Source organism: Solenopsis invicta, chromosome 9, assembly GCF_016802725.1.
Source record: "Solenopsis invicta isolate M01_SB chromosome 9, UNIL_Sinv_3.0, whole genome shotgun sequence".
In the NCBI taxonomy this organism is placed as follows: domain Eukaryota; kingdom Metazoa; phylum Arthropoda; class Insecta; order Hymenoptera; family Formicidae; genus Solenopsis; species Solenopsis invicta.
The window spans coordinates 7560275-7809303 of NC_052672.1; the positions used below are offsets into that span (position 1 = coordinate 7560275).

At 35.1% G+C, this 249029-nt stretch overlaps 5 protein-coding genes across 16 annotated transcripts; 1 reads left to right on the forward strand and 4 right to left on the reverse strand.

Moving 5' to 3' along the window:
* Positions 1–5688: 5688 nt before the first annotated feature.
* On the reverse strand, positions 5689–19195 carry LOC105202170 (N-acetylgalactosamine kinase). 6 transcript variants are annotated; one of them, XM_026138202.2, is made up of 11 exons: positions 19047–19195; positions 13895–14068; positions 12897–13064; positions 11230–11437; positions 10626–10734; positions 10245–10402; positions 9613–9753; positions 9255–9369; positions 7152–7356; positions 6109–6302; positions 5689–5987 (listed from the first exon to the last, which is right to left on the reverse strand). In XM_026138202.2, exons 2-11 carry the CDS (start codon positions 14053–14055, stop codon positions 5923–5925), a joined length of 1524 nt encoding a protein of 507 aa, XP_025993987.2. In that variant the 5' UTR covers positions 14056–14068; positions 19047–19195; the 3' UTR covers positions 5689–5922. The 6 variants fall into 6 exon arrangements, with proteins under 6 accessions (XP_025993987.2, XP_011168866.3, XP_039309320.1 ...); XM_011170564.3 differs by lacking the exon at positions 19047–19195 and adding an exon at positions 18819–19004; XM_039453386.1 differs by lacking the exon at positions 19047–19195 and adding an exon at positions 18598–18760.
* Positions 19196–33032: 13837 nt separating this feature from the next.
* Positions 33033–67529, reverse strand: LOC105202178 (homeobox protein Nkx-6.1). The gene is made up of 3 exons (XM_026138200.2): positions 65811–67529; positions 41661–41824; positions 33033–33589 (listed from the first exon to the last, which is right to left on the reverse strand). The coding sequence occupies exons 1-3, from the start codon at positions 67039–67041 to the stop codon at positions 33347–33349; spliced, it is 1638 nt and encodes a 545-aa protein (XP_025993985.1). The 5' UTR covers positions 67042–67529; the 3' UTR covers positions 33033–33346.
* Positions 67530–77197: 9668 nt separating this feature from the next.
* LOC105202169 (serine proteinase stubble) lies at positions 77198–97325 on the reverse strand. 5 transcript variants are annotated; one of them, XM_039453543.1, is made up of 11 exons: positions 97032–97325; positions 93264–93544; positions 93104–93181; positions 87303–87488; positions 82662–83012; positions 80902–80978; positions 80515–80618; positions 80341–80440; positions 79237–79449; positions 77926–78039; positions 77200–77820 (listed from the first exon to the last, which is right to left on the reverse strand). In XM_039453543.1, exons 2-11 carry the CDS (start codon positions 93364–93366, stop codon positions 77665–77667), a joined length of 1482 nt encoding a protein of 493 aa, XP_039309477.1. In that variant the 5' UTR covers positions 93367–93544; positions 97032–97325; the 3' UTR covers positions 77200–77664. The 5 variants fall into 5 exon arrangements, with proteins under 5 accessions (XP_039309476.1, XP_039309477.1, XP_011168863.1 ...); XM_039453544.1 differs by lacking the exon at positions 82662–83012 and having other exon boundaries at positions 77204–77820; positions 97032–97317; XM_039453542.1 differs by lacking the exons at positions 93104–93181; positions 93264–93544; positions 97032–97325 and adding an exon at positions 89520–90357 and having other exon boundaries at positions 77198–77820.
* A 4223-nt stretch (positions 97326–101548) lies between these two features.
* On the forward strand, positions 101549–108865 carry LOC105202168 (cyclic AMP-dependent transcription factor ATF-7). 2 transcript variants are annotated; one of them, XM_011170559.3, is made up of 7 exons: positions 101549–101902; positions 102022–102115; positions 106058–106206; positions 106345–106691; positions 107009–107222; positions 107286–107634; positions 108068–108865. In XM_011170559.3, the coding sequence occupies exons 1-7, from the start codon at positions 101852–101854 to the stop codon at positions 108478–108480; spliced, it is 1617 nt and encodes a 538-aa protein (XP_011168861.1). In that variant the 5' UTR covers positions 101549–101851; the 3' UTR covers positions 108481–108865. The 2 variants fall into 2 exon arrangements, with proteins under 2 accessions (XP_011168861.1, XP_011168862.1); XM_011170560.3 differs by having other exon boundaries at positions 106061–106206.
* Positions 108824–210941, reverse strand: LOC105202176. Of its 2 annotated transcripts, XM_026138199.2 has the most exons (5): positions 210697–210941; positions 180404–180511; positions 134419–134498; positions 122654–122818; positions 108824–109510 (listed from the first exon to the last, which is right to left on the reverse strand). In XM_026138199.2, exons 2-5 carry the CDS (start codon positions 180504–180506, stop codon positions 109391–109393), a joined length of 468 nt encoding a protein of 155 aa, XP_025993984.2. In that variant the 5' UTR covers positions 180507–180511; positions 210697–210941; the 3' UTR covers positions 108824–109390. The 2 variants fall into 2 exon arrangements, with proteins under 2 accessions (XP_025993984.2, XP_039309181.1); XM_039453247.1 differs by lacking the exons at positions 180404–180511; positions 210697–210941 and adding an exon at positions 163993–164929.
* Between the last annotated feature and the right edge of the window lie 38088 nt (positions 210942–249029).

A 249029-nucleotide genomic window follows, 5' to 3' on the forward strand; every position in this document is an offset into this window, starting at 1 on the left:
CGCCCCTTCTCCAAATTAATGACGTTTCAAAGTCAAGACAAAGATTGACAAGAGCAAGTCGGGAAAATGATTGTGGATATCTCAAAACATTCTAATATTTTAATACTAAATTGAAGAATTTTATTCCACTTATACTTCACGTCATGGAACTTTGCAATGTTTGTATAAAAATATCGAGATTTGATACATCATTATTTATATCCGTGTAAAGAATGAGTAATTTGTTTAATGAAGTAACAATAGCAAAAGTACAGGTTTTAAGTTATAAAGCGCTTTTTGCTTTTTTAATGTACAACTGTAAATTTTGCGTAATGCAAGTAATGCAATTAGTGATTTTTACAAGATATTTATTGCCAAAAACAAATCCGCTGACAAAATTGCCCTATCATGACACATTTTCAAGATACTTATCCTCACAAGTGAAAAAATGCATTTTCAGCACTTTTAAATAAAATCTTCTTTAAAAGACGTGATAATTTAATTACCGGATTTATTGTTGATGACAGAAAAAAATCTGTAAGAACTCGTTTGGTTTGTAATATAAAATTTGTATCGTACAGTGTTATCAATTTCATTGTGTTATATAAATAGTAATCTTTTGTTATTTAACATTATTAATATATATCTTACTTTTTTGTCGTTTTATCTTGTGTATATGTGCGTGCACGCGCCTCGGAGCTCGCCAAGAGCTGCGAACCGTACGTGATAACAAAGTGCGACACTGTAGTTACTGCATTCAATAATGCAAACCTTTTTATACCTTTTTATATTTAATAGTGGGGAAAAGACAAAACTACTTTTAGTATGCAAAACATGTTTATCTTTGCCCAAAGATTTGTTTAAACTTGATGAGAGTATTTTAAAAACAATAGTTTATGAATATGATGATGTGAATGCAAGCCACTGACTCTCGTATATTCTCTTGCTGTATAATCATATGCATAAAAGAATTGATTTGTCCATTAGCATATGTACAAGGAAATGGCATTGTTTTCCTTTAAATGGTTTGCTAAATTATTTTGCGTTAGATAATTTTAATGAATTAAAGATATCAAAAAGTTTATCAAAATCAGAAATAAAATTGACAGTTTTTATGACATTTTCTTGAAACGCTCCAAATAAAATATAAGTGTTCAAAGAAGCAACTGTAGCATTGAACACCTAAGTAGCATATTTAACTTGCTTCATAAGTAATAAACATATATATATATATATATATATATATATATGTTTATTACTTATGAAGAACGTTTGCCAACCCGTTTATTTTAAAAATTCTGAAACTTTGTGTATAAATACAGAAGTTCTTCCATAACATAAAAAGATTTTTTGTTTAGGCCTGTTTCAGTTTTAGGGGTAAAACATCTTTTTGAAGGAAATCGATTTTTTTCTGTCTAAGCGAATATAGTTGAAACTATAAGAGATAGAAAAAAAAAGTTTTGATTGAAAGTTAAATGGTTCAAAGAGTACTTTGTAACAGTGATACAAAATTTTTTTTTAATTTTTTTAATACGTTGCCCCACTACTTACATTCGCTTTTAAAAATTTTCAAATATTTTCATGACAGATTTATAGCTTATTTTTATAAAAATCCAACCATATATAATAAAGTGTCTTTCCGATGTCTTGACCATTTTTGACAAAATAATATCGAACTCCTTATATATACGCTATACGTGCGGATATATCTCATACGTTTCGCTAGCGTCGCTAATTACGCGAAAAAGTATTGAAAGTAAATCAGTACAGTACAATAAATATTAACCCTTGAATACACCAATCCCATAAAATACGTAAACACCTTTTTGGATCTGGGAGACTTTTTCAACCTTGAGAAGTTATAACTTTGGTTCTAATCAACATTTTTCAACAAACTTTTTTTCACATAATAGTTCAAAATATCAGATATATGACTAAATTATCGGCTTTGCCAAAAAATGATTTGTTGTTAAGTTGCAAAAAAAACCATTAAACAAAAATTAGAAATTGTTCAAAAATACACTTTTCCTTTAAAAAATCATATCTCCGCAACAAAAAACTTTTAAGAACTTCCAAATAAAGCATTTTAAAGTTAAAGAGTCATACTTAAAAAAAAATTATGGTATTGTCACTTCTTTTAAAAAATATAATTATATAACAAAGAGAATTCGAGGTATTTTTGGGTGTCTAAAAATCCACTTTTTAAAAAAAAATCATATCTTCGCAACAAAAAACTTTTAAAAACTTTACAATATGGCGTTTTAAAGCTAAAGAATAATACTTTCAAAAAAAAATTATGTATATTGTCATTTTTATTGAAAAATATATTTACGTAACAAAGCGAATATGAGGTATTTTTAATTACCTCAAGGTGTCTAAAGTTGAAAATTGATGTGTTTGATAATATATTTTGGATCCTACGCAGAAGTCCTCTTTTTCATGGCATTATAGTATTTTAGCTGTGGACAGAGTAATATACGCTTACGGATCTGTTCAAACGTGTTTTGTCTAGTTTTTTACATAAGATTTCTCCCAAAAAAGTTTCACTCACACACTATATGGGTCCCATTGATCCTAATAAATCTTTTCTACCGTGCCGTTCAAATTTTAGTCGACCAAAAAAGTTAATCAACTATATCAATCAAAAAAGGAGATTTCAAATTTTTTTTACGTCCTAGTCCGAACTTCTTATCTCATTCCGTCTTCACACAGCAAGCGTTCGAATCTTCATATGAGATCTCTTAGACCCGCTTATGTTTAAAGTTTAAAATAAGAGTTTTCTTTAATAATAATAAAAATAATAAAATAAAAGTTTTTTTAACTCGACTGCTAAAATCAAATAGTTTTGACAATATTAAAGTATGTACGTAATACTTTAAACAATTAAAAACGAGGTATATATAAAGAAATTATTATTTTTACAAAATATTATTTATTTAATTTTGACTGTAAAACAGTTGATTGTAATGGTTAATATATTTTATTGACGCTATTTTGCATACCAGACGATAAATAGGATATTTTCTGTAACTTTATTTGGATTTTCTTGGAACTCGCAATTAGAAACGTAGTGGCAAACGCGTTTATTACGTTTGCTACATTAAACGGCGTCATTTAAAAGAAATTTCCGTGAAGCAGTGATTACTAATTTTTCAACAGAATGGTCGCAAATAAAACTGGAAATAAGTCTTTCTCGAACATATTTATACAACTCAAATGAAGCAATTACATAATTTATTTAGCGCGCAAATAGATTAAATGTTAGAAAATAGATTTTCCCTAAATAAAGTTTGAATTATAAACATGGAAGCAGTCAAGAAAAACAAAAGTTTTACACCAATTTGCTATTTTTATCGTTATATTTATTTGCTATAAATTATTGACTTAAAAAATGAAATGTCTGTGCGATAACGCCAGGCCTCATAAAATCGAGCATTTAAAATTAGGAAACCTCACAGGAAGAGTGGCAAATTATGTCCATTTCTATCAATGCAGATTAACTTTAATCGTGGTTTAATTAACTTTTTATTTTTTTCTAATTTTAAGGATTAGACAATGACAGATAGTAGGGGAGTTTGGGGAGTTGTGAGTCGGGTTTTGTTTTTGAACAATAACTACTACAAAAGTTGATATTTTACGCACCTGAAAGGTTGGATTCTCTAGTACACCTCGAAAGGCAACTACTGGCTTAAAAAATTCATTGAAAGGCATAACGGTTGTAAAATTTTGATGTGTTTGTAAAAATGTGTATTTGTAATAAAATGTGTAATAAAATGTGTAAAAACGTGATTGATTAATTCAATTACCGAATTTGTTTTTGATGATAAAAAAATCTGTAAGAATCATTTCATTTAATTTGTAAATTAAAATTCGTATCGTACAGTGTTATCAATTTTATTGTTTTATATAAATAATAATATTTTGTTATTTAACATTATTAATATATATCTTACCTTTTCGTCGTTTTATCTTGTGTGTACGCGCACCTCCGAGCTCGCCAAGGGCTGCGAGCCGTATATGATAACAAAGTGGTAACTGTGCGACACTGTAGTTACTGCATTCAATAATGCAAACTTTTTTATATCTTTTTATATTTAAGAGTGGGGCAAAAAGACAAAACTACTCTTAGTTTGCAAAACATGTTTATCTTTGCCCGAAGTTTCGTTTAAACTTGATGAGAATATTTTAAAAACAATGGTTTATAAATATGATGATGTGAATATAGGCGGACAACACCTTTTTTGTTAGGTGTTTATGACTAAACACCTAACAAAAAAAATATCCTAATGTGCTTTTACCACATGTATATTTCGCTCAGCGAAGCTGAACTGCCATCAACAGAGCAGTATGGCGTCTAAAAGTAGGTGATAGGTCTTTTTGCAGATGGCGATATAATCAAAAAACAAAGACAGATTTATGCGTTGGACAAAGAGCGATATGCTGGTTTTGCTCAAAAAATAATCTGCAGTATCGACGTCAAGAAAGTTCTTCTGTTACTTATGTAATACGTCGGTACCATCCTCAGCACATGTAGAATAAATGTTTAGTGCAGGAGGTTTACTGTTGGTACGAATATTGTTTGATGACTTACAAAAAAAGTTAACTAATCATTTTGAAATAATGCTTTTATTAAAATTTAGTAATCACTTTAATAATGATAAATTTTTTAAATAGCATTATATCTTATCTATATATTATATATATTGTTATATTTTACATTACGTAAAATCATATTTTTAATAATTTTAAAAATATAAAAATTGGAAAAGAATGCATGACTATATAAAAAACGATTTTTCTTTTTATTTTATATAAACTTAAATTATAAATAAAACAAAAAATTTATTTGATAATTTATCAACACAAATTGAACAAGAATTCCTACTACGATTGCAGTTAGGTCTTCGTGCTTGTATTATCTATGTGATTTTATATACTTTCTTCAAGTTTAATGAACTGCGCGCCGAATTAATTTTCAATCATAACTTTTATTTAATATTTAATAATACATGATATTGCTTAATCTTGTTCAATTTAGAATTGTGTTATGACTGAAAATTAATTTGGCGCGCAGTTCATTGAACTTGAGAAAAGTATATAAAATCACATAGACAATACAAGCACGAAGACCTAGCTGCGACCGTAGTAGACATTCTTGTTCAATTTGTGTTAATACAGCAACAGTCAAAATATCTCTCTCTATTACTTGATAATTTATATTTCAATTGTTTTGCTATATAAAATAATGCAATTTTTAAAAATTACGATATTCTAATTTTATATAAATAATGATTTTTAAAATTAACTTTTATTTTAACTTAAGTTAATTTGATCATAATGTAAGTTTAACTGAGTTAATTTTTTATTTATATAACTTTTAAAGTAACTAAATTAATTTTATGTACCATCAACTTTAACTTAATTTAGTTAAAAAAAATTTATTAACTTACCTAACCCTGCTAATATTATATTAATACGTTATTTTTTCTTTGTCTATTACTACATACAGGGTGATTCTTAATTGCTGTACGCATTTTTTATCATAAGAGCACGCACTTGTAATTTCTAATGTTATAATTAATTATTGTATTAAAAATTAAAAGTGCGTGCTCCTATGGTAAAAAGTGGGTGTAATCATTAAGAATCACTCTGTATAACAATTTTTAAAATAATATTAAGAATAATAAAAATAAAAAAAAGAGTTAAAAGTTAAAGTTTATTTATTTAATTCTTTGCAATATTATATAAATATCACGTAAACATTACAGAAATATTGTATAATATCACATTAATATTACTGTGATGCGTTTTTGCGGACATTTTGATGTTACTGTAATATCACAGTAATATTTCAGTGATATTTTTGCTATATTTCACCGTAATATTGCAATAAAAAAGTAATATTGTTGTTGTCGCTGCAATATTATGTGCTATGTAGGATACCTATAGGTATATCTCGCCCGCAGGGATATCCTGTTTTACCTCATCTGACGAGCAAGAGAAATTCTCTAAAGATTTTTTAACATAATAATTTTATTGAAAGATAAATGTTCAAAGAATATTATACAAATAAAGGCAACTCGTTAATTATGAAAACCTAGCTTTTATTCATTATTAAACTTTAACTACCTTGTCTTATCTCGCCCTCTCCTACTATTGGCATTGTGTAAATAATAGCCCCTTGGTTTGGCGACGTCGGAAACACCATATCTTCAAGTTCCGCTTGATTTTTCGTACTATTTTGACAAAGATATGCCCGGAGAGCTTCAACAAATTGCTGAACTCCGTTTTTATTGATGATAGCCACGATGCAACCGCCCCAACTGCAATAAAAAATAACGATAATATCATTTTTCATTATGGAGCCATAAATGCAAAAATGTGTGTGTATGTGTATATCCGTATATAAAATTAAAATAACAGAATAATGATAAATATGTAAACTATTACCTATTATCATATTGTCTAATATGTTTTTCTTATCACAAAAAACTAAGAAAAAAAAAATGCAATTACCATAATTTAATTATAATTTATTGTAATTTTTAGTGCTAAATTTATACTTAATTGTTTTAACAGCAATTTATAGTTATTACTACATATGTAAATAAATGTTTTACTATACTTAGATTTAATCTTTTTGTGCCTGGTAGAACATACTCGTATGTGTCCTAGTTTTCCAAAAATTCATATCTTCTACAAAAATAAAGTGATTTCTTGAAAGCTCATTTTAAAGATGAATAGGACTCATCACAAAAAATCAATATTAATATTATAATTTGATCTTTTAATTTGTACCATATATCCCGTTAAATACTTGTAAAATAGGATTAATGTAAAAAATACATATGTCTTCGATAAAAATCAAAATAACGGGTTTTTTTTGGACATATTTTTAAGGTCAACATAAGGGCTATATAAAAAAAAATCACTACTTAATTACAAAAAAATGGATTTAATTAAACGGGCCAAAATATTAAATTTTGTTATATTGACATGTAAGTTGATTATTGAGATTATTAATAATGAATTGATGTCCGTACGTTTTAAAGACGTTCCTTAGGTATTCTTTGGATAAAACGTGCTGTTAGGGATGGTGTATCAAATGCTAAATTTCTTTGGATTTGTGCATTTTATTATAACGTTTTAACTTCGTTTAACTGTATACTAACCCAGCTCCTGTGAGTCGAGCGCCGAATGCACCGCAAAGCATGGCTTTTTCAACGAGTGCATCCATATTAGGATGACTGCACTCATATAATTTATGGAGACTAGAATGGCTCTTCGACATCAGGTTGCCTAGATGTTGGAGTTTTTCGTGTTCCATTATGCTGCCTTCCTCGTTTATACGGCGGAACGCAAGTACTCTGCCGGCCTCTATGATATAAAAACAGGAGAGCAGTTAATCGAAGTCAGCTTACTAGCCATTATTTATAATAATAAATACTTTACTTTTTCAACGTAATATAATAATGATTTAATATAACATTTAACAAATATTTATAGAATGTTTAACTGTCCGGAGTTGATTTATTAGAATTAAGTTCATTGTGGTTCCTTAAAATCAGGGACTTGGATTGAAACCATTAACAATTCCTTTACTAATCACCAATCCATTTCTTTAATCCAATCTTTTAAATAAAGGATTGGTATATTAATATAGAATTGAAATATTAATTTATAAATATTATATTACTTTCATATATTAAATTTTCGAAATAGAAGGAAACAAACATTAAAGTTTCAATTTTGATAATAAGATGGCTCAAAAGGCCGAAACATGTTACATAATACTTTGAAATATACAAATTAAAATATTTATATTAGCGCACTAGTAACCGTACTTGACTCCCAAAAGTTCATTGTTTTGTTAAATTATTTTAAATATTTAAGTCTTTGATGTTTTTATTTTTTAAATATAATTATTTATTTGTATAAATTTACGCAGAGATGGCAAGTTACTTCTTCGTTACTTCATCGTTACTTTAATTCTTTTTTTATAATAACAATTTGGTGATAACGTTGGAATTTTTTATTATGGTAATAATAACGCTAGAATTGAAGAACAACCACTTGTTGTCATTATGCAATATTTATTGAAAAAAATAACTCCTTAGTTAACTCGTTACGTAATGAAGAAAATTAACACAAAAAGTAACGCGTTACTTTGATTCGTTACGTAACAAAGAAAATTGCAAATTAGTATTTTTCAATGAGAAATGCATAATAATAATGAGTTAATTGATTATTCCAACTCTGGCCTTACTATTACTATTATGAAAAATTGTAACATTATTACCAAATTATAAAAAATGTTATAAAAATAGTAATGAGTAATGAGTAACGGCGTTACTAATTTGTTACTTGTCATTCTTAAATTTACGTAATAGACAGACGAGGCCGTGCTGCAAGTTATAAATAAACAAAATCAAATTTTGAAGTAAAAATAAAAAAAGGGAAACAAAAGAAGAAAGAATACCGATCCCATATTTTGTCTGTTTCATTGTTTTACACTTTTAAAAAATATTTACAGCAAAAATATTGCAAATCTATAACATTACGTTGTAAAATAGGATAGAGAAGAACAAATGTTATGAGATACGTATAAGTTAGTGAGATACCATATCTTATATAATTTGCGTTGAATTCTAAGAGCAATCATTAAAATTATTTTGTTACAATCTATTTAGACATTGCAGGATGGTCATTACTGTTTACTGCATTTTTATAAATACGGAATTTTACTTCCGGAGTTTTACAAGTAGCAACGATTATTGTTACAAGTATATACTATCTATGTAACTTTGAAAAGTAGGTTAGATATTAATTTTTTAATTTTTTAACTTTAATCTAGCTAATAGCCTTCAATATGGCTTTCAAATAATGTAAATAAATTTAATGTGTACCGTAATGTATGTATGAATTTGACATATAAAATTATATCTTATAGAGAGATCGTATAAGATGATCATGAGCATAGACCTTAGTCTATGGTCGTGAGTTTTCTATTTATTGTCATTTAACTGTGTTACAGATTCTGAAGTCAGCTTCGCAGGATTATTATAATATTAATCGATTCAATTAATTAATACATGCGCCTCATAGAGTTTAGTACCATATCTTTGAACATTTATTTTCTTAATAAACATGAAATTTGCAGGAAAATTTAGCGTGATCTTCGGCCGCAAAAAAAGTTAAGAATTGATTAATAAAATCGTGAAAAAGAGTTGAAGCTCTTTTAATTTATAAGATTAAAAAAAAAAGATAGTTTTTACCTTGAAAAACATGTTGAGCCCGCTGCTGCAGCTTAAACGTTTGCGAGATATTAAAGCAACTGACAAGAGACGTTTTCTTCAATTGTTCGTAATCCGTACCAAGGCACTCACAGATCTACAAGAAAAAGTTATGTCGATAATGACAAGACATTTGTCCGACTAAATCGTTTAACAAGATAAAATAAAAGGCACGCAATATTTTCTAATCATATTTAATTATCTTTCGTAGCGCGATTTTGAAATTTGCTATTTTGTGACTTTTTTTTAATAATCTTTAGAAATATGTCTTCCATTGAGAAAAACAACTGCAAGAAAAAGTTCTTGATTTCTTTTTATTTATTGCGTAATAATGCAATACCTCATCAAGAGTGTATGGCTCTTTGTGCAGTTCTGTCATTACTATAGTAACCATCTCGTCCAAGTCTGAGGTGAGCCTCTCTTGAATGTCGATTAATCTTTGAACATGTTTCCAATCTATATTTTTTTTCTTCGCTATAATCTAAACACAAAAGAGAAATTTTATTGTACATTTTGGTGGGAAGGGAGATCATGAGTAAATAACTATTTTTATAAAACTTTTATTTTTTCTCTTACATTATTGAATAAAAAAAAGATCTTTGAAGAACAAGAAAAAAACAAAAAAAAAATAGAATTAAGGAAAAGATATTTTAAATAAATGTGAAACTGATTGGTCAATATATTTATTAAAGTGTAACCGCAAAAAAATAATGAAGAAAAAAGTCTTAGTCTTTTGTTAATTTTTGTATTTATTTTTACGGACATTTGGAGTTTCGCAATATTTAAAAACTAAGAAAAGATAAATTAAATTAGATCTTATAGTCGTGTTCTCTAAATTAATATTTAGCAGTATATAATAGTTATGTGTGCAACGAAAATTCTTTTTTGTCAAAGATACGACATTTATATGTGTGTAAATATATATATTTTATATACACACACACGCACGCGCGCGCGCGCACTCACAAATACCTGTGCAGCTAATCGGCATTCTGCAACTCTTAGATTGAAATCGGCGGTGGAGGCTTTGTTGTGATACGCTTGACTATGCGCTATTACAAACACTGCGTTTTCGGGCAACGTTACATCTGTCGCGCGCAGAGGGTTAAACTCGATCAGCTTAGCAGAACCTTTGCGAACAAAAAAAGTAATATCGTGAAAAAAATAAGACATGTCTGAGTTTCATTAATAATCTAACAATTTTAGCAAATTTAAAGAAATCATTTGAAGGAATCAATTAAGTCATAAAATTTCTTTGTATTTCATTTAAAAGATATATTTTATTATATAAAATCTTACATGTAATTTTTAATTTTTAATATATAATGTACACAATCTATAAAATTTAGTTACCTGCTTTTCCAAGAAAAGCGATGGCCTGGTCCATTCCGCCACCTTGAGTACCGATATGTCTTTCTGCTCGAGCACTGACAGATGCTAACTCATGTTTTGATAATTGACACTGCAGTAGACAAATAATTTGATTAATAATACTTGTAATAACGATAATTTATTTAAATAGATAATAAATTATATTTATGACCTGTATAAAATAACAAAGAGATCTATTGCTAATTCATTCAAAATTAAAAGGATCATATAGAGTTTGTCCATATGATCTTTTTAATTTCGAGTAAATTAGCAATAGATCTCTGTTATTTTATTCTTGTCATTTATTTCATAATTTTTATCATTTATTTTAAAAACAAGATAGTAAACAAGGAAGAGAACAATATTTTAATAATATTTTGTAACTAATATTTTAATTTTATTATTATCAGTAATATTTTTAAATTTTAATTTGTTACAAATAATTTATTATTTGCAATATTATATCGCTACATAATTATATTAAGACAGATTGTATACATATATACACACACACACACACACACACACACACACACACATACGTGCACATACACAAAATTATAAGATGAATAATTAAACTACTCACCTGACTAGCATGTATGACCGAAAGAAGAGCGGCCGAGACCAGTGCACTGGAACTGGAAAGGCCAGAATTAGGGAGAATATTTCCCCATACCGCAACTAGAATACCCGTTGGAACAGACTCCGCTGGAATTACCTCTAGTGCACCTTTTACACCGCAAAGAAAATATTTATACCACACCGGTCCACTCTCGCTATCACTTATACAAGACCTGAAATGAACAATTACGCTACATTTATAGAAATTTAATCTTTGGCATCGAAGTCGCGAAAAGAAGGATATTAGAAATTGTTAAATATTTTTATTTGAACATAGTTTTCCTTTCTTAATCATTATTATGTAAAAACGCAAATGTAACATATGTGAGTTAATCAAAAAATCAATAATGTACATTAGTTATGTGTGTTACGTAGTACATGCGGAATTTTATAATATCCGACATAGTTGTACAAACTGACATTGAATAAACGAATGGAATTAAGGAGATTCTAAACTAAATTACTGACAGAATTAAATATAAACCTTGTTTGATCATAGCTGAATTTTTATACGAATACTTCTTGTATGGTATTATATGTACATATGTACGAGGGTTGCTCGAAAAGTTATGTCCCACAATTTTTTTCTTGAAAACTATTTATTCTACAAAAATAATATTTACACATATGAAAGAATGATGTTTTATCTACTCTATCTTTCTACATAATCTCCTTCAAGTTCTACTGCTTTTCTTCGGTGATTCACTAAGTACGTATATGCTCCGTCGGTATCAGTCCTTGCTCTGGTTATGGAGCCAGATTTTCACTGTGCTAATCACCTCTTCGCCGTCTTTAAAATGTTTTCCACGAATGCTTTCCTTTAGTTCCAAACATTTTGGAGACGACAAAGAGGTGATTAGCGCTGCGAAAACCTGGCTTCATAACCCAAGCGAGGAGTTATACCGATGGAGTATACACGCCCTTAATGAATCATTGAAGAAAGGTAGTGGAACTTGAAGATAATTATGTAGAGAAATAGAGTGAGTAGATAAAACATCATTCTTTCATATGTGTAAACATCATTTTTGTAAAATAATTAATCAAGAAAAAAAATGTCGGGCATTACTTTTCGAGCAACTTTCGTATATTTTCAAGTTCAATGAAAACTGTGTGATGAATAAATTTTCGGTAATAAAACACATTTCTAAGGCCGGTATTTATAGTCGATTATTATTTCAAGATCGTCTTAAGTAATAGCTTAAGATGCTAATACGGCTTTCTGATTGGTTAATGACGTCTTAAGACTATGCTTAAGACGATCTTAAATATAAGAATCGACTATGAATACTGGCCTAAGTATATAATAAGAATAATACCATAATATCAAATTGATAATTACTTCAATAGTAATAATGCACATAAGCATCTATTATGGCAATAATATGCCAATAAAAACTTCTCTTTCCAAATATTATTTTTGTGAAGAATTTACAAAAATATTATGAAAAAAGAGGCATGCTTTAACGGTCGAATTAGCTAAGATATCGTCTTGAAAAGTTAGAGATCCACATAAATCACTTAAAGTATCTAAAAATGTATCTGTGAAAAATAGTTTAATGCTTAAACTAATCTAAACTATTAACTAATTTGTTCCATGAATGAATTTAAATTCTTATTAAATTGCATGCTTACCCTGTATTCTCGAAATTGCATTGAAAATCCTCGTACTTAGGATCTACGTTGGTAAGACAAATTTCATTATTTTTTGATAATGTCACCGCGACAAGAATATGCTGTTCAATGGCCATTGGGCAAACCGAATATCCACAGTAATCGATGTGCTCGCCTATCAGATTCACTCTGTAACAAAACCAAAATGTTCATAAACATATTATTCAAGTATTATTGTTTATTATTAAAGTATTTTGCACACATTTATTCAAATTTTGTAAAAAAATTTTCTGAGAATTCCCGGATATTTTTCAGAAATTTTATTTAAAATTCCAAGTAAGATTAGATAATTTTTTAATGCAGCTTTGAAATAAACTTATTTTACACCTTTCAATATTCTTTAATCACATAATCAGAGTAAAAAGCTATTTACATAAGTTTTAAATATAAAATTTGAAAAAATATCAGAGAGGAGTAATATAACGATTTATCCACTATACATGAGTATATGGTTCACAAGAAATGCAACATTTGAAACGTGATTAAACACACAACAATTTAGAAAAATGTATTATGATTAATTTTTTATGAAAACTCGTAAGAATGCACGCAGATGTATATTTATAGCTAATCGATTTTGTACTATTAATAAAAAATAATCAAAGAAACAATTTTGTCAAAAAAGGAGATAGAATTTGAATTTAAAAGTAAAATTCTAAAAATTTTCTTGTATCAGCAAAGTTTCAAGATAATTTTTTATTTTCAAGGATAAATAGTTGTATCTCCAAAAATTTCAAGTTTTTTCAGTAATAAACACCTTGAATACAGAATTTGTATACAGCTGTATCTATAAAACTTGAACTATTAAATTTAAAAAAAAATTGAGACAAATTTAGTTGATAGTTATAGAATCCGTATTGTATTATTTATACATAATATCTTATATAATTAATTTTATATTAAATATCTAATACAACTTATAAAAAAAGACTTCAATTTATTATTAAAAAGAATTTTACCTTCCTGGTACTCGAACATAAAAGGAAGGTTCTACTTTGTATTTAGAGGTGAAATGAGCGGCCAAGGTTTTTAATCGTGGTGAGATATCGGCAGTGGGCGCTAAGATGGGCACATGATCATCTGCTTCGGTGATACGAGTCCTGTTAGCTTGATGAGACATTTTTAACAGTCACCTACAGAGAAATAGGAAGACTTCCTAAAACTGTGGAATGCTTCGTTTAATTAATCCAAATATCATCGCATAATTCGCGTTATATCTTTTCGAAAATTTCATTTCTAGTTTTATTTTACAATTAACTTAATAAAATTATGCCGTTACAATGCGATTGCATAATTTAGTAAATTGTTAAACGGTAGGCTTTGATATTGACGATAACTTTATTGATAATTACGATAATGTTATAAATTGAGCTGCAGAAAATATTTTGAATACCTGTAAGAATACTGCAATTTTAATTTAAACTTATTCTTGGTACAACTATATGATTACGTAATAATAAACATATTTAGAAAATATTAGCTAATTATATAGCAATATAAATTTAATTTTTATTTATATGTACACACATCTAAATAATTTAAAATAATTTATGAAACAATTACCGAATTCAGATTCTATTTAAAAAAATTTTAATAAAAGAATAGTCTAACTCTAGGCGTTGAGAGCCAAGTTATTGATATCTTAAAGTATAACAAGCAAAAGAATGTTCATAATTTTTAATATTAATATCACAGTTGTCCATATCACAACAAATATTTTAATATTTTTATCAATAATTTTCTTCAGTATCAAATATAAGTAAGATTAAATTCATAAATATAAATAGTAAAAAAGATTTTGCAGCATATATAATAAAAACGTAACGCATTATGATGAAAAAAAATATATTACTAATATCATTCGGTCCTATAGTCACCTTGGATAACTTCAAATCAAGGATCTGAGATTGCCCTTGTATGCGTGGCGTGTACGTGTGTGCTCACGTTTCTTTTACTGGCTGATATTGCTCGAAACGTAAGCACACTTCAACACACACGTGCACGGCAACAAATATTATTTTAAAACTAACAAATGTTAAATATCAAGTTATTTAAACAACTGTAGTTTTTTTTAAAAATTGTTTAATTGAGAACTTTTAATGGATTTAAAATTTAAAAGAATATGTTGTTTATTTTTTTAAACGTAAATTGCTAGAATATTGTATATGGAAGAGAAGAAAAAATGTAAACTAAAGATATTGCTTAATAAATTAGAAAAATTAATTAGATGTTATTAAAAACGTCGTAAAGAAAACATATGCAGGGCGGCAGGAGGAGAGGGCCACGCCTAGGTGCTGTCATCTCTTACTACATCACTGAGGACGACGCCTATGAAAAACTATTTGTAATGTGTCGATAGATTCAGAAAATTGAACTGAATAGTCTGTTTCATTATTGATTAACTTACTTATATTTTGATACTAAAGAAACCATTGGTAAAAGGTTAAACATTTGTCGTGATATTGATTAAAAATTGTAAAATTGTAAACATTTTTTTTTTATTATTTATATTTCGAGGCACTAATAACTAGTAATAACCAGCCTGGCTCTCAAAACCCAGCTTGAATAATGTAAAATATATGTATAACATAGCTGAATATGTAATAAAAAAATATCAGCGATATTTTGAAAAACATGTAGACAGATTTAAATATTCTTTATAATATTTAATACGTTTGAAATATATTAAATAATTTCAAATGTAATGGTTAATGATTTTTATATTTTTGTAATTTTCATTAGAAAACAAGACAAGAAAAAAAATTGATTTAAAAAAAATAATTGATAATTATCCTTCATGGAGCTATTACCTCGCGGCAATTTGAAAGACGATCTCTTTCACAAGAGATAAAAAAGATTATAATAATAAACAATGAACAATAAATAATAAAACAAAGAAAATTACATCATAAATTCTTCGTTGAATTTCATTAATATGTAACGCCTCTCAGAGCTCACTGCGGTTTTATTTTAATGTTTACTGAGATCATGTTTGCTCACCTTTTCTGAGAATGACCATATGATAAAAATGCCATTTAATATTTATACACGTAGCGAAGTAACTCAAAACGCGAACTACATAACAAATATGTTTTATATCACAAAATTATTGATTATTTAACGCAGTATTGTAAGCTGAATAAGATTTGTGAAGTCAATAATGCGTGACAGCATAATTGCATTTGCTGCTGCAATTGAACGAGAAATAATATGATGGCCTAATATAGTAACCCAATGTGACATTTTATCTTTACAAGTTTCTTGTATTAAAGATATTTATTTGTGCTGCAACCTGAGATACTGCACGCACAATAAAAACTTTCGTATGCTACAGTAAATAAATCTTGTGTGCAGTCGCATTATCTAGCTTATAAACAGAGTCCGGATGTCGGTGTCGTTCTTCTGAGCACTGCGCATCACGAAAAGCAGGGCCGACTATGCCGATAGCGGTATAGCGATTTAACATAACATCGTACGTATTGTGTATAGCAAAAAAAAAATTAATATTTCTTAGATTTGCTACAATGTGTAACGAAATACTGCGACAAATTGTTGAATTTAAAATTTTAAAGTTTGTTAAAGGGGAGAGTTGCCGAATGCACTCAAACTATTTTTCATTATTTTTATTATAATTGATGCTGTTTTGGATACAAATCAAAGTTCGAAATTGTAGCTCGATGTTTTAGTCAAATATATTATTACATGTTAAACATTTCAGTAATAACAAATAAAAATTAATTTGTTACATCTTCTTTGGTGACATTTTTTCATAATTTTTGTATAAATTAAAACATTTGTCAGAAATAATCAGCAAGTCTATATTTTTTCTTAGTTTTCATATATGTGAATTTTGAAATATTCTGAGATTTCTCATCCAATAATTTCTAAAATATATTTTTAATATTTCTTCATTTTATTACATTTTATTACATTTTAAAAATTATAGAACAAAAATCTTAGAAATCTTGGTATATTTTATAAAAATATTAAATATTAAATATGTACGTTTTAAAAGATACGCGAACAACTTTCTCTTATATTCTACTTCAAAAACAATGAATAGTGAAAAGCTTTGTAATTGTTCTAATCATGAAAGTGCATTAACATCTGACTGTCTACATTCAAAAATTAATATTAAGGTTTATCAGTAATTAATTAATATTTTTTATCAATATTGTGATCATTTTATTTCTTACCTGAAATGTAAGATGATACAATATTTCTCTGTACTTATAAAAAGACATGAAGACAGTAAAGCTATCCCAGAGTTTCCTAAATGCTGTATTGCCGAGATAATATAAGTAAAATTATTATCAATGTTACGCAAATCTTCAAGATTACATTAGTCAAAACCTTGACAAATAAACAGCCAAATTTTAAATTCAACAATTTTTTGTAGTATTTTGTTACATGTTGTAACAAATTTAAAAAAATGTTAATTTTTTTGCTCCATGCAATGATACTTCATTTGTTAGACAGCTACAATGTTACCGACATAGTCGGCTCTGCTTTTCGCGGCGTGCGGCGTTTGGAGTGGGGAAAAATGGCACCGAGATACGGACTCTGCTTTAAATCTCATTTCTGTTATCAAGTGATAAACTACATACTTATATGTACAAATAATGCTATCAATATCGAGTGTTACGTAATACTTCAAAATACAAGTATACAGAGAAAAAGTACTAGTTAGTTTAGTTGTTCACATTCGAAATTTTAACAACTAATTATTATAATTAAACTTTATTATAATAATATGATAAAGAAAACTTTACTGTATATTTGCTTGTGAACGATTCTATGGCCGGTATTCATAGTCGATTCTTATTTTAAGTATCATCTTAAGATGACATCAACCAATCAGAGAGCCGAATGAACATCTTAAGACATTACTTAAGATGGTTTTTAAATAAGAATCAATTATGGATACTGGATGTATATTGTATAATTTCTTTACACTAATTGAAATACAAATATGATATTGTAATCAACTTATCTCGATAGTGGAATAAAAGTACATCACAGTACAAGTTACCTATACGACGAACTTCATATTGAATTAATAAAAACATAATAAAAATAAAAAGACAAATCGCAGATACATGTATATTTTGATAAAAATAGTATTTCTTAAAGTTATTTTATAAAAATAAAGTAGCAAAATGCTGTTGCAGGAAAACAAAATAAATATTATACAGTTTGCTTTAATATAGAAATATTAAGTAAAAAATGTTTTTTTATTTGATTTTTTTAAACATCGGTACCAATGATTGCTACAATATTTTGTAACTCTTATTGTTATATAATAATACAGATGTTTATAGGAAAACATTTGCTGTTAATTGCGTGATCGTAATTTATCTACTTTTTATGCATAAGAGAAAGTTTTCTGCGATGCGACCGCAGATATTGTGAAAGATCATCTTTCTATAAAAATCATAATTATCTTAAAGCTGATGGATCTTTCTCTCTTTTCTACTTAAAAAAATCAAAAACATGAATAAAATAGAAACATAATTTTTTTTATTTAATTATGCGGTTAATCAGTTTCTATTCATCAATTACTCCTAAAAATTTTCAATTTAAAATGTTATAAAAATTTTAATAGAACTATGTTTCTTATAAAAGAAGAACTTGTGCGAATTATAACAACTGAACTGTTTACCGCTCGCACTGTTCCGAACACGATACATCGAGCGGACATAATCTTCATTTGATACGTCACACACACACACACACACACACACACACACACATTCTTCTTAATTTACACCAATCACTTTGATACTGTACTAAGTGTTTGATCCAAACCAAATCGTTTGATATGCCTAGTATAAACAAGGATATCAAGCGATTTGATACTAATATAGTATTTAGTGTGCGTACTTTATCAAAGTACTTAGTAGAAATTATTACGCGATACACAGTTCGTAATTGCGCGTCAGCGCGCAGCTATACGATGCGCGCGCGTACAATCATTGCTGGCGGCTATAGCGGAGCACCGGCTGTGCCGCGTCAGCTGTTCGATCGTACACACGTAGGAATACGTGGCGACGGATTTTAATAAAGCGTCTCGTGATTTTATGAAACTTTGACAGAACAGTAGAGACGTACCTCGTATTGTAGGAACTCGCAATGGCCTATTGAATGATATAGCACGTTATCGCTGTTGATTAATCTTTATCAACACGTGATGTGTTTTTCAGCGTATCCTGACTCGTGAACCACAACGTGTTACTTATCGATCTGTCATCTTACAAGGTACAATACGCCGTCGGATGACGTCGCTGCTGCATGTATGTAGTTCTCCTGTGGTAGGTGGGTTATGCAGATGGCGGTTTATTCAAACATATTTTAAGGCGATACTGGAGTGAACATACACAACGTCGGTACTGCAGATTTTTCTTTGACGGAAAGCCGAGCGATTCGGACGCAGAAAAAAGAATAACGGGAATAAGCTAGCGCTCTTTATCAAACGCACTTAACTGTCCTTGTTCTTCGAGTTTAGCGCCACCTAATACAATAGTTCTCAACTACCATGTTACACAATTATTGCTCTGTTACTATTCAAACTGTTTCCGCACACCAATTTACACATGAAATTCCTGAAGTAGAATTTTTCTAAAACTAAAGTTTCTAGGCTAAAAGCACAATATTAATCTTTATTGTTATTTCCAAGGTATCAACTGCTTATTTTATATATACAAAGTCTTAAATTTCTATGCATAGCAAATGTTCACTAATAGTAATTTTGACTGAAGCGCAACGGTGTGCCACCTGTATAGAACTAATGAAAGTGTGTGCAATGCGTCTACCCATACGTTACCAATTATACCACTTGGCTTCAACTATTTTGTCAGAGCCACTTTGTGCACAGTGCGATGCAATAATTCATGCGGGTAAACAGATAGACTTATCGACTCAACGTCGGTAAATCAATCTGTAAGTCGGTAAGTCAATAAATTGGTAAGTCTATCTGTTTTACCCGTATGAATTATTGTATAGTGCGGTGCAATGATTCAAAGAGTTATAGTAGATGGTTGACTTATCGACACCACAATCTAACATGTACAATATACAGGATTTTTATTAATTGTGTACACCTTTTACCATAAGAGCGCGCCTTGACCATGACTTACCGATTGTGCTCTATGTAAGTTATATGGAGTCGGTAAGTCACCTCTTATGGCAAAAGGTATATACAATCATTAATAAACACCTTGTATGCTAGACTGTAACGTCGATAAAGTCAGCCATCTACTACGACTCTTTGAATCATTGCATCGCAGTGTATGTCCAATATGCACCTGTGCGATGTACCGAGCTCAGAAGAACACGCGACACCGGTGAGGGAGACTGCATTATTTGGCCAGCCAAACACAAAAGTTGCACCGGCATCTGAAATGTGCAATTGGTACGCCCCAGCCAAAATCGCTATTAGGATTCCTTTAAATCACGTATATACAGGATGTTCATTAATGGTTGTATACACTTTTTATCATAAGAGCGCATCTTAACTATGACTTACCGACAGAACTCCATGTAATTTATATAGAGAAGTCGGTAAGTCACTTTTTATGGTAAAAGGTGTACACTGTCCGTCATTGATTCGACGGGTCATAGTAGATGGCTGACTTACCGACGCTACAGTCTAGTATATATTGTATATGTTAGACTATGACGTCAAATCAATGACGGGCAGTGTACACAACCATTAATGAACACTTATGTTTCTACAGAGGTTACCGGCGATTTCTATAATCCCGGTCGGGGATTGCGTTTTCTACTATTATCAAGGTACCAACGTACCAACAACCAGTATAACTTCAAGCAGGATCAACAAATCATGGCAATAATGCTAAAATGTTAAAATAAATTGTGGCTGATCAAAAAATTCTAATAACTTTTAATAATCATTTTGGAACTATTTTGATCACATTTAATAAAAATTACATCAAAACTACAAATTCAAAAATTTTTACAAGAAATTTTTTGTCAATCATTATATAAGTTAGATATTCTTACTATTTTTTTTTAATTTTTACTTTTATTTGTGTATTAATTCAAATTTTAAAAATATTTTCTTGTTAGATTAAATTATTTTAAAAACTTTTGTTTTTAAAAAATACAGATTTAGAAATAAAAATATATTGTTTTATATTATAACTTGTTTTGCTCAATAGCAATATTACCTAAACATTATCTAGATAATTCATATATAATCTTTTTTTTTTATTTAAATAAATTAAAATTTTATCATCATCTTATCTGAAATACATTTACATGTAATTTATTTTATTTTATCTAAGTAATTTTAAGTTATCTAAGCGCAATACTACATATTTCTTACATTTTCAATTATGATTGGCTCATTTGCTTACTACCTAAGTTTTATTGCTTTTTTGTGTGCCATGACTTTAATGCTTCAACGCAGACATGCTTAGCGAAAGTGCAACGCGTGAATACCTGAGACGGCCAAATTCAGCGGTGATACTAATGAAGCTGAAATTTATTTTAAATAAATTATAAGATAATTCTGGTATTTATATTACGCAAGAACGTATGCTGTAGAAATTAGAAAAAAATAGATCAAATAAAAATAACTTACACACAATTATTCTGTTATATACCTTAACGTCATGTTAATTTTGTGTTGTAGTTTCAATTTTTTATTGTTAATATTAACAAAGCGATAGTAAGTTTAATTGATTTATCAATGTAAAAGAAGTAATAATCGATAATATAGATGTAATGTCATATAATATACATATATATGTAATATATCTATGTTATATAGCATTTATTCAGTGTTTGCTGAGAAGTACTGCAAATATGTATACTGTAACCTATGTAAAACAATTATTGTAAGAAGTGTGAAAGGCTTAGCAGTTATTTCGTAAAGCATAAAGTGCAGAGGGATAATATAAGATAGAGTATAATAAAATAGAAGTTCTTAGTGCTTGTGGTTTTGTTCTTAATGTCTTATACATCTCATCTGTTTAGGATATACAGGGTGATTATTAATGAATGTCCCCACTTTTTACCATAGGAGCACGCATTTGTAATTTCTAATATAATAATATGTTCAAGAAATACATATCCGTTGGGAAATTGGGCTCCTATGGTAAAAAGTGGGGACATTTATTAATAATCACCCTGTATGTATAGTACTTTTAATACACAGGATTAATGCAGTACATATGCTTTATAATTGAAAGGCAGTATGCTTGTGGTTGCGCAGAGTTCGCAAAAGGCATACAAAGGGCATGTATCTGAGCTTTTATTGCTATTTGTACGTATAAATTTCTTCAATTATACATTATTATTTCGTATATACATTATTGTTCTCTAATAAATACGTTGTATATCCCACACAAGAGTGGTTGTATATTGCACTCTTATGGTAACAATGCAAGAATTTTTTGAAGTTTTTCCTTTCAAATATAAAAATAAAAATGTTTCATATTTCTAATTCTTTTTATAATAGTAGATAGTCTAAAATTTCCATTAATATAATTTCTTTTTTTTTTAATATTATATTAAGTATTAAAGAATACTTGATAAATTAAGTTTTAAATAAGAGCAATATTATATTCATATATTATAAATACTATAAAACCGTAGCTTCCAAAATGTTGGCAACGTTCACATTAAATTTGTTTTCTTGTATGTCTATAAACACACATTTAAAACAATTCTTTTTTTTAATCAATCTTTAGATATTAATAACTGTAACTATGTATATCCGTTTGGAGTAGTAAAATTATTTTTGCGCGGTAAATTCTTTTTGCCCATCTCTCTGTTTCCATATTTTTAAAAAGTTACATATGTCCTTGATGGCGAAAAATTATTGACATTTTTAAATTTTTTTTAAAAAAGAAATGAAATAAATATAAAATTTAGAAAAGAGTCATATTTTATTGATGTATAAATAATAAATAATAAAAACAATTTATAACACAGATTTAAACATATTTTTTTGCAGCCGTTCCAGGATCCATAAAAAAATTGATTCTCGCGATCTACATGAAGCTGATCTATCATCGAATCTATAAAATTGTAATAAGCTTATAAAATAATTATGTGGCATCCGACTGTCGTGACAAATATTTGAATTTTGGAAGAATTAAAAAATTTTACAATTTTAAAGAAAATCTATTTTTTAATTAAAAATTTTGAAACATAATTGATTTATACAATTTTCTAAGTTAAAAATTTTTAAATTAAAGAGTCGTTCGACAGTTGGTAAATGATTTTAATATAAATAACAGTAAATTTTTATTTGAAAAATATTGGAAACTGTTTGAGTTATCATGTCGACATTAATGAAAAACACGGTAATTTTTTACACACGCGCTTATTATTGCTCATAACTTTGTTCTTTTTGCGCTTTTACAATAATTTTTTTGTCCTATATATGTAAAAGTATACAGAATAATTAAAAAAAATTCAATTTTTTTTAAATTAAGAGCATATGTAGTCTTTTAACTCGTTTACCTAGAGAAAGAGAGAGAGAGAGAGAGAGAGGAGAAATGCACGAAGTTATCTTTCTCTTATTAAACAACAAGCGACAACTCCATTGAAACGTATAGTTTAAACATATTACATCTATATGTACAAAATTATAATTACATTACAAGACTCAAAAGTACAAACTATCGAGAGATGGGTGACAAAGAATAATTTTAAATATAAGTTTAAAATTTTTAAAGCGCAAGAATGCTTGTCTGTATTCTTCTTTCTGTTCTAAACGAAACTATATGTACGTAGTATATGTCTAGCTCATATTAAGAAATCCCATCCAACTAGATTCTTCCTTCGATAATCTTGTAAGCTTTGCCGATACGGCTATCGTGAGCAAAGTACCGCAGCCCCGGGAATTAGAAAACGCGTTTAAATCTCACTCGTGCAGCTTGCGCAATTTCGAAGAGAAAGGAGGAATACGTATTCCGAGAACGGCGCGGATAACACAAAAGCGTTCCTTATATCATTCTCGGGATTAAATTGCGTTATCGGAGAAGATGGTAGGCAGTCAGCACACCATAATGTATGTTGCCCTCGAGGCTGAGTCGAACACGATCAGCCCAAGTGAAATGAACCGTTCAGAGAGTACTTCCCTGAATTTTTATGCGATCTGCCGCGCGCAGCCAATCCGAATTACTCTGACTTTGTTGGCGACGCTCGCTGCGGACGGATTCGAAATCACGAAAGGCTTGTTAATTCGCCGCGCCGTTCTCGAGTATGTTCTAGAACAAACGAATCTATTCTCATATTTCTTTTACGAAAGAAAAATGCTCGGGTTGTATTCAAAATATATCGAATATATATTCAAATTGATGTTTGAATTTCGAAATGTACGTGTATCTCGAATCAATGTCAAGGATGCTAAGGTCGCGATTTTTTTTACATTCATGATCAAGTCGCCTGTATCAAATAAATTACCTGAAACTTAAACGAATCAAAAGTATTAAAAATTAACAATTATGAATATCAAATGTTCATGAGATTATGTTATTCATATCTTCATTATTTGTGAGGATATTGCTCAAAAGCACATTGAATAACATTACTATTGAAAGCTGTGAATAAGACCATACTACAGCATGATTGAAATGTATCTCCGCATAACGTTGCGGAGCGTTTTCGTGTCATTGAATCCGCAGCGCGAATCGCGAGTCGATTTCATTAGCGTCGCATTTGGCGTGCGCCCGTCAAAATTGCAGCAGAAGGCAGGCAGCGGGGGCTTAAGAGAAACTGCCATCGCCATCGTACAGGCGGTGGTGAAAAGGGGAGTGGTTGGTGGTGAAATAGGAGCCGGCGGCTGCTGCTATGCCATGGTGGGAGAAACCGGGCCAGTAATCTCCGCTCACGGCTCCACTTCTGCGTAATTTATTACGACTTGCCGAGCATCCCGCAGGGTCGAATCCAACTTCGGATGGCGAGGCGCGCTTTCTCGCTAGCGAACCGGGAATTTATCGTAAAATACAAAATGAACCGTCGAGCGGAATAGTATTATGAATCAGATACTTCGCACGCGTCTCGGGGAATAAAAGGGGTCGCGCGAAAATGCTTAACGCAAAATTTAGCTACCGCGTTGTGGTATCTTCTCACAATTTCATGTAAAAAGTGACATTTCAAACATGTATAATCGAATAACAGGAAATACAGCATATCGAATTTCATTATCACTTTTGCAAATATAAAATGTAAAATTGATGAGATATAGTCTAAAAAAATGGTAGTATTATTTTATACAAGAATTTAGATTGTCTATTTTCATTGTATTAATTGTATACCAATTGTATACCAATAAACGTATATATTACAAGCTCTCAACGCCGAAGTCTCAAGTTATATTTCGAAATCTCGCTTTTACACGGTCGTAAAACGTTTCTCATCCGTCCGGTCGCGATGTGAAATTCCGCCGAGCGACGTAAGAACCTCGGCGTGGTGCCCACGGAGGGTGCATCCCTGGATGAACCGTATAGCACGTATTATACGAGGGTGAGGGTGATCAACAATGGCGGCACGACCTCAGGAGGCTCCTCCGTTCTCCGTTCCCTGTTCCCGACGCCATTTTACGTTGATTACGATGCGGTTAGCTCCTTCCAGCCTCCCGCAACCCCTCGAGTCCCTCACTCCACTCGGACTGCCTTCCTTCCTTCTACCCCGCCGCCCCAGCCGTTCAACCTCTCCGGCACCTCCTCGCCTAATTCTATTCTCCTCCTCTCCTTTCAAGGCACTTACACACAATCGACTCGACCAACACAATCCATGCTTGCCGGTCACCGTACTTAACGTTGTGGTCCGTCCTGCGAGGTAAAAACAGCTCGGCAGCACGGATCAGCGACTGATCTATGAGTCTTTGTCATGTTTACCGAACCGCCGACCGGACATCTCGGCTTAGTCTCTTTCGTCCGGCGATATATCGTGCTGCAGGTGCTACAGCCCGTGTCGAATGTTACTTCCATGTGACTCACGTAGAGAAAAAGGTAAAAGTGTAAAATATAAATTTAAGACTTTTACGATTTTAGCTTTTTGCGTAGACAATTAAGAAAATTCCGTACGTTGAATGTGTTAGAAATTTCAGAAAATATCTACAATGATTCTTTCATAAATTTAGATTTGATTTTTTCCGTTCTTTCATTTAAAACACTTTACTCTCATAAAAAAATGTGAGAGTGCAGAGAGAAAAACGATCATGGGGAAAGAAGTTTATTCTGATGCGAGTAATTTCTCGCTTTGTCCTCAAGCTTATTAAAGGCAACATAAACGAATTGCAGCACATTCTTTCCAACGCATAAAAATGTACATAATTTGCTCCGCTAACGATGATCATAACAATTCCACGTGACCTATGACTTTAATCCTAATATCCAACTTTTATGACGACCTATCTTGTAATGGATAAGTTACCCCTTAGGAAGACAAAGTAGAAACAGCACTCGAGAAAATATGATGAAAGATATCTAGTAGATCAGACTACAGCAGAAGCTATGAATTGTATCCTTGTGTTAGTTTTTATGGGGATGCCTATCTTCCACGCCATTACACGCGTTCACTTATCGTTATTATCTGACTTATTAAAACTTACATTACTAAATTACTAGTTATACGATAAATAATCTTGATTTATAATATCAAAAGATAAAATAAATCAGCGAAATAATTCTCAATCGCTCATAAAATTGTTTTCTAAATACATCTTGTGGTAACATATAATTCACAAGATAATGAAGTTTATAATTTAATTTGATAATTTTTTTGTCTTTATTGGATGTCGACAAAGGACGCTATTGCAGTGGCGCGTCTTAACGGAACGAATTGTTGACGAATCGTGCAGAGAAGGCGGTCGTGGAAACTGGATAGTTCCCTACCTCGGAATACACCGTAGTGGTGAGAACAAGAAGCTTGAAGAGGATAGAGAGGACATAGGCGAGTCGGACATGACGACGTAAGGACAAAAAGGAAAAAACGAGAAATAGAGCCAAAGAAATGGATGATAAAGATAGAGACAGATAGACGTAGATGTAGAAATCAGGATAGAGGTAGGCATGTGTAGCGAAGGAAAGAGGAACGAAGAGATGGCGAACAAGAGAATGGAGAAAACGAGAGAAGAGGGGTAGATGTGCACGTAACGTGACGGACGTCGCCTGAAAGCTCGTCCGAGAAAGCGTCATGACGGCGACGTCGTCGTTGGAGTTGATTGTCGCAGATCTTATTATCCCCCCTTGTTCTAAGGAAGCTACGGCCGCAAGTTCATACACATGTGTACGTGTACGCGTCCGTACACGCGCTCGCGCACACGTGTATATGTATTGCACGAGCAAAGGGTAGGTCGCTGGAAGAGGGTGGCATCCCTTTGCCCTCCCCCACTGGCCCCCTGCCACCCCCTTCAGCCCCAGGCTAACCTTGTTAGCGCTAATGACGGACTCTGCCGCGAGATGCGCGCGAGCCAAGGCAGGGACGTATATCTCGTGATCCTTGTGGGGTGTTCTAAGTTAAAGATGGCGGTACTTGACCTCTGAGATATCTCGTGATACCGTTGAATTGAAATTACATTTTTTTTCTTCCACGTTACAATAAAATGTGGTCAAAAGTATAAATACTTATTAAATTGATTTATCATGAAGTTTGATTGAAATTTCTTAATTCAGCTTTCTTATATAAATTAAATTAGATTACTAAGTAAAGGTATTAGAAATAAAATATTAATATTAATTAATAGATTTTAAAAAATTACAGAATTCTTATTATTGTCATATTTTGGATTGTTACAGCCATTTTTCCATGTATAATTATAAAAAAAAGAAAGAAATTTAATTTTATAATATTATCTCGCAATTAAAATCTTACCAAGTGTGTGTTTCTTTTATCTTTAATAGAAATTTCAAACTACTATACTGATGAAGAAATAAATCCTCGCAAATCATATTTTGTTAATTATATCAAATACATTCCACACTTAAAAATTACCACAGATAATCGGCAGCGAATCAAAACTCAAAAATTTCAGACAGAACTTACCTTCGAAGGACACTTAAAAAAATCTCTAATTTGAGAGAAAAATAAAAAGAGAGAGATAGAAAAAGAGAGGCCGTGAAGGACTCTCGAAGCAACCCTCGACGGCCCCCAAAATCCATTAGACCGGAAAACGAGGTAGAATCGTAGAACGCAATGGCGTCTAGAAACAAACGACGGCCGATAGGAGTGAACAAGCAGTGAATCACCCAAGCACTTGTTTACCAAGAGAATCAGGGATTCAGGGATGCCGTTCTCCGACTCTTGGAATCCAGCCCCATCGCGCTCGTCCTCCTCCCCCTTCTCGTCCTCTGCCCCTTCGCCACTCATCCATCGGCCCACCGCTCCCCACACCATCAACCTTGCCATCAGCTCACCACCGTCGTATGGGATCTCCCGAAGGCGGATGGAGTAGCTCTTCGCATACGCAGACACGCGCCGTATCTCGGAGCGTGTGAAAGAGAGACGGAGGTGGCGACAGAGCAAAGCGGAGCACACGAATGACAGAGAAGGAGGGTGCGGTGGGAGGGAAAGTTACGTAGCACAGAAGCGGCACTAGAATCGCTAAATGTAATTCGGTTAAAAGGGTTTTAGCAATACAATGCATATAAACATGAGTGCCCCACCCTCGTCGTCGCCACGTCCTTCCGAATTGCCTCCCTTCGTCTGCACGGTGTCTTCGAAATCCTCTCCCGCGACGACTCTCGACTTCCTTCTCGACGAGGACGAGCTTCCGTTACGAGATATGAGCGAAATCAGCTAACCGAGGTTTAACGTCCGCCAAATGAACGCCGGTGAGAATCTCGCTATGAGATCTGGCAATATGATTCTAAGGTTAAATATATTTCTCAGAACTTTTGAAGAGTAAAAAAGAATTTCTTTCAACGTTTTAATAATAAAAAAGGGCATAATGTCTTTTAATCGTGGAATGCGTAAGAGAAATCTCATTTGAGATCTCTTCTTTCAATTTTTTTGATGAATCTGATCAAATTTTTTTAAAGTTACAATTCACTCAAATTGTAAATAAATTATACATTTTCTTTGCATACAAATTTAATAATAATTTAGTAATAATTTAACAATAATAAAATGAACAATAATCCTAATCATTTATATGCAATATTTTGAATGTTTATCTAGTTTCAACTTGAGATGCCTTTCAGTTAATCATAAACATTTTGCAATTTTTGCATACAAGTTACAGAAGAAGAATAAATCAATTTTTTAAGTTAAAAATAAATTAATAATTTCCTAAACAGCACAGAAGCTTGCAGAAATACTGTTGCAATATTTCTGCAACGTTACAACGTTGCTACAACATTGCAATAATATTGCAGCAAATTCTGTACGGTGTTGTAACATTGAGCTTAACAGAGTTTCATCAATTTAAGATATTGCAAAATCACTGATACGCAAAAGTGTTACAGTACATCGAATTATCTCCAATTGGGACCGACATAAAATATTGGGTGCACGCGAAATGCCTTTTTTACTTATAAATCTCGGCTCGCGCGAACAATCGCGGGGTACGTACGAATAAATCCCCGCGTGCCGGAAGAAGGAAACACGCGGAGAAGGCGAAACGAGATTGGCCGTTATGCTAATTCTCTGAGCGTCACGTTAACGCGCCTTCGTGCTGTCTCGGGTCGGCGGCATATTCCTCGAAAAAAACTTTACGGCCATTTCCTTTTTCCGCCACACCGCGCCATGGCGTAAACGGAGATGTGGCGCCATGCCAGAACGTTCTCGAGATCGTCCTGCCCGCCCGTCCGAGCAATCCCGGATTTTTCCTCGCAAATAATCACGCCCGGCAAAACTCGCTCGAGCTGCTCCCGCCACGGATTTTTCACCAGTGAAAGAGGAAGACGAAAAATTGAAATAGTATATGACAAACGAGGATGAGAAAGAACTTGACAATCGAATCAGTAATAGGAACGAGGAATCGACTGACGAATCTGCGCGACAGCCAAATTAAGAGGAAAATATACGTATAAGCGAGGAAACTCGAACACAGAAGAACATTCATGGTACAGTCTTGATAATATTTGATGATCAAATTTACCTCATGATTTCTTCAATTTGTGAATAAAAATGCTTTGAAGATTACTTCAGACTTCTATAAAACGGAAACTTTATATATACACGGAAAGAACAATTTTGCTGAAATACAGATCTGAAAATAATTATGTTGAACGATTTAAAATATTGTATAGGATGTTTAATTTGATTGGCAGAATGTCAAAATTGTTTGCAGCGACATTATCATGTTTGGGTGGCTTACTTAATGATTTTGATGGCCTAACATACAATTATTTTCTGATGTACATCTAGCTAAATTTTTACATCTTGCATTAAAATTGTTTTTTGTATCAATATATATTTTTTTTCTTTCAATAATAATTAACTTAATTATTGTTTTATATATTATATATTATAATATATTAAGCAATAATAAAATTATGTATGTATACACTGAAAAAGAATTTACCGAAGAACTAAAATATTTAGTTCAATGCAATTAATCAAATATTTAGTCGGTTTAGTTAATTCTTGGTTAAACATTTTTAATAGTTGATGTGAATGGACTATACCTTTTTTCGTGCAACTATAAACAACATCTCAATCCAATGTTTAGTTGAACATAACGGATTAAACATTTTAGTTTTTCAACAAACTTTTTTTCTGAGTGTACATTATTCGTGTTATTTTTTTTGTTTCTTTTTTTCTTTCATATCTTTTTTTCACTGAATCTCTCAATTCATCAATGCGTCCAATGCCTTCGATTTTTGCGCGATAGCTTTCGAGCTCGGAAAAAGGGAATGGCAGCGCGGGGAACGCAGCAAGTAGTGACATCGATCCGCATTCGTCAAATACAACTTTACCTCCTTCTTGCGCCGTTTCGCCGAGTGATGACGTTTTCCGAATGAGCGACTCTTCGCTGTCGGATCCCGCGGAATGTCGCGGAATTCGTAACTGGGGATTAGCATGTCATAAATACTGATGGCGCGGCGCGGCGCTACTCCTTCGGGTGCCTTTCGAAACACGCCATTCGGTTCTCCATCGAGTATCTACCAGTCAGGCCCGTTTGGGGGTGGTTATCCGCCGGGGTAACCGGGGGATGAAGCTTCTCATTTACAAGCCATATACCAATCAGCGGCCATCATGCAAATAACATGAGACCCGGCTCCCTCGCATATGCGGCTGAATACGAGCAGATCTGAACATTTATTGTTCGAAATGCAAAATAAAATCTGATATTGTGGTCGTGACGGATCTTTCGATTGATTTAGCAGTTTAGTTGACTTTTATCGCAAAAGTAAGAGAAAATTATTATAATTTTATGTATAACATTAAAATAAATTGTTTTATAATCATTTTTGGGTAAATGTATGTCAAATTAAATAATGAATTTTAAAAGAACAGATATACATATTTCTAGATAATTATAATTATCCGAAAATACAATAAAAATAAAACATAACAGAGAAAAAAAAATTTAATTTTATAATAATTTAATCAACCAACTATCGTCAAAAAAGCTGTTTCTGAAAAAAAACAAAAAACAAAATTTCTAATAGAAATTATATAATTCTAGGACGAGTAATAATATTTCGAGATCGAATGTATTTTTTAAAATAAATGATACATCTACATCTGCTGAAACAAATAAATCTACCTAAATTCATAATGCATTAAAAGTAAACGCCTATTAGGAGAAAATGATATTCGTGGGGAAAGAAGGACGCAGCGAGTTTGCTCGATTTCATAATTTATTTAGGAACTTCTCGCGATATTATAATACCGTGTATCTGCATCGCATTCACTAACTTAGAACCTAAGCGGATAATATTTACACTCACATCGTATGCGATAAATACATGCTCCTTGCTCGCATGCGTACTCGTACGGGACAATTACCCGAGTAACGCCTGTACCCTCTGAACAGGAACGATGCTATCATCCTGTTTTGTTCTTTACACCGTTTATATTAACAACGCGATTTCAGCGTCTGCCTGGCATCTTTTCTATCTTACAAGCCGAGCGAACACAGAATAAATAGTCTCTAGGATGTCTATATACACGATGAATTTAGATTAAATGGTATCTGTCTCGAGGCTTCATAGATCTTTCATGTCACATGTATTGTTAAATTGCACGATCACGGCATGTAGATCTTCCAGTCGTTATGCTCAAATAAAACATGATTTATTGTCCGCCTTCTCTCCGGCAGCCAATAAAAAGATTATTCGATTATAAAATCAATATCCCGCAAGTTTGAACAAGACTCTTCTCTAAGAGACGCTCCTGTATCTAATAACCGTAACAAATGGGATATCGTTAATGATCATGTTCGTGAATATCGTCTCATTCGCACTTATTTACATCATAATTCTGATATAACAAATTATAGAGGTGAGAGATATACAGGTGTTTAATAATTATTGACACAACGCTAGAGGATAAGTAGAACGAATTAAACTGAGCAAAAGAGTACCATTTGAATTTATACCATTTTGCGATTTTCACAATAGTTAACGAGAAATTAATTTATTAAGATCTACAATTAATTTGCCTTATCTCTCAATGAGCGTTTTGTGTCCAATAATTTTCAGACACCTTATATGCATGAGAGATCGACTGTTTTTAGTAGAAATTCATGTTTTAAGGCTCCTGCTGACTTGATTGCTAAATCTGCGTTGACAGTAGCGACTTAATTTAAAATAATGAGAAAAAAGATTCATATATCAATAAAATATACAGACATATATATATATATATATATATATATATATATATATATATATATATATGTAAATATACATATATCAATGAATATGTGAAAAATGATACATTAAAAGATTAAATTATCCTTGCAACGTACAATGTTATTTAGTTTTCATTCTAATACAATAAATACTATGTTACAGATATATATAAAACAGCTAATTATAATTTCTCATTCAACAATATAATTGTAATATATATAACTGTTATATAACTAGGGCGTTATATAACAGTTACATTGTTGAGTAAAAACTTATAACTCAATAAAGACTGTCTTATAGTTATATATAAATGTTAGTTTCAATTTCTCCTTAAATAATGTAATTGTTATATAAGACACTTGTTATAATAGTTACATTACTGAATGAGAAATTACAACTAACATTTATATAACTGTAACTTGGTATTTGCTGGGAAGTTTTTATGTTTAAACTAATACTTTATTAAATTTTTAAAATTTTATTTTAATATACGCTGCAAGAATTTTCAAGAATTTTCCTCGCTTCTAACGTTATCAATCCAAGATGGCTGCAATAAATAAACAGGAGCCTTAATAATAAACAGAAATTTATAAAAACGGTTCCCCAATTAAATGCCTTCACGGTGTTTTAGACCACATAAGGCCGATACAAAGGTTCCTGAAGATCCGTTCCAGTCCTCTGACTTTCCTGAAGTGTTCCTCTAGATTCCTCTGGTGTACCGGGTGCGTTTACGCTGACGTCACTTCCAGTATCCCTCTCAGCGCTCCTCGCGCTTCCGGCTTCCTCCACCTTTCCACTTGCACGAGCCTCCTGCTGTGCCTTCTTACTACGCTTCCACTTCATTCGGCGATTTTGAAACCAGATCTTTACCTGTAACGAAAATGTATCGTGTAATTATTCGCAGCGTATCGATACGCGTGACTTTATCTGGAATATTTATTATGAGGATTTCCTGATGCAAATAAAGATTAAAAGAATTACATACGTAGCGATAAGCAATTTCGGGGATCACTGCGTGTGATATTTGATAAAATATTTTGGCATTGAAATATTACATTTATCTCGCATTTAATTTTGGATAATTACGAAATACTATATTCGTAAAAAAAGAATGTATCGCTTCCGTTCAAATTTATTATCGAATGTATATTACAAGTATGTGCGATATGATAAGATGTGTGTAATATAGAATTACTGAATGCATACAGATCTCTTAAAACGTATCTCTTCAATTTTACATTTTTATTTTATATAAGCAATATTTAGTGACAAAAACAAAAAGTAAATAAAAAATAAGTAATATAGAAAAAAATTTAACAAGTTTCATGTTGTTTTGTGCATACTATTAACATTTTAAAAAATCAGGTACAGCTGATGTAAATATTTTATCAAGTTATATAGCTGATAATAACATAGTTGTGCAATTTTATTTTGAATATTGTTATATCTTCATAAAAGAGAAAAAAGATATTAAAGAATATTTTATATCTATTTCATATACACAATTGTTGCAAAATTTAAATCAACACTTTTACAGTTTTCGGAATAAAGCGAGATTGCAGAGATGCTTATGGTAGAAATAATTAAATTGATTAACATAATATCACATTCCTGGTTCTAGTTAACATCTGTGTTTAAAGTCCAGCAAACATGCAACGTACAATTTGAGGAAACGTGTAAATGTATATATGTAAATTCACATAGAAGAAATGTTATTAAGCACTAAAATCTGATCAGTTTTTGACCAGTGTATACACATTTCTTCTATGTAAATTTACATATATACATTTACACGTTACAATGGCTATAGCCAGTGTCTTAATTTAAATTTGTTTAAATCAATATTTTTATAAACTCTATCAAGTTTCTTATCTTGTACCACCATAAAGTTTTAATACAATACAATAATACTAATGTAAGATTGATGAATAATAGTAAAAATAATAATTAAATAAAAATATGTTAATTACAAAAATAAATTCAAGCCAGTTTTAGTTCGATGTCCTTATCCTTTTGTTATTTATTAATTAATAATTAATTATTAAATCTTTAGTTGCTTCTTTAATAAATTTATAATAATATCGTTAGTAATTCTTAATATTTTTAATTACTTTAATCATAAATTCGATATTTTTGAAGACGACACGAGATCACAGATACATTTTAGGCGACCAATTCTCACTTTCAAACGTGGAATATTACAGAAAAGCTTATAACAAACTAATTATTATTACTGAAAAGTTTAATAGATAATAATAGATACCTAAAATATCAAGTTTCAATTTCAAACTTTGATTTACAAAACAGCACCAAATGCGAAATATAATAAAAAATAACTTGAGTGATATTTAGTAACACTCCCCTAATATTATTTAAAACGTGAAATAAAAAACATTAAAAACTGTTAATTTTATTTATTTTAATATTATGTCATAATAAATGCATGAAAAATAGAAATGCTTTCTAGCATTTATAGTATTGCAAATGTTTAATGCATTAAATTATTCCGTCATGAACAATCATTTATCTTTTATCTTACAAAACTATGTCAACCAGTCTGCATAATAAATATTAAAATCAAAACTAAATAGTGAGATTTCCGTATGGTTGTTTTCCTTTGGATTTTTACCAAATTGATTCAACGTTTAATTTGCTGTGTCATTGCAATAACGACTCATGATACTTGGAATCTTCCATGCTTCAGAAATTAAACGATAGAAACTCATTCGTAAATTTGCGAGTTAAAAGATGTTCCAGTTTAATTTCGTCTTTGAGTCGATAATAGCAAAGGAGCTAATTATAAGAACTGACGAGTTGCCGGTGCGACTGTCATCGATCCGCGCCCGATTTAATTTGGCGAATGCGTACTCTATAAGCGCGGGTAACATCACGTGAGCCACCCCGCGAGACGCCGTAAATCAGGTAGACAGATACAGGGACTCGATTTTTCCTCCCCAATCGTAAGAAAACGATGTAAATCTTTCGGACAACATATCATGCGCTCGGGCCAATCCCCTCCAGACACACCAACCGTATTATATCTTTACCCTCCGTGTAGGAGCGCAGCTTTCTCATACGAATACGAATGGGAGAATCTGTGAATGTTCTGCCGAATTCTCGCTACCCGAAGGATTTTATATGTGACAAAATTATAATTCTAATTAAAATTCTAATCGCGCCATAATAAAATCATGCATCAGCGTTAATATAATTTGCCGCAATCATTGTGATGATTTGTTTTCTAATCTAATTCTAATTAGGATTACAATTTTGCCACGTACAAAATTCTTTGGAACAAGAATTCCATGGAACATTTTGAAAATATTTATGAATTGATATCTTAGAAACGTAATACAGAGCTTCATAAAAAAAAATTAATTAAACATTATAATAGTCTTTGTAAAGATTAAAAGTGTTTGCAATGAAAATATTTATTCTTCTTGAAATATAGGGTTGTACACTACGAAAAATACAACAGATGCCATTGCTTTCCGATCAACTGGACGATTTGATAGACGAAACGCTACGACAGGGACTTACGTAAATCACTCGTGTCGCGTTAACAAATAATTCGGAGCGCGAGGTAAACAAGCACGAGGGGTTAAATTTGAGGGAAGAGAGAGAAAAGGCGGGTGCGAGAAGGTTCGAATTGTAGGTGTAAGCGAGTTAGTCAAAAAAATGGATTGAAAGTGGGGAGAAAAAAGCGAAGCCCGCGAAAATAAATATTTGTTATATCGCCGATAAACCGACGAGCGATAGAGAGCGAGCAAGCGAGTGAGCAAGGAAGAGAAGAAATAAATCGCGCTGTAAATTATCTCGTGAGCCGAAATTAATCGACATCTTGTACATGGAAAACCGAACGAAGGTGAATCATGGCAAAAGTATTCTATCTACGATACGATCTCAATTGCGATTGCGCTAATTGCCGAAGGTATTCTTTTCGCAGTTAATCATGGATATGTAGCTCCTTGCATGCTATTACGATTATTATTATCGCGATTTCGTGACAATTGAATTGCAAATGTCTAACTTTAATTAATTCAGCAAGCAGAGAAATATTGTTGTCATTTAATTTGTTTAAAAATGGATTTGGTTATTACTTTTTTTTGTTTTTTCTTTAAAAAAAAAATTTTTTTTATAAACTTTTTTTATACAAATAAATTTTTAACTTAGGTAAAAAGTTAATAAATTAAAGTTCATGTATTTAAAAAATAACTAGTTAAAGTTAAAAATTAAATAATTTAAACTAAATTGTTAAAAGTTATTAACTTTATTATTTAACTTTTAATTTTTTAATTACCTAATCCTGCAAATAAGTTACGAGTGTTTGTAATGCGCAGCACCAGTAATGTAGCGCTAGCGGCGGCGAAGACGGTCGAACGGCCGAGTCACGGCGGCCCCAGTTTTACGAGGAGAGTGGGGAAGCAGCCGAGACGGTATAAGACCTTGTGAGGTCAACAACCCGTCGGCCGACAGCGTGCACGTGCGCGTCGAGTAGTGAATGACCGAGCGATTGAGGAGAGTGGGGAGGCGGCCCACACGGCGCGCGGCGTGGTGCCTATCTTACGGGACCGCGCGCAGTCAATGCAACGCGCAACAACCTAAATGGGGCATTAACAGAAACGGCGTGCATGTGCGCCTCAGGTAATGTGGAGCGTTCAGCATTACAAACTCTCATTTGCGGGGTTGGGTAATTAAACAATTAAAAGTTAAATAATAAATCAATACATTTTTAATAACCGCTGGATTAGGTGTAATATTTTGCAATTTTGAAATAAAAATAAAAATGTATTTAACAAAATATTATTTTTTTTCCTGTCTTTCAGAAAAAATCACACGTAATAGACGGATAGATATTATAAAATGTTGGATATAAAAAAGAAAAAAAATTAAATAATGAAAAATGAAAGGAGAAGGGAGTTTTTAAATACGGAAAAAAGATGAAGATGAAAAGAAAAAAAAGGAGAGAAAGAGTTTAAAATTGAAAAATCTATATTTTAATAATATTAATAATGTTAATTATTAATATAACATTTGTTATAAAAAGTGAATGTCAGAATTATAACCCAGTATTAAACAAAGATTAAACAAACATTGCATAAACCTTACATTGAAACATTGTAATATTGTATGGAAGTTACAAAAGATTTCTGCAATGTTACTACAAGATTGCTCTAACGTTGAAATGTCCACAATTTTAAACCTGACAATCTTTATGACGTTTCAAACTATTTGAAATCGTCCACTGGTTTTACTGGTGGAAGAAACAAAACGCAACGCCAATAATTTTTGCTTCTGCCAACAAAGAGATTGTATATCTGCCAACTGCATTATTTTTACTGGTAATAACCAAACTTATTTTCGAACAGAAAAATTGTCGCAATGTGACGTCGCAAATTAAACGTCGAATTGATTTGATAATCCAATTCAACACTGTTGAAGAATCAAATTTAACGTTATTTCCTTTCGTTAATATTTTGTTATTTTTGACTTTTGTGTGAATCATTTATTATTTTAACACAAACCAACCATTCTCATCTAATCAACTCATTTCGGCGGTCTAATCAACTCATTGAATTATTTATTGTCAAAGTAAGGAACGTTCATATTAACGTCTGCATCTAGTAAATAATAAATTAAATTTTAGTCATAACATATTTCTTGATTTTAACAATAGAAGATAAACAACTGTGCAAAAAATACCAAAAAATGCATAATGAAAAATGTACTTAGCCTTTTTAAAGCTGTATCGTTTTATTGTCGTTACAAAAATTTATTACTAAAAATATCTTGTGAAGAATTCGAAATTTTTTATTTCTTTTTTTATGTTTAGCCTCTTTAATGATAAGAAACACTATGTTTCAGTTATCAATGCTACATAGAGTTTTACTTCATTTTTTAAATATAACTAAACTGCATAAATAAATTTATTAATACGTAGATAGAATTTAAAATTATAATAAGATCCAAATAACATCAAATCGAAGTCATTTTAGAAAAAATCAGTATGATATGACTCGATACACTTTTGACTTTTTAAAAATATAATAACTAAAAAATTATTATCACATTAAAAATTCATTAGAAAATCATCATTAAAATATCCTAATAATTTTTCTTAAAATATTTTTCACCAATGTCATCTTGATCATATTATAATTTTGTGTTCTATTTGGTACATTCTTATGAAAAAAACATATGGAAAATAAATATTGCAAATATGCAATATTAACAGCTAGAGAATTAATTTCATAAGAGACAATCGAACTTGTATATTTTGTAAATCTTTATGTTAAATAATAATAGTAATTTTGGCATAATGCTAATAACTTTTACAAATATGTGGTATTTCCATATGTGTCCATCTCTCTAAAGAATTGCTTGACTTGATAATGACAAAAATTGTAATGTAGAGAGATTTATTGGAAGCTACACAGCTTTCGCCCTTTTCAAACAAACGCGTTCTTCGTCGGGCGTTGCGACGCGTTTCGTCGTGATGCTCGCGCTTGGACGGTAAATCGCCGGTAATCGCGTTTCTGCAAGCGCCGGAACTCAGACGTGAAATGGGTAACAGGCCCGGGAAAGGCGAAGGACGAGGGAAGGCCGAGGTGGAGGCGAGGCGCGAGGCGGAATCGGTAAAATATCGAAACAAATCAGCGACTGAGCCCGCCATAACTCAGACTTTCACGTCTGTTTGCCGAGCGATCCGTCAAGGCTCGTAAGCTTCGGAGTTATGTTTAAGTTGTTGAACTATGCGAGAGAGGATTCGCGTGCACACGGCGTTGGATGGAGGAAGGGCGGGCCGGATTATTCGAAGGGATTTTCTCTCTTTCGAGGGTCTTCTTTTTCCCCTTCCGTGCTCGCGCTCCTGTGACCTCGCGAATTTCCATTTTCGCGCTATTTACCGGTCGACGTCGCTCAACTTCTCGTCGGGCGACTCTCGACGCCAGCTTAACGCCAACTCGACTCCAACTTTTGCTCTCCGCGCCTCTCCCCGGAAAATTATCGATTCGATTTCTTAACGATTTCCACGAGCTATTCCATGTCAATTGGATATGTAATTATGCAAAGATACCTTTCGATCTCTCGAGAGAGGAAATAGATTTTATGTGTAATACAGTGTCTAGGTTTTTTTAGCTTTTTACGTCTTCTCATAGCACACACAGAAAAATATCAATTCTACTACTAAAAAAAGAGATTACTCAATTTATTTTTCTTCTGTTAGGTAATAGTTATCTTTTACAAAAAATATATTTTCTTGATAATGATTTTAAATATAGAAGACAGTCACTTTAGTATCAACACAAGTCATTCTAAGCGGCGCCCTTTTATTTCTCGAAAACTGAACACTGAACTTTATTAATAAATCGATAAAAACATAATCTCCTTATTTAATTAAAGAAGTAAAAACCCATAATTCAAAAATCCATAGCTTTTATCTATATAAAATTTGTTGAAAATAAGTTCTTTAAAAGTAAAAATAAAATTTTTATTTTCCATCCACGATTTTTTTTGCACATTGTATGATTTAAACAATAATAAATATATTATTGATAATGTTAGATTATTTTACATATTTATAGCGTTCTAAGACAGTTTTATTTACATCTTTCACATTTTTATGTTTTTCATAATACAGTTTTAAACTTGAGTAAATCAATAAGACAGACTGTAAGATAGTAAAAACCGTATAAAATAGAATAAAAGGCACGGTATTTATATATTCTGTCTATTAAATTAGTGACCTAATTTAATCTTTATATATTATTATTGCGCTTCATGTCGCGTCTAACGAAACAGCATAAAGTATATTTGTACACTATAAATCAACAAAAAATATCGAAGTGAAAAGCTTCTAGTACGTTTTACATACATTAAATTGTAAGTATTTTATACAGATAAAATTCATATATTAGGAAAGAAAAGAAAAATATAACAATGTTGCCTACTGTGTTGGTTTTGAAGTTCATTTTTGCCAGATACTATTTTTGTTTATTTTATGAAAAATTGTATTATTAGAACATTCAAAATTATTTGGTTAAACTGGTATATCTTTCAAAGATACTTTTTGATTTGTATTTATGTTTTTTCAAAGTTTGATTTTTAATTTTTATTTAAGAAATCCAAAAATAAAGTAGTCGGTATCGGCGATCTTTTTCTCTCCACAATATTGTATTAAAATTTATTTATCACACGTTATATAAATCATATAAAAATTATGAGCAAAGTGTTGTACTGGAATATGATATACCATATACTGAAAAAAAGTATTTATATTTTATCAAAGAATGTAAAAGTTTATCGAAGAAGAGTTAGAATAATAAGCAAACCAAATTTTTATTTTAATTTAATGTAAGCTGAGTTCCGAAATTCACTTCGAATTCACGGAAACTCTATAGTTTGTGTTATATAATATATTATGCATTTTTAGTACTCTGAATTAATAACGAAACGTACCTATAATTGATTGAAATATTAAATTACTAAGATTCAAAACATATTTTAAAAACATTTAATTCTTATGATAAACTTATGATAGACTTGCAATATATGAACTTAAGAAACAAATAATATTTATTTAATTCAAATAGCTTACAGCATTTATTTTTCTGTGTGTAGTTTTGTTGATAGATAGTATAATGTTGAGCGGCAACAAACTAATAAAATCTTAACATCAACTATACGTCATTTCGCTATTTGGTGCTCTTCGCAATTTCTGCAGTAAGAACGGTATCGGATAAAAGCCATTTTATTGTACGTTTTATCGCAGCACAGGTGATTCACGATTCGAATTTCTTCTTCCTATTCAGACGTGAGTAATAAAAAAATTGCTAATCGCGGTACTTATCGTACAAGAGGTGATTCATGGACTTGGGGCCGTTATTGAATTTGGGATATCGAGAAAGGTAATGCGCAATTCAACACCATTATCTCAATTTACCTGCGTTTCCGTGAGCATCAGCGACGTCGCGACCTCGAACCTCTTCGGTCTACTGAGGTACTTATTTTGTCGGAATTGCTTCTCCAATTCAAGAAGCTGCTGAGATGTAAAGGCGGTCCTAGGCCTTCTGGTTTTGCCCAACAATGCATGCTGTGCCGCGCAACCTGTTACAAAAAAAAATATTTTGTAAGAAATTTGCAATTTATGTTATAAAATGGATAATATTAACTCGTGTAACAATATTTATAATAATAATTCATAAATTAAAAAGTTTCATAATTAAGATGTATGAAATAAGTCAGATAAAAATTCTACAAATTATATTTTTGACGTCGTGTTGATTTTTGCATAAAAAAAAACTTTCAATTAAAAATATGGCTCGATTAAATTTGTTTGTATCCGATAAAAGTCGCAAATTGAATGCGATTTGCGAGTCCGGCAAAACAGTTCGGAGAACAAAAATGATTCATTATTGCGACCCGGGCGATCCAATAAAAATCATCGAATGCTAATGCAATTATCGCGAGTGTAAATCCCTATGGATTACGGGGGATGATTTGGGGTTAGACGATAGGGGCGGAAAGCCGCCCCTGCAATTAGCCCCGTGAATGACTCTTGGTCAGGGGAGAATCGCCGACTTATAACACCATAGGCGTAGACATCGTGGAGTCCGACAAAACGATCGTCGATATAATCATGACAGTCAATCAGTGTAATGAAGACGCGTTTGAATTATACATCATATCAATTGTTATATAATGTATACATGCAAGTGTCAACATTTTATCTACGCTCAAAATATAATTATTACTCATTAACCAGTAAAATCTACTTCTTTACTAACTTTTTTAAATTGCAATTAAATTAAAGTCATTCGTTTATTTATAACACTTTATTCATTCTTTAGTATTACCTATGTTCTAAACATGATTATTGTTTATTAACAATTAGATGTAAAATTTATTTTCCGTAATAATTGTTTTTTTTTTAATTATTTAAAACGCAATTAAATTGAATTATTTGCGATTGTCTTTATGATACAAATTCAATTATTTATAAATAGAATCTGAAAATGAGTCAACTTTAGAAAACGTAAAAAAAGCGTTGAATAAAATTTGAAATAACATGTTGAAATAAAATCATTAAAATGCAAAAATGTCTAGTTCATATCTCGAAGAATATCTTCAAAAATAGCACAGATGATCATTGTGAACTTATAAAGAGGATTTACCTTTTAAATTCTTTACGAATTATCGTAATCTCTTAAGAAAAAGGAAAGAATTCCTTTCACACATACAGATCTCAAATTTTTATAAAGCTTATAAAAATACTTTTTGTATCTAAAGAAAAGCTCAGAAGTGATGACATAAAAGTGAATTCTTTTTGAACTATCTGACAATAAGTATTTTTAAAACAGAAAAAATGGAATAAAGAAAAAAATTTATTTTATAATTTAGAAATTCAAAAAAGATTCTTTTTTAGATTCTCTTTGCTATTTGTGTTAGTTTAAGCAGGTTTTGAATTTTATCATGTACGTGAGAGAAACTATTATTTTTGTTTCCGCGATGCCACGCGGCGTGTTTTCGTTGTTGATCGCGCGCTATGTCCACCGGGTCTCCACGATCAGCAGGGACGTGGGCCTTGCGTCACTGGCTTAAGCACGCTCGTAACTTAACTAGCAAGTGCGTGACCGGCTGTCAGTGTTTGTACACATGGCGGCGTTTAGTCGAGCGCATTCGGATTACCGGTCGACGCGTGATTCACTAAGCTGCGTACGAGCAGGTACACACTCTCTCGCTCTCCCTCAATGAGAGACTCCGCGTATTTCGATATAGGGCCACACGATTTCACGCCCTGTACACAAATAAGCAGCAACTTCGATATCTCATTATCTCGATGTCGCATTATCGATTCTTTACGTAGGGCGTCCTTGTAAATTTAATTTCATGCGCAACATAAGTTAAGAAAAAAATAATTGACAAAAGGAAAAGAGAATTTTTAAATAAAAAAAAACGTACCATGTATAAGAGAAATATATAATTAAATAGAATTGATTTCATAAATAATGCTATATTAATTTTAATTGGTATATTTGCTTCGGAATTTTCTTAACTGCGAGTACTTGTAGGTCTAATGTACCTGACAAAACTTTAAATTAATCTACCTTTGCTTAAAGTTAATGTAATATTTTTCATTTTAAAGATTAAAATTTAAAGAATAGGATTATGTAACTTAAGATTATATGAAATTGTGAAAAATTTGTTATAATCAATGTTTCACAACATTCCGGTTTGGCGCGTAAATGAAAATATCTACTGAATGCGGCGCGAATACCATTCAAAACTCATCGTAATATAATACATTAAATATCTATTTACTATCCAATTAAAATTTTTGTTTTTTTAAATAAAATTCGAATAATAAGCTGCCATAAAATAATTTTACTAAATTCCTACAATCTACATTCATCCAAAATTGATCTCGCATTGATATGAAGTGTAAAAGCGTTACGTGTTGTTGTTTAATAATCGTTACGTATTAAAAAAAAAATGCGCCCGAGACATTTTTGGCGATTGTTCATGGGTGCAAGCGTCACGCGCGAGGGATGGGCGACTACATTTGATAGCTGTTAGTATTTAGACTGTCGCACATTTATTGGGTTATTTATCGTTGGACAAAGTGTAGTTCGATTCCCCCTCCCCTGCTGGGCACATATGGCCTGACCGATGATTTCCCTTCCCGCTGATTCGTGACAATTATTATTTGCGCCATTGCGCTTCTCGCTCGTCCCATCATGATTTATTTTTATGTCCTTTTTTCAATTTCATCGCTCTGGCATACCGTGTACGCGGTACCTATTAGATTCTCTTGACACGCTTGCATACGATATTATAAATTATTTTTTAATATACAATGGTTTACCTATCGTGCTTTGTTAATCTTCAAGATAAAGTTATTTCGTAGTGACTTAATTTTATGATTGTGATTTCATTAATTCTTATAATCAATCATAAAATTTGATCTGTAATCACTTTTGGTCAACGTGAACAGAAGGTCTGACTCGAGATAAGGTTCGGACATCTATTCCTAATATTTTCTTGATAATTAGTTACAAGTGATATGAACAATGTATCAGTAATGACAATAACCGACGCAAATGAAAATTGCTGAATTAAAATTCGTGGATGTGGATGTGAATCGATTGTGATCGAAATGAAAAAGTTGATCAGTTTTCATACAACAGACAGCATTACGCTTAGAAAACATTTATTAATTGTACAACGTTAGAGGCGCGAAATGACAAGCAATAAATTGCTACGTACAACTTCATTTGTTAAATATTCTTTAAAAACAATAATTTTATAATCCTAAAATCTGTAAAATATGTGGTAAATTGAGATATCTGTTTGATATGTTAAGTAAAAATATAAAAGCATTCTTGACATAATAATGGTATATTGTTCAGCTATCACGGTTTTCGAGTTAAACTATACAAGTGTTTTTAACAACCTTAACTTACACATTGTTAATTTTCAAAATCTCTAAAGAAATATGTATTAAATAGATAATTATTAAAAACGATGTTACTTGAGAGAAAGACACGCAAAATTTTTGAATAAAAGTTATCTCTATAATTCTTTAATGTTTCTAACATTCTGACACCCGTAATTCAATTTAAATTTAGATAAATTTCAAATAATATTTTATATAATAAAAACAGTTTAAATATTATAATTACACGAACAGTATCTAAATATTTTGATAATATAGTTAAATATAGTTAATGACAAATATTGTCAAAACGAGTAGTGGTTGCGCTATACATTTTTAAATTCTTGTGTATTTTATAATACTTAATTTTCTTAATATTTTTTAAAAACATATTATAAAACTTTTGCAAAAGAACTAGAAATCGTATTAATTTTATTAAAATTCTGAAAATGGGCCGCTGAATTTCATTGAGATTTTAATATTTGAACACTCCAAAAACGAAAACACGTAATCGAGTTGCGACATCTAAAGGATCGCATCCATTGTCCTGTAAAAGTTTAAGAAGCGAGAAAAACGGTCGGACAAATAGTCGTCATAAATTATCGAACCCTTCGTCGCCAAATTACCCAGCTCGTGATAATTATTCATTGAGCCACCGGCGTGGTATTAGTCGACGTTATAAGCGCACCAAAGAAATTCGTCTGCCGCCATCGAGGGGGTTGGCAAGTGACATACGGTACGTACCCTTCTATCATAGGGACGTCGCGTTAACCATAGCGCTAACTAACTGCAAACAATTTCCCCTGTAGCCCAATAAACGCAATACGATGTATCGTGCAATCACGAAGTCGATAAAAATAATCGAGATGCAAAATGATGCAATTACTTATCATTGTATAAACGATATGATATTGTAAATATTGATAAGTGATTTATTGAAATTTAATAATAATAAAAATTGTAGAAAAATTAAAATATATATACATATTATAAATTATCGAAGTATATTAAACATACATTTTTTTTCACCATTTTATTCGTCTTCAAAATTAAAATTGGACAATTGCACTATTTTACACAAATAGCATTAATTTTTATAAATACTTTTCATAATTAATTTCTGCATCCTCTACGATACATTTGCGCTTGAATTGGCCTAATTTCATTGACACGCGGAGAATGTGCTGTGTCCCGCTAAATTGATCATTTGGCACACTGCACGTCGATCAGGATCGGAAAATGCGCAAACTGTGACAGATGTCGGTAAACATGAGAAGGGCGACTTTATCGAGTGGACAATCACCATTCGCGCTCTTATATCGAATAGGAGGACGGGAGGGGGTCTTTATCATGATAATTTAATTTATTTGGGGGTCCCATCGGCCGTTTCATGCCAGGCCACCCTTAAATAGTGCCGATCATCGTGGCGGTAAACACCACCTATTATCTGTACTTAAACCGACCGCTCTCTTTCTCTCTTCGTCGTGTCTCTCATCTCGCCCTTCTGTAGTTTATCCCCCGAAAAATTACACTTTACCGGTCGCATGAATATCGTTGCGTCCCAATGAGGGATGATGGCGATCTGGTAGGTATCATAGCGAATTTTGCTTCGTATAAAGAGATGAAGACGTATAATAAAGATAATTTTTGAAATCAATATTTCTCTATAATTTTTTAAATTATGATAAAAATCATCAATTTTCGTCTTAATTATGTATTTAAATTAATTAAAAATTTGTAATTAATTATGTATTTAAATTACGTATTTAAATTAACTATGTATTTAAATTAATTAACAATTTATAAATAAAATATAGGACTATAATATGTTGTCATTTTGAAGTCTTTTTCTAACGTATTGATTTTAAAGATAAAATGATTTAAAATCTTAAAAGCAAGAGTCATTATTATATTTTAAGCGAGTATTATAAAATACTTGCGAAATTAATTATCCGCATGTAACTCTTCGTTCCGCCGAGCTGAGATCGGATCTCGTGCGACTTTTTTTTTAGGCGAATCGCACGGTATCTCGGACTAACGAGTAACTACCCTCGTTAACTCCCGGGCGAAAGGTACGCTTAATTAAAACTGATTACTCGATCCGAGCTCCCGCAGGAACTTCACCTTCGTTTTTAGTCTTTTTTGCGTCGGTCGTCGGAATGTTGGCGTGTAACCGAATGACCCGAATGCTTCACATCACGATGGAAAGGTATCGCAACAAATTTCCCGTGGTAACATAATTACGAGGGCTAAGTATTCGAAAAATAAAAGTTTTTACTTAGCGAGTAAAGTAAGCGGCTTAATAGCACCATGTTTGTGTAAAGAGTGTAATGTCATTCGATACGCATCCAGCAGTAATAGATTTGTAGATTAAGGCTCGTATACGGAAAGAACGATTTTGCTGAAGTATCTAAACATTTAGCTAGATCTGAAAATAAATTTACTGGAGTATCAAAATAATTATGACGGATGTTTAAGCATGATAAATAATGCTGCAAAAAATGTTGTATATTCTAGCAATCAGTTTGACAGTTGAACATAACTATTTTGGCCTAACAAAATTATTTTTAGATTTTCCAGCTAAATTTTTAGATACTTTAACAAACTTAGCGTTGTTCCCGTGTGCATCGCTATTACTCGCTGAACAACGATTATTTAAATGTATGCTATAATTCCGCCAGCTGTAAAACATATTTTCTTTTGCTTTATAATATTTTCTCTTAATTTTAATTTATTAATTTTGTAATAAAAGTAACTTTACTTTGAATTATTCACCGAATTTATTGTTTTATTGGCGACCTTTTACTTATCGATAAATATGTTTAAGGAGTAAAATCAATACTCAAAAATCGATTAAATTTTCATTTCCTAGTTGCAACTAAAAAAAACTTAGTAGTAAAATTTTATAAACAAACAAATGTACAAAATTTCAAAACCTCCACAAAATTTAATTCTTTTATAGCCAAAAAGTGAAAATTTAACCGATCTTTGAGAGTTGATTTTATCCCTTACATATTATATGTTTGGTTTTCGATAAAAAAGTATGTATCTATTATTTTTTTATTATTTTGTCTATTATTTTATTTACAAGTATACTGAGTTTCAATAAATTCGACGAGTAACATAAAGATTTACTTGTTCATGATACGATTTCTTTCAGCCAAAAATTGTAAAGTAGTTTAAATCCATTTTTAACTTTGTGAGAAGAGAACGTAATGAGTGAGAGTGATATGTGAGACTTTCCGGAGTCCTCGCAGGATATTCCAGACTTATTGTGACATCCGGCAGATTTTTGAGATTGGATAGTTCACTAGCAGCAAAGAAATTATTTTAAAACGTTATTTTTTAAGCTAATAAAATTATTTTAAAGTGTCATTCTTTTTCAAATAAACTATATTATATAATGTTCATGAAACCTTGTTTATAATATTTATTAATACATTTATCAGATTTACGAAAGATCATTAATTTGTGATTTTTTTTATAATTGAAAGCCTTTTATGACATTAACTATTATATGTCACGATCTCTTTCATCTCACAAACACACTTTTCCCCTCTTCAGTAAATTGTAAATAATGTTTGTTCTATATGTATACCCAATGAACTTCTACCTCTATAGGATAATTAGTAGAACTTTATAACTAACAAACTGATGTTCATAAGAATTATGTTATATTAATATTTACTGAGTTATTTTAAGAAAACAAAAGGTTGTTTTACCACTCCCTTCTCTCTCTCTCTCTCTCTCTCTCTCTCTCTCTCTCTCTCTCTTACTGTATCCTAGGTACATTTATATAGAAATATTATTATGCTATGTACAATAATGTTATAACTTACTTACTTTTAAATACTATAATATATATTACAATTAATAATTAAATTAGTCTTCTTGACATGTTTTCACAAATATTGCTAAAAGTAAACAAAAATACTTACTCATCATTAAATCATTTTAAATTATTTACTTTGTGTCTTTTCAAAATTGCTTTCAAAATTTGTATACAAATAATTATTATACTATTTAGATATTTATGAAAAAGAAAAGAAATGGATAAAAATAATGTATTACAAAAATCGATCTTTGTATTAAATTATACAAATAGAAAATCAAGATTTATTTTCTCGTATTTGTAGCAAGAAATTCAATTTCGGTATTCATCACGTAATAATTTTTAAAAAATGATATAAAATGTCTAGGCAAAACTTCTTTGTCTTTCGTCATCAAATAAAAAGATTCTATTTCAATTAAAGATCATTTCACTAGATTTTTTTTTTATTAAAAATAGTACATGGTTCATCTTTTAGTTGGAGGTGATCGATCCTGTCCTCGCTCGGCTGTCACGAGTACATAGCTTCCGCGGATGCGGTTCTACGCCTACGTAGCAGCCGAAAATGGCCTCCCTCTAATGGGCAGCAATTACCCAATAGCGAATTGCAAATTGGAATTAGCGTCCTAAATCGGCGTGTATACCTCTAACTGTGCCGCTGTAACCCTCCGTCGCTCGGTCCTGCTTGCACCGCGCGCGCTCGTCGTCTCGAGGGGGATGGAACAGGGGAAGACGGGGGGGTAGATAACGCGCGGGAGGAAGTGGTGGGAAGGCCAGCGAAGGGGTTGGTAACGACTTCGTCGGTGGTGCGTTCTCTCAGCTTTTGCTCCCGTGTCCGTGTTGTAGCCATGTCCGTTTGTATTTGCGTGTGTATGTGCACGCGTGTGTATGGAAGAGCGTAATGGTGTGTTTATCTCTGTGTATGGGGGTGTGTGGGGTCTCGGTGTGCCTCTCCGTGTGCGGGGGGGTATCGCGTGCGCGTGTGTGCGTCGCCGGCAAGCCCCGCCCGCGGTCCCCCGGAACCCCCTTTGCCATGTCCCGCCCCCCGAATTATCTGCCCCTCAGATCCGAGCTAAACGAATCTAGGCGAGTAACGTCGCTATCCGCCGTCTCGCCACCTCCTCGCTGGCCACCCCCGACGTGCCGGGGATGATCGTAGATAGGAATGGAGCCGGACGAGAGCGCAAGCGAGATGAAGAAAGAGAGGAGACGGTGATGGGAAAGAGAAGGGAAGAAAAGGGAGAACGCGGAAAAGTTGAGCAAGTTTTATCAGGCTATTTTCCTTACCCGAAATGGCTGAATTTAATCCCGAACTCGGGCTCGCGAGCTCGCCACAAATCACGCCATAAACATCCACGATGTTACTTCTTATTCTTGCCTCGCGCGTCCCTACCGGATACTCGCCCGATTCGCCATTTTCTTCCGCGTCTCCAAACATACGCAAGTTTCCGAATTGAAACGTCGTATTAGGGTGAGTGTCGGGTGGATACTATTTAAACACTCAGCTCACACAGTGATTTTGAGAAGATAAATTTATAATTTTTAGAATCGACTTCAATGTCACTTAATTTTGATTCCCAGCAAACGCCAAGTTGCAGTTATGTAACTGTTAGTTATAATTTCCTACTCAATAATATAACTGTTATATAAATGTATGAAGAAAATATATAACAATTACATAACTGTCACTTGGTGTTTCGCTAAGTGATTCCAAACCGATTGCTACGGAATTTCCGACCGGCCTTTCGCGTAATCAACCACCAATTGCAGTACTCTAGCTCTCATCACTGCGATACATCACATGTTACGTTAATGGATACTTTTTCCTTTGCCGTCGAAGAGCATTTTGTCACGCAAAAAGAGCTGAAAAGCACCGGTCAGCTGCATCGGAAATTACACCGGTTTAGTTCTCTCGGTCGAATCCGGCAAAGAGTCAAAGGCGTTTTGCAGGCGAAAGGAGCTCGACCGTACGCGTCACGTATCCAGCAGCTATCCGGTGCGCGTACGCACGTGCATACATGTACATGAGCTCGGCGCACACATATTCACGTGCACGTAGATACGCGAATAGTATTACCGACAAGACCGTATATAGACACGGGATGGCGCGTTTGAGCGAGCGCGCGGGATGTTACACATCGGGTAACCAAGATCTGTTTGCTTGCGGACGGCCAAACTAGCTGGCAGCTAATTCAGAAACGCCATTACCACCTACACGCTTATAGGCGGACCTGATGCCGCTGCCGCCGCCACTACCGGCTTCCGGTGTATATATCCGCGCGTATATACACTCCATGCGTGCCTGCGGTCGAGAGCGAGCAAGCTAGTGCATCGGTTTACTCTCTTCCGTTCCCGACGATCCGCGCTCGCCGTCCATGCTCTCTCTACCTCGCGCCGAGCTTTAATTTCGAGCTCCGTTCCGGAAACAACATCGACATCAGGTCGTAGTTGCGACCCCGAGGTCGAACGAGAAGTCAATCGCTAACGACGCTGATCCGCTCGACGCCGACTTGTCGCTTTCGGAACACTCTCGTATGTTGGCGAGGGTTGTTGAAACCGCTACCATTACGGTGGATCAGTTTCCCGACGCTACACGCACGGAGAAATTTCGATTTGATTTATCGTGACTTTTTTTTTACGTATATAAATCTGAACATTGTTTTTTTTGTTCAATGTCGAAGTTAGCAAATTTAGTAATAGTTATCAAATCCTTTTTTCAGTGCGATATAATTATTTTAGTTTAATGATCTAACATAATTATTTTCAGATCTGTTTTTCAACAAAACCATTTTTTAGTATATTTCTATTTATTTCTCTATATTTTTCCAACGCATGTATAAAATAATTTATGCATAAATAATTATTACATATTATAACGCATATCTTTTATACATAAATATAAGATATTTATATTTACAAATTTATATGAAAAGAACAATTTTGCTGAAATATAATTTTGATCATAATGGCTCAATAAAATAATTATATTGAAATTTTATTTTTAAGTTAATTGCTAGAAACTTTTCGAAGCAATATCATCATGCTTGAGTTTTCTGTAATTATTTTGTTAATCATAAAATTATGTTTTATTTATATCTAGCTAAATTTTTAAATATTGCAGTAAAATTCTTTACATGTATCGTGATAATAAAGTGATAAAAAAAATTTATTATTCAATAAAGTCAACAAGAATTTTTTTTTAATGTATTCATTTTATATCATTTCAACACACATAAAATTCATGCATAAAAAATAATTGTAGCATTTAAGAAAAAATTGTTTACGTGATAAAAACCAATATTCAATAAGAACACAATGTGTCTCACGTTTGTTAATAACAAGATATTTTATGATTTATAAATATCATAGAAATTAAAAGTGATTTTAAGAAAAGGGACAAGTTTTAATAGTTGTTTTATAAAAAAAATTATTTTTAAATAAAATAGTGCAAGAATTCCAAAATGACTTAAATATTACACCGTCTTTCTTCAAGCTATTTTTAATTTCTGCGACGTTTATTATTTATAAAATATAATATATTTTTTTATGCAAATTTCTTTCATTGCAAATTTATTCTCTCAATTTTAGAATAATTAGACATATAATTATACAATTTATAAATCGATGCATTAATTTCGAATTGTATAATATATGCTTTGTGCCCCTTTTCCCTTTACTTCTCATCGAACTTTCTTATCGTGTAATTTTAAATGAATCTACGATTAAATCTCCCTGGAAGTAGATAACGCGGCAATAACCCGCGCAATCAGCCACGTAAACGTAGCTATCTAAAACACCATAAGCTGCGGTCGAATTAATAAGAATGCTGTAAATTCCGGACAAATAAGATTAATCCCCCGCAATCGGTGCGCCATATGTTAGAATATAGAAGATAAATGTAGTAGTACGACCCAACAAGAGGTGATAGAAATTCTTTTCGTTGTCCACGCAATTTAATTAGTTCGTTTTAACATTATTTCTAATTGTTCTCTGTTATCACATGTATTATCACGCATCCACAATATTACTATGTATTTTTTTATTATACATTATTAAAAACATGTGTGTTATATCTCAAAACATTATCAAAAATACAAAAATTTCATACACTGTTATATTACTCTATGTTTGAATAGCTATGTAAAATTTAACTCTAATTTTTTTAACGGTTTAGAAATATATTTAATTTAATTATTTTATTTTTATGTAAACGTATCTTACGTAGTACTTATTTTTAAATTTGACGAGGAAAAGTAGCATTACGAATTAAATCAAATTGTTTGCATATACTAATAAAATTCTAACAAATATTCGCGCAAAAAATTATTTGGATCAGTTATAAAGTTTAAAAGTTATTTACCTAAAATTGAAATAAAACATGATTATTTACGCCGTATAAATCTTTATAAGTTAAATTATTCATTGTTTTATTCCTTGCATGATTTTAAAACCAAAATTCAGGTGTTTGTGAGTAAAATTTTTTGTCATTGAATAGAAAAAAAATGTTAACCTAAGAGAAGCTTGTAGTCTTTTCAGTTCGATAACTTTTGGCTGGTGTTGTATAGCCAACAACTTTAATATAAAAGATGACACATATTTATTATCGTGTTAGTGTAATATTTTCGTAATTATTGTATTACTGTTGGCGAGTGATATTGTTCGTCCAGTATTGTAAAAGGTAAAATATGCAAAGCGGTTGGATGAGTGGCTTTCGCTCGCGGATCTCTGACGGAAACGCGGAAATTGACCGTTTAAACGTACTATAAGTCCGCGGAGTTGCCATGGAAACGGTATGGTGACGGCGGTGGCAGAGCATGCCGGGACGTGGGAGGCTGCGAAGGGGATGAATAGACGGATGAATGACGCACAATTAACTAATTAAATCATCCGCCAACCCCTCGCGTGCGCGCTCTCTGTCTCCCGAGTATCATCCCCCTTTTGTTGGTAGAGTTTCCGCCGCCATCTCCTCGCCATTGTTTCTCCCTGTTCGTATGGACGGCAGGATCGGTTCGAAAAAAGAGAGAGAAAAAGGAAAAAAAAATGGAATTCCGGCCGTATCGTCACGCCGCTACCCTCACGGTTCGTCAAGTCGATTTAAGCCAAATTGTCGATCGAGAACTGTCCGTAAAGAAACGAATCCTCCTTAATTGCGGTTCCTCGAAGGGAGGCTTCTTGTTTTCCTCGACTGAATAATGTCGATTTGGTAAAAATTCAGTTCACTCAATAAAATATACCGCGAGACACGAATATTTGGCTGATTGACAATGGAACAGTTGGACAGAACACTGTTCTGAATTTATTTTGAAGGAACGCAGCTAGTCTATTGGTAAAATATCGTTTTCCATCTCGTATAGCTTGAAACTTCATTTGAAGAAGAAAATCAACAACGCAACACAGAAATTTGAATAACATATTTTTCTGTGTATCGGTACAGGGAAGTGTAAGGAATCTTAATTAAAAATATTCTGAATATAAGTACGCATGAAAATTAATGAACGCCGTAAGTTTATTTTGTTATTTTACGTTATTAATGCGCAGTAGAAGTAAAATAATTTCTTTGGAATATATTTAATGTTTTTTTTTGCGAATATTTAATTCAGTGCAAACATATACAACACTGACTGTGTGTAAAACCAGAAACACGCATGTGAGTCGAGTTTGAGTGCGAAAAAAAGCGGCACTTGCCAAACTACTACGTCCATTTTCGAGATATTTAATTTCACTTTGCGATATCCTGCCGTGACGCTAAAAGGAAATGGCAATGCTGTTTTTTCTTCGACGCCCTTCGGTAAATAAAACTACCTTTAATTTCGTTTGTGTCTCCCACTAAGAGCCTTCCCATTAACTTGAAAAAATATCTTCACAGACCTTCACGGGCCATTAGAGGGGAATTTGTAAGTCGATTGGCATGGGTGAGAGATTTCTCGGGAAATATGACAAAATGCTCATATATGATAAACTTTGTCACTACAGCAGCATTTTATCCGCACAAAAATGTTGGAACTTAATCAAAGACTATTTCACGCTCTAGTTGTAGTTACATATATTTAATGTTTGTAATAAATTCTGTAATGCGCTTTCAGAACGTTACCAACAGTATTGCGAAATAAGAAGCGCTCAGACGCATGAAATAAAAGCTGGCTCCACCAGCGCGGAAATTTTGTATTTCCATAATCGGCAAATTAAACATTCGCCGTCATTAAATCATTGGCATTAAAATATGTAAAACAATGGTGAAAATAAAAGTCACGTGTTAGCAGTTTTATCGTACGCGAGATTTATTGCGCCCTCCGCGATTATTTATATATTTGCCGTTGATATCGGTACCTGCAATTAATATCGTTAAAACGCTTAAGGATTTTCTCAGCGCGCGCGTATCATATAAAAAGGCCATAAATTCGAGATGAATAATTTATTTCTTCCCGGTATGCTGGGCGGGGGACAGTAATTATTACAATTGTACTTCAACTCGTGCGAACGATTAATCATCGTTGGCGTGTCTATATGACTATCACACCATCGAAAAATCAATGACGTTTCGCACGCTAATCCAAAAGCCAATTATCGACTACTGTCGATCATTGCTGATTGACACATGCATATGCCAACTAAAAAGATGTAAAACATCAAAAATTCTATATAGATATGCCAATGTGTAGAGAAAAATGCAAATACATCTTTGCCGCTTTTGCAAACAAAGCGCAGTTTGCAAAATATTAATTAATCCCATTAATGTAAAACTTTTGATACGATTTTTTTTAAATACAATACAATATGGGAACAAAGCTTATATTCACCGATGAGAATCTAAAAAAAATTTATAAGCATTTAAGAAATACCAGAATTGATACTAAATAATCGTATGTACATATAAATTATTTAAATAACGTAAAAATAAAATTTCAATCTTTTTTGGTTCCTCTTCAATACATAATTTGAATAACGAATGTCTGAAGAGATTAACCGTGCATATGAAAAATTATGTTTAAATTCTAGTGAGAGCTGTCACAATAAATTAAAGGATGAATAGTCAAACAATTAAAACAGTCTCATACAAGGTAAGGTATCTAATAATAAATTGATGATCAATCTCTCTTTCTTCGGATAATAAGCATTTCACAGAATACTTGTATTATTGCAAAAGAGATTGATTAAATAATAATTTTTTGTACTATCAAAATAATTATATACATTGAAGCATCATAAGCACTGGTGTACAAATTTTTACTATTAACTTTTTATATAATTATATTGATAAACAAAAATAATTTTTAGATCTAGTGTTTGATTAAATTTTTACGTACTTTCACACAACATTCTTTCGTATACATAATGTAATAATGTTAATAAATAACATACGAGAATCATCTGGGAATTATTGATACGTTAGCCAGTCTCACACTTGTTCGTCTGAGACTGCGTGTAAGTTTCATTATATTATTAACGTTTCTGTGCCTTGTTTTTATATATGTTTAAAATGAATAAAAAAAAACAAAAAATCTTGCCACATGTAAAATGATATCTATGAATCAGTTTTTTAACAAAAAATATGCGATCATGTGAAATCAATGATCATCACCACATGAAGTTTATTAGTAATGTGGATGATATGGATGAATTAGCCAACGGTGCGGCAATGGTGTCAAAGAATCATTATCATACCAGATAGTCCCACTTTCCATCACAAATCGGTTTTACCTTCCTGCATTAACTTTTTCATAAACAATTTAGTAGTAGAAAATATTGGACATTTTTTCTATTTTTTAAATTTTATATTAGTACAGGAAATAATTTGTTCTTAAATTTATATTTATTAGTAACTTTAAATCTGATTATTTTCAATGTGTTTTATTCAATTGTGACAAATTCAACATTAAAAGAGAGGAAACTGGGAATCAAAATCCTATGTTACATACCTATAGGTAGTAAAACTACATATGTGTTGCAGCGTGCAAACATTGTACTTCCTTTAGAATAATAATATTGGTATTGAATGATTCTGAAGAAGGGTTGTAAATATTGCAATTGCAGGCTTTAACAATTTTTTAATGAAACTTTTTCATGAATCAATATTAAGATTCGGCATAGCTATGTCATTCAGAACTGACTTTTTTGTTGTTTTAATTGTATAATAATAATACAATCTTTAGCGATGCAGCATTGGCTGCCACTACATTACCGCTATACGGGAATGTAAATCTGTGCAGTATACAGCGCAAAAGAAAATTTCGCACAACAGTCAATTGAGACAATATAGTAGTCATTCGTTGCTAAAAATTAAAAAAAGATAAAATATTTTAAATATGCTTAAAAAAATGCATTAAAACAAAATTTGCTTTTATAAACATATAATAATATATGAATAACATATTGTGTATAAATATATTATAACATTCTAAAGGAAGTAGAATTTTTGAGCGCTGAGGATTATGATTTCCTTTTTTGCTCTCCTTCCTTTAATGCTAAATTCATCACAATTGAATTCAAATACCTTGAAAATAATCAGATTTAAAACTACGATTAAATATGAATTTAGGAACAAATTATTTCCTCTACTACTAGTTGACATAAAAGAGACAAAAGATAATATACAATATTAAAATATAAGTACACAAATACAGCTTTCAAATTTTTTAAACAGTTTCAATTTAATAATAAAATTTAGTGTAAAAATTTGGCAACAATAATGTCATTGCTTTTTGAGTAAAAAATTAAGATATTTTATATATAGTAAAGAAAACTTTTTGGATTTTAAATGTTAATAATTGTTACTAAACACAATAGTGTTGCCATCAATAAACTAAAAATAGAAACGAATGTTATCATCGATGCAAAATTTTGACGGAGGATCAAGTAAGTCACTTCCCTTAGCATACAGCAAGCGACGCGCGGGTAATTAACGAAAAGGTTAATATCCGTTAAGGATATGCTTTTAGTGTTATGCTTTTTTTAAATACAACTTATTGTTTAGCCCATTACATTCAAATAGAAGCATTTTGTTTAAGAAAGGATATTGTACGTGTGAGAGAAGAATGTTGCATATATGGGTTTATAAGAAAATATTTATTATTATATTAGTAAGATTATACGTTCTGTCATTAAGAAATTCATGTAACAATTTTCATCAAAATTTAAATATAGTTACGCATAGTTAATTTTTTAAAATATTGTTATTCAAATTATGTACTAAAAAGAATCAAAAAGGATCGAAATATTGACTGTTATTTATATAATTTTAAATAATAAATTTATCATACATGTAATTAATCAGATCCAATTTTTCATTATCTGGTTAACTTGTGGTTATGAGTTTCACTCAATTATCCATGATGATGCAATAGGTGAAGCTCATTGGCTAAAACATCAGGTTAGGTCTAACCAGATAATGAAAAACCGGTCCCAGTATCAATACTTACAGATGCCTATTGTTATGCTTATAATAAAATTTTATTGATTGAAGTAATTTTCATGTACATTGAACATGTATTCAAAGGAATAGTTTATTTTTTAATTATAAATGTCGACGGAAACAAAAATATTTTTTTCTTGTAAATTCGGGATTATATAAAGAACAAGTTCTTGCAATTTTTATTTTTTCTCAATGTATTTTCTGTGCTTTCTAACAAATCGTTTTCTTCATCCAGATGACTTTCGAAACTTTAAAACCAGTTCTCAATATTCGATTAAAGTTTCTCAAAATGATTTTTCTTTTATTTTAGTTGAACCCTTTATTTAGCAACTCGCTATTACACGTTATTATTTCGGAATGCATCCTCGTTACGAGAGGCGATGTATTCCGAAATAAAATCATAATTTCTCTAAGGCGCCCACACCTATAATTCTAGTAACATCGTTATAGTAACGATGACGTTTTACTGTTTCAATAGCCATTCCATTTGGCGGCGGCAATCGATGGCCGCAGAACCGCGCTAATTAGAGCGACCGCGGTGCGGGCCATCCATTCGTAACGCGATATGGATAACTATCTAGTAGCTGGAGGTGACGTGAGGTTTGGGGTGCGGTGGGCGGCGGCGGCGGCGGCGGCGGCGGCGGTTCCGTACGGGCACGGGGTACATCGTGCTATACGCGGGCCCCCGACACGTGCACACACCCCGCTTATAGCGCGCTAGTTAAATTTCGATACGCCGTTACGCGCGGCACGGGATAGATGAAACATGGTGTTGTCGTTGCGTCGCCGCGCGCGGGCATAACGCGCGACAAATATTCCGCAAATAAAAGCTCGCATCATCCTCCCTCGCCGTACCGACCCTCGCCGTTCCCCGTCACCCCCGCCGCCCCCTCCCCCCTTTCCCCGCGTTATTTACAGAACGTCGCGCGGGGGTAGTCTGCGCGGCCGCCGGCAATTTTTAACAAGTCGAGCCGTGTACCGACGATGGCCTCCATCGGGCATGCCGAGGGGGTGGGGAGGGGGTGGCGGAATACATTCGATGTATTCGGCGCGCGTTTTATTTCGTGCCACGCGCGCGCACGTACGCACGCATGTGCGCTCTTCTCTCCCTCGCTCTTTTTTTTTGCGTTTTCCCTTTTTTGCGCTTGTTTTACGCTACCGCTCGATTTTTTTCGCCTTTTTTGGTCGACGCTGGATTGCTCGGCAACTACCAATCAGGATCATCTGACAGGAAATACCCCGCGCACCCGTCACCGTTCGCCACTTGTGTCCGCGGCGTCCCCGCCGCCACTCCGCCTCTCATTTCTGCTTTCCCCCCCTCCCTCCTCCGCTCCGGGGTATCCGCCGCCGCCATCGCCATACGTTCACTGACCAATTTGTTCGATAAAAGCCCTCGACTGATTGGCCTGACAACGCGGCCACGGCTCTTTTTTCCGAGCGCGAAATTTACCGTGGTAACCAGACCCCTTGTTGCACCCCACCCCCTCTTGCCCCTCAAGCCTTTGCCTTTTACCTTCCAAATTTCTCCGCCATCACTTACCATCACCCTTCCCTCCTACCTACGTCTTTTCCTTCTTCGAATTTCTGAGACGGTTTCTGTGATTCGTGGCAAGGTTTGCGAACTAGTTGGCAGCGATGCAGTTCGTCGGTCTCGTGAATAAGGGTAGGCAAACGGCGACTGAATGCGCTTCCGCACTTTTCAGGAAGAATTGCGAAAGTTTAATTAAAAACTGGTGAAACTTATTAGATAAAATGCTATTCGTTCGAGAGAATCAATGCGAAAGTTTCCAAGAAATTTTAATTTAAAAAAGTTGACTTTTTTCAAAATGTTAAAGAAAATTTATTTTTTAGTAAAATTATATCATTCTTATATAAAAAGAACATTATTATTCATTTTTTTTTAAATATGTATTTTTAATATTCGACGTCTTTAAAACACATTACCCAAATATCTTATCAATATTTGATGTATGTTATATATAAAAAAAGTGTACTTCAAATTTTAAAGTCGTTTTTTTCAAAATTATATTTTTTTATTTCGTAGGATAAATTGGATTTGGCAATTATTAAAGATATCGACATGAATTTTTATGATTCTAGTTTCAGCCAAAGAGGTACATCATATGTTCCTCTTTGGTTGGAACTAGAATCAATATAATTCACTTATAAGATTTCTATTTATAAAAAAATAAGGTTTAAAATTTTCGGAAAGACTAAAAGAAATTCATGTTGCACTGCCATTTTGTCAAATTTTAGTATTTTTATTTAATTATAGTTCCAGCCACACTTCTCTTGCTACTGTCTTGGCCCATCTTCTATTTAATTTGTTGTATAAAATTAAATCTATATGTTTGATTTTTTCGTTTTAGATGTCAAGAAGAGCTATTGTTTATCCCTATGCATCTTTTTGCAAGCTGTTAATAATCATTAGGTATATAACAAGAGAAAGTAGCATTTTAAATTTAAAATGTATTAAAATATTGTTAAACGTTTGGTAAGAATACGCAGAGTTAAATATTAATTGGTTTTTAAGTCCTCCTAAAAAAAATTCCTGAAAAACACCTTTTTTCATATCAGTAAACCGCTTCAAACGTTTTTGAAACAATTTCAAGAATCTACGTTCGATGCGAGTCGCGAGCATGCGAACGTTACATCGCCGTTATCGAGATCGTAAAATTTGTGTAGTCGACCAATATGGTCTGCTAGAGCGGTACATTAGACATGTAAACATGTACTATCTGCTCATCGCAGCAGCAATCTGTCTTTCGATGTTGCCTCTCACTTTCGAGTTAATAGCTGGTAATAGCCGTCGAGAGCTAACATAACACAACCCCCACGCATGAGTTACCGTCGATCGACGATATCGCCTGACGATCCACTCACCCACGCAATTCCTTGATTTTGCGCAATACGCATCTGCCTTCGACCCGCGGATTCTCCGACGAGGAAAAAACTCCAATTTCTTGTTCTTTTTTTTTCATGAACATCTGATTGCAAGCTGTTAACACTCGACATTTCGTTGATTACCAAAAGCAACACATAAAATTCTCTGAAGTGAATTCTAATAAAAATTCACGGATAAATAAATTCACTAAAAAATAAAATTCTATTATCTGTTTACGATCTCGAAATAATCGTTAGATGTTATTTAGTGTGATAAGACTATAAAATAGTAAAGAATTCTTATTAGGAAATTCATGATTTCAAATTTGATTTCAAACGTATCTTTTAAATTGAACTTGTCGCGCCTATTCCTGCGCTATCTCGCGCGCTATTTGTTGCAGATCCGCGGACGGCGATAAAGTCCGCAATCAACGTGTTTTTTTCTGGGATCGGCACCGCTAGCATCACTGTCGGCTTAAGAAAGAGGATTTATGAGGATCTTTATCGACTTTAACAACTGTTATCGACTATACTCGATTTCCTTGCAAATTATTATCGAATTGTTAATTTATCAAATATTGATACAGGATTAATGGTTTTAAAGTGAAGGTGGAAAACCGTCTTTTGCAATGTACCTATAAAGTGCACAATAAATTGAAATACTTCAAAAAGTAATTAAAAACAAAGTTTAAACTGATGCAAAATAAAAAAATTTATAAAATAGATATTTAAGAGTACTTATTTCTATAATTAGAGTTACTTACTTCTATAATTATATATTGATAGAATACTTAGTTTAGTAGGAATAAAAAGTCAAAAATGTATATAATTGATATCCTTAACTTATTTTTGTAAAATATTTTTTATGTAGGAATTTTTCAAATTCCAAAGTCTATTCATATCTTTTTTTTTTATTTGTTTGAATAAGAGAAATGTTTATGAGCATTAAAAAGTAATGATCATTGCAATATGACCATAAAATTTAAATATTAAATAAGTACCGTAATATATTGGTTTTTACGGCTACCTATTTATCCTTGACTCTACAAGGCATCACGAGTTTTTTTCATAAAAGAATGATGCTATTGCATTTTATACATTGTTTGCTTTCAAACTGAATTTGTGTTTTCTTGCGCATTCTCATTTATTATTAAAAAATTATTATTAATAAATAATTATTAAAATTAGGATGTCTCATTTTAATAAATACGTTTAAATATCTTGAACACTAGATATTGAAATTTATTTTTGCAAGTAGTATGGTTTCAAGAGAAATATATTTTGATTAAAAAAAAATTGATCTCTGGTGAGGGCGTCAAAATAAAATAAGTTTAATTTTATTTTTTTAATCCATTAAGATACGACTAAACCAGTAAAAATTAGCAAAAATGTACTAGTTGCAAATATAACCAGTACATGAAAAATTATTTGTACTATAAAAAGAATATTACAAAAATCAATTTTGCAACAAATTGTTATAAACAAATTATTAAATGTTGACTGTAAAGAGAAACTGATTATGCCAATCTGAGAAAAATTACAAAAGAAACACATATAATTTTTTTCTCATATCATTCTCCAATGATGAAAAAAAAAAATTATTTATACGGATTATGAAAATTTGTTCTGACTTATGAATAGATTAGTAAGGTTAATAAAAAAACAACAATTTTACGTATTTTTTTTCTAGCAGTTCCCGTAGAATCGATTGACCTAATCAGTTTCTCTATAATCAACATATAATAACTTGTTTATAATAATTTACTGTAAATTGTTGTATTATATCCTCCATTTTAAATTTGGATGTCATATTTGAAGTCACTGATTTCAAAAAACCTCTTAATAAACACTTTTATAGTCATACAGAAGTTAAGTTTTATAATTTTGATGCAGCATAATGGATTTCTAGCCCACGGTGTTTAATGCCCACGCGATCTTATCAATATGGATTAAAATAAAATTACGCATCAGGAAATCAGATTCGGAAATTCCACTTTTAAAAATAAAATGTGCACTTCACTCTTAAGCATACTTCCTCAAAAATTAGAAATACACACTGAAATCAATAAATCCTTATGCATTATGTATTAATAATTATAAAACACATAAGTACCATCAAAAATAAGAGAGACTATCTCGAAATCGGGAGTTATGTAATTTATATCTGAATTACTTGTTTTCTTTATTGCTATGTCAAGCATAGAAACATATTTTGGTGGGTGACCGTAATATAAACAGAAAAGGAACGAACTCTATAGCTGCACTAATCTGATTTATGAACATATTTGTTATATTTATACTGTAATGAATATTCCAGCTTGCACCGCCGCATATTCTTCAAATATCAATATTCGTGAGCTTATTTACGAAGGCAGTCATTGAAAGCAACAGTATTATAATAGCACGTGTTGTCTAATCTCTACGAAGCTAGTAATTTGCGCCTAATGCAGCATAGAACTAATTTTAACATAATGCTTAAAGTCATCGTCACATAGAGAAACAAGAAACCGCATCTTTTGTTTTGATTTCTCTAGATGTCAAAGAAGCTTACAGAATAAATTGTTTATGAAACTCCTAAAATTACTTCATTACTATATTTTTATAAAATAAAAGAATTTAATTTTTTGTGTTGTATTATAAAATTAAGCACTATTTATTATTAATATATCTAAGATTGTGAAGTGTATAAAGTAATTAAATAGAAGAAATGACCACTAATGATCAAAGCGGATTTTAGTACTCGAGTAATTTCATAGGTAATTTTATGTAACTTTTTTAGTTATTTTAATGTTAAATTGCTGATTAATTTAATAATAATGTTGCTACCATCGAGCATATATGATTCCCCGCATCTGTGGAAAGGTATAAAGAATTTGCAGGGTTGAATAAGTTAATACATTTTTTCGACTAAATTAAGTTAAAGTTAATGGCTTATAAAATTATTTTATTAATTTTTTTTTAATCTTTTTTTTTATATGTATAAATGCTTAACTTAAGAAAAGTTAATAAATTAAATGCGCACTTCACTCTTAAGCATATATCCTCAAAAATTAGAAATACACACTGAAATTAATAAATCCTTGTGCATTATATTAATAATTATAAAACACATAAGTACCATCAAAAATAGGAGAGAATATCTCGCAATCGGGAGTTTATGTGTTTCAAAAATAACTAGTTAAAATTAAAAATTAAATAAGTTAAATTAAAAGTTATTAAAACTTGTTAACTTTATTATTTAATTTTTTATATTATAATGTAATAAATATTACCGCAGCCAGGATTTTGACCTGGATTTCCCTACATTCTATGCGGGCATCTTAGCCAGTTTAACCACCGAGACATAATAGTATTTATTGCAATATTATTAAATTGATTAGCAATTTTGTGATATCATTTTTCTGATTCAATTTAAGAGCTGCGTTTTAAAACGTGCATTTCGTAAAACTAAAAATGCATATAAAATCAGTTATAAAATTATTTGAGTACTAAGATCCACTTTGATCCATTGTTGGCCATTTCTTTAATTTAATTATATTATATTTAAAATATATAACTTGTCATTGTTGACTTTATCGTTATTTTTTACTTTCTTCTTACACTATTTCATTTAAATTTCATATGAATGTGATATCTTATCTTAAAATAGCGAGTTTTAATTTGCGTCGCTTTTTATAGCGATGATAATTATTGTGATTTTCATCAGATATCTTGCGATTAATTGCTTGTATCGTTCTTCGGCGCGGCGATCATTATGATATTATTCAATTAATTACAAGCATTTCGACAGTGATCGATAAGTCCAATTTAATGGACATGATTTACGTTTTTGTGAACACAATGATGCAATCTAAAGTATTATTTATTTTAAAGTATTAATATTAGATTTATATATAATTTATGCATATATGCATTAATACGTGAATATCTTTAAAAAATGTTTTTATTATTTAATGATACTAAAAATTGTCGTATTATTAAAAACATTAAACAGTTAAAATGTACTTAGATTAATTTTTATTATAATCAATTTAAGAGATTTCAGATTTTGGGCGAATCTCAAATAAATGAGCTAATGCAAATTTATCAAGAATAAACATCATGTTTAATACGTTTAGATTACTCAAATAAAAGCATGCGCTTTACATTGAGTCTTTGTTGAAAATCAATAATTATTAAACGTTTGCAATTTGAAACGGTATAATAGTATCGGTATATTCAGTTGTTATTATAAGCAATTCTTGTATATGCAATAAAAATACATGTACATGTTTTACATCAATATTAAAAATTTTATCAATATTATTTTCATTATTTTTATTAGATAAGGATGCTCTTTTCTTTAAATAAAATTTTTGAAATGTTAACAATGTTTTTTAACATAAAATTTTTTTTATTTTTGCGAAATATATCTTTCTTTCCTATAATCCGTATGATAATTATTAAGAGTTGTAATGATTCATCAATACACAAACAATGTCAAAATATCCGAAACAGTCATTGTAATCAATCAGATTAATAACGTCAATTTACTCACCGGCCAAATCCGCGGGAAGTCTCGGATACAACATGCCGGTACGAGCGAACCACTCGAGCTGGAGTGGATGGATGTGATGCTGCTGAGGATGAGGCCCTCCGGATTGTGGATGGCCGACCGGTTGACCCTCCTTGTGTATCGAGTGGAAGGCGCTGCCGCCGGCCGGATGATAGTATAATCCTCCTGGATGGATAAGTGGTCCCGCGGGATGCAGTAGGAGGCCCTGATTCTGCCTAACCACCGCCGCGCCCACGCCATAGGGCCCGGACGCGAGGCTCTGATGGCTCAGCACTCCATTACTGGAAGGATCTTCCGAGCCAGGAGATATTGGGGGACTAGAAGCAGGACTGCGACTCGCGTTACTCCCTGGACTGGCGCTTCCGGTTCGCGTCGGGTCTACGTCGACCGACGTGTCATCCTCGACGTTTTCGAGCCGATCGTTCCGGTAGTTGCTGGTCCCCGTTTCGGGCCTAAATTGACTCCTTTGGACAGACACGCCGGAATCGTTAGAGTGGAGACCGAGAATTGTCTCGCGATTGGAGGAGTGTCTCTCTCGAGATTCCAGACTGGGCGAATCGGATTCGTGATGCTGAACGAAAGGATTTAGAGAATTCCTCAGGGCAGTTCTTTGGTCTCCAGAGCATCTTATGGCGTTAGGGGATTCCCGTTCTTGAATACTACCAAGATTTAAACCGTCAGATTGAACACCGTGATTTCTGGAGAACGATTTCTGTCGATCAGCCGATGACTGTTCTATTTCATTTTGCTTCGTGGCGCGACCTAGAAGCGCATCGATGCAGAAGGACGTTTTACCAATGGAACTGTTGTGCTGATTGGATGAGCTGAGAATATAATTTTGCGGCGAAGACGTTCTTCCAGGAGAGCTTTCCGACTCGCGACAACGATTTGTCGCTATTTCATCGCTAAAACATTTCCTGGAAGAGTTCTCCGAGTCCTGGAAAAAAACAGGACCCGCGTGGTCTTTGGAAAAACGTTTACTTCCGACATCCTCGTGATATCTGATTACTCTATCTTCCACGTCTGGTGATCTGGCACCCACGAAACGCATTTCCTCGAGCGATCTCACTCGACTATCCAGCGGCGATCTGGCGTCCTCTGATCTGGGCGAAGACCCGGGATCCTGAAGTCTTTGTTGAAGATTATAAAGGTGTCGCGGATGTTGATGCAAATCTTCTGAGACCATCTGCGCGTTGTAATGCATAGCTGCCATATCCTGTGATCACTGTAGATTTTTAACACATACTTTTTAATGAGATTATGTCCTTGCAATGTTGACACTACGGGAATCTAACTCAAGCGAGATGGCACTTGTGCATATAATGATCTGCTTCTGACACTGACTCAAACAAATTGTAGATAAAAATGTCTTAAAGATCAATGACGACTAGTTGAGCAGTATGTCAGAATGATCTTCAAAATCAACACGGAACTAACTCTAGTTATGATAAAACTTTTATCTGACCGACGCTTGTGATTTCTTTTAAATTTACGATTATTACAGATGATTTAGTGATTGTGCGATCAGAGCGATTGTTAACCAATCCATAGTTAGGTGATCCGCACTCGGTGGATCGATGATCGTCCCTCGCAATCGATTGATTTCGCGATTATACGAATCACGATCTTCACACGAAGCAGACGACACGACCAAGCGGCTCGGCGTCGCGTCGGAAAGTGACGTCGCGACCGCGTGTTCGCCGAAAAAGCTTCTCCCACTAAATAGAATCGCTGCAACTGGCTGTTGACTACGCCCACCGCGGGTCGGGCGTGTCCGAGCTACCCGGATCCCTTGGCGGGGGTGAGATACAGCGAGGTACTTCCGTTGAGTGCAACGGGGATAGCGACGCTACCCTAGAGTTTCCCCCTCGACCAATCAGAGCTTGCGTGAAGGATCGGCGCGAGAGAGGTACAGAGAGAGACGCACGAAGGTTCTTCACGTGACCGTGGAGGTCTGAAGGAGAGGCAAATAGGCGTGAAAATTCGGCAAGGGTGCGAGCGGATGGACAATTCCGCGGCATTTTCTTGGGGATTCTTGGTGTCCGTGCGGCGGGTATCAAGATGATATTGTAATCGATATTACCGTGTCATTAATTTAACTGTAGTTCAAGTCCGATTGCCGCCTACTGATTCGTGACTATTCAATTTGAAGAAGATGCTGAAAACGTCCAAGGCATTTTATCTTCTTTAAACTGTAATCTTTTATTAATGTAATCCATAACATGACAGTTCGTGAGAATTATTTTTCAGGCTGCTGTCATGGACTTTGTCTTAACATCTTTACTAAGGAATACTAAGAAAATAAAATGGGGTAGAAATTACAGATTCTAAATTACAGATGCAAGTTATCCTTGAACTTCATTCTAAAGTGATATACTTCTTTTATTTAATTAAACTTCTTTCTCGATTGATATCGTCTGGTTTAATCTTTCGAATTATAAGTATGAGTAGAATCCTCAGATTAAACCGTTTCTTATATTGCAACTTTTCTCGTTTTATAAACTAATGTCGCATATTATAGGGTTTTTTTGTGATTATATACATAAAAATTGAATTACATATAATTTGTAAAGATACTCATTGTCAGATATGTATTTATACTGGGCCATCGCAAACAGGTGTGCAAACTGTGTGCGCCTACACAAAGGCGCATTGACAATGAGAATGCTAAATTAAATTTTAAAAATTAATTCTCATTTTTTAACGTCAATTGCGTGTACTAATTTATGTAAGATTATTTCTTCCATAAGTACTTTATAACTTAGAGTACTTTATAATTTATAACTTAGAGTACTTTATAATTTAGAGAAACCATATTAAGAAATCTGAAACTCTAGTTACTATCGATAGGATCTGATAGTTGTTTATTTCCTGGTGTTAATAAAATTTTTCAAATCCATGTCGCATTAGGAACAAAAATAAAAATTGCTTTGTTTAAAAATACTTTTTAAATTATTTTAAAAACCTTCTTATTTATAAAAGATTAATAACGTTAAATATTAAATATTAAATATTAAATATTAAATATTAAAAATTAAATGTTAAATATTAAATGTTAAATCTTAAATATTAATATCAAATGTCAAATGTCAAATGTTAAATGTTAAACGTTAAATATTAAATATTAAATATTAAATATTAAATAATCTTAAATAAAATCCCCTTTACAAAAATGTGCTTTATATGTCAGCGATGACCTTGCATTTATAAAATCAAAATATTTCTTATCATGGCAATGATCACGAGTCATATGGATTAATTATAGCGCACAACTGATTATCTGAAAAATGTGTAATCAGAGATATGCGTATTAGTGGACATCCGTTCAGATAGCATCGTGCAATGGAGTATTATATCAATAATACGTGTAGCGTTATCAGGTACCTAATAGTCACCTAATAGGTATCACACCCCGTTTGCGAGTAATCGTTCTTCTTATCGACTGTTTCTCATATCAGTTAAACGAATATTTGCTTATCAGTGGGGTGACAAAACGTCTAACGGTCAAATATTTCTTCAAAGTTCAAAATGTTTCATTATTAATGATGCGATCGTGATTTAACAAAGGAGAAAAAAAATTAATATATTTTATAATTGTATACTTAAAATGTAAAATCAATCATAATAAAAAAGAAGTTAGAAATGTAAAACATATTCTTAAGTTTCTGACTTATGTTAAACATGTTATCTCATCTTATAAATGTAAAATAACACAATATAATATATGAATACTTTATAGATTATTGTATTTTCACATAATATCTCTTAATTTTTTGAATAGAAAAATAATCAAAATTTTAGTACATTATATCTCTCATATATCTCACATCAAATGTCTCACGTTTTTTTTATTTTTTTCTCGATAATATTAATCTGTCTTATTATTATATAAGCGTTCAACACAAAGAAACACAAATGTATACACACACACACACACACACACACACACACACATACACGCGCACGCACGCACGCACACACGCACGCACGTACACACACAAACACAATTATTGTTTAGAATGCGATGTTTGAAACATCACAAAGATTCTTTGATGATGCAAAAATTGATAATAATTTGGTGCAGATGCGCGAAGATATTCGTCGCAGACAGTCGAGGCGTTTAACAATCGAAGAATGATGGATCACCCGATGTCGCCTGCTTCGTGGTTCCACCACGAACACAGTGCTTGGAAGGTAAATGGTTCGCTCTCCTTGTTTGCCCGTATGTAGCCAAATAAGAGACGAAAGAGTGTTTACTTAAGGGCCGAAGCACGTCCAGCACACTCACGGGATACTCGTTTTCACTCTCCTCTCGATACGTTTCTACGTACTCCCGTAATGTTATCGCATCAGTGTCGTGGATACACGTGCTGCTCCTAGAACATATTTGGAAGACTTAACACGACAGTAGCCCAACCTACTTTTCCAAGACTTCAAGAAAATTTCGAGAAATTTTAAATTTTCCCAAGTTCTTAAGAAAAAGTGAATTAAATCATTAAATTAAAAAAAATTATCATTTTGTTAAATTTTTCTAAATAAAATGTAAGATTATAGCTAAGCTATTTACATCTTAATTTATTGCAAATTTGTTTATTTATTTATTTATTATTTATTTATTATTTTAAAAAATAAAAAATAAATTAAGAAAAATACTCTAAAAATTTAAATAAAATGTTAAAAGGAATTTATGACTTGTTGCAAATTACTTTATGTTAATAACTTGGTTCTTTCTCAATCATTTATTTATCTATTTATCTTACATCATTTTATCAAACTATTAGTTTTATAAAAATTACAGGGCAGCAACAATTTTAAATGCCTGATCCCTTCTGTTTAAAACATTTTTTCTCCATTATAAAAAATTTAATTTAATTAGAAACAAATATAGATTTGATTATAAATTGCAAGATTACGATTCATGATTATTTTTTAATGAATATGTTTTTACACTTTGTAACTCATATGAATTCGTGAATATTTATGCCTTCTACGCCGCTGCCAATATATCAGAGTCCATGCAGGTAGCAAACATATATGTATATCATATTGTGGACCTCCGGCACATATACAGAGGTAACTTTCTGTCACCCTTGACTGCCGAGCAAACATCAAACGATTTTTAACCACCGATTATGCTCCGTCACGATAAGCGAGATTCTGTCCGCCGTATCGTCGTTCGAAAGTAAATTCGTGAAAAGTCTTTTACTCAAGAATGACTTTTAAAAACAAATTTGTCGGATCATATCCTGAAAAAATAGTGCCGATAATCGAAATAATATTACGATAGTGATATGCACGAAAAATAATATAACTAAAGTAATGTAAACAAATCTTAGTAGCCTTTCCATAAGTATTATGATCGCATTATTATGCCATTAAATTTAGCTCTTAAAAAAAAGTTTAGATATTCTTTTTTAATATTAAATTAATAATATTTCATGTAAAGTATATTTAAAGAGAATTAATATTTGCCTTGCAAAAATGTTTGCCTAAACGGCAATGATGTTCTTATTAAGTCTACAAATTTAAACACTTTGAACACGCCGCGATTGTACAAAGTCGAGATAACTATTCTCTCATTTGGTAATGCTGATTGGCAGACTAAATTTCGCGACTTTTTCGATAATCAAGATTTCAGGACAAATTAGCGGGCTGAAGTACCGGTGCAAAAGAGAAACGAGCACTAATATTGCGTCTCTTTTTGGCAAAAAATTAACAATTTGGCAAAACGTTAACAATTCGATAATGCTTAATTCGCACGTCGCACTCCTTATCCGAAGGATAAGATTGTTGTTTTGATTAGTTATCGCCGGTTGCTGATAAGTCCTAATTGATGTCGCGTATTCGCTTATCGCGAATGGTCTATAATGTGTTTATGTAAATATCGTTAATTGAGTCGTATCGATCGTCTGGTACTCGTTTATCGGATTAATTTTAATTCTTTGCTCTTTTACATGCATCACTTAACGCATCCTTTATGCGACTTTATACAATTATATAAAATTCTTTCTTCTTTTGCTATATAGTTTTTTAACGACAAAAGATTCTAATTTTTTTAGCCAATATGTATACAAAGCGATGTAGCGTGAAAAAATTTATCGTTGTATCAACAATTGTGATTCTATTACATTTCTATGCAAATTAAAATGAAATTAAAAATATGAAAATTAACCGTTTTCCTTTCATTTATATTTCATTAAAAATGTTTGCTACATTTATTGCGGAAAATTTAAAGTTGCTTTGATTTCTTATCAAACTTCAATTTAATATTGTTTAACGATACGATGGTAATTATCGATACATCTGTTGCTGATAAGCATGTGCATGATAATCTCGTAAAGTGCCATACGTCAATGTATTTCTTTAAATATTATATATAAAAATTTATAAGTAATTAAATTATGTATTGATCTACATTTTTTTTCATTACTTCTAATTATCATAATTGAATAAGGCCATCCTATGTATATTTAATATTGCTGATAACCCAGAACATACGATGAATCATTGCAGATATATTTATCAGATCGATTACACTTGGCAATTTTATGTTGGTATAAATAGGTTAATGAAATGACCATTTTATTACTGCGATAAATAAGCCATCATCGTCATTAACTACATCCACTTTAGATTAACGGTTGATAATAGCAAATAAAACCATATAATCGATTTATAAGTTTTCCATTAAAGTTACGTGCGAAATATTATCGCATCTTGATTTCATTATCCACTTTATCAGCTTGGATATACAATTCGTCTATATATGTGTGTATATATACAATATGTATATACACATATACATACATATACATATATATACGTATGTATGCACAATGTGATCAGTACTATTCAATTAACGGAAATCATTAATTCTCTTTACATAGAAATTCTTTTATCATTTCTGCTTTATCGTTTCATCTTAATTTTTCATCCGCTCCGTTTATCACTTTGTTATATCAATCGTATTATTGTACATGACACGAAAATACCAACATAAAAAATTTTTCTATCACGTCAACACAAGAAAAAAAAAATGCCATTTTTTGAGCAAGTTTTAATGCTTAATAATGTTTCTACATTAATTACTTAAAATAAATTTTTTAAATTTATCTTTTAGTTCTATAAATTACGCGCCAGTATGGATTGTCGAACTTGAAACGCTATCATAAGCTGAAAATATTCACAAATTATATCAATAACCCTTATGGAATGCTATCGTATGTGAATTTGACGTGCAGCCCTTTGGATTGAATTTAATGCGTGTTTTTCTTGTTTCGTTTCTTTTAAGTTAATAATTAAGTTATCTATTGTTAAATTAATGGATCAAATTCAATTCCTTAAGTTAACTTGCTTCTTCTGTTTAACTTCTATGTGTATATCAAAATGTATTATTTTGACACAAAACATTACTTAAAAATTACATCAAATAAACTTATTTTTAGATAGACTAAATTTTTTAAGTTAAGTGGTTTAATTATTGTTTTAGCAAAATTAACTAAAACTAACGACTAAAACTTTAATCATATTAACGACTAAAAATATTTAATTATGTTAATTGACATATTAGAATAGGACTGTGGCGATATAAAAAATGACTCAAATTGAATACAATTTGATATTACAAATTTAATATAGTTTGTATTTATATAAGTGTAGATTATATAAATATTTTATAAATATTATTAAATTATATTATAAACAAATATTATCCAATAGCAATAGCATTCTGTGACTAAATTGATTGTTAATTTAATAATGATGCTTCAAGCATCTTAAAACACGATAAAGAATTTATTGCGAAAAATATTAGCCGGGGTGTTATAAATATAAATTTTATTTATATATTTATAAATAAATAAATATATGTATAATATTTATGGATGATATTTATTATATTTATATTATCTAACATATTATTAGTAATCTTTATTGCTTCACGTAGAAACTTATAAAACAAGATTTCATAGAAAACATCTTCCATCGGTCGTTTCTAGCTATCATTTCAAATGCGGAAATTAATCGCGCGATTTCAATAATCAGTTCGGACGATAAGTTTTTCACGACGTCGTCGTACTCGGGACAATTACGCGAGTTCCGTTCCGGAGGGTGCAATTATGCCGTTTAACGAATATCATGGCGTCTTTCGACTCGACGGCCACCCTCCCCATATCCACGGCGTTTGACCTCCTCTCCATTCCCTACCCACGCCTTACGTACTCCACCAGGGAAGTCCTATTCCGTAATTAGAATCTCCCAGCCCCCTAGGAGGCCTCGCGACCGACTTCGCCCCCTCACCGGCCATTACTTTTAATGGCGTTGTTAATGAAACTAGGTGTCGCCAAATTAACCTCCCATTCCAGCTGTGCTCAACCATGAACGAAAGCGCTGCTCGGAAAGACGTAATTAAATTTCTCTAATTATGTTGCCGTATGATTATCGCCGATAATAGACTGCTGCTTTACGGATCATTTTTGATAGACTTTTGATGGAAATTTGCAGAATATGAGAAAGTTTCTGAGATCTTAAAATAATATTTCTTGAGAGGCGTTTACTACAATTATCTTCAGTAATATCGTCATACTGAGAACATAAAACTAAAATAATAAGAAAGCGATTGCAAGAAAAAAAAGATTTTACTGTAGTATTCTAAAAATTTAGCTATAATAGATGTAAGTCTGAAAATAATTTTGTTGAACTCACAAAATAACTATGTAGGACTGATTGTTGGTAAAAAAAATTTTTTTCAGCTCTGCGCTCATCATGATTGAGGATCCTCCATCATTATTTTGATGGTACAACATTATTTTCAGAGATCTGTGTCTTATAGCTATTATAAACTTTTATAAATACTTTATAAAAAAATCCGTTCTTTCCGCAATAAAAGTTAAACAACGATCACATTGTAAATAAGTTTACGTGGCACAGCTTGAACTCAAATTTATATTAAAAGCACGATCATTAAATGTTTTAATAGTATAATTGTCAAGATTTCGCTGATAAAAGAAATAATTTATAAAAATAGGATTTTAATTATTGGAAAATCTTGCTCTTTTCCCCCACAGTTCGCGTTGTAGTTACTACAGATCCACGAAAACATGAGTTTCGTAATTGGAGGAAACCTATCTGGTTTTGAAATGGTTTTCTTCAACTACTTAGATTCTTCCAGACTTCATCTCTCGAGATTGCGCTTGAATTCAAGAGAGAGAGGTGTTTACACCGGCAAAGTTTTACTGCACTTTTCATCCTCCTGAGAGATACGCGAGACAGTATTAAAAAGTATAAACATATTCGCGCGATACGGTAACACGATGAGGCACAGTTCGAGAGGAACTTTGCTTGTGGCCACGCACTCGATCGCGGCCCGAAGGAGAATACGATCGGCCGGGGCGGCCAGAGCGGGTTTGAAAACCACTGGCCCGGGCTGATTATCGCGGTAACCACCCCCCGAGCGCCAATTAATCTTAACTTTTACGGGGCAAACACTTTTCATTAAGCCCGCCTCTCCCGCCGGCGTCGGCGTCGGCGTTCGCCGTCGTCCCTTCGCCACCACCCCTCCCTCGTTTCTCGCAGCCTCAGCCGCCCCCGCAAGTCCCCCCATTTTTCCTGAACCCCCTCCCCTGCTGTCTCGCTACGCCGCTCATCCTCCTTCGGCTACGGCGAGGAACGGCAAGGAAAATGGCTCCCCAGACAAGCGTTTAATCTGGCTCTAATTAGCAACTTACCCTCCACCATTGCTCTCGCTTTCTCCCTCCTTCCACCCCTCCCCTCCCTTCCCTTTCTGCATCAGGGTAGGTGCACTTCTCGCGCATTCTCCGTGACCAATCCCGTTTTCCTTCTGCTTCTGCCGAGGACAGGAGCGGATATGTACAGCCTGAGCCCTAAAGTGGAAGGGTTAATATATACCTCCTCTTTTTTCTCCCTTCTCAATTAACCTCTTCTTATAAGGATGTTAACTTCTCTGTTTGATTTTTTTATTTTTTAATTAATAAATATTTGTGTTTTAATACAATTTCCAAAATATAATTAAATATTGGAGGAAGGGTGTGCCAAAAGTTTAGATACGCTGTAACAATAATCGATAAAAAGAAATTAATTATATGTCACAAATTTTGAATTGTAAGATTACGGTGAAGGTTATTTATAATTATTTCTTTATAATAGCTTATAATTAGTACACTATTCCTATAAATTATCAAAAGAGCATGTTGGTACTTTTGAGTTATCCTGCGTAGGGTACTTATGAGTGAATGGATAGGTGGTATCCATTCTTGCAGATGGTCGATAACAGAAGATAATTTATCGACGTTGAAGCAAAGAACTGTATGCACGTATCCATGAAAAATTATGGGAAACCTATGTTACATCTGGTATAAAAACGAATATTTTTGTAAATACCTTTAAAATAAAAATATTGATATAAATTCAAAAATTTATCATAAATTAATATGTTAGCAAATGTAAAATGAGTTACGTTTGTTACAATAAAGGAAAAACATGTTTGATATAAAAACGTAATTAACAGGCTCGATGTACAGTGCGATGCAATAATTTGAAGAGCCTAGTAGATGGCTGACTTACCGACGTCATAGTCTAACATATATTGTATAATGTTAGACTGTCGATAAGTCAGCCATCTACTAGGCTCTTCGAATCATTACACCGCACTGTACACAAAATGCAAAATTTAAATATCGAATCAAGGTCAGAGAAACAAACATAAATAAATTAAGATTCCGATGAATTTGTCATCGGGCCGTACATCAAACGCAATCACACGTCTTCTTGTTTGCTAGCTTTTATCATGTATCCTCTATTTGTTCAATCTTAACGTTATACCGTTAATGGATTAACTTTATGACTTAATGCGATAATAGTTTTCTATTTATTTCTAATTTCATGCTGAAGAAAGCAAATAAGTCTGAAACGTTCGTATATAATTATTTGCACATATTGTCAGAATAATAATATAATAGATTAACTTTATTTCCAACTTAATTTTATGTTCCTTTTTCTGATCTTAATTTTATGTGTAAAAACTTATTTATTTACACTCGTCAAGTAATTGATAAGTTGATATAAAAGAAAGTAACACTTTGTTTACCAAGAAATTTATTACAATCAAAATTCTCCATATTTTTCTTCCCATTTTTAAATATTTTTATATATTTTATATAAAAGTTTGCATACACAAGTATATAAAGTTTTTTGTACAAATAGAATTTTAAGACAAATTTGATAAAATTTTGTTATCACAAATCAAGATAATGTTTTAAAATATTTATTGTTTCTTGAATTCTTAAAACTTTTTAAATAACAAAATAATTTTATTTAAAAAGTTTATATCAGTGATATTGGTCGTATTTTTTAATGCAAAGACAAAAATGCTTTTAAATTTCGAAATAAATGTTTTTGTTTTAATAGATATAATAAATTATTTGTAAGATAATATGAATATAACAACAACGAAGCTTACAAATAGCTTATATTATTTTTATATTAAATATCTCTTCTTACTTATTACTACTAATTAGCATCTCAACAATTTCATCCTAGTGTGGCCAATTAATCATTAAGATACATTGACTTTAATCTTTGATTAACCTTTCATTGCCAGTTTCAAATGTACTTAGCGATCTTCATGCGACAACACTTTGAAAAGCGTCATGCTTTTTGGCACTTTTGAAAGAGTGCCAATTCTCCATAATCGAGCACGATTGTAAAAGTCCTTAAAAAAGCAAGATAAGACTTTGGTAACTTCGTGTCCTCTTCCATGCTTTTTCTTCTTTTTCTTGAGTAAATCAACTCGTCCATCGAAGGACTGAGCGTTCCAGCTTTAGCTCATAACCTTATCGATCCAGGGCACGAATTTCTGGATATTGGTGTATACACCAGGTAGGTGCTCGCGACCGCAACCGATGCCCCAGGAAACCAAACCGATCAGAACGTGTCTGCCTTCCACCGACATTGTGAGCGGTCCACCCGAATCACCCTGTTATAAGCGAACTTGTAAACGTAGTCTTCTAATTTTACATGTGTCTAGCTAATTGTCGAATTAATCAAATATCTTGTAAAATATCTTATTTTGGTTGATTACCTGACAAGAATCTCGTCCGCCTTGTTTATATCCTGCGCAAAGAAATACGTCATGAATGGTTTCTCTCCTCCCTGCTGCTCTGAACCACTTCTGACATTTGTCGTTCGGTATTACCTAAATAGAAATATATAACAATGATATATTAAAAAAATATTAGAGGTTTGCAAGCATATAATTTAAATAGCACCAGCGTACATTATAGACAACTTTAGCAATATTTTACAATATTATTTTTTTTTTAATGTTGTAAAATTACTCAATAAACAATAATAAAATTTGGACCGATAAAAATGTCAAAGATAAATATGAGAAAAGGCTAATATCGGTCCACAGTAGATTTTGCTTCATAATTTTTGTCTTTTATTATTGTTGATAGTACATCGTGAAAAAAGTCATTCCCCTAATATGTGCAGAAAAATAAAACTATCAGGTAAATTATAAATAACCAAAATTGTTGTGAGACTAGTGGAATAATCGTGGTGTAAGTAATAATGCTAAATGTTATAGAAGTAAGAATCACGAGTTGAGAAGTACGTATTATTTATCGAAATAAATTTTTTACAGTATTTTTAAGATACTGTATATTATAAACATCAGTTTAATTAAATTGTTCTTCAATTTAATTTGTGATGTTACATATTCGTCTTTCAGTTAAGGACTGTGTTTCAAGATCGAATATGCGCAATTTACGTGAGATTCACACATTTATGATATTATTATACTGAATGTAGATCTAGTTCAGGTCCTTAAACAGCCATAGAGTTTCGATTGCTTGAGATTGTTCGCTTTAATCTTTGTCGTCAAATTCAAAGTCACTTTGATACCTGTGAAATAAATTTTAATAAGTTGTTGCAAGCTCCTATGGCTGTTTGAATTTGATTTTCATTGAGTAGTGCTTGAGAAACTTTTTCAAAAACAAAATTGTAAAAAAGTTCTAAAATTCTCTAAAATGAAAACTAGCGCTATTTAAATATGACTAAAATCACTTATGCAAATTGTTTTTATTAATTTCCAAAACATTTAACGTTTATCGCCTAATTAAATAACATTATAAACATTATATATATTATATGTAACAATAATTGAGTAGTATATGAATTTATTTCTGATAGATAACTTTCCTCTTGTGATTTTTGTAGGTAATAATTAATTATATGAATAAATTAATATAAAACATCGTAAAAAATGTGTTTTAGAATTGTACCGTTAGATAGATTTGTACGATAAATTACACGATTATTTTTAACGCGTACTTTGCCAAAGAAACGATGTTTTATCAAAGACAAATACGTTAGCCGAGAGTGTACTCACCTCGACGTCGACTTCTTGAAGAACGCTCGGCGACGAAGTTTGACCATGCCTGGTTCGTCCCCAACCAGCGACGGTTGCGGTTCGGCCGGAGAGCTTCAAATTCCTCGCCGGCAGGCAAACCGGGACGATGTGCTGCTTGAAAGCTACCATCCGGGATAGCTTCACCAAAGCCACGTCATTTCGATAGTCGGTAGGAGAGTATTGCGGGTGTATCTGTTGTTATTGCGACTCTTAGCGTAATTATGATTAAATTTTCATGCTTTATACCCTTAGAGAAATTTAATATTGGCAATTTTTTGAAATATTGACCAGTGATTAATGACATATTTTGAGCATTAAAGAGATTTTATTTTTACTTTGCCGCTCAAATTCTTTAGATTTGTTTTTAGGAAAGTGTGCAAATGTTTTTCAAAATTGTTTTCGTTCTTTGTTTATTATTATCTAAAGATTAATTTCCTATTTTTTAAAATAAGTATTATATAATATTTATTAACAATAGATTCATTTGACTTCTGTACAATCATTATAATCAGAACAGACTTACGGTTATTGTTGAAACCAGACTGGTTAAATTTCTTATATTTTTTATAAGACTCGAAAACGTAAAAAAAGTAGAACAAAAATTAAACTTTTTTTTAAACCATTTATTTAAAATAAAAAATTCTGGTTTTGACAAGAGTCAAGTGTTCTGATGACGTTTAAGTTTTTAATTTTAGTTTATTAGAAGATCCCAAGTCATGCAAAAGTTAATCTATTGTGCATAAAATAAACTTTTATTCATATTTTTTCATTAAAAAAAAAAAGTAGGAAACTAGTCATAGAACAATAATAAATAAAGGACAGAAAGTAATTTACCTACTTTCTTAAAATAAATTTCTAAATAATCTTTTAAAAAATTAGAGCGACAAAGTAGAAAACCTTAAAAGCACTGACCAATTTAATACTGCCAGTATTAAATTTCTGCGAGAGTAAAGAATAAAGCACAATAACAGTTTGTATTTTGCTATTTCTTCTTTAATATACGTCACAATACGATTCGCGGAGTTCTCGAGCATGTACCATAAAATCAATAAAGCTCAAAGTATTAATGTTTAAAAGAAGAACCTCTTTTCTCTCGATATTGTATTCTTCGTGGAGAAGCCGTTCTGATTGGTCCCGAACGTCCCATTCTCCAAGTCGAACTTTCAAATTGTTATTTGGTGTTCTAACATAGAAACAATGCATGTATATGAATATTGTTATTATATTAGAACGTCGATCGTAATATTCAATACTAACGTCGCGATGCAGTGTGCCGCAGTAACCACCCATCGGTTATTCAGCAAGGCGCCACCGCAAGATAGCTTCTTGGTTTGTAAGAATCCCGACTTGATAATGGCAGCCTGCAACAAAGAGAACGTTTAGAGACCTATTTACAGGCGCGTTATACATGAAATATGTATCTAAGTCCGCGTCACGGTTCGCGGCCTTTAGAGAAGATTTAATAGATTATTTTCCTTCTCGCTCTCCGCGCTAGGCGAACCGAGCAAATTGATGGCTCGTTCCCGATGAATAATGCAGAGGAAAGGAAGAGTGTGTCGCTTTGCGCGGGAGCCGAGCTAGAGATTTATTATGGCGGTCGAGAAGCGAGAAGAGAGGAAGATCGCGCGAAGAGGACGACCTCACCTGCCACGGATGACTGCCGAAACTGGACGAGTGTCCACCTACGATCCTGTTGCTCCTCATGTACAGCTCTCCACAGCCTGAAAGTACGATCTATGTTAGCTATTAGGGGTCTCGATTGTCTCGAGTACGCGGTCAAGAGAAAACTGCCTGATTGCGATCTGTATTAGCGATAACACACGCGATAGTGATGATGCGAAGGTGATATTTGAGAATAAACACGAATGATCGCAGAAATGGTATTTGTGTGCGTGTCGTGGAGGAGAAAATAAGAATATGCGATGGAGAGGATAAGCTCACACTAAACATTTATTAAATGATACTTTCTACAATTATCGCAATTAAACTGATACCTAGGTGTTTGCTCAAGATTGTTCGCGCCTTGGCGAGAGACAGAAAGCAGAAAATAGACATGGCACAGTATAGAAAGTTCGCGCGACTTTAGGGAATCTGTTTATTACTGGGAGTTAAAGAGTTACATTGTCTAGAAGTAAACGTTGCAAAACACTTTCCTAGCGATTCTACTCAAGATAGGAAGAAGTTAGGAATACAAGATCTATTACGTAATTATACATTTGTGTATATTAGTCACTCCAACTATTAGCTTATTAATATTATATTTGAAAAATAACGTGTAATGTAATAACACAAAATGCACATTTAGAAATTTCGTATTTTCTAAAAAAAAAAAAAAAAAAAAAGAACTCGACTAATTTTGACATTCCACAATATTTTGCTCTATCTCATATTTTTACTTTGTATTTTATTGCTTAAAAGAACTTGAGAATGGTAATTTTATGCTCTTCTTTGTTCCATAGTGCTTCATGCAGTGGTGCAGTCTTCTATTATTCTCCTTGTTTTTCGCGTTTTCCGTTTTATTCTTCGTTCTATATTTCCAATTATTTTTTTTATATTTTTCTACATTTTCTCATTTCTTTCTCCAAATTCAATTTTTCGATCGTTTTCCGGCAACACTTTGTGCAGGAAAATGTGTGATGTGACGACGAAAGAGTTCTTTTTGTGCGATTTCCATGCGAAACATCGTGTGCATATTTAGATACATACTGTCATCGTTATTTAGGATTATAAATTGATTTGATTCTCTGACAATAAACGCTGGTGTATTTAATAATAAATATAGTATTTTGAATATCGTCTCGGTATCATCCATTTTACAAAATTCGTCAGTTTGTTTCGTATATTTCGTATTGATTTTCGTCGAAGTTGTTAGTCGACAGGTAACTCTGTATATTCTTTAAAGTCAGCGCATTTTTCTTCTCAACAACAGTGAATTCAATCTGGTACGAAGTCTAATAATTATCTGTCCATGTTTGTTAGCAAATAGCAACACAATTTGTCTCTTATAATCTAACGTGATTAGATTAAGATCAAAGTCAGTCAGTGCTTTCGAGATCGATCACAATATATAATCAGCATCGAGCATATCCAAACCAATAATCAAGTGCGCCTAAGATATCCGCGAGATCTCAATCCGTTGCAAATAGAATCGAAGCAATAAGTTTAGAAAGCAGAAGCTCGGCCAGACGTGACTCGAAGCGGTACAAGTTTTAACTGTAAGGAATATAATTTCGAGGTGAATTCAATTTCCCATCTTACGAGATGCAACGGCATTTGATTCTTGCGTGCCCGTACTTTTCGGAATCTGAATTCACCGGAAGTCACAGCGAGTCTTGAACTCGTGCGTTCGACACACATCGTGCGACACTCGGTGCAATGATCAACGTGCATTCTCATGCGATTACCACGGTATCTGGAGTAGTCCATGGCGTTAGACGAGTCCTCGATCGACCCGTCGGAAGCGGCGGGCGGATAGCCGCCGTCGTACTCGGCCTGCGGATACTCTGGAACCGTGTGATACGGGCGAGTGACATACGTTGGCCGGTCGTGGCCGACCGCGAGATCGTTCGGCCGATCATGATTCCAGATCGCGTAAGACGAATCGTAATGGTTGGTAGGATTACTGACGCCACCAACGTACGTGGGCCGATGAGTCTCGTGGCTATGCGAGGGCCTGCTGGGCCTTACCGCGTTGCTGTAAATGTGTACGTCGTCGTCCACGTATGGCTGTTGATGCCCGAGATTTATGGAAAATGCTGGGCAACGTAACGGTGTCGCTATTAGCTATTCGGAATCACTCGCATTATGTATGGCTTTGCGACTGAATTTAAGCCGCATAACATGGCGATTATGCAATCACGCATATTATCTTTATTCATAGTTAGAGGATTAAAGATTATCAATTTAGAATCTAATCGAGAAATTAATGTAGAAGATTATTACAATAATAAATGTTAATGTTATTAACCCTAGTCTATTACACTTGGATTAGATCCGATAAGATCTATTTTCTATTACTTCTGTGCGTGCACAAATGAAATATAGAGCACTGTGCTTTCACAAATTTTTTCTGCGGCGGCTGATAGTATCAGGTAAGTGGAATATTATATCATTTCATTAGCTAATTTAATTCGTCCTTCGCGCTCTTTTGGTCTGACCTGCTGTAGTAATAACGTAACTTTTTTTTCGATTAATTCTGTATCTTATTTTATCGTTTCTTCACAAAATATTTGTTATAAATTAACAATAATACTAATTTGTAATTATTTGTTACCAATTAAAGTAAAAATGAACTTTTTTTTATTCTATTAACTTTTTTTTAAATTAATAATTAATGTATTATAAAAATATAAATTAATACCGTTTTAAAAATTATTTTTAAAGACTAATTGTAGACAATTCTTAACGAGTTCATCTAATAAATGATGTTAAATAATACCAGAATACTCTACTGTAACAAAATATATATTTTATATTTTATTCTTAGTTTAGTAAACTGATGGCTTATTTGTTTCTTAAATAAAATATTTATCGTACACAGGTCTATCTTTTTTTAGTTCCGTATTACATATTATTTTATTACATATTATTTTTTTGTAATGAAAAGTAGGTAATAATAAAATTTTTGACAGATGATTTTTAGATTTTTTGCCCAAATAAGTGTTAACGTATTTTATATTTTAAATATTTTATATATTTTATATATTTTGCAATATATTTTGATTCCTTCTAAGTAGTTTCTAACTTATCACTGGAATAAAAGTGTAGTTAGCAAAATTAGTTTAAAAAATCACAAGATGCTCATTTTGGTCGAGTCCGGCAAACCGTTGTGTATGTGTGATTGTTTGAAGAGTAGTAGACTAGAGTTAACAATTCACTTGCATCGCTTTCTCTATAATTATTCGTCGCAACCAAGAAACACTTTTATCCAACTCATACAAAATCATGTACTGTAAAGTATATAAATACAGTCTTGGTCTTAAGTATTACCACCTACATTTTTAAAAATGCTTTTAATTGAAAGGAATTTTTACAAAATTTAAAATGTTAATTATTATTTGTTTAAAAACCTTTAAGCTTTATAATATTGATAACACCAATAAGAAACAATACAAACCGAAAGAATTATATATGTATATAAATAAAAAAAAGTGGTACCTCGTTCTTTTGACCAAAGCAGTATGAAAGAAAACATAAAAAAATTGTATTTAAATAATAATAATTTTAATTAAACTATTTTAATCACACAAATGAGTAAAGAAGCACCAATTACAGTCAACATTAAAATTTGACACTAAATATTATTTTATATGTTTTAAGTATGTTATAAATCTTAAATGTCTTTGCTCTGCAATACCAATAAAAGTTATTAAAATTTAAAAACTATAGGCTTTTTCATTATTCTTTTTTTTAAGTGACAAAGATTTTGATCGTGAGTACACAAATTTTGGTTTTAAAACTAGTTGCAAAAGAAAACAATGGCTGGTATCATAATCAAATATTATTTCAAGACAATCTTGAACAATATATTAAGATGCTAACTGCATAATATGACTCTGTGTTTCGTGATAACATCTTAAGATAGTACTTGAGACGATTTTTAATATAGGAATCAACTATGAATAACGACCAATAAAAAATTTGGCTAGTTTATGCAGCAAAAATGATTTTATTTTGTAGCAGTTTCAGGTAAATAATTTAAACTAGTAAATTAATTCAGATAAACTTTGGTATAAATATTTATTAAAGTTTTATTAGTATATGTAAAAAATATAATTTAATTCGTAATGCTAGTATACTTTTTCATCAAATTTTCAAATAAATATTACAAAATGAGATTTTACGTAAGCGTCAAAAGAAAACAAAAAATTAAATAACTGTTAAACGAACAAGAGAATTATGTTCAAATTTTGCTCAGATACTCAAACATAATAATAGAACAATCTATGGAATTTTTATATTTTTGATACTGTACTTTAAGATGTAACACACACATCTTTAAATACACTTTTAATTTTATAAATTGCGCTTTAAATACAGTTTAGAAATGCAATCAACTGAAATTAGAAATTATTATAAATTGATTATAAATTTAATGTTGCTATATCTTTGACAGAGCGGTCTAAATACGGGTCAATTAATTAATTTGTGATATCACTTCCAGCTTTGGTTTATATATGCGTTTCAAGATCAGCTATGTGTAGTTTATAAAACTGAATATATATTTAAGATTTAAAGAAAAGTCGGTAATACCGGTATAGATTTCTTAAAGCGGCACCCTCTTATTTCTTGGAAACTAAACATTACACTATATTAATTAATACTGATGAAACAATAATACTAATAAAACAATAATCTTAGACAATTAAAGAATTAAAAACCCATAATTTATACATTCATAGCTTTTTTCTATATAAAATCCATTATGCATAGTTTAAATAATTCGCGAGTCTCTTATTTATAATATTAAATTATTTTACACGTTTGTAGTTTCCTAAAGCAATTTTGTTTATATTTCTCTTTCATGCTTCTTTATAGTGCGGTTTGGAACATAAAGCCTCTGTGTAGCATAAACCGGCGTTTCTCTCCGCAAGAACAATAACTACAAAATTTTCAACCACAATGTTGACAGACGTTTCATTAATTTTTTTGTATTTTCTTCAAAACCTTAAGATCAAAAACATAAAAAAAAAAAAATCGAACGGGACCGATCCACGATATACTAGTAAACTTTTTCACTTTGAGATCGTGTCTGAATTCTACCTGCGCCAATTTTGGTATCCGATTTCTAAAATGTTCTTTCTAATTACGTTGCAAAAACATTAATTATAAAATACAAAACTATATTATAAAATGCTATATCATTTGATAGAAGACACTTTCTAATTTGTTTTTATGTTTTTAAAGTTTTATTTTTAATCTTTATTTAAAAAATATTATTTACAGACGAAGTGGTATGCCGGAATTGATGACTTTCCTCTGCCTATAAAATAATATTAGACCAAGCATCAACCTCCATTATAGTTATGGCACTTCTGTACTTATTTGAGAGAACTTACTTTCTTATTATAAAACTAATACTACAAGAAAATATGTACCACGATATGTAATTATCTTGTTCTGTCGGTGACATTATTTCCTCGTCTGTTTCTAGTCGTAGGCATTGTATTGATGTTTGCGCGGTTACGGTGAGCGACTTGCGGCTTGAGAAAGCACGCTCGCGTAAAGTTCTACGGGCGTGCAACGCGATGCCGCCGCGCAAACTAGGTGTGAATAACTGTATTTGAAAGTGCTGGCCGTCGCAGCGTCGATGCGCGCGACACTGGCTGGACGCCGTTGGTTGTGTAATTTCGGATGTCGCCGGATAGAAATCAGGTTACTTCCAGCCGGTGTCTCCTTTCAGTTAGCAATAAACCGAGCGTTCTCAACCTTCTCGCGATCTAATCTCATCTTTATCCCTAACGTTACAGTCTGGCAAAATAACGTTACATCTTCTCCACCGTTAATTATAGCATCATCCGGTGACATACAGTATTCTCTTTGCGATCTTCGCTAAATACCGAATTTCTCTACCTCATATAGAAAGTATACGATTATATCGAATTATTTCATTATAATCGTTATGAATTACGGATCAAAGTAGTCAAGATTTGACAATCGATCACACATGAAGTTTCAAAGTGTTTACGGAAATTGTTCTCGAGCAAGTCGCGCTAAAAGCGCAACCTCGAAGTCTCGGTTCAGAAACTCGGTTTAGCGACATTCGAGGACACAGACCCTGTTCCAGGATGTCGTAAATTTACAACGGCATGACGGCAGATAAAAAGGACCTCGCGAGTTAATTGAGACACGCCATTGAATTAAAAACTCTTCCGTGAGAAAAGAACATACAACGTTTTCATTGTCTGATCCGTTCCTAAATGGTGCATTAAGAAACTCACCGACTGTTTAGTTAAAGTTTGTTAACTATTTTTTAATTAGAGTTATTTCAGCACACATATTTCGTCGATACATATGAAATATGATTCAGTGCGAGAAAAACTTACTGGCATTCTGTAGCAAACCCACGGTCGGTCGCGACGCTTGTTCAGGTATGTCATCGTCGTCCACGCAGCAGCTCCATATTAAACCCCCGGAACAGAGATCGACAGGGCGACCGCCACCGAGAACGCAGCTAATGCTGAGACCGCACTCGAATTTTGCACCTTTGTACTTGCACGTTTGCGGTATCACTGCACAGTAGAAAATATTTTTGTATCTATATTAAAACTGTTTTTTTTTTATTAAAATTTTCTGTTGATCTTTTTAACAGCCAAATTAATTTAACATAATCGTGTTGTTTGAATATTTTGTATTAAATTGATATTGAATATTTCTTATTGTTAGTAGATATTAAAATAACATAATTTATGTAAATAAACAAAAAATACAAAAGTAAAGTGATTTTGAATTTATTTTAAATTAATGAATAGAATGTGTGTCAATATATTATAAATGTTATTACTTCCAAATTGTGTCAAAGTGTCACAGGGTTTTTGCATTAATTTTTTTAATACTCGTGTTACTTTCTCCAGCATTTTCATCTTGTGTTAATTTAACACACAAAATTTAAATAAACCGTTTATGCAATATACATGCAATATAGATTTTCAAAATAATTGAAGTTTAATGTGTAAAAAAATTGCATTTTTGAGATTTCTCAAATTTTTTGTAATTAACGTTATTTGGAAATTCAGATATCGTAAATATACTGTTTAGCCTCTAAATGCAATCTTTTTATTTCTATATCTCATTTTAGCCATGCTATAAAAGCTGGGAAGCAGCATCTCACGCACGAGAAGCAGTTCAGTCATCGAGCAACATCGAGTGGAAAGGGAATGATTTTATCATTATTTGTCTTTTAGATTATAAAACTTCAATTTTAAACATTTTGTTCAAAAATGCAATTGTTTCAAAAAATTTAAAGTGGGTAATTAAGATAAAGCGCCCTATATGCTTATAAATATATGTTCAGTAAAGTCTATCAAAATAAATTGTGTATACGTATCAATAATAACCTAAACTACAAATATTATAAGTATATGACTTTATCATCATAAGTAGAATATTTACTATTTCAGCAAAACTATATTTTTCCTGTCATATGATTAAAGGAAAGATACCAAAATAAAAAAAAATGTATTTTATAGGGCATAAACAATATATTGACTTCTGATCAGAATATTTTCTGATCAGATACTGATGATCTTTTTTATAAAAAAATTTCAATAAAAGTCATTTTTTGTATATTAAGCCTCAATTATTTCTGAAACCTAACGTGCTGCTGCTGAAAATTGGCTTACGACATTATTCTTAACATCTAAAAATATGTAAAACACCTCGTTTAATTTAAGATAATTAAAAAAATGGATTTTTTATAAACTAATGTTATTTTAACCGTTACTCTATTTTGTAGGATCACTCGCGTCCAAGCAAAATTTTCCGCGACGCGTACACCGGTACAGTACGTGTCAAAATTACATAATTTTATCAACTGTTATTGTCATTTCACTTTTTAATCGTATACTAGAAGGTTGAAACTAAATAAAATTATGGTTGAAAACCATGTTATTACGGTGTACTCTTTAAAAAGAATACACCGTAAAATGTGAATGACCCCACGATGTAAAATAAGGAACAAAACGTTACGATGCAGAATAAGAGTTAATATTAATAGATAGCTAACTAATACATAAAAGTTTTTGTTAAAAAATAACCTAGTCAAAAATTTGTTTCATCTGTAGACATCTGAAAGTAATCGAATCTACTACATTGATGTTTATCTATGTATTGTCACGATACTGTAGCTTTAATTAGATACATTTCTTCAGCTCATCTTTCTGAAGATCAACATCAGAAAATGAATCAGCCATGAAACTTTTTCTCTCTTTGATTCATCAAAGTGAATTCCGAGTCGATTTTTAATACATACAATTTAATTAATAATTCACAATGATACTTTTATATTCTACTAAAAGGAAAATCAATGATTAAATTACTATTAATTCTCATTTTATAAACTTTCAAAAATATCAAATATAAAAGGCTGAATCACGAGTCTTTATATTTTTATTTGTTTATTTCATATAATTTATTTAATTTATAGTTTGCGCTTTTATAGCTTTTGATAAAATTGATCTGTAGCAGCCTACGAAGTTTATTCGCAGGATCAATATCATGTTGGATCAGAAGCATTTTCTGATATCATTTTCAATCCTACATACTTCTGCCCAACATATCCATAAGGCCGCTCTGGAGATTAGAGCCGTGTCCTCGATGATCACTGGTGTGATTTCGCTTCTTTCTAAGTGTCTCCACCAGCAAAGCGCCTTGCTGCTGGCTAGTTAGCTTCCTATCTCTGCTCTGACGATGCCCATCTACCATTTCCTCAATTACTCCATTCAATCTCTTTTGTCTCATTTCATTCAGTAATTCCTGGATATTTATTTCTTCATTCTGTGGATTTTTTTCGAACACTTTCTGCCCGCTCCAATCCGCCTCTTCTGTATTATGATTCAAGAAATGATTTTGGGTATCTGTGGAAAACACCGAACTCTTCGGATGATCTGTGTCCTCCAATATGGCGTCGGTGGATTCATCACCGTCGTATGGAAAATTAGAAAAGTACTGATACTGCTCGACCTTGGATGGTCTGCCTACCACGTTCTTCAGAGTGCTCTCGATGGCTCGATTCTCGCGCGTTAGATCCTGCCTCGTCCTAGTGGCTTCGGATTTCCAGAGATCATGATGCTCGTTCGAATCTTCGACCATCGCAAATCTTTTCGGTGAGTCTTGGAGAGCTTTATCCTCTCGCGAGTTCGACGATCTCGACCGATACACATTGGATCGCTGCAGACGAGTGTCTTTAATTTTGACGGGCACGCTCGATCGGCTCGCAGCCGCGATCTTACAATCCTCTCTGCGTTTCCACGAATAGGTGTCATGGGGATCGAACGCGCTCGCCACGGTAATCAAAAGCACCCCGAGCACGATCTTCATGATCGACTTTGACTTCCGCTTGTCACTTCGAGAACACTTCGGATACTTTGCGCATCGTCACGATCTCACGGCGCGCTTAAAAGTTAAAAGGGTCGCACTACAATGTGGATTACTCACAAACGGTTCATCACCTTCTCTTTGGCGATCAATGAAGAACAGTAGAGATTTCACGATTAAATAAAGTTTCTCCGAAATTATTCGAAGAGAAACTTGACTTAGTTGGAAGCTGCGAGTCAAGTTTTCTCTTGTGATGTTAGACTAGCTGAAATTTCACTTGTAAAAACGTTTAAGGAATTAATTGGCATACGATTAATTTCTTTGATTCGCCAGCTCCTGGCTTTTCTTTTCATATGAATAGTAAACTTTCCACTTTGGAAGAAACATCAGATTTTGAATGCACTTGATAAGATTTGATTGTCAATTAATTCCGGTTCAAAAATCCTTAATCTTTAACGTAGTGATTCATGGTCGAATTTCTCTCACAAATCTTGCACTTTGTCGAACGCTTTCGCGAGCAGCACAATATTTCGAACGATTTTGGAATCCCATGTAACCACCGCCATTTTGATATCACTGATTTCTCTTGCGATATCTTCAATTTATGTAAACTCTTCAAATGCAAGACAACAGCAAACGTAGCCTCTTCTTGGAGATCGCTGACGCATATGTACGATCGAAGGGCAGTGTCAAAGGTTAAAGGCGCCTTACGACACTTCACTGGAGTGACAGTGAGAAACCGTGACAATACCCGCCTTCTGCACGTGGACTGGCTTAAACCGATGTCCCACGAGTCACGATCTAAGAAGGCGTCCACTGCTTTCACCGGCATCAGCTTTCCCGCAACGGCGGCGGCGGTGTCGTCCCTTGGTCTCACATTGGTTCCCCACCTTCGCCATCGCCAGAACACATCGCCGTGTCGGATCTTATTTTCCATTTCTTTCTTCGTTGAATTGTTATGTCGCTGCGAAATTGTCGTACTCTGAATAGTTGGAAAACTTTTTCAAGATTCGGGCCAGTCGCCTCGTGAAGACGGAAAACTGGGATAGTTATTTCTGTGATGAATCCTTGAATCGTTAAATTATCTCGTTTTATCATTTTATCCTTTGCTACCATTGTTGTATATTTTTTATTATTGTCAAAGGTTATATTTCGAGGGATTATAAATTTTTATTTAAAATTCTTTTTATGATTGTTATTTTATTAATTTTATTTCTTCATTGAGATTTTGATAGCTTCATTACAATATAGTTGAACACTGAAAGAACCATGAAATAATACTTGCTGTTTTAAATTTTAGTAAACATTTAGATTGATTGAAAATTAAAAATTGTGTGACAATTTTGTAAAAAATCTATTGAGTTTTATCATAAATAAAAGATGAGACAGTGCACGAGTGATCTCGAGCAATTAAAGATTCGCTATATAAAATGGTTTCATTTACATCGAATAGATTCAATAGATTGGGTCCGAGATTTCGCGACCCAATTTCATCGCATGGGTTCGTAGTATAATGGGTTCATAGGAGGATAGTATTTTTACTTTGAAAAATAAAACCTAGAGGCGAAGTATCTATTGATAGAGCATCCTATTAAGTTTATTTAAAAACAAATAAATATACAGTTAATACATAGACTAATATTTTCTCATGTATGCTAATTTTTATTTTTGGAAAAAAATTAAGTACAGAAAAGCATTTAGATTGTGCTATGGAAATTATCAGAAAAGGAATTAAATTCCACAAAAGTTCAAAAGCTTTGTTCCTGTAATTTAGTAATTCGGGGATTAAATACTAGATATCATCTTCAATAAAAGGAAAGATATCATCGGCAAAGCGCTTGTAACGACGAGAGAAGAGGTGCGCTGAGGTCGCAGTGAAAACGGAGCTTCCGTGCGCTTCATTATAAATATTCTTGTAGAAAGTAAGCGTTGGTAAGTGGCCTTTCAAGTACGATTCCGATTTCGTCTCTCTTGTTAACTCAACTATGAACACTTCGTGCTTTGCTCACATTTACAATAGAAAATTACTATAATCGCATCGCATATATCGTTTAGATGACAGTTGCATCAGATAAAATATCGTTAAAAGGAAATCCTTTCTTTAAACTCTCTTTAATTTTTCGAGTACATTTTCGTAACGATAAGTCTAACTAGTTTGATATAATTTGTTTAAGTAGGTTTATTAAACCCATACATGAATGATGCGCTAAACTTGCCTCTCTTATTCTAAACTAATTCGATTATAATTATTATATGCCGGCGATAATAAAAAAAATGTCGGATTGCTTGGAATAGATAAAGATATAGACCACCTTGCTTTGGTTGTGTGCGTGAGTATGAGTATCCGGTGAACGTCAACCGGTTTGTCATCTTAAAATCTTTCGATATCTATCATATTTCATCGAGATCTCACCGTCTCGCGCAAATGGCTCATATGGCTGAATCATCCTTATCGCATGCTATTCATTTGTTAATTCAAATTGTTTTGAAGGAAAGATATATCAATGTCAGTATAATTTTTCGCAGCGTTATTCACTGTCTTCCAAAAAATACTAAATATATATATAATCATGATAATTAAATATACTTCAACTGTTCTATTTAAATCGTGTTACTATCAAATGCAAAAGTGAAGATATGAATCTCTTTTTCTCAACAAAGTTGAGAGAAATTATCATTCTGATATATAGTAAATTTTTTTCTTTGAAGCAGCCTTATTTTAATATCTATTTATTTTCAATAGCGTTAGCGTATTTGAGGCAATAACATTATCTAATATATAATAAGAATAATTATAACAGACACTACTTACATCCAAGTTCATCGAAGAATCTCATCTGTCCATGTGAGTCGATAGCATTTTCGATATTTTCTTCTTTCTCTGGCTGACCTGAAAAAAAAAGTACGTTCAAATTTCTCTCGCAAAATATTGTTTTTGGCGATAAACGAAAAATGTGACTATGTATATTTACCGAAATTTTTCAGAAATCGATTGTTCTTTCTCTTATTAGAGAGACAGCAGATATTGGCGGTCAGAAGTAGCGAGATAAGCGCTCCGACTTTGAGAACAGTCATTTCTCCCTTCAGCCGTCAGCGATGATCGTGCGATTCACTGTCGTCCGCCAAACATGTTCACGACGTTGTCATGAATCGTTTCTGATCCGACACCGTATCATTTTATCGCGTTCATGATTTCACTTTGAAATCCGTGCCTTCCGATTGCTCGTCGCCTGCGTCTCTCCTGTCGACGGTTCTGTTAGAAGCCGAGAAAAAATCGTTAAATAAAAAAGAGCCTTTCGTTTCCCAAGCTCTTTTTTTTATGGTCGCTCGTTGCAATTGAATGTAGTAAAATTTGTTTTACATGCGCGGACGCGCTACGTTTAATCGAACGGCTGCGAAGAGCTCAAAGGGGACTCAATAATACGGACCTCGCTGGAAAGTGTTAATTGCTGGAACTGTGAAAGAGACTCGCCTTGTAAAACACGATCGTATTTCGGAGGCGGATTCGTCTCGCAAAAATTATTGGAAAAATATTGTGACGATTTTTCGCATCATCTATTATACGCATCATATTACGTTGCTCGTTATTTGCTTAATTAGAAGTTTATTTTATACGGAATTTAATTTAGACAATAGTCATACTTCTTTCCCATGAATGTGGGGTGAATCCTGTCCTCATTTTTATCCGTCGCGTACAATGTTATCTCGAGCTGAGAATCAGACGGTCGTCTCACGCGAAGGGCTTAACACGGGACGTGGAGTCGGAATTTCGTAATTCTACCATCTTTTGACACAAAATCTTTCTAGCGTGATTATTTGTCATTATAAATTTAACGATTTTACGCCTCGGAGTCAATAGTAACGAGTCTCACTTTCGTTTTTAGCGGATTTTTAAATTACATGTGGCATACAAGTGGCTGCTCGCTGATCAAACTGATAATTGAATTGATTATAAATGTAAATCATGCAACCACACGGTGACGATTATAATGGGTCGCATCAAAGGGTTGATCGCGAGTCGCGCGGATAGACGACTCGTAGATTTCCCCGTCGATCTCGGGCAACCTGGGGCTTCGTGCACATTCTCGATCGGTTCCTCGCCAGCACACCGTGAGCGAATTCATGTTAGCGTGTCCAAAGACGTTCACGTACAGTCCGGGACAAAAGTGGGACACGAAACCAGGCCACCGAGACAAGTGGCACGCCTTTTAGTGCTTCGTAACGTTCGGCCGGTCTACATGCGGAACCGTGTTCGCACGGCGACGTATCCCTCCTTCCCTTCCCCTTTCCCCCTCTTTGGTTATTAGTGAAAGTTAGCCGGTAACTTTCGACTTTGACAACGACGGCGATTCAACCTGGTGAGTGCGGGGCGAGGATCGCGCCGGGTAGATCGCATTTACGAGCATTTCGAAGAGGTGTGTCCCTCTCATTCCTTTGTGAACGACGAGATACTATCGCTTGATACGAAAGATCGACAGAAATCTATGAGCAATCGATAAATACGACAGACATATCTATTTTATTATAAATTAACTACTGCCCGACTTTCTTATTTTTTTTCTTCTTCTCTTTTTTTAGTATTAAGCTCGTGATAATAAAAATTATTGAACCGGTAGAAACATCTGTTTCTCCGTGGAAGTATCGCGGAACCAAGTTATGCTCGTGCAGCAGCTCTACTTCGCGAAATAAAAGCCTTGCTCTAGAATGAACTTCGGCTGTTTCGTTTAGATGGTACGCGGCGAATTGAAGACGAAGGAAAGAGTGAAATATCACTTTCAACCATCGTGCCGTAAGTTACGAGTTAAAAGTACGAGCACGCTATTGTTTTTGATTGCTCGACTTTCTTCGCGCTTCTACTGTCCGGTGAAAAAATAAACAAGTATCACGCGCCTTGCACACATTCGTCTAATTTAAATCTAGCCTATTCATTTAGATACTCGAGCACATTAGTCCGCCTTTTAAGATTTTTTTAGATCTTAAATGGATATTATTTAAATAAGATAATATATTTATTTAAAAATGTATTATTCAATAATAAGTTGAAATTAGATTGATATTAATTAAGCAGTTGGACCGATGGAATTGTAGGGTACAAAACTTTATATTTAAATTGGTTCTAGAATTGGAATCTTTTTAGCATGTGTCAAGTACACACGAGAATAAATCGTATAATACTCCACTTCAGTTAAAAAATAAAAAAAAATTAAAAATTGAATTACTATGTATAATTTTTAATGTGTTAAGGTTCTTAAGGTTCTATTATAAATTTCTTTACATATGTACAACTAAGCAATACTTTACACATGTAAAAAAAGTTTTCAATTCTGTAAAGCTAATTCGGAGAATTTTGTAATATCGATGCCATTAGTTTAAAATTTCCTTAAGAAAAAAAAGAAATACTATTTTTCGATTAAAGTGAGTTTTTGTGATTAATGATATGCCTATATCAATTCTTAAATACATTTGATAAAAATAATTGAAGAAAATGATTTGATTGTATCGACAAGACGTATATGCTTGAGTGCATTTTGAAGAAACTAAGCAGAAGTTCTAATTGTTATAATACACAAAGATTCGAGATTTTATAATTTGAACGTTTGACAGACTATTACTCATCATCCAATATTTCTTACACAATTTCTGAATCGTCCGTTTTTTAACATACTACTTGAATCTAGCCTGTTCATTAGATTTTCAATTAATGCAACAAGATTCTTTTTTTTTCAGTGTAGTTCCACGAATTGTGTCGGACTTGAATTTTGATTTTGATCATAAACTGAAACTAGATTTACAGAAACATAATATTGGCAGTATTAAATTGGCCAGTAATTGTTACTCATTTCGAGTATTAAAATTAACAATGTTTTTACTACTCAAAGTGAGTATTAATTATTAACCAATTTAATACTGACAGTATTACATTTCTGTAATGGTAACATTTTAAATTAATCGTCAATTCTAGTAATAAGCTGCCAGAATTTTTAATACACTGTAAAGAATTTGTTGCAAAATATCAACCAATATTTAACCAAAATATTTATATTTTATATTAATGTGCATGTTTATATTTTATATTATTTAGATTAATATTTATATTTTATATTAATTAACTTACTCAAGCGCGAAATTCTACAAATTTTAGATCGACAATTAATCTAAAAAGAGAAAAATTACAGCGAGTATATTCACGGAGGTCCTTAATTAGAAGATCTCAATTAATGTCAAACAATTGAAGCTTTTACAAACGAGCGAGCAAGTACATTGTTGCGATGATTTTCTATTGCCGCGATGACATCAATCGTCACATTCTAAAGACTCGAAAGCACGTGCAGCGATTCAAACCGACAGCCTCACCTGGATTTCTCAAGATCAAGGTCGAAGGCGAGTCTGAAATCTCATCCGCAGATCGTGATGACATTGGAAACTAATCTTACTTTTTTCTCCGATAAAATTAATCATTGTTTAACACTTGTGATGACTAAACCGATAATCATTGGCATTATTTATTATAAATATTAAAGAAGATAACAGAAATAATATATGCATTTCTGATCTAAAGAGAATTTGAAACTGAAGATAAAAGTACATATGTACGTATAAACATTATAATATATTTATAAATGTCAGTGTAAAAAAAAAGTTTAGCATAGCGACAAATCTCATCATGACATTTGATTTAAAACAAAGCTTTACAATTAAATATACTTCAGTATCTTTTCTACCGTATTTCGTATTCCTACCTTTTTCATATAATATTATCAGTATTATATACTATTACGCTTGAGGATCCGATCACTTTGTGAAAATGCACACTTTTGATATAAATTCACCCCACAGGCGCGCCTCTGTTAATGCGAGATAATTGTAACATTAATTTGACCCTTTATTTGTCCGAGAGATTTGTGCGAACTCATATATCACGTTTTGTGGTCACGTTCACGTCAACGGATCAATGAATAGAGCACCGCGACACGCGGTTAACTACTGATGAGGAACAGAAACATCAGCATCCGAGACCACTCTCTTTGGCCTGTTCTCACTCTCTCCAGATGGGTCCAAGACGCCCAAAGCGTTCCTTTTCTATCTAGCCAGTGAAATTGACGACGAAGTATAATGAGAGTCTTTTACATCCGTTCCTTTCGGATAAAAAGCGTTCGACGGAACTCATCACTTTCTAACCAGATGTTCTTTTTTCGCTCTTCTTTGCTTAACACGTTAACACGTTTTTCTTTTTTCCTCTGCAATTAATGTATTTTTAATTTTAAATTATTTATTTAATTTAAAGTAAAATTCTAACATCAATATTTATTTTTATTACATTTATCCTGTAATTTCTTTCTAGCAATTACTTTCTAGAACTTTGTCAATATTTTTCTACTAACAGATGAGACTTTTACATTTTGACAAATATACATCTTAATGTAAAACAATTGCCACCTAATAATTTCAATACATTGACAACACAATGTGGGCTACCCAGTGAATTAATTAAATCGGCGAGTGATAGCGATTATTGACACCAATCTTTGTTAAACTATACATCTTTTTAATTCATTACTACAAGGTACTCGTTACTACAAGGTAGTAACTAATTAAAGAGTTAAAAGTTAAACATTAAAATTAAAAGGTTAATGACTTTTAATTTATTTTAATTAATATTATAAAAGTTAATTCATAACTTCAATTTTTTCTTTAAATACAAAGTGTTAATTTGTTAACCTTCCTTTTAAGTTAAATATTTATGTAATAGAAAATAAAAAATTGTAAAAGAAATACATTTCCATATAAAAAGTATTTCTTTGTCACTTTATGTAAACTTAATTTATAAATAAAGCAATTAATATATTTGATAATTCATATCATAATCGTTTTATTATTTGAGTCAGAGTAATCTAACTTTTAAAAATTATAACATTCTAATTATACAAAGTGTCCCACAACTTGCAACTAAAATTTTAATAAGATATAATATAAACATGCGTCTTTTAAATGCGTCTCTTAGCTATTCAGACTGGATTATTTATAAGATATGGAAGTTTTTATTACATTAAACAAATTGTTCAATACAAAAAAATACAATTTAATTAGATAATAATTAACTACATCCTTCCAGATTTGTATTGCATTACGCTTTCAAATCGTCCATCATAAGGTCACTTTTTAATAAGATATTTCTAAATGCGTTGAATCAAATGATAAATTGCAGTTCGGAAAAAAAGATGAACTTCAGATGCAATCTAAAAAACAAACATATGATTTTTCTGTAATTTTTAATAATAATTTAATGAACTTTTCTTTTAGTTTTTAAGCACATTTTGTGAATAGATCATATTGAGAAAATAATGATATTTATTCATATATGAAAGAAATGATTAAGAAACAAATATTGAAAAAAAGTAATGTTTTTATAATATTTTATTAATTGCTGCAATAAATTTTAAATTTATTTAAAATGATCTAAAAGAGCTCATTTCGACAAAAATACATCATCCTGAGCCGTGTAATCAAAAGATTTGAGTTTAAGTAATTAATTCGTGTCACTCGGGTACCTAGGTGCTGAATTTTCCATTCAGAACGTATGATAATTTAACTTTAAAAAAAAAAGAAATACAATTACATGATAATTTCTGATATTATACGTGAATATAATTGCTCATAGTTATGCAAAAAACTTTTAACCCACAAAATTATAATTTTTAAATTATTGTAATCAGTAAATAGTCCGTACATTTTTTTACATTAAATAGAAAAGATCCAAGCCTACTGTTTATCTAACATTAATTAAAAAAACAGTTTTTAAAACATTTTCAAATCACATCAAATATTAATTACATGTTTCTCGAAATTCATTTAAACTTCATATGGAGTTGGACAATGCAATATTGATACATTAAACATTCTTTTTTATAATAACATATTAGTTACATGGTTGATGAATTTTATGAATTTATTTTTATTGCAAATTTTCCAAATAAAATTTTGTGTGTGATGTATATGATTTTCATCTAGGATCAACTGTCAGCATTGTTTTGCTTTTAATAAAAATTAATTTAATAAAAATTAATTAACCATTAACTTTTGAACTTAATTTAGTTTAAAAAATATTAAATTACCCAATTTCTTTCTTACATTACTGTAAGTTAAATTGCATTAAACACTAAAGATGACTTGATGTTAGTATCAAAATATTTGTTAATATTATAATTGAAAAATGTATCTAAGAAATTTTGCGTCAAGACTGCGTGGTTCTCATATATTATTTAAATTTTTTATTTTCTAAGCCTGATTTTCTTGTGTTCAGTTTTCGATTTTATTAATTAAATATTTTTATTAATCATAATAATACAAGAGAACATAGTAACATGTAAAAACACAATGTAAATATTTTTAACTTTTAATTTTTCCTTTACTTTTAGTTTCTAAATCATGAAAATAATTGAAATTTATTTCTTTTACATTATGTTTTCATAATTTGTTTTCATAATTTTACTTACTAATCCTTACGCGAGTATTTAACATGTATCTGTTCTAAGCGAGACGTAATTATGCTAATATATGTAAATCACACCGCTATTCTATTTACTATGCGTGAGCATAGTAATCCAGAAACTTTCACAATCGTGTGAGACAATCTATTTTCTTCCGCGCGATTTACTTCGAAATGTCGTTGAGTGAAAATTACTTCTTAGACTTTCGGACGGCTGTTTTCTGAAACTACTCATTTACGCGGCGAGTAATTATAATGAACCTGAGAAAATGACAAACGGATGAGAAGGAAATTTTCTTTCTAAGATATCTGGAATATTCCATTAGTCTACATATGCATACATATCTAACAATAAGATATATATGACATCCATCTCTTCTATATATTTATGCATACTTCGTTAAAAGAAAATGTAAATATATTATAGAAATAAAAATATAGATATTTTATTTTTTTGGATATATTTTATTGTTTCAAACATCCATTAAATAATTTAATAAATATAGTTATATGTTATTAATAATATAAGAATAAACTTAATATATTTAATATTAATAATATAATGATATTATGTTATTATATGTATATATAATATTAAATTATTATTAATAATTGTTTATAGTGGCATAATTAATTTATTATAGTTATATATTATTAATAACATATTATAAATTATATATTATTTAATTAATAATTTTATGGCAATATTACAAATTACTAATCAAAGTGTTCCTATATCGTTATATTGTTATTCAAGCAACACGGTACTTTTTTCATTACATTCGAATGAAAATATCTACGTAAGTTGCTACATAACAACATGATATAATGATTAAAGAAAAGTCACGCATGAATTTGAAGTCATTGCCAAGATCTACTCTACATCACTTTGTGCCATTACTATGCTATTTCTACGTTATTTGCGTAATTACGTCTTACACAGTCTTTCACGATGCATCGTATTTGCATTCCGTGCACGCCCGTGACTTGAATAAAATAGCTAAAATAGTGAATGACCAGCGAATGACTTTGTTAAGATTATACAAAAATTGAATTACAAAAATTAAATATGTATGTACATACGCTTACATATATTTTGATAATATTTTCTTTTTGTTTTAAATAAATATATAATTTTTTAAAATAATATATTATTTTTAAACCCAATTTTTAAATTTGTTTATTTTTTTTTTTGAAGTATTATTATATACTACCCCTTGTTTTTCTTCAATTCATTATTCAGTGTCGTAACATTTTTATAAATAACAACCAAAGTATTAAATATATCAGCATTTTTTAGAATCAATTAAACAACACATTGGTGAATTAAACCGCTAAGTATACAATTTAAAATATTGATTATTAAATATTGATTATTATTATATAAAAATGTAAAGGAGGATCGTGATATTATTTTTTCTTTTATTTGTTAAATTTTGTTTTTATACCTAATTTATATTTGACAACTAAATTCTATTATCTTCGTTAATTTGTTCGTTCGTTCCTTTATATATTAAATATTTATTTATTGTTACATCAATGAATTTGCCTTTCTTTATTAAAAATTTATTAGTTTATAGGATCTAATCTTGAATGTTTACAATATGACGCAAAAGTACAAAAGTAAAAATATTAAAAGTAAAAATGAGGAAATGTTGGAATTTTTTTATGTTATTTTGATATGATAATACCGACTACTGTTTCCTTCAAATTTTCTTTTACCTTATACTAGATGCCAGCACGCATTCTATCAATACACACAAGTCCTGTGTTGGTGAAATAATATGCCAATATGGCTACAGCCGACTGACAGCCAACTACTTTGAACGAAATATTAAATGCTGTGATTGATCAAATCCGCCTATTTACAAAATTAATTCTGTTCATTATCTTCAAGTTAAGAAATTCAATTCATTCGTTAAGCAGAATGTGTATTCTTTGGTGATGGGGATATCCGAAGACAAGAGCTGTTACTCGTGTTTATTCCGTTGATATTGTTTTGTATATTTCTATATTCCATCTTCTTGTGTCTAAAAGAAATCTGGAACCGGTATTTATCCGATTACATTCGCGATGACCGACTCAGAGAAACTCTTCGCCTGCTCTACGTCCGGCTGCAACATGGTGAGTGATAATTATTGCCTCTCCTATTAAGAAAAATGTAGCTTGTTTCGCCCATTAAACCTTAAAGAACTACAGTAATATAAGAAACATCAGATTGTGAGATTATTTTTTATTTACAGAGCTTTACAAATGAGGATCAATTATCAATGCATAAAAAGAAACACGACATGATGCTAAATCTGAACAATAACTCTAAGAGCGCTGGATTCGTTGGTAAGACGACAATTTAATTTATATTATATTAAAGAGTACAACGAAGCAGAGAACTAGATGCGTTTCTCAAGCCTAATAGATTAAATATGGCTCTGATCTCGAAAACGCACCTTACTGATAAAAGTTATTTAAAGATCTATGGCTATACAGTTTACACTACCATACATCTTAGCCATCAAGCACATGGGGAAATACTGCTAATCACAATCAAGTATAACAACAAGGAACTTAATATAGCAACTGTATATTGCTCACCTCGACACATATCAAAAGTAACCGATTTGAGAAAATACTTGCTCATCAAACTAGGACTGCGTTTTATAATCGGAAGAGACTTTAATGCAAAACATACAGAATGGAGATCACAACTGACCATACCAAAAGACTGGGAATTACTTATGGCATTAGATACCTGCAAATGTAATTATATCTCACGCGCAAAACTTTATAGAGGCTATATGTAAAACGGCTGGCAGCTCCACACCGATTTTGAGAAATAATTTAGTTTAAGAAATATACTACCCAACAAAGATTAGAGAAATGATTAAAATGAGAATAAAAGCAAAAAGAATTTGGCATAAATCAAAAAACCCTAAGGATAAGAAAATATTCAACCGCATTAATAACCAGTTGAATCGTCTAATAAAGGACATAAATAATACAAATTTCGAGAACTATTTGAAAAACTTTCAACTGGTAAGGATTCAGACTATTCGTTATAAAAAGCAACCAGACAATTTAAGAGAATGACACAATGTTTAACAAAAATTTCTAGCAAGAGACTGAAAAGTCAACGTTAATGCTCTATACAATAACCGGAAATTAATCTTCCCCGAAAAGTGTTCGTGGGTCCTAACCGGTGAATTGCCCAGACAAGGAATATCTCGCAGAAGCAAACGTATGCAACTGCGCTCAGGAGAGAAGGAATTGTAGCTGAAAATGACTCGAAACTGAGTCAAAACGTCCATTTTTAAATTAATAAAATTGTTAATTCTACGCACCAACAACCACGATTACTCTTATTAACCTACTAAGTTGATTACTTTAAAAGAATTTCTTGTAAGAATTTTCCCACTCAAAGATGAACAAGGCAACTGGATATGTGGGGCGCCCGTTGGTTGAAATGCTTGCGATTCCTTTTGTCCGAACAGGAGGACCACCATAAAGTTTTAGTCAGTAGGAGTCCGACATAATCTTCCCCTCTTCCCCGAAAGGGGAGGGTATCCATGACGCATTTTCTCATGTAAAAAAAAAAGCAACTGAGTACGTCGCACAGTAAGACAAAACAAGGCATTTGCGGAAAAAAGCCTATCACTTTTGAAATATTGTAGATATTGCAATAATATTTTTTATAAGTTTGATAACTAAACTTAACAATAATAAAGTAATAATATCAATTTTCAAAGATTAATTAATAAAATATCACATTTATTAACGAACTAGTGATCAATAATTACTCTTAATTGTAATTCCATTGTATATCTTATATTATTTTTGTAAATTTAATCTGACTATTTGATTAATTTTTATATATTTGATAACATAGACGCTTTAAGACTCAATAAACTACCGTTTTCTGCCTTATTGACTAGCCGTCACAATGATACTATTCTAGCATATGTGTCGAATATATTCAACACATGCCGGAATAGAATGTAGAATTGCAATAGAGAAGAATGCGCCAAAGAGAACTCGAATTGTGAGTCGAAACGTTTGCGCATTACTGTAAAGTTAACAACTAGCATCGAATGAACGCCATTTACCACAATTAAATACTAATAAATCTATACGTGCACACATACATCTTGTGCTGACTCTCATTGGTCAAATTTTACCTTCAAATTATTGTTATTAAAATATCATTTGTTATATGTTAAAAATAATTGATTTACTTCACTGTTCAAATGAATATATATTACACGATATATAATGAAAACTGATTCACAATTATAATAAATACCGAACTAGAAATGATAACATTGCACAATTCAATACAACGTATAATTAAATTACAATTAAATTCGTCAAGTAAAATAACGTAAATGCTGTATTTACTTGCGGTTGCTCGCTTTTTGAAAGGACAGTAAATGAGCTAATGCAGGTAAATGTAGCTAAAATTTTATGTGTTATCAAAGATATAAAAAATAGTCAGAAACAAGATTTAGATCGGAAGCAAGCGGAGCTAACTTTGTTCTGTTCATATCCCACTGTGCATCGTGACAAAGAAAAGGTAAAATTATTCGCACGCCACTTATCAAGAGTGTTCCAAATGCATAATATGCAATCTAAAATAAAAAATAACTAAAACATATTGTATAATAAAAATGCACACCAAATATGTTGCACCTAATGAAATAGCTCAGAAAATAGACAAAAATATAAACCCTAATAAAGCATCTGGTATCAACGAAAACTCACCTAGAGTGCTTAAAGAATTATCGTATAAGGGAAATATAGTAATACTTGGAGTACGTACCGCACTGTTTTAAAACAGCACAGATAATTATGCTTAAGAAATCAGATAAATTTGAAGAAGAAACTACATTCTATAGACCGATATCGTTACTACCGTTAGTATCCAAACTGTTAGAAAAATTACTTCACACAAACATCTGAGACCACTGCTGAATATACCAGATCATCAAAAAAATTTAGATTCCGTAATAAATACTTGCCTGCAGACCAAGTACATAGAGTAACCTGAATCATTGAAAATGCGTTCGAGGAGAAGAAATATTGCTCAGTTTTCTTGGCCATCGCGCAGGCCTTCGACAAGATGTAGCACGAAGGACTTATTCATAAGCTAAGCAGATTAGTACCAGGCAATTATTGTAGAGTATTCGAATCATATCTATCTGATAGTAGATTCAGAGTGGTACTAAATGATGCTAAAGCTGATTATTATCTAATAAAGGCAGGTGTGCCACAAGGTAGTGTGTCCTAGGGTTTATTTTATACTTACTGTACATATACTGTAAATATACCAGCAGACAGATACACTATGATAACCATGTACGCAGATGATATGGCTGTGATTACATGTGATTATGGCTGTGGAAAAAACATAAATAGAAGAAACTGCAAATCTTCAAAATAGCATACATAAAATAGTAAGATGAATGCAAAATTGGAAAATCAAATTAAATCAGCAAAAATCCACACATGTTACATTTACACTATGATCTATAGAAGTAAGTCATCGGATATACATAGAAAATAAAAAAAATATAAAGCAACTCAGCCAAGCATCTAGGTTCAACGTGGAAATACTATATAAAAAAAGCGGAACAAATGTAATTAAAATTTCGACAAATGTATTGGCTGATTGGAAGAAAGTCTAAACTAGACTTACATTACAAAGGACTATTATATGTAATGATCTTGAGACCAATATAGATGTATAGAATCTAACTATGGGAATGCATATAGGACACAAATCATATGATTATACAATATATATAAAACAATTGTACGCACAATTATTAATGCCAGATGGTACTAAAGCAACGATGAATTAATAAAGATTTAGAACATGGACACGTTAATGAAATCATTAAGAAATCTACTACAAGGCACAAGAAAACACTGCAAGAACATGTTAATGTGGAAGTTGTTCAACTACTAGACACGGAAAAGGATTTAAGACGATTGAAACGCAAAAAACAATTTGATCTAGTCATAGGATAACAATTAAAAATCGAAATGCATATATTTATGAATAGTATATGTATATACAGTTTTCTGTAATATTGTATTAATTTTATTAATCTTAATTAAAGTTTAATTTGAGTTTAGATAATGATCTGAAACCCGCTGTATGTCATTATACAGTGTGAAAAATATTGCTTATTTAAAGTGTAGTTAAAGATTGTAATAAAATCTCTAAAAAAAATTTATATTAAAGAGGTGTAGATGTATACTGAAAAATTAACTGATATGTAGCAGATCAAACTCCAACACCAACAAGGTTCTTTAAAAATTGCGAAGAAGTTGGTCTATTTCAAGATCTGCAAAACGTGGTCAATCCTTTTGAAGAGACATTTAGAAGGGCTGTTGAGGCTGGAAATACTGGGACACTTATAGTATCAGAGGCAAGATAAGGAAAATTATTACATATATATATTTGTTTCACAAATAATTTATAAAATGTTTTAAATTTATGTATTTATATTACTTCTATTTTATAAAGATATCAAAAGTATATATTGACATAAGTTTACTTTTTACAGGCTGGGATTACGGATGATACACTACATACTCCTCATATCTTTCCTTATATATCAGATGTATTGCCTGCAAACAGTCAAATTCTTCCCGAAGATAATGTCGAGGTATGTTCTACGACTGTATCTCTTGCCGAAACTACTATTCTTGTGGAAAAAGATGCACAGGAGGAAAGCGCTGTAAAGACTAAATGTAACAGTATTAAATTAAGTACAAACGAGACGCAGGACTTGATGAAAGATTCTACTGTCGCATCTGCGAAAGATGACGCTCTTTCAGCAGATATTATTGTCTCAAATGCAAATATACCTATAGCGCCTAAAATTTCATCGACGCAACCTACGTCTCACCTGTAAGAATATCTCTTTTACTATTATAAAATTACTCCATGCATTTCGTTGCCTTAATTTCTCTTATTTGTAATCCAATGTATTTTCTTCTGTTTATATTACTTAAATTCTTAATGTTTTCTATAATACAACTCACATGGTTAATTTTTTAATTCTAGATAATTACTTTTAGATAATGATTAATCAAGCTTCTATTATTAGATGTTCTATATAAGATAATTTTCTTTGTTTTTTCAAAATATTTGATTCCACTACGATGAAAAATTATATATCCTATATATCGTTAAGAAGTTTCTAATTAAAAAAATTTTTTATCAAGGTCAATCAACGGCGAAGAAGTGCAATTGTTACTGAAAACCGCGGACGGTAAATTAATGCAATTGTGCGCTACACCAGTGCCGGAGCTATCTAATGTATCGAACATTAGTACCGAACAGCAAACTGTTGTTATCAAAACTGAACCGGCTCTGCGGTGCGCAATGAAACTGGAGCCCAAGAAAACTGTGATCTCGAGATTATCATTAGCAAAAATGGTAAAGTCTGATTACACCGATGATTCGCGTTTCAAGATGAATTTCTTAGAAATCCCGTTACAGAAGCTGAAACAGTCCCTGTTCAAGAACGCGACCGCGCAGAATCAAAAGACGACAACTGAGGGATGCGCGAAAACGGACGCAATCGCCGGCGCGAAGAAGGAGGGTGTTAAGAAAACGATCGATCAGCTTAAGAAAAAAGACATTCTCGAGCGCAATCGTGCCAGTTCCATGCGCGCACGAGCTAAAAGAAAGGAGTGGATCCAAGAACTCCAAAGAACGGTGACCAACGTGAATGAGGCAAATACGGTCTTACAGATGGAAGTGAAAACTTTACGTAAGGAAGTTGGGAGATTGAAGACTCTTTTGCTGGCCCATAAAGATTGCCCGGTCACAAAGGCGATGCAAAAAGGCAAGTCATTAATTTGGATGTCTGTTGATTGTGCCATCAGCATCATAAATTTTAATTCTTTACATTCGCAATTTTTATTTTTATTTAAAAAGTATCTTGTTTTAATTATTAAGATCTACTCATTGAAATTAAAATCGATTGAGAGCGATCCATTATCCTGTTTTAATACTTTATTTTTGCCTTGACATATACAGAGAGAAAAAAATGTTGAGTTGCTACACTGTACTCGTTGAACAATCATCAGTAAATGCCATTTTAAGCAAAATATTAAAATAATGAATTGTAAATGGATATTTCTTAAATCTAATTTTCATAGATTTGGTTATATCATTTTTTATTTAAAAATGAAATTGTATTATTTGTTCATTGACTGGTGCAGTAATTTTAATTTAGACAATAATTTTATTAAAATTGATCTTTGTGAATTTCACAGGAATAATTCTTGGACCCAAGATTATATCAGTAGATAATTCAGAGGTACTTACGGTGCCGATATCGGCTAATGGTGTCCCCATAAAACGATCAGTTTCCTATACGACGGAGATCCCGAACGTGCCGACGAAGAAATCGGGCCTGTCGATCACGAAGAATCCGGTAATACTCCCGAAGATGGATTGCGGTACCACGAATCTCGCGATTCCGAACGCGACGATCATAAAGACTCTACCGGCGTTGAAGATCGTTGGCGTTAATCAGTTTATACCGGAAAAGTCGGAAGGAACAAAACAAATACTGATCGTGCAAAATCAACCGAGAAAATTGTGCGAGGCTACAACCAGACAGATTATTCAAATAAACCCAAATTACGAAGTGGAACACGCGGCATCTAAGAGCACGGGAACGTAATTAATCGTCCACGGAACGTTCGCGCATTTGTAATGCAAATGCCCGAACTTCTTGTGGTTAAGACGATCAGCGAATAGACGAATGAATCGATTCTATGAGCTTTGCGATACGTTTTCGTGCGGATAGAATAAATTATATGACGTTCATGAAAATGTTCATAAAAATCTATCTGTGCACATGCGTCTCTCGTTTTCCCATTTCTTTCACGATAAATTAATTCCACGACATTTTCTTGTGATATTTTAGCCATTATTCTGCAAATAACTGTTTAAAGTAAACTATCGCAGACGCATATTCCTAATGTAAAGGAATGTGGAGTAATACAGGGTGTAATAATTTTTTTGTATTATTTATTGCGTTTATAATAAAACAATTCTATTGAAAATTGTGATTCATTTTATCCTTGTCACTACAGATTATATATATCTAACAAATTCTTCATCAAAAAGATATTGCTTATAAAAATGTAGATTCAGTTTTTTTTTATTAATAAATAACTTACCTAACATAATTATGATAAAATTAATGCTTTTCTTCAGTCTTGCATCAAATAAATTTATCCACACATTTAAATAACGAGAGGCTATGATTTTGAAGATTTCGCTTTTGATCTCTTTGACATTTTTCTCAAAATTTAAAAATGATTGCCAAATTTGGGCAACGGATTCGGAACTAAAAAACAAAAATACATTAAAAACTGGAAAATTATTATTAAAAAAAAATTGTTTTGGTTCCCAATTTTCGAGCCTATGTAATAACTTATTAAACATCATTACATAATAAGCTCGAATTGAAGGATAAACGGTTTGCCACGTGCTGTCGGCATTTAGAGGTCGAAGAGTGTGTAATGTATCCAGTCCCACGATGATTCTGTAACCCTCGGGCCCTTATCAGTTCTCCGTCCAGTCGTCTAGCAAACTCTACACCGGACAGGAGAATGATAAGGGGCTTTGGGCACGCATTGCTTCAAACACGGGAAACGGCATGAAAAGATGAAAATCCGCCTTGGAATGTGCGTTCCTCGAGGTATCTGCAAAAACAAAAGATCCAAGTGACTGCAATTATTCTCTCATTTCGAAATACTTGACAAAATCGTCAAAATCAGACAAAAATATTACTGCATTCGGAAGAGACACATGTCATATCGGTTATTTCAAAAGCAATATGTGTTTCTACGTCATTTGTATTTTTACGATGCACAAGCAATAGAATAAACGATCCTCATTATATCCTTCATCCGGAAGCGCTTAAGTTGCATAATCGCATACTGCTGCTATAATCGGATTCAAAATGTTCGCGCAAAGTGCTCGCGCTCGCAAGAGAAACAAGGATATCTCCGACAATTTACATGTGAAAAATCCTTCTCGCATATCCGTTGAAAAGTATATTTGACTCGGTAGCCGGGACACGCGTGCGTCGCGCGTGCAGAGCTCTCTCGATCTACAATCGCGCATTTACGTCAGAGGAGCGAGGATTGCCACGAATTGTTCGTGGCAATCGGGAACGGAGATAAGCGCGCCAACAAAGGATAAACGTCTTTCTCGAACAAATATAAGATTTCCGCTTCTTCACGAATCGGAGTGAGTCACATTTGAGAGCACAACGGGACGTGTGAGGCCGTGCGCGGGCCCGCTCTGCTGTCGGTTACTCGGTAAACTTTGTCAACCGCTTTCTCGTGTCGATAACGGACGTCGATAGCGACCAGCCGGATACAGTATACGTTCCTGTTCTCGACTCCGGGTTTCACCGATGCTTCCTTAACCTTCGTTCTCCGCGATGAATCAATCCCGCCTGAGTCCCGAGAGAGCGAACGCGTTTAACTAGTAACGCCCACGGTTCCCAAATAAAGAATACACTTTCCATGGAATATACTTATATATACATTGAATATACACTGCGGAATATCATTCACGACATAATAACGCAATTATTCAAGTTTGAAATATTGAGCCGTGAAACATTGAAGCATGATCAAAGAAGAGAATATATGTCGCGCATTGGACAATGCCCCAATTCCGTTTCGGAGTTAATCTGCTTAAATGAAACACGTTTGAAACCGTAAATAAATCTGTGATAAATATGTCCATTTCCTATTTCTTCTTTCGCAACATTTTATCTCGCCGTTTTATAATACTGCCATTCTAAATCAAATTTAAGAACAATATAAAGTTATCAGTAAATAAACGACTATACTATAGAATACGAATGCTTTTGGCAGTTCAAATATAAATTTTTACTTGTACTAAAAATACAATTAAATAAAATAATTCAACACAATATAAAAACTGCATTATATAAAAAAGAATTTATCTGAAAAATGGCTGTTTAAATTTCGCTTTAAATAACATCATAGTTTATCAATTTTACATTAATTAATATAAAAGATATAACTTCTTTTTAACATGCTGGGTTGCACAGTTTAAATATGTTGTTAAAAAATTTCATCAGGTCGATTTTTTAACATGAAGCATGTTGATGGTACTGTTTGAATGATAGTGACATTACAATATATCGTGAATTTACAAAAATATCAAACAGAATTATTTTAGTTTATATTATTGAGTAAAAACGCCAAGTAAATTATATAAAACTAATCCAAGCTATTTCTCTGCTGTATTTATTAAAAAGAAGAAAATCATCAATACTGACGTACTTTTGTTTTCGGATATGTCTTAAACAAAAGCTAAAAATAAAACTTTATGAGCATAAACACGAATTGAAAAGTGTCTTCTATGTCTTATTGATGGTATAGCAGTTTTTATAATATTGTTTCATATAAATACAAATTGACGAGCCTTGGTCATATCTTAGTGCTGAAATAATATTCGTTGTGTGAATTTAAATACAATTACTAATTTTTTCAAACTGTGCGATGTTACTTTCGGTTTCAAACACAGCTCTTAAATTGAATCATAAAAATAATATTACAGAATAATAATATTACCGTTTCGTATTTTGTAATAATTAATGTTTTCGCAATATAACTAAAAAAAAGCGTCTGAAAAATTGGATCTCAAAACTAACACAGTGGGCAATAATAGCAGAATTCAGACTCAGCTATAGAGAAGGAATTAACTATAAAATAAATTAATAAACCAAGACATAAAATACATTTTTATGTATTAAATAATGAAATTTCTACAATCAAAAGAATACAATTGAACCCTTGCATTTCATACTTTTTTTTTGGTACCTTAGTACATATGTGGATCAGTTCCGTCCGACGCTATTTTGAATTTTCCCACTGTAAGGTATTAAAGAAAATGTAAAAAAGTCATGAAATATGTCAACATTGTAATTAAAGATTTAGTAATTGTCTATTCTGACGGAGAAGTGAACCACTGGTTAAACATTGGTTACACAACGGTTTTGTTTCAAACTGCACTACGAGAAAGATATGAAAGAGAAAAATAGAAACAAAACAGTTTTAGGAAGCTACAAACACGTAAAGTGGTTTAATGTTATCAATAATACACTCACTATTGTTTAAACTATGTAAATAACAATTCAAAAACGACTACAATAATCTCACTCTACTGCTCGTTGTGGCCGTTTGCGAATTGTTATTTGTTTTTATATTGAGCTTGTACATTTTATTGATTGAAACTATGCAATTTGCAAGAGAAAATCATGCAAATTTTATTTCTTCGCTTTTCAAAAATTCGTTTTTAGTAATTTTACATAAAAAAACCCATGAACGTATGAATTATGGGTTTTTTCCCTTCGATTATTTAAACAGATCATATTTTTATCAGTATACAATGCAATGTTTTCGAGAAATAGAAATAGAAGGGTCACTTTAGGAGAGCTAGTATTGCTAACTTTTCTTCATTTTTTTATATAAAAGAAAATTAAAAGCGCTTCTGTTTTCTAATTTCAATAAAATTTTGCATTGAAAAAAATGTATTTTCTTATGTTTCAAAAACCGGAATTCAAGAAAATATTTCTACCAGCTCAGCGTCAAAAATGATCTTAGAAACAACCTTCATATGCTCTTGCACAAAATTTTATAAATTAGTGTAACTGAATCTGCCAGTGATAAAAGGATATAATTTTAGCGATTAAATTTATCAACCGATAAGATAATCTACGAAATTGTGAAAATATATAAAAAATTAAAACGATATTATTTTCAGTTTCTGAAAGCTTCTGCAAATATGTTTTAGTAATAATATCTATCGTCAATTCTAAATACTATTCTAACAAATTACAAATACCAATTCTCTTATAGACTATGCTCTTGCAGGCAATACTCGATATCGCGATGGCACTGAAGATATATGTATTTGATCACCGATACGAGAGACAAGGCGGAAAGAATCAGTCGGATAAAGAATGTAAAGTCTTTTATTTAAAATTCGATTCCGAACTCGTGAACCGGCTGAGTGCACTCGAGATCTCGATTTGCGACAAGCCGTTGCTGATAGAGTTACCTCGCGACGCGAGCGAGAAGACCTAGTCCCGATCGCGGTAAGACTTTCCGCTGTGAAAGCTCATTAAACACTGATTCGAAAATAAGCATGTACTTTCCGATTTACACACAATAGACACAAACGGCGTGAGACACTACCTATAACAATTCGAGTCTCGAACGTCCGATCTTTGACCTAATCAACCAGAGTGCGATGGGTTAGGGTTAGATTGTTTGTCACGAATTTGATTGTTAGGTGGAACCAGAAAGGAAACCATGGTTTTGTGTGTATGAAGCGTTTCGATCGTTAGAACGTTCGAGAAACGAGAATGTTATGTAATTTAACAAATATACCGCTTTCTTGAATATTTCTATATATTATTATAAAACATTATTAATGCCTTTATAATGTTTATTTCCATCAATGCAGATTGACTTTGATCTCAGTTTAATTAATTATCTTTTTCCAGTTCTAAGAATTAGAAAAAGATAAAGAGCAAGTTAAATTAAAATCAAAGTTAATACACAGAAAATAATTAATATTAAAATCAACAATTCCTTGTTGATTTCATGTATAAGCAAGAAGGTAAAATCTTCTTGAAACAATTTATAAATCTTAAATAGACACAATTTGCTAACATGAAAAAATATGTTTGAATCAAAGAAATTTATGTATTGCGGTTAAAGAAAAGTTTTTTTTTACGAAACTTCTTGGTTCTTTTTTTCATCTGAATTAAAGAAATAGTTTGATTGTGCAACGTAAATCTTTTTTTAAATGACAGAAATATATTTTTAAAATCAGAACAACTAAATTACTTCTTACATTTCTGTCAATACTTTCTTTGAATTAAAAAACTATTTGTTTAAATTAAACAAATAATTTACTTACTTTAAAAGACTAATAACGTCCTTACTTGAAATCAAATAAATTTTTATTTTCCTGAATGATGTTATTTTAAATTTAAAAAACTAAATTAATGAAACGATTTCATGAATTTAAACGTAATTTTTCTCTGGATGTAAAGCACATTATGTCTAATTGTAAGATGATTAAATTCTTTCAAGAAGACTTTATATTCTTGCTTATATATGAAGTAATGAATTGGTGATTTGATATTACTTTTATTTCTGTATATCTTGGTAGAAAAGTCAGAACGTTCGACATAAAAGTCAGAACGACATAAGAGAATTTTCAAAGGAAAAAGATATTTAATTCAAAATGAATGAACCGATTAAAAATGAGCATGCAATTCTTATTAAAGTAAAGTTTGTTAAAATCTGTCGATATTCTCCCTTTGGAAAATGTCGATAATTCGCAGTTCATTCCTCGGGAATTTATGCTGGAATTTTACGTAGAATCGGTAACGGGGCCGGTCATGAAGCCATAAACATGCGAGTTCAAAGCTTCCTCGCAAGGATGCGGTTTGCGTTCGATCATTTGTAGAATTCTTGGCGTCGATTCGTCTTGCCAGCCCGCTCAATCGACGCACGTACGGAAATAGCACCGAGAAAGCAGGTGCTCAATCCTACGGCCCTGTTGCCTCGAGATCGTGCTGAACCATACGGCTATTATACAACACGCGTGACTTCCTAACCTTGGATCGAGAGCGTTTTCGTTCACTGGCGTGAACGATTAATAAGTCGCTAGAAAATTTGTAGATTTTGGATATATTCAACATTTTGAGAAGATTCACAGGCATTACTTATCGATGCTAATGATCAATACACCGGGGAAAAAAATTTGTTGAAACAAAAAAAAAATGAAAATATTTAGTCGCATACGTGCAATTAAATGTTGAGTTAGTTTAATAAGTTCTTGGTTAAAAAATTTGAATGGCTGACATGAATGAGATACACGTTTTTTTTGTGCAACTAAATAATTGTTGAATCAACCCAATTTAGTAGTTTGAATTTAGTAGTATCAGACTAAATATTTGTTTTTTAACAAGTTTTTTCTGAGTGTAAAAATTAACGAAACTCAAAAAATTAGAGTTCAACGAGGTATTATTTCGTTAAAAAATATCGATTCGTGAATTATAATGACTAATTTTACGCTGCAAAAAATGTAAAATAATCTTCTAAAAAAATATGGCAATGATGCCAATCAAACCACTTTCCCTTAAAAAAATTGTAAAAAATTTGTTGTAAAAAATAAAATTTTAGCCAGAGATCAAAACTTCCTGACTTTCTGAGATGAGTGTCTTAGCCATTTTGACCAAAAACAATTTTATATTTATAGAGATATCTCTTCGCCAAGAAAACTATTTGCTATTTGTGACTGTATAATTGCGTCGTAAAATAATTATAGTTAAGAGCTCCATGTTTATTGTTATTGCTGATATAATGTTAGTAATAATAACTTTACGTTTAAAGTTTTGCCAACTATAAAAAATTTTACTACAAATTACGATAATTTCAAACATAGTAAAATATCAGGATATGGATGAAAAAATAAAATAAACATTTCTATGTAATAAATCATCATTAGAGTAAACTGTTTTTTTTTCAACATTCGCTTACTATTTGCGCAGTAATAATAATTAAAAACTATAATTTGCACAGTTAAAACAATTACATAATAAATAGTTGGCACCGAAAATGACTAGTTAAGTTATGGTAATTGCAATTGTATTTTTCTCCTCAATGTCTCAAGATATTTCTCTGCGCGTGAATAGCGACTTAAATTATTAAAATACCGAAAGATCTCTGTACCTTACACATCTCAATTATAGAGAAATATTTGTCGTTGCGTTAGTAAACCCGTATGGATGTTATTCATATTAAATGAACGCGCCGGAGTTTACGTTAATTATTAAAGACCTAATTCGTCGACTAACGAGTCAACTGTGCAGTCAACTACGTACACAAGTTTCGTAATTATATAGCCCTCGCATACCGACTGACGAAAACATTTTCAATAAAAATGATTAACAAAATCTTAATTAGCTTGGGATTAGCGGTAGACAAGCAATGTTACTTTTATGATAATACCGTTTCGAACAGAGATAATGCAACCTCGTAACAACCGTGCTGCTGAAAATTAATCGTTCACGAATCGCGATACGTAACTTCGATCGAAACGGAATATCAATCACCGTCACAGGGCATCAAAGATCGCCCCTTGATATCTCGTACACGATCTCACGATTATCCGTGTACGTATAGACGATGGAACGTTCAGCGCGAGATTTGCCCCGAAATTCGCTTCTTAAATTCTTGTTAGCGGAACGGAGCTCTCCGGCCACGGCCGTGGATTCCATTTACTGATTGGATATGGCATCAGTTATTCATCGCTGCTAGTCGAAGGAGAGAACGAGAAAGAGAGAGAGAGAGAGAGGGGGGAGCACGTGCGGCCGTTATAAATACGGCGGATTTCCCGTCGGTATGCTGCTGCATTTGGAAATTCTCGACGGACATCCCCTCAAACGTCCTCCCACCCTTTCCATTACATCGCTCGCGCACGTCCATGTTTGATCGTCGCACTATCAATAAAAAAATAGTCCTTCCCGCGTAATTCTCTCGTATACACGGCAGCTTAGAAAGACGCTGCCAAACTTGGAAGGGTATTCTACTCACGCCGAGGCCGAGGAAAAGTTGCGCAATAACTAATACATCAACCTTACGGCACATCAAAATTCCCCAGCGAGATTCAACTCCCCTGATTTCTTACAAAAATTCCGCCATGAGAAATTCACGATAGTTTCTGAGAGAACGAACGGAAGGTATCACGAGAGAAAGACGTAAAGTGAGCGACACGATCCCCGTATTCAATTTGTTGATCGTAGAGACGAAAATAAAATGATTAAATAAATGTTGTGAAATTTACATGATTTTTACGCGATTATACTTTCGTTTTCGAGAGAAAATGATGATTGACCAAAAGAGTGTTCTATTGTAATAAAATGATGCTAGATGACGACTCATAGACCGTTTATAGATCCGCTGCGAACGTCGTATCGAAGATATACTTGGCAGAAGGAGAACGAAGTGACGGGTTGCCATTATATTTATGATCTTTGAGAGATATACGTATATCAATGCAATAAACATATTTACGGTGCAATATGATGAAGATAAACTGGCGAAATCCAGAATGCGATTCTTTGCTGCTCTGAGAGGGATAAAATGCAGTCTGTGTGTTGGATTTTAAAACACGACTGTTTCTATATCATTTTTTTTTTTACATTCGACTCCAGACATTGGTTGCTAACGTTTTCATCACGGTTCCTTGCCATGATAAAATCTTAAAATTGTAAAATGAGGTAAAAAAAATCAGCAAATCTAAAATAAATTTTTTCGCGTATAAATCTGAAATTACTAGATCTATTGCGAAGAGTGTTCACTCAATTGATTTTTTTTCTTCACGTAAGGATTACCTTTAATAAAAAATATTTTCTTGATAATTGTCTTAAAATAAACTCATCATGAATTTTAGAAAAATTCGTTGTCATTTACTGAAAAAGAGTTTATCCTTCGAAGAATAAGTATAAAATTCGGACCGACAAAAATGTAAAACAACCTATCGGTTACAGTGGATCTTAGTCCTGAATAATTATTATTTTTACTATCTCCAGCGAACTACGTGCCACATTTTTGTCGGACATGAAACAGTGCATGATGCCAGAATATGTAAATATTATTAAATTGATGCTCAGAAGCAGTGATGCGCAACCTGCGATCCGCTTATGAATTTTTTATTGCGGCTCACCGACATGGTCGAAAATATACAATCATATAATTTCTATTTTACGTAAATTATAAAAATAGAATAACATAATGCAATTTGCAAATTTTGAACAATTTGAGAATAATTCATGCAATTTATCTGTTTAAAAATATTACTTGTGTTTCAATTAAATGATAATAAGTGTATTTTAAGATTATTATTAAATAATCTTAAAATATACTTAAAATATACTTAACTTAATTGAAAATATTCTTTGTAACGATAACCATTACTTAAAAGAAGAAAATTGAAAACTGAATAATCGTTTTTTTTAGCACTAGAATGACATTTTTCAGTGTAGAACCGCTGAAGTCATTTTAGTTTCACGAATTATTTCATCTTTCTTTAATTATACAAAAAAAATAAATATTTTTGAAAATATATAAATATAATACAAATAATATTAAAATAACTCTATAATAAAAAAACAAGAACAGGAAATTACCAAATTGGAACTTTTATGGCTCAAATGTTACAGATAAAGTGAATCCCGGAAAAAAAGAGCGTTTCTCCACGCAGATACATGCACGCTCGTCGACATAATTATAATTTTCTCGTGACTTGTATCGCGCTCTTCGCGTTTGAATCAATGTCGAGAAAGTCCAAGTAGAAAGGCGGAATACGGGCGAAGCGAGATGTACCAAGTACGCGACTGAGACGGAATCGAATGGCGCGAGATCGACGGCTATTGTCCCGGCCGAGAAATGGTCAGTTACAGTAGTTACACGCGCGACGACGATGACGTACGTCGAATCGGCGTCGCGGGTAGTCACATGGGCGCGCGCGACCGACGACAGCGAGAAACAAGGGCCGGCGGAGTCGATCGATCTGTTCACCGCCGAAAATACACGCGCACACGTACGGCGGCGGGTACCCCGTATTTTCCGTGCCGGGGCTGCGCGATACAAAACGCGGAAACTGCACGCACGGTGGTCCAGAGAGCGGCGGCAGCGAACTGAAAGGAGGGGTGGAGGCGGGAGGGAAAGAGGGAGGGTAGGAAGAAGAGAGAGAGAGAAAGAGAGAGAGAGAGAGAGAGAGAGAGAGTGTAGAGGGAGGTACACGGCGGAGGAGGGCTCGCGAAAATTGTAGCCGCGCGATGATTTCGAGACAGACGAGAGTGAGCCTGGAGCCCGTCGAATCGCAGCAACGCGCGAACTCGTGCGATGACCCGCGCCACGCACGTCGCTATCGTCATTCGGACTGATTCGGACGCCCGCGTCCGTGGACCGCCGCAAATAACGAGAGACGTCTCGCCGAATGGCTCCATACCAACGCTCTCTCTCCCTCTCCGTGCCGCGCGCGCGCGCGCACGGCAGTGATAAAGCTATCAGGTCGAGAGTCTGAATCCTTTTATGTCGAAGAACGCGTTCGCTCGCGATCCAATTTCTTCGAAATACCGAAATGTTCTCGCGCGATCGTTTTTACCGTTTGCGTCTCTCGAAATACGCCGTTCCGTCGAAACGGAAATGAATTTTGCAAGATCCGCGAGATCATCTTCGCGATGCTGCAGAGAGTTTCTCACACGTGCCAACGTTCGAGTTCTGCTTCGCTAAATTTCTTGGCTCGAAATTGTTACGATAATTTTCTTCGAAGTCGGTTCAAAAAAACAAGAGAGAGATACGACACGATCGCAGAGAAACACAAGCCTGCCGCGTAGATCCCTCCGAATATTGATACTCGCGCGCCGGAGTATCGCGATTCTCGTATCGCGAAGTCTCATATCACATGCCGCACGCGCGTCGCGCAACAAAGTGCACAACTCTATATACCCCGTCCTCTCCTCTCGCCAGCCGGAAGGCTCAAGGTTACCCGTGAATATCGTAGCTGCAGCTCACTTTTCGATAACGGAGTCTCCCGACGGGACTCTCCTTACAATCGCCACTCGGACAGCCCGTGAGATACGTGACACTGCGATAAACGGATAAATGATAAGATCTCGAGATAATCTGTCGGGATTTTCGGGCTGGTTAGCTCGAGCTGATAGAGCGCTCCCAGTTCGCAGAGATACGAAACTCGTGAGCACATACACACAGCACACTCTTCGGTGCAACTCAAAAATCCTCTCACGTCCCGTCGGCGACGGATTATTTCAGTCAGAAGCAAAACTTACTCAATTGGACGCTGCGAACTTCGATTCGTCAGCCGCAGCTTCGTGAGATTATCAACGCGCCACATTGAAGCGATCACAGACTACTTACTCTCCGCTCGCGGCGGACGTTAACGAGAATACGCAACGCGGTATTCGCACACAGGCTCCCGTATTATTGAGAAGCTGAAGGACGCACGGATGGACAAAACGAACGAGCGAACGAGTGAATGCTGATGTAACGCACGCGCACGATTGACGACGGCCGGCTGCGTCGCATCTCCGAGATGTTCCTCTGAGCTTCACGCACGCGACCACACGCGATACAATACGGTGCATGTCTCGCGCGCAACTGAGCGACCGTGTCGGTCGCTTCGTCGACGCTCGGTTGTTTCCGCAATGCGCGTGGTGGGGGATTCGATTTCGTCGCGTCTTTGTCTGCGGTGTGAGAGCGCACGTCTCTCTCTCCCCCTCCCTTCTCGTTCCCTTCCCCGCTCGTATTTCTCCGGGAGTCCCCGTCGCACTCTCTCTCTTTCTTTGACCATCGTTGGTTTGCGGTCGTTCTCGCTCGCACCCGATGCGCCACCGGGGGATGAATAGAGAGGCTGCTGCTCTTCGGCGAAGCGAACGGTACGAGGGGGCGAGCACAACTGCGCCAAGAATCTTCAGTACCCCAGTAAATACGAAGAAAGGTGGTTCTGGGATTTTCAGGCTTAAACCTGAGGAAAGACTGACGGGCGAGGTATGCACCAGGCATCCCTCACCGCGGGGTTCACGAGGAGTAAAATAACAAGCGGCGGCAACGTTAAAATCTATCGCCTGTTAAATTTAAAAGAGAATGAGTCAGCATTTTAAGCGGTCCTAGGCGAATGGGATTTGTGTGGTCGTTTCATTGAATGGCGCGCTTAAATCATTATACCAGCATTTTTGCACGCGTTGATACCGAAAGAATAGTTTTGCCGAAGTAATCTAAAAATTTAACTAATTTAACTGATCAGAAAATAATTTTGTTAGACTACCAAAATAATTATGTAGAATATTCAAGCAATGCTGCACAAAATTTTTATATTCTAGCAACTTAAGTTTCCTACAATTATCCCTGAAGACCATGTGAAAAAAATTTTTTCTTGCCACCCTTATAGGTATTTCCGACTACTTTTTCATTTATCACTATTTAAAGTGATTCACAAAATTTTTAAAAATTTATATGCACAAAAAAGTTAGAAAATGTTGAAAAATTTATTTTACTAAAGAGAAATTGCATTAAAAAAAATGGCTTTAGAAAGACATTGAATTGCATTATGTGCAAGCAAAACAACGTTGAGTCTCTAGGAAAATATATTTATTTTTGCACAATAATATTAAAAAATGCTTTTTCTAAAGTACTTGATTTTTTTTAATCATTAATCTTTATTACTCGAACAAAAAATCACAATCACAAATTCTTTCAAGATTTTATTTATATGTATATGAAACAATGAATTGTTCATTTGATACTAATTGTTTTTTGTGTACTTTTTAGGACAAATGTTTGTATATACTTTATTTTGAAAAAAAATATAACATAGTTTAATTATCAAAAATTAATCGCAAAAGAGTATTTGATATAAAACAATTGTAAAAAAAAACTTTTTGTAAATGCATTAAAAAATTACTCTATGATTTTTTTTAGTTTAGGTATATATGGAATTTTGAAAAAAATACAGAACTCTAAATTTTTCGAAAAGTGTAGTTATTTGGACACATAAAAGTGATTTTTAAAAAGAAAAATTCAATATCGCCAAAAATAAGTATTTTTTAATCGTTATTTTGATACAAAAATAATATCTTCCCCTAGAGGTTTAGCATTGTCTTGTTCGCACATAAATGTTCAATAAACGTCTCTCTAAAGCCAACTTTCTTTTTAAATAAGTGATTTTTCTTTTAGAAAAATCATTTTTAAATACAAGCAGACATTCAGTCATTAGAATAAAAATAGAATACTTACAATAATTTTTACTATTCACAAAAAGGACACATTGGGTTCGGCATACACAAGGCCACTAGTATTCGACTTAAAAACGAACTCTGTGCTGTTCACAAGGAAAATAACGGCAGCTTTGACTATTCCATCGCACAGAGGTCTCCTCCACTACAAACTTTTTTTTAGGAGGGGATAAGAAGTGGAGGGAGTTTTTGGGATTTTGAAAAACTTCTATAGATATAAATTGATCACTCAATACCAATGGTGGCTTAAGGATGATTTATATTGATAATCTAACAAAAACTATTTTTAGATCTGTATTTAGCTAAATTTTTAAATACTTCAATAAAATCGTTTTTTCTATGTAAACTTTATATTTTCTGTGTATGAATTACAGTCTTGTACTTTATCATTGTTTCACTTTATAAGTATAGTAATAAAGAAAATTCTTCTATTTTTTTAACGTACCATCTTTATCGCTGCATCGCCGCTGATAAAAATTTTTTTTTGTGTATATAATTACCGATACGTAGAATATTCTCATAAAGTGAAACAACGCTGCAATTATCGCTACTCGTAATACGAAGCAAAAGAAGGCGAATAAAAAAAAAGTTAATATCTCGTGGATATGGAATAGAATTTCGTCGAAGCGGCGATTTCACGTCGCGATGGAAATATCCGATTCTCTCTCAGGGGGCCAACTACGCTTAAATTGGTAGCTAAATTAGAAATCGCCCCCTTTGCGGCGTCCCTGCGAAACGAGAGACGCGCGGTGCTAATGCGGTCAACTAAAGTAAAAAGCTAACTGAAGGAGTGGTAAGTAGACACTAACACTTCCGGGCGAGCGACTCGATATCGGCGGGGGGTGGGTGGGCTCGCCTCGGCTTTAGCCCCGAATTAATTCTTCGGGGGTGGTCGAGCTTCCTCCATTACCGCCGGCGGAACGAGCGGCAGTAAAGTGTTCCGCCTTAAAAAGAATACATGTACCTTTATCCTGACGCCTGTAGCAACGCTTTTCTTCCCTTTCTCTCTCTGTCTCTCTTCCTCTCCACCATCCTGCCGTTTCGTTCTCGGCTTCGGTACGATGCGGTGAGTTTCCTTGAAGATTTTAAGGGAAGTCTGGGATTTTCTTCGGGCTCGACATTGCCGATCCTGCATCAGAAAGTTCCATCGACCATTGCTTTACTGTCTTAAAGCGGTAGAATAATCACTCTTTTTCGCAGAAGGTAAAAAGCATCGTAATATTTGCAAATGTTAAATAATTGGAAATATTTAAACAATACTTTTAACGATTTTTTTTTGTAATAATAATTATAAAGCCCGTAGACGATCAATAATCTTGTGTAATAATAATATGGTACAACATTCCTCTAGACAATTTAAAGCAAACTCAATTGTAGTATACTGAGTTTGCTTCATACACGTATATATACGTTCAAACCTTCAAACAATCAATAATATTGCGCAATATTGAAATATTGTGCAATAATACATATTATCAAACTTTTTGAAATTGCAATTTGATAATTAAATGTTTAAATAATATAACTAAAAATATAACTACTTAGTGATACTTAATTTAGTAATTATCAATATAATCCAACATAATAGTAAGCAACTAATTATTAAACGGTTACTAAATATTACTGAATATTTGGGTATATTATTCAAACATTTAACTATTTTAACTGAAAGTATTTCATCGAAGCTCACACACAGAAAAATACTAAAAAGTTTAATCAATTCATTTCTTTTTTTTTCCTAATAAGTAACAATTATTTTTTTAACAAAGAATATTTTTTTGATAATTGTTTTAAAATATACTCATCACAAATTTTAGAAAAATTCATACACCGTGAAAAAAAGAATTTATACTCTTTCGAAGAATATTATTAAATTGCGTCGAAGAAAAGTCAGAATAATAAATAAGCAAACAAAATTTCTTTTTTTAACTTAATATTCTAAAGTATTAAATTACTAGGTTTTAGAATATATTTCGAATAAATTTGATGAACTTGTAAAATATTTGAAATAAGTAATATTTAATTAATTCAAGTACATATTTTTCTGTGTGTGCACAGAAGTTTATCTTAAGTAAACATATTTGTTTTTAAAAAAATGCTAAGTATGTTTTAAGATTATTGTTAAGAAAATATTCTTCATGAAAAAAGAAAATGAAAAATTGAATAATCACTTTTCTTAGTAAGAGAATGACATTTTTATGTATATAGCAATCACCAGCTAGGATATGACAAATTCTTTTTTTCATTGTATCGAGCGTCTAAGGATAATTTGTCCGGAACAAAGAATTCTGACTTTACCAAATGTCATCGCATTTTTATAACATAATACTTTTCATTCATTCATTTTACTTTCGTGATTATACTTGAATTTCGTACGAATTTGGTCTCGTACAAACAAAGGTGCGTTGCGTTTTGTCGGCGCGGTAACAAAGCATTAATCACGTTTTCCCGTAACTGTTTTGAGGCGTTTGAGGAATGTTCTGAAACAAAGTTTTGTTAGGTCAGGTATGTCGCTTGTTGATTCAGCCTTCGATTCCTTGTTCAGGAAAGACAGGCCGTGAAGGATAGGCCGTCCAGGTTTTCACGCACAAAGGCATTTTTCAAGCGAATTCTTTGATTTGAACGGTTACAACCGTTGGACTTCGGTTTGTATCAGTAAAGAGCGGAACTAATTAGACTTCGTCTCGTGTGTTAGTGGCCTTCGTTCACGGCAGCTATTTCTACGAGTATAAACGAAACGCTTGCGAATGACCTTAAAGTCGAAGGTATTCTGGAATTTTGCTTTTATATCGACTCTAAACGGATAGAACTTTACGTCTACAAAAAATTTTGTGTACCTATATGCTATAATTGAGAAATGCAACGCATATGGCATGCCTTGCTTACGTATCATCCCTTTCCTTTCACTTCCCTTTTAAACGGAAACCGAAAATTATAAACGATTGGCAAGAAAAAATTTCAGGGGAATATCCCGAGGCCCTCGATGAAAAGATAACGTCAAAATATGGCACTAGCAGATTCTGTCGCGTCAAGTCTTCAATTTATTACCTCGTATTATCCGATGTCGTATTGAATATTCGATGCACGAGTGATCTCGGTGGATGAAGAAAGAGAGCACCGGCGGCGGATGTTCAGCGGGCGAAGAGATCGATACGAGCCAGCAGCAGCAGCACGATGCCCGCGAGTTCCATATAATCGCGGAGGAGAGGAAAAAAAAAAGAGAATGAGCGATAGCAGTCGCGTTGCGCGAGCAACGCGCAAGCCGAGATAAAAACGTTTACGGGGAAGTAACGGGGATGGTTCGCCGACTGGGGCGTGGTGGGCACCATCGCGATAGTATATACGAGGGTCAAGGTTAACGTGGGACTCCCATATGCTGACATGGTGGTTAGTGCCACGTGCGTATTAAGTACTCCTTTCGACAGCGAAAGAAACGAGGAAATTAGTCTTCCGAAGGTCTCATTATTCTATTTTTAAGTCTCATTGTCAGTCTAATCAGAACTTTGCGGGAATTTAGAGTTTATTGCGTTGGCACGTACGTAAATATTTTTATATCTAGTCTATATATTTATAAGCATATGCCGTGGAAAATTTTTGTGTCAAATTCAACATATAGTAACGAAACTGACTGATCGCGGACACAGGATATTGAGAGATTATTTTATGCTCCAATTCAAATATAATATTAAAATTTTAAAGAGAAAACTCGATTATAAGTGAAAGAGAAAACTGTTGCTAGTGATGCACATTTTCATTAGAAATAAACTTGTATTCAAATTGAAAAAAACATTCACTGGTATGTTATTAACAAAATCAGATTGAAAGATGTATGTAAATAAAACTGCAATAAAGCACTGATTTTGCTTTGTCTCTATCTTTATCTGCTTTTATTTAAATCTGAAAATGTAAAAGATCGTGAAATTATGACGGAATGATGTTAAATAAACAAGATAATCTTATATACAGCCACAAAACTAATTGTCCGGACAGAGGATATTGGCAAATTATTTTATGCTCCAATTCACTAAAAATAATAATTTTATAGGGAAAACTCGATTAGAAGTAAAAACTCTTGCCAGTTATACACATTTTCATCAAAAACAAATTTGTATTCAAATTGAAAAAATTCACTGGTCTGTTATTAACAAAATCAGAATGAAAGACGTATTAAATAAAATTGCAACAAAGCGGCGATTCTACTTCACCTCGATTTTTCTATTTATCTGTTTTTACTTCAGTTTAAAAATGTGTGCAAAAGATGATAAAATTGTGGCAAAATAATATTAAATAATCAAGATAATTTTATATACAGTTACGAAAGTAATTTTTCGGACATATAAAATATTGGGAGTTTCTTCTTAAGTTACAAATCAAAAGCATACTTTCGATGGAAATGCATTGGCAAGAGATTTCACTTCAAATCGCATGTTCTTTTGAATTATAATATAAATTTATACCGTAAAATAAATTTTTATATTTTACGTCTAAATAATTAATTTCGTAACTATATATTGCATGTCACAAATGTACGGTCCATTCTTTATATGTTAATTTAAGACAAGATGAACATGTTAGAAAGTAACAGGTATTATGTACAAAAGCAAAAAAAGTGTAATACTTTGACTACAATTTGGAAACAAATGTATCAAAGGCATGTGGAAGCATGTATTAAACATTCAACACAAAAATTTGAACACGACTAGTTTTAAACATAAATACAAAATCTGTGTAGATAATTTCGAACGTTGATATTTTTAACTAAATATTTATATTTTGTCAGAATTTGTTGTACCTAACGTGTTAAATATTTATAACGTGTATGACTGAATAATTACGTGTTTGGAGTTAATTTTACGATGAAACATGGTAGAGAATTGCGATAGATATCGTGTCGATTACCGTAGCGTAAATGAAGTGAACGCAATAAAAGATCGAGTATGTCTTTATAATACAAAGAATCAAAGAACAAAGCACGGTTATGGCAAGCAGCACGGACAACGGGGATGATTCACCTCTGATAGGGGGTTTGCGATTATTACGAGGGTCAAGGTTAAAGAGGCAGAACCACATGCGGCGCATTAGCTCAATCCGCACGTGTGCGGCTTTCCCTCTTTTCATTTCATGGCATAAGTACGATTTTGCATAAGAAAACTGCACGCGTCGGATTTATACGAATCCGCAGTTAATGAATTTTAATGAATTTCAAGTTAAAAATCTGAATAATCTGTGTAAATGCAGAAGGACAACTATTGTAATCCGAATTTTGGCAACGATTTCGAATGCGAATAATAGATGGGCTTCCTTTGCATTACCAAGAGCTTGCAAAAACAAAATCGGGGGAGCAATATCCTCCTTTACTCACGCTTTAAAAAGAAAATCTTGTTATAGCCACTATATGTATGCTCTTTGTAAGAATTCCTAGAGCTGCACTTAGGGGACCTTGCCTATGTTCTTGTTTGACCGTCTCTTTCTTTCGTTAATGGACATTCATGGAAATACAGCGTTATGCAAGAACGTTATATCTGGATTCAATATCAATGAAAACGTATATATCTGAATGATATTGCTCTCATATTACACTGTAGCATCAAATAACCATCAACAATATCATAGAACGTTTCACTATACGTATATTATTTTAAGATACATTATTTATATTATTTTATGTATCTTGTGTATCTATTAATGTACCATTAATATAATACTAATGTACCATTAATATAATGCACGAAAAATATAATTTCAATTATTACAATTGTTATCAGTAAATTCCAAACAACATTTTCTAATAAATACAATTATAATATTGTTTATATAAATTAAAATATATAAAGTACACCGAAAAAAAGAGTTTAATAGCAATACAATACTTATTTCAATTTCATGTTTAAAAGAAATTATATTAATAGTAATCAAATTAATAGATATTACTAAATATTTGATTATACTAATCAAACATTTAATTGAAAAAATTTCAAAGTTAATCATTTCAGGTTGATTCGTGTTATCAAACTCTTTTTTCAGTATAGAGTTGGATCACCAACGACGATTCTATCACGTTAGTTATAAAAATAAGATTAGCCACGTCTCAACCAAGATACTCAATACAGGTCATCAGATGATTCAACAGGGTGATCTCACACTATGGTGATGAATTATTCTAAAATAGCCAATAAATCGGCTGTTATTCTTTCTCGCACTTAGTGAAAGTCTGTAAAATCTTGCTGCCGCGAGAAGATACAATCTTACTAACCGCAACCGAAGATCCTCGGTGGTCCCAACGGGAATTTGAATTTTGTGATAAATAGCTCGCTTTGGTCCCGCGATACCTGCGACGATGTCGCCACGCACTGATTGCCATAAGAACCGCGGAGAATAATAGCGATTTCCCAGGTCGACACGGAATTCCTTAATGAGTCTCTCCTGGGCCGAAGGACGAGGCTTGCAAGTCATGGCGACGAAAAAGAAAGAAAGTGAAACTAAAGAGGATACTCAATGTAGAAATTAGGACGCTATAAAGCTAGAGAAGTACGTCTTTTAATCATCGATTTAATTATCTCGCAAGCACTTATAACGAAGTCTAGTTCATAATAAGCTATTCAAAAAATTCTGATAACTAACTGAAATTAACGTGATTATCGAGAATCAAAGAAATTAAAAATAAAAGCAGTATTTAATAAAAAAATACTTTACAATGCTTTATGCTAATATTTTTCTTGCTTTTTTTTTGCTCTGGAAGATATTGCTAAAGATAAATATTGTACAAGTAATATTTTCTGAACAAAAGATTGAAAACAATGTATTTGTTTATAAGCGCGATTGACCGCGAGATACACGGAAGGATTTAAGTGCCATGGTGGTAAACTGATACATTCGTATCGCATGCATGATCCGCACAGGTGCGAACGCATGTACCGTGATGAGGGTGTAACACCGTTCTCGAGAGCCCTTAGTTAGGCCTGCGCCGTCCGGCAAATTGAAATTATTGACACGAGCCACCGCACATTATTGTCTCGTTATCGGAGCACCGCTATTAGCGAGTTCGTCCTTTCCGTTTAATTCTTCCTCGATGCTTCTTTTATCTGATTCAATTTCGAGATTGCACGTCTACGCATTAATCACTGTATCATTAATTTCAATATTGTTCATCATTGAAATTAAATTCATATTGACATGCAGATCGTTAACTTGGCAATTGATTTATAGCGTGCCGTTTTATAAATATTTTTCATAAAATTTTTGTTAATAAAATTTTTTTTTCGCTGGAAAAATTTGACACGTCGATATATCGTTGGATTTCGTCGACGAAATTCACTAAGTAAATTATTATCGAGCGCGTCCGCTATTTACCGCAACGACACCCAGCTTTATCTCGATCTAGCTCACGTACATACTTATCGAGATGAACGACGCGTTACTTATCGCACAGCTAAAAATGGCCGTTAGATAAGGCTCGGAATGCGTACGCTGAACTGGAATATTACCCAATTCCGTTTATATAAACGGATCAAATACATTTTTTTATGTGTTACGCTGTTCCATTTTATTTCAATTAAATTGTGCTGGCTGCGGCTTTTATTATCTTTATTGCCGTGTATATATATTATTTTTCTGTATTGTTTTATTATTAAATATGCAGATGCACGTTTATCACGTAGCCTCATTTATAAGTTTTCTAAGTTCTCTGTAATTTTATATCTTGAAGTTTAATTGTTTCGTATACTTTTGACAATAGAAACATGTAAGTTTAGAAAGTTTTTTTTTGTTAATTTTTGTACTTGTACTATGTCTTTTTTAGTACTGAATTTTTTGATTCTTTGGCAGGAATTCACTGACGGACGTGTTTTCGTCATATATGTATCTTAATGTATATTACAACTAATTCTTTCATTGAAAAAAACCCAAATCTGAAGTCGAAACGTTGCGATTAATTTAAATAAACACATTTTGTCAGAAAGTTATTTTGATTCTATCACTGGCGACTATAAGTAATATCACATTTGGTTGCTCACAATAGCAATGAAGAAAAAGCGCTCTTTTCCCTGTTTTTCTTTCAAAGATAAAAGAGCCGAAAAATATTGAGATATCACCAAACATACACGACCGCTCGAACGCGTGGATAAGCCTTGAAGAATCCTGTCTTGGAGAGTTTCCATTCTTATATCCTCATTTCGCTTCTGCCCGCGATTTCTCTGCAATTCTCGCCGCTTCTCGAGTCGCTGCTCCGCGGTAGTGTCGTTTTTTTTTTATCGCGAATTATGCTAATTACTGGGGCCCTCGGTGCTCGGGAAAGGCGAGTGGTTTTGGCGTGATGCAGGTTGTTGTCGACGTAGGTAGGCAAAAGAAGAATAATCGGGGCGTTAATTTGTCTCGGTGCGAGAACGGGAGAAAAGGCAACCGACAACGACAACGACAACGACGGCGACAACGACAAGGTGGAAACGGTACGAGCCGCTGCTGAACGAATAGAAGGTGGGAGGAATCGATTTATCCGGAAGAGAGTCCTAGAGTTCTTGATGGTCCTTTGTCGTTCCGTGGGGTACAAATTGGGAACGGCGAATCTTGCCGATAAGTCATCGGGCAACCCGGCGATTTGCATGGAATATTGCACGGTTTATTTCGATCTCTGCCCCAGGTAGTGCATCTGACGCTAAATTTCGTGATTTTCGTGTGGAAATTTCATTCAATTTTTATTTACGCGATGTATAACGAAAATTGATGTAAACGAAGAATTAATATCCGACGTGAAATCTTGTTTGACAGAATATTACGATCTGGATTAATGATATTTCCGGATTATATATAATACCGTCACTTTTAATTAAATTTATTGGATAAATAATACTATCGCTCGACGATTTTAAACTGATTAAGAGCCTCGTCGCCGAAAAATATTTCAGTGTCACAATTATCCTAATTGAGCGCTTATTAATTCTCGACGAGCAACAATGTTTCGCAGCAGCGAGAGCCGAAAAACGGACGAAATCGTATTGAAGTCCTACAACGGCAGCAAAAAGAATAACGATCGTTTTGCAAGCTGAAATTACAGAGCTGACCGAAAAACCCATAAAGGTGGCTGGTCCCGGTAACGCGCCGAAAACGGCTAACGACGTCTGCCTGCAACAATGGCAAGAACTTGCCGCGGTAATCTTCAATTCCATTAAATCTCAGCGCGGGGACGGCGCGGCGACGTAGACGAGTGGACGACCAGGTGTTCACCTTTTGCCGATTTACGAAAGCGCGCGTACATGCATTCCTCCACCTGGACCGGTTTCGGGGCGTTTTTTCTAGCGGTTCTCTTCCGTCGTCGTCGGAAAAAAAAGAGACAAGGGTGTCGCGGGCCGTGGCTTTCTCTTCTCGGATTCACTTAGATGCGTAGCGATGCGGACACGCTTCCAGGATGCGTTCCCACTCTTCTCCCACTCTTCTCTCTTAAACGACGAAAGAAGAAGAGATGAAGAAGAAGAAGAAGCAAAGGGATTTTCCTTTCTTACTCGATGTGCATACACATGCACGCCCGTACCAGCGTACGAGGTTGTAGCCTCTTTTTTTCTACATGCTCTTGGCGGACGAGAAAGAGCTGGCCGGGAAGGCTAGCTCTCCGACGTTTTTCTTTTTTCTAGTTACCTTCAAGTAGGATACTTTTTTGTTGAAATCTACCAGGTCTGTACGAAATAAATCTCACCTACGGCTGTTTTCGTTACTTCTCGGTTATTCGATTAATTTGCGTTCTAATTAAAATCTTGCCGAGAGAGAGGGAAGAGAGAGAGAGAGAGAGAGAGAGAGATAATTGAGGGGAAGATTGAACACAAAGATGCATAACTATTAAGAGATATTCTGTAAGAAATATAACAGCGGAGGTATTTCAAACTCCGCGTTTGATATTTGACTTCCTCAGTTGACTTTAAGTAAACTTTACTTTAAGAAATTTCCTTTAAGACTTGGTTACATAGAAATGTATAATTTAAAAAGATTGAAGGAAGTTGTTACGCGACACAACAATGTTCCGCAAAATGTTTGCAAAGGAAAGATTTAATTTATATTGGCTAAAAAACTTACGGTTATAAAAAGAATGTGCGATGAGCATTGGAACAACCAGTATAGAAACTTTTGGCTGAGTTCAGCTCTTTCAAGATGTTCGTTCGGCAATTCAACTTCTCACTCGTTTGAGAAGAAAAGAGGGAGGAACGATTCAAACCCAGGTGCGAAAGCTGAAAGTTTCGGAGGAGGATATGAGGCGAGGCGACACTTTTTGAAGCTTCGTATATCTGCATATGTGGAAGCCGTTTGCTCGAAAGGGTCAAAGGTGACAGGGGTCCGGTGAAGGTACAAAATGCTAATAAGCAGTCTATTGTATTCGAATGCGATATTATGTCGCGGCCGTATTCTTTCTTCCTGTGGACGCACGGAAAGATCCTTAATATGGAGTAGCGATTTCTTCTTTTAAAATGAAACGAGGTGGCTCCTTCTAAGTCTTTCTCCGTCTTGTGAGACTTATTTGAAATTATAATCCAGCCGGAAGTGTTTTATAAATGGATGGGAAACTACGAGCTTGTCTTCCTGCGCGCACTTAATATTTATCTTTTTAATCCTAGGTAGGTATTTTGTAATAACCGTTGGGAATGAAAAGAATTCCGCCAAGGAGAAATTATAAATCGTAATCGTAAATTTTTCATGGTCAATCAGCTTTGTAAAGTGAATGAACAAATAAAGTTGAATATATACGAAATTTTTATTTTTATCACAAAAATCAAATTCATAAATTTTTCAAATACTACCGGAAATTGGAAATGCTATAATATTTAATCTAAACACAATTCAGACATTTTTTTTAGAAAAAACATTTTGATTTTCATATTATTTGATTTTCGTAGAAATAAAAAATACTTTTATATTATTTTCAGAATAATGAGTTGTTTTTGTCTATTCAAACGAAATATATGTATAACGTTTTCAAAAGTTTAATAAAGCGGCGGTAATCTTGCCCCCGGCACATTTATTTATTTATTCACTTGAAATTTGAGCTTGACGCTTTAGAAAAGTTTACGGAATATTTCCTGCACATACTTCAACTTCGTGTGTAGTAGTGTGCAGTTGTTTTAAAAGTTTCAAAATTGTGAAACGCGTTTGTCGTGCGAGCGGAACGAATTCCTTGCCTCTTTGTACGCACGGATGGTTACTAACGAATTATAAAACTGTCAAACTACAAATCCCAATGATTCGTTTTACAGCTGGCAGTTTGGCAGGGCTATTGATTTTCCTCTGACTTCGGGCAGTAGTGTCGCAAAAATAGTTTGCGCATAAGAAAACGCCGGAAAAAAAAGGATAGAATTTAAACAACGATAACTCGAAATAAGTATGAATTATAGCTGACAGTTAATTGGTAGCGTTGAATTATAGAAATATATATCACACCTGAGAGATGTGTACAATGGTGGCGTTACCTCATCCGCGCGTGCACATCTATAGCAAAATTTAATTACATCAAATAAACATTTATACGTGTCGCTTGCGCGGTGATAAAACTTGATGCTATGCGCGATGAACCGCAGTTTTAATTGACTCACTTTGCTTGCGCTGCTTTTTTTTTCTTCGCTTCGCCGCATGGGTTCACTCTGTTTACTTGGAAGAAGATATAAAGAGTAAAAGCACCACAAGGCTCGCAATGCCGATTCTTTCACATCCTCATATAATCCCGGATATTGTATCGTAAACATGCAACAATGCTGGGAAGCGTTTTTGTACATAGAGTCATATAGATTCATTTTAATGAACTGAAATCTTTTCAAGAATACTTCAACAAAATGAAAAAGGGGGGTGAAAGAAAAATATTAAAAATATCTCTTTTCCACCGTAAGACTGAAAAATAAAGTTGCACAAATGTAATTAAATTAGTTTTCAACATCTGTAATAAATGAAACAAAAATTTAATTCGCCTTAAAAGCAACCTTCGAAGTAACCTGAATTTCGTCTCCTTGCGGTTAATAAATAGTCCACATCTGTTTCACATTCGATCAGCACTCAGCACGATCGGACCCTCGCAAGCCGCGCGAGCGGATTAGACGGTACGACCCGGACGATGCGATTACAAATGTAAATGCACTACTGCAACCAGACGTTTCACTCCCACGTCGGCTTGACCCTATCTTTGTTCATCGAGTCGACAATCCCGGATCCTCTCATCCTTCCCGCGCGCGTTATCGCTCGCGATGTATGCAGCCGGCCATCGCCGATCGGATCGACGCGACGTGGCCAGGTCGCGCCGGCTACTTTTGGGAATTAATGCAATTAATGCGCCGACTTACCGCCCGGATATTAGCTCGATCCAGGCTCGAGCGCGCCCGGTCCGAGTATGTAAATTAGCCACGGGACACGTGAAACATCGTGTGAACATTGGAACCCCGCTGACCCGAAAGTTACGATCCGCACGGCCGGATAAATATGAAGCCCGACATACACGCGCGCACACACACACACACACACACACACACACATGCGCGTAACTTATGTCCATTTCCATGTCCAATGTAGATTAACTTTAATCCCGATTTGAATTATTATTGATCTCTTTGTAATTTTTAGAATAAAAAGAAAGGTAAAAATTAAGTTACATGGAGATTAAAGTCAATGTACATTGGCGGGAATGGACGAATAAACGAATTGTAGAGTCGGTCGGCTTGTCATAGTTTCTTCAATGAATTTTTATGCAGAAATAAATTATTTACATACCAGCAAGACGCAACTTCCATCTTGATAACTGATCCCACGTCTCTTTGAACCTTTTATGTTCACCTCATTGGAAACATCAACTGAAAGAAGAAATAAAACAAAATTAGAAAAGACCAAGATCAATAGAACTTATGACGCGAGATTGTATTTTGTAATCGAAAGTTCTTTTTATACGGTGTTAAAATCTTTTCGCTAACAGAATGTGTTTCGTAATAGAATTAAGTTAGAAATACCGAGGGGACAATATGAATCGATTGTTGTGAAGGATCTGGGTCGGCGCAAAGTGCCTTTGACTGAAAACTGTGTCAAGCCGTTACATCATTTTTATTTATACTGCTCGCTGTGTGCAACAGCGGCATCCTCACTGAAAATGTAATTAATGATACCGCGCCGTAAGCAGTACGGCTAATGGCAGTAATACCAGTAGTGGCGCAAAGTCAAAAGAAGTGCCTCTCGTGGAAAGAATTAACTGGCGAGCCCGTAGTTAACGTTTCACCGGTGCGGTACTTAAGAATAATACCGGCTTCTCGCAGTAGTCTGCGCGCTGACGCGTGCAGGAAAGCGCGAAATCACTTACGTAAGAGAATGGCTTAATTAAAATTGATAAACAGCCGGCAACACCACCGGGACAGGCAACTTCGTTATAGCGGCAAAGTTTCCTTTAATTTACCAATTAATACGTGACTCGCGTGCTTCCGTTCAGCTATCGCAATGCGGATATATATACATGCAGCGGAACTCGAGAAACTCATAAATTCCAGTCAAATGCGACAATAATCGCAGGATAATTCGTTTTTCATCGACAATTTTGTCGATCGGTGTTTGTTTATCAATCGAGTGCTTATCCAGTACTATGCAGAATTTGTAGTTTGGATTTGAAATTGAAATATATCGATATTCACGATGATTGATCTTCCAACTCCTCATTTCACAACTGTTTTCTCGCGCGATACTTGTTTCTAAGACAAGAGTCGTCTGAGATCGTTAAAAGTTTTTGACATGTCTGGAATTTAATTTAATTTATTGTTTATTTCCGAAATTACATTTGAGTATGACGTAGAAATATGAGAAAATATACGGGGACACAAAAAGGTAAAGCGCCAGCATTGTTGTAGCTACAAAGCCCACCCAAAAAATAGAGAAAAATTGAGACAGGTATAGTGTATCATTTTCTATTTAAAAATGTAGTATTATTACAATATGACAAACCGAAGCGAATCGGATCACAGGATGAATCAAATTATTAAAAATTTTGAGATAGTTATCATTAGTTTTTTATTTCATAGGATCTGTTTTATCATGCTAATGTTTATTTCCGCTGCAGCGGAAACAATAAATAATAACAATAGATTTTGTACTACGTGTGATTCAGTGTCAGTCAATGATACAAGCACAAAGATCGTAAGTGCGCTTATATCACGATCCCAACTTTGTGAGTTTGCAATATTGAGGTGAATCGAACAATTCCCTTTTTTTTATTTTTTCGTTAATGTGTAATAAGAAATATGTTAATGTATTATTTTATTACAGAAAACTCAAAGCAAAGATGTAAAGATTAAAAATTTAATTAATAACAAAATTAGTTTTTAATTACTTTTTTACCTTTGAAAAAAAATTGATCCGATTTACCTCGGAACTCGTATGATAATAATTATTATTTTTAATAGGTAGAATTATTATTATAACTACATAAATATGTGTTATAATAATATATGATGAAAGTACAATTTTATACGCTTATATTTTTAATACGCACTGCATGGTAAAATAATTGTGGTTAAGAGTACCATTTCTACAGTTATTACTGCTATAATGTTATTAATAGTAATTTTATGCTTATAATCCTATTATGAAAAGACTGTATTGTAAATTATGATAACTTTAATTATAATAATATTGTAAAATATCAAGGTGTAGATGCCAAAAATAAAATAAACATTTCTACAGTAAATGCAATCACAATTATAGTGATATGTAGTGATAATTTTTAACATTCCCTTAAGTAGTGATAATAACTAATTCTTCTTGTGGTTAAAATAACTATAAATATATAATTGATATCCGTAAATAACTATTATAATAGGTAAATTATGATGGATAATTACAATCATTTTTTCTATCAGTGTAATTTTTCTCTCGTACTATCAAATGTGTCAATAGTTTTCTATATTATCCATGAGCAATTATAAACGATACACTTCAAAAATTTTTAATAATCCCAGATTAGTCTCGTCTTTGATCTAATCCCTTAGATCAAACGTCGAATGTTACGAGAAAACAGAGAGTATGAGAAGTAGAAACGCAATAAGCATGAACATCAATACATTTCAAGCCTACAATCCACTACAAATCATGATCAACGATAAGCTAGTCCATTATTTTACAATTCAACATTTGATAGTCGATGTTTAAGCGTACGCCAATTGTTACAAAAGTAGAAGTGAAAAGTATTTCAGTTTCCAAGTCCCAGAAGTGGACACCCCTTTACCGTTCGTACAGTTCGAAAGTGCGCGAAAATTTCCGATGGACCGAAACTTCTCCCGGAGAGTTCGTTGGCGAGAAGAGGGAATGCAGTGACTTCGATGGCGTCAAATAATCTCATTAACCAAAGTGTATCTGATCGTTTAAAGTCGACCAATGGTTTCGCTATCGCTAGAATGGTTCTGTTTACTCCCTTCCTGCTCCTCTCTCCTCGCTCTCATCGCTTTGCATACTCGAATGGACCCGAGAGTGTTCCCGAATCCATTAACGGACGGTTCGGGTCAAGTTTACTTAAGACCACGGCGCCGCCGTGAATCTGCCAAGAAAGCAAAAAGCTTTATTAGACAGTGACAAAGTGAGAACGGCGGTTTGCGCGACGGAATCATAATGAGGAACGAAGAAAAGTCGGGGTTTCGATGAAAAATCGCCTTACATCGCTTTGAGAATAGCTGAACACGGAACCCAAGGAGATTGTCTTTCTTAATAAACTCGCGGTCGAACTTGCTCAGGGAGAATGTAAACCGCGGCTTAAAGTCTCCACGTTGGATACTACAGAATTATCACGGTTTAAGCTTGAAAACCGTCAATTAAAGCTTTTTAGTGCGATTACACACACGTACACATGCACACACTCTCTCCCCCTCTCTCACTCTTTCCATGAACGTTTATAATTCTATATTTTCATGAGTATGATAACGTCATATGTGCGACAACGTGTAGTACACGGATGCGACCGCGAAATAAGTGGCCGTTAAATGCGGTAAGCTCCTCGCTACGAGCTCGTTGGAAAATTTAGCTTTGAGATATCTGGCTGCTGCTCTACGACGTAGTTTACCCGAGGACTCGGGTATTATGCGAGAAAGATCCTGGCAAACCGTCAGTACGAGTACCTCGACTCGCGACATCGATATACGGGACGGCTAACGAGGCATTTCAAAGCGCGATTGTCTACATCAAAGTTGCACGATAAGGATCAAAGTTCTATCGAGAATATCTCCTACCGTTGTCGTCGCAGCGACTCTCATTCTCCACGGGGAAACTCATACAAAATTACTCGGCATTGTCTTTCTCTCTTCCCGAGGCAATGGCTGGCAATTATTATTTAGCTTCGCGCTACACCTTCACAACATCTCGAAAACGGAAGCTCTCGCGTCTATTTATCACATTTGCATAAGAGGGGAAAGTATAAAAATATATCCGATTAACGATTTTGTGCTACGATTTAAATTAAGCTTATTAAAATTTTAATATACTAACGTTTTTTGTACGTACATATATGTATATATCGTACTAATTGAAGGACTTTTTTCTTCTAAATTGCATAAGAAGCGGAAGAGATAGTTCCGAGGCTTTCACAATCTCGATTTTGTCGTTGTTACTTTCTCGTGTCTTCTGTAATATAAATGCAAATCTGGGCTACAGCGAGCCGTTACTGGTAAACGATACTTCTACCTGACGTTTTTCCTTTCGCATTTCTTTCTCGAAAATTTTTTCTGCACCTCGGTAACCACGTGGAAAGACTCTTGCAGATCCTTAGTCGTCCTTGGATCACCGATCATGCGACAACCATGCCATGGTAAAGTCAATGTTTTCGGAACGGATGGACATGAAGATGGAGTGGCCGCGACAGACGAAGACGGAAATAGACAGAGACGGAAGTGGTTACCATGACGACCATCGAGAGGAAAGAGAGCGGATCAGCGGCGGACAGAAGGTTAAAGCGAAAGAGCAAAGGAGAGGAGAAGCAACGAGGGGTGAATGAAGAGCTACGATACATGGGGTGGACCGAGAGAGAGAGAAGGAAAAAGAGACCCGTGGAAAGCGAAAGAGAAGTTACGATCTAAGGGATGCAAAGCGAGAGAATGGAGAATACTGGGGAAAAAAAGGGAGATAGGACTCCGGAGAAAATAAATGAGAAGATACGACTCGAAGTAGACAAGAAGAAAGACTGGGGGGGAAAAAAAAGGAGGAAACAGCAGGAGTCGGCAAGACAACTACGCGACGACAGTAAGGCAGGTTTATGAGTGTCAAAAGGAGCGGTGTGGCATATTATGTAAAAGTAGGCGTATTATGGTAGAGCGACAAGAGAGGATCCGAATCACGAGAAGATACGGCTTGAAAAATGCAAGCGAGAAGTGCAATTTCTTTTTTTTTTCGCACATTTTTCATATCAAAATTCTCAGCAACAAATGTTAATAGCACAATCGTTCCTAGAGTATCTCTAGCGTCCTGTTTCTTTTAGATACTGCAAATGTTATTTCTAATAGAGTCTTTTTTTGTATTAATACGTTTTCGAGATTTGCCGGTGAGAATTTTCCAAAAACCGAAGCTAGAATTCAATTCCCCCCCATTTCTTATTGCCTGAATTTTACGGAGGGAGAGATTGCTCATTTTAACCGCTTTCAGCAAAATATGTAGACCGACTTCGCCAAGATGGATAGAGATAAATATATACGAGCTAGAGCAAGACGACCGTCGAAAAACAGGGCACAGGGAGAGGAACACCGGGGAAAAGGTGGGGGACGTGGAAGCGGCGGGGGAGGGTTAGAGAACGGCTGACTGGGAAAACTATTACTCTCTCTCCCGAACCTCCCCCGTCGTCTTCACTCCCCGCGCCACCGGTTGGAAGGGAGGGTTTGAGCCCCGAGTGATGTTAATTGCGCTGCTACCGCCAGCAGGCAATATGTATTCGAGAAACGCTCGGAACGTTCGAACGAAGACGACTTGTAAACGCCATATATTTGCAACCATCTCCGCAACCCTCTCCTTCCCTCTCTCCCCGAGTGAAAGAAAGTAACGCTTCCGCGACGAGCGTCGCGACCGAAGTGGATCAAACTTTCGCGATGCACGGCGGCAATATCGCGCGACGATGGATGCCATCGCGTGTCCAACGAGTTTCGATGGGTAGTCTGCGCCATTTGTATGGTAATTTTTCGCGACTATGCTCCGCCTAATTTGCGACGCTTCGTCGCGAATATCGGCTCTGTGAGGCGCGAGAAGTTGCGATCGGGCGACGGAAAATGGCGCGATAGCTCCAGCGAGCGATAGCTCGGAGGTGAAAATGTTGATTTTGTTGTTCGCCGATGTTGCGCGTCGATATTTTCGCGCGATATATGTATATTCCGCGAAACAAGTTTCGCGCGCGCGGCGTCATCTTATTTTTCGGAAACGCCTATCTACATTGGGAAAAATGACGCCCCGCGGGAACGACAGGAGCGGGAGCCCAGCTAGATCCGCGATATTAATATAAAAGAAGTGTGAGAAATGGCGCGGTAAGTCACAATTTAATGCCGGTGTGAAATACTTCGTAATTTCTCGATCTCTAAATCGGTCGAAATATTTCCATCGGCCGCCGCGCCGTTGCGAAATTTTAATTCCGGCGAAATATTGCTATCTTTTCATTATATCCGAATGTTACTTCCAACTGCGATAATACAGGGACAGTTGTCTCTTTCCCGATTAAACGCCCTTTGGTTCGAATTTCGAGTCGATTTGTCCTCTATCTACTAAAAATTGGCGCTACATATTTCCGGTCATGAAAAGCCGATATCACAATTTCGCTAATGGAATTGGTAGCACGCCATTTATAGTGACAGATAAATATACTGGTTTAAATGACCGTAATGGAGAACGGCGATTTTAATACCAGTTGAATAATTTCCATTTTTGCGGCCAGGTGCGGGCATATGACATTCGTTGTAACAAATTGAGCACAAGAGTTTAATGATAATAGTTAATTCGGGCAGTCCTTGCGATTTAAACGATTTTAGTCGGTATCAAAATTCCCGTTAACGTATAATATTGTCAAGTTTAAAAAAAAAAAAGACTGACAGAGGCAGGAAACTGTCAAATGCAAATATGTAAATTCGACGCGTAAAGAGAGAGAAAAGGGAGACAGTATATTTCTATAAAAAAACATTTTGCCTCTCTTTTTTTGTAACAGTAATTAGGATTTTTGGATGCACAAAGCGACGCGATGAATAGCAATATTCGTATTTCCGCTGTAAACGATCCTCGTAAAGAATCGATTGCGACACAAGACGAGAATTAATGCCACCGTAGGGTCAGTAGCATCGTATGCGACTCGATACAGGACGAGACAATTGCGCCCAATCTTTCCATTGGTTTCTAAATGAACGGTCGTGCCGGTGTGAAAGGCGCAGCCAACATGTCATTACACCGATAGAGCACCGCCAATGATACCGAAGACCTTGAGCGGTTTATATACACCGTACGAGTCATGTGGCTCATAAAATATTTAAATTTTACTCTTTTTACGCGCTGCAGATAATTAACAGCACTCGTTACGTATGCAGATTTATTCTGTATTATTTATCAATATAAATCTTGATACTCGCAAACTATTAATTGCTGCCAATTGAGCAAAACGGAGAATACGTGCAGAAGTAATAAAGAGGCGATGTGCGAAGAGAAAATGTACGTACACTTGTATAATTATACAGCGTAATATAAAAATAATATAAAAAATGAAGGGAAAGTAGATAATTACATTCAACATTTCATGGAATGTTTAAGGTGGCGGAAAAGCTGGCGCAATAGCTCGGCCATTAAAATTACACGAATTTATGTGAATTATAATACGTTTCGTCGATTTTGTCCGTTTTATTTAGCGACAGAGCACGCTTTATGGCCACGGTAGAAAAATGATATTCGAGTTAATTTCGTTTAGCGTATTGCATGCCGCCCCGTACGCAATTCACATTTTTGTTTTAACGAAAAACACACACGCACGGAAAGTCCATTTATTTCACGTCGAACGTTCTTTTTCTCCAGTCCGGACCGGAAAGCGTTTTACGGAATTCGACTCGTTTGACAAACAAATGCGTTCGCATGGCAAATGTGCAATTACGACATAAAAAAAAAGAGAGAAAGAGAAGGAAAAAAATCGCCCGGGTAACCTCGACTAATTGGATCCTGCGTGTCACGATATTACGCGCGAGAGAATTAATATAGCCGGACCACTGCAAAACTAATCCGTCACTATCACCTGAATAAAGTGGAACGCTGCCTACACGGGGGAAACGTCACTATTCCTTCAAGAATATTAATGCATCCGGCGCGTCCCACGAACGGTGACAACGCTAATCGTCGTCGTTCGGGTACGCGCGCGTTGGGTTTCACGCATCGATGCGGTCGATGCATGCAGCGATTTGTCGGAGATAATCGCGTGGAAAACGCACGGAATTCCTATCAAGCTCTCATTTCCCTTTCTTTATTGACTGCTTTGTTAATCGGTACGGAATGAAACGTGAAGCTAAACGACGTAAACGCGTGTCGCGGATATTTAGAAAAATTCTTCCGGCGCGACCTCGATCGTACTTCTCGTGTGCCTCCTCTATCCACTCAGAAATAATATCATTAATCAATCGGGCATTTTCCACGGACGGCACTTCGATGTGAAATGCGCTCGAAATATCGGCACACGTGGGCGAGGCAATTATCGGGCAGTCCGCGACGTTAATCGAACCCTTGCGAGCGAATCAAGCGGCGTGACTCCGCGGCCCCTTATCACGAGCAATCGTCGTAACGTGACACCTCGGTAACGCGCGTGTTCCTGGACCTTCTGGACAGCTCTGCGCTTTCCTGAAAGAAGGAAAGGGCTCGCCGGGGCTCGTTTTCCCTTTGTAGATTACCCGTCGTATCATAGCGGGGGACACGTAGGAAATAAGATGTCGAGTGGTGCCGCGTGACGTCACAACCGGGTTCTTTCCCCGCCGGTTTTTGTCACCCCGACTCTCTCTCTCTTTCTCTCGTCTCACGGTCCACCCTTTCGTCTTAATCAGCATTTCCTGATCTTTTTAGCTGGCGACTCCTTTTAAGTATACGAGAAGGATCTTGATTTATTTAAGTATCATGCTAATGATATGCACGTTGCACAATTTATGCTTATTCTCTAGAAATAAGTATCGTATCTGTCATTCTACAGGGTTTCTGGAAAATCGTTCGCAGTACTTCAGAAAATAATTCGGGACCCCCCAAAAAGAGAAAAAAAGCTATATAAACATAGCAATAGGTCTGGAAATAAATCGTTTCCGAGTTATATAGAGAAAAGTTGATGAATGGGTGCCGGTCTCCTAAAACGTACTTTTTCAATATTTTACATTTTTACTCCACATAAGCAATATTTATTGCTTATATGGAGTAAAAAGTAAAATAAAAAGTAAACGAGAAACAAGTAATATAAACAAAAATTTAACAAGTTTTATTTTATTTTGTGCATGGCATTAACATTTTAGAAAATCAAGTGTATTTAATGTAAATTTTTCGTCAACTTACATAGCTGATAATAATGTAATTATGCAATTTTATTTTTAACTGTTATATTTTCATAAAAAAAAGATTTGTTGTAGAATATTTACATTCATTGTATACACAATTTAAATCAATCTTTCGCAGCATATTACAGAAAAGCTTATAACAAATTAATTTGTTATTATTGAAAGTTTACAGAATGTAATATAACAGATGATTGAAACATCAAACTACAATTTTGAACTTTGATTGCATCCAAAACAGCACCAAATGCAAAATAGAATAAAAAAGAGCTTAAGCGTACGCATTTGGCAACTCTTTTCTTAACTACTATTATGTTAAAAAAATTGTAAATTGTTTTTCATAATCAATAATCATAATTTATTTCATAGCATTTTAACATAAATAACTTTATTTTGGACTATTTTGGCATCATCCAGGATGCATCACATGGAGGCATCGTAGTTCGCTTAGTATCTCTCTTTAAACAATTTTTTATTACTCCTTTTTATTTTTTTAACTATGTATGTAGTGCATTCTGAGCAACGCTAAAAATAGTCTGAAATAAAATTATTTTTTATTAAAAAATTATGAAATTAAATTATGAGTATTACAAGTATGATTATAAAAATAAATAACAAGTCTTTAATACAAAAGTGGCTATAACTCGGAAGCGATTTATTTCCGGACGCATGTAGCTCTTTTTCCTTCTAATTAGGTCCCGAATCACTTTCAGAAATACTGCGGGCGATTTTTCGGTCACTCTGTATATGCGGTCTGGTACAAATATCTGACGAGTGCTCTTTGTACGCGCGCGATTTCTGCTGGACGATGAGACGTGTGAAGCGTACTTCCGGTCTGTTTAAGGCAATTCAACCAATCGCGTTAGGTGAGGCGGAGATAATAACGCGTGCTAGCTAGCGTAAATCTCCGCTGTTTTTTTTTTCTCCGACACCGCGTTACGGATCCTCTGTACGACGCCGCGACGCGAGAAAATTTGAAAAAGAGGGAAAATAAAATGGCAATATAATTAAAACGTGAGGTGCAACCAGAGTGGCTACTTGCGAGGGAATTGATGCAACACCAAGTGCATGCCGACTGCGAAAAGAGAAGAGACCAGCTTGAAAGAGGCAGGAAATCAGAAGCGACATGAGAGAGAAATGAGTGGAGCAAAGAGTCGGCCTCAACACGGTCGTCGAGCGATAACGGTTAGTTGATAAGGGCCTTACTCCCCTCCTCCCCTTCCCCTCTCGCTCTCTCATTCTCACCGACATTTTAATATCTCTCCTACGAGCCTGGCTTTTTAATTATCTTTTCAGTGATAATGGGTGACCTCCGCGGGCTCTAGTCTTCGACGGGGAAATGTAAAGAGGATAGAGAAGACAAGGAGGCTGAAGAAATCCTTTCGGGTTTCAATGCGTGAAAAAAATCAGATCCGCAGATACGCGAGACGCCTCTTGGGATCGTCTTGCATGATATCATATTCATTTAAAGGCGAGATCATCTTTACTTCGGATCTCGAATCGCACGTTCAACCATGAATTTTAATTTTGGCAATTACCTCGGGAATATATATATAATTAAAAATAACACATGGAGTTAAAGAAACAAGTCAATTAAAATGTTAATTATAATGATTAGAAATTAAGATGTGGCAAAATGAATTTTTTCAAACAATAAATCTTCCTTCGCTTCTCAAATATGAAATAAAAGTCGCAAAGTAATTTAAAAACTGAAAGATTGTATTTTATATCTCACAATTTTTATTCTCAAAGAGTATGAATTTTCCTACTGCTCAGTTCATTCAATCTCATATTTGCACCTCCTCCATTCCGAAGAAAGCGATACTTCCGACATTCGATCAACGAGTTACGCAAGGTTATCGCGGCACCTCTCGCTGTTAATTTTTCATCCGTGGAAATTTCGCCCAAACGCCGCTTAATTTTCGCGTCGCGCGCGACTGAACGTGCCGTCGCATCGAGTTTACGCTAAGAGGGTCCGCGCGCACGCCGGAAAGGCGAGAGGAACGAGCGACGACGAACCCGTTCGTTCGCGGGGCTTAAAAGGTGTCAGGGTGACTTCCCGCCCGAGCCCCGGGCTTTTCGAACCATTACTTTTTATTGGATCGCCGAGATCGATCCCTCTTCCCCTCCGCCGAGAACCTCCGCCTTTTACTCGCTCGCACTTTCTCCGACGGTTTCCGACCGTTTCCACCTTTTCGCGTTGCTAAATCGCGGAAAAGTCCCGCTGAAAAGACGCCTCAGCCGCTTACCGGTGACGCGTGCACGGGAGGAAAGAGAAGAAGCGAGAGAATCCAGAAAAAGATGATCAAGATGACTGTCAAAGGCAGACGGGAAAACGCAGACGTCGCCGAGGCATACAAAGAGAAGATAATGCGGTATCAAACGTTCGCGGAATCACAATGAGGCGTTGGAAGCCCATCGGACTGGCTGCTGCTGCTTCGCTTCGGTGAAATCTACCGCGGATAAATGTTTTTGTCCGTTCGGTGACGCCTTCCGCCGAGACGCCAAGTAGGAAACGCGTATCCCGATTTCCAATGATAACTTGGCTCGACAAGCTGCATCAAGGACTGCGTCATATTTAACATGTAAACGAATAAAATGAAAAAAGACCCATGCTCTATCATTTTACAAGAGAACCCCGCAAAGTGTCAAATTTTGATTTTAAAGATGTTTTGATTATACAAAACGAGCTAAAAATTATTGAAATGTAAGAATTGAAACCTTCTCTAGGTTTATTCTTTCTTCCATAATCAATGGAAAAAAATTTTGATCGCAAATGCTCGAATTTTGGCCCTAAAACTACAGTTACAACTTACACAAAAAAAACAATGAAAAATTTGATTTATAAGGATATTTTCGGCAAAAATCATTATATTTTGCTGCTATTTTAAATAAATACTTTTGAACGAGTGAGTGGATCTAAATGAATTTTTGTACAAATATTTATTAGAGTTTTATTACTCATTAGTATATATACGTAAAAATTTTGATTTACGCTACTTCCCCATCAAGTTTGCAAAAAAGTACTGCAAAGCGCGATTTTACATAAGAGTCAAAAGGAAACAAAAAATTAAATAACTTTTAAACCAGTGCACAATTTTAACACAAGATATTCAAACGTAATACTAGAATATTCTATAAAATTTTTATATTTTTAGTAATGTTTTGACACATGATTCATATATCCTTAATGAAACTTTATGTACATATAGCTTACATAAATAGATAAATTTAAAAAATATCAGTTATGATATAAAATGCTATTATTGGGTGAAACCATCGTTTATTGGTAAAGCAATTTTCAACTTTTTTCGTTATAGCTCCAAAAATATCCAAGATATAATAAAAAGTTTTATACAAAAATTTCATAATAGAATTACCTCTATGTATCCACGTCAATAATATTTTTATTTATTAATTTTCAATTTAATTTATTAAATTTTTGAAACACTTTTTAAAAATAATAATTTTTTTTTAAATATAGACGTGAACAAATAGAGATAATTTTACTACAAAATATTTTGTGCAAAACTTTTTTATACCTAAATATTTTTTGAGATAGAACAAATAAAAAAGCTAAAAACCGCTTTAATAATAAAAGACAATTTCACCCCTTAAAAGTGTTTTATATAACCACGACTATTAAATTTATTGATATTGATGACGTTTTCTAAATTCAGTTTATATAAGCTGTATGTACACAAAGTTTCATTAAAATCAGAATTCGATATTTTGCGAGACTCTTTTATTCGTATTGAATTTTAGAATATCTCGAGTTAATAGATGGGGAAAAACGTTGCAGGTGTATGTTTTCCAACCTTTTTTTACGCAAACGTGGCTTCTTGCATGTTCCAGCAATTTATAACGTAAACGAGGAATCGCGAGTTCTCGAGAGCAGTTTGCGCGTCGAAAATCGATCGAGATTTTCGCACTTACGAAAGACGCGTTGCTTCCACGCGCGGAAAACCGGATTAAGCGATCAACAGCCACCGGTCGGACTGTCAATTTTTCGAATGTCTCCGTCGAAGCTTCCCCGCGGAATTTGCGTGTGACGCACGAGAGCGGCCGTGCCGCGCCACGCCGCGCCGCGTCGCGCAGGGTCGAGCCGGGCCGAGCCGAGCCGCGAGCGCGGCGGCCGGAATATTACACGATAACGATGGAACACGTGCGCCGACTGGTATGATCCGTCAATCAATCGTCCGGGGAATCGTCGGCGTGCAAAAAAGAAGAGCGAAAAGTGCATGTGACGCGACAGCCATGTTGCGATTTTTCCGCGCGCGGCGCGGCGCGGTGCGGCGCGGAGCGGAGCGGCGCGACGACGGGGTGTGCATTATTTCCAGCATCGGTTTTGTGCTTTCCGGCCGTTGACCCACTCCACCGTCAATCCACACACGTACACACCCACGCGCATACTCCTCTTCACCCTGTAGATCGCCCAGCAGCAGCAGCAGCAGCAGCAGCAGCCCTTCTCTCTCGCGTCGAACGTATCCGCAGACGAGCATTTTTCGAATATTCGATGCTACCCCCTTCCCCTTATTCTCTCTCTCTCTCTCTCTCTCTCTCTCTCTCTCTCTCTCTCTCTTTCTCTCCCTTTCCCTTTTTCGTTCTCTTTCTCTCTGGTTTCGCCATGACGGAATCGATAGGCTTTCGGTATAACTTCCTCGACGTAACTCGCCCCTTTACTCGAGCGGATCAATTTTCCGCGAAAAATGCGTCTCTCGCGAATTCGAGACGCGCGATTCGAGTTAAGTCACGCGGGCGCGCCACGGGAGATACGCTTGATCCCTAATCGTGTTACTTAATCCTCTCGCTGCTGCGCGACGCTTACTCCTAGATACCCAAATATCGTCAATGAAACTCTCTCTCTGCACAGCGCCCGTAGTCTCTCGTCTCTAGCATATTTATTCCACGAGTGCTCGCGCACTGTGAACGCGAGCGGGAACCGTTTGGAGCTGTTTGTCTTCATGCGCAGAGATTCCGCGAAATGTCATTTCGCAAACAATTGTGCACATCTGCATTGTTTGCCGGTCTCTTAAAAAAAAAAAAATGTAAACGTGCATTTGATCCTCGCGTTAGGAACGGTGCACTGTCTCAAGTACACACGGTGTGAACAGCTGTATAAATTAACTGTACGGTACCTTTTCGAGGATCGGAAATTAAAACAGATGAGCTTAATCAAACAATCTTTTGCACAGGGAAATGATTTTTCCTTTGCAAGGGCTTTGCGCAGTTGCAGTCTACCGCTATTCGCTGCACTTCGACTCGTGAGGTTCCATTTAAAAACAGATTTTCTAAAAATCAATTATGATAAAAGCGTGCGTGATTTTTCGTTCGATTTTCATCGGCGGCGAAAGTTTCGACTTCGTCGCCGTCGGATGTTTGTCAGATTTTTCGATATCGGAGGAGATGTCGCGACAGGTGAAGGTGTGGGGACGGGTCGGGTAGGACGATTAACTCGATTATCTTTCATGGTCGCGGTAAAGGCCATCGTCAAGAGAGAGAGAGAGAGAGAGCGAGAGGGATGAGTGCGCGCTTTTGTTTCGTGATAATTGTCCTCGTGGCACAGCATGGACGGCAACCTTCGCGTGACAGAAAGTCTCGTTAACATTGCCCACGGAGAAGGGAATTACGAGATATCCCCTTGAACGTACACACACACAATTTTATCTAGTAAACGAGAGACTGTCGGCTGCAAGCTGTGCAAGCTTTTGCGCGTGCTGTCCCCGATGAATTCTCTCCTCGATATAAAAAAAAAAAAAATTGTATTCGAATTCGTTATTGCAATTAATATACTACAGTTTATGTAACAAATAACGAAGCGATAGTGACAATATCTTTCAAATTGAGCGCTTTGAGACACCTCGCGACTCTTTAAATTATTGCGTAAGAATATTACGCGAACGATTATATTCGCTCGGCAACTCGTGTATCGACAACTCTGCGACGAATCGAGGAATGCTAAAAAAAAAAGAAAAAAAAATGCGCGAGGAAAGGGTGGTGCGAGTGAACGCGAGGAAGGATAATACCCTGTCCATTAGCGTGCTGACGAATATTTAAAGCGACGAGGATTTTCGCCGCTCGAATGAAGATCGGGGCGAATGGACGGCTGTCTCGCCACGTTCTTCGCGCCTTCGTAGTTTCTTACTGCAAACGAGCTGTGTAACGACCGCGCGAGCTTACGATAATATTTACATTATACTGCGATACGCGCGCGATGGGGGTGGCTGTGATAAATTTTCCGCGTACAAACTAATTTCGTGCCGAGATTTCCATGCGCTTGTACATTATCGCATAGTTATCCCGGGGGCAAAGTGGTGAGGCCCAATAGTGGTGAGCTAATCTTAAAGAACACCATCGCGCTACTGGTAACACTCGTAGCTATTGGAACAGAGAAAATTAGTACGACAGTCGTATTTTCATGAAAAATTCAATTCTTTAACGAGTAAATTCTAAAGTATAGAAAGGTTGTTATATATTTTTTATCTTTGGGTGGAATATTTATTATATAAAGAGAAAATCACCAATACTGGTACAACCTTCCTTAACGTCTAAAGCGGCACTCCTTTATTTCTTGGAAACTAAACATTGTACTGTAATTAATACTGATAAAAACATGATCTGTTTAATTAAAGAGATAAAAATAGTTCGTACATTCATGGCTTTCTTTCTACATACAATCTGCTAAAAGAATTAGTGAGATTAAAATTTGCACGATATTCTTCCGCAAAATGCATAGTTTAAACAATAGTGAGTATGTTATTGATAATATTAGATCGTTTTATACGTTTGTAACTTTCTAAAACTGTTTTATTTACATTTTTCTTTTTCATATTTTTCTCGTAATGCAGTTTGAAACAAAATCGCCGTGTAAACTTCTCCGTGAAAATGGACAATAAGTACGAAATCTGTAACTACAATGTTGATACAATTTGATGAATTTTTTCACATTTTCTTTAGTACTTTAAGGTAGAAAAAATAGCGCCGAATGCGATTCACTAATAAAAAGCCAAAAAAATGTATAAAGTGAAAGGGTTGAATTCTAGCTTTTAATTTTATAAACTTGTTTATTTAATACATAAAAATATATTTTATTACTTAGTTTATTAATTTATTTTATAGTTAACGTCTACTCTATACAGAGCCGGTTCTGAATTCTGCTATTACTGTCTAACGTGCCAGTTTTGGGGCCAAACTTTTTAGACGCTCTTTTTACATACGTTATGTTGCGAAAACATTAATTATTACAAAATACAAAACAGTATTATAAAAACTGCTATACCATTTGATAGAAGACACTTTCCAGTCTGTTTTCGCGTTTGCAAAGTTTTATCTTTCGCTTTTGTTTAAAAAATATTACCCAAAAATAAAGTGGTACGCCAGTATCGCTCTATGATTTGATTTGCAAGAAAAATGGAAAAATGGATTATCCAATGGATTTTTATAAAGAATAAAAATCACAGAATCATTTTGAAAATATTGACCGTTTCAAATTTTTGAAAAATCTGCGAATATAAAATACAAGTTGTACAAATATTACGTATCTTCGCAACATTATAAGCAATCCATACATATTGTTTCATCATCGTGAAGACGAACGTTGTAAAGCACTACGAACTCTTCTGCGTTTTCGCGCTCGTCACCCTCGCGAAAATTGTACGCAAAGCGAAAAACTTTCCGTCAACTCGATCCTCCTTAAGAAAACGCCTCTTTCCCAGTTTGCTTCGGTGAAGTTGAGATTTCTCGTTAGAGGTTAATTCTCGCAATTGAGGCGGTTGCCATCTTAAAACGACTATCTCTCGCTGATTCCTGCTTTCTCTCTTCTCTCGCTCACTTCATCGTTCCCTCTTTTGGCGGGCCCGGAAACAGTTTCCCATTTCGGATCCACCGTGCGGGTTTGCCGTCGCGTAATTTGACCAACGAGGTAAACGAACCGAGCGCCAGGAAAAAGAGAAAGGAAATCAGAGAGGAGCTACCAGATCTATTTGTCCGGACGTACCTTTTTCAAATTTTCATGCAGGCCTTATTACGTCCCTACAGTATTTGAAAAGCGATTTGAGAGATGATCTAATTTTGGTTTGAACAGCTCATTAATCTCGATTACATTCAACCGCTTCATTAAATGCTCTCTTTTACCAGCGAGTAATATTTACCTTTTAACAAAAGTTGTAATTCCTTCGTTGGACGGCAGACTCAGTCCGATTTATCGTAAATAAAAATTGATTATCGACGAAGAACGAATGGAGAATAAGCTTTGTACGCTCGCCTGCCGAGAATGATATCGATTGAACTTTTAATTCCCCCGCGGAGTCGCCTTGAGGACTGCAAATTCGATTCGAAACGGGCGTCGTCGTATCAATTACCTCGAATGACATTTCTAAACATTTTTCCGTCCGTGCTCGGCTGTCGTGCTTCTATTAACAAATTAAGCGCAACTTGCAGTTCCACTTAGCGTCCAAGTGGAAACGCTGTACTCGATTAAATTTAAGATTCAGTTCCATTTAAGTATTACGCTCGGAAGTGGCGGGAATGGATCCTTGCACGGCTCTCCATCGTTTAATGCAGTTTTCACAATTCAATTTCGCCGCGAGGATTCTTACGTTCCAACGTATTAACGTATCTTATATCGCGGAAAGGTGAGTTATTAAAGATCGCGTCAATTAATTGTGCAATTAAGCGCGAATACATAAATGAAAAATGGCAGCTCGAGACGCGCACCGAGCATGTACGTATGCTGTATCCTAGATATTTGTACAAATATTTTTCATATCCGCCGTCTGTTTATGCATGGCGCATGCAGCTTTACATCTGCCGATTCAAAAAAACTTTCTCGCTCTGTTGATTAAAATAAATAATGCGCATGTTGTATAAGTTAGAAAGAAGCGCTCGCCGTATAAGTGTAATCTACATATAAAAACATTCCAAAATAATTTCTATTCATGTATTATAATGAAATATAGGAGAAAGTTGCTGAATGCGTACCGGTAGCATAAATCGCACCTCATTAATATTTTATATTTTTTACTTAATACAAGAAACATTTAGTGACGAAAATATGAAGAAAATATGAGAAATGAGTAATACAAGAAAAATTTTAACAGCCTATATTTTGTTTTGTGTGTGCTAACAACATTCTAAAAAATGAAGCACAACTGATGTTAATTTTTGATCAATTTATGTAGCGATTAATAACGTAATCATGAAATTTAATTCTTTTATATTTTCATAAAGGAAGATTTATTATAGAATATTTTACATTCAATGTATATATACATTTGCAATTATATTGTAAAGATTAAATCGATATTTTTATAAATTCTATCAAGTTTCCTAAATTGTATCTGTAAATTGTAATTACAAGGAATATTAATGGTAGACTAATACAATAATATTAATGAAAAACTGATAATTGATAATAGTAAAACTTATACTTCATATGAGAATAAAAATGTATCCATTGAAAAAATAAATTCAAGCCAGTTTTATTTCGATATCGCTACCATTCTATTATTGTTTATTAGTTATAACATATTTAATCCTTTATGTCGACAAATTATAAATAAAATAAGTATCAATTAATGATTTCTTTCATTAATTTTATATTTTTAATTGTTTTCATTCATAAATTCGATACTTCCAAGACGGTATGATTTATCCAATGTTGCTTACATCATACTTTTCGCAGCATGTTATAGAAAGGTTTATAATAAATTACCTTGTTACTGGTGAAAGCTTAAATATGTGGTAATACGTACCTGAAACAAGCTACAATTTTCAAAGCTCATTTGCGTACAAATCAGTATTATATTGAAAATAAGTGATATGCATTCGACAATTTTCTTCTATATAATTCACGCTTCATTTATTGTCAATCTCCCTGTGTGATACAACTTCCGTTCTCTCTACACTTCACCGTTCTGTTTTCACTGTAGATAACTAGTTTTTATTCGTGGAAAAGGCAAGCTATCGTTACATATCGTTCGCGACTTATCACTGACAGCTTGCAAGTTTGGTTACGTAGCGCTATAGGAATCGCGGGCGGAGGAACTGCGTATGCGTCACTGTGTACGTCGTGGAATCTAATATAACTGATAGAGTGCACTACTCAAAACAATATATATATCGCTACGGCCGACAAAAATAAGCCTGTGACGCAACAATACGCCACGGCTAAAGAATAACGGAAGTCGCAACAATTTACGTTTGCGACTATCGACCTTCGCATAGCGAACGTCAATTTATTGAGAAACTCAGGCAAATTTTTCTCTGTCTCTCCCAAAGGCCAAGTAACTGTGACGTCAGTCTGGACTCGATTTAATCTCCTTTTAGCACACTTTCATTTAATCAGTTAATACGAATGAGAAAATATTGCGGCAACGACAGAAATTTTAAAGGACGCGACGTACGTATGATTACCTCATTGACATTAAATTAAAATAATGAAATAAAGTAGATAAAAATAATCCGACGCTCAAACCGATATTATAAAATGTATGTCACTTTAACAGCCAGGTTTTTACTTATTCTTCTTTAAAAATAAACAGACGTCGGCCGCATTAGACTGATAAAAATTTCAAAACCATCTTAATGCCTCGAACCTTGAGATAATGTTTGTGCGGCTTATCACTTAGGCGCTATACACGTTCCTATTCTACGTCTACCGCGCTTTTCATAAAACAAAATGATTACTTAAATACTGAAGCTCGCGCGCTTAAAAGTATCCTGTCTCATAACAAATAATGTTTGCTCGTTCCGGCACCAATAAATTTAATTCTTCGCAAAATTAAAACTGTTAATGACTCTTATCGAAAAGTATTTAAATTGAGTCTGCTCAAACGAGTTTCCCAATCAGTCCAAAGCAAAGTTATAAAAAGGCATTAATTAGAACTTACCGATTATCTCGATATCGCGTAATGCAAATTGGATTGACGCTGTAATCAATTCTCAATTTATTCGTCGAATAATTAAACATTTGGAGCACTCGGAATTTTAATGCGGCCGGAAATATTCCGTTTTTATATTTCGCGTGACGGCAAATACGGATATTTCGTAATCTACCGCGCGTGCGCGCGTGTCCGAAATGAAGGAGTAAAAACTTTATGACACCGGACTTTGACAAATGCTGTAAATAACACGATTTCGTGTCTATCGAGTCGCGAATTTCACGCCGTCCGTCGATTCGCGCGCGTCAAGATCTATTTCGCTTAACACTGCCGACAAACGTATCTCGTCAACGGGCTCCAAGATAAAAACCGATGATGTTTCCGAACGTACTCCGAGACCGCTCTTACATATACAAAGTAGACAGAATGTTTTACAACAATGTGGTCGCAGCCTCGGTCGTTCGGACTATACTGAAAGATAATTGTCTACTATCAGCTGACCCTTGTCGTTCGCAGCCTGTCGTCCCGCCAACGCCTCCCTCTCGTCGATGCAACGATGCATTCTCCTACGTTGAACGGGCGCATACGCGCATACACGTCCATACACGGACAGGCCTGCGCTCGCCGCTACACCGGACGTACAAAAGGTACTTCGTTGGCTATCGTTTACACGATAATCTCAACGCGTGGAACTGGACAGATACGTGGCGTTACATGTGGCATTAATAACGTTCGTTGTATAGCCAATAATGTACACGATGTGCCGAGTGCAGCGTCGACGCACTCAAGTTTCCCAATCCGGCGATGTTTTCGCCGAAAATGATCGCGGCGCGCGTTATTGCTTCTGAGAAACAGAAAATACGTGATTGACAAAACCAAATTTCCGAAAAGCCCCGATTCTCATTAACTTCTTGCGAGACACGTGGATAAAAGTCAAAAGTTCAGTCGCGCGAGGTCCACGAGATCTGAAATAAAAATTCTTCAGATTCAGAAAAAGTGCATAATTATTTCTTCTTTTTTTATTATTCGTAGTGCTGGTGCTGCGTTTTTTGAAAAGCTTTGCGCTTTTAATTACACCCGGGGCCTAGGAAACTTCTAGGTGGCTCGCAAAAAGTTAAGCGATTAGGAGATCAAAAATTTGCAGAAATTTTCGAGGGTACCAGTTTACCAGGTTGCCGGAGAAACATCCCGTTCATTTTCTCGTCGGAGAAAGTAATTAGAAATTGGATTAAGATAATTAGTCGTACAGCACTCTCAATCTCATTAATGCGTCGCGTTCTCAGAAACCATTAAAACGGCTCATCAATATAGCGACAATTAAACGCGACCACATCCACCACAATCGCGGTGCAGAGAAATGGTTAATTATCATATCAATTATCGAAAGAGCCATCAATGGAAAGAGGAGCGGGCAATGGCTCGTTAATGCCAGTACTGTCAATGCAACATGCTACAATGTCCAATAAAACGACGCTCGATAACAATAATAGTGCAAACATGCGTATTTTATGGTTTCGCGGTGGCATATTGTAGCATTTTCGTAATGCCCAAATTCCCAAATCTACATATCGTAATTTAGCCGTGAGACGAGGGTAGTAGATAGGAAAAAATAGCTTCATCCGTCGTAAATAAATAATCCGCGCGTCAGGGGCGCAGATATGTGAAAGTAACTAATAAAAAATTCTATAGCTCTGCGCACAACAGGAATTAAAACGTTAGAATTAGTTTTTCTTAATGAATATTAAACGTAACGCGTACAATGGACACGAATAAAACACAAGGCATAAATATGTCGCACAAGGTACAACACAACTTATTATTTATCTGTAATGCTCACCGAGAAAATTAATTCTAAAATTTCAATTCCTATTTCCAATATCTAATATTCATCTAACGTGCGCAGGGCCTATTCGCGTTTCGATCAACACGAGATTGCCCTTACTTCATAAGAATAATTTGTTTTACGAGCAAACAAGAATTTTGCCGATAAGTTAATTAATAAAATTTAACATTAATTAATATAAAGTTGCATTAATATTCACAATTAATTTGGTCCCGTTTGTAAAACAATGTACTGCAATTACAAAAAACTTATTAATTTGTATTCAACGTTAAATACGTGCAATAAAATTGCAAAGTACACAAAAATGTTAGGAAATACGCGTTTCCATTTTATTAATATCAAATAATCTCCAGTTCGACAGACATTTTTAAACTCAAGTCCATCGTTCGGAGTTTACCGCTGCGTTGTTCGACAAGGATGAAATTATCTCGCAACGTGTCAAATTTTTATTTGTTGTTAAAAACGGTATCGAAGCTTTTCTCTCGGGAAGTACGGTATCGTGAATTTTGTCGGTGCCGACGGCGGAAATGTTACCTCCAACCCTGCGCGACGCTATATCTATCTACTCCACTAGCCACCCTCTCTTCGACTTTCCGCTCGCAAGAACACACCATTCTCCGCGATCTGCTGAAGTATCGTAAATTCGATCCGAGGTAAACGATGCCAATGGGAGCAGTCGATATTGTGTCGCGCGCGTTATGCAGATACCCCGATACGGACGAGGCGAGAGAAAGAGAACTAAATTCCGTTTCTTGCTGCGCCAGGGTGCATCGTGTCGCTGCTAATTGGCCCGGAGGAAAATGGCGAGTAGACAGGCTATGAACAGTTTTCGCTATCGGTCGACGGCTCAATTAAAGCTTTTTCTTCACGCGCCGAGGTCGTTATCGAGCTCGATACTGTCTGCGAGAGCAAATAAATGCCACTGTGACGTAACACAAATTATAAAGAGATCATCATACACGTTCGACATTCTCGTATGATATTTTCAAAAGAAGTCGAAAGATCGCGAAGACTGAGGAGATTTCTGATCTCTTTCTAATTGCATTGCAATCTCTACTTTCCTCGTCGATTAACGTAGGGATCAAATTATCACGCCAAGTCAGGGAGAAGGCGAGAAGAATTCCAAAAGGGCAGGCCGATTTGCGCCGCGAAGAAACGAAGACTGTCTCTGCCGGTCGCTTAAGAATGAAGAACGAGAAAGGGTGGCGCACCCTTCGACGCGCGATTAGGAGAGCGAAGAGAAGAGGGGAAAAGGGGAAGAAGGGAAGAAGGGATGGTATTGTCTCCGCGATTATTTATGGCGAATTTTAAGCCCCTAAGTGTGGCCGCTGTAATAATTAACAAAAGGCATTATGCCGCGTGGAGAATGAGCCGCCCGTTCGCCCGCCCCCTCGCTCGCTCGTTCGCTTGCCCCTTTGCGCTTTAAGGGTGCGAAGGTGCGCGCCCGGCTCGTCCGTTCGCCAGGAGAGATAACACCTGAGACCAGCGGCGCTCGATTGCCCGGGGCTCATTTACTAATGAGCACGGCCCTATAACGTCCGCGAGAGTAATGTGACTTCTTTCCCAACGCCGACAGCCGCAGCCGGGCCCGTACACGCTACAACGACGCGCGCGATTTACGGATGCGTCCGTCGAAAAAGCCTGACGATCGTAGCGCGAGCGTCAGTCGACGCGACCCGAATGAGCGTAACATATCGTCTACAAAGGCACTAATAATGACGGATTAAGGAATAAGTATTAGACATAGGTTGCAGGATTAAGGTCTTCTTACGCTTGAGTGTCTATAAAGATTATAATGAGCCAATTGCGCGCGTTTTCGTGTCATTACTGAGCTCTCATTGGCCGAGAGTAAGAGAATAGATCGTAGGAAATGGATTTCAACCACTTCGCTTACTTACTCTACGCTTAATCCGACGTTACAGCTTCATTCATTACTACTATTGCCACTGATGTGTAGACGACATGTCTCTACGCATGCCTTGCGCACAATAGAGGAATATTAGATATTGGGAATAGGAATTAAAATTTTTGAATCAGTTTTCTCAACAGTGTAGATAAATAATAAGTTATGTATCTCGTACGACACATTTATGCCTTACGACTTATTCGAGTCTATTGTGCGTTATGTTTAATATTCATTAAGAAAACTGGTAAAATTTTAATTCCTATTTTCAGTATTTCTTTATTTTGCGCAGGGCCTAAGACACTACGCAGAATAATGGAATATTAAGTATTAGAAATAAGAATTAAGGTTTTAGAATTAGTTTCCTCAATAAATACTGCACTGTGAAATAGTAGTGTCGAATCCTATCTAATGTGAATTATTTTTAATTATTCTTATAGGTCGCCATTGCTTATACTTGAGTCATCATTTTAAACTAAAACAATAAGGTTGAGTAAGTTAACTGTAAAAATGTTAAATTTAACTCGATTTATTATTTAGGTGTACATTAAAACGGATACTACTTTGAATTAAGCAATGTAATCACCGAAATGGGTTGATTAGATAAAGTTGTTTTTTTCTTAAGTACATATTTTGCGTTAATTTAAATGTTGATACAGTTTTAATTTCGATAGCAGTTAAAAATAACAAAATGTTATTTAACTCAAGAAATTGATTCAAATTTGATTTTTTAATAGTTAACAATAAATAGAGAGATAAATTATAAATTGTGTTGTGTTTCGCATAATGCATTTGTTTCATATTTTATTAATATCCATTGATGCTACATTCAGTGTTTGCCGTTATCTAGATAAAGAAACAGCTTCTTATTTTTGTCTGAATGATTTTAATATGTATTATCTTTATTTTAAGTAAAAAAGTATTACCCTTCTTAAATTATCTAAGATAAACAATAATTAATTTTTTAAAGTGATAACAAGATTGCGTTTCGAAATTAACTGCCAATACTAAAAATCTATAATATACGTAACGAGAAGTGTAAATTTTTAGTACTGGTAATGTCCATTGTAACGCAGCCTAGATTTTTCCGCTCAGTAGTAGTGCAATAAAAATTGCTTCAAAACTATTCAAAAATTTTTAGATAGAATTTTATCAATTATTATATCATGTAAGTTACATAGTCCTTCTATTTTTAACTTTGATTTTTATTGATTCAAAGAAAAATATTTTCCATAAGAAAGATCTTTTGACAAATATTTTTTGTTACATTATTTGTAGAAGAATAAATATTTAGAAATAAAAATCTGAACAAATTATTCTCGTATCCTAAATTGTTTTACCCAATAGTAATATTATCTAAAATTTATCTAGATAAAACCATATATAATTTTACCTTTTATTTAGATAAATATAAGTTCTCTAAGCGCAACATTGGACATTCAATATTCATTGAGGAAACTGATTCTAAAATTTTAATTCTTATTTCTAATATTTAATATATTTCTCCATTATTTCACCAATTTCACAATGCTCCTTTGTATGACGAATTTCATTAAATTTGATTAAATTCTGTTAAAGATATCCCGTTAGAGATAATTCACAATTCTGACAAAACGTGGAAACTTCGCGACATTATATGTGTATAAATGCGTGCGTGTGTTACAACAAAGTTACGAATAAAAATGTTAAAAAGTATTAGAGATTAAAGACAGGAAAAACATTTTATCTTTCTAAATACCTTGCTTTTAACTACAACAGCTGTACGATAATTCGAGGCTTTGTTACTACGTTATACGTAATTACCAATTAATAACAAAAATGAAAGTTTAATTAGATCATTAGTGGATATTGAAATTACGATGCGATAAGCAAAATTGTGAAATGTTGGACCGGGTTATTAAATTTAAATTAAATAGACAACACAAAGGATCGGAACGTCAAAAATAATTAGATGAAAATCAAGTAGAAATTCGCATGACTCATTAATGCGCGGATATTTGAGTGTTCGTACAACGGTTGTATCTCAACCGGAACATCCCTCTAACAGTTCCCCCCCCTCTCCTCGAACTGCGACCCCGAGCTTGGCTCCCTCATCGTTGTTCGATTCGTCACGAGAGAGGAACGTAAGCCGGATGAGTCAGGGGTGTATGCCACACAAGGTATTCAATCTGCTTCTTTCTCTTTCGATTCTCGTTTTATCTTTTTTTATTTTCCGTATAATCTTCCTCGACGTCGAGCAGACATGCACGGCGCTCGTAAAGTTCCGAGGGAGCACTCGGACGATAAAAGGGCGAGTCCGGGTGTTCGGAAGACGGACGTGTGTGGGAATTAAGAATGTGCGGCGAATGACGGATCGAAACGTGATATGTGATAACTGCAGATGAATTTGGGCCACTGTCAATTTCCGAGGGAGATAAATGTATAGTTTGCACGAACGATTAAGCGCCGCGTCGCGCCGGTGGAAATGCTTTTTGCTGGTAAACGTGTGCTCCAATTTATATAAATTATATTATATATTACAAATTAATTATGTAATATTATGAAACGTTTTGCAAAAAGAGATATGAAAAAGTATCGATCACTGAGCGACATAATTGAATGTTTGTGGCGTTTTCCACTTTTTTTTATGTCAATTCAAATTTATACAGATTATTCGGATTTAAAGTAGTGACTTTAAACCGTTCTATTCCATCAGTAAATTCACACATTCACACGTTGTTCTCATCGGAATATTAAAACTAATTAATAATTTTTATCAACAATTATTTTACTTTTCCCACATTTAAATTTAGGGTATTTATATGCAACAATTTTTAAGTTTTGACTACATGTTTGTCTTAAATTTTTCGTCTATTTATAACTAGCGTAACACTAAGGATGATCAAAAGCAAAAATCAAAACGTTTGTTATATTGTATTGAGGAGAAGATGGTATAATGGACCAGTAGTTATTACAGCGACTAGTATTATTTCCATTATTAGGTAACGAATTCTATTTATGGGAGTATTTGTTTAGCTTGTCACTATATATAGATGGTATTGTGCCAATACACAATGGCCAACATTTGATATAAGTCATTTCTACTTTCGAGCATTCTGAAACTTTTTCAAAGTATATTTTAACATTTAATTATGCATACTTTCTCATTGATTTTAAACAGAAGCGTATTAGCTAAACTAATATATAAACACTCAAGTGTTTTTTTGTTGTTACTTAACTCTTTATTTGGCTGTACATATTTAAGGTTATCCAAAGTTATATAATAACATGGGATTTTGCTAATATGAGCCCTTTATGTTAATATGGACCCTCCCATATCAAAGTAGTTAGTCGACAAGTTGATTATAGTTTTAATGGTAATCATGTATTACATGTATTATAGATTTTCAGTATTGCAGTCTATCCATACAGCACAGAATGTTGAGAGAACATTATTGAGATATTGCAATGCGGAATATTAAAGTAAATGTTTTTCAATGTTGAATCTATATTGATTGTTAATGTTGCTCCAACGTTGAAACAATATTGAGCAAATTATTATCGATATCTCCTTTATTAAAAAAAAAAAATTAACAAAAATAGAAGGTTGTGTAAATTGGATTAAATTTGGTACATGCATATGTAATAAATGATATAATAGAATTATAAGATTTATAGATATATAGATAGAATTATAAAAAACTTATAATTTTTAATAAAAAGTAATATACAAATTTAATTTGTTAATAAAAGCAAACCTAATTACATAACGCGATTCGTAATTTTGTGGAGATTTAAAATTACATTTATATTAATAAAAAAATTAAATAAAATAAATGTCTAAAGTTCCTTAAATTGTCGGAAAAAGAATTTAAAAGAATAATTTTTTAATTAAAAATTGTTTCGATATTCTAAAATATACTTTTACCTATAATATATATACATATATAAACATAGGATCACTGCACCAGTCGCTAAACAATCACCAGTAAATGACTATGTTTAGAAAAGTATTAATATAATAAGACTTTGAAATAATAAATTGCGAATTAATTGTATTTTTTATGATCTAATTTTCACAAACATTTTATTAAAATATTATTTTTTATTTAAAAATGTAATTATGCTAAAATTTCAGTTATATGTTTATTGACTAGTTAAATTTTTTATTTGTTTATTGACTGGTAAAAAATCAATATTATTTTTTAAATTTAGATTTTTTTCAATAATTTAAAAACTAATTTTACATTTTGTTCCATTTTTTTAAATCTAAAATGTACATAATGTGCATGAAATCTATATTGCCTGTACGTTGAATGAATATGGAATCAATATTAAATTCCAATATCTGTAAGACATAGATTCAATAGTCATTGAACGTTTCTGTGATGTCTTCAATGTTGAATCTACATTTTGCAATGTTGCTACAACAATTCGCAATCTTGTAATTCAATATTGTTGAGATGTCGATTTAACATTAGTGTACTGTAAGAACTATATACGAAAAGCTTATGTACATACATTTGCATATCTATGTTCTAATATTTTCTCTTTGAGTAAATATGTAATTTTATGCAAAACACTGTATTTTAAAAATTAAAATTAATTTTTCAAATTTATTCTTGTGGTAAGCTATAATACCACCCCTCTTCCTTTCCGATACATAGTGCCATTATTTATACATAGTGCCATTATTTATAAATGCATTTTTATAAATAATATTCAATATAATAAATATGTCAATAACTTTTGACTCTAAAATCTATTGAGGAGCAGTTTCGTGAATACAATCGTCCAATTTTTAATTTAAAATATTAATTATTAACAAAATTATTGTATAAAATGTAAATGGGTAAATGAGTTGTGCCGTAATATCACCTTCTTCTCTGTAAATACATTATGAATATTATGTAAACTTGCATTAAGATCTTGTGTGCGGCTCTCTTAGCTCCTTGATTTGAATTATTAATTTAATTCCTCGGAATCCTGTGTATATTTCAAGTAGTGATTTAACGGAAGTTACGTAAATTTGAGAATTCTGAGAACGTGGAATTTCAAGAGCGTAAATTAGGAGAGTCTTATCCCGCACTCAGAGTGTAACATCCCACTTGTCGTGTCTCGAAGTGCGTGCAAGTTCTTCGATCGAGATAATAACCGCGCATTATGTCGTGCGCCTTCCAATTAATATCACTTTACGCTAGCTTAGCGCCGGGTAAATAATCGCGATCTAGTGGACGCTTAATTACCGTCTTAGCCATCTAAGACAGTCTAGAACGATGACGTGGCGCAAAGGCAGCAGCGAGATTTACTTTCGATAAAAATCTTTAATAAGCGAAAATTTGATTGCAGCGAACCGCATTTCTCATTCCTGCCAGTAAAATATCTGGAGCTCTGAACTAATAGGATAGAGATAGACGCTTCCGTCTTACGCGATTATGCAATTTGTACCTTCCTTCCTCTCCTTCGCCACCTCCTTCCACCCGTGATGGTGAAAGGGGCTGGCCGCAGATATAGGGACTTAATGGTTGAAATTTAGAGCGGTTTAAGTGGCATATGGTGGCATTTTAATTGACAGTCTGGTTAGGTCATCGCGGCCTGAATCGTAACACATGGGCGAACGAATGGACGGCCAGACAAGAGCGCGGAGAGGATGGAGGAGGAGAGGCTAAGCACCACGTGGGGAACACTTCATGAGAACCGGAGCGCGCCAGGGCCGTGCGAGTAGCTCGATAAAAAACGTCCCTGTCACCGCGCTCTCTTTAGAGACACTCCGAGAGTCCGGCCAATCCGGTATTCTCGGTTAAATTGCGAGTGTGCCAAGCTGAAACGAAGTTCTCCGCGAAACGGAGTTCAAGAGACTCCGCTTAATTTAACTGCGTGGTAATTTTCGGAAGAGAGATAATTATCGTGTAACAGCAAACTTATTTAAAACTATAGCGTCAGCGCTCAGGCGCACGATTTCCCGACAAATTGTATTGTTGTATCTCCGTCAGTTTGCAGCCAGTTTTACTTCTTGCAGTTCAGTTGCCGCGGAGTTAATCGCTCGGTTTGAAACGCAAATTGCCGAAAGTGCGAGTAGCTCGACTTTATCTATCCGCGAGTGCGTGTCTCGTTTTATCATCGTTCACCCCGTCCCGTCGCGGCGTCGTCTCGCTCTTTGTTCGCGAGTAATGCGGAATATATCGCACTCACCGACTCGCATGATCCGCAACACGCCCAGGAATTCGGAAGGTAGCCAAGCGATCCATTTCAGAGTGACACGTTGCAGGTCGCACGTTGCACTCGGACGATTACGAGTCGCTCGTCGCGGCTTATCTCGTCGCGCACTTGTATCAGTTCGTATCGGCCGGGAGAACGGTCCTTGCTACACGATGAGAGAAACGAACGGATGCGCGGACTGAGTGCAACTGAACGGAGAAGCGGCTCGCTTTTCGCGACGCTCTCGGACGTCGAAGGCGTCCGAGCGCCGTCGGCGACGACCGAGCTCGAAAGGCGGACGAAGCGCAGAAATCGGAGCACTATACGGAGCTAGCGCATCGACAAATAGTGCTTTCCTCACTGAGGGAAAGGTTTCCAGATTCGATTCTGTGTCAGTCGGGCATGGCCACAAATAGAGAAATTCGTTTAATGATAATAAGCAGCGTTTTCCTATCTATATAACATTATTTAGATAATCATCTAGATGAAGAAAGAGTTTCATCTTATTTTTGTCTAAAATATTATAATGTATATTACTTTCATCATTACCTTAAAGATTAATGAATTTTAGATAATTACCTTATTTTAGATAAAAGTAGGACTATCTTTATCAAATTATCAAAAATAATGTGACCAATAACGAAAATGAACTATTGACTTTAGCATCAGGTTACCATTTATCCTAACAGGAGAATTTTTCAAAATGACAACAGAGTTGCGTTTCGAAATTTAATATTGAAAATTTATAGTATGTAACGCGAATTACAACTTTTTAATACTAGCAGGTGTATAGCGGAAAGATCGCATAGATCAGTAGTAGTGTAATATAAAAATTGCCTCAAAATTATAAATTAAAAAATTTTTAATTATCATGAATCTCGTTAGTCATATTTAATGTGAGTCATATATTTCTTCTATTATTTAACTTTGATTTTTTTTTATATTGATTCAAATCTAAACAGGAATATTTTTTATCAGATTAAATTATTGTATTTATAAAGAACTTTTATTTTTAAAAAATAAAAATTTAGACAAAAATATAAACATATCGCTTCCATATTCTAAATTTTTTTGCCCAACAGCGATATTATCTAAAAATTATCTAGATAAAACCATATATAATCTTATTTTTTATTTTTATAAATTAAATCTTTATCTTATCTAAGATATATTTACATGTAATATATCTTATTTTTAGCAACATAGTTTTTAATTAATCTAAATTCAACAGTGATAATAAGCAATAATAACGGAGCTTTTCGCAGCCTTTCCACTTTTAATTTTTTATTTTCTAAGAAGTAAAGTTTAAATTGAAAATTTTAAGGTTTTAAGTTTGTTTTATGAAACTCCAACTTGTAAGGGAGTAGTTTGATCTAGAGCGCGAAAAAATGACCTATTTTTGAAAACTTTTTTTAATGAAAACTGCTGCACATATTCTTCTACACTTTTACACATTTGCTTGTAATATTTAATAAATATCTGCAAATCTTCATATGGCTAAATGTTTGTTAGTTTTTGTGTTATTTAACCCTTAGACATAGCAGATCCGGCAACAACTGTAAATACAGTGCATGAGAGACCCATCCAACTTTGAAAAGTCGTAACTTTGATTTTAATCAATATTTTTCAATAAACTTTTTTTTCTAAATGACAGTTTATAATCTCAGAAATGTAACTAAATAAATAGCACTGCCGAAAAATAATCTGTTGTGATTATGTTTAGGATAAACCGTGAAAATAAAAAAATTGTGAAAAATCCATTTTATAATTAAATTATATCTTCGCAACAGAGAACTTTTAAGATCTTTATAATACCGTATTTTAAAGCTAAAGAGTGATACTTTTTAAAAAAATTATGGCATTATTATTCTTTTTAAAAGTATATTTATGTAACAAGGAAATTGTAACAAAAAATTTTACTTCCATGTCATTTGAATTCTAGTTGAGCATTGAAGCTGATCAACGTGGCGATCGATAATGGAGACCTCTAACTTCCATTCTCCCCTAGTCCGAACCTTCTTTCTTATTCTCTCTTCACACAGTAAGCGATTAAAATTTTGTGGGTTTCTCAGACTTATATATATATATATATGCTCTGTTTAAAGATTAAATTTAGAAACAAACTAATTTTTCACAAGTCAGCTAACACGATTTCTCAGAAACTATTGCACACATCGACTTCAATTTTTGCATATATGTAAAATTGATGTCTGTTTATTGCATGAACTAACATTATGCGATTTATTATTATAAACTATTATTATAAATTAACCTTTTTAAATTCAATCAATTTTATTAATAATTGATATTTTTGTTTTTTAAAACTGCCTCATTAATAATTTGTAATATTGTTCATCCATCTTAGTTTATGTGACAAATGTAATTTTAAATTTATGCAAAAGTTTAAGTCGGCTTGAAACACATTTTATTTTTAAATTTATGTAACTTAAGAATTAGTAAATATTTAGTCATATCAAAATTTAAAGATATTCACAAATATGTACTAAATATGTACGAGTAGTAGTAGATATATGTAAAAACGTAGAAAAATATGTGCAGCAATTTTAATTAAAAAATTCCCAAAAATAGACTAATTTTCATTGGGTTCTAGAATATCCCTTTAATCAAATTTTAAACATAATTTATAAAAGGAATTTATATAAACGGATTGAAAAAATTATACTGAATTGTAATGCAGATGTTAATTGAAATTGTTGTGCAAAACTTTCAAATTTCAGATCTGTATTAACTTTTCAAGCTGTTATTGAAATAAGATATTAATGATAATGCCGTTATATATGAGATTTTTTTCTTAGATATGATATCATCGATACATTGCATGCCGTGCAACCCGCAATTACTTGTTTGATGTACGATCGCAGGGGTAAAATAAATTTGGGTCCAGCCCCTTGCTTTGTTCGGGCACTCGAAGCTTATTTACGAAACTATCGCAGCTGCACTGCGCATAGATCGATTTTCAGTTGTATTATTATTTCTTGCACGCATCAGAACTCGCTTTTACGACGAAAAGCTCTCAACAAGTAAAAATCCGTACCAAATGGTTTTTAATTTATAGAAAAATGTTATGGCTTTCTTAATTGCATTTTCAAGCGTACTGTTTTAAATAAAACTATTTTTAATTTGATAAAAATTTGCATATGTTTATAATTCAGATTTATAAATTACAAAAAAAATATTCACGTTTTATAATAAAATTTGTAATACAATCACAAATATGCACTGTAAAAAATTACATGTAATTTTGGAACCTACTAGGTTTACACACTTCAAAAGTTACAGTTTATAAAAAAAGTTACTAGTCTTTAGTTAAACAATAATTAAATAATTTGTAAAATTTAAAATTGAAATTAAATTATAGAAATATTTGTATAATAAATCGTCAACAAATTGCATGAATTACGGTGTGCAGAAATTGTCTTTAAACTATGTTATCGAAAAACGCAAATACAAAAGGTAAAAATGCAAATATGTATGATATTAACATTATGTTATAAAATATTACGAAAATTTGTGCATTTATATAAAAACTACAAAAGATACTATTATTATAATAATTGTGCCGCAAAGATAAAGACGTATTTGCACAATTAAAATAACAACGCATGAAATTTTATATATTTCCATTATAAATTGTGTAAATTTACATACTTCTTTTTTACAGTGTGCAGTAAATTATTAATAATAAACATCAATATTCTGCATTCAATTCTATCGTTAATTTGAATCGCCTATTTTGGGTGCTGCTGACAATCCTGCGGAGATTAACACGAGATTGTCTTCGAGATCATATCATGTGCTATGGCTTTGCAACCGTGGAAGCTCATCTCATAAAACGTCGCTTTGATCACGTCGCGTGCTGAAGATGACCTTTGTGGTGGCAGGAATCTCTTTCTCGAAATTCCAGTCGATGAACTTAATTATTAGCGTGAGTCAGTTGAGTGCGTGGGACGCCTCCTCTGCCTTGTTTCGCTGCACGGAACTCCCGATGCTTCACGTCGATTCGTAAATGTTTGTACGCGTCTCTCGTAACTTCGCGGGCTCAGCGCGGCGGGGTCAAACGGGGTCGAGCGAGCAAAGCTCGTAGCAAACCCATTAGTCAGCGAAGAGGAGCTGATTCGTCGCCCCATCGTTCTCTCTGACGAAACTCGTCCCGAAACAGACCGGTCTGGCCTTTATTCCGCGGTGAAAAATTGTTTTTCCGTCAAATTCGCGTAATAAATGTCACGATGCATCTGCCCTGCGTTTCTATTTTTATTTCTCAAGACACATAGGATCAACTTTACCAAGTAGAACCAGAAATTCATAACGAGAAAGAATCAAAAATGTATTATATGATTTGCAGAATTATCATTTTACCCCAACATACAAAATAGCGGGAATTTTTGTATAAAAAAGTAGGGGTAGGGGGAGGACGAGAAAGAGAGAAAGAATAAAAAAAAATAATTTTTGAGAAAAAAACTTTTTTCTAAAAACATTTCTGCTTCTTTTAATCGTTCGCAGTGAATTTTTGGTGTACGCGCAATCAGTCGTAGCCATTTTTTTTCGTTGTTTGTACATGATTCCATAGTTGTTGATGGTAGAATGCTCTCTCGTTCGCATTGTTATTTATCTGTCAAAACGAATAACATATGCGTTTCGTATACAAAAAGTAACCATAACTGACTGCAGAAATTTTTATTTTGTATTATTTTTTTTTGAAGAATAAACTTTACGTGTAGAACTTTACGTGCCTTCTAAAATCTCTGTCTTAGATTCCGACCTTTAAACCATCCAGAGTTTTTTCTAGGTTACGACACTGTTCTTAAAATCAATTAACGACAGAATCATGTTGTAAATTGTAAGAAATCAAAATCTAATAAATTTTATTCGTGATTATAGAATCGTGACATATTAATTTTGTTTAAAGATAAAGTTCTATTTCGCGGAAAATTTTAGATATTGTTGATCATACGTGAATGTTTAGATAAAAATCTCAGCAAAAGGGAAAGATATTCTAGAACCTAGTGGAGGGAGCAAAGGGTCGGGATCGCGCCCTTGCGGCGCATATGGAACTACGAATATTTATCCGTTTCTCTCTCTCTCTCTTTCTTCCTCTCTGAATGCAAAGACAGAGGGAAGAGAGGTGAAAGAGTAAGAGAGACCTAGAGCGCAAAGCTCGGACCACATCGTTCTTTTGTGAGAGGAGGCCTTTTGTCGTTGCGACAAAGCCTGAAGAATATCCATCCTTCAAATGTGGAACAGCTGCCATCGAATAGCCCGGCTACCTTTTTTAGAGTACCGTGCACACACCGCGCGCACGAATACGCATGTACACCGAGCTGTAGGCGAGAGCGAGAAATGGATAAGGGATGATACACCGGAGCAGGAGAGAAACGAAGCAGGACGTTGTTTTCAAGTAGACAGCTTTTGACTAGGCTCGCGTCTTGGAATGGGTTCTTCTATGCGCAGCTACATGCTCTCCCATTTTGTACGTTTTCTCTCTCGTTTCCGTCGTATCGAATAAGTTCGATCAGAAGTTCACACCGTGTCAAAACTCACGATTCTGTGCCTTGCGACATAGGCCAAGTGTTCTCAGGAGATATCCTGATTCATATATATGTCGTATCCAAGCAATACGTATGGATAAATGTATACGTTCGAGACGTTAGAAATAATAGCAGAACGGCTTTAAGGGAGTTTAACGTTAAAAGGTTCCACGCATTTTCGATAAGGCGAGGGGGAGCGCGCGATTTTTTACCCTGCATAAATGCAAGCGCGCTGCGTTTCATCTCGGAGGGCCCCGACTGCAAACGGAATATTCAATAAGCTAATCGCGATGCAGTGGCAGACACGATTATAATTCCCACACAAGGCCACGCATGCCTTTATTATTCATTTATTGGGACACCGAAGGGACAGATATCAGTCGGTATTTACGATGCGATCGATACACGTCCAATTGGAAATCTATGCGCCGCAATACCCGTGATTTCCTTTGATAAAATTTGCTTTTCTTTGTTATCAAAGATATAACACTTGCGCTTTCCTATGCGTAAAATTTGGTGACGATTAAGTGGCATTTTTCTTCACTGGAAAAAAATCGATAGTTTTCAATTTGAAGATAAACGTGATGATACGTAAGCGAACTAAATAGCAGTGCAAACGGTCGATGATATCGTTCTATAGAATAACAGAAGTCAGATAATACTCTAGTCGAACAGTGCATTGTTGAAGTAGCATTTGGTGGCTTGATTTCGGAACCGGTTACCTTAGTTCGAAACAAAGTTGAGTCTGGAAAGAGCTGACCTGGCAAATCCCATTATTTATGGATGAATCCGAGTCTAAAATAATCTAACGCGAGCGTGATTTTAGGTAACTCCAAGGTGTCAATTAGGTACGTGAAACCCGTTTTGACACTACAATAAAAATTAGCACGAAATCTAATTAAAAAATATATTTGACGGAAGATAAGTGTTTTCGCAGGAAGCACACATTATCACCCGATATCACACTGTTTCAATTTCTTTCCGCGCGTCGAACGACGACGGCGACCGCTTCCATCGTCTTATCCGCGAATTAAAACTTTCAAAGATCTATACAGCTGACGGCTAAAGTCGACGGCTAAAGTCGTTAATTCATCCCATTCGTGTTTTTATTCTTAAAACGGAAGTTTAAAAATAAGACGAAATATATACAAGAGTCTGTTTCTAACATCATATGATACACCTACTAATTTGAGCTAATCTAAATCGCCCTTGAAATTATTAGGGCAATACCAGAATTTCGGGCATCGCGGCCGCAGTACTCGCAGCGCGAACAACGACGTGCTCCCTAGCGAAATACGAGCCACCACGCGGAAATAAGAGCATTCGAGTAATGCCGCGATGCAACGGCCAGTGCATCGTTGAAATAGCGATTAATTCTCCACCCCTCCCAACCCTGATTTCGGTGAGCAAGCAGCACGCGGTTCCAGTTCGCAACAAAGTTCTCAGCCAAAGGGAAGGCGTTCTCTCTCTCTCTCTTTCTCTCTCCCTCTCTCTCTTTCTCTCTCTCTCTTCGCGGAGTATGGGTGGCGTCGGAATGCGCCGGCAAGTTCCGAAACCCTGGGATGAAAATGCCTCTCCGCCGGATTAGCCCCCACTGGCTGGCTGACTGTAGTCCCCATACCTAATGTAGAGTATGCTCGTTGCTAGCTGGCTTCCGGTCCAGGGCCGGTCGGATCAAAAGGCCAGTTCACAGGCTCCACAAGTAATAATTTGCTAATTTCTTTTTTCTTCATGTAAATTATTTTAAGATATGGAAGAAATTAATATTATATATAAATTGTAACAATGATGCAAACTTGTAAAATTGTAAAATGCAACATGTACAAAACTGTTAAAATTAGTCAAAATCTGTATAGTACAGAATAGCAAAATCATTGCAAAGTATTGCTATAACGTTTCAGCAATATAACGTTGCAGCAAAAATAAAATGTCCGCTTCAGAACTGATACATAATGTTCCAGCAACGTTAATACAATATTATATATGTTGCTGCGATGTTGCTGCAACATTACGTATCAATGTTTCTGAAACGGACATTTTACCATTGTTGCTGAAACATTGCAGCAATACTTTTTCTATGCTGTGCTCTCTGGAAATAATTAATTATGAAAATCTAAAGAGCCTATATTACCAACACTAATGTACAAATAAATATAATATTTTTAATAATATTTTCAAACTCTAGATAGCGAATTATTTTTATCTCAAGTTCATTATTTAATCAAATTTGTAGTCCGCTCTGTAGATAGACTATATTTGTATGCACTTGCAATCACATATGTGTGCGCGTATATTATAACTGCCACTGAAATACGTAATCACAATTAATTCACCGACTCAGATAGACTTGAGTATAAAAAGAAAGAAGGCTATTTAATGACACATCTAAATGCCATGTTCGGCATTCGCCTCTTCTTCGCGAAAAATCGCTTACACATATCAATAACGCAACTTATCAAATAAATTATCTTGAGTTGAATTTAATGATCAATTATATATAACGATCAAGCATAATGATTAATGACTGTGAAACATATTTGCTTTTTTCGTTACACAGAAAAAAAGTATCCGTATTCTGTGAGTTCGAAAGAGTCTTGCGGTATGGAAGTTCAACTGTATGCGAAATGACCCAGATGAGCAGGAATGTCAGGCAGAGGAAATGACAAATTAACCGGTTGTGACGCCTCTGCGCCCTTCTTTCCCATTCCTCCATGTGTTTGCAAACATCGGTTACTCAGACACATTTCTACCTAGCGTATTTTATCTAAACTATCTTTACGTCTCATATATCTGAACAAGATATTTTTACGTTTATACGAATCAATGTTCATAATAGAGATCCAAGTGATTGATATAATGAATTTCAAAAGGGGAATAAAACTACAGCGAGTATTAAAAGGAGAGCGTTTTCTTGAATGAAGAAATGACGTAACTTCCTTTTCCACTTGATACTTACGCCCGCCGAAATTCCTCTCTTTGGGCTCGTTAAAATTACTATAGCGCATCGCCATCCGCGATTAGTGCAGCGAGTCCGGCTTCCTTACTCATAAAGATCACCTTTTGTAGTGCTATTAGCGCATTACGCTCGCGTCACCTTCATGCTCGCCAACGAGCATTCTTGTCCCTCGTCCTTTCGATCTCATAGAAAACGTCTATTAGCACGATCCTATTCTACAAACACACGGCGCCTTTGTACGCGGCCAACAACGTGCTTACGGTTCTCAATCATCGTCCTGAATAAGACGCGATTCAGCGGTTGTCTAACGGAATTTGTTTACGCGGTAAGATGTCATTTGTCACTTTGCGCCATCGTTGTCTAACAGCCGGCGCGGCGCGGCGCCGCCGTCGACGCTGCATAAATCTTTCCTCAACATTGCCATTCAATCGTGCGTCTCTCCGCTCTCGCGAGGATCGCTTAACTTATAGTCTGCAATAATTAATTCTGACAGAATGGCGCCGCCTTTTAATTTAATCCAAAAAGTCTGGAATTCGTATAATTTAGGTTTCATTATTCTTATCATCCGCTCTGTTATGCCGGTGCAATATGTATGTACGCCGGGTTCACAATGCAGAGCCGATGAACCGCTCCGGCGCGTCCGGCTAACTGCTCGGCTAACCGACTCGGCTGGTTAACTACTCGGTTAGCGATTTAACCGCCGCGCTGCTAATCACTCATTCGGTTAACCGCGCCAGCCGCGACTACAAACGGGGACGCGCGCGGAATTTCGATCGCATACACGCGCGCCGCTCGTTCGCGCTGGTTCGTTCATTCGCGGGGGAACGCACGCGGAAGAGCCGAGTTAGGAAGCTGCGGAAGTGGGCCCGCGTTCGCCGGAATGTTCGGCATTCTAATGAGGAAAGCGGCGTTTACTGGTGCCGCCTTACATTTCGTTCGTTGCGTACGTTGATTGCTACTATCGCATTGCCGTACGCACGTGATAAGTCGCATGCCTTTCTATCTTTGAGCTCAAAGGGTTAAACGGATTATTCTGGACGTAAAACATATTCTAGGTAAATCAAAACTGTGCGAAAGGATCGTGTACAATTGTTATGGGTTTTGGCCCTTGATGAAATCGGCTGAAACTGTTAGCACGTTTTGATCAAAAGTCTGCATGGGTACGACGCTCGAAAATGGCTAATTTTTTTTTGCTACAGCCGTTATTTATTAGTATTTATTTTTTCAAAGTGTTATATAAACATTTAATACAATATTTATAAGTAAAAAATAAACATTTATAATAACAGTTTTAATAAATTTACATATTTAATAAATTTTATGTGATATTTATGATCTGTTCAATCTAAGATCACAAAAATATTTATAAAATACTTTGATAACTATTTACAAAATGTTCAAATAATTAGTATAAGTATTTTGTACAACTTTTATAAATAAGTATCGTGTGCTATCTGGATATACACATAGCATGGTTTTGTTGAAGTATATCTACAATTTTAATAAAATACGGATCTGGAAATAATTTTATTATATCGTTAAAATAATTATGAAGAACGTTCAAGAGTGTGACGAACATTGAGCTAATCCTACATAATTATTTTGGTAGTCTAAGACCAATGTATTCATATAATCGATTTTTATATATTTAAATTAGCATAAGACATTAAGATAGTTTAAAAAAAAATACATTCTACTATAAATACCGATCTAACATGGTGGAATAAGAGTAGCGCGTCTGCTTTCTATACCAAAGATATTGTTTCAAATCTATCCAGAACAATATTAGATTTTTAATTAATTCCCATTTTTCGGGAGACAATGGTAAACTGTCGAAAGTATCTTTGCTAAGATGCTTACAATAAAGCACTGAGAAAAAAAGTATTTGCATTTATCATAATTTATTTAAAATTCTGCCATAATTACGCGAAAAGAACAATTTTGCTGAAAATAATTATGTTGAATCATTAAAAAAAATTTTATCGGATGTTTAAGTTGGCTGCTAAAATGTCAAAACTTTTTGCACCAGTAACATCATGTATGAATGTCTTACAGAATAATTTTGATAGTCCAACATGAATTCGCCTATTGTTTTTAAATCTAAATTTAATTAAATATTTTGATATTTTCACAAAATTATTATTTTCGTGTATTATCTGTAGTAAAAGATTGAACTAAAATAAAAGAAGACAAAAAGACAAATTTCGTAAAGCTAAAATGTGTTGAAATAATTTCACTTTCGCGACTATCGCTTTATTTTCATAACTTCGCATGAAGGTAGAACATTAAAGGCTGTTTCTTCACATTGTTCACGATAGTGTGTCTGGGATATTCGTCGTTCGCGCCGATGTCATAAGACGCCATCGCGAAATTCCTCCATCGAATTACTCTACCAATTACATCGCGATTACTTGCGCGAACGACCGGCACGGACCTAATAAACGTGAGTCAATAAGCTAGCAGGCAGGAAGCCGGTATTGCCCACAGATCTGAATGGGCGTTATGCTTCACAGTAATGTTGAATTACTGTCTTAGCACGGCCACGTGATTAACATCGCGGAGACTCGTGGTAACAATTAGAGAAACCTCGAAGAGATCCGCCGGTTTGGGTCGACGACAAACAAGGTACGAGAAAGTAAGAGAGAGAGAAAGAGAGAGGAGGGGGGAAGCCCCGATTACGTCGCAGTGCGATATTTCACGTCACTTCCGGTTACAAACCTCCTCCGGGCGGGTTATGAGATGCCATTTGGTAGAAGGGAGAACGCCTGCGAACGAGAAGAGCGGCTCCCACCGAGAATTAATTTGAATTGGATTACCATGAATATTGTCAGCGCTCGGTGAGAGGTCGGACAGACGCGTTCCCATGGCAAACTAAACGCTCCGAAAAGTCTGTACTCTTTGGTGAACCACTTCAGCGCCGGCTATCAATTTGTGAACATTCGTGAAAAATTAAATTTTTTAACGAGATGAAATGTATTTACGGCACGGCAACATATTTATTATATAAACATTCTTTTTCTTGCACAATGATAATCTTGACAATTTTTACCATTGCCACTTACAATCTTTAATCATGAATATACTATAAACTCTTCTCTTTCGTTAAACTCTTAAAGAAAAGATGTAAGGAACACATATCGTTGATAATTATTTCAATTATTAAGTATTAAAAGATCAAATTTAAATCAATTCCTTGAGTTAAATAATATTTGGTTACTTTCAACTTCCATGTGTATCAAAATTCATTAATTTTAACACCAAATAAAATGTGGTTAAAAAAACTACATCTAATCAATTCATTTCTGTGATTGAATTGCTTTTAAAGTAAGCAGCGTCCAGTTAAATTTAAAACACTTCTTGAGCTAAATTGTTTAACTTTATTCTGTATTAAATTGTTAAACTCCATCAAGAATGCTAAGAGGTTTACGGGTTGTATCCACGTCACTGTTAACGTTTTATAAACATTGCAGTTTACTTCATCACGTTTAACTCTATAGTTTTAATAAAATTAATGACGTATTAAGTAAAGACAACATAAAAATAATTATAAAATGATTCAAACTGATATTTGATATAATTCAACATTATAAATATAACAGTGTAACAACATAATTTGTGTCATAATTAAAAAGATATTACGTCATATATTTTACGAGGATACAATGCTTGATGATCAAAGTTTTAAACTAATCCAATTTTACAAGTTTGTATTCTGCCAATAACAAAATAAAATGATAGAATTATCGCAAAGAGATACAGGCATCTTCGATAAAATCTTAAAAAGCTAAGATCTTTGTTGGCAGCACCAAATGAGATGCGTTCTTTTGAGCACTTCCTCTCGTTAGCCTAGCGGATAACATCCATGAAATTTGCGACTAGAAGCAAGGAATCCGTTAGCCCCGCGGCTGTTTTTAGCAAACGAGGTGGACACAACTTTTTCGCGACTTCCGCTTCTGCGAGAAGCATCGTGTGTTATTTCGGAAGGAGACTCACCCCGAATACGGTGCTCTATTATCATCGTGGTTGCAAAATTTATTCAAACGCATAAATCCGATAGTTCGTCAGTTTGTGTCTGGGTGTTTAATAATTAAGAGAAAAGATGCTTAAACGTACATACGGCGTTTCATAATGTGTTCACTGTTTGTTGTCTAAACATTATAATATTGAGTACTTGAAACATCAAGCTATAATTAAAAAATTGTCATAAAATTCAACGTATTTTTAAGAGAGAGAGAGAGAGAGAGAGAGAGAGAGAGAGAGAGAGAGAGAGAGAGAGTTATACAAGTACATTAAATTTAATATATCAATAATTAAAAAGTGTGTACATAAAATTTAGTGCACTTTTGACAACATTAAATTTGGTTAACGTATCTGCTTAAAATTTGCTTTATACATTATATTAAATTTTGCAGAGTATTTTTAACAATGTTAATGTTATATAACTCGAGAATAATCACTTTTGTTGACGATATTATACAATTGCGAGCAATCATTTTGTTTTTTTCTTTTTTTTGCGTAAATGATCTCACCTGTTTTATTGATTTGAGATCATTGTGTATTGTATACAATTTTATACTTAATATTTGGTAATAAATTCAAAAAGAGAGAGAGAGAGAGAGAGAGAGAGAGAGAGAGAGAGAGAGAGAGAGTTGAAATTTAGCTAAAATAAAACGTCTTTATGAGTTGTAGGGCAAATATCTCGTATTCCATTCTTCTCTTAGTAACCACACGTTATGATAATGACGACAGTGATGATAATGAATCGCACGGTGGAGCAAGGAAAAATTTCAGCGGTGCTTCGTCGTATTTAATTACTTACATGCGTAGTTAACGTCATGCGCTCTCGCGTCTCCACGATAATGCAACGCGGGGACAGCCAAACAACATCTGACACTTTACGAAAATCGGAAAATCATGAGCGACGGCTAGAAATAATATCGCGCCGCGTGACGGCGACAAGTACAATGCAAAGAATTGCTATTCGCGTCACGATTGAATTTTGCTGAACACTTCCTTATGAAATTTCTAACAACTCTCGCTACGCTTTCTAAAGAAAGATTAATTTGGATAATAGATTTAATAGGAAAATAATAAAAGTCAATTAGTATAAACTTAATCGTCATGAAAGAATGGAGAGCTATAACGTAATAATTAACGGCAGAAATAAGGGATTAGTTATTTTTATAATCTCTTCCATTTGGTAATTTGATTTAGTATTCTGACGCAAATAAACGGGCGGAAATTGTAGCTTGATGTTTCAAGTATTTAATATTGTAATGCTCAACCTTTTATTAATAAATAACAATTTAATTTATTAATTATTATAATACATATTTATTATATAGGTACACAATGATTTATATATTATGTCTTTTTGCAACATGCAGCAAAACGAACAATTCAGGTCGCCTTTAATTATTCTGCAGAATTATGCATACGTACAATAACACATTACTATACATTTCAAGATTGCGTCTGCATAAATTATTTGCGCATTGTTTGCGTTATGTTTACACGAATCCTTTTCATGTAGACAATACAAGCAATGTGCATTATTATAAATTTGATAACACAAAAAAATAGAATTAAATTTTAAGATTGTTTATATAATTTTATTAACAAAAAATAAAAATAGTATTAAAAATGAAAAAAATGGAATATAATTTCTACTATGTCTGATCTGAATTTTTGATAAGTCATAGATTATTATTCATATATATAATATGTAAAATAGTTTATTACATGGTTTGGATGCATGTATTGTGGATAATGATGGTGATGGTGATGGTGATGGTCAAAAGGACACAGAAACGATTGCTAACTATGTATTTTTATTGGATTAACATTTGAGATTAATATACGAGATGAATATTTCGTGCACGGCGGAAATGTTTTTGTGTCCGAAGTCGAGTAAGATCTGATCTGTCCGGGCTAACAATTTTACTTCTCAACCGTTGCAGAACAATGAAAGTGTAAAAAGTTTTATGACTATCAAATGTTAGAAATTTTATGACATCTGGAAGTCATACGCCCGGTTGCGTTAAAATTTTTCTTTACCTGATGGTCGTGGCAATTGTTTGCCACAGTGGTTTATTTACATTGTATACTCGTAAAATAGATTACTTATTTTATGCGTAAACGTCCAACTTCGTCTGTGAGTCTCTTAAGTCATATCTTTAAAAAGATCAAATTTATGAAGTAAATAAATTAAAAATATAAAGAATCATTAACTAATAACTTATTTCATTAATAATTTATCGTGAAAAGAATCGAACGTTTTATAATTAATAACAACGATGAAAAAGATGAGAAAATAAAATTGCGTGTAGCTTGAATTTATTTTGCAATTGTCATATTTTTATTCATATCAATTATTAGTTTTTACTATGATCAATTATCAATCTTACAATATTGTTTATTGTAATCAAATTTGTGATAGTGTGATTTAGAAAACTTGATGCATCTTATAAAAATATTGATTTAATCTTTATAATTAATGCAAATATGTATATATAATGAATATAAAATATTGTACAATAAATCTCTCATAAAAATATTAAATTGCATGATTATATTATCAGCTACATAAATTGATCAAAAATTAACATCAGTTCCACCTGATTTTTTAAAATGTCAACATGTATAAAAGAGATGTAATCTGTTAAATTTTTGTTTTTTTTTACAACATTCATTTCCTATTTTATTTAATATTTTTATCACGAAATGTTGTTTATGTTAATTAATAATATTAAATATTGATAAAATATAATCTAGGCGGTCAGTACGCATTCAGTACCTTTCCCTTAATTATTTCAAAATTCGGGACTAAAAAATTAATTAAAAACAGCAGAAAAAAAATGTCAGAAATTGTAAAATCTGGAAAAAAACCTTTTGAAAAAGATCGTTGAATCGAGTACGCGTTTCTATTCGGAAAAAGACACCAAACATTCTGGCATCCTAGCAATTTTCTCTCGCGGCCCTGCGAACGCCCTCTCGTTCTCCACTCTATCTTCATCTAATCACTTTTGCTTTCGTCAACACTCCGCCGCGGGCTAAACGACAGGCGTTGATGGAGCTCGGCGGCGGTGAGGGCCGGAGAAAGAAACGCGATAGGTCTGAAGGGCCGAACTGCGCCAAAAAAAAGAAAAGGGAGAAAGAGAGACAGAGAGAAGTGGAAGCAAATCCCTATTCGGCAAACAGAGTGAGAGGGCGAGATGGAGCGAGGATGAAGAGAAGGTTTCTGCACCCTGCGGCGATTGCAAAGTTTCACGGAAATGCAGCCTCACGAGAAATTTCTCGAGAAGCCCTTGGGTCGTCGTGGCGCCTCGGGAATTGCATAAAATGAGGAGGCGAGGTGCCTCCATTGTGATTGATACGGGGGCCGCACACATCGGCGGATTAAAGTACGAAGGCCGCGTTTCCGCCATTTAGCGCATTAAACGACAGAGAGCTGGCTCTCGAATGGAGCCCCAATTCAATCGAGTCTTAACTTCGAGAGAGATATACAAAAGTCTCGCCCCGCGCCGCGGCTCGTTAGAGTAAAATTCTTATACGCGATATCGTCGAGGATTATCTCTTTTCATGGCGTTCCGCGGAATGTCTTTTAAGAGCACGAATGACAAAGAGCCGCGATGAAACGTCTCGAGAGAGGCCGCAAACTTAAAACCCGCACAACAATGGTCCCGCATGCACGTCTATGCTCAAGGGTATACAGAGTGACTGCGTTTTTCCTCGAGCAAAGGAGCACCGTGCAAACGTTTGTTTGTCTGCGAATGAATTTTTCGAGAAAATATGTAATTATAATTATAATTTACAAGCGTGCGCGTATAAATATGCAATGTTTACCCTTGGCAGAAACGGATGTGGCACATGCATTAAAAAGAGTTGATTAAATGAAACTTACGTAACGATGGACAATAGGTCAAAGTTGCCAATGTGTTAATCATGACCTCGATCGTGAACTTCTTGATAAAAATGCGATGTCGTGTTCTGTTTTGTTGCTGCATCGGCTCTGAAAAATAAGAAAAATAAGTTGGTTAATTTTAACTCATTAAAAGGTGTAAATATAAAAAAAAAACGGAATAGCTTATAAATTAAAATTAAAAAAAGTTAAAATTTTTCGTAAAATTATTTCGTCAAAAATATATTAAGTAATTGTAAGCTTTATAGTTTCAGGTTTTATTTTTATAAAATAATTTGTAAATAATATACGCAAAGAGAGTAATATCAGCTAAATATCAATAGCTAGTTTAAACTTTTCTTTCATTGCTAAAAACTATTAAGCCTAAAATGCATTTTCTGCGAGTTACAAAATTATTATCTGAAATTAAAAGCTTAATTTAGCACGAGTTAAAAAAGTGACAATTGTTCTTCAATATTTTATGTAAAACCGAGCGTTTCATTTACAATTACAAGTACACCGTCGACAGATGGACGTAGTGAAGTACTTGCGTATCTCGTAAGTAAAAGAATTATACGATAGAGTAAAAAAGACGCAGCATTATGAGATTCTTCATTTTTGTCGTGAAACAAAAGAAAATTTCATTTTATAAAAGAATTTGAAGTCAAGTCCCCAAAATTAGACCAAGAAGAAAACAAGTAAAACATATTTTGGCAGCACAATTTCGTTTATTTCTACTTAAAAATTAATTTAAAAATTAGATATTTTCTTTGGGAAAAGATTCAAAACACTCGTTACGAATATTATTAGTTTCTATGATAAAAAATAGCTTCAACTAATAGATTCAAGCAGCAAATATTTTCATTTATAGAACTTATATTTTAACAATTAAAAAAAAGCTTAATAAAATAAGCTTTGGTAAAAATGCAGACATATTAACAGTCTCTATTTTAAAGATATATTTTAGCTGCTATACTGATAAACATACTAAAAAAAAAAAAAGAAATTGTGTTCAGTTATATGCAAATATGTGGTTTACTAAAATTAAAGAAAATGTTTTTTTTTAAGTATATCTTTTTTCTCTCAGTGTATTTACTGAGAAATAGTAGCTATAAAGATAACACAGCTGATACACCGTCTCGCTGTGTATACACTGAGAAGAAAATAGACTAAAAAATTTCCTTAATTTTAGTAAACTATGTGTTTGCATATGACTGGAAACGTATCTTCTTTTTTTAGCATATTTATTTTTTTCTCAGTGTATAGCTATATTTTAGTTTCGTTGGCTAATTTCTATGTCCACGTGCATGTATGCTTATTTTATCGCGATCACGATGACTGGCAATTGTATGACATTCTTAACCTTCACCGTGTAAAGGGGGTCATTTTTGTTCAAGTGATTTTTTAATTATAAATATCTTGGTTTATATATTTGCAAAAATAAAATATTTAAACAAATAGATTTATTAAATAATGTATAAATCGTTCGTTTAGAATAGTTAAAGAAGCTGCATGAATTTTATAATATTTTCTAAATCACTTAATAATCCATTAAAAAAAACCATAAAAAGGGGCAACATTAATGATTCCCTTTACACTTTACAGGTGCCAAAAAACACATTACACAGTGTTTACGGTTAATTCTCTGGATCATCAAAAATTCTGAGATCATCTTCTAAAGTTTATTGATACGAGCAAATACTTATATAAATATAACTTTTGGAAGTTCGTCACGTAATATATCGATTTCACAGCCTTTATGGATGCTACTGTCTTTGTACGCCACCCGAAATTATGTCGTTAAACTTTGTGCTGTCGTGTCCATGGCATGCCTCGTATCACTACCTTGTACTAACACGCTTATCGGAAGTTCGGTCACCAGCTATGAGGAGGTTAGTTTACGAAATTTATTCAGTATTGCGACGAATTGAAAACAACTCGGCTCTTCCGATGAGAAATTGTAAAGTTACGTGACGACTATGCAATGTCTTCCAAGTTTACAAACGTTTACGAGCGCGTTGAGATCGAATCGGAGAGACGAACCATTTTTCACTTGAGTACAATTTGACCAACACGTATATTTAAGGCGGTGCTGACGTCGCGCGACGTCAGTTTTACCGATTGAATGAGATTTACATATGATTTACAGTACATGTATACGATTTACGAAACAGCAACAGATTCTTACATACTACTATATCGAGATCTCAAGCACATACATTGCAAATAATTTATCGAACAGTATATTTTCTCAAATTAGGCTTTTAAACTTAAAACCAACGATTCAAATTTTTGAAGATTTATTTTATTATAAATAAACTCGATTTATTATGCTCTATCAGTTTGCGAACAAAATACTTATGTTTACGCGAGGAATGACAATACGCGTTGTAGAGAACATTTATCGATTTCTCTACCATCATACGCATTTGTATTCGATTCAGGAGCTCATTGCGGTATCGTCTACACATACACGTCCGACCGGAACACTTTATCGAATTCGTTAGCGTTAAAAGTATCGACGAGACAAACGTAAAAACTGAATATCTCGTTAATTCTATAGTTAATGCCAGAATCACAATCAACTAACGGGACGCTGACTCTGTTTTACGGAAGAAAAATATATTCTGATCAGATATGTGGATTATTTCGAAAAGATTCAAATATAGATTTATGTTATGTTTTAACTAGAATACCGGCCAAAATTATATCACCTTTCGATTATTTTTGAGCATAATTTGTTTTAAAAAGCACAAATCTCTCTTAAAACATAATATATTTTAATGATAAGTATAACTTACGTAAATAATAACTTTTTATTAAATAATAAAAACAGTAACACGTGGAAAATTATTTTTATTAAAAATTTCCAAAATATGTAAAATTTGAATCATAATTAATTTTGAGTCATAAGAAGTATAAATAATGTGGAATATTAAATTTAACTGCTAAAACTAGGTTATGGTAATAAAAACAATGATTGCGACACGAAAAACAAAAAAAACAAAAAAAGTACAAAAGTGCAACTATGAAAAAATTAATAAAAAATTCGAAGATCATAGTGTATGTTGTCAAATTTTATTATACTTTATATACAAGGTGTATATAAAGGTAACCTTTCATCAAGAATTTACTATAAAATTTTGAGTGCATTCGATACACTTCGATAAAAATGCTTCAAAAATCGAAAGGTGATATAATTTTGGCCGGTACTGTATGTACCATTTTTATACTCACTTTTCGGTACACCCCGTATATATTCGCTCTCGAAATCCTTTCACACACGCACACACATGCGCGTAGCGTGCTTCTCAAGGGTACATACATACTTCCAACTGCTCGTGCGAGACATAGGAAGCCGTATGTGCATTGAACATTGATTTTAAACGTATATCGGTGCAAGAGCATGGGCAGTAAAAACGTGCGGGATTTGCACGAGCGCACCGTCTTACTCTTAATGGGAAAAATCGTAGGAAGCACGAAGGCGGCGAGCGCGGGGCCAGAAGACGGATGTGGGAAAGATTTCACGACTATCGAGACTCGATGGACCGGCCGATGGAGCTTGCTGCCTTGCGCGAACATTGGCGTAGCACGGGTTTCCGTATTTTTCTTCGTGGTCCATTTCGCACGTGTTCCGTTTTACACGAGTGAGCATTGGACTACACTTTTATCTCTTTCGCTGGCCAAGTGATTCTTTAACGTCAACGATACCTCGAAAGCACGTGTCAGTTCGTTGCAACGTTTTAAACGCGCCGTAGAATCAATTTTCTCTTTCTTTGCGCAATTTTGGTTTCTGCGGCTGTTCGTAACGAAATCATAGAATTGAAATAAACGATTTTAATATCGCTATTCTCTTTTTTTTTCAATTTCATAATTCTTCCAATCAAAAAAATATTTGTTTACATAACAATTTACTGCCGTCTCGTATTGCGATAGAAATTATTAACTCATGCAAGAGAACGATGCGTGAAATATTTATTAGCGGGTAAAAAAAATACCACAGAAAATGGACGTATACCCTGCTGGTTTATCTCCTCTGGCGCATCTATCGGGTAAACGTTCAAACCCCCGCGAAGCGTAATTTAGTTAAAGGGTGTAAGCGCATAACTTTCGTAAAACACACCAACTGTATTATTCAAGGCGGCGATAACACGTGGTGGCTAACAAACGACCGTCCGTACCTTCCTGGCAATTTAAGGGGTCAAAAAAATACACCGCACCCTACGTTCATACGCTATTTCCGAGGGTACGCTACCCGTTTCGGATATTTGCGTTTGCAACATTTATAACGTAGTGGAATTTGGAATTTTGCAAAACTTGCGCACGGTGTACGTGATGCACCATCAATTATTCATAAATCAATTACCTAAGAGCCAGAATTAATTTATAAAATTATTTGAAAAGTTTCTAGAAATACGCTAGAGAAAGAGAAAGAGAGAGGAGGGAGGAAGGGGAGAATATTTAATCGAGTAGTCTATAATTTTATATATAGACCTCTCGGATGTACACAAATTTTTTTTCGCATTCTTTCCAAGTAAATAAATATTGTTTAATGTAAGAACAGATCTCTTCCCGGATGTACGATTTCGACGCTTTTCCCATCAACTTTTCTATTTTACATTTGCGCAATTAGATTGCACAGTTGAGATAACATAGTCCCTTCGCACGAGTGCCGAGTACTCTCGCTTAATTTTACGTCGCACGTGACACGTAGCACCGAAACGACATCCCGCGCATTCTTTGGTTATTTAAGGGGTCAAAGTACATATCTCACCGCGGCTCTTCACATGCGCACGTGCATACATCACGCTCTCCTCCGAAATTATTTTACGCTCGTAGCTCGTAGTGCTTCCTATTTGTGATCACATTATCCTCGAATTACTCTTGCAGGACTCAAACCGTCGTCGTACTCCGCCGCCACCCGACTTAATTCAATTTTCGAATCGCCGCGATATACAATCTTAATTTATTTGCCTATCGTTACGTAGTCCTACCGGATTATCGAGTGCCGCATTAAATTTGCTATTCGAATTAACATCACGTTGTACAAATCATTGTAACAATCGCAAGTTACCAAAAAAATAACATAAGAGAAAGAAAAATCATTTTCAGTCAAAGTGAATCTTGGTGCCTAATAATAATTTTGAGTAATTTACAGTTGTACAATTAAAAAAAAGCATTTTATATAGTTTTAAATTCTAATTTTTCTTTTCACTTTTGGATATTTTTTTCAACAGTGATTGATCAAGTTTCATTGTATTATTCAGGATTTAAATATTTTTCAAGTTTAATTCGGTGCTTGATGCGCTTCTCTTTATTATTTAAAGAGCTAAAGCTCACGTCGCGTCTTTAGCGCGCTACGTGCATACACCATTGCGTAGATACGGTGCTTCAAAGTTATTTTGCGGGATGGGCTCCATCCCGCTCCTATGTATATACCATTTCCTCATGTACGAGTTTGGTCCGTGAGCGTGACGGGGAGTCATGTGGCTGAGGGACGAGAATGAGAAAGAGGAGTAAAGAAAGACGGAACAAGATGGATGGACAGAAAGAGGGGAAGTACTGGCAGAAGTACACCATGTCCCAAAACTTATACCGTTCTCATTTATGAATTCTCTTCGAGATTGGAATTTAGAATTGATTATTACTCGACAAACATTAAATACAATCATTACGAGTATATTAATTTGGAAAGAGATTTTAAAGAACTTTGATTTTTAAAAATAAAAATAGTTATGGAAAAGAACATAGGCTACAATATAAATTATGTGTGTGTTGTAAGATCACAGCTAAGTTTACTTTTAACATGCATATATGGAAGAAATGATTTTGCTGAAGTATCTAAAAATTTAATTAGACGCGGACCTGAAAATAATTTTGTCAGATAAAAATAATTGTATAGGACACTCAAGCTAATAGTAAGAATGTCAAAATTTTTTGCAGCATTACTTATCGTGCCTATGGGCATCCTAATTATTTTGACGGTCCAACAAAATTATTTTCACAAATTAGTAAACATTTATCCGGATAAATGTTTAGATACTTCAAAACAGAAAATTGTGTTCTTCGTGTAATGATATAATATATTTATGATTGAATAATTAGAAAATAAGATGGCAAACGTAACAATGAAATTTAAGATTATGAAGGATATTTTGCGAACACCTTGTACGCGAGATGAAAGATATAGAGAGAGATACAACTGCCACTGATGGTTATATGTAGAAGGAAGTATACGGACCGACGACGTAATATTGGGAGCCCAAATGGTAATCGATATCACATATATCTGCACCGATGTATATTCAACCATCCTCCACGATTTTCCGAAAGGAACCCCTTAATAAAACTACTTACGAGCCTCCGAGACTCGTCTCTTGGCTCTATCTCTCGGACCCTCTTTCCGTCTACCTTCCCATGCCTTTCGTTCCTATATTACGGCACTCTAAGAGACTGCTGGCGATGAAAATACGTGAAATACGCCATCACCTCGCGCGACTCTATTTATTAACTCGGCCTTGCGCGCCATTTCTTCCCTCGAATTTAAAGACCATCTGCAACTTAATTGACAATCGAATCGACGATACGTATTCTTACATAATTACTTATTAAAGTTCCGAACCATTCTTAATGATGAAAGATTGAGTTCGCGCTAAAAGGAGCGTGTGAATGATATATAATGGCACCGAGAGAGAAAAATATTTAAAAGTCTGAAAGCTTACATTTGAAAAAAAAAGAATCTTATAAAAACGTCCGTAGAATATGGTTTTAAATAATTTCTAAATATTGCAGTGTTTTTTTTTAGATTAGCTGTTCAAACGGAGGTTTAACAAGAAATGAAAGCCACAAAGTGAGACGAATAAAAATCTCAGGGGAGAAGCTCCTCCACGTACATAGAACACTTTATTTATTTGAAGCAATATAAAAGTATATTCCTCACTCTTCTCGCGTACGTCATAAGTGTCTCATGAATAGCGTATAAAGGCGACTTTCTAAAAATACGACACCTGCAATTTTTTTTCGTGTCAAGCTTGATCACTACAACCCACTTTGAGAAGCGCACTCCAGGTCTTAAGATTCGTGCGCCCGACTTAAAAGCAGATGGTCGAAAACTTTCAGTCGATAACGTGACATTTAAGCGACTTTATTTAAGTGCCCGGTATGCCAGAAATGATTTCGAGTTCCAACTAATGCGAGCAGACGCGACACGATCTCAATCCCCGAGATATTTCCGACCACATTTTGCGGATCGATCATATCGATACGACCTACATAACGTACACAAATGGCATCTCGACGTACAGCCTGATCTTCTTAAAATGCAAACATCTGTAGTCAAACGTATACGTACACCCGGCGAAACATTATTAAACATTATTCATGGATCATAGCAAAAATGTATTTGTGAATGCATGCCTGCAAATTCCTATTAATATCTCAGTTTCTCTACATCGGTATTCCAACCTCAGAGGCAGCAGTAAATTAAGACGTGTGCCCTGTTTTTTCCGAACAATACATTTTTTATAACTTTACTTTTATAAAATTATTCTGCTTCTGTTGTGCGCGTTATTGTTTCCATGCACGTCTCCGGAAATAATCGCGCGACGGGATTATATGAAAGTTGCTCGTGCAAAAAGCGGAACATTGGGGGAGAGGGGGGGGGGGGGTGCGAAAACACGACGAGATGGAAAAGACAACAGACTCCCCTGTCGGGGAAGGAGAGAATTTTCAGCATACAAATGCATGGAGGAGCCGTGGCGACGACGGTTCGTACACATGCACGCACTTTGCGCGGAATACTATTAATTTCGTATTCATTCCTTCTTTTCGCATCTCGCGATCGTTCCTGCTCGTTAACGTTCGCCCCGTGGAAAATGCTCACCGGTCTCACCAGGACGCCGCGCCATTATGATGCGGCGTATGTAAATACGATCACGGGGAAGCTACGTAAAAATGAGAGAGGACAACACGAAGGTGAATATCCGGCCGGCGCGAACGAGGGTGAGAGATCCTCTGACGTCGTCGTCGTCTTCGGAGCCGAGGGAGGAAATAGATGACCCGGCTATCCGGGGGTCGGTATCTCGATTGTATCGAAGCGGAATGGCACCGGGCGAGAAGGGCGAAAGCGATGTAAATTTAGCATCGAGTCTCTTTAGCTTTTTTTTTCCTCGGCCTTAAATATCAGACTAAGGGTCGAAAGTTTCGAGGAGGGGAAAAATAGATCACGCCCTAAATAATATTTATGCAAACGTAATATTAATGACGTGGCGCAAAATCCAAGTCAAATTCAATGTAAACTTATTCTATGTTTTAAAAATAAACAGCCATGCGCTTTTCTGGGGCACACATCAAGCTTCTATTTAAACGTATTCTCTCGCGCCCGTTTGTCCCACTTGCGTCGATTTCCTCGTAGATTTCCCCTCGGCGCTCGGCGCAAATGTAATTCGCAATCGCATTCGCACCTCAAAATTGACCGCTTCTCGCAGCTGCGCAGCTGCCGGGACATCTATTAAAGGACTTCGACTAGAGAGCAGAGCAAGGCGCGCGCCGCAAGACACTATATGGTAATTAGCTGCGGAAACTTGCCGGGCGAATTGTACCATGGCCGCGCGAGGCAAACTATGCCCGCATGCCCCTTGGGTACCAAATACCACCATCAGGAGGGCGGGACGCGGGTGGTGGCCGGGTTGGGTTAGACGGTGGCGACATTACTAAAATGTCAGAGAATGTCACCCATCTCATAATCTATGCCCCACGATCCCGGCGCTACCCTCGATCCTCCCTTTCTCTTCATCCCTCTTCGTCCTTGCTCTCCCTCTCTCTCTCTGTCTCTGTCTCTCTTGCGCACCAGTCGAGCTTTCAGTAGTCTCCTCCACCTTCACTTTACAGCACCCCGGCATCCCCTCTGCTGGGCCAACCCTCCGGGTGCAGTGTCGCCGCCGCATTCTCGCGAGAAATTAATTTGGCCCTATTAAAATGATCACTTCTGGATTTAAGTTACGATCTCCGCCATTCTCACTCATCCTCTAGCCTTCTAACCGTTCTAAATTTTGGACGGCAAGTTCTCGCGCCGCCTTCTCGCGTATCCCCCATCGTGTAGAAAAGTACGCATGAGTTTTGACGTCTGGTGGTGGTGGTAATGGTGGTGGTGGTGCGAGTTACGAGGTCGAACTTCAAGCCGAGCTTTTCTTCAAGCCACGGAGAAAGTAGGTCCGCTCTTTCCACTCATTCTTTTCCAGCTTTTGCGTTTAAAATAAAGCAAGCGCATGTTCAGAAATAAAATCAGGAATAAAAACGGGGAAAGAAAGCGAGCGTAGAAAGCGTAGCTAGAAAGAACAAACGTAGCGTGAATTGAGAAAGCGTGCGAGGGAGCGCGTAGCCAGAGTAATTTTAATAACAATAAAGCTTCTAGTCTTTGGCTCGATAGCGTTTCACGCGAGTTTCATATGCATAATATTAGCACAACGTAAACAATTTATAAAATCTACGGCGAAATTTTTCCGGTATCATGAGTTTATATACTCGAGATTGAATCTAATACAACAGGGATTTTTATATACAATTCCCCCTGTTCCGACGCGGGATTATATTCTGAAACTTTGACCGTAAATCAGATTGATCGCAAGTCGAAGAGTATTTATATATTTTATATAAATAAAACATTATGCATGATACAAATTAGAAAATAATTTTATTTTTTACTTGTTGGGCCATCAAAATAATTATATAAAACAATCAAGCATGATAATGTTGCTGCAAGTAGTTTTGATATTTTGGCAACCAAGTTAAACATCCAGTACATTTGTTTTTAATAATTCAACATAATTATTTCTAAATCTGTATTTCAACAAAATTATTCTTTCCATGAATATTATTTATTCTTTATTTATTTTTTATTCTTGTCATTAAATATTGCTAAAGTAAAAATGTAAAACATTGAATAGGTACGCTTTAGTAGGAGATCTGAATCAGCAATTTTCCCATATTATATTTGTAATTGTTAGTAACAATAACTAGTTCGGCTGAAACCCAGATTAAACTTAAAACACGTTAAAAATTATTTTATTAATAAAAATAATTATAGACTTCTATTTCAAAAATGTTTGTGACAAAACAAAAATTGTTTTTAAACAACATAATTTTTAATATTTACTAATAATGTTTAACTTAAACAAGGATTAACTACAACAAATAATTCAAAAATATCATTTTTTTCTCTTAAAAATATTTCTAATTTTCTTAAAAATAAATCTAAATGTAATAATTAATATTATAAAATTAATTTTTGGATAATTTATTACGGGATGCTTAATCAGCTTCATTAAATTATATTAGTTAATTATTAGTTAATAACATGCCGACCATAAGTCCGTAATAATTTGTAAATCGACATAATCGACATATGTAATCTCTAAATGTAAATATAGAAGAATACTTGTAATTATATTATATATTATAATACAATTTCCAGACAAATTTGCAACAATTATATTCGCGAACTATTATAACTATGTGAATCAAATTTCTAAAAATCGATCTCGACAATTGCTTGATGCAATTTTGATTTATGTCGATTTAAATTTAGATTACATCTCTTAGATATAAGATTTTGTATAGATATTAGTTCTAAAAGATGTGAAATTAATCGCGTTTAAAAGCTCAAAAATTGATAACTTAAGTACATTCATGAATAAAAATAACATTCCGTTTGGTAGAAAGACTAACTCCTTCGCGCGATATATTGTCTCTGAGAGTTAATCATTCGTAGAATTCCACTGCAAAATTATAAATTGTGCGTAAAACCAAATCTTTTTTTTGTTACACATTGCCAAACAGACGAGTACTCGTTTGCTCGAAACGCGACAGCGACGCATGCCGACGCGAGAAACTCATCCGGCGCGTTATCGCGTTATTGCGCGAATGCGGGACGCGCAGGAAAAAGTGTGTAATTAATTTGAGTCCCGTCTGGGCAAACTCCAATCAAAGTGTACAAATATTAGAAAGCATATCGCCAGCGTAAGCCCGGCGCTCTCTCTCTCCAAGCCAATTATCACCCCCGACCGATCGCACGCGCGGATAGCGAAAATTCCTGTCGTTTCGATATCATCGCGCTTAAAGTTTTTTCTTTCAAGGATCACCACGAAAACTCGCCGATGGTGTTACCCTCTTACTCTTTTCCGATCCCTGTTTTCCCACTCTCTCGGGAGTGGGACGCGTACTCGCGCGTCGTCGCGTTTTTGGCTTTTCTGCTAAAGGGGCAACAAAGGACATTTAAGGTTTGCTGAAAATGCAGCTTGCCGCGAGGTTAATGGGTTAACTCGTTGTGTAAAATTGAAATTTGCATTAGGTCACGATAAGGCGTTGGAAAATTTTTTTTCTTTTTTCGAGAAGTTAAATTTAAAACTAATTAAACGCGAGCGAGGGAATTATTTTTACAATCTTGCACTTTTATGCTTTATTAATTCAATTTTATATTTTTATAACGCGATTTCAGACGATAATGCCAAGTAAGGTAAAATTATAAGTATAACGTAATGATATTTTATAGAAATCTCGAACATAATATCGAATTCTGTGTAATCTCATTATACAAAGATTATTCTTTTACGAATTATTAATCAATATTAACTCTCCCGTTATATCGTCACTCAAAGTTACCGTGCAATTTATACGGTATAATTAATTCGCTAAGAAAAAGCTGCAGAGTATTTTATTAAGCTTCGGTTAATTAATAAAAAAGAGGGTGGATTGATAGCTCGTAGGCAAAGTGTTAAGCTCGGTCGCCAATCTCTCGAGGAATTCGCCGCGGCCGATCGAATTAATTAAAATTCACCGTAGCGGGTGGCGCTGCACCACAGTGATCCTCTTTGGAAGAGATATTTCGACGGTAATGATCGCTAATTACAGCATCGACTTGCCGCTTATTAACTCGGTGCCGCGCTTTAATTAGTCGCGCGTGCCCTCCTTCGTGCCCCCCAGCGATCATGGAAACGGCTGCTGGCTCGGTCTACCCTCAAAAAGAGACGTCACGTGCCGCCAACTGTGTCTGATCGATCGTATCGTATTGGTTCGCCACGTTGATAAGACGCGTGACGGGACGTTTTCTTAAACGAGAAGCATGCCTGTCTCCAAGGAGATAAAACCGGACTTCTGGCCGGATACGCGAGATACGAGAAGAAAGGAATATTGCTATTTAAGGATATTGAGATACAACAGAATTTTCTAGTACTATATAGCTTTTACAAATATGACTGGCACATTATATAAATTAGTCTAATTTTCTTCTTAACAAATAACTGTAATGATTAACATAATTCTCCCTCCCGACTTTGAATTAAATTTCTGTGCGATCAAATAAGATAGTAAAAAATATAAGCAGTTTTACTGGAATCGGATTTGATTTTCAAACGGAGAGTTTATTTTAAAATTTAAAAAGGGAGTTTGCGGAATATTCCTTCTACCTCCGTACACGTCTGACAAGATTGTATTGGTTACACTGCCGAGACACCGATATAATTATAACTTTGGCCCGATGTACTATCAAGGGAATAAAGACACAGTGCGTGGTAGGGCGAGGAGCAACATCGTGGAACAGTTATCGTCTTTGCACGGTGGTCCTAATATCACAGGGGTCTCAAGTTAGCCCGGAAAGGTAAGCCCTTAAGAAACCAGGACCCTTCTTCATACATCATCAGGAATGACGGAGCACGTAACACGTGACATAGTCTAAAGCGACGTGATATGATACGACGGAACATTAAGTTCAGAGAAACAGAGAGAGAGAGAGAGGAGAGAGGGAGAGAGAGAGAGTCATCGTTCATCATTCGCGTAATACAAGTGATACGCCAGAGCTATTATCTTCTTTCACACATTGTTGATACTGAAACCGTCACCTGACGAAACGATGCAACGCAACGCGCGAAATTCTATTATTTATTTTTCGACCATGACAAAGTTGCGTGAAAAAAATAAGGAAAATAAGATTTAGACGTACAAAATATAGCAACAGTCCATAATATTTTTGTTCGAACGTCCAAATAAAACAGGCGTGTATTTGTAAACATTAAATTTTTCAAAAAATTTAATCGTAAGGATATTATATTACATTTGTCCATTACTGGCGCGCTATATAAAAATATTTTGAAGTAAATAAATATTTTCAAAGTGCAATTTTTTTTGAGAACTTCTCATTTTTTTTCGTTCGTCTGTTTTTTTTGTTATGGCAGTCAATTAGAAACATCCTGCCTCCGAAAAAATTTCCAATTAAAAATAGTAACAACGCGCCTTCCCCCCCAAACGCAGAATGTATCATTGCGTCTGCCGAATAACGGCGTTCGTTTGACCATTGACCATTCGCCTTTTTCGGTGCTGCGGTATGGCGTAGCAACGATCGATTCTCGTCACCATCTGCTCGCAGCTATGCCGTTTCAAAGTATCGGCAAACAAACTAGTCACTGATTGCATCCTCCCGAATAATAACGTGATAACTCGATTTCTTGCGGCATCGAGATCGCCATTTTTGCGCTAGCTAAATCAAAGGGAGATAGCTAGTCAGAAATTCGCGATTGTGATATCGCGTTTGTTCGCACACCGTGGAAACGCGATTACGTTTCTATAAACTTAATATCGGATTATATATATATATATATATATATATGTATCAATCAATAGCCACGATAATAATAGATTCATGATAATAACGCGTAAGTTAAAAAGAAACCTGGACGGCCAAGCGGCTAATTATCGTTGTAAATTTACTCTTTTCTGCGAGCTATAAATAAAATTTTCTCTACAATATCCGTATCGCGTGAAACCCGTATCGTATTCAAATTATGGAAAGCGAAAAGACGACGAGCGAGATAATTATATGCGCACGAACGCAGTCTCGGTGCATCAATGCAAATTACGGCCATCGCCGCCGCGACGCTTCTTCTCGCACTCATTGAGGATGGCTCTTAATTTCTCCCTTTGTCCCCTCGTCATTCGCGCACAATGGCGGAAAGTTCGAGAAACGCTGTCGTAGACAATGCGACGAAGGATTCATATTTTCTGATGCACATTGCGCCAACGAGAAGAAAAGAGCGAGAGAATGAGAATCGTCCTCGTGAGAAAAGGAAAAGGAAGAACGAAGACAGGAGGAGGAAGAGGAGGATAAGGAAACGGGCGCGCGAGTAGAGATAAAGGAGACGGGCGGGGAAAGAGAGGGATAGGGGTAGGGACAGGGGATTGAATGTAGGGAGAGGAAAAAGCAGAGGCTCGGTACGAAAGTCGCTTCGGCTGGCGAAACTTCGGAATATGGAGACGCCGCGGAGCCGATATCGAGGAATCGCGCGGCCGATATAGGGGAAAGGGGTGAGAGGGAGGGAGGTCGGGGGTGTATGCAAATATTTTTCCAGCCCCCACGGAAAACCGGGCCCCTCCTTTCCCGCCTCGTCTTTCGCGCGTCCCTCACCGGCCCGTATAACCGCTCCCCTCCCCCCCATCCCTCCTGCCTTTCCTTCATGTCGCTTTTTTGCTTTCTATCGCGCGCTTTTCACGCCGCTTTTTTCTTCCCCCTTTCTCTCGCCGCGTGTGTAAAAAATGAAGGCAAGAGTCGATAATCGTCGTGCTCTTTTTACATCGGACCTCTCCTTATACCCGCACACAACTTCCTTCTTGCTCCTCTGACGCGTCGCTTTCCCGAGTTCACACTATGGAAAGAGGCCCGATGGTTTTCATTGCGGCGTTATACACTGTGCATTGGGTATCTTGAATGCTCGGTGAATGTGGCGCTGGGATATCTAAGCTATTCTTCGCATTCGAGATAACGAGCCGACTAATTTCATGAATACATTTTAGTTCATTTACAGTTTATTACACATGATTTAAAATTCCGACAATTATTAAATATATGCTATCAGTATATTAAGAATTAAAAAAAATACAAAAAGAAAAAATATATATGTTGATTATTAACATAAAAATAATTAGTTTTTATTAACATAAAAAATATGTGCTTATAGAATTTTAATCTTAGACACATTGAACATAGCAAACAGATTTTTTTTTTCAAAGGTAGGCTCATTTAGCAGATTTAGATACATTACTTTTTTGGCATAAAGGCAGTATTAGTTAAATAATTTTTAAATATTTAACAATGTTTGATTTTGGTCTGGCTTTATGCCAAGTATTCTTTATCTAACTTCTTTTGTTTTATGGAATAGTAAAATTATTTCAAAGTCTTCACATTTATTGTTTAGATATTTTAAGCAACATATAAGTAAATACAAGTAAATTAAAAAATGTGATATTATATTTTTAGTAAAAACGTCTAATGTGTAAAGAACATGCTGCAAAAATGTATGACTTAAGATTTATGGTGTATTAATAAAATGGATAATAAAACATAATGTTTATGATATCCATTTATTAATAAATATTGCTTTCTTTCATGAGTGCATTTTTTGATAAAAAAATTATTCTGTAGATCATATTTTTTTCATTCTTTACCTTTTCAGATAATTTTTTTAACGTTCAACGATGGCATATATTTTAAAAGTTTCTAATGTTCGAAACACTACTTTAAAAGTCTTTTACTTTAATTATTCTAATAAATACAAATAAAAAAGTATTTTTCTAAAAAAAATTATTCTTAAAAATTTATGTTTCCTTTTATTGTTATTTTTTTTTATTAATAAAGATAGCCATTTGCTTAGTATTGTTGTATTCGTTAATAACGTTTCAATTGAAAAAGATTGTTACAATATGTTCATTTTTACGAAAATTTTAAAACAATTTAAGTTCAGATCAAGTATGCCATACTTAGTGTGACAAAATGGATAATGTGTTGTTCCAAGATTAATTATCATAATTCATCTTGCTCAAAACTTGAATGAAATTATCAGTCTTTTCCATCTTGTTAATAAAGAAAGAAGGAAAATGTAAAGTGTTTACTCAAATTTTGTAAAAAAATTTCCTAAGAATTCTCGGATTTTCAAGGAATTTTATTGAAAATTCCAGGTAAGATTAAAGAATTCTTTAATGAAGCTTTGTGAAATAATTTTATTTTATTATATCTTTTAATATTCCTTTATCATATATTCCTTTATCAACCACAAAGAAAACCACTTAAGCCTCGAATATTAAATTTAAGAAGGTACAAAAAAGAAGTAATATGAACTAAGTGGCATATAATTTGTCCGCAATGCACGGCTCGCCGAAAGTATGGAAAGTACCTATTGAAATGTGATTAAACACACAATGCCACGAATGATGTATTGTCTTTTGATGCCATTGATTTTTTTAATAAAAAAAACTCGCGAAACGCATACGAGAATGTATGAATGTATGGCACATCTATCGTTAATCGATTATCGACATTTTGCATTATCAAAAAGAAATCAAAAAACAATTTTGTCTGAAACAGATAAAATTTAAATTTAAGAGAAAAAAAATCCAGAAATTTCTCTGAATATTAATAAAATCTCCATTATTATTGAAGATAAAATAGAAATTCTCCAAAAATTGCAGATTTTCCCGAAAACCTGAGTAAAATTCCAGAAATTCCCCCACGTATTAATAAAATCCCATGAAAATCCATTTTCAAGGATAAAAACGAAATTCTCGGAAAATTTAAGGTTTTCCCAGCTTTTCTCCCGGTAGTAAACATCCTGTAATATATTTGTGATGTTTCCGTCAAAATGCAAAACAAAAATGGATCTTTCTAGATGACATTTTAAGAGACGGTAAAAGAAAGGAAACGTTCAAAACGGCGAACGCGGGGGTAACGTGACGCGACGTTGGGGCGAGTAGCGGATGCGAAGAAACCCCGGAAATCCCCGGAGAGTGTCGACTCCGGAAAAGTGGTTGTTTTACGAACGCCACGGAGTGCCAGAAGTCGTCGACGTGGCACAATGGGAAAAAGAAAGGAAGGGAAAAGAAGTACTCGTAGAAGTGGAAGTATGGTAGTTATCCTGTTGCGTTGGCTAACGCGATCGCGCTTGCAGTAGCCGTGGGGCACCTCGGGGATTTCGCCGATGTGTTCCAAACACGTTCGCGAGATCAGGTACAATGGCTGGTGGCCGTTAAGGAAAGATCACGGACGAGAGCGGCGTTACTCGCGGTAATCGACGATGCGTACGTGCGTGCGTTTATAAAATAGCTAACATTTTGCGCGCCAGCTTTGCCCGACCCTTTTAAAGGGCTCGGAAAAGACGTTCGAACGGTCGAGAATAGACGCTGGAATGGAGAGATCCGTCGTAATATATGTAAAGGTTGCATATATAAAGCGTGATCGGTCACCGACCAAGTCGGAGTCGATCTTTTATAAAGAAGAATGTGATTGATTGATATCTTTTTTCTAAACTTTCTCATTTTTAACGGTAAATACCTCGATCCCGAGAATTCTCCGGTTAAAAAAAACCGGATATTTCATCAAAGGGACATGCGGTCATAAAGATTAAATAAATGACACACAGTTGGAAAATTTGTTTTAAATTTACATACATCGCATGCCCCAAATCGCATGTCCCACGGTTCATTCAACTTTTGTGTTAATTTAAAACAAGGTGAATATATTAAAAAGTAATATACATATCGTGTAAAAACAGCAAAAATGTAACACTTTGACATAATTTGGAAACAAAATGTTGAAACATATTTCTTCAGTAAAATTAACATTTGCAATATGTTAATACGTACATTTTATTCATTTATCTCAGAATTTATGTTTTAAAATAACATTATTTTATATGTTATTTGTTCATTTGCTCATAAAATGTTATTTCAACACTAAGAAATGTTGAACACAAAATACTGAAATAATATAATTACATAATGTTAAATTAGCAATTAAAAATATTAAAAATTTTAACACAAATTATTTTCAATATAAATATAAAATGTTTTTCACTATATAAAATGATTTCTCATTCTGTTCTTAGTTGAATTTCTTGAAATCCTTCAATTTCTAACTGTGCTCATGAAAGCTAAATTCAACGCAATACAATGATACGTTGGAGTAATTGTTCAAACTTTAGTAAATGTGTATGAAGTTATAAGATTAAAACGTTACAATTGTGATACCTCGGGCGTTCGCCCGTCTCTTTTTTAAATCGTAAAAGTATAATAGAAAAATAGAATGTCCGAAACGTAACAGTCGCAACGTTTCAATTTGTAATTCCACGCTGAATCAGTGAATCAAAAAATTCTATTATGAACCTTGTGCTTAAAAGGAACTAAAGTTTTATTATCCGCGATACTGTCTCGGGGAATGATAGATGAAGACACGCAGTACGTTTTGACAATTTAATAGATGCTGCTAAAACAGTGCGAAACGTTACAGTAACTTTGTAAAGCGTAAATTAATGTTTTATGAAAAGATTAAATTATCAATATCGGGCAAACTTGTTTATACAATTTCGTTCTTGTATTAAATATTATATATATTTTATAATATAAAAAATTAATATTATATTAATAATAATTTTAATTAATGCCTAAAGAAATAGTTTGCATGCAGATAATTTATTTATTTTTTTATATGTCCAAGTATTACAAATGCAGGAATTTTATATTTTTATTTTCTTCCACACTTTTCCGATTTCAGTGGTGAATTAACCTTTCCAAAGTTCCACTGATCGTTTCACCCATTTTGACCGAATTAACGTGGATTTAATGCCGGTGAGTGGAATAAAAGGAAATAGGAGGTTTCGATTGTCAGCACCTCGCTCGCCTATTGTTTGTTAGCGGGGGATGGCGAAGACGAGAGGCCGGAAAAAGGCGGAACGCACGAGAAGAAAAAGAGGGAACCCAAATGAATGGATTCATTGAGTAATGGCGTATTTTTGCACAGGAGAGTTCGATGTTTTAATCAAATATCTTATTCGATAACACGTGCAACGTTAAAATATTTTATTACAATAACTTCTGTTAATCATTTATGGATCACAAATTTGTACCGAACATCGTAATATTTGGCTATTACTGAGAAATAATATCCATGCCATCAAAGGAAAAAAAAAATGCAAAATTTTCTTGTTTACATGTTTTGGCGGTGAACGCTTAACCAGCGATTTTTAATCGAAGTACAACAAACTTCCGCCAGGAAAATATAGCGGGCATAATGCGGAAAGTATAGTTACTAACGTTTAAACATATCGTGGCGCGATAATCTGCTTACTTGAACTTTTAATTAAACTCGGCCATTTAATTTTCGCGTTGACTATCCTCGTGCCCAGCGCTTTAATACTTACTTAACAAGCTTCTTTCCGTATACGTAAAGTAACTCCATTTGGCGATATTGAGTTTCTTAAACGACGTCAGATCTCGCGATTTACGTCGACTCGCAACGACGTTCATCGACGATCGAACGAAACTGAACGGCTGAAAGTGTCCGGGAGGAGCTTTTCGGGAAGAAACGAAAGTGGCAGAATTTCGAGTAGGAACCCGCGAGATGTGCAATTCCAGCACATCGTTGGCGAGGTACATATAATGGAGGGGTCGCGCCGTGTCGTCTATCGCCCAGGGATGAAGTTTGTCTTCGTAAGAAAGAGTAGTCGAGGGCACGAGGAGCAGAAGAGGATCGCGAAGTAACAGGATTTTCGGATTAGGGTAACACGGCCCTGGTAATTGTTCCCTTGTCTCGGTTCAATCCAGAGAAGAGGTCTAGAAAAAAAGCGCTTTGAAGCACTCGACTCTCTGCGACCGGATAAAATCGCTGCTGTGCCCATTCTCGCCCTGATGATTTTATGTTCAATTAACCCTTTGATATATCTCGGTGAATTACGACAATTCGGCTACTGTCCTCATTGAGTATAAATCGCTGGTTTTCCATTCTGAATAGAAAAGAAAAACGTCTCCCCTTTTTCCCTTTCATCTTTTAATTTATAATGTTAATCTAATGCTCGATATTAGTGATCTGTTATAATGTTATAGAAAAAGGTTCTAAAACGGTTTCGTGTCAAAAAAGAAACATGTTAGATGACTATAACTGAAGCTGAATAGTAGAGCTCAGACAAAAGATTCGAACATGTCGTATGTTCAATCTGTTCGAATAGTCTGAAAGAAAAAACATAAGCATCCAATTCGAACATTTTGGGCAGTTTGAACAGTTCAAACGTAAGAATATACGTATCACGTCTCAAAGTATTATCACAAATTTTAAATTTTTATGGGTTGTCCTACGTCTGGCTCTCTATTGGCATCATTCTGTGCGATTAACATTTATTTTATTGGAGCCTAATTGCAAATAATTTTATACTAAATTAAATTAAATTCTTTTATATATATTAATAAAACTTTTATATATGTATATTCGTATAAAATTCATTCTTCTGGATTCATTTAGATTCGTTAAAAAGTTATTTATCTAAAACTGCAACAAAATATAATCATTTCCGCTGCATAATAATTATAAGTTGAATTTTTCAGTTTTCTACTTTGTAACTGATTTTAGGGTCTAAATTTATGTAAATATTTATGACCAACATTTTTTGTTGATTAGAGGAAAAAAATAGAATAAACCTAAGAGCATGCAGTTTTAAAATTTTGATCACTTTTAATTGATTTTGTAGAGCCAAAACATCCTTAAGCAATAATTGGCCTAAAATATTAATTTGTTACGTCTAAAGTTCGGACAATTCGGACAGTAATGAAGGTTGGAAACGAGCGCTTTGAAAACAAAAAAGCAGTTTTTCACGAGTTTTTGTTTTCTACATTAATATGTAAAATAATTTAGATCCGAGTTATAATATAATAATTTCGAAATTTCGAATCTGGGCATGCATTATGGAAATATTCGAAATAAATTCCAATCAAAATTATTCCCCTAGGAAATACAATAGAAATAGAGAATAATTGAATAATTTTGACCGGAACTCATTTTATCAGTTCCATGATACGTGCTTTGAAGTGAGTTTAAACAATCCGAACATAGCTTCAGTTCAAAAAATTCAAACTGTTTGACACTCGATCTTGAAATTCGAACTGTCCAAGCTATTCGATCACTTGATATTTCCGAGCACCACTGAAAAGATATCATCACTTTCTATGTCTTTTACTTTACATAGTCTCATTAAGTAGTTACACACATAATCAGAAAAGAATTTTATTCAAAAATAAAAATTAACAATAAAAAGGTAGTTAATATAATTGATATCTTGTGTCTTCTTACATTTACTCACGAAATTATCAATGATATTTATCATCATATGTGATAATCGATTCTTAAGAGAAAAAAAAAAAATAATAATAAACGGCACATATGCTTCAGACACCTGATATAAACAACAATTGTCATATTTTGTCGAGGAAAAGTTCTCCGTCGAAAGCACACTGTTCCGTGTAACCGATTTACAACTAGCAAATTGCTTTCTCCACTCGACCATGCGCTCACCATTCCCATCGTCGTATCGTACCCCAGCGTATCGGAAAGCTCTTTGCGGTTAGTTCGATATCCCTTCCGTCACCTTTCCCCGTCTCTCAACTTCCTCGTACTATTAACTGTTTTTTTCCTTGCTCACGTCGTAGCGCACGCAGCGGAGTGACGCGATCAGCCTCCCTCATTACGCGCGTTTCAAATCGAGCGTAATCGATATTCAATCGAACGCTTCTTCGCCGTGAAACGTCTTCGCCACGTGGAGAGGCGGTGATGCCTAGGCGATGAAATAAGGAAAAAAATAATAGGGATGTAGCGCGCGAAGTGGGCAAAAGGGAAATAAAGTGAGAGAAAGAGAGAAAAAGAAAGAAGTAGAGACGGGCGTGTACAGTTCGAGACAAACGAAGAAAGAGAACGGGGAAAAAAGGAGTGGTAAAAGATAGAAACGGCACTTCGAGATCGAACAAGAGAGCGCTCGAGGGTACTCGGAGAGTACCAGATGGAAAAGTGGCTGTTTTACGGACACAACGGGGGTGCTGGAATTCGTCGTGCAAGGCACAATGTGACGACTTGAAGGGGAAGAAGTCTGAGGGGCGGTAATGCGGGAGGATATCGGGACAGCTCAGTCTTGTTGTCCCATTTAATACCTTCGGAGGTGACGAGAAAAACTTGCCAAAGCTCCGGGCATTTTTTTGACTCGAATAACTGGGTTCGAATTGGCTTGTTCATCGATGAAAACTGTTGGTTAGGTTTTGCATTGGAATATGTCAAAACGCAAAACATTAAATTGCTATCAAAATATTATTAAATATTGAAAACAATATCGTTTAATCTTTGGCAAAATTTCATGGATTTTAATTTATCTATACTTCTTTTTATTATATTTTATATATAATTACATTTTTCTATATTTCTTTTTCACTCTCATTCCACATATCGAAGAAACGCGCGTATTTTTACTTTAAAAATATGTAAATTAAAAAAAATCGAACAACATTCAAAGTTTTTCATTGTTAAGAAATCGTCTCTAGTTCGGCCTTTCTGAAATGCTTTATCCATCGATATCGCATCCGTCTTTAATTGCAGGAAGACGCGTTCTCGATCTCATCATATCATAAATCAGACGCTTAGCTCTTGCCATAAGCGAGCTATCACCGCGGGTGCCTTTTCCAGGCGGATTTTCGCACGAATCGATCGCGCATCGCGTCCCGTTGCGTCGTCACTACCGAATGATTTGTTTTATTCGTCTCTGAAATATATACCGAGCCAGGCATCCACCCGATCCTGGCCAGGAGTCGGCGCTTCGTACAGGACGCCTCGCACAATAGCCAGGCCGCTGACAATGGCGTCGTTAGCGATGGCCTCGGGCTTCGTTCTCTATTCCTGCCTGCAAGAGCACCGAGTATCGTGTACTGGGTGTTCCAGAAATCGTGCACCAACCCTCATCTGGATTCCTCCCCGAAATTCAAATTTTTCTCGGTAGAAAGTTCAATTTTTCTGCTCTAAAACTTTGCGATATTTTTTTTTTGAGTTTTTAAAACTGGATGTCTCGACAATAATGTCAATAATATAATCGACCCTTGTTGCAATAGAAAATTACTTGAAATCAATTATAATATAAATTTTTTATTTACAGGCATGCATTATCGTTTTCCATTGTTTGCTATTTTCCTTGATACCTCACATCGAAGCAAATGATACTTATTAGAGAATCTATGCAAAGAAAATACACAATCTCTGGATCACCCTATACATACGTCTCTCTATTACTCCCTATGCTTCTATCTGTCTCCGTTGCGCAACAGCGCGAAATGCAAACGATCGAGTCTAAGGGCACGTGCACACTGGCGAGTTTGCAAGCAGTGATCGCGTGATTTATGGAGTTAAAAAGAAATAAACGTTTATATCAAATTTAAACATTACTTTCAAAATTCAATTTAAGCTCCATTCGCAAAAATATACAATCGCCTTTATTAATCGTTTCTCCATTTTTCTGATTCTCTTTTTATTTAAAAACTATTAGACTTAAAATTATTAGATTTTCTCGATTTGGAGAGAGAGGCAGAGAGAGAGAAAGAGAAAAGTTTCCGGGAGAAATAGATTAAATGTGCACGCAGTTTAAAACCGATGCAGAAACGCTTAGTGTCGGCACTAATCGAACTCCTCTTCCTCCATTCTATGCGTCCATCGAGAGCGTTGACGATATCATAATGATCTCCCTGCGACGCGCCTAATTTCTTTCCGGTGCATTCTGCTTTCGCAGCTTCTCGAACAATACGCGTTGTAATTTACGCGCAAAACGCGAATGCGCAGCAGCGATTCACTATTCGTTACTCATTAACCTGTCGCGATGGAACGAGGCAATCGATTGTGCAACTCGAAACTGGTCGGAAAACTGCTGAATATGGGCTAGATGCACACCAGTTCACGATAATGGTGACAGTATCTGACATACATTATTTGATAAATTATCCTTTTCACGTTGAATAATATTTTCGTGGCACACATACTCTTAATCATTAGTTTAATGATGCAAAATCTGCCAATTTTATGTGAAAAGCGCGCCGGTTGAAATCATCAATGTCAAAACTCACCACTTTAGTCGACCTCTATGTAATTTGTGTCACAATTCTATTTATAATTTTATATACCGTTCAATGAAAAGAAAGTAATTAAAGAATTAGAACATGAATATGTACAAAATCTATATTTGACTATAACGTTGAAATAACACGGAGAAAACTAATTTTGCTGTTGCAATTAAATTTAGTTGACACGATTATAATTTTAGAAATTATTCGTCAGTAGAGCAAAATCTCTTTTGTTGCTAAAATACATAGAGAAAAAACAGTGCATTTGTCTTTGCAATTAGATTAATTTGCTGTTACGGCAAAATATATATTCTTAACAAATACTTTTGTTATTAGAGCAAAAATACTACTGCTCATACAAATGAGTTCATGCGGATTTAAATGAATTTCTTTTTACAGCAGAATAATTTGTAATTTTAGTAAACACATTAAAAAAATATCGAGTAATACTCTTAACTAATCTCTTTATCGTCAACATAATGACTATTAGATTTTGCTACAGCAGTATAAAATCTGCTGGACTAACAAATTATTTTTCTCCGTATATGATTGTAGAATAAAAGTTGCTCATAAAATTACATCGATTAGTAAATAGAAATCGTAACAGATAAAAATCACGATTGAACTTAGAGAACGTACATCGCATGTTTCCGCGAAATCACCGCAGACTGTGAACAATTTCAGTGCCGAGTTTACGGAATTCGGGAAAGAATCCGACGCACCGCACCGATCAAATGCACAAGACGCGGCGGAGTTCATCTGAACTTCTTGAAGAAACGATAGAATCACCTGACAAAGAAAAGATTGATGGTACGAATTCTTCACAGAAGTATGTACAATCTATTCACCAATCTGCCGTTTACAGATCTGTCTGTTACAGAACTGTAAAATTAGCGTTATTTTATCGATAATATTATAATGAGAGATAATTGATTATTGTAGATCATAAAAACCAAAAAATATGGATTTGGATACATTCGATATAAAGATGTGAGCAGCAATGTACAATTAAATATAACGTAACGTTATTTAATATCTTGAGCAGAATTATTTAAATTCAAGGAAACGTGATTTTATTCCAACGTACAAAGAAAAACAAAATATTATTTTTTTTTATCGAATAACTTGGGTAATAATCAATGTTTTATATTAAAATTTGAACGAATATATTTGTCAAAGTGTCGTTTAACAGATTCTAGACTCAAAGTAATAAAATATTTATTATTTAGGATGTGATTTATAAAAACGTGACGCATTGCATAATCGGTGAAGAACATAGTATTTCATAAAATAATACATTTTTCATTGTTCATGGTTCAGAATTTTCCTGCGTTCAGAAACATTAGCGATATTATTAGAGATATCATTTTATCCTTGTTTAATATTAGATAACAAGAATAAAATAATATCTGTAATGTTTCTGAATGCAGCCCTCTAAAGTGACAATCGATTTATCGCAGAAATATTTCAATATAAAAATTTCGCTTAAAAAAGTGAAATCCCACGATATTATTTAACTTTTTGTAACCCCGACATGTGCGCAACCGAATAAAAAGTTAAATAACAAAAACAAAACACTCGATTGTATAATTCGTGTGATAATACGTTCAAGTTCGAAAACAATGAGAAAGTATGTATAATTAAGTGTTAAAATGTATCTTAAAAAAATTTCGAAGTGCTCAAAAGTAAAATGTCTTATAACAATTATTAGCTATTGTGTATTGGCATATTAGCGCCACTAAAAAATGGCGAGCTACTAAATGAATAATTCCATAAACAACTGTTAGACTTAGTCACTTAATAATGGAGCTAATAGAAGTATCTGTAATGTCCACGATAGATATAATATCCCCTTCTCGTCTGTATATTCTTCGCCATTATTAGGCGCTTATGTTTTTTTTATTTATTTTAGATTCTTTTAACTGCATTATTTCACACTGGCGTTATACATGAATTTAAAGGCTTCTTGAAACAAATAATTCACATTTTAATTTCTGTTTCAATCGTTCCAGTTAAACACGTTTAAAAAAAAAAATACAAAATGTTTAATACTTTTGACTGTAAATCCGTGCATTTATCACTGTAAATTGGCGATAAATAGCTGGTGATCAGATACATTGCCCACCCTCTTTGTCTATTTTAATTTGGTGTTTTTATTTAGACACGCAATGAAATGCCGAGCGTCCCGGCGTTAATTAATACTAATATGGCCGAGCCTCATTAACGGTAACGTTCATTAAATATTCACACCATGCCGGCGACAGCCTGTATCCCGGCCGCATCGATTCAATCACATTGTGACGGCACGGCGAAATGAAAACTTGCCGCCGCGTCTGATACCTTTCATCCACTTTTCCCTTTACGTTGCGCGACAGTGATTCAAGCGCGTTCGCAAACGGATGCGACGTGGCTCTTGTCTGTCTTTAGAACGGGGTGTGGGTGTGTGTGTGTGTCTGTGTGCGTGTGTGTGTGTGTGGAAACGAAAGAGAAAAAGGAGAAGCAAGAGGGAGAAAAACGAAGCTGCGTCCTATTTTTTTTTCTGATTCTTTCACAGCCACGAATGCCTCTACTATATTATGTCCAAAAAAATTGGTCGAAAATTTCAACAACCACCGAGATGTTATTTTGCGCATTATTTACGACGGCGCGCAGTATTATTTGCCCAAGGTACAGAGAATAATTATCTACGTTCCACTTAACGTAACGATGTTTTTAAAATTTTTAGACCTAGCTCGAATTAATTTGCATTAACTATCTTCTCTTCGTCTTTGCAAGTAGCACGCGTCTCGGAAAAGTATATTAAAAATACCGTCTTATACTGCGAAATGTGCGTCTCTCACACGCGTGTCTCACGGTTGAATGGCAGTAATGGAATGGTATCGGTAATAGCACTCGTCACTCATGTCAGAGGACGATCGCGCTTGGTATTTCCGACTTACGCGAATTCGCACTCGATTACTAAGTTTTGCTTAAATCAGCGGAAGGATACATTATGTTAGTCGAGGGGGCGGGGAGGGAGGAAAGATTATCTCCTCGCCATTAAAGTCAGCGCATTCCGTGAGCTGCCAGATGAAGGGATTTAATGGGATTGCGAACGCGAAGATATCTTCGCGCAACGTAAAAGGGGGCTTTGAGTGTGTTGATAGGTTAACAGGATTAAAGTGGACTCAGTGTGACTCTGCGCGATGAGATACTTCTCTGTTAAGCCGCCACCACTCTCGCGAAAGCGCGACCTGCAAATTTGCAAGCGTGCCGGCCAAAAGAGCGTGTAAATAAAAATAAGAGGGAGGGAGAGGGCGGGATTGCTGAGAGTGGAGTAGAATCCCGCGGTCGGACTCAAACATGTAAATTACGCCGGAAAATATCATGTAAATGCGATTTGCTACGCGACGCATTCACGACGACGAGTTCAGGAAACTTTCAGCTCCAAACCGGTCTGAATTAATTTACCGAGCAGGGAGGGGAAGGGACGGGGAAGATGTAACGTGTGCCGCGAGTACTTAACGCGACTTCAGCCGGTGCATCGCGTTGCAATGTATCCCGCCACCGTTAAAACGTTACGGGTACGTAACCGGGATTATTCTGGTTTTTGAACGGGCGCACGCGAAAAATAAATATGTATCTCTCGCGCGGCGTTAAATTTCGCGTGGGATTACATTCGCGCGGCGCGCTTATTACAAATTTTTCAACGTTCGACGTTAAATAACTGAAACTTGTGGTTAAACGAATCGATTAGAGTTAAAGGGAGATTAGCTGGAAACATTTAAGGGATACCGCTCGAATGGTCTTCCCTTTTTTCGGCGGCGTGCTTTTCTTTTTTATTCGTCTCTCCTGAGGCGTGCACGCACGCGTCTTTGCTTCCGTTACAAAATTTCCGTTATATTAGTCGACAATGTCGAAACGTCGTCTCACCGCATAATGTCACGCGACGTATAATGCCCGTACAACGTAGTGACTATGTAGAGTTACCTTTCATACCCTCAAGTTACCTCTCACGTACCTTAGATCAAAGAACTCGTGTGAAAAATAAACACGACTGTGCGCTATCCATTTGCGAAATACATAGGGTGACAACGCGCACTTTTTTGACGCGAAAACTCACCGGAGCATAATCTTCAAAGCTATGAATCGATTTCGTTTCGCTCGTTTTACCACGCGATTATATTCGCTCAAGTTTATCCACTGAGAAAATATATATATATACATGTACAATGCGCATAAAGGATCCCTTACAAAGACCGCCGCATGTACAGGTATTTAACTCGATTAAGAGAGTATAATCGTTAATCTCTCGCTGCTGTTAATTCTATCTCGCCTTCGTGCCACGCAACGGTTTCGTGAGTTTGAACATTGTTGAAAGAACGCGAAATGACACGCTCGCGATCTATTAGTATTCGTTCGATATTGTACTGATGTTGCAAATATATTCTGTAACGTTGAACGTATCGAACGAGCTCGACTATTTTAACGGAAATATGTATATAAGATAACGCTGCTAACAATAAGTGTAATATGTATGTGTGCATGTATAACGGATGTTTGTACTCTTTGAAAAACATGCCGAAATTTGTATGACGTACAAAACGATAATTAACAATAAACACAGAAATGTATTTATTTGTTTATTTAATACTGCTGATTGCAAAACTACTTTCTTAACGCTATACATGTGTCTTAAATTTTATTCGAAAATCACTGTGATACATCTTACCTGCCATATAATCGGATAATGAATGCGGAACTTCTTATTCGAATGCTCCATTTTAGCCGTAAATCGAATATCATTGACCCATTTACAGATTTAGGATAGCAACTAAATCTAGCGCGGTTTGCGGCACATGCTGTTATTAATAGCAACGGTAACTTTACCCGGGAGATTAATATTATTAATAACCGTTCTAATTATTAGTAAGTCGCTTAATCGAAATAGGCGATAGCAGGTGAGCCAAATATCAAAATTAAAACACAGGAGATTTCAAAATAATATTTTAGTGCAAAATATTTTAGTGTGACTCCGGAGAAATTTATTTCCCCCCGTGGAAAGAATAAGAAATGTAAAACAAATTGCTTTCACGTCCGGCATTCTCTCTCTGACCGCATTGAAATTTAATTGATCAGACATTTTTTTCCTCGGGAGTACTTGCACGATTACGCGGGGAGCACTTACTCGCGAATTTCAAAAGAATACAGAGGAAAAGTTTGAAATATGCAAGCGTCTCCCCTCACCCCTGCCTCCGGCAATCCTACGTCCCATCCCCTGGCCCTCCCTGCGCGAGCGGCGGATCAAACGCGCCTCTCGCTCGCCGGCTAATGCAAATTTCACGTGTTCCAGAAGCATCGATCGCTTAATTAATCTGTACCGACGTAAACGAAGGGGGGCGGCTGCCGGCGACGCGGCTCCCCCGCGGCGCGGCGGTTTCCCAATGAAATCGAATTTCGCGAGTAATCTCGGGCTCCTCGCGAAGAGAGCTGCCCGTTCGATCGAACCGCCGCGCCGCGCCGGAGAGACAGGCGAACGAGAGGGAAATTTTGTCATATTTCGGCCGGAAAATACATATACCTAAACAGTAATATACCTAAACAGTATGATATAATACAACAATATAAATACAACAATATGACATACAAAATAACAGTTAGAGAATGTACACGTATAAGTGGAAAAAGGATTAGCAAAAAGTAATGGAGACAGAGACAGAGAAAAAGAGACAAAAAAAAATACAAAAAGGATTTTAATACATAAAGCGAGCTTTTGCGAATATTAAGCTGTGAAAGAATGATACTATATTCGCAATGAACGATTACATTATGCCGACATACGACTAAATGGTAATAAGAACAGGAGCAAAAAGAGGAAGATGTGTGAAGATGCAGTAGAGCAGAGCGATGGAGGAAAAAAAAGAGAGACGGAAACAAGAGAGAGACACAGAGAGAAAGAGAGAGAGAGCAAGAGCAAAGAGAGATTTGTACTCCGACGAGAATTCTAACCGACACCACGCGCCACCACTGAGGAACACCGGAAAACGAGTGTGACTCGTCGGCATCGCGCCGCCCGGACGCCGGCCAACGTCACAACCCTCAGACACAACGCGCGACCCTCGGCGAACACTAATTCGCACGGTCCAGCGACGCGGCTTCATTCGTTCGACTGATCGGTCGATCGATAATACGCACGTTTCCTCCCCGTTCGCGACGATTGACGCAGGCACGTTCACGTTCGGTGTCCGTCGGTGAAGAATCTCCGTTCTCTCCTTTCTCGAGCTATCACGCACACACGCACACATACACGCACACGCACACGCACACGCACACACACACACATACACAGCAAGGATGTACGGGGTACTTACAATTATAAAGGCCTTCCCGTTCATTCCTATCGTAGTCCTCTCCCGGCGACACATCTCCGAGTCTCTCCTAATGTTCCTTTCCCCGTTCGTGTCAGCGACGTAAGATAACTTGCGTATGCATCCCGCGAATGCGAGATGCGCTCCGTCGACACCGGTCGTGCAACGATCGTCTGTTCGATACTACGTGACCGATACGCTCCTCTTGGATGAACTGAGCTCTCCCCCCCTCGCGCCGGCCTGATATAGCACCCCCACCCCTCTAACATTCCCCTGACGTGTCCCCACCGACCAGGCAACCCCTGCGCGCGAGACGTCGCCGTGGGGATGTGGATCCTGATGGTCCATCGAGGACCCAGCATCCCCCTCGCGTCCTTTCTCACCCTCAATGCCGAGCGTGTGTGCGTGTGCGTGTTTCTGTGGTGGGAGGAAGGGAGAGGCCGCGCATTCTCACCCCTTCTCTCCCGCTCTCCGCGAGTCTACCGTCCGTCTCCCTCCGCCGAATGCGATTCCATCCGTTTCTCTTTCGCTCCTTCCTTCCACCCCTCTGCCCCTCTCGCATTGCTGCTCCTTTTTTGCAACTGACGTTTGTTAAGATGACTTTCATTATCATAGCTGCCGGCTGGCCGCGCTGCTCTCGTGCCACATCGCCATTCTCATTCTCATTATTTTTATTCGCGCTAATTTAGCACGCGCTTATTATTTTTATCTATAGATTTTTCTCACGACAAACTTTGTCGCAAATCTCTCTCTCTCTTCCTCTTTTTTGTAAGTGTAACGCTCATAAAATGGTTAAAATAATATCGAGATATATATTTATTTTATCTGCTGCAAGTTTCAATAGAAAATGCACTATCATGATAGTAAAACCTATTAAATCCCTCTCCGGATTTGTTTCAAGGTCTCGTACGCTTCTGTCTTCGTTCCGTCTTGATAATTGATTGAAAGAATATTATATTACGTCATATTACTCCGATAATTATAAACTTCTGTGAAATATCGGCGAAATATATAACTACCAATCGATGTTCAATATGTCAACTATTTCAACTATCGAATATCTCAAGTATCGCTTGTCCCTTGATTATATTCCTTGTGCTATTTTACATAGGGAGAGTCACCTATTTTACATACTATCACAAAATGTATTCGCAACGGCAATAAACTCGCGGTAGACCTAATTTTAACGCATGCTCACGCACGTAGATAATAAACTTCAGAAATATATTATTCCGCATTATTAATAAACTATCACCTCCTTCCGCTTCCTAATTTTCTCCCCTCTACGCATCCGCGTATCATCTCTGATCTTCTCCATCTCTCTCTCTCTCTCTCTCTCTCTCGTTACACACCCCTCGTTTGCTCCGTTTATCGCTCTTTCTCTCTCCATTTCCGTCCGCCTTCCTTCCTCCAATCTGCTCTCTCATCCTCTTTGTCTCGTGCCTCTGCTGCTCCTTCTCTTTCGTTCAATCCCCTTCCAACCCCCCTCAACATTGCCCTTCACGTCTCTCTTTCTCTCTTTCTCCTCTCCCCTCGATCCCCTTCCTCCCTTTTGCGCTGTGTCCCAAATGACAATGTGAAAACTTCGTGGCTCAAAATCCCGCGCGACTCACCGGACGGAGCTTTTCCACGCTCTCTCGGACGATGGCGAGCCGGAGCGGATGCGGAGCGGCGTACGGCAAGAGAAAGAGAGAGAAAGAGCAAAGAGAGAGAGAGAGAGAGAGGGGGGGGGACCTTACGTGTCATGCCAGGAATGTCCCTCGGGGTCAAACCCGCCGCCCGAGGGGCAGCGACGACGAAGGGCCGCTGTAATAGACGCCTGTATACTCGGATTATCCACGATAAATATTTACGTGCTCTCGCGCGATGCGCTCGCTCAAAAGCGCAGCGTGACCGGCAAGTGAACGGAAGCGCTTCCGTTATTGTCAATGACTGGACACGGCACAATGTCCAAAAATGCAATTTCTTTCTCTTTAAAAACTGCTAATTACTACTGATTATTGGAATTTTCTCGATTTCTAGTCTATTGCGACATTTCAAATAGGTGTCACGTGAAATTTTAATTTTAATTTCGATGTACGTAAATCTTGTGTTGATTTATCGTTGAGCTTTATAATGGCTCATAAACCGTGTAGTCTCGCTCAACGAGTGCGTCTGTGAATCGGGTAATTGGCATACTTCGCCTATCCGGAAACGGGTGTTAGAGCATGGCTGCCGATAGCGCGCAAAGCGTCGAGAGCGCGTACACGAATACAACAAACGCGCGTGTCCAGCGTGCGATAATTGAAATAGTTTGCGGATCGGTCTTTTTAGCGAAGTTACGTGGCCTGCTCGCATGAGCTATTATGCCACTGATGTATTTATTCCCACGTATTTCAACGTCGACTCCGTAATTCATTTACAACATTATTAAATCACGTTTAATAACGTTTCATTGTACTCGCACGCGACGACACATCGCAGTCAATCGTCCTATCGCAATGTAATCAATGTCACGAATGGACTTAAAGTTCGTAACGCATTTGTCGAACACGGTAATCGCCTTTCTCAGTGCTAAACGTGACAAATGGGTGGTTGTTGCGAGAAGCTACCGCGAGACAAACAGATCCGCATGGAGTCCGCCGTCGTGCGTATGCGGTTATATAAATCTCGATATGTCGCCCGCTCGTAAATCAATCGCGACGGCATTAAAAATGTGCGAAACTTTGGAAATAACGCTTTCACGAGAAGGCACGCGCGTCGCGCGCCTTTCACACGACTCCGAATCCCCTGGGACACCCCCGGCCAGGCATTTCGAACTTCCCGCGCGCTTTTTGCTCCACCTTCTCTTTTACGGCTCAACTCGTAATTCATGTGTGGCGGACCACACATCATACACTTGACGCGCATAAATATCATTATCTCCAGCAGGCCGCGTAACTCGATTTAGAGGCGGATCGGACTCGTTTCCCCTCGCGTCTTGCTGGACGGCCCTACGCTGTCTCGCCTCTCTGTCCCACATTCATCGGAAGTGATTCATTTTTAATGCAATATTGAAAGATTGGAGGACGTGAATCTCAGTTGTATGTCGCTCACGTACGCGTTACAATCTTTTCCGTAGAAACTCATTTTTTTGTGTTCGTACGAATTGTATATTTTATTGAAGCAACCAATATAGTTTTATTAATAACTGTTATGTAAACTTTATTTATTTTGACCTTTACGCAATAAATCGTATGCGAAAGTTTCGATGTAAATACGTATATAATTATTTCAGTGTTACAATTTGGGATATTTTTGTTAATGATTTCGAGGAATATCTTTTATCCGTGAAGTTATACTCGTACGGAGTTCGATATGATTCCGTTACGATTAAAGAAAGCAAGATTGTTCGAATTCAATTTGAAGGGCTTGGGCAGTCGAGAATTAATCAACGCGTGGCAAATCCATGCTCCGACACACCAGATACGTATAATCCAACTAGCGACCGAGGAAACATGACTGTATCAAGCGCAGTGCAACAACCGTCTGCTATACGATTATTTACTAGCAGCCACCTGATCCTTGATAAATGCTTAAATATGTTTATGCCTGTAACGCATTATCCTTGTGCTCTTTCATAAAGTGAGGAACGAAAGAATATTCGCTGAAAATAAACACTGATAACTTGATCATCAATCCGTTAATTAAATGAGCCAATTGAACCCGACAATCTCTAATCACTTTCTTGAAATGCGTACGTAAATACTTATAAAAGTGACATTTGCAACAACAACCTTTTTATAAAAGATACAAAGTGGAGCAGGAGAGAGGAAGCGAGAGAAACAACTGCGAATTAATTTTCTCGTATAATTTCTCACATTTCAGCCCCTCAGAACTTATGTTACATAATTTAGTAGAAACAACCGGATTGCAAGATAGAATATAATCAAGTTTATAATCGCGTAAAGCATAGATTTCCCCGTGAATAGTCTCGACCATCAAGGGATAATAAATGCAATATATTATTATCATCCAGATGAATCATGAAATCAAAGAGGTAAAAGTTTCACAGTGCGAGCTGTAACAATATCGGTCGCGATGATCGGTGGTCAATAATCTAATCAACGGTCGGTGGTGGTCGGCGATACGGTGTCAGGGCCGAGTCACCTGGAGCGACCTACCTGACCTCCGCTGCACGTACGTGTAATGCGTGCGGGTGGCCGAGCACAGAGACACGCCGACAGAGATGGACAGATGGAGAGAGAGAGAGAAGAGGGGGAGGGGGGAGAAGAGGGAGAGAAAGACAAGGAGGGAGAGAGAAAGAGAGACGGAGAGTGTACGGGGGGTGTAGGGTCAAAATCCCCTGGTCGTCTCCCTAGGAATTCCTCCCTGCGGCGGTGATAGAGGGATGGTACGAAGGGGGACGGGGACGTCACCCCTTTCGCGGCTACCCAAGTACCCCACCAGAGGTATCGCTTTGGTCCTGGTGGAGCCGGTGGGGATGTTGTCGCCATGACGACCGAACGGCGAATACAGTGGGGACGAAGCATAGAGGGGCCCGACGGTGGCATTGATCGCTGCGCGCCCGTGGACCATCACGGTGGTGTTGCCACGGGTGTAGAAGGGGTGAATACGAGCGTGCTCCCACTTCTCCTCCACCATCCTCGCGTGCACGCTCGCGTGCGAGAGAGGAGAGTGAGAGGAAAGAGCGCGCCGCGCCAAGCCGCGCCACGCCGCGCCACGCCGCGCGCGGTTCTCTCGTATCGCACGCATTATGGACTTCGTATTTGTACGGAAGCATGCGTCCAAGTATGGACTTACGGTGCTTATGCGCGCCCCTCGAGCGAGGCGTGAATGATTCCGCGACGCGAGAATATTCCAGCGGCGTGCAGACGTCGCGACGCGTGCGACAGATGCGAAGATTTCGTTCGCGGATTCTTGCCGGTCATAGAGTAATCTCTAGTTATAAGTTCTAAGAGATACACATACGTTTAAAAAAATCTTGACGAGTACGACACTGGAAATCATTTAAATCATTCTATTTAAAAAATATGAGTTACAGACACAAGACTGTAATGAAATAAATAATTGATGATTTATGTACTAATTAATCACGTATTTATAAAGTGCTAGCTAATTTACAGATTCTTTGACGCACATGAAATGTCTTGAAACTGAAAAATGCAAACAAAGAGATTTGTCATTAAAAATTAATTACAAGTGTAAAAGAGCGATTATAAAAATTTTGGGGAATTCCAATAGTAACCGCGGGTTACTTGCCAAGTAGCTAAATTCTCGTATCAACTCGTGACCTCATCATCGATTAATATGATTTATGCCAACGAATGCCAACGATGGACGTCAATAAAATAATGTAAAAGCAATTCACGTGAAAGTGTAATACACGTATAGAAGTTCGATGTTTCCACAAGTCTTCCCTCATTCCTATTTCGCAATGCAAATCAACTCCGAGGTAGGAAACAGCAACGGAATACTATCGCCGTGGTACTATCAGCACACACTTTCGATTAACAGCAATGTGTTTGCGCGCACATTCAATGAACGCCGTCCCCAGGCCAGTCGTTCCCCAACCCTCCGCGGTTTCATCGCGACCTTCGCTTTTTACACGAAGATTCTTATCGCGCGACAAGCTCTTCAACGGTCGGAAGAAAAATAGATACCTGCGAAACAAATTCCGGTTAACTCGCAGTCGTTTAAGCCGGAGTGCGGAAGCTTTATCGCGATCTCGGACGACATTATACTAGGATAAGGGAGGTTTTTAACGCTGTCGTAACCCCATTACGCGCCGCGCCATCCCTGACTCCGCACCATCCCGCTGGAACATGGACAAGCGCGCGGAGTGGCGTCGAGAAAGATAAAGATACAGAACGAAGCGCACCCCAATCTGGCATGCCCCCGTGTTCTCTTCGTGTTACGCGACATGATGTATTACGGAGGTCGCCGTGAAGCGAATTGATTGATATACGTGATGGCAATGCCGTGAACTAGATTAGAAATTTCGGGGTTCCCGAGAGAAATTATTTAAGTTGAGTGGGCGAGAGAGTCATGCAAGTGTTGTCTCGCAATTTGCAACGCGAAACGATTAAAATGCCATCGTGAGCACACAGTTGGAAAATTTGTGTTTAACACAAGATGAATATGTTAGAAAGTGACGTAAACATTATGTAAAAAAAATTACGTAAAAATATAACGCTTTGGCACAATCTGGAATATGGAAATACATTTCTTCAGTAAAATTAACATTTATACACTAGCTTAAAAATACGCAGCAAAATTTAATGTAATGTAACGAAAGCAAATTTCAAGAGCAGATATATTTAAAAAATTTAATGTTGTCAAAAGTGCACTTTTCATGCACATACTTTTTAATAATAGATACGTTAAATTTAATGTACCTGTGTAACTTAAAGTATATTAAATTTCATGAAATTTTTAATTAAAAATATGCATTTTTTAAATGCTTGGTTAATAAAACAAATTTCTATTTTAACCTTTCTAATTTGCTTTCTAAAAAAATATATAATTTGCGTAAAAATCGAATGTATATTTATAACATGTTAAAACATACATTTTATTCATTTATGTTAAAACATACATTTTATTCATTTTATTCATTAAAACTACATTACTTTACGTTGCTTACTTACGCATAAATTTTTTTTACTCTAATGCTAAAAAGTGTTAAATATCAATTTAACACAAAATATTCAAACAACATAATCACATTATGTTAAATTAGATACTTTCATATGTTAAAAATTCAACATAAAAATTTTAACAACTGATTTTAACATGAACACAATGTTTTCTACTGTGGAATAACATTTTGGTATTGCAAAGCGCTCGATTGAGTGTAAAATTTTGCACTTTACAGACAATGGCAATTAAAATAACGATGAAGATAGAAGCAAAGATGCTTTGCTAATGACGACGGCGTTCTCACGCGACATTCCCGAGAGCGGCAGCGATAGTGACGATAATCGTTTCGACCCGGCTTAGTTTTAACTACGTCAGTGGAGTAACTGACAGATCGAACGGCCGCTTCGTGGATTAATAAGCAAAATTCTTTCTTGCTCACCGACGTATCCAGACGTCGTCTGCGGCGGTGAACATCTCCCTAACAGGTCGTAGGAGAATAATCCTTATATTTCCCGCTAGTACTGCACGGTCCTGTGCGAGATACAATTATTGCCGAGTCCGGCCGAGACGTACCGTGATCACGCGAATGCTCGACTTGAAACACAGCCTTCGAACACGCACCAACTAACGAAGGGTTCAATAATATATGACCCCTCTCTGCAGCCACTGTCACTTTGCGATTATCCAATTGCAAACCGAAATTCACTTAGGAGTATCGTTGTAACAACGTTTCCGGAAAGATTAAACAAAACCGCGGCAAATATAGCAATAACGTTCGCCAGGAAACCTACAGTCGATAACCGACGCGCCGTAATCATCCCCCTGTATTACTGTCGATAATAAATTTCCATCCCCCGCAATCGTAATAAGTTTTATATAGATCGTTACACTTTCCCCGATAATGTAAGGAATTTGACGTGAATTCCTTCTTAGCGGAAATGCCGCGGCGGACTGCATTAACAATTCGATTCGATCATTTAATTTTCAATATTGAATACTTCGGCATATTACTCTCAAATGAAATTTTTAATAAAGCATAATCTTAAAATATTATTAATTAAAAACGAAGCTCACGCTCTCCAAAGTTGTCCGCCTATGCTTTCGAGCGTTAATTCGCGAGGACTTTTCAATTTCAATGTTGCTCTGTAATTAAGTTTCCGCGTACTAAGAAAGAATTCGCGTCCCAAATGTGTATTTATTAAAGAAGCCATGATTAGCGGGAAAAACGTGGTATTACGGCAGCGGCGCATTCTGTAAAATTTCAAGATCATCATCATTATCGTCACCATCGACATCTTTTCATTCGGCCGTGACAGCGTAACCACTAATTAACGAGCCTCTCCCCGCTCGCTTTTCAAATACCATCGAAGATGAAATCGGGGAGATCGGCAGTCGCGTTAGCGCGAGTGGATCTCCAATGTGCGCGCACCTTTATAGCGCAGCGACGACTTCATTCGCTCGTTCGTAACGGGCTATCGCGGCATTGGATTTTTTTTCAGGTCCTTTGCTAATTAAAAAATTCCACGCGAAGTCAGATCTCCTGCCGGGCGCGCCGTGCCGCAGCGCTCACGAACGCCTGTATGAACAAATCCAATACTGTAGCTCACCCCAAAAACCCGTCAGTATTCTCCCGCTCTCTCTCTCTCCCTTTCTTTCTCTCATCTCTCCGCAACGTGTATTTAATTCGTCTCGGACATTCGTGGGCGCAGAGCGGAAGCATTAGCGGTCTACCACGAAAACATTGTCGCGGGGTGTATTAAAATGTTTGTTTACCCATCGGGCAGAGGTCAGTTTATCGGTTCAACTACAACCGTACAGTCTCATACATCTATACGCATCCCTCTCCTTTCGAAAGTCAGACATGCAATGCTCGTTTGCGGAGATAAAAATTATCGTGCGGTGCCCCACTTTTTGTCGCGCTTGCACGCGGAGAGGCCCACGTACCTCCTCTCATCCTCGATTTAAACGAAGGAGAGCTGAATGAATGTGCATCGACCTATTGGAATACTTCAGCCCCGGTCTTGGATAACCCTGTTACTCCCATTTACGCAATAAAAACGCGCGTACAGAATTTCGTGCCAGAGTTTGTACCGATTAGTAGAGGTAGGCACGCGCGGAACACTTCTCAGGACGCCGCTGCACTTATCGGATAATGCATCATGTTGCGTAACACAACACATGTAATGCACGTTCGTGCGGGGATTGAAGCGAGCGAGCAAGCGAGCGAGTGAGCGCACCTTCCCTCATCACATCACGCGATCGTCAACGCGATTCTTAATATCGCGAGCAATTATTCGGCACACGCGGGCTCGTACACGCGGCGCGGTTTTTATCTTTATTTCGGCGTAACAGGCCGACGGCACGTCAAGGAAATTAACCACGGAATGCGGCCGCCACGGCCGCGGAGGATATTTACGCGGCCTGAGGAGGCGGGGGAGACGACGCGCTTGTTAAACATTTTTTAATTAAATCCAAATCGATCGCGTCGGCCAATGCATGCCTGCGCTCCGTGGCAGAACGTGTGGTGAAAGGAACGACGGCGGCGGGACGGAGGGAAGGCGGAAGGGGTGCGAGCGTTTTGAGATCTTTTTTTTTGGCGGATGATTCGATATTCGCCAGAAAATATCGTTGACCGATAAAAACTGTATTTGTTAAACTAAATTTTGAACAAAGCGAATAACAAATAATATCGCGTTAGATCTCGCGTCGTATCTATGTACATATTAGATGCGCGATGGGTTTTCTAAATTTATTTCTGCGATGGACAAAATTTCTTCTCATTTTGATTCGTATCATAAATTCATTTAACCACATCACTGAATCTGGGCGACCCTCTACGAAATTTCGATCGCTCGCTAGGTGTAGAGGGAATGAGACAGAACGTTCGGATTTAGAGCGGAAAGAGAGAAGTTAGAAGTCTCTCCACTCGATCGCGCGACGTTTATCAGCTTCAAAGTTCAACTAGAAATCAGACGGCAAGGAAGTAAAACTTTTTATCATCATATTTTCCTTGTTACATAATTATAACTTTACAAAAAACAATAATGCTGTAATTTTGTCTTAAAAGTATCACTCTTTAGCTTTAAAATGCTCTATTATAAATAAAAGTTCCTAAAAATTTTTTATTGCAAAAATTTAATTAAAAAAAAAAAATGGAATTTTTTACAAATCTTTATCTTCATTTATGAGACACTACAATAGCGGGTAGTGAAAAAGTAGAGTCGACTTCGGCGTGCAATTACGCATTAATAACTTACGTGGAATATTTAATACAATACAAATAAAAAGTTTATATTTTATACAATATATTAAAAAATCCGTTAAAAAAATATTTATTTATCACAAAAATATAAAACATTAAAAAGTCTGTTTTGAATATCCGCCTTTCACGATTAACATATCTCCATTTCTTGCGATACACCATAAAAAATTTTTTTCAAAATTACCCACTATAATATGTGTAAAGTTATTAAATAGTTGTAAATGTCCACGCATTTGTAAATTTGCAATATACAAGGGTAAAACTAATTTTGTAATTTGTAATTAAGCAAATGACAGAAGTTAAATTACAACATGTATGAAAAGTTATAAAAATGATAAAATCAATACGTTTTGCAATTGTATTACATATAATACAAATTCAAATATTGTCTCCCTATTATACATATTTTAGACAATAGAATGACTACTTACAATTAGTGAGAAAACTCTGACGTGAAAACTCTGACCACCTGTACGGACACATAGTGATGCTAGGTAATCAGAATTTTCAAGCATGCACAGTGAACGTTAATCGCATTATATTTCACAGCGATATATGGAACATCGTTATATCACGTAATGTTACAAAAACTTAGATAACTATATATAATATTTAAATATTCTGTTATATACGTAATTTTCTATATAAAATAAGATATATTTACTCAAAAAGTAAATCTACATATTTTTTTGTGGAATTACATAATTTCTATAAAATTACATGATTTTTTTTATATTTACGGAAATAATCGTGTAACTTTTATATCTATTATGTAAATTTACTGAATTCTTTTACAGTGTATTTGAAACAAATGATCTCGGTGTCATTTTAATATTAAATAATGTGGCTTTTATTTGATCGCAGTTTTTTAAAAATAATTTTTAATAAAATGGCGGTTATTCAAAATTGACAGTTACGATTTTCAGGAAAAATTTCGTTTTTAAACGATAAAATAAAAACAGTTTAAAATTTTAAAAAAAGATACGATCAAACGGTAAACAATATATTTTTAAACATACTGTTAAAAACAATCGGTACAGTAATTTTTAAGAAATAGTCTCAACCAGATTAAAAAAGTGATTTTGAGAAAAACACGTTTAAAGTATTTGAAGTTATCAAATATCAGTTATTTTATTTTTTATTAAATAATATTCAAACTTAAATGCGTCTAAGTTTAAACATCTTTCCAATAAAGTACTAAAATAACTGATAGACAACCTCATTATTTTTATTTAAATCAATTAAAAATTTTAGAAATATTCTTCAAGAGTTGTTTTTTCAAATAAAATTAAAAAACCGATTTTTTCCCATCCCTGTAGTATTTCCCCTTAATGGTTTTTCGTTAATAACTTTACAATAGATCATTTTTCAGCAATACCATTTTTACTGTTACATTTCTGAAACTCTGAGCTTGCATTAAAAAATTGTTTTTGAACAATATTGATATGAAACAAAGTTATGATTACAATAATCGAGCTTATAAGCCGTTTTGAAAGAAATTATCGTTACATGTTTTGCCACTTAAAAATGTAAGCAACAAATCGCACATCATTGATATTATGCGTATATTGATAATGTTAATAAAAATATCAACTTTGTATTTCAATTAATTTCTTGTTCGCTGAAGAAGACTGTTTATTAAAAGTCAAAACGTATGTTTTTAGTTACATATGGTTCACGTTATTATTGATCATTAGAAAAAAAAACATCCAGCACAGGTCATAAGCTTGATTATTATATACCTTTGAATTATACTCACACGAGCCTTATTTATCTATTATTAATTTTCAAAGTTATAACTTGTCACAGTTGCACGAGTCTCTCAGATTCATGTGTTTACGATTGGCGTCGGAAGTGATATGTTTAAGGACTAATTAAGTAGCGGCGGAATATTCATTTCCGCGATTTTCTCCGAGAGACAAATATTATCTCAAAAAGTGGCATTTTCCCTCGAGATATATTTATTATTGACACTTGCAATCTCCTTCGCACCTACGTGTCAGCTTTAGCTGACGAGCCATGTACTTCGGGAATATATTCATCACGGTGGAGCCAGGCAATACTCGACGCGACCGCGCCTTTTCTACTTACTCCTTCACCCTGTAAATAGGGATGAAAGGGAGTAATTTCCAATCGAGACCGGTTACGAGGGCTGCGCACCTCGCGAGTCTCGGGGCTCTCTATCGCCCACTCCGACCGTTTGCGCGTGGCAAATGCCATGAGAGTGGCTGTTTGAGATGCGCGACGCGAAAGACGGCGACGAGCAAGCAAATGCACTCCCGCTCTCTTGCCGCCAATGAAAATCGGTCAGCTAATATCGATACTTCGTGGCACGGACATGTGGCAGGTCGGCGTCGCATGTGCACGCGTAACGAGCAATAGTTATGTATGTGAAGCCACAAGCGGAAGGAAAATCGAGGCCGCCGGATAAACGAGACTGCGCGATTATTGTTTTGCGAAAACAAGTTAAATTATTGTAGAATCGTTGAAAGATAACGATAATATAAATTTATTCAATGCAGAATTAGTCGAATATAGGATAATCGCTGATCGTCATTTAGATCGTTCAAAATTTATCCAACGCTAGCGAATGCCGATATCATTTAGTTCGTAAACCTATTTCCAGTTTGACCTATTTTTATGCGTCCAGCGCGATTACAACACGCTTGTGCATTTGAGCTTATTCGTGCAGACTTAACGTAGCGGTATTGATAATTTTGTGGATCGTCTGTCGCTGACATATACCGCAGCGGATGAATGGTCGCGTGGAAAGGAGGCCACGCTTGAAATCCCATTAACGCGACATCCTAATTTAAAGTTATGCCGATCTACGTAAACCACTTCGGTCTATCTAAATTACTAGCCGTCGTATCTACATTGTTCATGAGCGCAATCGTGTTATCTTAACCGTTCAACGATGTCCTTCGCCTCAGTCGTTATGAAAGTTAAAGACAAAACCTTGGTTCGTTTTAAAACAATTTGCAAATAAATGTATACAAGATACAGCTTTTCCAAGTTTTACAGTTTTACGATTTTAAGTGAGGGAGTGCTCGATTTAATACGTAGTAAATTTATGGGTACGCGATTTTCCAGGTGTAGACAACGCTGTGTGCTCATAATTTAATTGCACAACGAGATCTTCGGGTGTACTCGCACCTCGACTTTCCGCAAGTTCGTGTTAATTTCCGCATGGAAAGGGAGACTCCGCGAATAGAGTACGCTTCGACGCAGAATCAATTATGTGCAACAATCGAACTTCCCCCGTGAACGAATGAGGGAATATATTCCAACTGCGGACATTTTCTACTCTGAAAACTTTTTTGCTGGGCCAAATATTTATAAATTGAATTTTTTTTATTAACCACTATGTTTTGTGTTATAAACTATAGGATAACAAAATATCTATTTTTTATTTTTATATTTTTTCATAATAGTATAAAATTTTTATTGGTACAATTTTCCTTAAACATAGTAAATAATATTTGATAAATTAAATTTTAAATAAGTATGGAATACATACCGGAAAAAAAATAAATTATTTGATGTAATCTAATTTTATTTAATATATAATATAAATTATTAAATGAAATGCGGTATTGCTATTGATACTCATAGATTTTATGTCAGAGGAAACAGATCACTTTTAATTAATAAAACCCAAGATTTTCATACACTTCATTGTTTTACTGACACAATTTATAATCTAGATAATAATCTAATTTTTTTTTTATAAAATTGATAACTTAAAAATTATAAATATTAATGTTAATTTATCAACACATATGAACAACGAGAATCACAGTCTAAAGCAGATTTTTGTGCTCAATAATTTTCTAAGTAAATTTACAAACATTTCCATGATTCCCCAAACTGTGCGCCGCATGCTTTGCCAGACTTAAAACACAGATATTTTAGAAAGAACTAAAAAATGATATATTACAAAAATTAAAATTTCTAATCAATTTTAATAATTTTTGAAAATTTATTATTTATTTTTTAAATATTTATAACCTAGACTAAAGTTTTCCATAATGTAAAATGTAAAAAATTTTTCAAGATGAAATTTAAATAAAATTTCAAAATAAACTACAATTACCAAATTTCTTGCACATAAAAATAATTTGCGTCGATATCAACATAATAAAAAGAAATAAAAAATGTGTCATCAATAAAAATAGGAAATAGGAGCTTTCTTCACATTTTCGTACTTCATTATATGTATTAGAAAAATAAATAGAAAAAATTATATTCAATAAAGAATTGAAAAGTAGAAAGAGTAATATGGTATAAGTAGGTAATTTATCACATTCTCTGTGCTTTCCATTTCCACTAAAGCTAGATGGGTCAAGGACGTTTTTGATTTTAAAAAATAACTCGCGATTCACATAAGCTTGGAGAAATCCCTGATCTAGACCGTTACACACATAAGTAATCTAGTTATTAATCAGAAGAAAAGAAAGAATAAAGTAATATCAAATTCCATTTTTTTAATAATACAAAATATAAGTAATATCCATTTGGTTAATATATAGAATAATTCAACGTCTTCTCATAATAATGTGACATAGAATCATATATTTTGGAGGCTGTACGTCAAATTTATATGCAATATATACGATACCACTCTAAAATTAATCCAGTTGAAAAATTTAGTCAAGTTAAAAACTTTTTTTTTAGTGTAGAGTGAGTAGAAAAAATAAAATATTGAAAAAGGGAGGGAGGTGTATGTCCAATTAGGCACAGTACCGTTCTAGAATTAAACACAAGTTAATTTAGAGTTAATCGCAAATTGTTTTAAATTCTCTGGAAAAATATTAATGTTAATTTTCTTATAGTGTTGCATTAAATCCACAAAATCTATCCTCTCTTTTATTTTTGTCCTTTCGTATTTTTTTATTCGAATTCAACTTGTATTTACTTTCCCTAACTGAAGGCCGTATTTAGAACACGATTCGCCCACAGCACAAAATTCGAACAAATTTTGACTCGTGCCACTTTTCTTGCGAGAGAAAGTGCAAAAGAAAAATTTTTACTTTCGGCTAAATACACATAGCGTGTAAAAGCTGCGTAAGAAGAACAATCGACTAACGTAACAATTGACTTTGCAATCAAATCCGTCAGCGAACTATATCCCATAAACCCCGAAGACTCGAAGGCAAGGCCTGCAAAATCAATGTAAAGCGCGAACAATCGACTAACTGAATAACTTACTTAAGACTTCGCTTCCCGCATAAATAAATTCGAACCAACGTCAGCGTCGAATCGACGAAGGGGTGTCAAGCCGCGCGAATTTACCGCGTAAATACATTCGCGAGGCGTACATTGATAGCCGAACTTGGAGCGGCAAGTTTCACGGTGAGAGAGCACAATGTATTCCTGAAATACAATATCCCCTGCGACACTTAGCGTCAGCCGTCGAAAACGTCGCACAATAATGTCGCGATACGGTCGTGTAACATTGCGAGCGCGATTAGATCTTCGTCCTGGCGCAACGTACTCCCGGAAGGAAACGACCTCGGGAAGTTGCCGAAACATTCAGACTGGTTTGCAAGCGTCGTTGCTCACAACGTGAAGAAAGTTATCGCGATACGTGTCGAGTTGCGAAAACGATGCAGTATTTAACGCTACCAACTTCTCTTTTCTCTTATAACGTATTTTGTAATATACTACGCATGCGTCTAATCTTGAAATAATTCGAATTCGGTAAATAAAGTTCAAATGTAATAATTCATTTTAAATGTTGTATATCGATCTTATACTACATTAAGCTCATCTCATATTTTTTGCTACTTAATTTGACATAAAACATTAGTAGTTACCCGTGAGTTGTTTTCATATATATATTTTCATATATATATCGCTGCGTTACTTTAATATTTTCGAAAAACAGATAATTAGAAATTCCTAATACTTATCAGTACACGTCAAGTCTCGCTTTTATCGCGAATCGGTAGAGAAACAGAACTCTGCCAATTGGATCGAGGCCATCACTATGCGTGCGGCAGCGATGACGGTGCTGGCGGTCGGTGCCGGTGATGGTGGTGGTGGTGCACTGTCAGTGGTGCAGGTCCATTGTTCGTCAGACACAAAACAGTCGGTGTACAAAGTGGCTGCTGCGTTCGCTGCGGAGAAGGCGCAGCCGGAGGGCGACGAGGGGGACGGGGGAGGCCGGGACGATGGAAATAGTGCGCTGAGATAGAGAGAAAGAGGAAGAGATCGGAAGAGAGAGGAAGATAGAGAAAGCGAGAGAATCACAGTGGTATCAGAGGGTGGGTATTGTCTACACAGAGCTAATCAAAACCAGCCCTTTCAACACACCCTTCCCCTTAGCCTCTTCGCGGACCAACTCATGAACGGCGTACGAGGTGCACACGCGCATGATTCCCAAATAAGAGAGCGCGCGCGAAGGCAAAGTTTGCGAGCGCAATGGAAGCGCTGTGACGCGCGTTTGAATGTGTCGTCGTGCGCTTCATCTTTCGGCGAAACTGTTAAAAGTTTCGTTTGACACGAATCAAACTCTCGAAATGCAGGTATGTAGTGTGCAAAAATTTATAACCAGCTGTTATAATTCTTTTTCAAACAGATTTGCTATTGTAAAGATAATAATTTTTATCTCTTCTTTTTATTCTTTAACTCTGCATCATGAAGCTTAAAGAATAAAAAGTTGAGAAGTACACAAGTTCTTTAATGTATTTCTTGATATTAAATATTTATCAAAATATTAACATAAATATATATTCAGAACGCGCTTATAAAGATGTTAACGCGCTTTTTTGTCAGCCTGTCCTTCTTTTACGTCTAATAAACGATAAAGAAAGAATGATGAAAAAGCGTGCTAACATTTTTATAAGCACATTCCGAATATGGGTCTATATTGATAATAATAATATTAATTTCCTAATATTTATTTTGGAATAAAATGAAGGAAAACATCCCCCTACGAAGCAAGATATCGTCTATTTCATGAATTTATCATTTCTCTGACAAATCTGACATTTAAAACGACGTAGATTTGTCATAGGTACGTAACGTCATATATCGACGTCAAAAATACGTGACATTCCGTCATTTCTACCTCTCGAGAACGCCAGAGTCTCAAATAGTACAATTAATAACACCAAATAATAACGTATTTTATTGTTTTTAATATTACGTTAAATAGATATTTTGCTATTTGAGTTTAACCCAAGAAATCACTTAAGTTAGGATTATCAACGTTACTTGATTTCCGTGATTGTATGGAAATTAAAATTTCGAGTGATCCATAAATGTTGAATTTCAATGGAGATATATATATGACAGATCAATTCAATGGATGTTATTGAAAAATGAAATGTATATAATCAAAACATATTTCTTATAAATTATACATTGGATTTTAATTATTACAGATTTTCACATAGTTAATGAATTATAAAATTATTCCATTTTGTAAAATCATAAATTTTGTATTTTACCTTTATTGCAAAAGCAATTTGTGGTGATCATAGCATAAAAGTTGCACGTCAACTCTCTGTGTTAAAGATCAATGTTCAAATCCATCTAAAATATATCAGATTTTTAATCTAATTTTATTATAATTTGATCATATCTCAAAAGGCAACGGTAAAGGTAAAGAGTAGCCATGATATCATAAAGCATTTACGAGCATGGAAAACCACGCTCTTCAATCATGAAGGATTTGAGAGAAATTAGAATCGATTTCTGTCAAAACTAAATTCATTTGTATTTATTAAAAACTGGGGCAGTACAAAAGTCATAGCTTTTATTGACGTTGCAATTATTACAGAATGTCAACACCAGCAGATATTACAACGACATACTATATATTGGTAGAGTGATGTAGAGAATTATTTAACAAGTTGAGTTGTTTATTGTGCTATTTTGTGTCAGTAAATATAGGTCAAAAAGAAAGTATATTTATGTGCAATTCTAATGTACGTCTAACGTAAATTTGGGAGAGGAACAAAAATAGATGCTACTTTTAAGAAACATTTGTGGTGCATTTGGAAAATTTCCAATGTCTTTTACGGATAGAGAGAGAGAGAGAGAGAGAGAGAGAGAGAGAGAGAGAGAGAGAGAGAGACAGAGAGCATCCATCATTTTTGTTCCTTTCCGAAACTCGTATACCATCATCGCACAAAAATATTCATTTTATTTTTTAAACCAATTTTTATTGAGAGATACAAAATAGCACTATAAATAACTAAAATGACGTGCTTTTTAAATGCTTTTGAAATGTCAACCGTATATAATTCACCGCAGTCTCTGCCAGAATTAATACACTGTAACAAATGTAATGTCATTTTTCTAAAAAGAGTCAAGATTTTTGCACTTATTCAATAGAATAAATAACGTCGATTGATCAACTGTCTGACATTAATAATTAGTAATAGGTATGATGTTGTAAACAGAATAGTAAAAAAAAAGCCGTTAAAATATTATTAACAATTAATCAAAAAATAATATTATATAAAGCATACGACGCCAATAATCCAAATTAATTAATTAATATCAAAAATGACAGCTTTCTATCTGGATTTATATATGTTTATCCATGAGAGCAATTGCAAGGAAAAATCATAGTACCATAAATTCAAAAAAAGTACTTCAATCGTATATTTTTAATCGTATGCACATGTATCGATGTCTTCGTAAATCAATACATTTGTAAATATTTCAGAGCACTGAAATATTTACTTTTGACGTTTAATACGAGCATCAAAGATAAAAAGCGAACAAAGTTTCTTTTTCTATAACTTAAAATAAAATTGCCACGACGTATTGTAAATAAAAACAGAATATTTATTTATTGTAATCTCGAGACTTTTGTCTTAAAACCATTATTATTCTCGCGATATATTTATATTTTGTCTTGATGCAAAAGAAAGGACCTAGCGCTTTCTATCGAGCGAGCCTTCAAGTAGGAATTATGAGCGCTTGAAAGCATTTAACCAAGGGATAACAGTGACCAAATGAAGGTTCAGCGGCCGATTGTATGACAGTTTAACACCGTTAATAGAACATGCGGGCCTCTGCAAGTACGAGTGCAATACTCGTAAAGCTTCGTCCACGCTCGCGGCGATGGTTATGAGGAGAACGATAGGGCTGGATGAGAAAGTCCGATAACGTTTCTAATTTCCGAAACGAACCGCCACGCTGTAGCCGCGAAACACTTGCTCGATATGTTGAATCTATGTGTCGAATTTATATGTTCGAGCGCGCTTCCTCCAAATATTTTCTATAACGTACTATTTTCCACGTGTGTTGCAAAATATTTATCTTGATTAATTTAACATATACAAATATATATAATAAAATATTATATAAACTCTATTACTTATTATAAATACATTCGTAAATACACGATTAGAGAAAAAAAAAAAAGATTGAGAGAAGTTATATTTTATGCAATAATGTATCAATATGAAAAAAATTCAAATACAGAATAGATCGCGCGTTGACAGTTTCGCGAGATCTCACAAGACTGGCAACGCTAATTTTGCTGCAGACTGCAAGTAGGCGAGGGCTTAACTTGCGTTGTCCACAGGGTCAGAGGGTGGTGCGCGCGTTTCATAAAGTTAGATGTGCCATTCGTATTTGCCAAGGGTGGCTGTGGCAGCGGCACGCCGGAGTGCGGGTTGTATCTCTAACTCTCGAGCGCCTATAACATCCATATCTATATCCCACGTACCGGGTGTCCAATAAATCTATTACCCGCTCCCATGGGAGGCTGAAGGTGGCGGCGGTGGCGGGCTGCCATACAAACGAACGCACACGCACACGTACAAGCGGGTGCCACCCATCCATACGGACGACCGCATGAAGGATCACTCGAATGTGCGCGTCTATCTCCGTTATGATATTTCCAAGTCGAGAGGGCACACGCGAAAGAGGCGATCGCGCCTTTCCGCGGCCGCCCGTGTCTTTCCTCCGTTTCTCCTAAACGTCCTCCTTCCAACGCCGTCCTTCTCGACGCCTCCCGAGCGGTATCCATATTCGTTTTTGCGACGTCTTGCGAGACGAACGCGCCTCGCGTATGAAAGTTTTTGTTTTTGTACCTGACCATTCCTACTATCTGAAAGGCAGACACCTATTACGCACGTCATCCTTAACATTGAGTTAGTGGAATATGCCAGAGATGAAACATAGCTCATAAAGAAAGTTCGAAAGCACTGTGTATAACTTATATAATGGTACGTAACTATGGAGTACATGGAAAGAACAGTTTTGCTAAAATATCTAAAAATTTAGTCGGATACAGATCTGAAAATAATTTTATTAAACCATCGAAATGATTATACAGGACGCTCAAATTTATGTTAGAACATATTTTGTAATATTATTTATGTTTGAACGTTACATATAATTATTCTGATAGATTAACAAAATTATTTTCAGATCGGCATCGAACTGAATTTTAAAACATTTCAACAAAACGTTCTTTCCGTATATTATATAAATATAGAGAGTTTTTAATCCTAAAGCAATTTGATTCGTTCTAATCAATTATTTCAGCTTTTCTGATTGAAACATTAAGAAAAATTGCGTCTGTATGTGATACGCCTCTTGATAGAAATGTAATTTATGATTTTGTATTGTCATAAATTTTCGTTACAAGCACACGCGTGCATCAGATATCGCAAGTGAACGATTATCTGAGAATCGGTTTGCCGGAGAAAATCACTTTCTCGTCAATTGTACCGGAGAAAACTAGAGGGTGACGATAACCGTCGACGCAGTCGATGCTCGCAGACTCGTGGACTGGCTTTCACGAGCAAACAAAGAAGTCGGAGACTTCGTTGTTGGGAGAAAGAGGGAAGTTGTTAGTGATCAAGGCGATCTTCGCGGGTACGGTAATATACACGGCGGAAACTGAAACGGAGTGGCAGAGGGGTGCGCCCGTTCGCTCCGGAGAATAAAACCCGAGAGATTGTCATTGCGCTGAAGAGGTCCGGACGTACAACAATGACAGCGGCTGACGCAGCGAGCTGCGGCTACAGATCATCCCTTGATATTAAAAAGTCGGACCGCGCGATTCTTTCTGTCTTCATTTAGCGACGGTCACCCGCGGCCACCCTCCTCTCTCGCTTTCTCTCTTTCTCTTTCTGCCTCTCGCAGTACTGGCGAAACGATACCGCAAGGGGCTGTGGCGACTCATCCCACCTTCTGCCTTCTGCTCTTGTGAAAACAATGGCGAGCACTTGGCGATTTCGTGTCATCGACTCTCGGGAAATCGTCGTCTCCCTCCGCATCGTCGCGAGATAGGTGGTTACGAGGCTACCCGAGGATAGGGAAGGATATAATTCCGATGAGCTTGAATCCAGATAATGTAGGCGACGTGAAAATGATCTCTAGATGTATTCATAACGACAAAGGTACTATTACCGTTAAATTTCTGCGTGCAATTAATCAATTAAATTATCTTTAGATATACTAAATGAAAAGATGCAAAATGAAATACAATAAAGAATACGTTCAACGAGCTGATACCTAATATACCTAATACTTAAAACTGACTTTTTTCTTATTATATAGACAAGACTATTTAAAATTATTAAACAATCACAACTTATTAGCTGTCAAAGAATTCAAATTAGATTTTCTAAACGACTTTGCTATAAATAGATGTAAGTAAGGTAACTTTTGGTGTTTACGTCACGCAAGGATTTATGCTGTAAAAAAATTGAAGTGAGAGTAATTTACATACAACTACTCTGTTAAGTATCTTTTTGTCATATTAATATTGTTTTGTAATTTTAGTTTTTTTTACTTGTTAATATTAATGAAGCCATAGTAAGTTGAATCGATGTCAACGTAGTAAGTAATGCAATCGTTGTAATCTACGTAAAATAATTATTGTAAGGAATGTTAAAAAGTTCAACTCTTGTATTCTTTCTTTAATCTAATATCTTATTTAGAACATACAGCATTTTTAGCGCATGAGATAAATGTTGTAGACGCTTTGTAAGCGGGAGACAGTATTTGCACCTGTGTAGAGTACACAAAGTGCACGATTAACTTCATCAATATTGCACTATTATTATTTTCATAAATATATTACATATATATATATATATATGTTTATCGTTCTTATTATTTAATAAACTTTCATAAATATATTACATATATATATATATATATGTTTATCGTTCTTATTATTTAATAAACTTTATAAATACAATAATTTATTAGTTATTATGATATTTCACGTCTTATTTTCATAATTATTTTCATTATTATATTTGCGAATTATTTATACGCCGCATATTCCACCCATATGGAATATGTGACAATAATGCATATTTTTCAAATATAAGAAAATACTTCGTATTTCTAATGTTTGTTATTGTAGTATATGTATTGACAGTATAAAGTTTTATTGTTGTTTTTATAGTTGATTTTCCTTAAACATCGTAAATAATATTTGATTAAGTTTTAGATATAGGTGCGGCATATATACCAGTGGTTACCCTATTGGTAGGGACTAAAGATTGTAGCATCGAGGACTGTATTGACATTCCCTTCCCATAACGGCTTAAGAGCATCGTTGATATAGTACGATATAGTACCAATAACGAGGATTTAACCTACGATGTCGCAATCATTGATAAGGACAATAATGCGCGCTTATTGTGACAGATGAGAAAGCACAGGATGATGAGCAAGCCATGTTTCATTAGGAATAATTATTGGTGAAATTTGTATGTATGTGCCTCCGCCTTTTTGTATTCATCTTTTCTAAAACCGCCATTTTCATATATTTTTATTCTTTTCTTTAATCTTTAGCGTCAATCCGTTTAGAAGAATAACAAGATAAAATACTGTTAAATATAAAAAAAATTGCATATTTAAAAATACCAAAAAAGAAAGAAGTGTCAAATAAAAAGAATTCCCTTAACATTTGCTGTAAAAGCACTCTAGTATATTTCAAAATATCTTAACTTTTATTAATTTTAAGAGAAATAAAAAATTAAATGATAATAAAATAGATATCTTGAAAAATCTTTTTTTCTTATAAAGTCTTTTTGATATATTACATAGTAAAAAAAATTATTTGATTATAATTGTATGTTAAAATAATTGTGATTAAGAAAACGTTTCATTTTTATAATTATTAAAGCTATAAATAGTAACATATCATAAGACTATGTCATACTAATGAACAAAAAAATTGCAATATAATTAAAATATGGCCAGCACCAAAAATGATTATAATTTATAATATAATGAAATCTTTCACTGTCCACTTTTTATATATATGTGTTAATTATAATTTATAATCATTTTCGGTGCCATATTTAAATTACAGTATATTATCATTATTATTATATCGGTGACAAATATAAAAATGGAGCAATTAACTGTAATTATTTTAACAATTATATATAATCATAAATATCTAATACTTTTCTCTCAAAGCAGACTTAGTAATCTTGGAGCTTCTTCAAAATTTAACTTACACCATTTTAATAGTGAACAGATTCGCGGCTTTGTCAGTTTTCTAACGCGTTTCAAGTGGACAGTGAAAGATTTCATTACGAGTGAGATTATTTTCGACTTCATTAACGTCATTTCCTCCGGCACGTCGCTCCACTTTCCCGCCGCGAATCACGTTACTGGATGAAGCGGCCACGGCGGTATCGGCCCTCTCGAGAGAAATGAAATATTTCCATCGGATCCGCCGCGATAATCCATCTAGCGTGCGCGCGCACGTCCGAGCATCGCTCGCGATTGCCTCTGATACAGGAATTCATCAGGGCGCTGCTCATGAAGTATTCAGACACACGTTTAATTAATACCGATTAGCCTGGTACACTATTGCGACAGTCCTGTTAATGGTCGACGTTACGTTCGAATGGCGACGCTACGTTTTACAAGTTATCCGAGTTACAAATTTATATGAATTACCAATTGTTCGACAAGCATTCAAAAAAGTGATCAACGTTAATTATACAAATTGTAACAACATATCGCGAAATAAAATAATTATCGCAAATTGTGCAAAGTTATTTTACACAAACAAATATTTATTATTATCCCTAAACAACTCCCTGCTTAGATTTTACAAGATCTGACATATTGTCAACGTATTAAAATATTTTCCGGGATGCATATCTCAATTACGAGCAAGTGCAAGAGCATCTCGATGCGAGCCGCCGAGCTTCAGCGGTGCGCGTTTTATATCGCTCATTCCGGGAGACAATCACTCGTGCGTAAACCCAGCGCGAATACAGCGAGGAGTTATCGCATTGGAACATTGAGGGTCGTCGAAAATTTGGTTGCAAGAGTCAGCGCGGGGCACTCGACGGGGCCCGGCTGGGGGTTGCTCTCGCTGCGCGGCTCGGGAGAGGGGAACGACGCGACGCATCGTACTGCACCGCAATGCACCGCATCCGCATCCGCATTGCAACCGTGCAGCATCCGTTGTTCGCGTGCGCGCGCGCGATGTGCGTATATACGGAATCATGCAAATGTGATGCGTATGCGATGCTCGTGTGGCCCATGACGTCTAGTGCCCTGCCGATGACGTTTACTGCAACCACGCCCTGTCCGTGCTCATCCGGCGTCCATCCTGGACAGGCATCGACCTCCTTAATTACCAAGGATTCGGTTAACGATCCGGCCAATTACATCTTTCGAGCGCGACAGCGAGTGCGATGGCCGCGCGTACGTAATTGACAATCGATGACGGATCGAAGCGACAGATTTAGCGGATTCTGCTTTAGTCACGAATTCACTATGTTGAAATAGGAAATGCACATAGTAAAAAAATAATTTCATATTTACATTGAAACCGGTTTTTGTTAAGGTTTTTGTGTTAAATTTTTAACATATCAAAGTGTTAATTTAACATAACGTAATTATGTTATTTGAACATTTTGTGTTAAATCAATATTTCACATTTCTCAGTATTAAAGTAGTACAATTTATAAGTGAAAACAAATAACTTGTTAACTAATGTAGTTTCAAAGCATAAAGTCTACAGAAATGAATAAAATATACGTGTCAACATATTATAAATGTTACTTTTACTGAAGAAATATGTTTCCATATTTCGTTTCCAAATAATGTCAAAGTGTTACATTTTTTACACAATATTTATGTTACTCTCTAACGTATTCATCTTGTGTTAAATTAACATAAAAATTTAAGTGGATCGTTCGGGACACGCAAGATAAATTTTTCAACTGCGTAGTTATTCGGCGCAAACTGTTTTTAAATGTTCTATTTAATCGATGAAGCAAAAATATAAATGTGATACAAATATATGTCATTTCTTTTCCTCATTTTCTGTCGACGACAGCAAGCGACCTAAGTGCATTTCACGAGAGAAATATAATTCCGACGTTATTAATTAACGATATCTAACTTCCATCGCTTTCTGGAGTCGATAGCGTTTAATGGAAGCGTTTATTGTTGCAGCGTAGCTACGACGCTAACAGAACGAGTTGTTCTCTAGAGAGAATAACAAATAAATAACCACAAAGATCGAAAGTCTTTGCTTTACTTTATATTTCATTTTGATTTACGATGTGCACTTGTCGCATTTAATTCTAATCTTCAGATCGAAAGATTGTCAGACAAAGATATAAAAAAAATTTCGTAAATCAATTAGGCGATTTATTTCCCGGAAATTTCTCGCGAATTGACATTCAGCAGGATTTTTGCAACGGCGACGAACACTCGGAAATGACCAGTGACTTGGTGCCGAGTGCTAATAAATTTTTCATGCTATGACGGGACAAGAGCAATGAACGGTAATCCGATTTCCTCTTCGCAGGTCTCTTAAAATACATACGCGAATGCGTCTAGTTTCATTAAATCCCAGAAATTTTTGCAATAACCATTCGTAAATAGTCTAAACGATTATATTGAAGATGCCTTCTCGCCGTCTTCATTCATTAATTTTAATTTTATTCGTATCTTCCTAAAAATAATCTGTTCATTCTCTCTATATAATTAAATAAATGACTTTCAAACCGCCCAAACAGAATTTTAATATTCACGAGATGGAATTAAAGGGATAACATGATGAAAGCGTCGTAAAAAGGAGACACATCGCGATTCAAGAATTGTGTCTCGGGAATCGTCGAGGCACTCGACAGACACGACGACAGCTTTTCGAAGGCAGTTGAACGTATCGTTCGCCGACATTCTCGCAGACACTCTTAAATTTGGGAGCCATTGTCGCGCACGACGAAAGGAAGACGGAAGTCGCTCACTTGGCAGAAGTAGCGATATCGTGCATTATGGTACGGGCAATGGGCGCGAGATAGAAGTCGAAGAGAGTAGAAAGAGCCGTGGTGTACACGTAGAATAGGGAGCGAGCGTTCCGTATACCGGCAGAGACTCCTGACTTCGGTCAGACCAGAACCGGCCATTGTTCGTTATGAGTGGCTATCTCGCTGGACATTTCCGTACCCGAGTACGTGCATACGCTTCGCTACGGCCTACCAGATATTTTCAATGCTCGAAATTTCCATCGAATGTATCGCCGGAGTGTCCGACTTACCGGCGAGATTATTTTTGCGAAAATGCGCGCTCTAGACCGCAAAAAAAAAACGGCGTTTGATGTACGGAAGAGTGTAATTCCCTCGCGGGTGCGCAATTCAAAAGGTTATACCATCCGTAAATGTGCCGAGTAGAGAGATACAAATACAAATTGCGCATAATTTTTTGATAAAATAACTATAAGAGGGATGGAGAACTCTGCAGGCGCGAGAAAACCAAATTTCTCGAGGAAGAAATGTGAGAGCCTAAATAATGCAAGTTGCGCATGGAAATAACTATGAAGTGCAAGCGAAGAATTCAGGAATGTGCGCGCATTTATCCGTCCTAGACGATCGTTTATCTTAGAGACGTCGAAGGTGAAATGGTACCGAGCGCTGCACGCCTTTTTCACCAGCGAAGCCACTGGCTCACATCCGACCTCGGTTTTACAAGAAGTTATGTGAGAGATCGTACGGACGTATCGCGTTAATCTCCGCCATTTTTCGCAATGCTAGCGCTGGACAGCGGCCGGATAGCGACGAATACGGGGATTTTCTTGAATTATTGCGCTCTTCTCAAAGTTTGAAAAAAATGGTTCATTCAAAACATTATTTTGGGATTATATCAATTATTTAGATATTTAAATAACGAGAACGACTAGACCGATCAAAAGCAGCTCTCAGTGCTCAATAATTTCTTAGGTGAATTTATAAACATTTACAAAGTGTTTATAAATGTTTCCCAACGCGTTGCATATTTGCCGGACAGAGCTTTTAAAGAGAACCCAGAATATAACATCACGAAATGAAATCGCTAATCAATTTAATAATTTTGATGCTTTTATGCATCTCTACGATTTTCTCTTATCCCGAAAACTGTAAAGAAATTTATTGCGAAAAATATTACCTCGGACAGGGTTTGAATCTGGATCCTTCAACATTTCGTGCGGCTGTCTTAACCAGTTTGATCACCGAAGCAGTTGGTAACATTTATTGCAATAATCGATGTTATACACGAGCATCAATTTCAGTCAACGAGTATTTACAATTATTTAGATTTCTTCATTCAACATGTAATATGTAAACTCGCGTATTTAATATCTTATATTTTTACATTGTGTGTGGGGAAAAAAACGATAACTGATTGCTTTTAGGGGAGAGCTGCTGAATGCATATCGGTCACTTAAAATTGTGTATATCTCACTATATTTTAAACTTAATACAAAAAAGTAAGCATATGTATAACAAATATAAAATAAATAAGAAATGAGTAATGCAGAAATTTAAAAATTTAATAGATTACATCTAGTTTCATTCGTGCTAACATTTAAAAAAATCAGGTACTGTACAACTAATGTTAATTTTTTATCAATGAATGTAATTGATAATATTGTAATTACGCAATTTTATATTTTTATTAAAAAAAGTTTGTAGAATATTTTACATTCACGTTGTATATATACTCTCACACTTTATCCAAAGGCTATCCTAAAAATATTCTTAGAATATATGAATGTTCTTGCAAATTCCTATGGATGTCTTTATAAAGTTTATGCTGTAAGGATACATACGTATTCGCAATTATTATAAAGATAAAATAGATTATTTTTAAAAATTATCAAGTTTTCTAAATCATACTATCAAACTTTATTACAATAAATAATATTAATGTAAAATTAATAAGTAATACTAGTAAAAGAACTAATAATTGATATGAATAAAAATGTCATTTGCAAAAATAAATTCAAGTCACTTTTATTTCGACATTCTTATATTTTTATTCTTATTATTTATCAATAATTAAATATTTGATCTTCCTTTCAATATTAATAAAATACGTAATGATTAATGATACGATCTACCTTTATTCATTTAAATTCATTATTTTCAAAGGCGATACGATTTAGAAGACTCACAGCTATGATTTATGTAATCAGTTGATTTATGTAATGCGTTGCAAAATTATAATAAATTAATTTATTATTAGTAAAAATTACACATAGTAATAATAAGTACCCGAAACATCAAGAAATAATTTCTAGCTGTTATTTGCGTACAAATCAAAACTAAACAAAAACTAAGATAAAATAAAATAAAAATAAAATAAAAAATAACTTAAATAGAATGCGCATTCGATAACTCTCTCCCCTACGTTTTAAAACTAGTATAGATTCCATGTGCCATGCCCATGAAGGGATGTGAGAGATTAAGAAGAGTGACATACATTTTCTGGTAGAGAGAAACACGGGGGGACGGAGATAAACAAGATCAATTTAATCTCATTAAAAGATGAGCTTCCTTCCCCTGTCGATGCACTTTTAAAGATTAACGTACTCTAATGATCCACAGAATTCGCGTTTACTCGTAATCGCGAGAGCGTGAAGTAAAAGCAATTTTTCGTAAAAAAAAAAAAAAGATTTGGAATAATTTGAATATAAAAAAAAAAACATTTCGTTCCAGATATAAATTTAAATAAAAACTTTTACGAAGAAAACTGATGCTACATTGATGCTATTCAAACATGTACAATTTTTAATATTTCCCAAAAGAAAGTCTAGGATAAATTTTTGGTACAAAAATGTGGTACTCGAAATACGATATAGAGACGTAGGTCAAAGAAGAAAAAGTAAAAAGATTGCACAGGCGCAGAGGACAATCTGTCAGAACCGACTACTCGTAGAAATGCGATTGATTATGATTTATGGCGAGGTGCTGCCGGACGAACGACTTCGGTGTGTCTTGTGATTCGGAAAATTTAATTTGTCGGAGGGAAAATCCGGCAAGGGAAAGAGAGAGAGAAAGAGACCCTAACGCTTACGGTAGTTTGATCAGACCTTTCCGACTCCTTCTGTTAAAGATTTTGCTCGATTCCTTTTCTTCGGACATAACTGGTTTTCCTCGATTTCATATCAAAATGATTTTCTGCAAGAGTCGCGTCGATCTTGTGGAATTATTGTGAGTATAGTAATGTCGCAAAATTGCGTAAGATCTTAACAATAAAGTGTCTTCGAACCGGATTACGACAGCGACATAATGTTTCTGAATTCATATACAAAACGGTTATAACGCGTATACATTGACATATTTATCGCACTCGAGGGTGGCCTTTCCATAGGGCTACGGCTCAGACATTAATTAGAAAGGCGGAACTAATTACTCGATCCCTCGAATATTATGAATTAGCCTTACAATGTGTAAGTCACCGACTAAATGCCGCGAATAAAATATCGCGGTAGTATTAATATTTCATTTCGGTCGACCCACTAAAAGTGTTCCATTCTAATTAATAATTCAAACGATTTATCTTATCTACGTAAAGCGTCGTCTTTGCAAAGTAACATTCGGGTCATTGAAAGAGATAGTAAAAAATAAAAATAAAAATAGTTATTCTTCAATAATAATTAATACCGTAAAATTCGTATTTCTACATTTGTTTCACTGAGGATGACAACATTTAAGATCAAAACGTATAAAAAATCATTTGTTTATTAAAATTTGTTTGAAATAGCACTGAAATCTAGCTTTGCTCATTAGTCCTTTGACCATTTGCTTTGATCTTATTTCTTTTTTTATAAAAGAATAAAAGGGAAAATAAAGTTTTCTTCTTTTCTTTTGCGGATTTTCCATCGTCAGCGATACAACATGCTGAATATTTTTCTGTGAAAAGTCATCCAGCTCTAGCCCTCCGCGTTTTACAATTCGGTCCGAAAATCGAATCGTCCAGCCAGAATTGCGTTGCGACCGCTAGTATTTCGCTCCTGTTCGGCCAGTGCAGAGCGAGGTCGGTCTTATTCAATATTAAGAACTCACTACCACCGCAGCCCGGACAATGCGTCTCACTATCGCAGCTGTCGACCTGGACGAGCACGCCAATTGATACCCCGAAGGACTCGCGAATAGTCCTCTTGGGGCTCACGCGTCCGCTTTCTCTCTCTCTCTCTCCCTCTGCTTCTCTTCTGCGAGTCCTTTCCACGATCCCACCGAATTAATTCTACACTCGCAACTCGTGTCGCTCCAAAATGTTCTTTTTACGACGATTATAAATATCGCAAATTCCTTAGGAAGTAATTTAAGCGGCAGTATTAACACAGTACATGCTCTCTTTCTTTTCTTGGGCAGTATTAAAGATAAGAAGATGCACATGCTGCATATTAAGTTCAAAGTTCCATTGTAATATACGATAACAATATCTACAAGAGATAAACAAAATAACGTGAATACTTAGAAAATATATTACTTCTTTTACTTTAAGTAAAGATATTAGTCCATTATTTTTCTTTAACACAAATTTTATCTTTCTTGAAATAAAATTATACAATGCTTGAATAATCACCAATAGAATGTTGTACTATTCTTTTACAAAACATCTTTCAATAGTTCATATAAGTGAAGTGAAGAATGATTGGTCTTTGTTTCTCACTCTATTTTCTAAAATTGTCCTCTCCAAAACCTTCAGCATCTTTTCCGGCCAACATAACTGCCTTTTAACTTAAATATTATCAAATCGTTATGAGCAGTTTTGAAGGATACAGTAAGAAACGAATTTTGTTATCTCGTGAAGAGGGGTTCTGTTAGAGAATGGTACGGACATTGCATTGATGACTGTCCAGGCATTATGTGATTTTATTCCAACAAAAATAAAATTTGTGTTAAAGACAAACGGTAATTTCTTATTATAAAGCAATATATTTCCCAGCTGTTTACATTGTTTTATCTATCCCCTATATATAGCTGTAATAAAACGTGAATGCTAATAGTAAAAATAATATTGTAAATGTAAATTGTAATGTGTAGAGATGTGATATAATATTGCTCAACAATTTGTTTAGAAATTATTTAAAAAGTATTTCATGATCATAATTTCAATTGTGATTCCAAGTTCTATACTTATCCTTCATAATTTACCTGTTGCCACAAGGGCACTAATTTGTGCAAGCAGAATATACTCGTACATAAGTTTGTCGTATGTACCGAGAAACATAGACGTGTAACTGGTTTCGATGGGAGAAAGGGAATGACCACTTTATTAGTGGCTGAGTAGATGGCGGTTAATTTAACAACTTGGACGTTTAATGATCGATTCCCCAGTTTCACGCACCGACGTCCCTTCAACAGGGGCTTATACACGTAGAACTCTCGCGCTCGCACTAACTCTAACGTCGAATTAAACGAACCGCTCGCACTTAATCCGGCGATTAACGGCCGGCCAACCCGATCTATTAGTTTCGTCGCAATCTATAGCTACGATATTACAACTCACTTATACAAGCACGATAAAATACAACATCATAGTATAGTTATCGTATAACAGATTAAACAAAAGTTAACTTTCGTTTATTACAGTATATAAAATTTTAGCTAAATATAGATCAGAAAATTTCATTCAAATATTAAAATAATTATTTTATAGTTTTGGGAAAGGGGATCGTACAGATATAGATGTTTGTTAGTATCAAAGTTATTAAATTGATTAGCAATTCAACTTCGTAATATTACCTTTCTATTCAAAGAGCTACGTTTCAAAACCAACGCGCAGGTCGGGAAATTAAAAAAAAAAAAATATATATATATATAAAATTATAGGAAATTATTTAAGTACTGAGATCCGCTTTGATGGCATAGACCATTTCTTGATTTGAATATGTGATACATTTCATATGAGTATATTGATTATCAAAATAATTATGTAGGATGCTCAAGCATGATTATATTACTGCAAAAAGTTTTTATATTCTAGCTTAAACGTTCAATATAATTCATGCATCATATTAAATAAAAAACTTTGAACAAAATATGAAAACACAATATAAACAACATGTCTTATTGGTCACAGTGAGATCTTAATGCTGATGTTTTTTATTGTGTCATTTTATGTATCTCTTCAAGTTCGAGAAACTGCGCGCCAAATCAATTTTTCGGTTTTAAAACACAGTTCTAAATTGTTAAATAAGAAATAAGTTAAATAAGAAATAGTAATATCACGTTATTAAACTGAGAATCAATTTAATAATAAATAATGCTAACAAGCATCTAAATGTGAGAACCTTTTTCCCCCTAAAACTGTAAAAAAATAATTTATACATTTTTGATTATTCAACGTAATTATTTTCAAATCTGTTTACAGTAAAATCGTTTTTTCCGTGTACAAATGGAAAGATTCGTATTTATCCAAATGTGTCTGCATCAGAAAAAGTTTTGTTTCATGCGTAATAAAAAATAAACTAAAAGTGTTATTGTTTCTAATATCGCAGCACGGTATTTGCCTCGTAACTCTACGACGCCACGTGTGAATTGATCATAGAACGACGTAAATCGCGGAGAAATTCAGGGCGGCCTCGAAGAGGAATGTATATCGGCCCGTAAGTAGATATACCAACGTACCGGCAGGCACATCGCGCCAAGATGGACGATAATCGTCATTTTGCCAGTAACGGGCACTCAGCCCGCCCCAAATGCATGCAAAGAGACCCGATGCACTCTCCATAAAATCCCGTGTTATACGAGATCACTTAGGGCAAGCCCTGCCTAACGAGCGCGCCGTTACCTTACGGCCTCGCTTAATCGCGCTTCTACCAAAGCGACGAAACTTCGTGGACTCTTCTTCTTCGCCGCATTTTCGCCACCCTATCCTAGTGAGTCGCAACTCACGCAGCTCAGGTTAAAACGCATTTTAACTAATGCAAAATTAAATCGTATCTTTTCTGTTAGCTTAACTGAATAATTAATGCAATAAATAATTAATACAATTAGAAATAATATTAGCTAATTAATAAAGAGAATGGCCAAAGACCGGCCAGAGCAAAATCTTAGTAAGGTTATAATGTTTCTTGTGTCTGATTTTACACATTCTCTAGTTCTTCAAATTGCAATTACTTTCAATCAAAACTCAAGTTTTTTTTATTGAAGCAGAATAGTAATATCACAATACTAAAAATTGATAATTTAATAGTACTGATCCTAATTAGCATTTCCTGGGTGAGGTGACATTTTTCGCAACAAATTCTTTGAATTATTTAAAAGATGTTTACTATCAACTTGCATCAATATTATAAAATATAATTATTAGCATCAGTATTATTAAATGGTATCAGTAAACAGTAATAGAGTGTAATTTAAAGAACACAAGGATATAAATTACACAAAAAATATTATAAAACGCAGTCAGATCCTGCTCTGACTTTTTTTGAGCTTTTCTCACCATTTAATTGCGTTATGCAGATCACGGTATTATCTTACTTAATATTGTAATATTATTACAGCATAAGCTACGTTCATAGAAAATGGAATATTTTGAGCAGAACAATAACACACGTTGTAATATTGATTAAAATCATGGGGACACATCATTAATGCACACTGTACGAGCAACGTAGCGCGTTCTTACCCTGATTGACTCTGTAATATTAAACGCAATCCAAGTTAGTAGACGAGCCACGGCGATGACGGAGCCACGGCGATGACGAGAGCGTATCGAGGTAAACGGCTCGTCGAAGGACCACGGTAGATTAAACTTAAGCAATTTTGGAGATTTCGTCGGCGATTAATACGAGAGGTTGACCGATTATTAATTGGTGATTAATTTCAAATCGCGCAGATTCCACCGTAAACGCGGGCGCTGGGGATTACAGGCGGTCGTCTCGACGCGTTAACATTAGTCATTAACGAGATGTAGTTTATCCCACGCAGCAAATTCGTCTAAGAAAATGGCTTTCATAAAGTCGGATGAGATAATTGAAGCTCACGATTAAATGGCATGACGTAACGTCACTTCTGACTCATAGAAGAAAATAATTAAATTCGTTTAGTTTATAAAAATTCGATGTTCATCTTTAAGAAATAAAAAGTTACCGATGTTCATCTTTAAGAAATAAAAAGTTACAACTATTCTTTATTATTAAAAATTGACAATACGAATATCGCTACAACAATTGTAAATGATTGGAATCCCAATTAAAAATAATGTATAAAACTTATATATTTTATTGACAAATGTGGTTTTTCGTTGATTTAATTAATGCTTCATGGGGAATCTTATTGCTTCAGCTTTATATGCTACTCTTTCCGGAGACATGGTGTACTTGGTGTCGCCGCGCGGCTCGAAATTTGTTTGCCTTGTTTTACGACGGGGACAGGTTGCATCGGCTGTCTTATTGGATTCCAGCACAATCACAGGGAATGAGATACACATGTGCGCGAAAAAATATAGATTTAGTCGCATGTGTGCGTCGATGTTATACGCGTGTACACGTGCATCTGTATATATATGCCTTCATTTGGTTTCATATCAATCAGAACCTCTCGGGCACATTTCGTCAGAATATTAATGACGGCAATATAAGTAAATTGTGGTAAATATAAATAGGTAAATCAGAATTTCAGAAGTCTATCATTTACATGAATTATAATCACTATCTACGCAACGAATGATAGCACGAGACTATTTCGACTCTGTTAATACGTCGCGTCGGTTTCGACACTTTTGGCTACTTCCTCGACGTCACAGACACGGCGATTCATCCTGCGTCAATTTTGCCAGCGGAAAATACAATCGTACGGGGACAGAAGAGTGGCAGGAGGTAAAAGGAAGGTAAGATAAGACGTGAAAGTGGAGGAGGGAGGCAGCGCAGGACGAATAGCAAGCAGCGTCTCGTGGGAGTGTGCACCAGGTGCCGGGTTAACCCCTGCGGCTTAGATGTCTTTAGGCGACGCGTTACCCTGTCGCACCGTAACCAGAAGGTGGTAACCAATCGGTTCGTAAGGTCGGGCTGGGATCGGCTAAGAAATTCGAAGGCGGCGGAACGAAGACGGAGGGACCGTCTAGACGGACGAGAGTGTGTTGTCTACGTGACCGAGGAAAGTCATTCTTCTTTGGGGTATCCTGTGCGAGATGATCCGCGACGCGCTGCGGATAATCGGAACGCTTGCGCGAGGTATACTCGAAGTAACGCTACGGCTCGTTTCGTGGCCTTTCGAATTATACGACTATAAAGACAAATCGTTACTTGTTTAATATCGCAGGTATTCTCGAGATTTCTTAGATTGATGTCATCATGCTTGAAATTCCAAGCACAGCGCGGTAACCGTGGAAACAAAATGTTTGCCGCGGGATGCAATTTCAAGGTATAGTCGCGTACTTTCGCGATTGCTCAACAAAGGCGATTCGGCGAGAAGATGGAGAAAGAGGTTCGGAACACGTTCGCGCCACGATGAATTTTTCAGGGAACACCGCGCGTCATGAATTATCCGCAGAGTCATCGTTTCGAGGTTCAAAGCCTCGCGCAATAAAACAGCGCATCCTCGCCGATGAATTCTTCAGTGAAATTCCATTTCCGCGGCCGTTAAGTCTTCACGGCGCGCTCCCACGTGACCCTTAAAAACGACGAATAAAGTGGCGCTTCTGAACATTAAAAAAAACGAATGCAACAAGGGCGAAAGGTAAATGGCAACTGCTTGCGGCTACGTGAACGAAATGAAAAGTGCGGCGTAACGCTTAATAATCGTGACGGTTTGTTTACGATGCCAACTCGCCGACTCGCTTGCGCTTGTTTCCCTTCGATGATTTCGCGCCGCCCCCATTAATTACATCCGCAACGTTCGTACTCTTGATCCTCGGACTTTGGTAGAAGCCTTTAATACCTAATTCAGTATTATAATTTTGGAACCTTTAATCTCTGCTTCGACACCCATTCCTAGAATCTCACAGCGCGACAAGTGGACGCGTCTTGTGTACATACAACAAGCGCAACAAATAACAAAATTTCGCGTCGCTTTCTGAGGAAACATACAGAAAATTGAACGATGCAACGCGGGATTATATATAAGGAATAATGTCATCCGGTTTCGCTGGGGTTCCCGGGTGAAGGAGCCGCACCCGTGGCGATGAAGTCGGAAGGGGGTTCCGCGCGCGTGCGGGAAGGGTTGGCCGCGCGGCGCGGCGCGGCGCGGCGCCGGGGATGAATCCCCGGCCAACGCGCGAGGTGCACCGTGCAGTACGGTCGCGTGGGCGAATTCGGCATCGACGGCCCCGCAGCTTTCACCTGCATTTTCCACCTGTCCTCCCGGGGCGTCGCTCTTCTTGGCTCCACCTACAACCCTCCTAGCAACCCTCCGACGCGCTCGTCCAACGACGTCACGAGCTCCAGCAAACTCCCATTGGCCGCGTCGTATCGACGCGACCGCAAACCCGCCGTTGCTGCCACCGCCGCCGCCGTGTTGTATTTTATTATTTTACTTATCTACCCTCTACGACGACGACGGCAGTAGCGGTGGCCGATGCATGCGCTCCTTTTCTCTACTCTTTTTTTGCAACATTCTGACGACGTTGCACGCGAGAACCCGGCCAGGAGGGAGGTCGCCTCGCTCGTATCTCCGCTATGTAGTCCCGATCATCTTTCTTTTATTCCGTCTTCTTTTATTCCGTCACCGCTACCTCCACCATTGAGGGGAATTTCGCCTCTCCTCTTCGTCCTGGCCAAGCTCGCGGCCTCTCCCGGCTAGTAGCCTTGAGATCTCTCGCGGATCTACGAAAATGCGCGGGGCTACCGCAAGATTCCGGCAGGATCGATAGTTCCTGTTCCAATTTCTTGGTGCTGAGGGTTACTTGGGACGCGAGGTCGAGCTGGAGCTGCGATTTCTTTCTCTACTGGCGAAGCCATCCAACAGCTCAAAGAATCAAATCTGCCATCTTTCTTTCTCATGAATCTACAATCGTGAATGACACGATGGATTCGGAATGTGTTGAGCAAAAATAAAAGCTCTTATAAAATTTGTAGTAATTCGTTTAAGGATGGAGAAAACACGCATAGAAATTCAATCGTCCCGCAAGGTCACTGCCTTCGTAATAAAAAATTCATTAGTTTGCGGGGAGAGGTCCGCTACGTCGAAATCATTCACTCGCAATGACGACGGGAGACAAGAGAAAACACTTGGGGGTGTAACTCATCTTTAGAAGTCGCGGCCGACGTCGTCGACGCGGCGATCAAAGGTCAAGTAGCCTTCGTCTCTATCCTTGGTCACGGTATATTCCACGTAGAAGATCGGGATACGGAGGCACGTACATCCGTATTTCGTCGAGGAAATGCTGGGCTCTTCTTCCCTCCTCATCCTTTTCGAGTTTGGGGCAGAAGGAACGGGGGAAGGTGAGGTCGAAGGAAGGAAGGAATGGGGAGATTAAGGGGCCTGAAAGACAGCGGGGGCAGAGAGGCGATAGAAGAAGAAGTTCGCCGGTGGGTTGGCGGCAGCAGACAGGTTGGTACCGCGGTGTCGTGTGCACACGTAGACACCCACACACGGCGAACACGCGCACACGCACGCACGTACACACGCGCGCGTTTAGCACATATGGGCGTATCACCGAAGGCGCGCTGCAACTTTCATGCCGAGCGAGACGGTCGGAAGATGGCTGCCGGGTAACAGCCAGCCGCGAATAAACCGGCAAATGCTTTCGTTCGCTGCCGCTCGAAGCTACCAGCCACACCGCACCGGGAAAATCCATTTTCGATTTGTTCCCCGGCACCACCACCACCACCACTACTACTCCCGATGCTGCTGCTACTGCTGCTGCTGCTGTTGCAGCACATCTACCGCGGGGTACTTCTACCACGATGGCGGCCGCTTTCCGCGATAGAATGTAGTGCGCGGTTGAACTCGCTTGTATTTTAAAGAAAATTTCAAGATACGTCATAAGAAACATACCGCGCAAATTCGCCCTTATTCCCTTATTTCTCATAAAAACCACGAAGCTTATAACTTCGAATGAAAATGCAAGGCTCGCTTCGTTGTAAGCGGTGTGCAGTCTTGCGCAATGTTGCGTAATAATACGTGCTTTTATTGCACACTTAAATGTAACGTATGGAAACATTGGATGTGTAAGTTAACATAAACACAAGTTATGTCAATTTCGATAGTAACGCACATATTCAAGCATGACGTTAGAAAGTAATTTTCACATTAGCCTCGGG

Bases quoted from the DNA above. Each gene is read 5' to 3' on its own strand.
- LOC105202170 (XM_026138202.2), bottom strand. From the start codon at position 14,055: ATGTCTCATCAAGCTAACAGGACTCGTATCACCGAAGCAGATGATCAT. The intron at 10,735-11,229 runs GTGAGTAGTTTA...TGTCTACTGCAG, and splicing joins CGGTCATACATGCTAGTCAG to TGTCAATTATCAAAACATGA. The intron at 9,754-10,244 runs GTATTTGTGAGT...TTTTGTGTTTAG, and splicing joins AATGCCGATTAGCTGCACAG to ATTATAGCGAAGAAAAAAAA.
- LOC105202178 (XM_026138200.2), bottom strand. From the start codon at position 67,041: ATGGCAGCTATGCATTACAACGCGCAGATGGTCTCAGAAGATTTGCAT. The intron at 41,825-65,810 runs GTGAGTAAATTG...TTTTTGTAACAG, and splicing joins ACTTCCCGCGGATTTGGCCG to GTTGCGCGGCACAGCATGCA. The intron at 33,590-41,660 runs GTAAATTGAGAT...TTTTCGTTACAG, and splicing joins TGATGCTCACGGAAACGCAG to GTAAAGATCTGGTTTCAAAA.
- LOC105202169 (XM_039453542.1), bottom strand. From the start codon at position 90,294: ATGAAGATCGTGCTCGGGGTGCTTTTGATTACCGTGGCGAGCGCGTTC. The intron at 83,013-87,302 runs GTAAGTTTTTCT...TACGTTGCCCAG, and splicing joins GGGTTTGCTACAGAATGCCA to CATTTTCCATAAATCTCGGG. The intron at 77,821-77,925 runs GTAATCAACCAA...CGCTTATAACAG, and splicing joins GCGGACGAGATTCTTGTCAG to GGTGATTCGGGTGGACCGCT.
- LOC105202168 (XM_011170559.3), top strand. From the start codon at position 101,852: ATGACCGACTCAGAGAAACTCTTCGCCTGCTCTACGTCCGGCTGCAAC. The intron at 107,223-107,285 runs GTAAAGTCTGAT...ATCCCGTTACAG, and splicing joins GATTATCATTAGCAAAAATG to AAGCTGAAACAGTCCCTGTT. The intron at 107,635-108,067 runs GCAAGTCATTAA...TGAATTTCACAG, and splicing joins CACAAAGGCGATGCAAAAAG to GAATAATTCTTGGACCCAAG.
- LOC105202176 (XM_026138199.2), bottom strand. From the start codon at position 180,506: ATGCAGCAACAAAACAGAACACGACATCGCATTTTTATCAAGAAGTTC. The intron at 122,819-134,418 runs GTATGTAAATAA...TTTCTGATGCAG, and splicing joins ATGGAAGTTGCGTCTTGCTG to GATCGGCAATGTCGAGCCCG. The intron at 109,511-122,653 runs GTACATGTATTC...TTGTTTTTGCAG, and splicing joins CTACAGGCGTCAGGATAAAG to ATACCTCGAGGAACGCACAT.